This window comes from Tachyglossus aculeatus, chromosome 4, assembly GCF_015852505.1.
Source record: "Tachyglossus aculeatus isolate mTacAcu1 chromosome 4, mTacAcu1.pri, whole genome shotgun sequence".
NCBI classification, from domain to species: Eukaryota; Metazoa; Chordata; class Mammalia; order Monotremata; family Tachyglossidae; genus Tachyglossus; species Tachyglossus aculeatus.
In genome coordinates this window covers 102,140,233-102,428,590 of record NC_052069.1, presented here as the reverse complement: position 1 = coordinate 102,428,590, position 288,358 = coordinate 102,140,233, and the positions used below count along the sequence as shown (strand labels likewise).

At 45.5% G+C, this 288,358-nt stretch overlaps 2 protein-coding genes and 1 non-coding gene across 3 annotated transcripts in view; 1 reads left to right on the top strand and 2 right to left on the bottom strand.

Moving 5' to 3' along the window:
- NR5A1 (nuclear receptor subfamily 5 group A member 1) overlaps positions 1-33,408 on the bottom strand; it is a 48,714-nt gene extending 15,306 nt beyond the window's left edge. The window contains exons 1-6 of the mRNA XM_038745243.1: positions 33,242-33,408; positions 24,355-24,471; positions 22,921-23,062; positions 19,507-20,135; positions 3,766-3,885; positions 1,024-1,171 (exon numbers count right to left, since the gene is read on the bottom strand). Of these exons, the coding sequence (XP_038601171.1) occupies positions 1,024-1,171; positions 3,766-3,885; positions 19,507-20,135; positions 22,921-23,062; positions 24,355-24,456 (1,141 nt within the window). The 5' untranslated portion in view covers positions 24,457-24,471; positions 33,242-33,408. The remainder of the gene's footprint in view (positions 1-1,023; positions 1,172-3,765; positions 3,886-19,506; positions 20,136-22,920; positions 23,063-24,354; positions 24,472-33,241) is intronic.
- A 24,693-nt stretch (positions 33,409-58,101) lies between these two features.
- Positions 58,102-283,028, bottom strand: NR6A1 (nuclear receptor subfamily 6 group A member 1). The gene is given in 11 exon segments (XM_038745192.1): positions 58,102-58,562; positions 61,643-61,795; positions 63,892-64,013; positions 69,476-69,730; positions 70,079-70,185; positions 70,187-70,304; positions 71,268-71,422; positions 75,953-76,008; positions 94,549-94,791; positions 228,999-229,040; positions 282,868-283,028. Coding segments are annotated over 11 exon segments (1,440 nt in total). The 5' UTR covers positions 282,968-283,028; the 3' UTR covers positions 58,102-58,473.
- LOC119927477 lies at positions 141,323-141,460 on the top strand. The gene has a single exon (XR_005450476.1). It is a non-coding gene; the product is annotated as a small nucleolar RNA SNORA7 (small nucleolar RNA).
- Positions 283,029-288,358: the final 5,330 nt, after the last annotated feature.

Sequence of the window (288,358 nt, the reverse complement as noted above, 5' to 3'; positions counted from 1 at the left end):
CATTTGTTAAGCGCTTACTATGTGCTGCTCTAAGCGCTGGGGGGGGGGGGATATAAGGTGATCAGGTTGTCCCCCGTGGGGCTCACAGTCTTCACCCTCATTTTACAGATGAGGGAACTGAGGCTCAGAGAAGTGAAGTGACTTGCCCAAGGTCACACAGCAGACAAGTGGCGGAGGCGGGATTAGAACCCACGACCTCTGACTCTCCAGTCCGGGCTCTTTCCACTGAGCCACGCTGCTTCTCTAAGGATGACGGGAGGGCAGGTGGACATCTGCGACTCTGCTTAAGAATGCCAAGAAATAGTTCCCTGGAAAGCGCGCGGCCCTGAGGGGAGGAAGTTTCCCTTCCTCTTTAAAGGGAATGATAAGAGGGAGAAAAGTTAAAGGAGCTGGAAGGTGTTTAGCCTGAAGAAAGGGCTGAGTGGAGAAAGGAGGAGGGCAGAGGGGAGGGGGTTCCATCGTCTTCAAGTCTATTAAGGACTTTTGTGGAGAGGATGCTGACCAGCTGTTTGCCATGGCCTCTGAGGACCGAGAAAGAGGAAATAGACTCGAACTGCAGCAGGAGAATTTCCTGACTGTTCTGAAGACAAAACGCCAGCCCAGGAAGCCCAGGGGGCCTCTGATGCCTCCATCCCCAGAGATCAACAAAGCAGTATGGACTAAACGGATAAAGCACGGCCCTGGGAGTCAGATGACCTGTCTTCTAATCCTGGCTCTGCCACTCGTCTGCTGTGTGACCTTGGGCAAGCCACTTCACTTTTCTGTGCCTCATCGACCTCATCTCTAAAATGGGGATCAAGACTGTGAGCCCCATGTGGGACATAGACCCATCCGATTAGCCTGTATCTACCCCAGTGCTGGGTATGGTGCCTGACACATAGTAAGCACTTAACAAATCCTTTAAAAAGACTCTTTCAGAAAAGGCATCTCTCCTGGATGGCTCAGGTAGTAGCCTGCCAGCCTAGAGGCAGGGGGCTGTCCCGGGCGACCTCTGGGAGTTTAAGAGGCTCCTTCCGCACTCACCCAGGCTGAAGAGGATGAGGAACTTGAGGCAGACGAACTCCTGGCGGTCGACCTGGAGCGAGTGCAGTTGCAGGACCAGCTCCTGCGCCCTGAGGACCAGGCTGTTGAGGAGGGCCCCGGCCTGAGCCGCCACCGTGGCCAGGTCCACCTGAAAGCAGACAGAGGGAGGGAGGGAGGGAGGAAGAACCCGGCTCAGGGCCCAACCTCGTGGCCCCCGTGTTTTAGGGTCTCCCCCCTGAGCCAGGCACCCACAGATCCTCCCAAGGGCCTCCAAACCCTGTGGGCACGCTGCAGAAAGGCAGCAAGCCAGAAGGAGGGATTTCCAAGGGCCCTTCTTCTTCCCAGGGGCCGAGCCTACAGAGAAGGACAAAACTGGGTTGTGTCCCATGGCTTCTTCAGAAAAATGCCTCGGGCACTAAACTCTCCGACCCACGGCAGTGGGGTGGGGGATACCTATTCGTGATTGCAGCTGGGGCTGGGGGTACTTGAGAGGCTGGAGGTGGAAGAGAGAACGGGGACACAGGGAGAAGGAGGGAAGGATGGCAGCGGCTAAGGAGCTGGGAGGAGAGGCTGCCAGGGACCATCTCGGAACCCGGCGGGGGTTGGCAAGGGAGGTGTCCGTGGCGAACACGATGTCTCCTACCACCAGGCCCCGTTCTCACAGCCTCATCTGTAAATACCGCCGGGGCTGTAGTTTCTCAGGGGAAACAAACAGGTCTGGGCCTCGCAGCTCTCCCCTGGCCGTCTGGGCCCGCGCACTTTGAGGACGGTCTGGGTCTATCTGCAGATCGTTGTTTCCCGCCCTACACATAAACAAGCCCAGGGCCCAGCAAAACAACCCGGCCGGCATCTGTTCGGGTCACCCTAGGGGCACGCAGGAGGCGGGGGAGCGGCGGGGAAGACTCTCCAACCGATGGGAGGAAAGTAAGACAAAAGTCACTGACTCCCCAAAGCTTCTTCTGTCCAGTCACACCCCCACATACTCCTTTCCCAAACGGCTCTTCCTGCCCCCCCAAAATGGCACTTCCCCCCGCCCCGGCCAAGCCAAGGGTGGGCACCACGTCCCTAGCCCAAGAGTGGGCAAGAGGCTCGGGAGATGGGGCTAGGAGGCACCTTGTGGCACCGCACCTTCTTAGTGGGCACTGGCTGTTTCTCTCTTGCAGGCCCCTTCCAGAATGCTTTACCAGCCTGCTGCTGGGAAGGCTGTGGGGTAGGGGGGCGAAGGGTGGGCTGGGGGGCGGCATAATGAACACACAAACCAGCATTAGGGAAAGATGGTCTTGGCTGGGGGGAAGGTTTGGAGGAGAGTTGCCCCCAGCCTTGTAAGTAGGAATGCAAAGTTTACTTGCCCTCTGCCCTCCCCGTAGTGTTACTAGGCTAGACTACAATTCTGAGGGGAGGGAGAAGAGGGAGGAGCATCATGCAGTGACAGGTCGACACTCCGAATATTTTGCGGAGTTTCCCACCATGCTCCTTGCCCGTCAGCACCTCCTCCCCTCCTCTCTTTCCCCGCTATTCCCCTCCCCTCCTCCTCCTTTTGCCAGGGCTTCAGCAGGATCAAGTCAAACACGACTACGTTTCTTTCCAGCAAACACTGCCAATTCTGCGGGGCCAACTTATTTGAAGTACCCTCCAGTGTACAATGTGGCGAGACCCGTCGTTTGCTGTTGTTTGTAAGTAATTACAGCACCTGAATGGGAGACCGGCTCACATGCGTCTCAGCTAGGAGGGATGTCAGCAGCCTGGCCCGTCTCACCTCTTGGCTCCTTGGAGCACAGGCACAGAACACTCTCTCTCTCCCTCCTTCTCTCTCTCCCTCCTTCTCTCCCTCCCTCCCTCCCTCCCTCTCTGTTTCTCTTTTTCCTCTGTTTCCCTCCCTCTCTCTCTTTTTTCCTCTGTCTCTCTCCCTCTCCTTTACCCACCTTTTCCCCCTCCCCCCATCTCTTTCTCCCAGGTAATGGAGCCTGAAGCAAAAAAGAGGAGGAGGGTTTCTCCACTACGAATTTTGCAATAGGGGGACCTGCTTAGCGGTGAAAGGCGGTAGAGTGACGGGGCCAATAGCCTCTACCTGGCCCAGAAAAATCACCACCCAGAACCCAAGCTCCTGGCGGGAGGCCAGTCCCAGCCCCAGACCCAAAGGAAGCAGACAGTCTTGAAAACAGCCACTCAACCGAGGAGAGATGGCTAATGCCAAGCCAGTTGGAAAACCAGCTGGTGACTTATAAGGCTGGGGTGCACTCTCCTCTGAAAATCCCCAGAGCACCCTTGCAAAGCATGAGGGCTTGGAAGTGGTCTTCAAATAAGATGGCAACTAAGGAGGAGATGGAGAAGGAGGAGGAAACTGTCCCTAGCCTCTCTGTCTCCCACCAGCGAGGTTTCCAGGCCTCTGGAGATTGTTAACCCAGGAGAAGGGGGACCCTGTCCTCATATTTTGGGTTAAATAGACTAGAACTCTTCTTCCCTTCCCCTCATTCTCGGCATTCCCCACACCCCCAGGCTTGTAGCTGGCTGTCGCTGTCATTGTCACTCACTCGGGTTGGGAATACAGCCAGGAGTACTACCACTGCTTGCAAGGGGCAGCCTCCAGGGGTGGGTCATGGGCCTTTTAGCCTTAAGTGCTTAATGCCAGAGCTCAACTAGGGACGGTGCCAGTCCCAGCAGAGCTGGCCCCGGGAGTTGCCACAGAGGGCATGCGGAGGAAACGGCCCTTGCCAATCGGACCCTGCCTGGAACAGATGTTACCTCCTGGCCGGTCACCAGCAGCAGGGTGCTCTCCTTCCTGTGCTGAATCTGGCGGTAGATATGGTCAAAGACGAGCAGCTCGCTCCAGCAGTTCTGAAGCAGCTTCATCTGGTCAGCCACCTGGGGACAGAGTCAAACAAAGTCCTGTCAGCCTGAACTGGGGGGCTGGGAGGTCTGTAGCGGGGAGGTGCCAAGGCTGGACCACAAGCAGCCCAAACCCGCCTTGATCCTTCATTCCTCCAACAGGAAGTGTTCGGCAGTGTGTGCTTCACTGAATAAGCCTCAGGACCGGCTGTTTACTGACATTTCTTTTCTGTTACTGTGGAGGGAAACGTTTTGTTTTGTTGCCTATCTCCCCCTTCTAGACCGTGAACCTGTTGTTGGGTAGGGACCATCTCTATATGTTGCCAACTTGTACTTCCCTAAGCGCTTAGTACAGTGCTCTGCACACAGTATGCGCTCAATAAATACAGTTGAATGAATGAATGAATGAAACGGGGTGGTTTGCCATTGGAATCTGCTTCGCCCCTGTGTTGTAGGATTGTGTCGTTTCTCCATCCTGGAGACACAAGATGAAAGCAGATTATAACTGAATGGAGTCTGGGGAAAAAAAACAGCTGAAATGCGTTGTCCTATTGCTCAGTCCTGTCGGTAAGAGACCAAATATTTCATCCTCCTGTCTCCAGGCGGGGTTCCATAAAGGTATAGAGGCTTCTGAGGAAGGCATGTTTATTTTCTGGAAACCCCCAAGATGGTAACTTTCCTGAGAACAGGCCCTGAGTCCTCTGCTGAATAATTCCCTGACTATTTATGAACTGGGGCTCACAGTGATGATCCTCAGTGTATGTATTCAGGAATAAAGAGTTCAAATCTGCCCTCCACACCTCAGTGCTTTCCTATGCAATGCTCCTCCCCCTCCCCACTCCCTTCTGCCCCACACCTGGTTGGCCTGAAATGGAGGATGACCCCTTCCCGAGGCTGGGCATCAGCCGGGCTCCTGTTCTCAGGTCTGCCCGTCAATCATGGGATGAACATGGTACAGAGCCCTTAGCCAAGCCTGGACAATTGGGCTTCTGTGCTGCAGTTCCAGAGGCCACCCCAAACATCCCCCAAAGGGGTCGGGGGACTGCGGTGAGCTCTGCAGCATTTCTAGTTCAGAACCGGTAGAACTGGCTGGAGATCTGGAAGGAAGGATATGGGGTGGGAGAGAGTGGAGGAGTTCAGGGGAGGAGGGTACTTGGGTGCAGGGAGGGAGCAGGAGGATACTATGCAGGCTTCTGAGTTTTTCTGCTCACTGACACCAAGTCCCCTCCCTGTCCAGGGGGAGGAGAAGTGTGGGGTGCGTCCCAGCCCCTTCTCCACCCTTATTTATTTTCCTACTGAGGCTGGAATTAATCCCACCCACTGCGCTTCCCGGGAGCGACTGGGAGCACTGTTCGGCTGCAGAGTCTCTCCAAGCAGGAAGACTGGGAAAGGGAGGAAAACCAACGATAGGAGGACACACACCACGTTCCCGTCACCAAACAGGAAGAGAGATGAAAGCCAAGTGAGTGCTGGAGTCAGAGCCGGGTGGGCAGGGTGGGATGAGGGCAGAAAGGGCCGGGAAGCAATCTGGGAGGGCAGACAGGCAGGCAGGCAGGCAGACACCCCCCAGAGGGCCCGCACAGGCAGCAGCGAGATCTGCTCAGAGGAACTCCTCTCCCCCGGCCTCCCAGCCCCAAGGTGGGGAGGCTCAAGGGCTGGGCCAGGTTTGCTGCACCATTCAGGAGCCACACAGCTTTTCTGGGTGGCCCAGGAGGGAGATCCACTAGACCGGGGACTCAAGGCAGCAGGAGAGTGGGAGAAGCCAGTGGCGGTAAGGAATTGTGGCAGTGAACGGTGGGAGGGATCAGTGACAGGGAATGGTGGCAGGGAATAGTGGAAGTGAATGGTGGTAGGGATTTGTGGCAGAGAATGGGGGAAGGGATTGGTGGGAAGGAATGGTGGTAGGGATTACTGGCAGGGAAATTGTGGTAGGGATGGGTGGCAGGGAATGTTGGTAGGGATCGTTTGCAGGGAATGATGGTAGGCAATGGGCAGCAAGGAGCCAAGTGTGGAGAAGAGATGCAGAAACCTGGAGTTCCTATACCAGCCAGGTCTCTAACTCAGTGACAACCTCAGCCTTCAGCTCGTTGGCTTTTGCACTTTGCTCTGGCAGGGAGCCCCCAGGATGGGCCATATCATACAGCCCCCACACCCTACTCCCATAACCCCTCATGTGCTCATTGGTACACACAATCATGCATTCACAAATATGCTTCTCTGTGCAAACCTATTTGCACATACATAAATAACTACATACCCATTTACCTACACACCAATATTTATAATAATAGGTGTCTGGTTCAAAGACAGCACTGCCAACAGTGAAATTGCACCCATGTGTGCCTTTGAGAGAGAATCTCTTGCTCTTTACGCTTTATCCACAGAAATACACTTGGGCAGCTTTTCAGGCCCTTTGCCGTTCAGGCAAGCTCTGCTCAGACAACAATAATTAAGAGGGGAAAGGTAAATCCTACTGCCAGCAAGATATGCTCTAATGCTTTTTGCATTAGTGGTGATGGGTTGCACAGAGCCATCCACATTCTCATGCCCGGTCTCCCTGGGCCCAGCGGCACACGTTGAGCATAAGCAGGCAGGGAGAACTGGTGCAATCTATGGCCACAGAGCAGACTATCTCTCGGGACTTCAACAGCAGAAGGCAGCTCTGTGCCCTCATCCTCACTGGTAAAGTAATAATAATAATAATAATAATAATAATAATAATAGCATTTATTAAGCGCTTGCTATGTGCAAAGCACTGTTCTAAGCACTGGGGAGGTTACAAGGTGATCAGGTTGTCCCACGGGGGGTTCACAGTCTTCATCCCCATTTTACAGATGAGGTAACTGAGGCCCAGAGAAGTGAAATGACTTGCCCAAAGTCACACAGTTGACAAGTGCTGGAGCCAGGATTTGAACCCATGACCACTCACTCCAAAGCCCGTGCTCTTTCCACTGTGCCACTCTGCTTCTCAAGTACTGTTGACTATCATATCCAGATTGACTTAGAAAGGTCTGAGAGAGTCTTTTTCAACTAACTGCAAAAACCAAGAGAAAAAAGAAAAAAACAGGAAAAAAAATTCCATGCTTAAAATTCATCCATACATGCCTGGCCATACTTACGTGTACACACGTGCACACATGACTACAAACCCACAAATATACAACCAGAGGCATATGTATGCAGATATTAGCATAGACCTGTCTCCCCACTCATATATTTGTTGATATATCCACTTACGTCTATGCGCAAACATGTGCATATGCATAATCACTTGTAAATGCACATGCAGACCCCCGCCCTTCAGAGGAGGGGGACAGCAGTTCTAACATCTCCCAAACCTGGCTCTCTACTGAAATCCGGATCCTTCTTGCTCAAGCTCCAGAGATGGGCAGGGGATACACAATCTCTCAGATCACGGAAACCCAGATCCAGAGACGTGCCAATCATCCCAAAATCATGTCAGAGAGCAACAGAGCAAGAAACACCCTGTCTCACAATCCTTGGCCACGCCTGTCTTATCCACCGCCAAGCAGCTGGCAGGACCAGCAGTGGAGAGGCAGGACAACCTCATTGCTGGTGCTGCCTAGCCCAGGGGTGGGCTGGGGCTGCCCCGATGCAAGTGGATAACGGTGTTTAGGTCAGGAGAGACGCAGAATCACAGGCGAATCCCTGGCCCCTGCCCCATCCAGCAAAGTCAGAAATCTCCAGGCATCTCCAGGTGGAGGAGGGGAAGGAGACTGCACAGGAGACCTTGAGGCCTGCAGAGTAGACACCCCCAGGTCCAGAGAGAGAGAAAGAGAGAGAGAGAGAGAGAGGGTATTTGTGTGGGCTCTTTGGGCATGAGTGGGAATGCTGGCTTCCTTTTGGTGGTGGGGAGCGCTGGTGAAAAGCAAACTGAAAAAGTCTTCCCTTCCTCCCCCATGCTCTCCCATCAAATCCCCATCTTGGGCCATCCCATCTCCCAACTCAGTGGGGAGGGAGATTTCTGGGCATGCATGCCCGCACATACTCTTACCCACAAAATCCCCATGCACACACACAGTCACTAACAGCCTCTCCTTCCTCTTACCCAACACCAGGCCACACAGGGTCACACCATTCGCTCACCCAAGCAAATGGGCAGAGAAGACCTTGACTAGGGCCGGGCCCAGGCTGGGGGCGGGGGGGAGGACTAGTAGGAGCAGATGAAGTTATGTGGAGAACCCCTGCCTGGTCTGAGACCCTTCTCCATCTGGAGTCACGGAAATTCCATTTGGAATTCGTTACCATGAGAAGTTGGGCAGGCAGAAGTTGTCAGTAGGCTCGACTGCTTTAGCGTGGCCTAGTGGAAAGAGCACAGGTGTGGGAGTCAGAGGAACTGGGTTCTAATTCCGGCTCCACCAAATCTCTGCTGTGTGACTTCAGGAGAGTTCATTTCTCTGTGCCTCAGTTACCTCATCTGTAAAATGGGGATTAAGACTGTGAGCCCCATGTGGGACAGGGACTGTGTCTGACCTGATTAGCTCATACCTACCCCCATATTTAGTACAGTCCCTGCCACATAGTAAGTGCTTTTCAAGTACCATTAAAAAAAAGTGGAGTTTGGGTATATTGTCAAGTTTAGTTATTAGAAAAGTTAGGGATGTGGATGAGAAAAATAAAGGATGTTAGTTGATATAGCCCTAGATATTAGGACAGGGGTCAAGGGGAGCAGCAATTACAGAGTCTCTAAGCAACCTTTGAGATGCCACCATCTGAGACAGAATACTAGGTTTGATAGACCCATGGCCTGACCCATTTATGCTATTTCTTATGTTCTTAAATTGAGGCCAGAGAGATTGGGTGATTTACCCAATGTCAAATAGTGCAGCAGAGCAGAGCAAATGCAAGAACCCAGGCCTCCTCTCTTCCAGATCTCTGTCCTCCCCACAGGCAACTCACACCTCTGGGTCTCAGAGGTAAGCTCCCCGAAGGAGCTTAAAACCTCAGCATCCACCATGCCCACCTGTCCCTCCTCTCTATCCTATACTTAGTGCAGTGTTTTGTATTGGGCTCATTGTGAGCAGGGAATATGCCTGTTAATTGTTGTATTGTACTCTCCCAAGCACTTAGTACAGTACTCTACACAAAGTAAGCGCTCAAAAAATACAATTGAATGGATGAATGAATACAGTAAGTGCTCAATAAATACAATTGATTGATTGATCGACAGATTGATCTTTTCCAGTCTCCTCTGAGCTCTGCCCTTCCAATCCTCTTCCTTACAACCCTCACCCTCTTGTTCCTTCTTAGCTCATGCAGGGAATGCATCTACCAACTCACTATAGTGTGCTCTCCCAAGTGCTTAGTACGGTGCTCTGCGCACAGTAAGTGCTCAATAAGTACAATTGACTGCTTGCTTGATCCCCCTCAGGGCTCCGGCTCCTTCCCTCTCCCTCCCCCTCCTCCAGGCTCTGCCAGGTACCTGTCTCCCAGCTGGCACCATGCAGAAGGTGGGAAGTCAGATGGGTGTTTGCAGGCCGAGACCAAGGTGGTCAGGTGGGAAGGGCAAGAGATGGGTAGGAGTTAAAGCGGAAGGGGTTTGCTGATCCATCTGCGGTGGTGCCCGCTCCTCCCCAGGGGATAGTTGTAGAGCACCCCTTAGGATGGTGGGTGGGCTCCAGGCATCTACCAAATTTCCCCAAGGTTGAAGAGAGCCCAGTGGGGCGAAGTATCTCACCCGGGGGTGCGCTCCCCATTTTCGCCACCCTCACCGATCTCTTTGCTTTCCAATCCTTCTCTTCCCATTACACTTCATCAGCCTACCTCTCCCCTCCCCCCCACCCCACCTCCTCCTCCTCCTTTACATTTCCAACCTCAATCCAGAGGGGAAGGAAAACCCTGAAAGCACCAGACCATCCGCCGGTCTGACAGGGCCCTGTTGAAGCTTCCACAAGGCACAATGGCAGAGCACACCGGGGGTTGTGGGGGGGACTGATGGGGGAGTGCAGGGATGTCGCTGCAACATCTGCTCACACAGGGGTTACATAAAGCCACCGTGGGAGACACAAAAGGCTTGAACACGGCTGACTCGGGAGCGGGCGGGCGTCTCCATTGTCTCTACACCATTCACAGTCCCATCCCCTAAGAGCCCCTGCCTCTGTGTCTTCCTCCCGGTGGAGGTGTGTGTGTGTGTGTGTGTGCGTGTGTGTGTGTGTGTGTGTTTGTGTGTGTGTGTGTGTTGGGGGGGGGGGAGAAGAACAGTTGTTTCATTTCCTTTTTGATTTCTTATTCATTTTTTCCCCAGGCTCATCTCCTCCTTTTGGCTCCATGTCTCTGTGCCAACTAGAATGGACAGGAAATGGTGGTGGTGAGGAGTTCATTTGCCAGAACTCACTCAGATCTTTGCACCCTTATTTGGGGACAATTTAATCACTCCCATCCCCCATCCCCCATCCCCCAAATACACAACGCGGTTCTTTCAAGCCCTGCAAAAATCTCCCCTCAAAGTCCTTCTAGTTTATTCTCCAAGGCTGGCCCAGGGAATCAGAAATGAGAAGAACCTGTTTGGAGATACGCTCTTCAGTCACCTCCAGTAGCTTGGAGGTGGCTTAACCTGACCTCGATTCCTTACCAGTTGACAGGCCCCCAGCCTGAACTATAGATATAAAAAGAGATGGAGAGATAGACCAATTGCTATAGAAAGTACAGGAGAAGTAAAATTATTCAGGAAGAATTACTTGTCTACTTGGGGACTAAATTCCAGACCAAGTGACCCAGGGAAGTTGTGCATTCTCCTCCCTAAGGGGAGAATTGATCCCATCTTTCCTGGATGGGTCAGTCATTCCTCTGTCCAGAGGCAGGAGGTGGGTCAGACAACCTATGGTGGTCTGATCAGCTCAGAGATTCTTATCTAAAGGGAATGAAATAAATACCTATGTTTCCTGACCTACTTGATCCTGGTACTTGAGCCTATAACTGTCTGCAAGGCTGGTCTGTGGGCCTTTCCCAAACTGAGGGAAGACTGTGTAAGCTTGCAGTGGACAGGGAACATGTCTACCAACTCTCCCCAGTGCTTACTACAGTGCTCTGCACGCAGTAAGTGTTCAATCAATGCAATTGATTGAGTAGGAAGGGCATGGCTCATAAATAGATTGAGGAGGGAAAGGGAAGAATCGATCAATCAATGGTATTTATTGAGTACTTACTGTGTAGAGAGCACTGTCCTGCAGAGTGGGGTTGGGGGAAGAGGTATTGAGGGTAGACTGGGGGAGAGGTGTGGGACATTTGCAAGAAAGGCCTCTGAGCAAACCCAGCTTCAATACCCCTTCAATACCACAGAGTTGGTAGACTTGTTCTCCGTCTGCAATGATCTTACAGTTTAGAGGAAGAAGTATCCATTCCCAGTAGCCTCACCTCCTGATACAATATCCAGAGGCAAGTGAGAGGTAACCCTCCCACCCCCACCATGGCCAGGGTTAAGAGGTCAAAGGTAGGAGGTGCTGGTGGCCACAAGGGCAGCTTTTCTTTCTCTCAGCTCCTACCATCTCCTTGCTTGTGCCGCCCAGGAAATGTTCAGCAATGCCAGAGAATGTCTGGGTGGGAAGGGATGTGGGATAAACAAGCCAAACCATCTCTGGCTGATGGGGGGTCAAGATGACCTGGAACGGGGAAGACTTAGAATAGCTACTAGCCTCAGGCTGCAGACAGAGAGGGAAAAGCAACCTAGTGGGGAGGGCCCATGCCCCTCCCCGCTTGAGAACTTCTCCCCCTCCATCCAGAGGCCAGTAGTCTGGCCCCTTCCCTCCCCTAATCCCCTAGTCTAATTCCCAGGGTTTGTGGGACAGGAGTTGATGTCAGGCAGGACCCATTCCTGACACTGCCACAATCTGAGGGTGTCGGGGGGAGGACAAGGGGCATGTGCCAGTGAGAAGCTGCAGCCAGGTAAGGGTCATCTCTGACTCTCTTTCCCCCTCCTCTCTTTCCCCCTCCTACCACATCCATCTTTGCCTTTCTCACAGTCTTCCTGCCCTCATTCCTGGATGCCCTGAGGGAGTGGAAGAAGAGATTTTCCTGCTTCAACTTCTTCAACTTCACTTCAGGCCATCCCAAGACTGGATCAATCCCTTAATTCCTTCCTCCCCACTCCAGGGCCAACTCTTTTCACATTCACATTAAGAAGCAGTGTGTACCCCTTGGAGTCAGTGGGACCTGGGTTCTAATCCTGTCTCCACCACTTGTCTGCTGTGCGAGCTTGGGCAAGTCACTTACTTCTCTGTGCCTCAGTTACCTCATCTATAAAATGGGGATTGAGACTGCGAGCCCCATGTAGGACATGGACTGTACCCAACCTGATTAGCTTGTATCTCCCCCAGCAGTTAGTTCAGTGCCTGGAACATAGTAAATGCTTAATTAATACCATAAAAAAATTCAAGTAGGTAGGTAGAGAGAGACACAGATGTCCCCAAGGCCTCAGGAATCTCCACTCTCTCCTCCCACTGCAGACTGAGAGCCTCTCCCTCAGCACAGACTAAGGGAGTGTCACTGCAGGACTGGATGCTTAATACAGTGCTCTGTACACGGTAAGCACTCAATAAATACAATTGATTGATTAATTGATTGACTGTAGACCCCAACTCCACCTTTGGGAGTCCACCCTAAGGCCCAAATTGGGTCCTAAGCCCTTCCGCTGTAGTCAAAGATCATTGCTGTCCTCAGTGGAGATGTTTCTGTTCTTTAGCCTTCAGCACAAACACAAATACACACACACACACATACACATGCAAACATACAGAGTCACGCAGACACCCAAACATGCAAACACACCCACACAAAAATAGCCAGGCTTGCATAAACACCCAGACATCCAAGGTGCATGTACACACACGCACACACACACACACACACACACAGAGGCACGTACCCACCCAACACCCTCACAATAAATCTAAAGAAAATCCACCCATCTCGTCTCCAGAGCTCCAGCATCTCATCTTCTAGCTGGAGGCCGGGGTTGGGGGAGGGGGGCATCCATGCCAGGGCAGAAGGCAAGAAGGCCCAGTCAGGGGACTGGGAGCCAATGTATCTTCACTTCTCCCTCCCTCCCCAACCTACGTTTCAAATGGGAGGGAGAGGGCAGGTGGGCTGGGGACTCCCATTGCCCACGAGCGCTTTGCTTTAACCTTCGTGGGGCTGCACCTTAAACTAAAGGTCAGCCCCTGGGCTTCTAATATATATAACGAAGAGAAATTTACAGCTCGGAGGACAAAGTTGGCTGAATCCCCCCACTGGCCCAAATAGATCTCCCTAGCCAGCCCATATTTTCTCCCAACGAGGAGACATCACAAATCTTCTCTTGAGTCTTGACACATCTCATCTCGCCTCAGTTAAAGTTTGTATTTATGGGTGTCAGCGCTGACCTCTTCCATCTCCTGCTGCCTCCCCCGCCGCCACCCTGCTCCCCCGCTGGTCCTTCTATAAACAAGCCGGCCCCCCAAATCCCCCCTCAGCTCAGCAGTCCTATTAGTCTCGCAGCCGAAGGCCAGCACGGTCCGTAATTCTCCGGCGGCTGACACCCTGACGGCCTGCCTGCGTCCCTCTCCCCGCAGATTGGCAGCACCGGCCCTCGTTTGTCAGACACGGACTGACAGAATTACTGGCCCTTAAATGAAACGATATATCTGGGAAGTTAAATCTGTTTCCAATCTACGCGCTCCGGGGACCCTCACCGCTGGACGTGGAGTGTGAGCTGATGTCAAGAGGGGTTTTCAGCTGCCTTCCCTTCCCCCTGCCCCCCACCCCCATCACCTAGCACCTACCTTACCCTCTCCCTGTCCTTTGCGATCTCATCATTGCGCACAGGGATGGGCCGGTCACGGGGAGGGTGGGAGAGGAAGTGGGGATGGGGACGCTGATGTCAAACCCTCTGGGAGAATGAGTCTTGTCACCACACTAAACCAAGCAGCAGACTCAAATAGCCTTGCAGATAAGAAGTAAAAATATACCAGCCCACAAGAACCTTGAACCCAGCCTCTCTTCTTCTTCCATCTCATCCCACCAGGTTCTGCAGCCAGGCGCCGGACAGACAGTGAACATGAGACCGCCTGAATATCCTTCCATTGTTTTTGGCTTCATGCTAGTGGACGATCTGTAGGTGCCATTAAAAGCTCTGCAGGTGTGAAGAAGAGGCAAAAGGAGAGGCTTCCGGGAGGGTAAACTGCCCCAATTGTCCTCTCCCTAGCCCTTCCTCTTGCTCAAACCCATACCGACATGTCAAGAGTCCTTATCGCACAGGCAGGTCCCTCAAGTGAATTAGAAATTACTACCATTATCCTTCACTCACCATCATTTTTCCCACGCCCCAACCCAAACTTCACATTCCCTTGAAGAACCAAGCTCTTTTCCCTAAGGACTCCTGCCCCTAAAGGTGGTGAAGGCAATTCCAAACCAAGAAATTTCCAGGAGAAGAGGAAGATTGGGGGAGGTGAGAGCGACAGAGAGAAATTTGAAGGTGGACCAACCTGGCTTCAGCTGGTCTAGGGATAAGAGACCAGAGTCTCACACTCACCCCTGGAGGCTTTCAAAGGAGTCCCCATCTCCAGAGCTGCTCTGGGCCGGGACAGAGAATCTCTTGGTGGTGCTGCCTCTGAAAGTCTCTTTCTGTCTTCTTAACAGAGGCCTTGCCATCCTGCTCTGCCCCCTCCGCTCACACACCATCCATCAACCAATCGTATTTATTGAGTGCTTACTGTGTGCAGAGCACTGCACTAAGCACTTGGGAGAGTATGATATAACAGTAGAACAGAGTTGGTAGACACATTCCCTGCCCACAGTGAGCTTAGAGTCATCCCAGCTGGTCTTATCCCAGCCACCCTACTCCATCCAGCTTCAGCTGCACTGTCTCAGTAACTGGCAATGCAAGATGGTGCAGGAGCCGAGGGATCCATCGCCCACCTTGCCAAACTTTCCAACTCCTCCAGGGGGATGAAAAAGAACATGTCACCCCTCCATGTCCAAGGACTATGACCCAGTGGGGAGCCTTGGGGGCTATGGGTTTCCCCTCTCTGGTCGGAGTGTGGAGGGATGTTCAGAACAGCACAGACACCCTATCAATCTGAGAGGCAGGAGGTCATTCCACCTGGAGGCTGGTCCTATCGGGCTAGTTTTTAGATCATCACCAGTTCCTGGTACTGCAGAGTGCTTTGATATTGAAGAGCTTAATAAAGGTTATTATTATCACCCTTATTCATGATGATGGTGGTAATGGTGATGATGATGATGATGATGATAGCCACCTCTAGACTACCCTGCCAAGCCAAGGGGCCTGGGGATCAATGAATCAAAAAATAGCTCCAGTTGAAGGGTTCGACTACAGCATCCTCAGAAGGGTCGGGGGGAAGGGGATGGGGGTGACCTGCTAGGGTTGTGAGGACACATTGCAGGGAGATCTGCCCATCCAAGGGGCACAGATCTAGGTTTTCTGCCTTGAGTGGGAGCTGGCTCTCTCAGTGCCTCTCTCTGCCGCCCAACCCCACCTCCACTCAGGAAACAGGTGAATGGACTTTCAGGAGCTGATAAGTGAGGGTTGGAGCTAGAAGCCATTCTCATCTATTGATCCCATTCTGGGAGCCTCATAGGCCACCAGCATCCTCCACACCCCAAGGCTCCAATTTCAGAGCCCCATATGTGCACAGTTAAGGAAAGTCACATTCTGGAGACAGTGGGGGTCCCAGGAATCCCAGCTCCTGTTCCCATGCTTTGGAGCTGAATGAAAACCCTGTTCACTGCGGGTGGACCCATACCGGTGCTCTCTAGCCCAGCTAACAGGCCTCATGCTCCAAACTTTAGTTCCCCAGGAATACGAGATGGGCAACTTTATCGAGAATCACCTACCTGTATTTCCCACCATAAGAGTCACCAGCACAAAACTTCCCATTGTCAATTTTGAAACCGGGAAAAAAGAATCGTGACCTCCCTCTCTCTGTCCCCAAAATGGCCGAGTCCCTGGCACCCCACCCTGCCCAGTTTGGACATGGGGCGAGTGAGGCCTGGGACACAATGCTTTGATTCTGATTTCCCCACGTGTGTAACTGAGGAGTCGGGGGAGCTGGTTCGTATTCAACACCAAGGTGACCACAACGTCCAGCGGGCAGCCCCTGGTCTAGGGATTGGAGAATGCAAAGGAGGAGTGGAGAGGGCAGCGGGGTGGTGGGTGAGGGCGGTCCCAACTGAAGGAGATGGGAGGCAATGTATCATACCCGCCACCCCAACCATGGGGCACGCAGAGAGAATGATGACGGCCCTGGGACCTCCGCCTCCTCCCAGGGACAGACAGTGCCTGCCTGGTAGGATTAACCAAAGGAATAGGCTATCTCACGGCGTCACTGGACAGACAATGGGCTCTCAAGGCTGTGGCTGGGCCCTCTCACTGGGCCCGGGCTCTGCTTCTAATCCCTCCCGGGAACAGCAGCTGCCTGGTGACCAGCATGGAAGCCAAACACTGATATGATTGAAACCAAATCAACACAGCTTCCACCCACTGTTTCAGGCTCCGTAGAGAGTTATTTTGGGTGGGGGATGAGGTCAGCACTCTCCAGGACCTCTGAGGAAGGGCTAGCCTCTGCTTCCCCCAGTCAGATCAGGGAGGATTGAATCTTTTTTTTTTCCTTTATGGTACTTGGTAAGCACTTACTATGTGCCAGGTCCTGTATAAAGTGCTGGGGTAGATACAAGCTAATCAGGTTGGACTCACACCATATCCCACATGGGGCTCACAGTCTCAATCCCCATTTTATATGTGAGGTAACTGAAACCCGGAGAAGTGAAGTGATTTTCCCAAGGTCACAGAAGACAAATGGAGAGATGGGAATTGGAACACAGGTCCTTCTGCTTCTATCCACTAGGCCATGCTGCTTCTCCAAGAATTCCAGTCAAGAATTACCCAAATATGTCAGTTTATTCATCCCTCCTCCCCACCCCCAATCAGGTAGGCAGACCAATCGCTCCCTCTGGCCCAGTGTGGGGGTCTCTTCTGTTCTTAAATCCTTAGCAGAAGTGGTCTGCTCTAGGATCTTTCCCTGCTGATTGTTGGGAACTTCCTCAATCCCTTCTGCTGTAAGGCAAGGCTAGAATCCCAAGGCAGGAGTCTGTAGCCCACTCTGGACTGCAAACTCATTGTGGGCAGGGAACATTTCTATAAACTCTGTTATATTGTATTCTCCCATGCACTTAGTATGGTGGTCTGCACAAGGTAAGTGCTCAATAAATATCACTGATGGATTGATTGATTGATTGATTATCTGGTGCAGCCCCCTACCTCTAAGCAGGAAATGGCTAATCTATGGAGGTTAATCGGTCTGCAGGTATCTGCTCTTTCTTTAAAGATCTCCAGAGATGCAGGCGCCTCCCTCTCTTGGAAGCCTGTTCCAGTGTTTTATTCCTCTGAGAGTCAAGATCTGAAGATTGGTATGAAGAGCTCTCTCAGTCCTTCTCTAAGCTCAACAGCCCCAGTATCTTCTGCCTTTCCTTGTAAGACCAATTTTCCCATCCCCTTAACTATTTCTCTTGCTTTCCTTTGGACCCTCTCCACTATCTCAATCTTTTTTCTTAAGCACAGTGACTGAAACTGGAAACAGTCCTCCAGTAAAGATCTGATCAGTATAGCATCTCCTGGTAGGAAAACTTCCCGATTCCTGCTAATCAGGTTCCCATTAATATATCCCAGTGAGATACTGGCTATCTGGATAACAGATTCAGCTTCTGGTCCTCTCTGTCCCCCACGTCTTCTGCTACACTCACACCTAAATAGTCTCTCTCCATCCTGGGGTTATTTCCAGTCCATAAGTCCCACTCCCTGCATTTTTCTCTATCAAATTTTATTCCCTTTCCACAGGACCAGTTTTCTAATTTGTCTACGTTCATTGGGAGTTGATGAGACTTGCTCAATTCCCCGGCCCCGGCTGGCTGTGCACAGGTCTTTCCCTGCATCACCCCTGCTCTAGCTCTTCTGGCCGACCTCTGGTACCGAGGAGGGAGTGTTAACTCTCCATCTTTTTTGTAAAGGCAGAAGCAAGGGGGGAAAAAGCCCCATGAAGAGCTCCCTTCCTTTTCACCATCATCTGTGCAAGCTCTCCCTTCCTGGTCTAACAGGAGAAGTCATGTACACTGGTCTTCTTATGCCTAACACAACTGAAGATTGTTTTTATATTCCCTGTCCTATGTCCCTAATTTCTCCCTCCAGGTTATCAGTGGAGATTCAGAATGGAGTCTCTTTGGGACTCCATTCCCCAAGGATGACTCCGAGACTGTCCTCTTGATCCTGCTGAGTGACCTTACCCACCTGGGCACTCACCTACTCTGCCTGGTTGAGGTCACAGTTTCCCAGCGAAGATGTTGTTGGGGATAGAATCAAGAGCACTACAATTGGGCCAGAGGACACATATTGTTTTTTCTTAATCTCTATGGCTTGCCACTCTATCATCAGAGGAAAGGAAATTAGTCCTGCACAATCTGCTCTTTTCAAATCAAATGCCGGGTTGCATTCTACGATCTGATGTTTTTCTGTGTGGTAGCAAAGTGATTGCTCAATCAATTGCTCTAGAATCTTCCCAAGTACTGATGATAAACTGGCCGTCCTGGGATCACCTGGCTCGACCCCGTCTTTCTTTTCCTCCCTTTGAAAGACGCACATGCACGTTTGCCCCTTTCTGAGGCCGTGGGATATCTCTGCTTTCCCAGAGAGCTCAGCAGTGATGGACAGTACTGCAGGCTGCACTCACACCACCCTACTCAATTCCCAACCTCAGCAGGCTTCTCACAGAGCTTTTCCTCTGTTGCCCCTGTTCTAACTCAGCCGGCTGACCAATGGTCCCGAAGAAGAAGAGTCTACTCTTCATCTTTTTTGTAAAGACAGAAGTGAGGAGGAAAAAAAACACAAAAATCTCCGTCCTTTTCACGATCAACTGTTCCAGCTTTCCCTTCCTAGTCTAATAGGGAGAAGTCATATCCCCAGGCCTCTCAGTGTTGCCGAGTTGCCTTTGTTTTGCAAAAGATCCCGGTTAATTAAATTCCCCTATTGCCCCTAAATTGTTTTGGTGTTTTGATTCAAGAGTTTAGGAGTTCTTTATCCAACTTCTGGCCCTGGTTTGGAGGTCTGGAATAAACTGACATGATACTGTCCTTGTTCTTGTTCCTCTTCACTGTCCCTCACTCTCTAGCCGTAGGCAGCCCCCTGGGTCCCAGGTCTCTATCAGCGGGTGCAATGCTCCTTGAGGGACCTGGAAAACTATTTCTCCTGACCTGAACTTTCCCGAACAACTGATAAAACCATTCTAACCCAAGCACGAGCTCCAGGCATGAGCACCGTCCCACCTCACATCCTGTTATCCCAGCTACATCACTTGGTCCTCAGCCAAGACCTCCAGCACCTCTTCTTCATTTCCTTGGATCCTCGCATTTGCGCCCATACACTTCACCCAGCCATCATCCAGCTCTTCCTTGTCCCTCTAGGTTCTCGGGTCACCCACCCTAGAATTTCCCTGGTCCACGCAGGAGTTCAGACCTCCTCTTCCTCCTGACCTCCCCAGCCATGGCAGGTCTCACTAGCCATTTTCTTCCACAGCCGGTGGCAGGGGGTGCCCTAGGAGAGGGTACCTGGGTAGGGATGGGGCAGAGGCCCTCAGCTGGGCTGGCGCCACTCACCTCAAGCTCCTTGAAGAAGACGCAGCTGCGGGCCCACTCCACGATGGAGAAGAGGGTCTGGTCAGCCATCTTGCACATGAGGCCAAAAGGGCTGGGCTTCTCCGATCGTCCCTTGCTCTGCTCCTGCAGGCAGCTCAGGATCCGCGCCTTGACCTGCGGCTCGTCTGGCTCGAGCTGAAGCAACTTGAGGATGAGCTCGGGGATGTTGGGTGGGGCGCTGCTGGAGTAGGGGTCCGGATAGCCGTAACCAGGCCCGGGCTCGGGGGGGCTCGTGTAGTGGTCCGGGTACTCTGACTTGATGGTGCGGCCGGGAAAGGAGGGGTAGAGGTAGCCAGAGAGTGCCCCAGGGCCTGGCACCCCCATGCCCAGGGAGGGTGTCCCATAAGGGCTCCTGTCATAGTCGGTGGGGGGCATGGCGGAGGGGGTGGGGGGCAGGCCCTTGATGCCAGAGTGAATGGAGGTGGGCAGGGGGTAGTCCGTGGGTGCGGGGGACACGATCGGGGGAACAGTTTCCAACTTGAAGCCGTTGGCTCGAATCAAGGCTTTCTTCTGCTGCTTTAAGGCACGATCCCGCTTATACATGGGGCCAAACTTGTTTCTTCCACCTCTCATACGGTCTGCACGCACGGCTGGGATAAAGGAGTCAGAGAGAAAGAGGGAGAGACACAAAGAGACAGAGTCTGTTAGAACAGCTGGTAAGAACCCACGGATCCCTAGAGGTGAGAAGGAGCAGGAAGGGGTGGGCTGCCGGCGAGGTTGGGGGTTGAAGGGGATGGCTCTCTGGTTATTATTTCACATCTGGGATATGCACCATCCATATAAAATGTACCCCAGCTCACGACATCCCGGCTCTGCCAGCAATTTCCTGTAAGACCTTGGACAAGTCACTAACCCTCTCAGGGCCTCGGTTCTCCAACTGCACAATGGCCTCCTTAATTGAGACAATGTGAGCTTGAGTGGGGTAAAAGTTTATAAACCATTCAGGCCAGGTGATACCAGCCAGCACGTCCCAAGCAGGTTCCTCCTCATGCTGCTGGGAAAGGAAGGGCTTGAATAAAAATGGAAGCTGCCCCTCCCTGGCCCTGGTGGGACACCCGACTCCCCACAACTCCTTTAGGCCCCCCAGCTCGTCTCATTGCATTAATGTGAAGACACTGGTGAGTGTGACAGGAGTGGTGTTTATGCTCCTGAGGTGGGGAGCATTTGACACTCTCCCCACCACAGGTCCACGGGAGAGCATCTTTGGCTTTGGGGCCCAGGGCCTGTGTAGAGACAGACATGGTGGCCCGGGGTCGCTCTCCCAGGCAGGATAGGGGAGGAGGCACCTCTCTGGCTGGGCTGGGCTGGGCCTCCCTACTGAGCCTGGCTGGTCTTCGTCTCCTTTTGGAAAGAAACAGATGTTTCTTTCCACTAACCCCACTACAGACCAAGAATGTGTCATCCTAACAGGCAAAACAGGTGCTTCTCTGCAGCTCAAATGTTCCACCCTCTCTCCCTTTCTCCCTGGAGCCCTCTCCCTCCTGTCTTCTCCACCCTCCCTCATCCCTGGCAGATCACCCGCACTCAGGCAAGGGCAGGGTCAGAGGTCAAAGATTATGTAGCACCCATTCTGGAGGCCCAGACTCTCGGGAGGATAGGGACAAAAGGCAAACCCTCTGGGGTGCCAATGAAGGGGATCAAATCCTCTCCTCTCTCTCTTGCAATTGGGGCCTGCCCGTCCACACAACATGTTCCTGGGGACACTCAGTGACCCTGAAGAGTCTTCCCCTGGCTTGGTGTCATTCCATGACGTCACTGCGGTGGAAGCTAGTGATGACCTCGGGGGGCTGGGGGGAAGGGACAGCCAGGGAGGGAGCCCAGGAGCAGTGGCAGCCTGCATACCTACCCTCGCCCCCACTTCTGTTCTGCCCTTGGTTGGGCTAGAGGGAGCTGGAACAGGGCCAGCATCAGGGCCACACTCAGAGGAAGGCGGATCTCCCAAACCATGCCTGTCTCTCCTCTCTCTGTCTGTCTCTATCACTCTGTCTCTCTCTCTCTTTCCATAATTCCCGGCCCAATTCCTTTGCTGGGAAGAAAGATGGCAGTGCCCACTTCTGGGCTGACCCCAACACTAGGAAGTCAGAAGGGGAGAAGTGACACGAAAGTGCTTGGAGATCCACTTGATGACTCTCCCTCCATTACCCCTTTGACAGCAGAGAAGATGGGAAGGGACCAGAGCATTGTGTCTTCCCTCCCTGACCCCCCAACTGGGGCCTTAGAGCTGGGGGGCGGGGGGGTCACTGCTCCTCCCCTTCCTCCCACTGGAGAGCCAAGCTAGCCCATTGAAGGGCACAAAAGCCCAGGATGGGGTTCAGAGTCTGAGCTCCTCTGGTGGGGGAAGGGAGAGAGAGGCAGAGCTGGAGACCTCCCTTACCCACCTCCCAAACCGGGCTTGTCTGGCCTGCTGCAAAGCAGGGCTGAAGCAGGCTGGGCCCTGGTTGCTTCGACTCCCTGGGGCTGCTCTCAGGGAATAGGCCCCTTGTTCAGTGGGCAGACCTCCTGGAGGCCACCACGATAGCCAGGGCCCTGACTGCAACCGGACCTTCCCCTTCGGCCCCACACCCGATCAAGGCCGACACCCTCCTCCAACCCTAGGCCTTCAGACCCCAGGAGTGGGACCTGGTTCCGGCCCGGGGGACACCCAGGCTCTCAGTGTGGGGGCTCGGAGTAGGTCATCCTCTCCACCCTTCCCCTGCCACAGAAGCCGGCAGAAAGGCAGGGACCCAGTTGGCTCCTCCAGAGACCCCGGCCCACGGCCCCTTCCTGACAACCCTCCTCCTGGAAGCTTCAGGGGAAGTTTTAGGGACTAGGTTGAGGGTGAGGAGAGTAAGACTCCTGACTCAAACTTTCCAGAAGATGTTTTAACCCTACTCCTCGGGCATGATTCTTGGTAAAGGTGGCCGGCTGGCCCTGTCAGAGCCCGGTGGGCATTTCAGGGTCCGACTTTGCCGGACATGGAGGGGTGAGGAGGCAGAGAGGGAAGGGGGCTCCAAGGGCGAGGGGGAAAAGAGGCACAGCCCCCCGGGCTAGGTCTGGATATCCCTCTTCCTTCTGCAGCAGGACTGGACTCGGGAGGATTTTCAGGTTATGTCTCTCTCGCTCTCGTTCTGCCATTTCCCAGCCTAAGCCCCTCACGGAAGCGTGGAAAGAGGGAGCAAGGCGGCGGTGCCCAGCTCCAGTACCCACTTTAGGAAGCGGCGAGGGGAACCGGGGGAGAAGTAGGGACGGGGAGGGAAGGGAAGAGCGACATAAAAACGCTTGGAGATCCGCGCGCTCCATCGCTGCAGCGGAAAGCTCGGGGGCGGCTGGGGTGGACCCTGAGTCTTTGGGAAAGGGGTCGTGGGCTGGGGGAGTTCCGGGCGGGGGGGGTCTCACCTTCCAGCCGCATACCCACGGCCAGGCACTTCTGGAAGCGGCAGAAAGGGCAGCGCTTGCGCTGAGTCTTGTCGATCTGGCAGCTTTGGTTCTCGGTGCACGTGTAGTGTTTGCTGTTCTGCACCGTGCGCTTGAAGAAGCCCTGGAAGGGGGCAAAGGAGGACAGAAGGGATGGGGAGGGTGAGACCCGGATCTTGGGGAGGGGGCTCCGGCCCAGGGGTGCGGGGGAGCCCAAAGCCCGTGTTTCAAGGCTCCCACCCGCCCCCCGCACCTCTCCGCAGCATTTAGGAGTGCCCCAACCCAGCGCCCCTCTAGCTCTCGCCCTTCCACTACCGCTTCTCCCGGAGCCCCTGCTCAGACTTTTGGTGTGATCAAGGGATGGAGGGATGGGGGGTCCCGGGGCGGGGCAGGTAGGGGTTAGGAGGGTTTGGTAATGGAAGTGTGGTGGGCGGAGGTTTCAGGTCCGACTACTTTTCTTTTAGTATAACGCAGTCACTGGGGAGCCCGGGTGAAGCGGAGGGAAGAAACTGAATCCAAATCAGGAGAAATGCTCCAATCTGGGGCCCAAGATCGGAACGGGAGCCTGTAGTCGGGGAGGGAGGGCAGTGTCTCCAAAGGCTGAATTCCGGGGTGGAGGAATAATAATAATAATAATCGTTATTATTAATAATAATAAAGGCATTTGTTAAGCGCCTACGATGTGCAAAGCACTGTTCTAACTGCTGATAAGCGCCTTCTATGTGCCAAGCACTGTTCTAAGCCCTGGGGTAGATAGAGGGTAATCAGGCTGTCCATGTGGGGCTCACAGTCTTCATCCCCATTTTCAGATGAGGTCACTGAGGCACAGGGAAGTGAAGTAGCTTGCCCAAGGTCACCCAGCAGACAAGCGGTGGAGGTGGGATTAGAACCCACGTCCTCTGACTCCCAAACCCGGGCTCTTTCCATTAAGCCAGGCTGCTGGATTCGGGACCCGCGGGGCGAGGTGGGAGGGTGGTGTTTTCTAAACGCTCCAGCCTCTGGACCGGACCGGGCCGGGATGGGGGAGGGCCTGAGATTTCCCAGCCCAACGCATCCCTAATCCCCGCCGGCTCCGGGACGGCCAGCGGCAGGCGGGGTGGGACGAATTCAAACCCAAACGAAATCGAAGCCGCGGTTAGCGGGGCCGGGATGAAGCCCCCCTATCTGTCTTTCGCCGACCCCCGAGGGGTCCTGGTCACCCCCGCCGAGCCCCTCCCGCCCTCCGGCCGGGGGTGCTCAGGCCCCAAACGAAAAGAGCACAAATGATGGAGCGCGGAGGGGCGGGACGGTCCCGGGAGCCTCGGGATGTGTGTGCATGTGTTGCGGGGGGGGATTAGCGCCCCTCGCCCGGACACCTGGGTCCCTGGCCCCTCCTCGGACCCCTCCTCGCCCCCCCCCCCCCCCGCCGCCCCTCACCTTGCAGCTCTCGCAGGTGAGCAGCCCATAGTGGTATCCGGACACCTTGTCCCCGCACACCGGGCACAGCTCGTCCAAGTCCTCGTCGTACGAATAGTCCATCCCCTCGGCGGCCGCCTGCCGGGGGACAGGGGACGGGCGGGGGGCGGGGGGCGGGAGGGGAGAGGAGGGGGACACGGGACAACGGGAAGGCCAAGGCAGGGAGGGGGATGCAGTCACCAGGGGGTCCGAGTGAGGGGCCCTTATATACCGCTCGCCTGCAGGACCAGCCTGCAAGGACCAGCATCGCCCGGGGGGCGGACAAGAAGCCCCCCACCCCATCCCCCGCGATCCGAACCCCGACCCACCGCTGTCCCCTCCATCCCGGTCCCCGGGGGAGACCCCTCTCCCCCCAGCCGGGAAGGGGAGGGGGATCCCTGGTACCTGGAGAGGTCCAGCTCGGCCCTACCCGTCCCAAAACCCGGGGCCTGATCGGTTTGTCCCGTTAGAGCCGCCTCTTCCCCAGACAGGGGGGGAAAAGACCCCCACACACACTCCCCCGGCTCCCTGTACCCGAGGCCCGAAGCCGCACCTGCCGCGAAATAGCTTGGGGGTCGCCGTATTTCGGGGGAGCCGACTGCCGGGGAGGTGGGGGTGCGGGGGAGGGCGGGGGGATCAGAGGGAACGGCCGCAGGGGTGACCCGGTCCCGTCCCGTTCGGTCCGATCCGAATTCGTTTCGAAATCGATTCCAACGCCGGGCGATTCGACGTGGAGCCGCCGAGGGAGCCGGGGGTAGGAGCCGAAGGAAATGGAAACGAAATAAAGAAATCTGCCCGGCTCAGCCCAAGGGCTCCCGACCCTCCCCCCTCCCTGGGGTGAGGGGGGGCATTGGGGAGGGCGAGAGAGAGAGAGAGAGAGAGAGAGAGAGAGAGAGAGAGAAGGAGAGAGGGAGAGAGACTGCGCCTCCCCCGGGAAAGCGGGGACTCGGGGACAGAGGCAGAGAGTTTGGAGATGGAGATAGAGAGAGACACCCAGAATCAGGGATAGGTGGAGACAGGGAAGCATAGGCAATCCAAAAAATGATGGACACCGAGGCAGAGACGCGGAGACAGAGAGAGAGAGAGAGACAGAGAGAGAGAGAGACGGAGAGAGACTGAGCCTCCCCCGGGAAACCGGGGACTCGGGGACAGAGATGGAGTTTGGAGATGGAGATAGACAGAGACACCCAAAATCAGAGATAGGTAGAGACAGGAAAGCACCAGAAAAGTGCAGGAAATCCACAAAATGATGGACACCGAGGCAGAGACACGGAGCGACAGAGAGAGAGAGAGAGAGAGAGAGAGAGAGAGAGAGAGAGGGAGGGAGAGAGAGAGAGAGAGAGAGAGACTGCGCCTCCCCCGGGAAACCGGGGACTCGGGGACAGAGATTGAGAATTTGGAGATGGAGACAGAGACACACAGAATCAGAGATACGTAGAGACAGGGAAGCATAGGAAATCCACAAAATGATGGACACCGAGGCAGAGAAACGGGGGGGGGGGGGGAGAGAGAGAGAGAAAGAGAGAGAGAGAGAGAGAGAGAGAGAGAGAGAGAGAGAGAGAGAGAGAGAGAGAGAGAGAGAGAGAGAGAGAGAGAGAGACTGCGCCTCCCCCGGAAAACCGGGGACTCGGGGACAGAGATAGAGAGTTTGGAGGTGGAGACAGAGACTGACACCCAGAATCAGACATAGGTAGAGACAGGGAAGCACAGGAAATCCACTAAATGATGGACACCGAGGCAGAGACACGGAGAGTCACACAGAGAGAGAGATAGAGAGAGATAGAGAGAGAGAGACCTAAAGACAGGCAAAGAGCATCGAAATGGAGACCCAAAGTCATATGCCCAGGGAGATGTGGAGACACACACAGGCCGGCACAGAGACACAGATCCGGCGAGAGACATCCAGGTGGAGAGGGGAAAAGCGACCGGCAGAGATACGGGCAGAGACAGGGAGTGAGACTCTAACTAAGAGACTCCTTCTGGAGGTCCCAGGCCGGGCCTCCCCGTTTCCCTCCCCCCTGATTCCTCTGCTCCTGGGGTATCTATCCCCTGTCCTTGCCCGGCGGGCTCTGAGGTGGGCTTCTGCGGCCTTGGCCGAGGCCGGGACCCAGGAATCCCGGGTCTTTCACTCGCCCAGCGTCAGGACCCTGCTGCGCCACGGCCGTCCGGATAATCCGCACTACTCGGGAATTCCGCAATAGGATCGTAACCGCGAAACCGCGGATTCTTTTCGTTCATTCATTCAATCGTATATACAGAGCGCTTACTAGGTGCAGAGCACTGGACTAAGCGCTTGGGAAAGTATAATACAGCAATAAAGAGAGACAATCCCTGCCCACAACAAGCTCACGGTCTGGTGGGGGGGGGGGGATTCCTCTCTCCTCTCCCCCCTTCATTCATTCAATCGTATTTATTGAGCGTTTACTGTGTGCAGAGCACTGTACTAAGCGCTTGGGAAGTACAAGTCGGCAACATATAGAGACGGTCCCTACCCAACAACGGGCTCACAGTCTAAGTCTTAAAGTCTAGGCCCCCTCCCACAGGCCTCCTCGGTTAAACCCTTTCGGAATCAAATCCACTCTCTCCCTTGGACCAGTCACTGTCATTTGAGAGGGGGAGAGGGGGGATAATAATAATAATAATAATAATAATAATAATAATAATAATAATAATAGCATTTGTTAAGTGCTTACTATGTGCAAAGCACTGTTCTAAGTGCTTGGGGGGATACCAGGTGATCAAGTTGTCCTGGGGCTCACAGTCCTCATCCCCATTTTACAGATGAGGTAACTGAGGCCCAGAGAAGTCAAGTGACTTGCCCAAAGTTACATAGCTGCCAAGTGACGGGAGTCAGGATTCGAACCCACGACCTCTGACTCCCAAGCCCGGGCTCTTTCCACTGAGCCACCTCCCTCCTCCCCCCTACACACACACACACACACACACACACACACACACACACACACACACACACACACACACACACACACACACACACACACACACACACACACACACACACACACACACACACACACACACACACACACACCCCGCCCCCCTCCAACCAGGCTGAGGCAGAGAAGCAGAAGTCGGTAGCGCACAGGCCTGGGGAGCGGAAGGTCATAGGTTCTAATCCGGCTCCACTGCTTGTCTGCTGTGTGACCTTGGGCGAGTCACTTCACTTGAGAAGCAGCGTGGCTTAGTGGAAAGAGCACGGGCTTGGGAGTCAGAGGACGTGGGTTCTAATCGCGGCTCCGCCACTTGTCTGCTGCCTTGGGCAAGCCACTTCTCTTTGCCTCGGTTACCTCATCTGTAAAATGGGGATTAAGACTGTGAGCCCCACGGGGGACAGGGACTGTCCAGCCGGATTACCTTCTATCTACCCCAGCGCTTAGAACAGTGCTTGGCACATAGTAAGCGCTTATCAAATACCATTATTATTATGATTCTCTGTGCCTCAGTTGCCTCATCTGTAAAATAGGGATTGAGACTGTGAGCCCCACGTGGGACAGGGACTATGTCCAACCCCAAATCCTTGTATCCACCCCAGTGCTTAGTACAGTGCCTGGCACCTAGTAAGCACTTAACAAATACCACAATTATTATTATCATTAAGTCCAATTCTCCCGGCTGCGGAGTGGTCGCCCCCCTCCTCCCGGCCCTCATCACCCGGCTCAGCTCGCTTAGTCCATCCTCGGGCCCCGGCCTGGCAGTTGGTAGGTTCTGCGGTGTAGCCGGGAGCCGGATAACGGGGGAGTTGAGATTTCCAGGAATGGAGGAAGAGAAATGGGCCAAGAAACGGGGTCCTAAACAACCGGGAGTGGGGGGCGGGGGCGGATCAGGCCTACCACTCTTGTCGCTTTCTAATAATAAGAGTGGTATTTGTTAAGCGCTTACTATGAGCAAAGCACTGTTCTAAGCGCTCGGGGGGATACAAGGTCATCAGCTTGTCCCACGTGGGGCTCACAGTCTTCATCCCTATTTTACAAATGAGGTAACTGAGGCACAGAGAAGTGAAGTGACTTGCCCAAGGTCACACAGCTGACAAGTTGTGGAGGCGGAATTAGAACCCACGACCTCTGACTCCCAAACTGGGGCTTTTTCCACTGAGTCTCTCTCTCTCTCTCTCTCTCTCTCTCTCTCTCTCTCTCTCTCTCTCTCTCCCCTCACCCGTCTTTTTTATCCTCTTCCCACTTCTCCTCTCTCCCCTCTCCCACCATCCACCCTGTCCCCTAAGGATTCCCAGAAGATATGTGTTTATTGAAGGGAGGAGCTGGGTTAGAAGGAACGCACACTATTATGTACCACTCGCCCAGAACGGCACTCCTAGGGAAACTGGGACAGGCGAGTGACTATTTGCAAAGCTGATTTAGGGACCGGGGAAATTTTGGCGGCCGGGGGAGTTTTCTCCGTGCGTGCCTTTGGATAATAATAATAATGATAATAATAATAGCGTTTGTTTAAGCGCTTACTATGTGCAGGCTGTGAGCCCGTTGTTGGGTAGGGATTGTCTCTATCTGTTGCCCAGTTGTACTTTCCAGGCGCTTAGTTCAGTATTCTGCACACAGTAAGCGCTCAATAAATACGATTGAATGAATGAATGAATGTCGAGCACTGCTCTAAGCGCTGGGGTAGGTGCAAGGTAATCAGGTTGTCCCATGTGGAGCTCATAGTCTTAATCCCCGTTTTACAGGAGAGGTAATTGAGGCACAGAAAAAGTAAGTGATTTGCCCAAAGTCACACAGCTGATCAGTGGCGGAGGTGGGATTAGAACCCACGGCTTCTGACTCCCAAGCCCGGGCTTCTGCCACTAAACCACACTTGTATTGTCCGTTTTGGGGGGGTCTATCAGCGACGATTGTCTCTTGGGTGCCTTCTCCCTCGGGCGACCTCAACTACTTTCGTGGGCACCGAGGGTGCCGGGGGAGAAAGGGATGAAGACCTGGGGAATAATAAATAATAATGACGGCATAAGCGCTTACTATGTGCAAAGCACTGTTTCAAGCGCTGGAGAGGATACAAGGTGATCAGATTGTCTCACCTGGGGCTCACAGTCTTCATCCCCGTTTTACAGATGAGGTAACTGAGGCACAGAGAAGTGACTTCATCATCATCCTCAATCGTATTTATTGAGCGCTTACTATGTGCAGAGCACTGTACTAAGCGCTTGGGTAGTACAAATTGGCAACATATAGAGACAGTCCCTACCCAACAGTGGGCTCACAGTCTAAAAGGGGGAGACAGAGAACAAAACCAAACATACTAACAAAATAAAATAAATAGAATAGATATGTACAAGTAAAATCAATAAATAAACTTGCCCAAAATCACACAGCTGACAATTGGCGGAGTCGGGATTTGAACCCATGACCCATGGGGGAGAGGGCGGAGGGGGTGTCGGAGTCGGATATTGCTAAGGGAGGGAAGAGATGCAATCCCACTTGGAACCCCCCCCCCAAAAAAAAAATCCTTTATCCTAAATGGCTCGCGATGGGTCAGACGGCCTCTCCCCTTCATTCATTTATTCAATCGTATTTATTGAGCGATTACTGTGTGAAGAGCCCTGTTCTAAGCGCTTGGAAAATACAGTACAGCAATAAAGAGAGAGAGAGAATCCCTGCCCACAACGAGCTCACAGTCTAGAGGGGTCCCTCCCGCCAATTCCATCCTCACTCGGACCGGTCCAGAACGAACGGGTTTTCTTTGGTTTTCCGAGTCGGTTCGTCTCGACTCCTTCATAACTACCTGTCTCCACCCGTGACCGCCGCCTCTCCGCTCCCGTGATCAGACCCGCGGTTTTCCCCAGGAAAGCGTCCCATCCCGCTTGCAGATCAGGGGGCTTGGGTTTGGGGAGAGGGAGCCGCTCCTGATTTAACCGGGTGGATTCTTCCCCCGGATCCTGGCCCGCCGCGTTTTCTTCAATATCTCGAAGACAGAGTAACCCTAACCCTTTCTCCCCAATCTCCCAACCTCCGCAGCCCCAAAACAGCCTCCCACAACCCCCGCCGCCGTCCCTCACAACCCTTCCACTTGGATCTCCACCTTGCTCTTGGATTTGCTCCCTTTTTTCACCCCGCCCCACAGCACTTATGTATGTACATATCCGTATGCGCATATTCATGTCTCCTCCTCTAGACTACAAGCTCGTTGTAGGCAGGGAAATTGTCTACCGATTGTTATATTGTACTTTCCAAGGCGCTTAGTACAGTGCTCTGCACACGGAAGGCACTCAATAAATATGATTGATTGATTCACAGTCCTCTGGCTAAAACCAGCCCCCACAGCCCCTCACTGCCCCAGAACAGTCCCCAACAGCGCTCCGCTCCCACAGCCCCTTCATAGTCTCCCACTGTCCCAAAAAGGAACCCAACAGCTCTCCTCTCCCAAGGCCCCTCACAGTCTCCCACTGCCCCAAAACGACCCCAACAACTCTCCCCTCCCACAGCCCCTCACAGCCTTCCACTGCCCCAGAACAGCCCCCAACAGCTCTCCCCTCCCACAGCCCCTTCATTGTCTCCCACTGTGCCCAAAAGGCCCCCAACAGCCCTCCTCTTCCACAGCCCCTCACAGCCTCCCACTGCCCCCAAACGGTCCCCAACAGCTCTCCCATCTCATAGCCCCTCACAGCTTTCCACTGCCCCAGAACAGCCCCCAACAGCTCTCCCCTCTCACAGCCCCTTCATAGTCTCCCATTGTCCCAAAAAGGCCCCCAACAGCTCTCCTCTTCCACAGCCCCTCACAGTCTCCCACTGCCCCCAAACAGCCACCCATAACACTCCCAGACTGAAACACTCTCCTCACAGACTCTCAAAACCCAAACCAGCTCCCCTAGTCCCCCCTCCCTGAAACAATCCCTATGGCCCCCACAACTCTCCTCCCCCAGTCCCTCACAGCCTCTACAGCTCTATCCAGACCCAAAGAGACAGGGAAACCAGGAGCTGCTGTGCGCCAGTGCTGCATCCACTCTCCCAACGGGAAAGGCCAGGGTCTTGAGAGCCGACCTGCCCCAGCTCCAGGACCCCCCCCCCCCCCACAGCCAACCCCAGACCATCCCGTGTCTCTCCTCCTTCCTCAACCCAAGCTTAAAGGGGGTGGGGGTGGGGGCGCGGGAGAAGGGTCTCTTCTATTTGCCTTAACTCCCGGAGGGGGGGGGGGGGGGAACCAGGAGCGTTCTCGATCCTCCTCACCCCTCTACCCCCTGAAAGTCAGGAAGTTCCTCCTTTCATCTCACCCGAATTTTTCCTGCTGCAACCTCAGCCCCGCCCCTCTGGTCTGTCCTTCACCAGATGGCCAGCGCCCTCCCTCTCCCTCCAGGGTGGATGGGGTGAGGCACTGCAGGTGGGGGAGAGTAGCGGGGGGAGACACCTACCCTCTGGCCAAAGAGTAGGATCCATCCAAGAAATGGCATGGAGGGGCCACTGTCTCCTCCCTGCTCTGGCTTCCGATAGCAGCAGCCACCACCACTCCCTTCCTTCCACCACCCCAATAGGCTGCCCAGTTTAGCTCCCCCATCTATGCTGCCCGGCCAGCTCCCTCTCCCTCTCCCCGGGGCCTCTGTTCACCTCCTGGGGACCCCCATGCTGGACTCTGGCCAAACAGGCGAACGGAGATGGGGTATGCAGCACAGGGCTGGGACTGGGGGCAGAGGATTACAATCGGAATAGCGAGGCGAGAGACTCCATTCTTCTGGAGTAAAGGGAAGCCTGCCTGCCCCTCCTGAAAGGCCCCCTCCTCTAAAATAAATTCTCCTTATCCACCAAACAGTGTCTCCCTGGGTGGGGCGGGGAGGGGGCAGTGCCAGGCTGCTCAGATGTCAAAAATGGATGGGCCGAACAGAGAGGCCCTGGAGGCTGTTGGGACTCTCCCAGGCCTTCCTCCACCCCATCCCCGGATCTGTGCTCGAAATCGAGTTGCCATCATGGTATCAAAAGGAGGCAGGTTTCAGGAGAGGAGGGCCACTGAGGAGTGGGCTGCGGGTGCTGAGGTCCTTCCCCACAATCTTAATTTCCATTTCTGATCCCCACCCCGCCCTTAATCGCTAGCTCTATCTTAGGTTTCCTCCCACCCTTCCACTAGGCCCTCTGGCTTCTTCCCTCTCAGGTCTGCTGCCTCTCCAGCCTCGGAGTAGCGGATCGGGGGCCTCCAGCCCACATGGACTTGCAGAGCCTAAAACTCCCTCTGCTTCCCAAATTTCCTTATCCACAGAAAGGCCATCCCTTGCCAAGCCCGGCCCTTGCCCAAGCCCCAGCCTCAACTCCAGACAAAACATCAGCCATAGCCACAGATCCAAGCCTCTGCTTTACACACATTCACTCTCAAGCCGTCATATAGTCATACGCATACCTGTGCTCAAGCACACAGTTATACCTAGCCAAACATACAGACTGATTATATAAATGTATGTTTATAGATCTGTATATATATATATATATATATATATATATATATATATATATATAAATATGCCCAGATGTACACAGTGATACACACCCAGCAGGCACAAACTCAGATGTATGTACACCCACTTACACTGCCTCAAGCCTAGCCCCACACCTCTGAGGGGAGACAGGGAATCACTCCTGGCCTAGAAGTCCTCATAGATCACAGGTTTTCCCCAACCCCTGCCTCCCAGAGAGAAGTTAGAAGATGAAGAGGAGGAAGAAGAAGAGGAGGAGGAAGAGGAGGAAGAGGACAAGGAAGAGGAAGAGAAGGAGTAGGAAGGGAATAAAGAGGAGGAGGAGGAGGTGGAGAAGAAAAAGAGAAAGGAAGGAAGAGGAGAAGGAGGGAGAGGGATAGGCGGGAGAGGAGGCCCCAACTTTTTGTTTCCACCAGGGAGTCCGGGCAGCGGCCTGGGCCGATTACTCACTTGGTCCGAGTGGGCTCTGGCGCAGGGAACAGGGCTGCTGGACACGTTATCAGTCCCAGGATGAGCCAGACTCCCGGATATTAATTGGGGAGCGACTGATCTGCCCAACCACCCACCCGGGGAAGGCCGGGCCTGGGGCGTAGAGGTGCTCTCCGCCGCGGTGCCCAGTGCTCCCAGAGCTGGTGACTGGGTTGAAGCTGACCCGTCCTGCTTCCTCCGGCTCCCAGCCTGGAGGTGGGGAGGGGGGGCGGGGGAGGCGCGGGACGCTGGGTCCACATTAGTTGCCTCATTGGCTTCTGGGTACACGTGACCTGCGCTCATTTTTTCTATTTTTTTAATCCCTTTTCTTCAAAAAAAAACAGTGGGTGAAACGCCACTCATCTCCACCCCCCCAACAATAGACAGCATCAAGGAGGGAGATCGGGGGGCCTATGCCATAAATTAAACTCAAGGCGAAGGGGCTGGAGGGAGGAAGAGAAAGGCAAAAGTCATGTGGGGGGGTGGCGGGCAGTGGACGAGGGGGACGGAAGCAGAGCAAACTTCACCAGGGAGGAGAGGTGCAGCTCATTAGTGGCTCTGGGAGGGCCGGGAGGATGAGGTGATTTACGGAATCCCTCCTCCAGGTTTCAGGGGTCCCTGGCCAAAGGGAAAACAAGGGCCTCATGGATATGGACTCTCTCCATTGGTTCAGGCCAAGGAATGGTTGGTTTTCAGCAAGGAACCGTAGTACTATAAGAGGCAGGGGGAGGGAAAAGTTGACCTTCTGTGGAGGTCCACCCCTTTCTCCCCCCAAGTAGCCTAGGCCACTCTGGCCACTAGCCTTTTTCTTGGTAAAAGCTTTTTATAGTGGGTGTCCTTTAGAGGCCGGGCCAGAGACCAATCTCCCCTTTCTGCAGCCAAGGAAACTGAGGCCTACTGTAGGAGGATCAGAGACTCTCCTAAGTGTGGGCTTAGAGAAAAGGGCAGTGATGCAGAGAGATCTTGGCAGAGATCACCCCTTGGGATCCCATAATGGGATTCAGGACAGTGAATGGTTCCACACTCTCCAGCTCAAGGGCCCATGAGAACAGAGTCTACAGGGACAGTCCATGGCCATAGTAGCTGCTCAGGTCACTGTGCTGTATCATTGATTAGCGTGCAGGGGTAATGATTTGGACAGAATGGGTGAGCACGGGGAGGAGGCAAGAAGCAGGGAGGAGAGTTTTTGAGAGATTTTCTACAGATTTCTGCTGGTGAAACCGAAACTCAGTGGGAAGCATCACTGTAATAATACAATAACCCTGCCCGCTAGTGTGTGCCAGAGGGATGTGAAGTAAAGGGAACATAAATTGCACATGAAAATTAAATGGGGGCCAAGGGTAGAGAGGAAGGAAGAAAAAGTTTTGCCATAGCGGCTGGTAGCCCCTTGTTCTGGGTCAGTGCCCAAACCCACGGAGGCTTTGCCCCATGAGCTCCCTCTACCAGCTATAACTGCAATTTTGCTCAGCAAGTGGAACAGATCTGCATCTTGTGGTCAAGGAATGTGTCTGTTTATTGTTTGATTGTTCTCTCCAAGCTCTTAGTACAGTGCTCTGCAGACAGCAAGCACTCAATAAATATGACTGATTAACTGATTTTATTTGCTTTCTTACCTGAGAAGTCGGTTGGGAGCCCAGGATGGGGACACGTGTTTGTGGAAAAGGAAACATGGAGGAGGATAGGAATAGGCTCTTATAAAGGATGAATTGGGAGGAACTGGCCTGGAAGATAGAAGAAGGGGAGCCGGTGGTGCGAGCAAAATTTCCTTTCCCTTTAAATTCACATCAAGGCAGAATTCCCCCTACTCTGAGTACCCCAGCAATGACCCCAGATTTCCCAAGCTTACCCCTCACTGCAGAGAGTTCCTTTACTTTTTGTTTCAGAGCATGCAACTGGGAGTCAGAGGACCCGGGTTCTAATTCCTGCTCTGCCATGTGTCTGCTTTGTAACCTTGGTCAACTAACTTTACGCCTCGTGCCTCGGTTACCTCATCTATAAAATGGAGATTCAATCCTCCTCCCTCCTATTTAGACTGTGAGCCTCATGTTGGACAGGGACTGTGTCTGAACTGCCCCAGCACTTCGAACAGTGCTTGGCACATAGTGAATGCTTAACAGTTCCATAATTATTATTCCTTTTATTATTCATTTGCTCATTCCCTATTCTGACAGAAGGCTGCAGCGGAGCAGGACTCTTTAGCCAGGGAAGAGACTCACATCTGGGCGAGCTGGACAGAGGTGGGCCCACAACCCGGAGGCAGGGGTAGGGCTTCGCTAAGACTCTTTCAGAACAAAGAGCCTGTCTCTGATTTTGTGTTTGGAGGAATCAATGCCCCTGAGGAGCCAAAGGGAGGGGCTGAAGCAGGGTATGAAAGAAGCGAGGTTAGGGAACAGAGGATTCAGATTTAGGCGACGGATCAGAGTTGTCAGACCCTGCACCATATTGATTGTTAGCTTGGGCCAAAAACCCCCCCCAGGTTCTCCTGTACCAACAGATTTTGAGCTGTGATTGTCTGTCTCTGGCCACTCTGCCCCTTAATCTCCCCCTAGGATGGTCAATAGGCTGGGGAGCCGGTGCAGGACAAGGTCTTGAGAGCTAGAGGCCATGGGGATGGATGTCTCTCCTCCCCACCAAGAACCTGAATTATAGCCTCTCTCTGTTAGGCACGTGCAGCCCCAGTTTCTCAGGTCACCCTGAGGGTCAACCTGGGTGGTTGGACACTACTGAGAGGCTGTTTGCTTAGTCCTAAAACAACACTAAAGGTCATGGCGCTACCCAGGCCTAGAGGTCCATGTCAGTGAGAGCCCCAGCATGTGCTAGGATGTATAAGCAGTGTCACTGAGAATGATCCATGGACTTCCTCCTCCCCCTCTTTCTCAAAGACCCCAACCCATCTCTCTCCCCCCCACACCAGCCAGGTCTGTGCCTCTATTCTCCCCTTGCACATCTTTGTGCAATTTGTTGGGACCTCAAGAGGTTATCTAGTCCATTCCCCTGCCTTCAAGTAGTGCCCCCACCCCAACCCCTGACTACAGGTAGGGTTCATTAACTCTGGCAAAAGCAATTCTGCAGACTCTCTGGGATCCCAGGTTTCCTCAGGGTCCAGAAGTTGTCTCTCAGTATTTATCCTAACCTTCTCTCACTACACCTGAAGCCCACGCCAGAGCCTGGGGTCCCCAGAGATGGGCTGGGAGGAAAGGGAGAGAGTGCCTAGGGGTCCATCTTCCTGGGCCCTTTCTCCTCCGCGTCTTGAGAACCCAGCCCAAGCCCAAGCCCTGCTTTCTATCTCCTCTTCCTAAGCATTCATTCATTCATTCAATTATATTTATTGAGCGCTTACTGTGTGCAGAGCACTGTACTAAGCGCTTGGGAAGTACAAGTTGGCAACATATAGAGACGGTCCCTACCCATCAGTGGGCTCACAGTCTAGAAGGGGGAGACAGAGAACAAAACAAAACATATTAACAAAATAAAATAAATAGAATATGTACAAGTAAAATAAATAGAGTAATAAATACGTACAAACATATATACATATATACAGGTGCTGTGGGGAGGGGAAGGAGGTAGGGTGGGGGGATGGGGAGGGGGAAGGGGGGAGAGGAAGGAGGGGGCTCAGTGTAGGAAGGCCTCCTGGAGGAGGTGAGCTCTCAGCAGGGCCTTGAAGGGAGGAAGAGAGCTAGCTTGGCAACCAGAGAGCGCTCCCCGCTCCCCCCTTCCTTCAGTCTCTGAACCCCGATCTACTGGGGGAGCCCACCTTCTCCTGCAGGAGTCAGGAGATCGGCCCTCCTGCGTCCCGCTGGCAGAGTCCCAGGGTGTCCCGGAGGTGACTCTGACAGTTTGTGGAGACGGATGGCCAGCCTGACACGGGCCCTGAGCGATGGCTGTGGCTGTGTTTGGTTTGGGATGAGCTGCTCTGGTAGAAGGGGTGTGGAGAGGGGGTGGTGTCCTTGTGGGAGATGAGACGGTCAGTAAGGTCGGCCTCAGGGGGGCAGGGGCCCTGTAAGAACGGGGAAGCAGCACGACATAGTGGATAGAGCATGGGCCTGAGAGTTAGAGGATCATCGGTTCTAATTCCCGCTCTGCCACTTGTTTGCTGTGTGACTGTGGGCAAGTCACTTCACTTCTCTGGGTCTCAGTTAGCTCCTCTGTAAAATGGAGATTAAGATTGTGAGCCCCATACTTGTGTCCACCCCAGCGCTTAGTATGGTGACTGGCACGTAGAAAGCACTTAAATACCACGATTATTATTATTAAAGGCAGGGAGGGATCCCAGACCTTCGGGAGGGTGACCCACCCCTTGGGTGCACGTGCTGGGGAAGCCTAAATGGGCCTGTAAAGGTCATTTTGTCCATCTCTCTGCCTCCAGGCAGGACAGGCCCCACCCCTCCAGGCCTGAGAGCAGACGCAAGTTTCTGCCCAGCTTTCCTCTGCCGCCTTCACCTTCTTCTCCCTCCCTCAGCCCCTTCTCCAGCAGCCCTTGCCCTGTACCCTAGTGATCAGAGAGCAAGGCCCTGTCCCTTCTTGGGCAGTGCCCTGGGGACGGTCTGGAGGTTTTGCTCTGGGCTCGCTTGGCCTTCTCTTCCCCAGAGGAAGGAATTCCGGCTCCTTTACCTCTCCCTCCATCCTCGCCCAGGTTTCATCCCACATCCCAGTTCCACGGCTCCCTGAAGCCGAGCATCTGGGGCCAGGCAGAGACTGGAATTGGGAGAGGGGCCAGCCCCATTCCGCAGTCCCGAGGTTGGGGGGCGGGAGGGGGGGCTGCAGGCCGCACCCACACCCAGAACTTCCTCCCCTAGCTTCCTTCTCCCTGCCCCTCCGCCCCCCATTAATTTTGGAAACAAAAGATCCAGGATCTCTTAAGTGGGGAATTTCCCAAAAAGCTCGTGGGCCCATCCGGCCCCTGTTTCCTGAAGGCAGGAGCAGGAGCAACAAACAGATGGGGGGAAAAAAAGAGCAGGGAAGGAGACAGGGGAAGAGAGAGACAGAGACAAAGAGAGGCAATTCAGAGACCGGCAGAGAGAGACAGGCAGAGGAGAGAAATACGGACAGGAGCATGGCAGAGACAGAGGGGTAGGTAGAGAAGCAGCATGGTTTAGTGGAAAGAGCATGGCCCTGGGAGACAGAGGATGTGGGTTCTAATCCTGCCTGCTCCACTTGGCTGCTTTGTGACCTTGGGCAGGTCACTTAACTTCTCCGTGCCTCATTCATTTCAATCATATTTATTGAGTGCTTACTGTGTGCAGAGAACTGTAGTAAGAGAAGTAGCGTGGCTTAGTGGAAAGAGCCCGGGCTTGGAAGTCAGAGGTTGTAGGTTCAAATCCCAGTTCCACTACTTGCCAGCTGTGTGACTTTGGGCCAGTCAATTCACTTCTCTGTGCCTCATTTCCCTCCTCTGTAAAGTAGGGATGAAGACTGTGTATCCCCCCAGAGCTTAGAACCGTGTTTTGCACATAGTAAGCGCTTAACAAATACCATTATTATTACTAATTCCTTGGAAAGTGTAATTCAGCAATAAAAAGAGACAATATACCTGCCCACATCAGGTCTATAAAATGGGGATTAAGACTGTGAGCCCCACGTGGGACAACCTGATTACCTTGTATCCCCCTGCCAGCACTTAGAACGGTGCTTGGTACATAGTAAGCACTTAACAAATACCATTACTTAACAAATACCATAATTATTATTACTATTATCATTAGAGAAGCAGCGTGGCTCAGTGGAAAGAGCCGGGACTTTGGAGTCAGAGGTCGTGGGTTCAAATCCCGGCTCCACCACTTGTCAGCTGCGTGACTTTGGGCCAGTCACTTCACTCCTCTGTGCCTCAGTCCCTCCTCTGTAAAGTGGGGATGAAGACTGTGAGCCCCACGGGGGACAACCTGATCACCTTGTATCTCCCCCAGCGCTTAGAACAGTGCTTTGCACATAGTAAGCGCTTAACACATGTCACCATTATTATTATTATTATTACTAAGTGCTTGGAAAGTGCAACTCAGCAATAAAGAGGGACAATCCCTACCCACATCAGGTCTACAAAATGGGGATTAATGATGAGGATGATGGCATTTATTAAGCGCTTACTGTGTGCAAAGCACCGTTCTAAGCGCTGATTAAGACTGTGAGCCCCAGGTGGGACAACCTGATTACCTTGCACCCCCCTCAGCGCTTAGAGCAGTGCTTGGCACATGATAAGCGCTTAACGAATTCCATCATCATTACTGTTGTTATCATTAATATGAGAAGGAGGAGGGCGGAGAGCCCCTCGAGCGGGGCCGAGCGGCAGGGATCGAGCCGCCGAGGAGTCAGTTCCGCGGCGGATCTGTGTCGGGGCTATTATCAGCGGCTGGCCAGATGTTCCGATCCGATGCCAATGTCACGGAGAAGGGCTGGGGGCCGGTCAAGGCCGCCGCTCCGCTCCGCGCCGCTCGGACCCGGGCCGCGCCCGCTCGACGGCGGCTCACTCAGCTGCCGGGGTCAGCGCGGGACAGGGGGCGGGAGGGGGGGAAACCCCAGGGACCCCCTTCCTCCCTTAGCCACCCCCGCCTCTTCCTCGGACCCCGAAACTCCAGGACCCCCGTCCTCTGCCCCTCGTCCCTGGGCCATCCCCTGACAGCTCCTTCGGACCCCCAAATCCCAGGGCCCCCTCCCCATGGCCCTCCTCCAGGGACCATTCTCCCCCTCACACACACAGCTCCCTCAGACCCCAGAACCCCAGAGCCCCCTCCCCCTGCCCCTCCTCCTAAGGCCATCCCACTCAAATCTCCCTCAGACCCCAGAACCCCAGAGCCCCCTCCCCCTGGCTCTCCTCCAAGGACCATTCTCCCCCCCACACCGCTCCCTTAGACCCCAGAACCCCAGAGCCCCCCTCCCCCTGCCCTTCCTCCCAAGGCCAGCCCCCTCATCTCTCCCTCAGACCCCAGAACCCCAGAGCCCCCCTCCCCCTGCCCTTCCTCCTAAGGCCATCCCCCTCACCTCTCCCTCAGACCCCAGAACCCCAGAGCCCCCTCCCCCTGGCCCTCCTCCAAGGACCATTCTCCCCCTCACACACACCGCTCCCTCAGACCCCAGAACCTCAGAGCCCCCTCCCCCTGCTCTTCCTCCTAAGGCCATCCCCCTCACTTCTCCCTCAGACCCCAGAACCCCAAGGCCCCCTCCCCCTGGCCCTCCTCCAAGGACCATTCCCCCCCAACACACACACCACTCCCTCAGATCCCAGAACCCCAGAGCCCCCTCCCCCTGCCCTTCCTCCCAAGGCCATCCCCCTCACCTCTCCCTCAGACCCCAGAACCCCAGAATAATAATAATAATAATAATAATAATAATAATTGGCATTTATTAAGCACTTACTATGTGCAAAGCACTGTTCTAAGCGCTGGGGAGGATACAGGGTGATCAGGTTGTCCCACGTGGGGCTCACAGTCTTAATCCCCATTTTACAGATGAAGTAACTGAGGCCCAGAGAAGTTAAGTGACTTGCCCAAGATCACACAGCAGACATGTGGAGGAGTTGGGATTCAAACCCATGACCTCTGACTCCAAAGCCCGTGCTCTTTCCACTGAGCCACGCCGCTTCTCTAGAACCCAGAACCACCCCCTCCCCCTGTCCCTCCTCCCAGGGCCATCCTCCCTCAGTCTCCAGGCCTCCCAGCGTCCCCTCCTCCCTCTGCTCCTCCTCCCAGGGCCATCTCCCCATCTCTCCCTCAGACCCCAGAACCCCAACCTCCTTCCCCCCACTCCCCACCCCGCCCTTGCATCAGGCCCTGCTCCCCATAGTCATCCTGGCAGGTGGGCGCTGGTGGGTAACACCGGACCCCTCCCATTCCCCAGTTGGGGCCAGCTTGGAGGGTGGACTCTAAACCTCCTCACTGTACCTCATTCTCGCCTGTCCCACTGTCGACCCCCGGCCCACGTCCTCCCCCTGGTCTTGAATGCCCTCCCTCCACACATCTGCCAAGCTAGCTCTCTTCCTCCCTTCAAAGTCCTACTGAGAGCTCACCTCCTCCAAGAGGCCTTCCCAGACTGAGCCCCTTTTTTCCTCTCCTTCTCCCCATCCCCCGGCCCTACCTCCTTCCCCTACCAACTGCACCTGTATATATGTTTGTACAGATTTATTACTCTATTTATTTTACTTGTACATATTTACTATTCTATTTATTTTGTTAATGACGTGCATTTAGCTTTAATTCTATTTGTTCTGATGACTTGACACCTGTCTACATGTTTTGTTTTGCTGTCAGTCCCTACCCAACAACGGGCTTACAGTCTAGAAGGGGGAGACAGTCTCTATATGTTGCCAGCTTGTACATCCCAAGCGCTTAGTACAGTGCTCTGCACACAGAAAGTGCTCAATAAATATGATTGATTGAATGAATGAATGAATGAATGAGGGAGGGGAAGGATGAACAGACGGGTGGATGGACGGACAGACTGAAGGCTCATAGAGTATGAGCCCCTCGAGGGACAGGGGACCAGTATCAAATTCCACCTGCACATTCTTTCTCAGTGCTTAGTACAGTGCTCTTAATAAATACCATTACTCCTTCTTCTCCTCCTACGGGATGGGGACTGCGGGGAGGGGCAGGCAGGGACAAATCCCCCATCCCCACCCTCAAGTCCTCAGGAGTTACCTCAGCTAGGGAGCGATAGGACCCTTCCCCTTCTCCCCCAGCCCCTTCCATCCCCCGTTTGCCCCACCGCCATCAGCTTGTGCTCCCAGGACATAATAATAATAATACTAATAATGGCTTTTGTTAAGCGCTTACTATATGCCAAGCACTGTTCTAAGTGCTGGGATAGATACAAGGTAATCAGGTTGTCCCACATGGGGCTCACGATCTTAACCCATTTTACAGAGGAGGTAACGAGGCACAGATGAATCAAGTGGCTTGCCCAAAGTCACACTGCAGATGAGTGGCAGAGGCAGGATTAGAACCCACATCCTCTGACTCCCAACCCTGCGCTCTTTCCACTAAACCCCCGCTGCTTCTAACGAGGATCATGGGTTCAGGTGCTGAGTGGGGAGACCTGCACATTTAGCTACTTGCTCTGTTTTTTGGGAGGCTGCATTGGAGCAGCCCCTATATGTTTGCACATATTTATTACTCTATTTATTTATTTATTTATTTATTTTACTTGTACATATCCATTCTATTTATTTTATTTTGTTAGTATGTTTGGTTTTGTTCTCTGTCTCCCCCTTTTAGACTGTGAGCCCACTGTTGGGTAGGAACTGTCTCTATATGTTGCCAAATTGTACTTCCCAAGCGCTTAGTACAGTGCTCTGCACACAGTAAGCACTCAATAAATACGATTGATCGATTTCTGTCTCTCTGTCTCTCTCTGCCCCTGTCTCTCTTGCTGCTCTCTGTCCATTCATTCAATCGTATTTATTGAGCACTTACTGTGTGCAGCGCACTGTACTATGCGCTTGGAAAGTACAATTTGGCAACAGATAGAGACAATCTCTACCCAACAATGGGCTCACAGTCTAGAATGGGGGAGACAGACAACAAAACAAAACAAAACAAGGGAGGTGAGGTAGGAGGGGGCAAGGTGATGAAGAGCTTTGAAGCCAATGGTGAGGAGGTTTTTGTTTGGTACGGAGGTGGAGATGCCCTCAGGGCTGTGCCCTCACTGGCAGGGACTCAGAAAGGCCATGTCCCACTTCACCCATTGTTCGAGCGGGAGCTGGCATCTTGGAGCAGGTGTTGGGGGAACCCCAGAAACAAAAAACATATTCAGACCCACTAGCCCCCCTTGGCAACTCAGTCACTAAGTCAATCAGTTGTATTTACTGATTGCTTACTGGGTGTAGAACACTGTACTGAGGACTTGGGAGAATACGGAATAACAATATAACAGGCACATTCCCTTCCCAAAATGAGCTTACAGTCTAGAGATGGAGACAGGCGTTAATAGAAATACATTCCATTTCAACATGAATAAATTTGCACCCTATTCACCTTTACCTCAGCCCCACAGCACTGGGGTGCGGGGGGGCGGGGGATGAATTAAGGGAGAAAGTCAGGGTGACACAGAAGGGAGTGGGAGAAGAGGAAAGGAGGACTTAGTCAGGGAAGGCCTCTTGGAGGAAGTGTGCTAATAAGGCTTTGAAGGGGGGAGAGCGATTGTCTACCGGAGATGAGGAGGGAGGGCATTTCAGGCCAGAGATCGGCGGCGAGGTAAATGAGATAGATGCCCAGTGCGAAGGTTAGCCTTAGAGGAGCAGATTGTGCGGACTGGTTTGTAGGAGGATAGTAGCCAGATGAGGTAGGAGGGGACAAGGTGATTGAGAGCTTTAAAGGCAATCAATGGTGAGGGATTTCTGTTTGATGCAGAGGTGGATGGGCAAACACTAGAAGTTCTTGAGGAGAGGGGAAACATGGCCAGAACGCTTTAGTAGAAAAACGAATGACACATGAACTGGAGTGGGGAGAGACAGGAGGCAGGGAGGCCAGCAGGGAGGCCGAAACAGTAATCAAAGCGGGATAGAATAGGTGATTGGATTAACGGGGTAGCCGTTTGGATGGAGAGGAAAGGGTGGGTTTTAGCGATGGTCAGAGTGAGGAGGCAAGCATCCAGCCCTAAGAGGCAGGAGTGCCAGGCCGCGGGTAGCAGAAACACACTGGGGCTGACAGTTACCACCCAAGAATTGGGCCGGGCAGGGGACAGCGTGAATCAGGAAGACCCCTGGGCGCAGGTGGCATGTCAGAAGTCCTCATCCCTCAGTCAGTCAATCCATCGTATTTATTGAGCGCTTACCGTGTGAAATAAACTCGTAAATCCTAGATTAAAAGCTCGTTGCTGGCAGGGAATGTGTCTATTATTGTAGTGTACTTTCCCAAGAGCTTAGTACAGTGCTTCACACACAGTAAGCGCTCAATAAATACAACTGACTGAATGAATGAATGAATGCAGAGCACTGTACCAAGCCTTTGGGAAAGTACAATACAAAAGTGGGTAGACATGCTCCCTGCCCATAATGAGTTCACAGTCTGGGGGTGGAGGGACACAGATATTAATATAAATACATTATGGATATGCACATAAAAATGTAAGAGCAGCGCAGAAGGGAGTGGGAGAAGAAATGAGGGCTTAGTCAGGGAAGGCCTCTTGGAGGAGATGTCCTTGACCAAGCCCCCTGGCTAAGCCTCTTGGGGAACGGGACCTATCTCCTTCACTCACTATGTAGGTGCTAGAGATAATAATAATAATAATAGTAATAATGTTATCTGTGCATATATCTATAATTCTATTTATTTATTTTGAGGCTATTGATGCCTGTCTACTTGTTTTGTAGTCTGTCTTCCCCCTTCTAGACTGTGAGCCTGTTGTTGGGTAGGGACTGTCTCTAACTGTCGCCGAACTGTACTTTCCAAGCGCTTAGTACAGTGCTCTGCACACAGTAAGCGCTCAGTAAATATGATTGAATAAATGAATGAATATTTGTTAAGCGCTTAGTATGTTCCAAACATTGTTCTAAGCGCTGGGGTAATAATAATAACAATATTGGTATTTGTTAAGTGCTTACTATGTGCCAAGCACTGTTCTAAGCGCTGGGGGAGTACAAGGTAATCAGATTGTCCCACGTAGGGCTCACAGTCTTCATCCCCATTTTACAGATGAGGTAACTGAGGCTCAGAGAAGTTAAGTGACTTGCCCAAGGTCACACAGCTGACAAGTGGCAGAGCTGGGATTAGAACCCATGATCTCTGACTCCCAAGCCTGGGCTCTTGAGCCACTGAGCCACGCTGCTTCTATATATAAGGTTATCAGACTGAACGCAATCCCTGTCCCACATGGAGCTCGCAGTCTTAATCCCACTTTACAGATGAGATAACTGAGGCCCAGAGAAGTGAAGTGACTTGCCCAAGGTCACACAGCAGACAAGTGGCATGGCCGGAACTGGAACCCATGACCTTCTGACTCCCAAGCCCGGGCTGCATAGTACAGTGCTCTGCACACAGTAAGCGCTCAATAAATACAATTGAATGAATGAATGAATTCATTGAGGACTCACTGTGTGCAGAGCACTGTACTAAGCGTTTGGGAAGTCCAAGTCGGCAACATATAGAGATGGTCCCTACCCAACAACGGACTCACAGTCCAGAAGACTGGTGGCTGCTACCACCAGGCCATGCTGTCCCTCCCTTTGGGCCCTCCCCTGGCTCTCTTGAGGGGAATAATAATAATAATAATAATAATAATAACATTTAATAAGCATTTACTGTGTGCAAAGCACTGTTCTAAGTGATGGGAGAATACAAGGTAATCAAGGTTGTCCCACGAGGGGCTCACAGTCTTCATCCCCATTTTACAGATGAGGTGACTGAGGCCCAGAGAATCAATCAATCAATCAATCAATCAATCATATTTATTGAGTGCTTACTGTGTGCAGAGCACTATACTAAGCACTTGGGAAGTCCAAGTCGGCAACATATAGAGATGGTCCCTACCCAACAACGGACTCACAGTCCAGAAGACTGGTGGCTGCAACCCCCCAGGCCATGCTGTTCCCTTCCTCTGGGCCCTCCCCAGGCTCTCTTGAGGGGAATAATAATAATAATAATAATAATGGCATTTAATAAGTGCTTACTGTGTGCAAAGCACTGTTCTAAGCAATGGGAGGATACAAGGTAACCAAGGTTGTCCCATGAGGGGCTCCCAGTCTTCATCCCCATTTTACAGATGAGGTGACTGAGGCCCAGAGAATAAATCAATCAATCAATCAATCGTATTTATTGAGCGCTTACTGTGTGCAGAGCACTGTACTAAGCGCTTGGGAAGTCCAAGTCGGCAACATACAGAGATGGTCCCTGCCCAACAACGGACTCACAGTCCAGAAGACTGGTGGCTGCAACCCCCAGGCCATACTGTTCCCTCCCTCTGGGCCCTCCCCTGGCTCTCTTGAGGGGAATAATAATAATACTAATAATAATAACAATAATAATAATAATAATAATACAGAATTTATTAAGCGCTTACTGTGTGCAAAGCACCGTTCTAAGCGATGGGAGGATACAAGGTAATCAAGGTTGTCCCACGAGGGGCTCCCAGTCTTCATCCCCATTTTACAGATGAGGTGACTGAGGCCCAGAGAATCAATCAATCAATTTATCGAGCGCTTACTGTGTGCAGAGCACTGTACTAAGAGCTTGGGAAGTCCAAGTGGGCAACATATAGAGACGGCCCCAGAGTCCCACAGCTGCCAAGCGGCGGGGCGGGGATTTGAGCGCAAGCCCGGGCCGTTTCCACGGAGCCAGGGGCCGGGCCACCGAGCCCGTTCCCGCGTCCGGGGGGCCGTGCGGGCTGCCGGGGCTGGGGCTGGGCGCCCTGCGGGCCGGTGGGGAGCTGTGTTTCCCGGCTGGCCGCAGCCTTGGCCGAGGAGAAGCTGGCTGGTGTCCGGCCGGGCCCGTTATCTCCCCTCCCCGCCTTATCTCCCCGGGGCAGGCCCCTTCCCTCCGACACGTTTCTGGAGCGTGCGGACAGCAGGTGTGCCCGCCCCCGCCCCCGCCCCCCGAGCCCCTGACCCCCGGCCCGGAGGGTGGGTCCCGGCGCTGGCCGGCCCACGGCCGGACGGGGAACGAGGGTGGTCTCCAGCTCCCCCGGGGACCTCCCACCACGCAGTTGCAACTCGCCCGGGCCCCCAGTCCGCCACAACCGGTGGCCACTTCCTCACTCAGCGTGGCTGCTTTCTTGGGCCCTTTCCTCTCCCTCTCTTCTCCCTCTCCTCCTCTTCCTCTGCTCTCCCTCTCTTGCTCCCTTTCCTCTCCCTCTCCTGCCCCCTTTCCTCTCCCTCTCTTCTCCCTCTCCTCCTCTCCCTCTGTTCTCCCTCTCCTGCTCCCTTTCCTCTCCCTCTCCTACCCCCTTTCCTCTTCCTCTCCTGCTCCCTTTCCTCTCCCTCTCCTTTCCCTCTCCTACCCCCTTTCCTCTTCCTCTCCTGCTCCCTTTCCTCTCTCTCTCCTTACCCTCTCCTGCCCCCTTTCCTCTTCCTCTCCTGCTCCTTTTCCCTCTTCCTCTCCTGCTCCCTTTCCTCTCCCTCTCCTCCTCTCCCTCTCCTGCTCCCTTTCCTCTCCCTCTCCTTACCCTCTCCTGCCCCCTTTCCTCTTCCTCTCCTGCTCCTTTTCCCTCTTCCTCTCCTGCTCCCTTTCCTCTCCCTCTCCTTACCCTCTCCTGCCCCCTTTCCTCTTCCTCTCCTGCTCCCTTTCCCTCTCCTGCCCTTTCCTCTTCCTCCCCTGCTCCTTTTCCCTCTTCCTCTCCTGCTCCCTTTCCTCTCCCTCTCCTTTCCCTCTCCTGCCCCATTTCCTCTTCCTCTTCTGCTCCCTTTCCCTCTTCCTCTCCCTCCCGTTCCCTTTCCCTCTTCCTCTCCTGTTCTCTTTCCCTCTTCCCCTCCCTTCACTCTCTCTCTTTCATTCATTTATTCATTTAATCGTATTTATTGAGTGCTTACTGTGTGCAGAGCACTGTACTAAGCACTTGGGAAGTACAAGTCGGCAACTCTCCCTTCTCCTCTCCCTGTGCCTGGCACTTAACACATACCATTATTATTATTATTATATCTGTCAGCTTTTCTCATCCCAGTGGGCCTCCTCTCAGTTCAGATCCCTCAATGTCTTCCTTCCCCCCACATCCCATTTTCCCTCATATCTCCCTGCTGCTTTGGAGACCGGGGCCACTCCTGAGGTCCACAGGTGGCAGAGAACAAGGTGAGGAGTTTCAGAGCTACAGCCTCTTGAACCTCTCCAAAACCCTCCTCTTTTCACCGGACTCCTTAAGCGGAGAGGTGCTGCAGTGGGAAAGAGGAGACTCCCCAGGGGCAGGTTTGAGGGACCGAGCCATGGGGAGGAAAGGCAGGGGTTTGGCCCTCATCCACAGTCATCTCTGGACACCAGCAGGGATGGCCGTTCCTCATGGCCATAGGGGAAAAACCGCTGCTAGTAGTGAGTAGATCGCGAAGGGATCCCTGGGCCTTGCTAGCCTGAAAGCCTCAGAGTATCTAGGCACCTGGGAGCCTGGTTTCAGCTGGCCTCTCCTTGCCTCCCCACTATCTCTCCCTCCCCACAGAGAGGGCTGAATCACCTTCTTGACCTGGAGTAGCCCGTCCTGAAGTGCTTCATTCCCCTTTCCCCTTCTCTGGAGCAGCAGGAGGGGACAGCCTGCCCTTGAAACGTCACCGCCTGAAGGTCGGCTAGCGGGACTATGATGGAGCGGGCTGACAGCCGCTGTGGCAGAGGCCTTGGGAGGGGTAATGGATGTCCCCGGCGATGTTGACACTGGGACTCCACCAAAGATCAGGTTCACCAGCCTGACGTCGGGGATGGCGTCATCTGTTTCCCAAAGCTGCTCAGTACCGGGCCTTTAGCGGAGGAAACCAGGTCTTGGCATATCTGGTGCAACTGTGGGAACAGGCAGATGAAAGGAAAGTGCTGGAGGAGGGGTGGAGAGTAGAAGCACAAACAGAGTTAGGGCAAGGCACACGCTCTGAGCACCTTGAGCTGGGGGCCTCCCACCCCTTTTCCCTTACCATCTCTCAAATAGATACACATGAGTGGGGCACCTCCACCCAGACTCCCCTTTCAGTCCGGGGCTTCTACCTCTTTCCCCCAGCAAGCCCTAGTAGCCCAGAACCACAAAGCCATAGCAAAATTCGTCCCCAAGCTCATCTGCTTCTACGGAGAGGGTGAAAATAGACGGGCACATGTCAAGCTGTCCTGGTTTAGTGAAGCTTTAATCTGCTTCTCCAACCATCTGCTCATTATCATCGCCACCACCCTCTCCCCTGCCCACCTCTGGCTCTGACAACGGGGTGATGTCCGACAGCAGGGTTGGGGCTAGCTCCATGAAACAGCCTGTGCGTCAGCCTCCTGTTAAAATTCTGCCTTGCCTGCTGCCTGCTTTCTTCCCTGCTCATCCTAATATCTTTCTGGCCCTGGGCCCCACATGCGGCCCTGGCCTCCTGGTCACGGCTGGAAAGAGAACCAGCTCTTCCCACCCACACAGTCCCAGAGGAAGCCAAGGAGGGGGTGGAGCCGTTAGCTGGGGCGTCTGTGCCCCCTTTCCCCCGGTCCCCACCCTCCTGCTGCGGGGGCCAGGGTTGTGCCCCGGGACTCTGCTTCCTGTTTGCTGGAAGCTCCAGGGAGGCTTAAGCCCCAGTAAGCTTGAGCAGAGAGGATGGTGGCAGCACCTTCAGGGAAACTAGGCCAAGGGCCCCCACACCCATTTGTCAAGCAGGGGGAGGTGAGCGGCGGATGGATTGTTCCTAAAAATAGCTCCGGGTCCACTGGAAACCTGGAACAGTGAATCGTTTCCTCTCTGTCCCCTGACACCTGGGACGTCTCCAGATTGGATGGGGTGGTGTGTGTGCATTTGTGTGTTAGACAGAGACACCCTCTGAATCCCCTGGATTCATTCATTCATTCAATTGTATTTTCAGCACTTACTGTGTGCAGAGTGCTGTACTAAGCACTTGGAAAGTACAATTTGGCAAGAGATAGAGACAATCCCTACCCAACAATGGGCTCAGTCTAGAAGTGGGGGGATGAAGAATGCTGGGCTCACACTAGTAGCTATAGGCCATGGTCCTGCCAGAGCAGAGGGCGTTTCTTGGGCAAAGAGGGGAACGCTCGTTTAGGCCTGGTATTTGGCAAATAGGCCAGGTCCTACACTAACTTGGTTAATTCCTAGTCAATTCAGACTCAGAGGGACTCTCTGACGTCATTTTGACTATCCCTTGGCTTCCATACCAGGGTACTTAAAGATTTCCAGGACCAACTCCTCCATACTCTCTGCCAGTGAGGCGCCTATAGACTCTGTTAGAAACCTATGAACAGTTCCTCCAGATCCTGGGGAGATGGTTTCAGGTTTTCTTAAGGAGAAACCGACCCCAATTTAAAGCAGCTTCTCCCTCGCTAGGTGGGTTCAGTCTGTGGGGGCCAAGCTGACTCTCTGGGCAAAGGAAAGTGGCCAGTGGAAAGCAGGAGCTGGGGAAGGGAGATTTCCAGAGAGGCCAGTCATGTGGGGCTTGGTTGCTAAGGGAACATTTCCCCAGGAGACTCCGGTGCTGGGGAGCTCTAGGTCCCTCCTCCACTTCATCTCTTAGAGTCACAATCAGTTGTCGTGTGTGTGTGTGTGTGTGTGTGTGTGTGAGACTCTACCCCAATTCTTGGATGCCCATTAGGTGTGAGCCTTGGTTGGAAGCTGGGAGAGAGGCAGAGAGAGAAGACACATCTGTGCTCTGGAAGTGCTGACAGCCAAACCCACACACTGTATCGGGAACCGCTGGGTACGTGTGCCTACTGCCGATGTACATCAGCCACCCTGACTCCATGGCTGGCCAAGGGAGGCTTCTTGTAACCCTGCCACTCCAAGGGGGGCTGGGGAGAATCCTAGCCTGGTTGCCGCATGATGAGGGGGAAGCCTTTTCACAAGTGCCTCCCCTCACCCCACAGCAGGTATCTTGGAGAGCAAAATGGGAGCCGGTCTCCCTTTTCTCCTCCTCAAAATCATTTTCTTGGGGCTCTCACTGAGGCAGAAGAGGATGTCACATGGAGATGGAACTGACTGGCCCATGGCCACTGCCTTCCTGTGGGGAAAGTACCTCTTAGAAGATGGTGGCCCCTGGTCTTTCCCCTGGTGCTCTAGTCATAACCGTGCTGTTTCATTTTATTTCTGTTCTGTTTTCTCAGTTTGCTCTACAATGCACTAAAAGTAACTCTTCCAATGAAGAAAGCCTCCCCGCCCCCCCACCCCAACTTTAACTTCCTAATCTGTGGGTTGACATGCGAGAAAAATAGGGAGTAAAAGGGAAGGCAGTGGTGAAAAATGAGGAGGTGGGGAGGCACCCATACATTTAGTTGAACCTGCAATTTTTTCACAGTGCCCCAACCTATTAAGAGGAGTTCATCTGGCTACCCATGATTGGGTCCAATCTTTCCCACTCACCACACCCTCATACACAAGCACCCCCAAAGGTGTACACCTTCTGGTGCCGACAAACCAACGCATCCATCCCGGACGGAGGAGCCCAGACACTCCACGTGTGCAGAATGATTCACATTTATTAGTTCAAATACCTAACACTTGCTAAACATGCGTTTAACACTTATTGGTCACATTTCCACAGGTAGTCAATTCACAGGGCAGGGTAGGGCAGGGCAGCAGGCAGAGTTCGGAGGAGCCGGAGCCCCCGGCTGGGCAGCATCACTCTGCAGCCTGCAGCATTAAACATTCTCTTGGTCGGAGTGGAGGCCCAGTCTCCTGGTGGGGTCAATGGGGCAGTTGGGAGAAGAGGAGGAGGAGAGGATGGAAGAGGCGCCTGGTCTCCTCGAGGGACACAACAGCCTGGGGAGACTGCCCAGTCCTCGGCTGCGCGCAACCTAAATCCAACTCTGCCCAACGCCATTTGTAACCGATCACTACTGGTTCGGCTGTGGTGGTTCAATTTCCCCGATTCACTGACGGGACTGTCGGGGAATGGGGAATAGGGAATGGGGGAAAGTAGAGGAAATAACACAATTAACCAGGATTAGAGGGTAAATCAGCCACTGACACTCACCCTTCAGTAGCCCAGCCTCCCCATTGGAAGGCTGGGCAGTCCTGAATCTTTATGGGACCACGGCTTGTCTAACATGACCGAGACCCAGAACTACTGATGGGCTGAAGAGGGTCCCTGGTCCCCATGTTCCCCCACACTCCTGGGCACTCACGAGGCTTTGGGGGTCACCGACCAGGCCCCCTGCCCCCACTTTCTGTCCTTAGGATGCTTGATAGGGACAGAAAAGCTTGTCTTACGGGGCAAAGAGACAAGACTTTCAGGGTCAATGAGACTCAGCAATGGGGCTCCTTGGATCACGGAGAGATCACTCAATACTGATAGAAAGCCGAGAGAGACGGGAACATCAGTTGAAACAGAGGCCCACGGCCTACCGAACCGGGTCCCGCTCCGGGACTCCGAAGGAGAAACTGCCCTGGCCGGGTGGCCTGGGCAAATGCTCAAACTGCAGCAGGGAAGATGAACCAGTAGCAGTCTCCAAAATAGCAACCAAGAGAAAACATTTACACTCTGTGGGGGTTTTTCCCAACAGAAACATGTAAACAGAAGGAAAAAAAAAACGAAGAACAGTTTTTTCCCATGCAATCCCTTTGAGACGAACAGGATGTCACCCAAGAGGTAGTTTCTTTTTTATGGAAATTTGAGTCAATAATGTTATCAACTATTACAAGACATTTTATAGAAAGGAAACAATCACAAAAGCTTCCGTCGAAGCTGACTTTCAGGATCAGCTTGGCTTCTGGTTCTGTCGGCCTTGCCTGGGGGTGGGTGGGAGGGGGTGCTACTTCTTTCATGGAGTTAGGGAGCTGTTGCCCAGGTGCCCGCTCCCTCCCTCTGGCCCTGGATCTTGGGGCCGATGAAAAGGGGTGGGGAGGAGCATGTCTTCATTGCTTTTTATATTCAAGAGTGATAAACCTTTGCTTTCTTCCAACAAGTCTGCCCACTGGATTCCCCAAATCCCAGTTGAAAATCAGACGCCGCCACTAGAAGTTGCTCGCCTCGGCTTGTCGCTTAGAATTGGCCTTCCCAAAGACCCTACCTCCAGGGCCAAGTTCCAGAGCAAAGGAACCAGGGCCAGCGGTCAGGAAGGTACAGCAGGCCTCTGAGAATCACGATAAGCGGGGGAAGTGGGGAGAGGGAGGCATAAACTTTGAGACTTTGACAAGGGTAATTGCCAAACCCTAGGAGTCTGTGGATTTCCCTCCCTTCTGATTTTTTTCCAGTCAAATCTCTCCTCCCCTCCTCTTGCCCCCGTAAGGTAGAACTTGCAAGGGTCTGCTCATCTGTTGTTAGGGGACGCTACATGGGCAACTGCAGGAACTTTGCAAGGGGCACAGGTCTACTCCCAAGACCAGCTAGAGAAGAGAAACCCTGTGTTCAAGTGTCACCCAATCCTAGGCAGGGTTACCCAATAGCTCTGTGCTCTCAGATCTCCCAGAGTCAGGACAGTACATTTAGATCCCCAGACTCTCCATCAAGTCCATGAAAGTAGTCACCTACAGTAGCAACATCAAGCTGAGGGTTTCTGCGGGCCACATATTTAAATACATTTATCCCTGAGCTCTGTCTGCACTGCACGCAATGCACGGTAGTCCAGAGAAACTCCGCTACTTGATGCTGACATCTTCTGAGGTCATTTGAATTTACCCAGCATCTACAACTTAGACATTAACTTCTTACTTCACCTAGCACTCACGTTCCCCCTTCTCCTGCCTCTCCTGGGGCAGGGATGATTGCCGCTTATTATCCTGAGAGAAATACAGAAATAGCATCATCATCACAGATATGGAGCTCTGCAGTTTCAAAACAAAGGAAAGGAAAAACGTCGACAGCAGAGGGCACATTCATGAAGGGTTTGGTTTTTTTTTTAAACCTATTTTTCCTCTTTAAAGCAATGAAGATAAACGAAATTCAAGTTTAGTTTAAAAGAAAAAGGTTGGTTTGCAGCACTGGATCCTCAAAACCAAGAAGGACACAAAACCACTCATGTTTCTCTCTGTAAACTGACCCCCAGCAGTGAGAAAGAGGGACCCGTTGGGTTCTCCCTCAAGCAGACCCCAAACTAAAGACTTGGAACCACCAGTGGTCTTTCTGACCTAGACCTCACTTCTCGGCTCAACCTGCTGGATGGTCGCAACCATCTGACCCCTGAGAGATGGCAGGCACAGGCAGACTGGGGCAATTTCAAGGAGAATGAAAGGAAAATGCTTTTCTACCTCCAAGGCTTCTTTTTGCCGGGCTGTAAAGAACAGACAACCCCCAGGGAGGCTTTGACTCTGCTCATTCTGCCTCCACTTTTGTGTGTGTCTTTATTATTTTTTTTTTAAGTGTGGCTGGGCTTCTAGATTATAATCAAGGTCGGCATGTGCGGGGCCTCTCGCAAAGTACGGGGCGGTGGGGGGGCAGGGTGGGGAGAGGTGGGGGTGGTTCTTCGTGGTAGAATCTCCAGCACCAGCTGCAAGTCAGAGTTCTCAGTATGAGACTCCCTGAGGTAACCCTCTGAGAGTCCAAGACCAATTGGAGCTTCAAAGAATGCCTTCAACTATTACCCATTTGGCTTTGGGCTCTTTCCATTACACAACTGTGAATAAGAATTTTGGCACATGAGAGGGTCCCTCCTCCCAAACCCCTAATATTAATGGAGAAAAAAATCCTCACTTTTGGGGTTTAGTGAAAAAGATAAGAGATGCCGATAGGGCTGTATGACCTGGTCAGGAGTCCTTCTGGGCAGCTAAATGTGGTTGGGACTCACTGTTCCAGCTGTAAATTACAATCCTCAGTAGTGATACCCACCTAATGGGGATAGATATGCCTGGAAATTGATTTCTTTCAATAAGGATTGTCCATACTGAGCGCTCCCCTGGCCACCTTCCCTTTTCGATCAGGTTGGGGCCTCAGGTTGTCTCAACTGACACAGCAAGGCAATGAAAGCAGTTAATTCCCAGAGGTCCCAGAATGACTCAGGAGCAGCTAATGACATGGAGAACAGAAGTTCATAAAAACCCTATGTGTTTGGTACACAGACACCTGAAGGAGGGAGCTCGTTAGAAAATGCTTGAGCATTTTTGTTGTTTCACTTCTCCCATCCCCCAAGGAAATTAAAGACAAAAAGTCAGGAAATCCAAAGCCGAGTGAGGCAGCACTCCATTTCCTGGGGTTTTAAAGGTCCCCGTCCCAACTTTGTATCTACAAAATGTAAAAGTACAGCGTCAACCTTCCTGCTAGCTATGTTAGAAGGGGGAGAAGGAGGTAGAAGAAGTGGGGAGGGGGCTTTGGTCTGAGCAGAATTCCCCGGAAGAAGGGATTCCAAGGGTTCCATCCATTCCCTCTTTTCTCGAGAACCAAGATTTCTCTTGTGGGCGGCACTCGCTGCAGAGGCCTCTGACGGAGAAAAAGGAGGCAGCGAGTCTTCAGAAAGCAGGTCCTGCAGCGGCTCTCAAAGGATGGGACTAAATTGGTGGCCTCTCTCTGGGGCCCAGTGGATGCCCTTGTGCCCGTGCCAAGCTCTCCTGGGGCTGGCCTTTCTGGTAGGGTTCAAGGGGTAACGGGGTGGGAAGCTCTGGCCTCAAACCACGCTGTGGTCTGGCTACTGGGGGCACGTGGTGGGCAGACTCTCTGCTCCTGCAGACGGAGCATTACAGGTAGGGGCTACCTGAATTGCCGTCACTGTAGTTTTGGGGTAAAATATCTGGCTTCCTTCTCTTGTGATGAGGGCATCCAAGTAACTAAGCCATGGGCTGGGCGCGCACACCTCATCAACACCCTCGCAAGGTCTGGGCCCCGGGAGAGATCACCGAATACCCAGTGGTGGCTGTTGTGGTCCAAGTCTTCGTTTGGGTTTAATGAAAACGTGTTCCAACACACTCCAAGAATCCTAGCTGAACTCTCAAACACTGCATTCAAACTCAGATTTTCAAAGGAGAAAATTCCAGTTTAAAATGAGTGCTGTTTCTGGGAAAGGGACAGAAAGGTGACAGAAGAGAAAGGTACCGCAGACACTGACTGGTTTCTCTTTTAACTAGCAAAAAGACTCCTGCAAACCAAACATTATGTGAAGAATGGGAAAAAAAAACCAACCTTTATGTGTGTCCTTCAAACTAAATTCACAAATACATCTAGTGGCTGACCTAATGTCTCTACATTCTAGCTACACTCCTACCGTCTCATCATAATACCTGAGTTTGCAATGCAACACATTCACTTTACCCTGTTTAAAACACAAGTCATAAAAGGACTTGGTACAGAAGACATTAACGACTGTCCACAGGTTAGGCTCTGCCTTGATACACTTGCCACCGCTTACACATTTGGCTCAGCTCTTCCACTCTTGACGATGAATGGACTCTTTGTTAAAAGAATCTGCCGCAAATCAACATTCGTAAAAATGGATCTGCACAATAGAAACTTGTAGAACCTTTCTTACCCTCCACAAATTAACAAGTTGCCCTATTAAATACTGCATTATTCTGGCAACCCGGTTCTTGCTGATTAGGGGAGCAATTTCCTTTGAAATCGTAACAGTTGGGGCAGAAGCTCAGTTGGAAAAAAACCCCCACAACAACCCGAATTTGGAAAATACAATACAGCAAAGAAATACATTAACTGAAAGAGCCCACTGATCATGGAAGAAGCTATTCTGCTAAGTTCCTCCTGCCGGAGAGATAAGCAAGGCAGAGCTACCTGTAAACAATGAAGAGTGAGATAATATTTAAAATGAAAGTTAATAAAATATTCTTCGCTTCACAATAAAGATACACACCCCCCAAAATTTTTTTCACTGACATCTGAGGTATATACTGTCAGAAGGTTTTCCTGAGCCACGAGCTTGATTTAAGTTTTGGACAGTCCACAATGAAATGGAAGAAATTCAAGCTCTTGGATCAGTTTTGTAAAACTGTCCTCTGCTGGTCCCAGCAGTGGTTACCCGTAACATCTTATTTTCATTTAAAGAAGGGCTAAAGTCTGACCCCCGACTACCCAGAAAACTGAAACGGTCGAGTGGGAAGGTCCATGAGGCTGAGCGAGAGAGTGTGAGCAGGTGAAGGGGAGGGCAAAGTTGTCTCTGACTGTGCAGAGCATGAAACCGGCTGTCTCCTTAGGCCTCAGTTGAGATGGGCAACTTCACCGGTGGCCAAAGACCCCCGCAACCATTCTGGTTTGCCTCGTCGTACGGGAGGGCCCCTGATCTCTGTTGATTCAGACCTCTGCCAGGCTAATGGCTGTCCAAAGGACTAGGGCTGGGTTGGTAAGGGGCCTTGCCAGGTGCGGAGGAAGTCAGGGCCCAGTCAGAGAGGCTTCTTTAACCTCCACACTCCACATTCCCTTGACCGGGCAGCAGCTGCTGCAGCTCTGGGAACAGTCAAAGCTCCTGCTGAACAGGAAAAGCTCTGCTGTGGACCTCCATTTCCTCTGTGCCGTTCAGAGGTTGAGGGGGGCTTTCCAAGTCAGGGCAGGTAGCCGTGGAACTGGAGGCTGGGAAGGGCAGCCCACCCCGGAGAGGTTGTGGCCACTTCCTTAAAGATTTGAGTGAGGTAGTTTTGAAAAGCCCACTGGCGCTCTCCGTCACTCACACCTCCCTGCAAAGGGCAGGAATTGGGCGCTGCATCAGCTGGAGGAAAAGGACTTCTTTCTCCTTGGTTACGCGCTCTCCCCTCACTGAAACAGGGGATCCTCGGGCTTCACCTTGGAGCAGCAGATGGGGCGTCAGTTTGGGGGGCTGGAGGGGAAGGGGGAATTTATCGTATGCCGGAAGGTATCCACATCTCTGCTCTGCTATTTAGAAAAGGTCTCTCGGCTGGAGGGACCGACAGCATTCCCGGGGGACAGGCTGGAGGCGACGGAGCTGTTCGTACTGTGGCTTTCGGGCACCGGGACTCCATACCCAGAGAAACCCTGACTCAGCCTGTGGAATTTCCGTCCTCCTGCCCCAGCCCTTTTCCAAAAGAAGAATAGAGTCAACAAGTTCCATGGCTCCCCCGCAAACCCTTCCATGTGTGTCTATTTTATATCTTAGTGCATCTCTCTAAAAAACGAAACAGAAACAAAACAAAAAAAAAAACACCACACATAAAAAAAAAAATCCTCAAGATTCTGATGCTTTGATCTGGTATTTCTGCTGCTAGAAAAAGGCAGTTTACTCTCCAGGGCAAATACACGAGGAGAGAAATGTGTGCTGATAAAATGTGGAAAAAGCAGGTAGGTTAATCCCACCTTCTCCATGAGGTAGTCTTCGTCAACACTACAGAAATAGTCATCTTAGCTCCCACTTCCCCCACCCGCCCCCCCGAAGAATACAAAAGAAGATCTAACCCTAAACAATGGCAACACTGTCACATTAAACATTTTCACATTCTGTAAACTGCAAGAAAATGCATCTGCTGCATTCACACAGAAGCATGTGCATCGTGTTGAAGGTCATACATTCAACTCTGTCGTGAAATAAATATATAGAAAATGAGTTAAAAAAAAAAAGGACAAACAAACAAAAAAGACTTGCTACAAACAGCAGCTCCAATTACTGCCTTTTCCGGGCAGCGCTCTGCCGCCTCCGCCTTGTTCTTTGCCTTGCACTCTCCTGGTGAGCCAGGTGTCCACCTCCGACCCCAGAGTCCGGGCCGGGGGCGGGGCCCGCGGGGGTCCGGGGCGGCTCGGCTCATCTGCTTCACTCCTTGCTCCCGCTGGTCTTGCAGGAATGCAGCACAGCTTTGAAGAGCAGGGGTAGCTGCTCCAGGGGCACATTCACCATCTTTCCTGGTGGAGAAGACTCAGAGTGAACATATCAGCACCAGCCTGCAGGCTTCGGGAGGTCTCTCCCTAGGGCGGGGGTTCTGGAAGGGGGAGGCTTCATGAATGTCCCACTCAGAGCCACTGATGCTGAATGATCAGTGATGATGCTGAATGGAACTCAACCAACTCTCCCTCTGACTTATTTAGAGAATGCCCCACACTGGCAGAACAGGCCTGGTCCCCTGTCCTGGGCAGTCCTAGCCTAGTGCTATTGGCTCGGAAAATGTTCAAAGCAGCAGGGGATGATCTGTGGAAAGCAAATCAGAGACCACGATCCGAGGGGAAAGGCATATTTCGCTGCCAGATCTATTTTGAAGTAGCCAGGTTTGGGGGAAGAGGAATGCAGAGGAAGTATGAATGCATTTAAAACCTTAAGAATTCTTCTTAGCGGGGCCAAGGACTGGGTCTAATCCCCACCCGGGTATTCTCTCCCAGTGCTCTGCACACATGGTAAGCACTTAATAAATACGATTACTACTCTTACTACTACCATGAGAATGACGTCTCTTTGAAATCAAGAATATTCCTGCCATGAAGCCTTGAGAATTCTTTCAAAATCATGTAGATACTAAGGAACCTTGAAAGTCTGCAGAGACATGCTCCTCTTGGCTTCCTTGCTGGCCTTGAAAATATAAGCCCCTTGAGGGCAGGGCTCTCATCTCAAAGCTTTGGATTCTAATGTGCTTCATGATGTGGAGTGCCTTCTGGATGGCTCACATAGAATGGGGCAAGGCCAGAGTGGAGGTTGGTAACCTTTTTGAACAGAACAGCCAAAACAGATTAAACTCTTGAGCAGTTGGTGTGCAGAGAGCCAATCATATCATGGAAGCACATATTAACCCAGTTCATAGTGAATCAAACGGTTCTATATGCTTTGTCCTTCGTGTCCATGCAAAGGTGTTTCACTGGTGACTGGGCCAGATTAATAGTAGCCCAGGATGACTTGGTTTTATGAGTTGACAGGCGATGTGAGCCCGTAGTTGGGTAGGGACTCTCTCTATCTGTTGCCAACTTGTACTTCCCAAGCACTTAGTACAGTGCTCTGCACATAGTAAGTGCTCAATAAATATGATTGAATGAATGAATATCACTGTGCCACATGGCTGCTTCATAGCAACAGCTGTTCATAGCAACAACTGTTGTTACCAGTGGGGGTGGGGAGGGAAAGAGAGAGGAGAGTAAGGGAAAAGAGAGAATACAGTAGGAGAGAGGGAAGGAAGGTGAAGAGAGAAGGAGGGGGAAGGAAAGGAGGGGCAGGAGGGAGGGGAGAGGGAGAGGGAAGGAAGAAGGGGAGAGGGAAGGAGAGAGGGAAGGAGAAAGGGGAGATGGAAGGAGAAAGGGGAGAGAGCAGGAGGGAGGAGAGAGAGAAGGAGGGAGGGGAGAGAGAAGGAGGGAGGAGAGAGAGAAGGAAATGGAATAAGGAGATGAAGATGGAGGGGAGAATTAAAGAAGAGAAGGAATTGTACATATTTACTGTTCTATTTACTTTATTTTGTTAATACATTTTGTTTTGTTGTCTGTCTCCCCCTTCTAGACTGTGAGCCTGCTGTTGGGTAGGGACCGTCTCTATATGTTGCCAACTTGTATGCCCCCAAGCGCTTAGTACAGTGCTCTGCACACAGTAAGCGCTCAATAAATACGATTGAATGAATGAATGAAAGGAATGACGGGAAGGAAGGAGAAGGGAGGAGAGATTTATGGAAAGGAAGGGAGGGGTGGTGTGTGACAGGATGGCACTGGCAGCTTAGTCCCCTCTCACTTCCCAATCTCTCCCTAGCGATGCAAAGTCATGGTGTCGGGCAACAGCGGAGTGGCCCTTCCATTGCCACCCGAAACCACCAATGGAGAACAGGAAGGTCCTGTCCTCCTCAGCTCAGTTCAGGACACTGACCCTCACCTGTGCCAATCATAGACTGCTTTTGGCTCTGCTGCCTTGGCTACAGGGGCTGGGAAAGGCCTTCCTGGGGCTATTTCCCTCCCTCCTCCATATATGCCAGACCACCACTCTCCCCACCCTCAAAGCCTTATTAAAGTCACACCTCCTCCAAGAGTTCTTCCCCGATGAAGTCCTCTTTTCCCTGTCTCCCTCTCCCTCTGCATCATCTATGTACTTGGATATGTACCCTTTGGGCACTTGAAATTCACCCTACCCTTAGTCCTGAAGCATTTACATACATATCCATAACTTATTTATTTATATTAACGTCTGCCTCCCTTCTCTAGACTGTAAGCTCATTGTTGGCAGGGAATGTGTCCACCAATTCTGTTGCATTGGACTCTCCCAAGTGCTCGATGAATACCACTAATGGACTGATTGTCTAAGTCCTGCTTCTGCCCCTCTTCTTGCTCTTGCCCACAGCCCCTGCACCCTTCTTCCTTTCCAGCTCTGAAGAGCTGTGAGCTCACTGGGGCCATCAGGGTGAGTGAGGATTCCCTTTGGGGAGGAAACCCCCTCCCTGGATGGGATGGGGCATGGATTCCCCAGCCAGAAAGGTACACGGTGCCTGAGACCCAAGTGGTGTGGCTCCAGCTGCACTGGGGCCATTTGCTGGGACTTCACAGGCTGGCAACCGAGTCTGTGGCTTTGAAGAGATCAGCACCCATCTGTCCCATCCAGCATGGGGACGTGGGCAGGCTGCCAACTGTTGGCTGGGGATCGGGGGCCCGCCTGTGGGTTGACTCCCTTCCCCTCGGCGCTCTCTCCCTCACCCCCAGCAGCAGTGATTTACACAGAGCCCAGTGGCCCGGCATGATCTTTCACAACTTTTAGGTAAGCTGTGGTAACGGTCCAGTGCGTGGCAGCAACCCAGTGCTTTGCGGGAGATGAATGGGTCATCGCCGTCCTCCTCCTTAGCCAAGGCTCTAGGTGGAAGCTTTAAATGCCTTACCCCCACCCGCCCCCGGCCCCCAGCAAAGAAGAGCCAGATATGCCTCCCAAGTCAAAGATTGCAGATCCCTGTTCCAGAGACTGTTTCCTTCCCTCTTCTCGCCCACACTCAGAGGGGGATGGAGAAGAATCAGAGGAATGGAGTCTGAAAAGTTACCTGCAATGTAGCGAATTTCCGGCAAACACATCATTAGATCAGGGAAACGGTTTGGCTGATGCGGGTATTTGTACTCGGTGAAATCCTGGCATATGTACCAATACCGCTTGTTCAACTGTTCCAGTTGGGAGGCATTAGCTAGGCCCCTAATGTCTAAGGAAAAATAGGAAAGAGAGTTTAACAGTGCTGTAACTGAAATAATGTTTTCTTAATCTCTCTCTCTCTCTGTAGATACACAATATATAAAAACATCTCATTCATCAGCAAAGACACAAAACAAGGGGATAGCTTTCTCTCAGACCTGGAGTAGGGACTAAGCTTGATGCATACGTAACAGAAGATCCCTGCAGCACCTGGGAAAGACTGAGAACCACAGAACGAGAGGAGGGAGGGAAGGCTAGAAGATGATATGGCTGCAAAAAGAGCAGGGGTCGGCTTCAGACGTAAGGCAGGGAAAGCGTTTGCTGTCCCCTCCCCAGGCTGGCCACCCTGACACGTGATGCTGTGGGTTAAACTGGGCAGGCAGCACAGTGAAATGACGTCACAAGGAATGCTTTGCATGAGTCTCCCCGATCCGCTGTCAAGGACATAATTGATCAAAAAAACAAATGTTATAGTGCAATTCGATCTTTCAATTAGAGGAACTCAAAATTGCCGTGTTTCAAAACTTCGGGGTAGAAGATCATAGCAGAGGTGTGAGAGCACCTTGCCTGCTGGCCTGAGCCCACCACCTCACTCACTGTGTGAAGCCAGCCCTGGGCAGACTAGGGGGTGGGAAAGGAGAACTGAAGGGTTCTCACACCAAGAGTAGGATCTCTGATATTGAAAGTGGAGACCCAGAGATGGATTATTCTGGTTATGCACTTATTTACCGTTTTAGGAAAACCTGCAGGGCGGGGGAAGCCGGGGGACGGTGTGAAGGGAATACAAACAACATTTCAAAGATGATGCTTAATACCAATCATGCCAATAAATACGATTGATGATGATGATGATGTCTCCCCCTTCTAGACTGTGAGCCCACGGTTGGGTAGGGACCGTCTCTATATGTTGCCGACTTGGACTTCCCAAGCACTTAGTACAGTGCTCAGCACACAGTAAGCGCTCAATAAATACGATTGATTGATTGATCTGATCACCTTGTAACCTCTGCAGCGCTTAGAACAGTGCTTGGCACATAGCAGGTGCTTAATAAATGCCATTATTGTCCCTTCTAGACTGTGAGCCCGTTGTTGGGTAGGGACCGCCTCCATGTGTTGCCAACTTGTACTTCCCAAGCGCTTAGTACAGTGCTCTGGACACAGTAAGCGCTCAATAAATACAATTGAATGAATGAATGAATAGATAAATAGAATGGTAGCTATATATACATCATTAATAAAATAAATGGAATAATAAATCTGTACAAATATACACATGTGCTGTCGGGAGAGCCCTACCTCTTTCCCCTCCCCACAGCGCTTGTGTATATTTGTACAGATTTATTACTCTCTATATTTTATTTGTACATATTTACTATTCTATTTATTTTGTTTATAATGTGCATCTAGTTTTATTTTTATTTATTCTGACAAGCTGACACCTGTCCATATGTTTTCTTTTGTCGTCTGTCTCCCCCCTTCTAGACTGTGAGCCCTTTGTCTGGTAGGGACCGTCTCCATGTGTTGCCAACTTGTCCTTCCCAAGCGCTTAGTACAGTGCTCTGCACACAGTAAGCGCTCAATAAATATGACAATGAATGATAAGGTAGTCAATTAAAAAAAATATCTCCAGATATAGGTATAAAATGCCAGGCCACAAAAATATACCACTCAATCCACTTGCGGACAGTATTGTTTAGGAATAATATTTTAGGGCTGATGCATCACAAATAGGGTGACAGGACAACCGGCAATCTGTCACATCACCCTTATCTAGAAAGGCTTCATCAGTCACTCTGTCCTTACTCAGCTGCTGGTAAACTTGGTACACATTTTAAATGACGCACAAACTGTCCTTGGTGTCTATGTTTAAGTGCATTAAAATGGACTAAACAAAGTTGATCCTCTTCCTTCCTCTATTAGTTATAGAATTGCTGCATTTAAGCCTTTTCAAAAAAAGAATATCTTCCCAGCCCCTGTAGAACATTTAAATGCTTCAGTGTTCATGTGTTCAGGCTGACTGCTGACGTTTACCCGCTGAGATGAGGGGGCAAAGTGGTGAGGGAGGGATCAATGTGGACACAAGAAGAGATTCTCTCAAATACGCACCTTGGTTTAGGAAGTTAATGGCTTTCATACATGCATACTCCTCGTTGCTGACCTTTAACTGGTTAAATTTACGATAAAGGTAGATCAGTCGCTCCATCACCTCCATCCCTTCCTCACTAAATCTGTAGGGAGAGAGTAAATTGGAAGTGTCAGGTAGAGGCAACTGTGACAGTGACAGACCGCCAGAGTCTTCAGAGTTGGTGAATTCTGGCCACGCTCTACGGAAATGCAGCACAGACTTGGAAATATTTTCCCAAATGAGTTAATTTTATTCCTAAATCTACTGAAATAGGAGTGAGCAGCAGGGCCTGCAACACGTGGCATTTTTCAAAAGGGACAGTCCTATTTTCCTGGAGCCACTCACCCTCTCTGCTATCAGAGTCATTGGGAAGTGCATGAGTACTAAGGCATCCCCACTGGACATTTCTGCTGAACAAGGGCTGTTGGTGAGCAACAACAAACTCTCTATAACATGGACTTCACGACAGAAAACCTATTTCCACAGGATCTACCCAGGGGCACCGATCTCTGAGGCCTGGGGCCCCTCAGAATAAAAGTCTGACTTATGCAGAGGCTGGTCTGACCCATGCTATGGTTCAAAACTGAGCCCGGGGCTGTTCGGACCAGGTTCAGGTGCTCCCGCAGTACCTCCTCAGACCCCACTGCCCACCACATTTTGGGGTTTGGTGCCTGAGAGACAATGGTTGGTATGGTGCATTTGCGGTGCGTTGGCAAGAGCATGGTTGTCCCTGGGCTGCTGCGGCCATAGCCAATAGCCTGCTTGGGCCAGAGGACTGGACATCGCCTACCCCTATAGAGTTCTTCCTCAAGGGGTCCCACAGTTGTATGGGAATGACATTATTTACTATTTTATTTACTTCAAAGATCTATATCAACAACTGATGTTGATGAGATGAACAGAGACTTTATGGCTTAAAAAAAATCTATGTGGCATTCACAGCGGACTCTACCCAAACCTCATTTCCCCCTTACCTCTATCCCACCCACAAATGTCATCATCTACTCTGAGCTCTAACTGCCCATGCCCCCCTCCTCCAAATCTGTCACTGTAGCCTTCCACTGCTAAGCCGGGGGGGAAAAAAACAAACACCAAAAATACAACCACAACAAAAAACCTTTCAGGGCCACAGGTGGGAGCTCTTTAAATCAGGAGATTACAGCCAAACGGGGGAGTAGTCAGCTTAACAAGCGAGGGAGAGGAAGAGCAGAAATGCCAGGGGGAGAGCAGCAACCTCAAACCCAGCAGGAGGATCTGAACTCCTTCCAAGGCTCGGAGCTGGGGTAATGAGTTAGAAACAGCCCTTGGAATCAGCTCATTCATACAAAGAGCTGCTCAGGACAGACGTCTCGGGAAGAAGCCTTGCCGGCAACTGACCGGTCTTTAATGGTCAGAGTTTGAGGGAAGGTGGATGGTAGTCTACTGGTACCAAGGGCATAAAACCAGCAGGGAAGGGCCGTGTTTACGGCAGCCCCTGGGCATCAGAAGAAAATAGGAATCTTAGTAAAAAGCCTCAGTGCCGTAATGTAGCTCGCTGAGATTTGCTAACTCTAATGATAATGTCAGTGCCCTCTTCTGGGCCCCGAGGATAACCTGACCAGGGGAGAAGGTGGGCAGGCCTGTCCCCCCGACTACTTCTAGCGTTCGGGAGCCCACGGAAAACCGCGGGGTTACTTTTGATAAACACTTCCGTCTAGAAGGATTGAGAGGCTAACGTGTTCGGTTCTGCGTCCCCTCCCGATCCCTGGATTCGTACCCCATCCCCAGTACCTCAGTGCTCCCGATTTCTGCTTCACCCCCAGGGAAGATCACATCAGAAAAGGGTCAACAGAAATAACGGCGGATATCATATTCCCAGATATTTTACTTTGATTTTTCAATTTATTTTTTTTGCCTTTGCCTGGGTTCAGGTTATGAAGAAGGGAATGAAAAGTTCTAGATGCTTGAACTCTCAAGACTACTTTTCAGGTGTAATACTGCATGTGAGGAAAAAAAAACTCCTTTATCAGCTAACTTAAACCCACGTTTCAGGCTTCTGAGTTGGCATTCGGGATCCTGCAGGTGTGCGGCTATCAACCTCAGCATAGTAATGAGAACAGATATCTACTCGGGCCCTTGGCTGGAATGTTAACTGAATACAAGACCACTGGGCCTAACATATAAAAAACACAGAAAAACCCCTGTGACCCACACCTTCCCTTCCCTCTTGAAAAGCGGGTACCCCAGTTTGTAAATTCAAAATACTGGAAGCGGTGGCCTCGGCTTGGCTGACCCTAAGCTGCTTGTAGGAATCTAAGGGAGCTCTGTTCCCCTGCTGCGCCAGCTTGATCTTTGTACTTCCACACCATGTATTCCTCCCCCATTCAAACAAAGTCGCCCTCTGTTCTACTGGGCCCTGATACTTGGGTATCCTCGACTCCTCCACAGACTGCTCGCTTCACAACTTTGACACCAATGTGTTTTCTGGCTACAAATTATCAGGATTAAAAGCAAAGAGGCTTAGACAAATGCATTCATTCTTCTTCCACATGTATGCTACACAAACCCCCTCGACAATGAAAACAGCACCACCAGCTTTTCCAGAACCACTGGGCCATTCATCCTGCAATTGAAAGTGTCTCTGAATAACAGTAAGCGCTCAATAAATACGAATGATTGATTGAATAACGATATCACATTAAAGATGTCGGGGGACTCGATGGATTCATTTTCAACTACCAAAATACTGCCATCCCCAGGAACAGACGTCTTCCAAGCACCTTCCAAGAAAACGCTAACCTCGGGTCCAACTCGGTCAGCCCGATGAGCTACACCACGACACCAGCCCCAATTTCCAGGCATTAAAAATAGGAAGAAACTCGAGGGAAAACCTCCTTATCTATGTCAGCCCAAAGAGAATCTGCATTCAAGCCAATCAACCCAAAGTGACTGCTGTTCAACCAACGCATAGAGAAAATGTATTCTACCCTGGATTCTTCAACAGAGGGGCAAACGCTAGGGCAGGGATCATTAAAAAAAGGCCCAAGCCAACTTTTTAGGATAAGAGTCCTTAGGAAGTGCTCATTAGAGCCAGGAGCAGTCACTGACTGGTGCTGCAATCTGTTCTACATCAAACTCACCACAGTTTCTCTCTCTCTCTGATAGGAGGTTGATTAGAAGAAGTAGCGCCATAAATTTGATTCAATATTAGCCAAGGGAAAAAAGCAAACAGGCAATGCATCATCTAGGAAGGCATCACTAGAGCAGTCGAAGCCCATTCTCACTCCAAAATTGATAAAGGGCAGGTAAGAGGGAGGGAGAGAGAGAAAGAGACAGAGAGAGAGAGTGAGACTGACAGAAAGAGCAAGACAGACAAAACTACTCAGTATTACTAATTACGTGCATATGTAAATAGTCTAACGTTTGTGCATTTCAAAATACTCTGTAAATACCCTGAAATAAATCTCCTAGGCTCTTCCCAATCAGATGCACAAACTCGGAATTCCCTCCAATCCCTTGCATTCTCCTTAAAGTTCAAATTTTCACAGGCATTACAAATTTAACATAGCAAAACTGTCAATCTACTGGCTATCCATTGCTCTGATACAACTTCCCCTGTTTAAATTAACGTTAAAAAAGTCCCGATCCAGACTCTTAGATCTACTTCAACAACCCAGTCCCTTCAGGGAATTAGGCACCATTCCTCTTACCGTTCAGTTGGATTTTCAACAGGGGTGTAAACACTCGGGCAGAGATCATTTAAAATACAAGCATCACCTTGGGTACTCAGACATCAATTTTCCAGTCAACAATGTATCCATCCCTTCCTCATCATCATTGCTGGAGAGAAGCCATATCCTGTTCAAATGCTGGGTAGCTTGTGACTGTTTTGGACCAAGGACAGCCCTGCCTGGAGCAGTGGGGGGCCTGGGGACCATTCCCTCCCAAAAGTAACATACTCTTGCTTTCCCCCGACCTCCCTAAATTTGCCTGGCTAGTTCTTTCCCAGCGTGTCCACTTTCCCCCGACACTGTAGATCGTAAACCAGAAATTCATCTGAGTGCTTGTTCCAAAAGTAAGCACTCATTAACCCAGCACTTAATACAGTGCCTGACACAAAGTAAGCACTTAACAAATACCATAAAAAACTTCAAAATGCATTGAATAAAACACACTTTAGGTAGGAGGCAGGCAAGGGGAACAACGCTTCACTTAGTTCGCCTACCCAGAAAACTCAGCACTTCTCCCAGCTTGATATCCCCTGACCTGTGAAGTGAGTCAGGAAATTCATCACCCTGTAATTAAGCCAGCACAGCAGCTGACCCCTGCACCAAACCCAAGGCATGCAAAATGCAAACAAGGAGGATTGGCATCCATCTAAGCAAACCCTGCAAAAGTTTGGACAATATTGTGACAGTCTGCCTGTTATCTAAACACTGAGCTGCCTGACTCTTGTACTGTAGAAGAGCAAACTGACGGAAACAATGAATTAGAGCCTCCAGCGTTAGTAAGGTCACTCGGGACATCAGATAGCTCTGTTTCCTGGGCAGAGTGTCAACTGAGTTGCACAACTATGAAATTTATATCACCCAAAAAAACATAAAGGCCATTAATAACAGAAGACTGTATGAACAGGGTCGTGAGCTCCCAGCCTCCTCCCTTCATCGACTTCTCTGAAGAGTTGTTATTGAGTCTTTTCTCCTGTCTACTAGGGCTATTTATATGTTGACCTTTATTCCAGGATTCTCTCTGAGCCCGGGCAATGCCCCTCGGAGGGGCTGTTTCTAGATCTCAGGACGGAGAGGGCCCAGTGTAACCATAACGGATCACCGGCACCAACTGTTCTTCTTCAGCCTGCTCTGGGATGGCTGCCGGGAGCTCCAGCCCAGGATGTGGGAAGCTGGATTCACCAGGTGTGGCCTTTCGCAAAGCAAGGCTCCCACTGGCTGCTGACCTCTAACACTCCAGGGTAAAGCCACCATGTACCCCCAGGGCATTCATCTGCACGTGAGTGGGATGAGAAAAAATGATGCTAAGGCTGGCTCTCTCCATTCAGTTCGGCAGCACCCCATCCTAAGTGCTAGTTAGATGTGAAATCAGCCAGAGTTACCTCCTGCCAAGCTTTGGACCATATGAACAGCATGCTCTGCGTTATTTAGATGTGACAGAACTGTATCTATTAATCCTACTGAGCTGTACTCTCCCAAGCATCTAGTAGAGTGGTAGGCTCACTGTATGTACTCAATAAATACTATTGATTGGTCGTTCCCGCAGTCTTCTGAATGAACTGATGTCTCAGATCGGCCATGCCCGGCGCCACCAGGAGAGTGGAACCCCAGAATGCCCGCCTTGCCAGGTTGGACTTTGGCTGCCCTGGGACCAGACAAAAGGGTTATGAAAAGTGGCATGGGTCACTGGGAGAATGCGTTCAACCAAATACGGGCATTTTACGTTGGAGGGGATGGGGAGAGGCGCAAAGGGCCAAGTCCGCTCACGGGGCCCCACATAAATGCAGCTTGGCTTTGCTCAGTGAAAGCCAGGAACCGGGGAAGGCCCTGGACTCCGGCAGCTGGCTCCCCGCCTTACCTGTGCAGTTCCTCGTCAGAGGGAGAGTACTTGGAGGTCACATCAGCCAGGTCCCCGAAGATGTGCTTGCTGTAAACTGTTAGCGAAGACAGCAGGATCAGCTCCTGCCACGTGGAGCTTAGCAGGCATGTATAGTCCTTGATTGAGAGCTCACAGAAGAACGGCAGCTTCTTGATCCAGGCGATCTGTCTGAAAAGCAGCTCGTCGGCCAGGCGACAGAGCAGCGCGAACAGCTCGGCCTGAGTCACCTTGTACCTAGGGGCGGAAGCGGCAACGAAACCAGAAAGCCTGATCAAGGAGAGGAAGATGACAAACCCAGACACAAAAGGCTGCTGCTGCTGGTGTTGAGCTCTGGCTGCAGAGATCCCTTCTTGCCAATAACAAGGGAGGTCACACTTGATGCTCCTTCCTTTTGGAAGAAGGCTCCAAATCCCATCCCACTTGAATCAAGTCCCAGTCAAAATTTCTGTTCTCAGACAGGTCCACACGGGCGCACATCTCGACTGCTCCCCTGTAGGGAATGAAGTGCTTTCTTGGGGAGCGGAGGGCCGCCCCTGCACTTTGCTCCGGTTGTCCCCCCCTCCGGCCCACTTGCTCACTCACCCGTCCTCAATCAGCATTGGCGTGCCGAGGGGCTCCAGGTCCTCGGCAGACACCAACTGATGAATCAGGCTGTGGGACTGGGGATCAAGGCTCCGTGCTTGCGGGGGGCAGCAGCGGGGAGTGAGTAGAATAGCTAAAAAGGTGCGGTATGTACTGATAGTGCGGGGGCACTGGGGTCCCGATGTACTGCTCCCTGAATGCCGTGAATCCGTTCAGCTCCACAGACCTGCGAGAGGAGAGTTCCATGGAAATGACAACAACCCCCGTGATACATTCTCTTGAACTCTCTAGTGTCTCTGCGGGGCCTAGAGCTCACCCTGTCTTGCGCACTGACTCAATTACCCTCATACTCTTCTTCAGAGGTAGCTAGGATGCAGGGTCCTTATGGACAGATTCCCTTGCTTTCTCCCCATCTTGGGAAACTCCCATGGGGACCATAACGGTGGTGACAGGGGCAGATACGCCCCTTACTTCCCAGATGAGAATTGAGGTGCAGAGAAGATGAGCAGAGCATGCTAGAAAGTCCATATGGAGCCAGGAATGAGATCTGGGCTCCTCCTTTCACATCAGCCCCTTCTTCTTCTCCCAAAACACAATCAATAAATGGTACTAACTGAATGCTTACTATGTGCAGAACACTGAATTAACCACTTGGGAGAGGACAATACAATATAATTAGTAGACAAGTTCCTTGCCCAAAATGAGCAAAACTTTATCTTTCACCTCCAACCTCATCTCTCCCATTTCTGATGAGAAAGAGTTCCAGTTTCCTGGGGTGGGGAGTCCCTAATTGTGCATAGGACCCCCGAAAACAGAAATGCCACTTACTATTTAATGTGTGTGAGGAGCCCCCACGTCTCTACCATTCAATCACTCTATACTGATTGCATTTAATTCAGCCAGGCTCCTTTCATGGCAATGTCGAATAAAGCAGGGATTTATACTGTCACAACGAGGCAGGTTCTGTCGTAACGACTTTCAGGCCCTTTCCGCGTCCTTTAGGTCCACGGGCTGGGACTGTTTTCAAGGGTCTACTCCACAGTGCTCTGCACAGAGTAAGCGCTCAATAAATTCGATTGACTGATGGGACCACTCAACAGGGTGGGCAAAAATGGTGCCTTTTCCCCTGGACCTCTCCCAAAAGCACATATTAGCAATCCCAGTGGTAGAAGGGCAATTAGGGCCACACCTTGAAGAGAGGGTGGACACGGGGGATGGCTGGTTGCTCTCAGAAACCCCATTTCCGGGAGAACTGTGGTCACTGTCGCCGTTGTTGCTCCAGTGATTTGCCTCCTCCTCAAATTCTTGTCCAGACATAATTCTTTCAATCTCTTCTTCGGATATCTTTGGGGGACATAAGAATTTCACATGCATTATGAAACCACATAAATGTCCAGGATCCTTCCCCAACCCCCACCTTAGCTTTATGAAATAAATTCCTTTTAATGAGTTACTTAGCTTGAGTGGAAGGGTGAAGTCATTAAGATCTAGAAATTTACTTCCCCATAGATCTCCATAATGTTCCACAGAGATATCCATAAGGTTCTAAAATGCACAGCTCCACTTTTAATTTACAACTCTCTTTTTGTTGCTTTTTTAAAATGGTATTTCTCAAGCATTTTCTATGTGCCAGGCACTATATTAACCACTGAGGTATTAACCAGACTGAGCCCCTTCCTTCCTCTCCCCCTCGTCCCCCTCTCCGTCCCCCCCCATCTTACCTCCTTCCCTTCCCCACAGCACCTGTATATATGTATATATGTTTGTACATATTTATTACTCTATTTATTTATTTATTTATTTATTTTACTTGTACATATCTATTTATTTTATTTTGTTAGTATGCTTGGGTTTTTTTTCTCTGTCTCCCCCTTTTAGACTGTGAGCCCAATGTTGGGTAGGGACTGTCTCTATATGTTGCCAATTTGTACTTCCCAAGCACTTAGTACAGTGCTCTGCACATAGTAAGCACTCAATAAATATGATTGATTGATAAAAGATAATCAGGTTGGACAGTCAATCCCCATTTTACAGATGAGGTAACTGAGGCAAGTGGCAGAGCTGGGATTAGAACCCAGGTCTTCTTATTCCCAGACCCCTGCTCTTTCCACTAGGCCATGTTGCTTCTCTACTTGGATGAGCCTCAGGAAATGGTTACATTTTCAGAAAGGGGGTCTGCCCTGCTCCCATCTCCCTCCCATCATTGTCTTTGGAGAAACTGAATGCTGCAGCATCATAGAAATTCTGGCTCTCCTACAGGACTTATCTGGAGGACTTCTGGATTGGAGACAGGCAGCGCTAACTACATCAGATCATTAGATCATCGATCGAAAACAGGAAAACATGGGGAAGTTCTCTTCCCCCACTGCCCCTGAAACCATGCAGTTCCCAATATCTCCAATTCCATTTTACACAGCTCCTGGCCTGGGGCACCTGGGCTGGGAGAGGATTTTTGCCCAAACATTTGGGGAGGAAAGTCTCCATCACCTGACTCCCAAATATTGAAAAAGAAATGGAGCAAAATGTCAGCTAAACAATGTGGAGCACTCAAATAAAGAATACATGTAATCAGAAGCCACGCTATGGAACACACCTGACATCCAAAGTATGTCAGCTTCTACAGAAGGGCTGTTCATCTCAATCCTAGGCTGGTGCTCAGTAAATATTAGCTACCAGCCCTGACAAAGGGACACTTAGCCAGTTTCTTCTGCTCTGACAACAGCCTTTCTTGGGTGCATTTTGCCCCTCCATGCCCCATAAATGGTCACTGCAGTCCACTGAATTGCTTTACTCTAACCAGAGGCTGCTGGCTAGAAAATGGGCACCGGAAAGGCTCAAGTGAAGGGAATAAGAGGTTTCTAGTCACACCAAATGCCTCCTGACCTGAGTTTTCTTAACCCCACTGACAGAAGCCTCTTGAGGTCTACCTGAGCAATCAACCCCCCGGGGAAATGGGAAGTGTCGATCTGACTTGTACTATATCAATGGAACTGGAGGCTGCTAAATGAATTAATTCCCTTTCCATTTTTAATACGTTGGTGTTCACATTGTCACATGTACCTCAAAAACAAATAATTTGTCTGTGGGACCTCTGAAGGCAACAGGACAAATTACCTAGCATTTTACAAGGCATGTTCAGACAAACAGGCTCATCAATCAGCAAGCCATTTACTGGGTTCCTGACTTGGAACAACCGGTGACAAGATTTACTGGATAAACTGGGGGCTTTGCAAGGATTGAAGTGCGTGTGTCAATTCAGGGGGTCTGAATGGCCTGCTGATCAGGTGGCTCAGAGATCTGTCCATTTTGTTCTTGAAGGCAGCTGACCACAGCCTGATCTGAACCTGGCATAGTTCCGCACCTCAATATTCTCCTTTCCTGGGGGAGGTGAGAGGACTCCGAGTTTTTATTTATTTATTTTTGAATCTCCTTCAATTCCATTAAGGTCAGGCAAAGATGGACTTTCCCTGCTGCTAAGGCACACACTGACCAAGCCTGCTCTAAGTTAGGTGACCTAGGCCCGGCTCCAGCAGGTAAAAAAAGGTTCCACAAGAGAGTGAACAACGGCAAGCTGCTCATTGCTAGATCCCTAGAATAATGGCCCTGTCTGTCCTGCTTTTTCTTCTTCTCTAACTGGAAACCTGTAAAAGCATCCAGAGGAGAAGGAGCAGTGGGCCAAAGAACAACAAGGCATAAATGAATAATACACTGTCTACAGCACAGGGGTTACTTTCTCAATGAAGCCTACATCAAGGAAAACTTTCAAACTATAGTTCACATGCTTTGATGGGTGCCGTGCAGATGAGCACAACTGTTTCTTCTGACATCAGATAGCGCTCTATCCAGATAGATGGGAATTATCAAAAGAAATGCTCTCTAATTCCCTAACTGTACTCCATCCAACACCTTAATGGAAACCCAGGTTCTGGACTAACTCAGTCAAGTCTGTTTGAAAGCTTATTATATGTGCTCCATGGTCTAACTGGACAGTACTGACTTGGGGGATCCTTGAAGCCCAGGGCCTGCAACTTTTTGGGGGCTTGGAACAATAGGTTGCCCTGGAAGACACTCAAGATTGGGTTATCTCAAGATCATGATGATGGCTATTCTGTGAGGGAAACACAATGGGGGCTCTTTTACTAAACCACTTCAAAACACTCCAAGCTGGATTCATTCTTCTTTGCCAAAAACAGTAAAACCTGAGGAGCTGTGTGAAGTTATGTGTGGAGGACTTATCTGGATGGATAAGGATAAGGAAGAAATGGGGAAAATGGGCGGGGGTAGTGTGAGTGGGGGAGGAGTGGAAAGGGAGGAAGGGAAAGAAAGAGGGCAAAATGGGGGAGGAGAGAGAAAGGGGGAAGAGAAAGAAAGGGTAAAGGAAGGAAAGAGAAGGGAAGAGGAAAAGGGAGGACGGGAGGAGAAGGGAGGCAAGGGGTGAAAAAGGGGAAGGAGGGAGAAAGAGGGCAAATGGGGAAGGAAGGGGAGGGAACAGATCATTTTTGTTCTTTATTGATAAAACTGGTCCCCTTTCTATGGAGAATTTATGCTCTTAATCAATCAATCAATCATATTTATTGAGCGCTTACTGTGTGCAGAGCACTGTACTAAGCTCTTGGGAAGTACAAGTTGGCAACATCTAGAGATGGTCCCTACCCAACAGTGGGCTCACAGTCTAGAAGGGGGAGACAGAGAACAAAACATATTAACAAAATAAAATAAATAGAATAGATATGTACAAGTAAAATAAATGAATAAATAGAGTAATAAATACATGCAAACGTATATACATATATACAGGTGCTGTGGGGAAGGGAAGGACATAAGGCAGGGGGGATGGAGAGAGGGAGGAGGGGGAGAGGAAGGAGGGGGCTCAGTCTGGGAAGGCCTCCTGGAGGAGGTGAGCTCTCAGTAGGGCCTTGAAGGGAGGAAGAGAGCTAGTTTGGTGGATGGGCAGAGGGAGGGCATTCCAGGCCAGGGGGATGACGTGGGCTGGGGGTCAATGGCGGGACAGGTGAGAACGAGGCCCGGTGAGGAGATTAGTGGCAGAGGAGCGGAGGGTGCGGGCTGGGCTGGAGAAGGGAGGTGAGGTAGGAGGGGGCGAGGTGATGTACAGCCTTGAAGCCGAGGATGAGAAGTTTCTGCCTGATGCGCAGATTGATTGGTACCCACTGGAGATTTTTGAGGAATCATCTTAACTGTTTAAAGAAGAGTCTCTGTTCTAGGATGACCTAGGCACTAGCAGATGAAATAAATTATGATCAGACTAGAGCCCTCCCTTCTCTGAAGACCACTGAAACTGTGAGCGGAAGAACCACTTAGCCTCCGGTCTTCCAGTCATTCCACTCAATTCCCTTTCAAATTGTTAAAGCTTCCCGCTCTCCCTACTGAGAAGCAGCATGGCACAGTAGAGCATGGCCCTAGGAATCAGAAGGTCATGGGTTCTAATCCTGGCTCTGCCACTTGTCTGTGTGACCTTGGGTAAGTCACTTAACATCTGTGCCTCAGTTTCCTCATCTGCAAAATGGGGATTAAGACTGTGAGCCCTATGTGGGACAGGGACTGTGTCCAAACCTATTATCTTGTATCTACCCCAGTGCTTAGAAAAGTGTCTGGTACTTGGTCATCGCTTAACAAATACTATAATTATTATTATTGTTCATAAGAGGAATGCTTCTTATGGGCACTGAAAGATAAATCAGAATGAGAAACAGGACTCTCCACCTATTAAAGGCCAACCCTCTTTCAGCGATCCCAGTCAGCTGCTCCCAGGATCCCAGGAATACCTGCGAATTCAAGTTCCCACTCAGAAGTCAGTGGCAGGAAATAAGAACTCATCTGTGCCAAGGGTCACCCCACTCAGGGTAATGGGCTTACCTGGACAGGTCCAATACTTTTATTCCTACCCCCTGGCATGCCATCTTCCCTGATTGCTGGAAGGAAGCACAGATAGAAAAGCAGGTTAGACATACCAACAGAACAAGTTTGGCAGTAAATTCAGCTTCCATTGCTCACGGGTGTCAATCTCCACTATGTAAAGGAAAGGGGGAACTCTGAGAGAATGAAACATTTGGAGATGGTAAAATGAGGCCCACTGAGGGAGAGTTTGGTATACAAAACCCAATCAGTCTACAACACGTCAACCAAGCCCTTTTCTTGAGAAGCAATGCCCACATGCATAATGAAGTATTTGATGGCCAGAAAAATCCACAGTGCTGGGACATCATTTCCATTGGTATTCATTGTCTTCGGCCTGATTTCTTTTAATCCTGGGGCCTCATCTGATCTGTAAGAGGACAAAAGTTGTCTAGGAGGACTCCAGTTGTCCCCTCATTTCCTCTTACTGCAGTGAAAGATGCACTTGCCTGAAGTTAAAAATCATTCCGATGCCAAGAGAAAAAGGTTCTTGTCATTCAGCAGATAGCATTTTAAAGGGCAGTCCTTCAAAGGAAGCCTAAACCTTTTTTTTAATAACTATGACTTGGTGCCTCCAGAAGTCTATTCTGCAGTACGACTATACCCCAAACTGTCCACAGATTTGGGCTGACAAATCTTTTAGCAGAAGCTAAGGCTCAAGCTGTGTGGTAACAAATGGGAGGAGAGAAATTGCTGCAGGGTTTCAGCATTTGGACACCTGTATTTCTCCTGATCCCTCTGGCATGTGGAAAGGGAAGGAACTGGAGTTGGCTGGGCAGAAAGTAGCATGTCTGTTGGGCAAACCTAGGGTGCAGGACCACCTGCTACAGATCCATTCCTGACCACGTACCAGCTGCCACTGAACAGGAAAGAAAAGGAGACGTCTGTCAGATCTAAGAACATACTGACATGCATAAAAGCTAAGAAGCCTTTATGAATCAATGCAACTATTTAAAACACACGCGCAACTTTGGGAGTAGCCCTGAAAAAATGTTTGTAGCCTATGTGCTTTGGGCTGCGATCCCATCCTTTAAGCTTGGAGCTGAGCGGCAGGCCTTCTGTGAGAGAGGTCTTTGAGGAAGAACCAGGTGCAGGGAAGAGGTGACCGGAGGATTTGCTCTTCCTGGATAATGAACTCCTGGCTCCGGTCTGGGAAGGAGGAGGGGTAAGGCTTTGGGAAGGAGGCAAGGCATAGAAATTGGCACAAGTGTTTCAGATAAGGCTTCCTCCTAGCCTAGACCTGAATGATCCAACCCAGCTGGAAAGGCAGAGGGCAAGTTGAAAAACATTCAAGCGGGGACCCCCATGAGTGCACACTCTCACTCATTCTTACTCTCAAAAGGATCTTTGCGAAGCTGTAACACCCCCGACTGCTACTACGCTGCTTGATTCACTGATGTACTACTGACTCTGGAGTCGAGTTGAAAAAGTTCCTTCTCACCAGATGGTGAACAACATAGAGCCGCTCTTTCACCCGGAGGTTCCCAGGTTGCTCTTCCTAACGGATATATTGTGAGGTGTGCGCTTCTGGGCTGGACTTTGGGGGCAAAAACCTATGGTTACCCTTGGCCCTTTCCTCCCTGAATAGTCATCCCCTCAATCAGAGAGCCAGGAAACATCTGCCACCTATCAGGCTCTGGCGATTTATGAATCCTATGCTGTTTGCGTGGTGCCAAATAGCAGGTTCCAGGACAGCATGTACACTTTGTAAAAAGGAACACTGGATATGGCATCATCATCATCATCATCAATCGCATTTATTGAGCGCTTACTATGTGCAGAGCACTGTACTAAGCGCTTGGGAAGTACAAATTGGCAACATACAGAGACAGTCCCTACCCAACAGTGGGCTCACAGTCTAAAATGGGGAGACAGAGAACAAAACCAAACATACTAACAAAATAAAATAAATAGGATAGATATGTACAAGCAAAATAAATAAATAAATAAATAGAGTAATAAATATGTACAACCATATATACATATATACAGGTGCTGTGGGGAAGATGCTGTGGGGCATCTTACGTTGTGTCACGCAAACCTCAATCGACTGTAGCTTAGCCCTCCCTGAGGGCATCCTGTACACTGGCCAGCCCCACTTTTTTCGATTTATTATTATTTTCTTAACTTTGTCCCACTGCCTGCCCCTTCCCTGCACCTGTCCCTCCTATTGCTGCCCAATAATTTGAGGCTTTCCTTAAGGTTAGCCTGAGAAAACATGAAGGAAACACACCACCTTCCTTCAGCGTATGTTGGAAGGAATGTAGGTTAACAGATATTCCCTAAAGATCTCTGAAATCTCTCCCCTCTTCAGCAAGGTAATAGAGGAGAGGAGGGACCGCATGAGTTCTTTGAAGCCAATGGTAAGAAGTTTCTGTTTGATGCAGAGGTGAATGGGCATCCACTGGAGGTTCTTGAGGAATGGGGACTGAACAGGTTTTTTTTTTGGATTTTTTTGATGAGAAAAATTGATCTGGGCAGTAGAGTGAAGTAAAGACCTGAGAGGGGAAGAGGCAGGAAGCAGGGAGGCCAGCGAGGAGGCTGATGCAGTAGTCAAGGCAGGCTATATAAGTGTTTGGATCGAGTGGTAGCAGTTTGGATGAAGGGGAAAGACAAATCTTGAAGCACATTTTCATGCTTGTGTCAGTTCACAGTTAGATAATAATGATTTGTAATTGCTCGGCTGGGCAGACAGAGCTCTGAATGCATTTCAGCGGGCACAGAAAGCAGTCTGTGATCTTTGGCTGAGCTGAATACGTTTTACTTATTGAAAAACCGCTGCATCTGTTCTTGGCTTAAGATGGCCAACTCGGAACTTTCCAGTCATCCAAAGGCGATGGGACAGGGAGTCTCAAAGATTCCCGTAGCTCTGGCTTTCTAAAGAAATGTGAAAGGGCTCACAGCTGCTGTATTGAATATGAACATCCAGCCAAAAAATTGAATGGCGCTTCCAATGGGACTGTTCCCATAGAAACAGTGCGACCTAATGGAAAGAGCATAGGTTCTAATCCCGGCTCTGCCACGTGTCTGCTGTGTGACCCTGGGCAAGTCACTTGTCTTCTCTGTGGTCCAGTTTCCTCACCTCAAAAATGGGGATTAAATCCTACTCCCTCCTACTTGGAATGGGAGCCTTTTGTGGGACAGAGAAGCCGCATGGCCTAGTAGATAGAGCACAGGCCTGAAAATCAGAAGGTCATGGGTCCATCACTTGTCTGCTGTGTATTCATTCATTCATTCAATCACATCAATTAATTAATTAATTATTAATTAAACAATTAATTAATTAAATAGGATTAATTTATTAATCGTATTTATTAACTGACACAAGCATGACACAATCATATGTTGCCAATTTGTACTTCCCAAGCGCTTAGTACAGTGCTCTGCACATAGCAAGCGCTCAATAAATACGATTGATGATGATGATGATTTATTGAGTGCTGTGTGCACAGCACTGTACTAAGCGCTCGGAAAGTACAATTCGGCAACAAACGGAAACAACCCCTACCCAACAGGCTCAGTGGTCTTGGGCAAGTCACTTCACTTCTTTGTCCCTCAGTGACCCCATCTTTAATATGGGGATTAAGACTATGAGTTTGACATGGGACAGGGACTGTGCCCAACCTGATTTGCTTATGTTCTCCCACAGCCCTTAGTACAGTGCTCGGAACATAATAATAATAATAATAATAATAATAATAATGGCATTTATTAAGCGCTTACTAAGCCCCTTTTAGACTCCCCTTTTAGACTCCCCCCTTTTAGACTCCCCTTTTAGACTCCCCTTTTAGACTGTGAGCCCACTGTTGGGTAGGGACTGTCTCTATATGTTGCCAACTTGTACTTCTCAAGCGCTTAGTACAGTGCTCTGCACACACAGTAAGCGCGCAATAAATACGATTGATTGATTGATTGCATAGCACTGTTCTAAGCGCTGGGGAGGTTACAAGGTGATCAGGTTGTCCCACAAGGGACTCACAGTCTTAATCCCCATTTTCCAGATGAGGTAACTGAGGCACGGAGAAGTGAAGTGACTTGCCCAGGGTCACACAGCTAACAATGGGCAGAACCGGGATGTGAACCCATGACCTCTGACGCCAAAGTCCATGCTCTTTCCACTGAGCCACGCTGCTTAGCGCTTAACAAATACCACAGTTACGATTTCTCCATACAATTATTATTTGCACACCACAGGTATGATTTCTACATACAATTATTATTATTATTTGCACAAATAGCATTCTAACTAGCCCGTTTCCCGGAAAAAAACCCTTCCCTCCCGCATCTTCAACACACAGAAAAGCATACAGGTAAGCACTTTTCCTTAATAAATGTCAGGGTTTGTTCTTCCTCAAGAAGCCGAAGCCCCAGTTCAGTAGTTTCCAAACACAGGACTGCAGAGGTTCTCAAGGGAAGCCTTGAGAACCTTAAGCGCTTAGTACAGTGCTCTGCACATAGTAAGCGCTCAATAAATACGATTGATGATGATGAAGCCTCTTTCCACCCGGCCTAGCTGCCTGAAATAATCTACAGGAGCAGGGGCAGGAGCCCTGCCAATCAATCAATCAATCGTATTTATTGAGCGCTTACTGTGTGCAGAGCACTGTACTAAGCGCTTGGGAAGTACAAGTCGGCAACACATAGAGACAGTCCCTACCCAACAGCGGGCTCACAGTCTAGAAGACTGCCAAGCAGATTACCCTCATGATGATGATGGCATTTATTTATTATTAATTATTAATAATAATTATTAATTATTAATAAGTATTATTAATTATTTATTAAGCACTTACTATGTGCAAAGCACTGTTCTAAGCACTGGGGGGATACAAGGTGATTAGGTTGTCCCACGTGGGGCTCACAGACTTAATCCCCATTTTACAGGTGAGGTAACTGAGGCATAGAGAAGTTAAGTGACTTGCCCGAGTCACCCAGCTGACAATTGGCGGAGCCGGGATTCGAACCCACGACCTCTGACTCCAAAGCCCGGGCTCTTTCCACTGAGCCACGCGGCTCCTCATCTGCGGTAACCACAGCCACTATTCGAGAGAAGCAGCGTGGCTCAGTGGAAAGGGCCCGGGCTTTGGAGTCAGAGGTCGTGGGTTCGAATCCCGCCTCTGCCACACGTCTGCTGGGTGACCTTGGGCAAGTCACTTCACCCCTCCGAGCCTCAGTTCCCTCATCTGTAAAATGGGGATGAAGACTGGGAGCCCCGCGTGGGACAATTTGATCACCCCCCCCCCCCAGCGCTTAGAACAGTGCTCTGCACATAGTAAGCGCTTAACAAATGCCATCAAAAAATTTAAAAAATGGGGTCACTGTGCGGAGCCGCCCTCGGGCAAGTCACTTAACTTCTCTGTGCCTCAGTTCCCTCATCTGGAAAATGCGGATGAAGGCTGGGAGCCCCCCGAGGGACGACCTGATCGCCTTGTGACCTCCCCAGCGCTTAGAACAGTGCTTTGCACATAGCAAGCGCTTAATAAATGCCATTATTATTATGACTATTATTAGGAATTGTGACTTCCAGATGGGCCAGCAAGTAGCCCTGGTGGGGTTTGGGTTCAGGGCCCTAGCACCCCTAGCAATAACTCTGCAGGGTAATCTGGGATGGGTGCTGCAGGTAGGGCGTCATCAAAGAAAAAAATACCCTGGAAATCACTGCCTTCGTGGAAGGAGCACAAGCTTGGGACTCAGGGGACGTGGGTTCTAATCCCCGCTCCGCCTTGGGCGACCTTGGGCAAGCCACTTATCTTCTCTGTGCCACCGTTACCTCATCTGTAAAATGGGGATTAAGACCGGGAGCCCAACGTGGGACAACCTGATTACCGTGGATAGAATAATAATAACAATAGTGGCATTTATTAAGCGCTTACTACGTGCAAAGCACTGTTCTAAGCGCTGGGGAGGTTACAAGGTGATCAGGTTGTCCCACGTTAATAATAATAATAATGGCATTTTTTAAGCGCTTACTATGTGCAAAGCACTGTTCTAAGCGCTGGGGAGGTTACAAGGTGATCAGGTTGTCCCACGGGGGGCTCACAGTCTTCATCCCCATTTTACAGACGAGGTCACTGAGGCCCAGAGGAGTGAAGTGACTTGCCCAAAATCACACAGCTGACAATTGGTGGAGCCGGGATTCGAACCCATGACCTCTGACGCCAAAGCCCGGGCTCTTTCCACTGAGCCACGCTGCTTCTCTAACCCAGAGGTCCCGGGTTCTAATCCCGGCTCCGCCACACGGCCGCTGTGTGACCTGGGGCAAGTCACTTAACTTCTCTGAGCCTCAGTTACCTCATCTGTAAAATGGGGATTAAGACTGTGACCTGATCACCTTGTATCCCCCCCAGCGCTTAGAACAGTGCATCGCACATAGTAAGCACTGAACAAATACCATCATTATTACTACTACCCTGATGCTTAGAACAGCGCACATAGTAAGCGCTTAACAAATACCACCATTATTACTACTACCCCGGTGCTTAGAACAGCGCACATAGTAAGCGCTTAACAAATGCCATCATTATTATTACTACTCCAGTGCTTAGAACAGCACACATAGTAAGCACTTAGCAAATGCCATCATTATTATTACTACCCCAGTGCTTAGAACAGCGCACATAGTAAGCGCTTAACAAATGCCATCATTATTATTACTACCCCGGTGCATAGAACAACCAATCAATCAATCAATCGTATTTATTGAGCGCTTACTATGCACAGAGCACTGTACTAAGCGCTTGGGAAGCACAAATTGGCAACATATAGAGACAGTCCCTACCCAACAGTGGGCTCACAGTCTAAAAGGGGGAGACAGAGAACAAAACCAAACATACTAACAAAATAAAATAAATAGAATAGATATGTACAAGTAAAACAGAGTAATAAATATGTACAAACATAGAACAGTGCACATAGTAAGCGTTTAACAAATGCCATCATTATTATTACTACCCCGGTGCATAGAACAGCGCACATAGTAAGCGCTTAGCAAATGCCATCATTATTATTACTACCCCGGTGCTTAGAACAGCGCACGTAGTAAGCGCTGAGCAAATGCCATCATTATTATTACTACCCTGGTGCTTAGAACAGCACACATAGTAAGCGCTTAACAAATGCCATCATTATTACTACTACCCCGGTGCTTAGAACAGCACACATAGTAAGCGCTTAACAAATGCCATCATTACTACTACCCCGGTGCATAGAACAGCGCACATAGTAAGCGCTGAACAAATGCCATCATTATTATTACTACCCCGGTGCATAGAACAGTGCACATAGTAAGCGCTTAAACACCATCATTATTATTACTACCCCGGTGCATAGAACAGCGTACATAGTAAGCACTTAACAAATGCCATCATTATTATTACTACCCCGGTGCTTAGAACAGCGCACGTAGTAAGCGCTGAACAAATGCCATCATTATTATTACTTCCCCGGTGCATAGAACAGCGCACTTAACAAATGCCATCATTATTATTACTACCCCGGTGCTTAGAACAGCGCACATAGTAAGCGCTTAGCAAATGCCATCCTTATTATTACTACCCCGGTGCATAGAACAGCGCACCTAGTAAGCGCTTAACAAATGCCATCATTATTATTCCTACCCTGGTGCTTAGAACAGCGCACATACTAAGCGCTGAACAAATGCCATCATTATTATTACTACCCTGGTGCTTCGGACAGTGCTTGGCACATGGCAAGCGCTTCGCAAATACCATGCTTATTAAATCAAAGGTTTGCTTCAAGACAGCTGGGCATAAATCAATCAATCGTATTTATCGAGTGCTTACTGTGTGCAGAGCACTGTAAATGCCCTCATTATTATTATTATTATTGTTAGTAGTAGTAGTATAAATGCCATTATTATTATTAGTAGTATTAGTATTATTATAAATGATAATAATAATAATAATAATTATCATTATTATTATTATTATTATTAGCTTCGCCTTCAATTGTGAAGGCCCCCAAGGCTGCCAGCAGGTGTCAGTGTCTCCCTCGAAACTAGGGGGTGAAAAAGCTTGGAAGCCACTAAACTTTGCCAGCAGGAATCAAGGGAAAAACTGGGAAAAGCTCGGAAGCCACTAAACTTTGCCAGCAGGAATCAAGGGAAAAACTGGGAAAAGCTCGGAAGCCACTAAACTTGGCCAGCAGGAATCAAGGTAAAAACTGGGAAAAGCTCGGAAGCCACTAAACTTTGCCCGCAGGAATCAAGGTAAAAACTGGGAAAAGCTCGGAAGCCACTAAACTTTGCCAGCAGGAATCAAGGTAAAAACTGGGAAAAGCTCAGAAGCCACTAATCTTTGCCAGCAGGAATCAAGGTAAAAACTGGGAAAAGCTCGGAAGCCACTAAACTTGGCCAGCAGGAATCAAGGTAAAAACTGGGAAAAGCTCGGAAGCCACTAAACTTGGCCAGCAGGAATCAAGGGAAAAACTGGGAAAAGCTCGGAAGCCACTAAACTTTGCCAGCAGGAATCAAGGTAAAAACTGGGAAAAGCTCAGAAGCCACTAAACTTTGCCCGCAGGACTCAAGGTAAAAACTGGGAAAAGCTCGGAAGCCACTAAACTTTGCCCGCAGGAATCAAGGTAAAAACTGGGAAAAGCTCAGAAGCCACTAAACTTGGCCAGCAGGAATCAAGGTAAAAACTGGGAAAAGCTCGGAAGCCACTAAACTTGGCCAGCAGGAATCAAGGGAAAAACTGGGAAAAGCTCGGAAGCCACTAAACTTTGCCCGCAGGAATCAAGGTAAGAACCGGGAAAAGCTCGGAAGCCACTAAACCTTGCCAGCAGGAATCAAGGGAAAAACTGGGAAAAGCTTGGAAGCCACTAAACTTTGCCAGCAGGAATCAAGGTAAAAACTGGGAAAAGCTTGGAAGCCACTAAACTTTGCCAGCAGGAATCAAGGTAAAAACTAGGAAAAGCTCGGAAGCCACTAAACTTTGCCCGCAGGAATCAAGGTAAAAACTGGGAAAAGCTCGGAAGCCACTAAACTTGGCCAGCAGGAATCAAGGGAAAAACTGGGAAAAGCTCGGAAGCCACTAAACTTGGCCAGCAGGAATCAAGGGAAAAACTGGGAAAAGCTCGGAAGCCACTAAACTTGGCCAGCAGGAATCAAGGTAAAAACTGGGAAAAGCTCGGAAGCCACTAAACTTTGCCAGCAGGAATCAAGGGAAAAACTGGGAACAGCTTGGAAGCCACTAAACTTTGCCCGCAGGAATCAAGGTAAGAACCGGGAAAAGCTCGGAAGCCACTAAACCTTGCCAGCAGGAATCAAGGGAAAAACTGGGAAAAGCTTGGAAGCCACTAAACTTTGCCAGCAGGAATCAAGGTAAAAACTGGGAAAAGCTTGGAAGCCACTAAACTTTGCCAGCAGGAATCAAGGTAAAAACTAGGAAAAGCTCGGAAGCCACTAAACTTTGCCCGCAGGAATCAAGGTAAAAACTGGGAAAAGCTCGGAAGCCACTAAACTTGGCCAGCAGGAATCAAGGGAAAAACTGGGAAAAGCTCGGAAGCCACTAAACTTTGCCCACAGGAATCAAGGTAAAAACTGGGAAAAGCTCGGAAGCCACTAAACTAAAACCCTGGTCCTTTGACTCCCAAGCCCGTGCTCTTTCCTCTAATAATAATAATAATAATAATAATAATAATAATAATAATAATAATAAGCATTTGTTAAGTGCTTACTATGTGCAAAGCACTGTTCTAAGTGCTGCGGAGGACACAGGGTGATCAGGTTGTCCCATGTGGGGCTCACAGTCTTAATCCCCATTTTACAGATGAGGGAACTGAGGCCCAGAGAAGTTAAGTGACTTGCCCAAGATCACACAGCAGACATGTGGTGGAGTCGGGATTCGAACCCATGACCCAGGCCACCCTGCGTCTCAAGTAGGAAGGAATGGAGACCGATTCTCTCATTTCACCCTGATTTCCTCCACCGTCGTCATCTCTCGCAAGATCAAACTCCCAGAGACGCTCAACAAAAGAAAATCCTACAGGGACTGTGAGCCCACTGTTGGGTAGGGACTGTCTCTATGTGTTGCCAATCTGTATTTCCCAAGCGCTTAGTACAGTGCTCTGCACATAGTAAGCGCTCAATAAATACGATTGATAATGATGATAGTAATCCCATAAAGTAAACTCAGGGAATTTTGGGAGTCAAAGCTGTGTTCCTGAAAGCTCTGTGCAGCTCTGTAAATTGGGAGCCAGGGGTGGCACTTTGGATGCAGCTCTGCCACCAGTTCAAGTCACTGAAATATGCAGCCTCAACTTCCACAGTGGAAGCTGAGCGGTTACCCGGATGACACTTTCAAATATAAAATAAAATTAAAAATAACCAACGAGGTTTAAGACGTTGTTCAGTGTTTCCACTTTGTGGGGGCCACGCTTCCGGTTTTCCCACAGCCCCAAAATTGAGAAATTTAGGCTCCACAGATAGAGTCTTTGTAAGCAGCACCAACAACAGATTCACTAAACAGTTTTCCCTAGAGCCTTCCCGGCTAGACTTAGTCCCTGAGTCCCGAGTCTCTGGGATCAGGGAGGCCTAAAGATAAACCTGGCCACATTTGGACAACATCCAGGCCACCTCCAACCTCCCATTTCGGACAAAGTGACTGTGGCAGTCTCTACGTACTGCTAGACCAGAGGAAACCTAGGACTCGCTTCTTTTTTGTGTTTGCAACCACCTACGGGCCTCTGGGACCGAAGGTCCAAGCAGTCTACAAGGTAACTGCTCTCCACTCCATCCGGCGTATCATCATCATCACCATCAATCGTATTTATTGAGCGCTTACTGTGTGCAGAGCACTGTACTAAGCGCTTGGGAAGTACAAGTTGGTAACATATAGAGACAGTCCCTACCCAGCAGTGGGCTCACAGTCTAAAAGCTTGGTATCAAACCAAGCGTGGGCCAGACACTGGGTTCCCCACCCATGCAGGGACCTCATTTTCATAGGAAGCTATACAAATCTTTAAGATTATAATTACAGACTTTTCTCAACACACATGCCTTTCCACCTGCATGGAACTCCCTCCCCAGTCAAACCAGTCAAGTCCCATTCCATCCAACCTTCAAAGCCCTCCTAAAAATTCACCTCCTCCAGGAGGTATTCACCAACTAATTCCCTCTGCCTCCCATCAAGTCATCCCATCGTTCGCCCTTAGTACCCATTTGTTTATTAATTTATTCATCTTCTAGTACCCCTTCCCATTTTATGCATAATATATGTTTCTCCTACCCTTATACTTTGTTGGTCTCCCTATCAGAAATTTATTTTATTGTCCCCAACTAGATCGTAAGCTCCTTGTAGGCAGGGATTCGGTCTACCAACTGTACTGTACTCTCCCAGGCACGTAGTACAGTCTCTGAACACAGCAAGCATTCAATAAATACCACTGATTAACTGAACAGCTCCCCTTTAAATTATAAGATCTCTGAGGGAGGAGCTGCCTTCAGTGCTTAGAACAGTGCTTGGCACATAGTAAGCACTTAACAAATACCATTATTATTATTTTCAAGTACCTAGTAGAGTATGTTACATAGTACATGCTCAAATACTGATTATTTATTTTTTTTATTTTATTTTGTTAGTATGTTTGGTTTTGTTCTCTGTCTCCTCCTTTTAGACTGTGAGCCCACTGTTGGGTGGGGACTGTCTCTATATGTTGCCAATTTGTACTTCCCAAGCGCTTAGTACAGTGCTCTGCACATAGTAAGCGCTCAATAAATACGATTGATGATGATGATGATGTTTTATCACATGTATGCACTTCAATTACACAAAAGTTTCTTTCAGTAATAAATATGATAATTTAAAGCACCAGCCCAACTCCCTTGAATTGATCTAACATCTCCTACCATTCCTTTCCAAACTCCTTGAATGAGTTCGTCTACACGCACTGCCTCGAATTCCTCAACACCAACTCTCTCCTCAACCCCCTCCAATCTGGCTTCCGTCCCCTACACTGCACGGAAACTGCCCTCTCAAAGGTCACCAATGACCTCCTGCTTGCCAAATCCAATGGCTCCTACTCTATCCTAATCCTCCTCAACCTCTCAGCTGCCTTCGACACTGTGGACCACCCCCTTCTCCGCAACACGCTATCCAACCTTGGCTTCACAGACTCTGTCCTCTCCTGGTTCTCCTCTTACTCTCCGATCGTTCATTCTCAGTCTCTTTTGCAGGCTCATCCTCCCCCTCTCATCCCCTTACTGTAGGGGTTCCTCAAGGGTCAGTTCTCAGTCCCCTTCTCTTCTCGATCTACCCTCACTCCCTTGGTGAACTCATTCGCTCCCACGGCTTCAGCTATCATCTCTATGCTGATGACACCCAAATCTACATCTCTGCCCCTGCTCTCTCCCCCTCTCTCCAGGCTCACATCTCCTCCTGCCTTCAGGACATCTCCATCTGGATGTCTGCCCGCCACCTAAAACTCAACATGTCCAAGACTGAACTCCTTGTCTTCCCTCCCAAACCCTGCCCTCTCCCTGACTTTCCCATCACTTGACAGCACTACCATCCTTCCCGTCTCACAAGCCCGCAACCTGGGTGTCATCCTCGACTCCACTCTCTCATTCACCCCTCACATCCAATCCGTCACCAAAACCTGCCGGTCTCACCTCCACAACATCGCCAAGATCCGCCCTTTCTTCTCCATCCAAACCGCTACCCTGCTCGTTCAAGCTCTCATCCTATCCCGTCTGGATAACTGCATCAGCCTCCTCTCCGATCGCCCATCCTCTTGTCTCTCCCCACTTCAATCCATACTCCACGCCGCTGCCCAGATCGTCTTTGTCCAGAAACGCTCTGGGCATGTTACTCCCCTCCTCAAAAATCTCCAGTGGCTACCAATCAACCTAAGCATCAGGCAGAAACTCCTCACCCTGGGCTTCAAGGCTGTCCATCACCTCGCCCCCTCCTACCTCACCTCCCTTCTCTCCTTCTACAGCCCAGCCCGCACCCTCCGCTCCTCTGCCGCTAATCTCCTCACTGTGCCTCGTTCTCACCTGTCCCGCCGTCGACCCCCGGCCCACATCCTCCCCCTGGCCTGGAATGCCCTCCCTCCGCACATCCGCCAAGCTAGCTCTCTTCCTCCCTTCAAAGCCCTACTGAGAGCTCACCTCCTCCAGGAGGCCTTCCCAGACTGAGCCCCCTCCTTTCTCTACCCGTTCCCCCTCCCCATCCCCTCCACCTTACCTCCTTCCCTTCCCCACACCACCTGTATATATGTATATATGTTTGTACATATTTATTACTCTATTTTATTTGTACATATTTATTCTATTTATTTTATTTTGTTAATATGTTTTGTTCTCTGTCTCCCCCTTCTAGACTGTGAGCCCACTGTTGGGTAGGGACTGTCTCTATATGTTGCCAAGTTGTACTTCCCAAGCGCTTAGTACAGTGCTCTGCACACAGTAAGTGCTCAATAAATATGACTGACTGAATGAATGAACACCTTTCTTCTGAAAGGCTGACAAGCCAACTGTATTTATTATCTCTTTACCCCAAAGCACCCATTCTTTCTAGGGCTGTCACCAGACATATCAAAGCAATGGAACCTGAACATTCCTGCATTACATCACTGGTTATACTCACTTTCCTGCTGCTGCTATAAACCCCTGCTTTCAATTCAGAAAGCCCCCAGGGCCCCAGTCCTTAAACAGTTTAATGGGCTAGAATCATTATTCTTTTCGGAGACATCACTCCGGTAATTTTGATCCCTGAAAAAGAAAATGAACTTTGGTTTTATATTTCAGATCTGGGGGGAGGGGAGGGAGAAGAGTCTGTTAAACCTACCTCTGTTACCTCTGTTAAACCTACCATTTGAGAGGTTAGTTAAGTACCGCAGACTTCTCCCCAAAGGAGTCTCATTCTGTTTAAATGCTCACATTGCAAAGAACTCCAGAAGGTCTGGCCAGGACAAGGAGGGCCTCATCACCCAACTCAGTGGGCAACTCCATGAGCCACATGGTTTTGCATATTTCTGACGCCTCCTTCGTTTCCTCAACTGCCTCCTCCGTTTCCTCAACTGCCTCCTCCGAAACAAAGCACCTTTACATTTCCACAGACATGGACCACAAGAATCAATCAACTGTATTTACTTCGTGCAGAGTGCTGTACTAAGCGCTTGGGAGAGTACAACGTACTGGTGCTGTAGTTGGCAGACCACATTCCCGGCCCAAGAATTCCCTACTTTGGACATGCAAAGGCAACAATGAATATCCAGATTCCATCAGCAAATGTCCACGACCCAAGGAGTTTTCTCTTTTTGGACAGAATGATCACTTCCTCAAAAAAACAAGACAAAACGCAGTTCCCTTATCTCCTGTAAGGAAGCAGCGAGCAGGCCTGAGGAACTCTGAACCACACATCTAACTACTTCGCCGTCTGAGCTTGACAGGAAATCCCCACCTTTCAGGCAACATTAACGCAACGCCAGGAGGAGTTTTGCTCTCCATAAACTGATACGACAGTCGAACCAATGCACTTCCTCCTTCACAAAAAAAAAAAAAAATAGCCAGTCAAGAGGAGTTAGTCTTTCCATTTCCAAAGGATGTGAACTGAATTCACTTCAATAAAGTGGAACGCTAGAAGGACAGTGGTCCTCTGTCAAACAATACAAGGCTCCTGGATAGCACTGTTCTCCCAGGTTGCAAGAAAGAGACTTCCTTTTGATTTACAGTCCATTAGGAAACAAAAGCCATCCAGTGAAGATTTTTTTTTTTTTACCATGTCATCCCCAAGTGTAAAAAGAAAGGGGAGCCTTCTGAGGTCGGCCAAGAGGGCAAGTCATTCATGATGTCTGTGAAATCTTTTACAGTCCCCAATATTTGCCACTGCCCTACATCCTCAAGGACATTTCAAGTTGTTTTTCAAAGGAGAATCACAGCAAATGGTAGAGGGAGTCCATGGCCCCTTTCCTAACCTTTGTTTACCACTTGATTTGACATTTATATTCCTTTCGGAAAGTGAAAACTTTTCAGAATGAAAACTCCATTTTTCACTGGATGTCTTCCTCCAGAAATCCCTTCTAGTGAAAGTGGTCTTCATGGCTAGTGATATATTTCAGGACCCCTGTTCTCTCTTCAGGATTCAGTTGCCCATGCCCACAGGCAATGAAACGGCCTCTTTAGGCTCTTGAAAAGCTTTGAGCAGGGCAAATGGTTTTAAGTAAAGGATACCTTGCTCCTAAACTGTCAGAAAAGGGCTCCCCAAGTCTCCCCAGATTCCTTGCTCTCCAGAGAATGTGACTTTTTGGAAGGGGTTTGGTTCTAATCCATTTCTTTCAAGTGAGATTTAATGAGCAGGGTCATTGTTTTACTTAACCTTGACCAAAGGAGAGACATTAGGCCAGGTTTGAACAAAGCTACTTGGATGCCTATAAAGCTTTCAAGGTAACTGAAGGTTTATCAGCACTTTCAAAATTAACAAAGTAGTCCAAGGACAGCCATAAGAGGGAGCGTATTATTTCTGGGCAATTGATGGAATGGTGGCAACTATAAACTGCTGCATATTAGCATACTCATGGACATTAAAAACTGTAAAATGTGTATCATCCTGAACACATCTTCATTTACTCAGGGCTACCTATGGCTGATGGCACACAGATGTTACACTGGTTTGCACAGGGTTTTATCAACCTTAGTATACCATTTTTGGTTTGTTCTAGTATTACTCGCCATTGTTTCTGCAGCAAGTGGGGCAGGAACAAAAAATGCTCCTTGGTTGGCCAAGGGAAAGGAAGGAGAAAGCTGTTAACACAGGAGTTGGGGAGGGGATAAGAGATAAAAGGACAGGAGAGGGTGAAGGTTCAGAAAGGGGAAAGAATGTCCCGGGAAAATCTTGTCTAAAATTTCTACTGTGCTTATTCCGAGGAATAAAAGAAGAATTTCTGTTCCCTCTTTCTGTCACCATGCCTAAGAGGACAAACAAACAGATCCATATTTCACTTAATTTTGCTTCAATGTCAAATAGGTGCTGGGGGCAAGACAGTATTTTAATTCTAAGGCAGCTATGCTAGCCAAACTAGCACTTTATTGCTCCATGTACACACACCCCATCCATCACTTTCCTTCCTCATTATTGCAAACTCTGTTAGTGATATAGAGACTCAGCACCCTATGGAAGCCAAAAGATCATGTTCTTAGTTATAACTGGGAAAGCTATTCCTCCTATTTCTCTATAGCAAACTAAATGAACAGTACTTTCATTCCTTGAGGATTTCCACAATAGTCTGGTCTCAAGGCCAGTCAAAACAGATCAGCCAGGCTAAACTAGAAGATTAAGATCTGAAATGTTTAAGGAATAACCCACATACATTTAAAAATGTAATGCCGGAAAGAATCTTTCTTCTGTGAAAAATTATGTGAAAAATTTCAGTCCTAGAAGTAATCTGGAGCTGGGGCAGAAGAGGTAAATTAAGTAAAAGTCAGCCAGGGGCTCAGAATAAAGGTAGCTTTTAGACCAAGAGTATGGCAGGTTGCCATTAGAGTAGCAAGCAAGGTCACTCATGGGGTAAACAGTTCAGGACCTTTGTCCACTTAAGACTTTGGCTTGGGCGGCCTGCACTTACTCCTCTAGCACCATGATCTTCAGTTAACTTTAATTGCTTTTAACCTGATCCCAGCTACATGAGCCATGAACAATCTGGGCCTTGAAGGACTTTTCCTGTTCTAAATGGCCCCTTAGTTTAAAGTCTAGGATAAAAGAAAAATCAGAGTTCCTCCTGCATTCAGAGATGGGGACTGGTTGGGCCAGGGCTTCTCTTCCCCGTAACTACCATAAAGGTCCAGGAACTGTTGATTACTTGGCCAAAACTGGGGTTGGGGTGCGATAGGGGTGGAGGTGAAGGTAGAAATAAGGGAAAGGATACGTACCGGAGTGGATATTTAATGGGGCATGAAAATTATATATACAAAAACTGTAGGAGAATGGGAGCACTTCATTGCCTAGGTGATGCAGAAGCCCTGAAATGGGGCGGGAGGTGGGGAGGAAGATATAAATAGGGGAGATTAGAGATGAATCGGGGGGAGGTTCCAAGGAGATGTGATTTTAGAAGAGCCTAGAAGATGGAGAACTGTCAATCTGAAAGGGAAGGGAGTTTCAGGTCAGGAGGAGAGCACAGGGAGTAGGTTAGTTTGAGAGGAGTGAAGACTCTTAGCTTGGGGTGTAGTGGGAGAAAAGTGGTTAAGTAAGAAAGAATCGATTAGTCCATAGTACTTACGAGCACCCAGTATTTCCCATCTGGGTATTCTCTCCTAGTGCTTACTACAGTATTCTGCATACAGTAAACAATTAATAAATGCTATTATTGCCGCTACTACTTCTGAGGGTTTGGGAGAGCACAATAATAACAATAATAATAATAATGGTATCTTTTAAGTGCTTACTGTGTGCCAGGCACTGTACTAAGCGCTGGGATGGATAAAAGCAAATCACGTTAGACACAGTCCCTGTCCTCCATGGGGCTCACAGTCTTAATCCACATTATACAGATGAGGTCACTGAGGCACAGAGAAGGGCACACAGCAGATAAGAGACCGTGCTGATATTAGAACCCATGACCTTTTGATTCCCAGACCATGCTCTATCCACTACGCAATGCTGCTCTCTCAGTAGGCTTAGTAGACGGATCCCTTCTCCCAAAAAGCTTGCAATCTACCAAGGGATAGACTTTACAATCAACTTGATAGGAGGAAGAAGGCAAAAGTGATATGACCATGAATTAGATTGTAAGCTTGTCCTCTAGACTGTAAGCTTGTTGTGGGCAGGGAATCTGTCTACCAACTCTGTTATACTGTATTCTCCCAAGAGCTTAGTTCAGTGCTCTGCACACAGTAAGCGCTCTATAAATATAAATCAATCAATCATATTTATTGAGCGCTTACTGTGTGCAGAGTACTGTACTAAGCGCTTGGGAAGTACAAGTTGGCAACATATAGAGACAGTCCCTACCCAACAGTGGGCTCACAGTCTAAATATGACTGATTGATTGATAACTAGTACTTTAATAATGGGTTACAAAAGTGTTATGGGTGCTTAGGTGGCAAAGAAATGCTGGACAGGCAATTGGGTGGGACATAAATAAAAGGGATTAAAACTTAATAGGGGAACGCTTCCAGGAGCTAGCGAGCTTTCTTCCTCTCTTTCTCTCCCTATTGACGCTTGTCTCCCCCTCTAGACTGTAAGCTTGTTGTGGGCAAGGAATGTGTCTATTGCTACATTCTATTCTCCCAAGCGCTTAGTACAGTGTTCCGCGTACAGAAAGCGCTCAATAAATACGACTGATTGACTGACGGACAGGAGGAGGGGGTTCTAAGGCAGCAGGGAGGGGGTGAGCAGGAGAGATAAGAACGCAGCCCCAGGGAGGAGGTTAACTTGAGAGGAAAGAAAAGTGTCAGCTGGGGTGGAGTGAGAGAGGAGAGGCAGAAGGAATTAATGCTCCCTCCCAGGGTTGGAACTCGTAGGGGAGAGCTTGGGATTCTTTCCTAGCCTAGGCGTTTGCTCTCGTGCTGAACACCTGCCACGTGCCAATCCCACTCCTACCTTTCCGGTTCATCCCCATCTGGAGGCACTTGAGCAGTCGGCAGTACTGACATCGGTTCCGCTGCTTGCGAGACATGACGCAGTTTTTGTCACGGCTGCAGCGGTACACCCGTTTGTTGCAGATGCTCCGCTTGAAGAATCCTTTGCAGCCCTCGCAGGAGATGATGCCATAGTGTAGCCCTGTAGCTCTGTCTCCACAGATGAGGCAAGTTCGCGGCTCAGCCCGATCATCTGGAACAGAAACTGAACAAAATGAAGTGAGAGACTACAAATCCTGAAATCCTTCCACACGGGTCTTTCCTAACGAATGCCCAACCGATCGGGGACATGTTAACCAAGTGGTCGCACTTCTGGAGGCCTGGAACCTTTCCGGAGTGGGAATATAGGACAGAGCATGAGGCTGTCAGGGGTCTGTGCCTATTTGTGGCTCCGCTTCTGTCCAACAAGGCACTCCTGGACTGAAGAGTAAGTTTGGAGCACCAGCAGAGGAGGATTCAAAGGCCCCTGATCTCCTTTCCCCACTTGATGCTGGGGCTGTGTGGTTGAGTGCCATAGTTCCTTTCAATCAATCAATCAATCAATCGTATTTATTGAGCGCTTACTATGTGCAGAGCACTGTACTAAGCGCTTGGGAAGTACAAATTGGCAACACATAGGGACAGTCCCTACCCAAAAGTGGGCTCACAGTCTAAAAGGGGGACACAGAGAACAGAACCAAACATACCAACAAAATAAAATAAATAGGATAGAAATGTACAAGTGAAATAAATAAATAAATAAATAAATAGAGTAATAAATATGTACAATCATATATACATATATACAGGTGCTGTGCTAGTTCCTTTGCCACAAAGTCCCAGAAATGTAAGGAAAGAAAATCAGAATCAATCAATCAATCGTATTTATTGAGCGCTTCCTGTATGCAGAGCACTGTACTAAGCGCTTGGGAAGTACAAGTTGGCAACATATAGAGACAGTCCCTACCCAACAGTGGGCTCACAGTCTAAAAGCCACAGAAGCCACACTTGCATATTGCTGATGGTCTCCTCTCCTAAATATATTCTTCTAATGAAGCAGCATAGCCTTAGACCAGCTCTCATTGTAATTACAGAAGCAGTGTGGCATAGTGGATAGAGCATGGGCCTGAGGAGTCAGAAAGTCAAGGGGGCTAATCCCGGTTACACCACATGCCTGCTATGTGACCTTGGGCAAGTCGCTTCACTTCTCTGTGCCTCGGTTACCTCACCTGTAAAGAGTCTGTGAGCCCCATGTGGGACAAGGGATGTGTTCAACCCGATTTGATTGTATCCATTCCAGTGCTTAGTACAGCGCCTGGCGGGACAGGGATTTGTCCAACCCCTGATTATGCTGTATCTACCCCAGTGCTTGGCACATAGTAAAAAAACTGTATTAAGGAGACCATAGCTTTAATTCTATGGGGTTGCCTGTTCCAGAACCGCATTGTTTGAGGATCCTGTCTTGCCGCTTGACGTCGGAGATGGCCGGAGAGTGTTGCTGATGGATTTACTCAAAGAGCAGTGGGAGTCGTCCAGGTATCCCAATCTTAGACAAGGTGGGATTCAGACTATGGCTACGGACATCTTGAGTTTGGTTTGAAGCCTAATCCACACTGACCCTACTCTTACAGTCTCCTAAAAGATGGGCTGGCCTTCTTGATTCAATTTCCTACTTCTTTGTCTATCCACCGGCCGGTATGCTGCAGGTAACAGACTTTGGTAACCATGTATAGCTGTGTCTGTCACCAGGATTTGCCTGGGGCAAATTCAAGCGCTTAGTACAGTGCTCTGCACACAGTAAGCACTCAATAAATGCGATTGAATGAATAGTACTTATTGAGTGCTTACTGTATGCCAATCACTGTACTGTGAGCTTGGGAGAATACAATATAACAACAGACACATTCCCTCCTCACACTGAGCTCACATCCTAGAGGGGGAGACAGACATTAATATAAATAGATAAATAAATTACAGATATACACTGTGGGGATGGGAGGGAGGATGAATGAAGGAGTGGCGCAAAAGGGAGTGGGGGAAGAGGAGAAGAGAGCTTATTTACATTTTCTTTGATCTGTATCATCTGACTGATTTAGCAAAACAGTCTACCATTATCTGTATGTCTTCCTGGATGTATGACTCTAAGGTGTAGCTATCCGTACATATTAATTATTGAATGACTGCCTCTAGGACTTTGGCTGATGCTATTTGGAAAAGTTTTTCCAGGAGTGAAAGCCTATTCTTTGTTCTGCAACCAAGTTCTTTGGTGCAATCTCTAGAGTGGCTGGTTAGAATACATAAAACAGGAATGGGTCTACACTGCGCCTTGCTTTACCTCACTGATTATAGACAGAGGACCCCCACCAAATCCTGACACAACCAACCATGCCACAGTGAAGCTTTTTTGGAATTCTAATGAATTTCCAAGGCAGCCAGTTTTACTAAGCAATTTGCAGAGCCTTGATAAATAAATTAATCGAGAGTTTTTATTTAGCACTTTGAGTGCACAGCACTATCCTAAGCACTTGGGACTACAGAACAGAAAGAAGGTACATGTTCTGCCCACCCTCGCACCCAAGGAGCTTACAGTCTAATGAGGGAAAACAACAGGCAAAATATGATTTACAAATAGGGGGAGGACGAGGAAGAACAAGGATATAAAAGTTGGTAGTGCAAATAAGTCAGGATGAAATTGCTGAATAATTAAATATCCACTGATGATGATGATGGCATTTGTTAAGCGCTTACTATGTGCAAAGCACTGTTCTAAGCGCTTGGGGGATACAATGTGATCACGTTGTCCCATGGGGGGCTCACAGTCTTAATCCCCATTTTTACAGATGAGGTAACTGAGGCCCAGAGAAGTGAAGTGACTTGCCCAAGGTCACACAGCAGACTTATGGTGGAGCTGGGACACTTAAGTGCCCATAATAGTAATAAATTACAGATGTAGCTGGAATGGTGGTTGGGTTGATGCAACCTGGGTGTTGCATATCTGTAATTCTATTTTTATATCTATAATTTATTTATATTGATGCCTGTTTACTTGTTTAGAGATCTGTCTCCCCCCCTTCTAGACTGTAAGCCCATTGTGGGCAGGGATTGTTTCTATTGCTCAATTGTACTTTCCAAGTGCTTAGTACAGTGCTCTGCACACAGTAAGCGCTCAATAAATGATTGAATGAATGAATGTTGCAAATTAATTGGGGGAAATGGGAATTTAGGAGGATTTTAAAGATAGGAAGAGTTGTGGTTGGGTAAATTTGGGGAGAGAGGGGAAGATGAGGCCAGGGGAACGACATGAGCAATGGGTGAGAGGCAGGAGAGTCGGGAGCAAGGTACATTAGGAAAGTGATCTTGGGAGGGGCAAAGAGTGTGAATTAGTGAGTAGCGGGTGAAGTGAATGATAATAATAAGCATGGTATTTGTCAAGCATTAACCACATTCTACATATTATGGGAGGTAGACACAAGTAAATTGGACATGGCCCTGTCCCACACAGGGCTCACAGTCTATATGGTAGAGATAATAGATCTTTAAATTCCCATTCTTCAGATGAAGAAACTGAAGCCCAGAGACATTAAGTGACTTGCTCAAGGCCACACAGTAGGTAAGTGATAGAGCTGGGATTAGAACTCAGATCCCCTGATTCCAGAATCAACAGGTAAGCTGGAAAAAGCTATTGGAGATCCTTGAAGCCAACAGATCTTGCTTGATCTGGGAAGAAATGGAGAGCCATTGCAGACTTTTGCGGAGTGAAAAGATGTGTGTCAAGCAGATGATCAAGGCAACACTCAGCTGTATAGTCTGAAAGTGAGGAAAGACTCGAGACAAGAAGATCTGTAAAGAGGCTGATACAGCGGTCTTACTGGATATGAAGAGAACTTGAATCAATCAATAGTATCTATTGTATACCTTGAGCAGAACACTTTATTAAGAGCTTGGGAGGTTGCAGAGTTCAAAGACCAGAAGCCTCTCCCAGAAACTTACAATCCAGAATGGGAGACAGACCCTAAAATACAGTATAGGTTGGGGGAAGCAACAGGGAGTAAATATATATACCTGACTGTTCAAGACTGTGAGCCCGCTGTTGGGTAGAGACCATCTATTTGTACTTCCCAAGTGCTTAGTACCGTGCTCTGCACACAGTGAGCGCTCAATAAATACGACTGAATGAATGAATGAATGAAAGGGTGTGTGGAGTGACAGTAACATGAGAAATAGGGTGGGGAGAAATGAGAGTGGGGAGATATGAGATTGATTAGGGAAGGCCTACTGCAGGAAATGAAGGGCTCTGAAGATGGGTAGATCAGCGTTCTGCCAGATTTAAAGTGTGGGGGGTGCTCCAGACCGGAGTGCGGGTCTGAGCAAGGGGTCCTGGCAAAATAATGGTAATAATAATAATAATGGTATTTGTTAGGTGCTTACTATGTGCCAAGCACTGTACTAAGCACTGGGGTAGATAAAGGCAAACAAGGTTGGACCCAGTCCCTGTCCCACGTAGGGCTCACAATCTCAATCCCCAATCTATGGATGATGTAACTGAGGCACAGAGAAGTGAAATGACTTGCTCAAGGTCACACAGCAGACATGTGGCGGAGCCAGGATTGGAACCCAGGCCCGTGCTCTATCCTCTACACCATGCTGCTTCTTATGCTGCCTCTAGTCTCTTCTCAAGAGAGACTAGAACAGGGCACAGTGAGTAGGTTGGTAATGGTGGAGTGAAATGTGCAGGCTGCTTTGTAGGAGTGAGGAAAAGCAGTGGGGAGAGAGTTTGACTACCCATCTGTGGACCTGGGAATTTAGAGGATATCCACTATAGCAGCCCTTCACCAGGCTCTCATGCAGCTTGATTCTACAAATATTTTTAGTTGCGTTATTGTGTTAAGGTAATATAAACGTGACAAAGTTTGCCAACTAAATCAGAAGAATGTAAAGGCAAAGATCACATAATTGCATTTCCATTTCCCCCTGCACATATTTAGTGTTTCCTATTGGCACTTAGTCGGCTAAAAGCTCTTTAAATAAGAGCAGAATGTTCCTTATGGAGGAGCACAGAGAACTAGGTGCACTCTAAGGGTCCGCATTGACAACTTCAGCATTCCCTTACCCACGCACATTAAATACAGAGACTCAAAAGGCCTGCAGAGATATACACACTGTACTGTGTAACAATTGGTGGCACGAAGCCCAAGGTTTGCCAAGGAATCCCAAATGAAAGTTTGGTTTTAATTGTGACCATCAGTCCCTCCACTAACCCATCTCAGTCCTTCACAATAGTTTCACTGTCAAGATTTTCCCCTTTTCTTCGGCCAGTGTTACTATCTGAAACAAAGAGGTTGAATGAAAGCAGATTTTTTGAGGGGGTATATCGGTTAAGAATCTGCATGGTTTCCCAAGACCGTTTTTCATGTGTTCTTTTGGGGGGTTGAATTTTTTTAAACTGTAGTAACTACAGAACAGAGCTGAGATCAAAGGCTGGACTGATGTATTTCCTTACTAATGTGGTATGAGGGAATTGTATTACCTCCAAGAACCAGGCTTTATTCTCCATGTACCTCAATCCCTCCCAAACGTGCTACTTGCTATCTGGTATTAATAACAGTCAGTGTGGGCCATAGATGAGGAAGCACCAGAGACCTTCAAAACCACAGAGGAAAGGCCCAGTTAACACCAGGTCAACTCTGGAAGGGCCAGGGATGGGGATGGACTTCAGTCACTCAGGACATAAGCCTAAATTTCTCACTTCAGGGTCATTCAGTTTATGGACGACAATAGGCTGGCCATTTCAGGAGTGGTGAATGTGCTAGCCCCTGGCAGCTATCTGCCCTCCCAAGTTGTGGTAGTCGTCTCCCTCTCCCACCCCCAACTCTTACCCCATTCCCATTCTCCACAGTTTCCAATGCCACTTTTTGGAGTACCAGGAGCACCAGGAGGTCACATAGGTAGACCTGGGGGCATTACCACTGGGAAAGAAGCAGGGCAAAGTCACCTAAGCTTTGGATCCTTTTAGACCTTTCCCTCCCTCCAGCTTGGAGTTAGGCATGGCATTGGAAGAGTGTGAATACTTGGGGAGGGGATCAAGTCTAGGCTCCAAGATGTTTCATTCTGTGTTGAAGTTTACCATCTCACTTTGCCTTGGGTATTTCTTTTATACCAAAGGCCCTCAAAAGTATCCTTCCCATGAGGCTTCTCTCTGTAGGTGAATAAGCCGTGGAAGCTGTGGTCCTGAGAAATTTAGTGATTTGAACCTAAATTATAGGTCAGATCTAAATTCAACAATCTGGATCATCCAGGTAAGGCCCAAGGTCTAAATAAACTGCACTTAAAAAGAGAATTAGAGACCAGGCAGCTAAATATTTGAGGAAAAATGGCACAAAATTCCCAGCACCACTCACTGTCACCAGAGACATCTCTGCTCTGACACTGGGCAGGGAGAGAGAAGAGAGAAAAGAGAACAAGAGAGAGAGAGAGAGAGAAAGAACGAAAGAAAAGGCTACTAAATGGAAAAATCCCAAGGGACAGATGGATAGTCAACTCGGGGAAAGGCTGTTTCAGGAGCTCAAGTGTTTGCACAGGGCAAATCTGTGGCATGCCGAAATAATTTCAGGGGCTGCTTCTGTCTTAATGGCACTAACAGTATCAGGCTCGTAGCCAGTTAACGTTCAGAGGGATTTAATCCGAGTCTTTTTGGTCACCAGCCAGCAGAGGAGGGATGAAAAGCATTAGATTGAGGTCATGCACACTGGGTATCTTTTCCATGAGATTGTGTCTGTGTTTGACTCCTAAAGGCCTGGAAAAATACCTACTTGATAGCTGTTGCCGGCCTTGTGTTCGGTCTTTCCTCCCCCCACAACCACCTCGGCCACCAGTGTGTTTGAAGGAACTGGGGGTTCATACTGCTGAGAATTAAGGAGATGTGCTGAACCAGGGTTCCCAAGAAGGGTTCAGAATTTGGACTAGTGAATATGAGGTCTGCTCACTTTTTCTTTTTAACCTCGTAATTAGCTCCAGGAGAATCTTTGCTGAACATCTGGGAGAAAACATAATTCTAAATTAACAGTATAAGATGGCAAAGAAAAAGATTTAGCTACTCTTTTTTTGCCACTCACTTTCCCAATCTTAGTATGAGGGGTATAGATTTATTTTTTAATGTCTCTTCTACTACCCCAAGCAATAGGCACTGTCACATTGAATTTGGCTTTTTAAGACTTTAACACTCCCACTGAGACAGAATAGGGTTGATGCAGAGCTGAACAAGGGTCTCAGGGGACACATACTAATTTTCTGAGACAGGGCTGTCAAACTGAAAAGAAAATAATATAAATGATGGCTAAAGCAACTGACGTTATTCTAGCTGTATTCTCACTCCCTTATATCTAAAGCCAGACTTAGTTAATTGTATTTTGTACAATTCTAAAGAAGTGAAAGTCTTTTCCTATGAAAGCTTCCCTCATCACTTAATATTTTTTGGTTTTGCTGTTAGAAAAAGATGTATCACTATCCCTTGTCTTAATCATTTTGTGATCAAAATCCATATTTAAGGCAGGTAGATTTGGAAAATTTATCTGTGGTTGTGTCTGTTCTTAAGTTATTCTTCTGGCCAGTGGAAATTTTGTAAAAACGGCCCCCAAACTCTGCCTCAGAGCTGAGTGATAAGTGGGCAGGAGGGTTTAAGAAGGGATTGAAACTCAAACTAAGTCATGCACTAAGAAGCCTTAGACCTCTTGTACAATGAGAGACCGGCCATGAATGGAGACAGCAACTGCACAGGCCTGCCGTCTCAGCAGTGACTTTCAGAGATTTCTGAAAAAGGTACTGAAATGCTCTTCTGATGAGAAAAAGTCCCACTTCTAATTAATTCAGTTCCAAACTTCAGCAAACAAGCAGAGCTAACTGGATGAGAAGCTCCATCCTTATGTGGGTGGTCTCAGTCTCACATTCTGAGCTCCAGTTAGGTCAGGCATCTCGCTCCCCAGCAGTGAAATTAACGACAAACTGATTACCTGGCATTAGAAAATTCGACATCATGAAAATTTTATTTATAGGCATAGGTGTGAAATATAAATGAAAAAAATGTAGGCTTTATTTCTCCCTTCCCAAATATGAAGAACGTCACCATCAATGGGGATGGCATTCGAGGAAACTACCATTGCCCCTGAAAATCACAACAGCAAGGAATTCAACTTTCCTGTAAAAAAAAAAAAGGGGGGGTGGGGGGGTTTCGCCTTCTGGGACCCACTGGAATGTCAAATGTAGGGTCGTCCAGGACAATCAAGGCTCCTCCCCGCCCTTGCAGCTCTTCTTCCCAATGGGAGGAAACTTAATTTTGGCCAATGTGCTGCAGGGGAACCTGAGGTCCACTTGGGAATTTAGGTTGACCTCTTTGGGCACCAGTACTACGGTTTGTAGGATTTTCCAGAGGTGGGAATTACAGTAAATGAAATTTGTTCCACAAACTCTAATACCCGTGGATCAAAGAGGCCACTGTGAGTCAAACCACACCCTGGAAAAAGTCCACAAAGCAAGATGTTCATCTGGGCAAACACAAACCCATGTTTCCAAAGGCCATGGGTAGAGTTCCCCCAGCAAAAAATATAAGCCTGACATCAGCCAAAATGAAAAAGCATTCCCCCTTTCAGCATTCAAGCACTTCCCATTTCAGAACAAACAATTTAAAGGAGTCAAAATGACACTAACATTATCTCTGACCCCAGTTACCATGGCCTCTCCCTGCTCATGACAAAAAAAAAAAAAATCATGAAATGGTCACAACTCAGTTAATGGCTGCTCCACTGAAATCACAGGAAATTAATCTTGGGGCGAGAGGTTATTTCACCTCTGCCTCACACTCTTACAGGAAGAAGTGAAACCACAATTCATAGGAAGTCAGGTATTCATTCATTCAACTGTATTTATTGAGTGCTTACTGTGTGATAAGCACTTGGGAGAGTAAGTACCACTAAATCACAGCCCCGGATCACCTGCACAATCCACCTCTTTTGCTCTTGTGCTCGAGCCACAGAGTCCTGCTGGGGGAAATCTAAATATCAAGCCAACTTTGTCCACTTCAGGTTTATCCTTACATGCTTTAACTCTGCCCTCTCCTCTTCCCGGCAAAACTATCTCTCCTGTCTTATTAACAGCCACGCCCGTCACTCTTGCCAGTTGTTCCAGACATTTAACTCCCTCTTCAGGCGCCCTGCCCCTCTATCACCTCACCCTTGCCCCTAGTTGACCTGGACACTTACTTTATTAAGAAAATTGACACCATCAGTTGTGAGCTCCTTAAAATTGCCCCTGCCCCTCCTCAGTCCTTCCCACTTCCAGCCCCTTCAATTCTCCCATCCTTCCCAGCAGTATCTCTAGCGATCTCCTACCTCCTCTCAAAAACCACCCTTCTCCACATGCGCATCTGACCCCATTCCTTTGCACCTTATCAAAACTCTGGACTCCTCCCTTCTTCCCTCCCTAACCGCCATCTTCAACCATTTACTCTCCAATGGCTTCTTACGTAATGCTTTCAAACATGCCCACGTCTCCCTATCCTAAAAAAACTTTCCCTTGAACCCACAGTTCCCTCCAGTTATAGCCCCATCTCCCGCTTACCGTTTCTCTCCAAACTCCCTAAGCAAGTTGTCCATGCCCGCTGTCTCAAATTCCTCTCCTCCAATTCTCCCCTTGACCCCCTTCAATCTGGCTTCTGTCCCCTTCACTCCATAGAAACCACCCTCTCAAAGGTCACCAATGATCTCCTTTTTGCCAAATCCAATGGCCTCTACTCCATCCTAATTCTCCTCAACTTCTCAGCTGCCTTCAACATTGCGGACCACCCCCTTCTCCTGGAAACATTATCCAACTTTGGCTTCACTGACTCTGTTCTCTCCTGGTTCTTCTCATCTCTCTGGCCATTCACTCTCAGTCTCCTTTGTAGACTCCTCCTCTGCCTCCCACCCCCTAACTGTGGGGGTCCCTCAATGTTCAGTTCTGGGCCCCTTCTATTCTCCATCTCACCCAATCCCTTGGAGAACTCATTTGCTCCCGTAGCTTCAACTACCACCTCTTTGCGGATGATACCCAACTCTACATCTCCAGCCCTGATCTCTCTCCCTGTCTCCAATCTCATATCTCTTCCTGTCTTCAAGACATCTCTACCTGGATGTCCTCCCATTACCTTAAACTTAACATGTCCAAAACGGAGCTCCTTATATTCCCAACCAAACCCTCTCCTCCCCCTGACTTTCCCATCACTGTAGATGACACCACCATCCTTCCTGTCTCACAGGTCTGTAACTTTGGCGATATCCTCGACTCCTGTCATTCAACCCACATATTCAATCTGTCACTAAATCCTGTCAGTCCCACCTTCACAGCATCGCTAAAATCTGCCCTTTCCTCTCCATCTAAACTGTTACCAGGTTAATACAATCACTCACCCTATCCTGCCTGGATTACTACATCAGCCTCCTTGCTGACCTCCCAGTCTCCTGTCATTCCCCACTCCAGTCCATATTTCACTCTGTTGCCCAGATCATTTTTCTACAAAAATGTTCAGGACATGTCACCCCACACCTAAAAAAACTCCAGTGGTTGCCCATCCACCACTGCATCAAACAAAAACTTTTCACCATTGACTTTACAGCGCTCCACTACCTTGACCCCTCCTACCTCACCTCACTTCTCTCCTTCTACAACCCAGCCGCACACTTTGCTCCTTTAGTGCTAACCTTCTCACTGCGCCTCAAACTTGCCTGTCTCAATGCCAACCCCTAGCCCATGCCCTGCCTCTGGCCTGGAACGCCCTCCCTCTTCAAATCCAACAGACAATTACCCTACCCCCGTTCAAAGTCTTATTGAAGGTACATCTCCTCCAAGAGGCCTTTTCAGTCTAAGTCCCACTTTTCCTCATCTCCCACTCCCTTCTGCATCACCCTGACTTGCTCCCTTTGCTCTTCCCCCACACCAGACCCACAGCACTTAAGTACATATTTGTAGTTTTATTCATTTGTATTGATGTCTGTTTCCCCCGCTCTAGACTGGAAGCTCATTGTGGGCAGGGAATGTGACTGTTTATTGTTGGACTGTACTCTCCAAAGCACTTAGTACAGTGTTCAGCACACAGTAAGAGCTCAATAAATGACTGAATGAATGAATGACAATAAAACAGACGCAGTCCCTGCCTACAATGAGCTCACTTATTACCCTGCCCAGAGAGATTAGGATGACTTCTTCTGAAATTTTAACAGATCTCTGTGGAAATGAAAAAAAAATCAATCAATGGTGTTTATTAAGCTCTTACTATATACAGAATACTATTACATGTTTGGAAGAGTATAAGAGAGTTAGAAGACATGATCCTTGCCTTCTAGATTACAGTCTAGGGGAGTCTATAATCGATGCCCCAATACACTTTACAGCACTACATTTGCATGCAAGAAACAAGGGCCAAACAGAAAAGGATTCATCCAAGGCTGAGGGTCTGCTTCAGATAGTAAACAGGTGAGGCAACTGCCTCACTGCAGACGACTGGAGGTAGGGGAGGGGCATAGGGCAGGAGGGAGGTTGAGAGAGAAGTGGTTAAAAATTTAAAAGTACCCATCATCCAGAGGGAGCACCTGTATGAAAGGGGACATAGTGGTTTAGGAGCAAGGAGGTTTATTTCCCCTCCATACTGAGAAATCCTCTGAATTTGGGGGGTTTGAATGGGAAGGGATGGGGTAGAGAATTTTTCCTCGCCTTAGGGCGACCAAATGTTGGAAGTCAGCCCTGCCTGGGCCTCCTTTATAGGAAATCCTTCCCCACACACTAATGAGAGCCATAGTAGTAGCTAAAAATCTCTGGCTTTTGCTTATCTTACAATTTAACACTCACCTAGTTTTCCTAATTCCTTTTCAATTGGATTTTTAAAAGACTATCGCTTAACTCTCCCTATCCCGTGAAAATTAGTTTCTTTCCTTAGCCTCAAGAAAGTCAAGGACACTGATTTAACTAACCATTTATAGGAGGACTTTGTTGTTTATTTTCTTCTAAATTTCTTACTCTTATGGGAAGAGGGATCCCTTCGCCTACTCTCCTCATCGTGTCTATTCTTCTGTCCGAACTTCAACAATTAGCCCAAACTCCTTGAACTCTTAACTTCAATCTTCAGAATCCAAAGGTGAGGGCTAATATCATTTGTGCCATGTGGTAACACACACTTGTCATAATCTCTCTCAAGTAAATCAATTACAAACTAAAATGGGCTTTGTGATTGATTCCACAGAGACTCCTGAAATTCCTCAATTGTGTGACTCCCAGTTGCTGAAAGTCAGTTTCTCTAGTAGGGACAGTAGGGATAGAATTTAGTAGCTGCATTTATAGCTGCTGGGTTTATCAGCACATATTACCCCTAAGTTAAAGGGTGTGATTGGCTCTGAGGGAAGGTATTTGTGTGTTTGGCTTAACTGGAGAATATTTATGAGCTGGATGTATGTAAGCCTCCATCCCATTTGTACGCAATTTGGGGGTTACTTTGGCACGAAGTCATTTTATTCATTTGGTCTCCAAATGCTCCATATGTATAGCCCCTAGCACAACCATGGATCATGTGGATTTCCACACCATGCCTTTTATTCTTTTTTATTGTTTTGAAGAAGAAGAGAATTGTGTTGCTGAATTATTGTTAACATTTGTGAATGTAAAGCCTGCCCACTTTTTAAAATAATCATTAATACATCCTTGTAATATCATATTCAATTTATACTAAACAATCGACTCAGGATCCGCTTCTGTTTCTTCGCATCGGACACCTGGAAACTGGAGAGGATGAGGAGGAGAGGTGAAAAGGAGCAGGAGGTATCTGGGTCTGCTTGAGAAAGGAGGAGGCAGGGTCCCAGACATCTGCACGCAGGCTGGTTTTCAGTTAGCCATATTTTTCCTTGCTTACTCGGTCTGCCATCTTTTGTATTTTTGGTTAGAATGTTAAGGAATTAAGCAATGTTAGTAAGCAATATTAATCTGACAATGCAAGCTTCCTTGAACCACAGTGAGCAAACCCCTGCATAACTGAACTTAGGTGTACTCATCAATGGTATTTATTATGCTTTACTATGTGCAGAAAACTGTATTAAGTGCTGATAAGGGTCAGGTTTACAGTAATAAATTAGATGATTCAGATGACTTAAAATAGTGGGATAACTGTACTAGGAGTATTTCCAGGTCTGATTTTACATGGATAATTTGGTAGCGTAAACCATGTTTTTCTACTGGTCTCTAAGGTCCTTTGTTTACTTAGAGCTTCCAATTTTAATCCACAATAGAAGCTCAGGAGTCTTTTTGCTATTGTTTTTCCAACAAAATCAGCAGTCATTTCAGATCTTAAAAATTTTATGTAGTATCATCATCATCAATCGTATTTATTGAGCGCTTACTGTGTGCAGAGCACTGTACTAAGCGCTTGGGAAGTACAAATTGGCAACATATAGAGACAGTCCCAACCCAACAGTGGGCTTTAAGTTGAAAAAAAAGTATCTACTGCATAGTTACCAATTTTCTCAACTCATCATGCCCTATTTTTAGCCCCCATGCCCAAACTACCATCCCTTGATGACCAAACGGATGCTCTCAATACCAATTTGCTATTGAACTCAACTCACTCACTCCTCTATCCCTTCGCTGATCTTGTACCACTAACCCACAGCCCTAGATCCCCTCCAGCGACTGTTTCCTCCTAGATCCCCTCCAGCGACTGTTTCCTTCACTCTTGGGCACGAGCCACGGAGCACTGCTGGTGGAAATCTAGATATCAGGCCGATATCACAACTAGATATAACTTTGCCCTCTCCTCTGGCTGGCAAAATTACTTTTCCATCCTTATTGACAGCCATGCCTATTGCCCTTGCCAGTTTTTCCAGATGTTTAACTCCCTCCTTAAGCCCCATCCTCCCGCCTCCCCCATTTCTTGTCCCGAATGAACTGGCCACCTACTTTTATTGAGAAAATTGAAACTATCAGGCATGATCTCCCTTAAATCTCTCCTGCCTCTCCCAGCCCCTCCCTCCTCCTGCTCCTTCTTCAATTCTCCCTTCTCTCCCAGAAGTATCTCAGAGGAGAACCCCTGTCTTCCCTCAAAACCCACTCCCGTCACCTGCACAACCGACCCCATCCCTTCGCACCTTATCAAAGCACTCGGCCCCTCCCCTCTTCCCTCCCAAACAGCCATCTTCAACCGTTTGCTCTCCAAGGGCCTCTACCCCACTGCTTTCAAACATGCCTACGTCTCCCCTATCCTAAAAAAAACCCCTCCCTTGACCCTGCAGGTCCTTCCAGTTACTGATCCATCACCCTCCTACCATTCCTCTCCAAACTCCTGGAGCAGGTGGTCTACACCCTCTGACTCAAGTCCCTCTCTTCCAATTCTCCCCTTGACCCCCTGCAATCTGGCTTTACTCCACAGAAACCACCCTCTCAAAGATCACCAATGACCTTCTTGCCAAATCCAATAGCCTCTATTCCACCCTAATCCTCATCAACCTTTCGGCTGCATTCAACACTGTCGACCATTCCCTTCTCCTGGAAACATTATCCAACCTTAGCTTCACTGACACGCCTCTCCTGGTTTTCCTCCTATCTCTCTGGCCATTCATTCTCAGTCTCTTTCATGGGTTCTTCCTCTGCCTCCGCTCCCTAACTATGGGTGTCCTTCAAGGTTCAGTTCTGGGCCCTCTTCTATTCTTCATTTATACCCACTCGCTTGGAGAACTCATTTGAACTCATTTACTCACATGGACTCAACTACCACTTCTAGGTAGATGGTACCCAAATCTACATCTCCTCCCCTGATCTCTCTTGCTCGGGAGTTTCGCATTTCTTCTTGCCTTCATGACATCTTTACCTGGATGTCCTGCCATCACCTCAAACTTAACATGTCAAAAACAGAACTCCTCCTATACCCACCCAAACCCCGCTCTTCCAGACTTTCCCATCACCGTAGATGGCAACACCATCCTTCCTGTCTCACAAGTCCGTAACTCTGGCATTATCCCTGACTCCTCGCTCTCATTCAACCCATATTTAATCAGTCATCATTATCATAACAATAATAACATTTGTTAAGCGCTTACTATGTGCCAGGCATTGTACTAAGCCCTGAGGGTGGATACAAACAAATCAGTTTGGAAGCAATCCCTGTCTCCTGTAGGGCTCACAGTTTCAATCCCCACTTGAAAGATGAGGTAACTGCGGCACACAGAAGTGAAGTGACTTGCCCAAGGTCACGTAGCAGACAAGTGGCAGAGGCAGAATTAGAACCCATGACCTTCTGATTCCCACGCCCATGCTCTACCCACTACACCAAGCTGCATCTCTATATCCTGCTCCCTATATGCTCACCATATCCTATCGGTTCCACCTTCACAACGTCAATAAAATCTGCCCTTTCCTCACCATCCAAACTACTACCACGTTAATCCAAGCACTTATCTTCTTCCACCTTGATTAACAATAATAATAATAATGATGGCATTTATTAAGCACTTACTATGTGCAAAGCACTGTTCTAAGCGCTGGAGAGGTTACAAGATGAGTACGTTGTCCCACGGGGGGCTCAAAGTCTTAATCCCCATTTTACAGATGAGATAACTTAGGCCCAGAGAAGTTAAGTGACTGGACCAAGGTCACACAGCTGACAATTGGCAAGGCCGGTATCAGCCTCCTTGCTGACTGACCTTCCTGCCTCTGCCTCTGCCTCCAGGGTTGGCCTGGAACCCCCTCCTTCCTCAAATCTGCCAGACAATTACTCTCCCCTCCTTCAAAGCCTTATTGAAGACACATCTCCTCCAAGAGGCCCTCCCTGACTAAGCCCTCATTTCCTTTTCTTCCACTCCCTCTGCATCGCCCTGACCGGCTCCCTTTGGTCATCCCCCTCCCAGTTCTAAAGTACTTTATGTACATATCCATAATTTATTTATTTATATTAATAACTCTCTCCCCCTCCAAACTGTATGCTGCTTGTGGGAAGGGAATGAGACTGTTACATTGTTATACTGTATTCTCCCAAGTGCTTATGTTAGTGCTCTGCACACAGTAAGCGCTCAATAATATGACTGATTGATAGATGTACCCAGAATAGCTAATCCTAAATTGCAAAATTAAAAGGAGGCTGGCAGGGCTTCTATAAAAGTTGAAGAATGGATGGAAACCTCAGTTCCGATGATAAAGCATACAGACTGGGGAAAAAGTACCACCACTAATTTTTGGTTTTACATATGTGGTTGGGATGTGCAGTTCGTTCCATATTTTATCCCTATAGTTAATTCAGGTGGGACTCCTCCCTCTTAGCTATTAAATTAAAGTTTAGCTATTAACTTTATCCAGTAGATTTTCCCTCCCCCCTCCCCCCCATCCAGCAGTTTAGAGGCTGATGACCTGAGAGATCTAATTGTGATTAGAACTTCCAGTGACCCGGAACAAATCCTAAGGAAACACCAGGGAGAGAGGTTGGAGCATCTTCGGTCTTACTCTTCTTTAAAAAGGAGGGCTTGGTCTAAAGTTTCTATTTTTTGGTGACTGATAGATGGACAAGGCAGGAGAGCATATGAGAGAGAGAGAGAGAGAGAGAGAGAGAGAGAGAGAGAGAGAACTAAATGATATTTCTCAATTTTTTGACCCTCAAAAACTGTATTATGGATGCCCAGAAGTTGCAGCACTGGTTCCTGAAGTTCAAAATGGCTATAAACTGTAATTAAATGATCTTTTCTTGTCAGTCAAAAAAGAGCAATCTACAACTAGGTACAACTAGGGAGAGAAAGCACAGGGCGGTATTACAATGCACCAATTGCTTAACATTACTGAAGGAATGACTTCTCACAAGCCCCTATAGAACTATAAAGGCCCCTGATGCTATACCACTGGAGCAGTTGCCTGTGTACTGAGGAACGGGGCCTGGTTTTTGAGGAGCTGGAAGGTGATAATAATAAAATAAAGGGCTTTGAAATCACCTGAAAAAGAAAGTGAATTCAATTTGTTAGTTTTTCAACCTAGGTTCTTTCTTCTTTTTCCTAGAACGGTATTTTATTATTTGTAGTCATTCAGTTTTCGTAAAGAAACCACCTAAGACTGCCAAAAGGCAAAGTGAAACAACGGTTGCTAGGACACCAATTATTTAATCAAGACAGAAGTAAAAATATATTTGAGTATTGCAATAAAACAAACATAGAGCTGTTCCTGGAAAAGCAAGATAAATCTATATTCCTCACAAAGGGGGAAAAAAACCAGTATTAGGAAGAAACTTAAGAAGGAGCTTTGTTTTTCCCCCTTCCCCAGTGAAAAATTGAAGAGATTGAACTTTTGGCATGTAATTTATGATCAACTTTTAGATGGTGCACAACGAATCAAACCAACTACCTTCACTGCCTTCAAGGAGCTTTCAGTCTCTGGGATATTTATATATATATATATATATATATATTTTTTTTTTTTTTTTAAAGAAGTCAAAGACAACTCCCCAAGTAAAGGGTCAGCTGGCCAAATGTTTGCCATTGACACTTTTTAATATATTTATCTCAGAGACTGTAAGCTCCTTGTGAGCTGGGAAGATGGCCACTGATTCTCCCAAGCACTTAAAGTGCTCTGTATACAGCAAGTGCTCAATAAATACCAAGGATTGTTTTTCTCAACAAAGCTGCATGATTTGTTTCCTGGAGTAACTAAACCACAAAATACTGTGCCCTTACCTTCCCTGCTCAATCATCCCCTCTAAAAACTGCGTCAGTGTCTTAAAAGACCTTCCAAGTGATTTTTCTGGAATGTTATCTATTAGTTTTTATCTATTTTCACTAAATTTCTAGTGCCCCCAGTGAGAAGAGGCAGCCTTGTTTGGCCCTCAGGGGACCAGTGTGCAATGTCAAATAAGTTTGTGCTCTCGCTCATACTATAATCACCTTTTTTCCCACAGACTGTTTCTACACTAACAAATGTAATTTCATTATTTGCAAAACTTGAGAGAATATGCTAACAAAAACCACCAAAACAAAATAAAAAAAACCCATATCTACAGAAAGCACTATTCTTTGGGGATCCTTTTGGTAAAAAACAAAACATGACTGATGTCACTGTAGAAACAACCTCACAGTTGCCTGCCTTTAGTCTTCAGTGTAGGAGAAATTCATTACTATTAAATAAAAATACCTGAACTATTAAAGTTTAGCAAGGAGCTGTTAGGGATATTCAGAAACCTCTTTCCATAGGGTTTGTTTTTTTTAACCTCACTTTGCAAAATAGGCCTGTGATGCGAACATGTGTATTACTATTCATTTCATTCTTTATGCAGAGCCCAAAATGAAGCTAACACACTCCATATGTACCATCAACATACAAAATGAATCCCACAGTGTCTCACTATTCATCCTTACCATTACCATTTGGGGATACTGAATGATAAATCTGAAGACAATCATCAAAATGGTTTTAGATACATCAATGAATCTAAAGGAATTTAACCTTATTGAGCATGCTACAATGCCTTATCCCTTCCCACTTCAAATGCCAACTGAAAGCATTCCAACAAAGACAAATTTGGTTCAACCTTTGGACTAGACTGTAAGCTACCTCTAGACTGTTAGCTCACTGTGGGCAGGGAATGTATCTACCAACTCTGTTATACTGCATTCTCCTAAAGGCTTAGCATGGTGCTCTGCACACAGTAAGTACTCAATAAATATGACTGATTGATTAGTTCAACCTTCAAAAACTGGGAAAAATTAGTATTCAAGCCAAAACGTGTCTTCTCCTTACGCCCCAGAAATGGTCCCTTAAGAGAAAAATATGCAGTGAGAGAGGTCATGGCAGATGGCCATGGTGAACCTTGTCTTTGATGGTGAAATATTATTTCAGTAAACAGACTGTGGGAAGGGTAGTTTATTCATTATGCTAAGGGGTTGGGTTATTCTCATATAACCCAAAACCAACACTCTGTCTCTTCCATTGACAACTCTAACACTGTACTTACGATACAATGGAGGTGACTAGTAGCAGGGCACCTGAAAAAAGTTCGGAGGGGATGAATGCACAATTCCAAGTTAATCACTTGGGAATTTGGGAATATTCCCTCTAACCAATGTAGTTACCTAAAGAAAAAGCTCTGCTAGAACCGTGATCTACAACCACCTCAACAAATTTCAAACCAATAGTTAGGGATCACTGTCTTGAGGAATCTGTAGTCAAAACAGTTGTTTAGGATGTTTACCTAAAAAATTGGGCTCCATTTTGTTCCACAGAAGAACAATCAACTTGTAAATAGTTGAGGCTCAAGCCTATCTTTCAGTATTCATTCATTCGTATTTATTGAGTGCATACTGTGTGCAGAGCACTGTACTAAGTGCTTGGGAAGTACAAGTTGGCACCATATAGAGACGGTCCCTACCCAACAGCGGGCTCACAGTTAGAAGGGGGAGACAGACAACAAAACAAAACATATTAACAAAATAAAATAAATAGAATAGTAGAATCGAGTATGTCTAGTCAGAGCTATTAATGTGACCAAACATTAAACAAACTTTTGAGAAAATGAACCCCCACTATTTTGGCATTTGTTCCAAACATACATTTACATTACTTTTGACCACTGCCAGGCATATTTAAAAGGCACAGCAAATAAAAATTAGTAACACAACGCTCACACACACCTTAGTAACTACTTTAGACGAGTTTCCACCAAGCCAAGAGCAGTCTGCTACTTTCATCAGACACTGAAGGCAAGAGGAATCCTTTACATGACGGAAACACCAGGCACCTTAACAGCATTACCATATGTTGAGGTGGATTTCTCTCACCATTGTCAAATACTAATTTGAAATGGGCTAGTGTACTCCAAATATCTATGATTAGACAAACAAAAGTTTTCAGGATATGACAGGCAAAATGTTTGTTTAAACTGTAGGAGAAAACCAGGTGAAGGTTTTTCACATGTTTAATTTATATCAAAGGATAAATTATATCATTTCTTACCTTTGGACACCACTGTTCCCTGGCCTGATTTTATCAGCCAATCTATCAATGGTATTTATTGAGTGCTTACTGTGTGCAGAGTTCTGTACTAAGGGCTTGGGAAAGAACAATACAACAGAATTGGTAGATCCTATTCCTGGACATTGGGTTGGCTCTTAATATACTGCACATGACTTCTATCACTCTCCCTGAAGTGAAGGCTTGGGGGAGCTTCAGAGATGAGTTACAGATGAGCCGCAGCTGGCACTAATTTTTCTGCCTCTCCTTTCTCAAGATCCTTTGAATAAGTTCTCTCCAGGCACCTCTTCGAGTTGCCTCTACTGCCTCCGCCTAGCTCTCCCCCTTCATCCTCTTCTGTTGAGGCCAACAGACTAAATGGAAGTTACGAATTGCTCAATCCAGGGCGTGAAGAACTGAAGGTCTAAGGCCCAGGCCCAGCAAGAACTATGTATGAAAGGCACAGGACACTCCCTAACTGTATTACAATTTCAAATACTCTCAGTCCTGTCAAAATATGTATTCGCAATATCGCTTTGGATAGGATGTGATTTGGGAATCAGGGAATGTTCTGGAAAATGGGATTTATTTCGGCATGGCATGCCATGTTATTGAAGCAACTGCTTAGGCACAGGCATGCAGCGTTGGAACAGGTGAGTCCTAAATTAAGAGTTTTCCTTAAGTTGAGGTTTCCCAAAACACAACCCTTTGATTTCAAAATTAGATGTATGTGCTCAAAAGACTACAAATAAAGGCATACTTTTACGGTTCACCTATGGGACGTTAATCTGCTTTAGGGTCCTACTGAACATCTCAAGTATCATGAACCTATGATTCAATACGACTGTCAACACTTGGAACACTGTTCCACTGTCTACCTGACCAAAACATTGGGAGAAGGATTAACAAAACACCTCTCTTCTAATCTCTATGGCGTAAACTCAGTTCAACCATATCCCACCCCCAATTTCTGTCACTGCCTGCCTCTTGTCCCCCATCAACACTACCATAAATCCTTTGGCAGAAGGCGAAATTCCATGGTTACAATGAATAGCCCAACTTGACAGACCTTTCCAGGTTGAGAATGTGGCTGGGTTTCAGTACTGCTAACAAGGACGCAATCAAGGATCTATAAAACTATCTATGTACGTTCATCCTGGGAACTGGGAGCCACAAATTAACACCGCTCCGGCAAAAAGAACCCTAATCCATGGTGCCTCAATCTCCAGTACTTCTTAAAAGCCCATCTCTGGCTCCTCATTACAAGGGCAGCAATGGATTTCTCACCTCCAGTATCGAGACATCTTTTATTAAGATAATTTGGCTGTCACCTCCTGAAGGTCGGAAGCAAAAATGACTGTAGCAACATAGGATCAAAATTGTTTTACAGAAAGTCTTTCCTAGGTGGAAAGAGGATTTCAAAACTTGAGGAAATACTCCTCATCCATCTCTATAACAGCCTTTTTTTGCCACCAGTTATATGAAGGGATGATGATTCATATTTCCAGATTTAAAACCCCATAATGCAGCGTGTACACATGCTTCCAAAGTGATGGTAACTTATGATCCATCTGGAGAAACCATGGAAAGATTTGGAATCACTTCTCCAGAATAACAGCTGAAACAGATCCTTAAAATTCCAAAACCAAACTACTGGTTTTTAAAGCCAAATACCTACTGTTTGCGTGGTTTTAAATCCTACAAGCATTCTTATGGCTCCAAGGACAAGGCCCATCGGTTTGGTGACTCATGACCCTTCATGTTTCTCACTCTAATTAATGCACGTTCCTTGTATAAAAGGGAGAGCATCTGAAGGACTCTACTAGAGTTAGCAATGACCTTTACATTTACCCAGGCATTTCAATATACGGAAAGAAAGCAGTTTTGCATTGGGATCATCCCAAATCTTCCCTTTACCTTGAAATCCAAGTAGAATTTTTTTCTGAATGGAGTTACTACTAAGTTTTCATATAGCTGAGGGGGTTTTTTGTTGTTAAAATAATAATCTTTCTCGAAAACATTATGAGTCTTCTACTTTACAGTGTGTCCTACAGTAAGAAAGTGATGATGGCCTGCAAACAAGAAATAATTGGAATTAAACTCCCTGGGTTTTTTTTTTAAACAGATACTTTGAAATCCCCAGGAATCCACTGAGGAAAAAAAAATATTTGTTTCCATTTTTTGAGAACTATTTGGCTGAAGCACTCGTGACTCTGATGATGTGGCTTTGTTCTCTGGCCCTATTGTAAGTGGGGCGCTAAATCAGACACAGTTGCAGCTACTCTTGTGTGTGAAAATGACAAAAGCACTCTTGCAAAAATCCCAACCTCATCTTGAACCCTGAAGATTTTTTATGGCTTCTCCCTCACTAAGCCCTCCCCCTCTGCACATTAAAGGGCACATTGTTTTCAAAGGTCAGGGTAGGTTTTATACTACATTAATAAAATGTAATTGATAAAGCATTATAAAAAGGTTTACCTAGGAATACTGTAATAGTAAATTCCGGAAAGATACGTGGGGACGAAACTCGAGTTTAAAGCGTCCTTGAAGCACTTTGGCAATTGTTTCAGAAGAGCCTTTCCCTCCCTTAAAAAGGCAGGCAGGATTGTGACTATTTTCTCCTCCTCTCCGGGGCATTTTTCTATCCTCAGCGTGCATGTTTGGTACCTGGACATTCAAATATATGTGTATTTCTTAAACAATCTGAAACATCTGACTTAAAAGGCCGTAATTTATTTCTACACTTGATCTGAACATATATATGAAGGACGTATCCATTTGTAAGCCACTTGGAGTTTTTTATTCCCAGGAAATTTCAATCCTTTGGAATTCCGGGAGGGGGATTTTTCAGATGCTATTTTAGTCTAAGTTCTCTTTGGCTGTGGAAAAGAAAGAGAATGAATACAGGGTATTTATCCCTCCCTAACTTGGGTACTCTCTCCTCACACCATAAAGAATTTGCATTACAAAAGCCCTCCCGCAATTACCCCTGGAAGGATTACAGTAGATTGTGCAGGGCTCATTTACAGTGTGGCCCTCACAAAATGATTCTTGCCGGAAGAATGGGGGGGAAGGAACGAACGAAGGGGAAAAGAATTCCTTTCCTTCTTCCAACATCAAAAATGGAAACGTTATCCAGTGGGCCTTTCACAAGGTTGGGAGTACCTTGGGTAAAATAATCACCAATGTTTAAAAACGTATGTACGTTAGTATAAATACAAAATTTCCCAAGAAAAGAGATACAGATTGCACATGCCGCGATGTAATACTGAGAATGTCGGCTGAGTTTTTTAAAAAATTAACATTTTTACACCGATTCCTACGTTATAACTTCTGTTTTAAACTAATCGAAAACCAACATGCAGCTATTTGTTTAGCTATGCTTAAGTTTAAGAGCCAATACCAGCTGTTTGGGGGAGGGATCTCACACATGTGTTACTTAAATCCTAACAAAATCTTGGTCCTTTCACGCCCTAATGATGCCTCAAACATCAAAATGGCAATAGAAGCGGTTTTCCTCTTGGGGTAGTGATGTAGTTTTTTTTTTTTAAAAAAATCTTTAATATGAGCTGCACAGATCTGTTCTTATCATGATCAAAATAATTACACACTTCAATTAGACAAAGTACATGTATTAGCATTAAGACAAAAGGCACTTTTAATCAATTTGGAGTTACCAGGATTAAAGTAATACCCTTCCCATTATGGGGGATGGCTTTGTTCAAACCGTTTAAAAGCCTTAAATGCCACAAAGGGCAGGCCTATACATATGGTGGGTTTAAAAGAAAAACTCACATGCAGCTATGTGTGGATGCAGAGGTACTCTGTTCGCTTAACTTTTATGCCTTCAAGAGCTACTTAATTTTAGCCACGAAGTCTTGGGCCTTTGTTTTGGTTTTGGAGGGGTGGGTGGGGTTTACGCGGTTTGCATCTATCTTGGCGTGTACACAATAGCCTGGGCTCTCTCCCCCTCTGTTATTGATCTTTACAGATGCTGAGAGGCCCCTTCCCCCACCTTGTTCCAAATCCCAACCCCCATTCTGAAAGATAGCTGAAGAAATAAGACTTCCTGCCTAGCGACTGACAGGGCTGAAAGACCAGATTGTGCTGCTCCATGGATCAGGCCTGCCAGGGTGAAAGCCTGAATAGAATTAACCCTCTGTGAACTGAAACAAAAACATTTGTATGCCCAGCTGTGTCAAAGGTTAATTTAAATGGACAACCCTCCAATATCTAAAATGCAGGCAACTTGAAATTGAACATGTTTGGGGCAGTTTTTCATCGGACCAAACGCTGACTCGCAATCGCAAAGTTTGATCAAGGTTTTGCTGGGGGAGTTGTGGGCATTTCAAAATCGGACGATTTCGGTCTTTGGTCAGGAGGAGTATTTGTCCTTAGTTGTGCTTTCCTCCATGGAAAACCCACATTCAAATTAGAAAATACAAACTCAGGTTGCATCAACCTTCTGCTTTACCACAGAAGATGAATGATTTCTTCCAGTTACACTGCTAGCAAAAGGGAGCGAGCCCACTGAATCAATCTCTCCTGACTTTTTAAAAAATAAATAAAAAGTCCAGATAAGCATTCCACACAACGTAGTATATATTCTCTTCCACAGTCCTGGGGTCTGTCATCATTAGCAGCTTAAACTAGTCTGCTAAACACAACTGCTCTCCAACTGCCTGGGCTCCCGTTTCTGCTTTACACTCTAATGCAGCCATTACCTACAAAGTCTCCAACTCCAGCTTCACTCCAATGAGGTCTGTCAAACACTCGGGTCAGTCACATGCGATAAAATATTCCTGGCAAACCTGGAAAATTCTTAACAGCTCACTGTTACTCGTTTGCAAAAAAGACCGGAAAGAGGTTGGGGGGAGGCTAGCACAGTACGGTATTTAACAGGTTAAGAATTCAGTGGGAACAACTTTGGACTTGGTCATAATTAATCAAATCGGAGGGGCATGTATCAGAAAACATTAAATCGGACGGAAACACAAAGTAACCAAACAAACCCTAGGATTAAAAGGTATACACTGCTGGTTTATCCATCTTGAAGTGCCATGAAATCTCTTTCCTCAAATTGCAAAGATGCTTACGGCAGATGTTATGAGGCTGTCCAAGAGTCCTAGTTATACATGCTTTTCATGACTGAATATTTCATGTTAACTAATTCCTTCGATAGATTTATTAACCACGAGTATTTTCACCCCAAAACCATTCAACTTTGCTCAGTCACTGATGCTCATGGCAAGCGAAAGCATTTGCGATGTGAGTTCTTTAAAAAACAAGTAACGGCAAAACTCAAGAAAAGATTGTTGCTTCATGCACCTAATTTCATTTTTTTCCCAGAGGTTTCCCAGAATTATGTCAAATGTAAATTCGCTGAAGTTTCAACAGCCTGGGCCTCCCAAGAGTTAAACAGACACTTTCAATTTTACATCTTAAATACCAAAATGATTATTATAAATGTTATACCGCTAAATATTTTCTCAGAAATTTTTTTTGAAAAAAATTAAAATGGCATCAGCAGGGGCTTTGCCCTAATTTTCAGGGCACAAAAAGCTATAAAAGTATCTGTGACCCAGTATTAATCCCCAGAGAAATGAAGGCTTTCTTATCAAGGGGCCACATGACCCTGATACTATCAATAATTAACAATACTAAATAAAGCTTTCCCAGAAGGTGAAACGGATTAAGGAATTTAAGATATAAATAAATTAAATCCAAGAACAAACAGCATATTTAAAAAATACAAACATTTTGGAGAGGCAACTGAACGTTTAAAACATAAAATAAAGCTACAGTAAAAATGTGACCCCAACTCATTTTACTCTAAAAAAAAAAAAAAGTGCACGTAAAATCAATCTAACCTCTCCCTCTCTTTCTGAGTCCGAAGACATTTAAACTCTCTCGTCTGGAAATGGAAACTTGGTGATCTGATTTTCCTTCCAACACAAAAAGAAGTTGCCTGTTGGCTCTCCTCCCCCTTACAGCTACTGTTTGCTATAAACCCTCAAAGTAATTCTCCAAACCTAGGATTCCTCCCCAGAATTATTCTTCATTTGCTTTACCTTCCCATGCATCCATTTCATGCTTCTCCGAGTTTGCTGAGAAGTTCTAAGGGAGCCATGAAGAAAAATATATTACAGAACAAGTCCCCAGCCTGATGAGAAGCCTGACGATACTTATTGCCAATTTCTCTCTCTAAGCTTTGGATACAACAGCCATCCTCACAGGTCAGTTTACAAGCTGGTCATGTGATTCGAAAGTTCAAGCCCTAAGGTCACAACGTGTATGGAGTCCGTTTATTACCAAAGGTTATCTAAGTGGAACTGATAGACTTATTTTCTTCAGTTAACAATGCCATCTTGCACTTATCTCCGCAAACTATTACGGTAACATTTTGCACAAGACATCCCTTACTCCATTCTTGGCATAACTGAGAAACCAAATAAGAACACACAAAAGTAAATGGCAATTAAAAAGGCAGAACTGTGACAATTTGATATTTAACTTGTTTTACTAAATCATTTTTGGAAAGTTGTGGCCACTTTGGGCCTAAAATTCCATAGTCCCCGGAGGAGAAAAAATGCTCTCCAGATCCTTTTGGATTTGTAGTTATTTCTTTTATACATGGTGACAAACGTGAATCATTCTGCTCAGATTCAAATTGATGGATTTGCTCGACAGCCTGGCCACACCAACCACTAAACTATGGCCTTCAATTTTTCTGACTTAAACATCAGTGATCAGAAAGTCACTCAGGCCAACACTGAATGAAAAACAGCTGTTTCAAAGAGTGGAATTTTTATTCTATCAAAATAGTATACGCTTCGTACATTACCTTCTTTAAAGTATGATTCCTGCTTCATCCCCCCCAAACCCTGAGGCTTTTAAGAAAGCATCATGTCACTGTCTCTCCTGATATATTTAGGGAGCCCTGTCAATAGTACAAAGAAAACTGCCTGCATACACACACCCTCTCCTTGACATTATGCTGCAGAAAGCCAGACAAATCTGAGCTCCATGCAAATGAACTATGATGTCACAGGGAAGATTTTTTTTTTTGGCATTTGAGAAGGTAAAAGTACAATGAAGAAGCCGAAGGTCCATCCTGGCCCAAGAAGTTTGCAACCACAGAACGGGCTTCGTAATTTTGGATAAAGCTTGCTTTGTGAATTTTCCTCAACCTCCCTCATAGCCCCCTCCTTTGGGATAAATGGAAACACGGAATCTCCTGCAGCATTTCACACCAACAGGACTCTCAAGTCAAAGAGGGTCGGTAATTCATCACTATGTAGCCACATGATTGGATGGCAAATATTTGCTAGGACCACTACTGGTGAGATTCATGAACCAATAGGGCCTACAGCTGATGATCAATTTACAGATCTGAGCTCAGGGAAAGTAATCGATAGTTTAGGGTACAATGTGGGGGGGAGCTACTAATTTGTTTCTCAATAAATGGTCAGCAGAAATAGACTTACATGGCCAAGAGTGAACAAATACCCTAAAATGAGAAAAAACTTGATTAGGCTTTTATAAAAACAACTTTAAACTGTGTGAAAAAGAGAGTAGGCAAGGAGAGACCACCAAACTGAAGCCTGTCACTAAGACACATTTACATGAGCATTCATTTGAAATCACCTAACTTTTCTAAATCGGGGGCAAATATCAAAACGTGATATCTTCTGCTAATGGTTTTATACGGATCTTTAATTTCATTTAGGATCATACATCATTTAGGAAACATGGCTGGGCAATTTAGGTCTTTGAGAGTTAACAGTGAGTTCTTAATCTGCTGCCTAAGCAATCATCATGATTTCAGATCTAAAGGACAGATATCCAATAGCGATTTGCAGTGTTTTATCAATAAACCTTCCTACAGTCATGAATGAACCATGAATGTATAAATTGTAAGCCACCTTCCCTTTTCCTCAAGAGACAGGTTAGGCTTTTGGAAAGATATTTTTGAGATAAGTCTACTTTTCCTATCTGATGCCCATAGCCTTTTAGTATCCTCCAAGGGCTTGCTTTGCAGCTATTTTGCACCCTTTCATTTATAGTTACCACTACAATTGTGGTAGCTTTTACCTTTTGGGGAGAGGGATAGCATTTGTTGTGCAACGAAGGATGGGGGAGAAATTATGTTTGAGACAGAACAAAGTTCTAAACGAAACCTTACAATTAGGTCACTGAGAAATGGCAAACATATACTAAGATCATATTTTGCCAATCCTCCCCCCCCTCAGCCCCAGTGATACCTTGCTCCCAAGTTACAGAAATGCAGATGAATGCACAGAATCTTAAATTCAGCAAGACCCTAGTGGTATTTGGCTAGCTCATTTCTAGCAGTTCTCCTGTACCTCCAGGGCCAAATGATTATTTTAGGAATAGACAAATGGGCAGATGATATTTCAATTTCCTATCGAACCTAACAAACAACCAGGAACAAGGGCAGCCTGCACAAGGACTCTGGCTCTCCTCTTACAGATCCTTGACCAGGGCATTCACCACTGGCTAGGGAAACAGCTTGATTCCACAAAGCAGCCACATGAATCACAGTCAAATAAGGGTCATTTAGTCAATAGATGTTGTAATTTAACAGCAGATCTTCCAAGGGAGATATATGAACAGCAGAAAGAAAAGGAAATTAAACACTTACATCAAGGCCTTCCTTTTTTTAAAAGTACCTTGGTCAAGAATAGAGTATAATGCAAATTCATCTGTCTCTTTGATGAATATAATAGTGGAAAGAGGAAAAAATGTAATTACATTTGCATTGTCTAGATGTAAACATGTAAACATAACCAACTTTTCAGTTAGGTGGAGGGAATTTGAATTGTCACACATAGCCTAGTCCTCTGGTTTACCTTCTATTTCCCAAAGAAGTAGAAATACATGCTGAATTGTTGCTGAATTGTCCTTCCCAAGCGCTTAGTACAGTGCTTTGCATACAGTAAGTGCTCAATAAATACAATTGAACGAATGAATGAGTCTGTAAATACATAATGTACTTAGTGTAAAAGTACAGCGAGAATGCCTGCACAGGAGAGCTGCAATTAAGCAATACGTTCAAGCTGAATGGGAAGAAATAGAAGTATTCAAGAGCAGCAAACCTTTCCAGCCAGAGTTTGCACTGATATAACCAAAGGGATAGAAAAAGGAACAGCAGTGTAGCATTTGGGATGGATGTAACTCTGTTACCACTCAAAAAAAAATACAGGGCAAATTTGTATGGTGAATCCAAGTCAATCAGCAGTATTTACTGCATGCTTACTGTGTGTAAACAGTACTTGGGAAAGTACACTGTACATCTCAGCCTGTCAGTCCACAGAAAATGCGTCACCATGGACTCAAGCACTTCATCCCCTGTGTGAGGGGATGGTGCTTTGGAGACATGTTGCCCAGTCTGAATTCCTAGATCATGCCTGCAGCGGTCATACCCTGGATTGGATCAACAAAGTTCCTACTCACAAGAGTCTGAAGAATGGTCCTCAGAGGTAGGACAGACATATTTTGGGATTAATCTGTTGCGGCTTATCTTCGTGTTTACAACACACGATCCCTCCAAGGAGGAAAAAAAAAAAAGAGGCCCAGAACTACACACATCAGCTCCAGGAGACCGTGGGGGTAGGGAAACATTTTGATGTAAGAGTGCCAAAAACATCTTATGGAGGCACTCATATTCCAAGTAGTTTTCCTGTGACTTTTCTTCATCCTTTTTGTTCAGAGGGCAGAAGCTCCTATTGGCCTTAGCCAGTGATGTGCACATTGTTCATGGGCTTTGATGGGGAAAAGATTGAAAATTAAGATCATCAAGGACTGTTTGCTGCTGGGTTGAATCCAGAAAGACCCACAAGTCCATGAGCTGGGGCAGGAGGAAACCCTTGGAGAAAAGATAATCTGGCAGAAGGGAAGAAAGGAAGGAAGGCAGTAGAAGGATGATCCTTAATGAATCCAACCTTAACAAGAGGCTGGAAGCCAGTCTTGTGTCTGAACCAGTCATCCAGCTCTTATTCCAATCACAAAAATCCTCTTCTCTCCCCTTGTATCCCACCCAACCCCCCTACCCCCGGCCCCTCTCACACAAAGCACTCTTATAATTGATGGTTTGGACTTTTTAAAAAATGTCTAAAAACCAGTTCCGCTGGTTACAAACCAGACAAGTAGCAATCTGGCCTGCAGCTGACCCTCCCCATAGAGACACCGAGTCACTTTGTACAGAAAGCAAGAAAACTAAAAGATGGATTTTTCTAGGCTTTCCTGCTACCTAATGTACCTAACTTGGTTGTGACAGCCAGTGGAGTTCCTTTCTCTGAATGTGGGAAGTGAATAAAAGGCTCCTTTCCTAGTGGGAGACAGGAAGAAACACATTCATTCATTCATTCAATCATATTTATTGACCACTTACTGTGTGCACAGCACTGTACTAAGCACTTGGGAAGTACAAGTCGGCAACATATAGAGACGGTCCCTACCCAACAACAGCCTCACAGTCTAGAAACACAGAAAAGACTTCCTCAATCAGTCAATCAATGGTAATTAATGAATGCTTACTGTGTGCAGAGCACTGTACTAAGCGCTTGGAAGAGTATAATACTGCAGAGTTGGTAAACATACTCCCTGCCCACAAGGAATTTACAATCTAGGGGAGGACCTGCCACCACTATTTGTAAATAATTCCGTATTCTCTCTCAGGCTGTATGACCCTTATGGGCAAGGTTGTTTTGCTTCTGTTTTATTTTCCCAAACACTCAGTTTGGTGCTTTGTTCTCAATAGTTGCTCAATAAATACCATTGACTGACTGAGTCCCGTATTAGACTGTAAGCTCCTTGAAGGCAGGGATCATGTATCATGTTACTGCTGTTCTCTTTCAAGCGCTTCAATACTATTGATTGGGAAAGTTCTGAACAGGAGTTGGTGAGCTTAGAGTCTCCAGAGCCAATAATGTCCCGTACTGTATGTTGTACCAAGAAGGCACTCAATAAATCGTTCTAGTGCCTATGAAGGGGACCTGCTATAAAATGGGCTGGTTGGTCTAACCAAATTACCATAAAAGTCACCATAGAGGTAAAGTAGCTCCATCACTTGTCTGCTGTGTTACCTTGGGCAGGCCACTTAACTTCTCTGTGCCTCAGTTACCTCATCTGTAAAACGGGGGTTAAGACTGAGAGCCCCATGTGGGACAGGTACTGTGGCCAACCTGATTAACTTTTATCTACCCCAGAGCTTAGAAAAGTGCATGATACATAATGAGTGCTTAACAAATACCATCAATAGACTTGAATTCCTAGGGTCATCCCCTAAACTGGGGGCGGTCGATGATTTTTCAAGTCCCTACTGGTTCGCACTGGTCATGCCCCTGCTTGTACCAAAGTCCCTGGGGCCAGGCCAAAATCAAACTATCTCCAGGTCGGGGAAAAGGTTTAGGGTGATGAGTAGGGAGAAGAAAAAGAATCTCTCTCTGGCCTTACATTTCTCAATCTCTTAGCAAGGCTCTAATCCCTGAGCCTACAGCAGAAGCACACAGTTCAGAGATAACTGTAGAGGACTTGATAGCCTGAATATAACCAAAGCAATTTCTTTTAACTAATGTAGCTGCTTTTAACTTACCCTGGTTTAAAGTTCAAGTCAGCAGAAAGCTTTGTTTTTATCAGGTAGAGGAGAGGTTGCAATGTGATCAGGGCACTGTAATGGTACTCTGTAATGGCCATCTACAGTAAGGACGGGAATCTCTGAAGCGCTTTCATATACATTCCAAAGTTCCTAGATTTTAGTGCTCAAGGCATAAACACATATGCAAACTCATGAATATATGCCAACTCCACTTCCCAAGAGACCAAATAGGTGATAGAGTGGTTACATTTTTTGCCCCAGATCAGAAAGCAAATTTGCCACTGAACCAGGATGTGAGGAGGGGTTGAGTCCCAATCCAGTGATTTATACCAGTGAGTTCCTCCCAAAAAACCCTCAAAGAGGCCCATGCTAGTTGTGGAGTGGTGAAGTGGGGCTGGGTGGGAAGAGACGGGCAGGCAAGTGCAGCAGCCCTATATTCCCACCATCCTGGTTCCGAAGACATCACGAACCCTCAAGAGCTCCAGAAGAGCCTAGGCTGTGCTCAGGGAGGGAAGGAGAAATGCCAGTTATGGGAGTGAAGGCGCTTCCTTTGAAGCTTTTCTAGATTGCAGGGGCTGCTTCATGGAAGCACACTCTTTTTTTTTTAATGGTATTTGTTAAACGCTTACTATGTGAGAAGCAGCATGGCTTAGTGGAAAGAGCACAGGCTTGGGAGTCAGAAGTCATGGGTTCTAATCCCAGCTCCGCCACTTGTCTGCTGTGTGACCTTGGACAAGCCCCTTAATAATAATAATGGCATTTATTAAGCGCTTACTATGTGCAAAGCACTGTTCTAAGCGCTGGGGGGATACAAGGTGATCAGGTTTTCCCACGTGGGGCTCACAGTCTTAATCCCCATTTTACAGACGAGGTAACTGAGGCCCAGAGAAGTTAAGTGACTTGCCCAAAGTCACACGGCTGACAAGTGGCGGAGCTGGGATTTGAACCCCTGACCTCTGACTCCAAAGCCCGGGCTGTTTCCACTGAGCCACGCTGCTTCTCCAGCTTAACTTCTCTGTGCCTCAGTTACCTCATTAGTAAAATGGGGATTAAGACTGTGAGCCCCACATGGGACAACCTGATTACCTCGTATCTACACCAGCACTTAGAACAGTGCTTGGCACACAATAAGCCCTTAAATACCATCGTTCTTGTTTATTATGTGGCAGGCACTGTACTAAGAGCTGAGGTGGATATAAGCAAATTAAGTTGGGCACAGTCCCAGTCCCATGTAGGGTTCACAGTCTCAAACGCCACTTTCCAAATGAGGTAACTTGAGGCACAGAGAAAAGAAGTGACTCCCCCAACCGCCTCCAGCTGTGAGCTCACTGTGGGCAGGGAATGTCACTGCTTATTGTTGTACTGTACTTTACCAAGCGCTTAGTACAGAGCTCTGCACACAGTAAAGTGCTTAATGAATTCGACTGAATGAATGAGCCAGGACTAGAATCCATGACCTTCTGATTTTTAGGCCCGTGCTCTGTCCACTACACCATAAGGTTGAGAGAGAGCCAGCCACTGAATTAGAAGCAGTGAAAGGTGGAGAAGTGACTACTTGAGTTATAAATTACAGGTCTCATTAATTAAGGCTGGAAGCAGACAATTAGGGGGCACTCCTCTGGGCAAAGTTAAGGCGTTTTGTTAAGCTTCTCCTTTGCCCCTGACTTTTGCCCTAACAAAATCTCCTCAAGCAGCTGCTGGCCAAATGCAAGGAGGATTAGTCATCTACAAAATGTATCAGGGACTTTAAAGGAGTCAACACAGATTAAAACAAAAGAAGACTTGGCAAGGGTTGATGGAGTGAAGGGCATAGAGAGAAATAAAAGTCGTTTTTGGAAATTCTCTTGTCTTTGCAACTAAATGTAGTTGAATTTACACAACCATTTTATTTTGTTAGTATGTTTGGTTTTGTTCTCTGTCTCCCCCTTTTAGACTGTGAGCCCACTGTTGGGTAGGGACTGTCTCTATATGTTGCCAACTTGTACTTCCCAAGCGCTTAGTACGGTGCTCTGCACACAGTAAGCGCTCAATAAATACGATTGATTGATTGACTGATTGAACCATTTAAGACTGTGGTCTAGGAAAATAGTGTTAAGGGTGACACTGATCTGGCTGGATTTTTATGTTATATCTTCTCCTCAGATCTTTTTCAAATGACAAGCCTTTCCATCGCTGTTATGTTTACTAATCCACCTCAGCATCAGGCGGAAACTCCTTACTGTTGGCTTTTGAGAAGCAGCGTGGCTCGGTGGAAAGGCTTTGGAGTCAGAGGTCATGGGTTCAAATCCGGCTCTGCCAATTGCCAGCTGTGTGACTTTGGGCAAGCCACTTAACTTCTCTGTGCCTCAGTTACCTCATCTGTAAAATGGGGATTAAGACTGTGAGCCCCCCGAGGGACAACCTGATCACCTTGTAATCTCCCCAGCGCCTAGAACAGTGCTTCGCACACAGTAAGCACTCAATAAAAGCCATTATTATTATTATTATTATTATTATTTAGGGCACTCAATCAGCTCCTCCTCTCCTACCTTGCCTCACTGATCTACTAGAACCCAACACACACACTCTTCACGGCTCTAACCCCAACTTACTCTCTGTACCTCGTTCTTGTCTATCCTGGCATGGACCCCTTGCCCTCATCCTCTCTCTGACCTGGAACTCCTTCCCCCTTTATATCTGACTGACAACCACTCTCCCCACATCAAAGCCTTCCTAAAATGTCTCTTCTCCAAGAGGCCTTCCCTGATTCTGCAAACTCTCATTTCCCTTCCCTCCCTCCCCTTTGCTCTGCCTATGCACTTGGATCTGTACCCCAAAGCACTTGATTTTTACCCCAACCTCAGTCCCACGGCAACGCACAGAGTAAGAGCTCAAAAATAACACTGATTATGTATATAACCTTACACTCGGCAATTTCTCCATCTGTCATTTATTTTATTGTCTGACTCCCCCTCTAGACTGCAGGCTCCCTGTGGGTAGGAAATGTGTTAAACCATCTCCCAAGTGCTTAGTACAATGATCTACACACAGTAAGCACTCAATTCCATTGATTGATAATCATAATGTCAGGTGAACTGGGTGTATCTTAGCTTATAATGATCATTTGCATCTACTTCAGCAACCTGCTTAGAGCAGATGTTTACTCTGCCTGTAAGTGCCTTCCAGGCACATATTCCCAAAATTAACTTTCTGTTCTCATCTGACAGATTATTGAGATGGGTACAAAAAACTGGTTTTGGCCAGCATGATTTTCTGCTAAGGGTGCCAGGCATTTCTTCCCATTGACCCAACTCCAGTTGGATAGTAAGAACAAAAAGAAGGGGTGGGGGGAGGAAAAGGAGATGCACAAAGGTATATTATGCCAGTAGAAGAGGTGATCAAAAATCGCCTGCTTATTCAAATGGAAAGATAGCACAATGGCCATCTAATAAATCACTTGACACAAACATCAGTTGATATTTATATCAAAAGAATTTACCTCTATGGGAGAGTACCATAGAGGTAGTGGAAGCATCAGAAGCACTAGAGTTAAAGAAATTTAGGGGACATTAAGTAGCTAGTAGACTGATCCTTAATTTGAGAAGCAAAGGAGAATTCATAGACTTTTTAAAAACACTATTACGGCATTTGTTTAGCGCTTACTCTGTGCCAGGCACTGTACTGGGGTAGATACAAGCTAATCAGGTTGGACACAGTCCCTGTCCCACACAGGGCTCACAATCCCAATCCCCATTTTCCAGATGAGGTAACTGAGGCATAGAGAACTTGAGTGGCTTTTCCATGACTTGCCCAAGGTCACACAGCAGACAAGTGGCAGAGCTGGGCTTAGAACTCAGGTCCATATGACACCCAGGCCTGTGCTCTATCCATTAGGCCATGCTGCTTCTCTATCTCTTTAGGCTCCACTGTAGGGTGTTTCACTGTGGTGTTGAGCTTTCTGGGCAGTTACTGTGCATGTCCTAAATGTTTAAAATTTTCGCTAGAGAGTTCAGTAGAGGTCCATGAATTTCACATTTCTGAAGGCTTCATATCTTGAAATTAGTCCTGCCACCGCGGTAGTTTGACAGATCAGGCCTAATCAATCAATGGTATTTATTGAGCCCTTACTGTGTACATAGCACTCTACTAAGTGCTTGGGATAGGACATCATAATGATGTAACAGACACATTCCCTGCTCCCAATGACCTTACAGATCCATGATCAATATCAAAAGGCAGAACTTGAAAATTTCCAGTCAGTGTCACAAGGGCTTGGGATTCCTAGGCCAAGACCCACACTGGCATCCGTCAGTTCCTGGATCCAAAATGGCAAGACTCTGCAAACTCCAGGGACAAATGCTCCACCCTGCACCACTTTTTGGAGCCTGGAACACTTGGTGGAGCAACTAAAATTGGGCCAGCAGAGCTATCCCAACACTTCAGGAGCTTAAAAATGGGCCAGGTTCTAGATAGTTGGCCTGTCCCAAGTCTTACCAGAACTAACACCTTCACCATCTTCACTGACACCTTCACTGTCTTGCTCGGTAGTATCTGTACAGCTAACAACAGGGCTTCAATTTCCTGGTTGGAGAAGAGGGGACATCTATCTGGGAAAAGATCACGACTGAACACAAGAAGGAAGATGAGCTCGCTACATGCAGATGTGGACAGAGGAAATTGCCAGTGTCTCTCTTCTTGAAAGGAGCTCATTTTGCAACCAATGTGTAGAGAGGAGCAGGTGAAATAAAGGTGTCGAGCAACACCTTTATTTCAGATCCTACCAGATGGATGGACTAAAGACAAAAGACACATTCTTTCCCTCACCCGCTTTTCCCCCCAGCCTTTTGCTGTTTTTAACTTTGATCACATGGCAGGCTGAAGGGGTGAAGAGCATTACAAACCCTTAGCCATTGGGTCTTCTCCCCAGAAGATACTTACTCTAATGCTTTAAAAGAATTTGCTTGAATCTATCCCTCAAACCGCCTTTTCAGCTCATTACCTGTAACTTTCAGAGACTGTTTACAATGCTGCGGCACTTTCAGTCTTGATGAAGTTCCTTTTCAAAAGTACAGTGAAGTCAGTGTAGAGAGAAGCTATACTCGCCATGCTAATGCAAATATGGCTGCTGTATACTGGCTCTTCCCATATATATATATGTATATATATATATGCATATATATATAGGAATTTGGGGGTGAATACAATCTACTGGAAGGATGGGGAATTTCCAGGCTATAATGATGCACATTTTTATTTCTGTAATGTTCTAATGAGAAAAGGTAAATTAAACAAAAAGACAGACAATAATTGGTTTGATAGTTCATTTTTTAAGGTATTTGTTTAGTGGTTACTACGTTCCAGGCACTAAACTAAGTGCTAGAGTAGAAGAAAGCTAATCAGTTGGACACAGTCCATGTCCCTTCCACATGGGGCTCACAGTCTTAACCCCCTTTTTACACATGATGTAACCAAGGCACAAAGATGTAACTTGCCCAAGGTCACACAGCAGAAAAGTCATTTTATAGTACAATCTGTGGCTCTTGGTTGATATCGATTTTTTTTACCTAATTACAAATAAGTCTAGAGCTCTAGGATTTTTTTTTTAATAATTCAGGCTAGAATAATGGTTTGGGAGTCAACAGTAAACCAGAAATAGAACCCAGGAGTCCTTTTGGCTCACAGACTAAGGATGGACAAATCACTAAACTGTTCCTTCATTTTCCCTCTGTAGAGTGAGGGTATATTGCTTATTTCCCCAAGATTATTGGGATATTGAGAGGAATAATGACATATTTTTGTAATTATATGAGTGGATTCAGATAGGTCTTATACTGGAAAACCTCCAAATATGGAAATGAATGTTAATAAAAATGGAAATTGGGATTGAATTCTTTCATTTTACAACCATTATCACCATGATTTTCAGTATTAATACTCAGTCATGCATGGTCTGAACTAATTTTATCATTCTAAATATGAGGCAAATGTTTCCCATAGTATACTTCTTCCAAATTCAGGGTAATCCAACTTAATTGTTTCTAGCCACCTTCTCTCCTTTACGAGTTATTTCCAAACACTGGATGGACCAAAAATTCCAGTGTAGAAGTGATGGAGTGCATGGCTGTTGCCTGTGGTATGACCACGGGCAAGTCAACTTCACTTTTTTGGGCCTCAGTTGCCTGACCTGTAACCTGGGGATTATACCCCTCCTACTTAGACTGTGAGTGTTGTGAGGCAGTGACTGTTTCTGATCTGATTACCTTGTATCTACCCCAGTGCTTAGTGTAGTGCTTAGCGAATAGTGCTCAAATGCCACTCCAAGGATTTATGAATACTGGAGAGAGCATCAAATATGAATTCAAAGGACAGGTAGGATGAGGGATGAGGGCCAGGAAGAGGAGAGGAAAAGTGGTGGGGCAATGGGGAAGGGGCAAATGGAAGGTGGGGGAAGGGGTGGACAGGGTGTGAGAGGGAAGACAGGCAGAGGAGGTTGAGAGAGGATGAGGGTGATGAGGAGAAAGAACAAAGTGATCATGCAAAACAACTTCAATAACACAGAGCTATGCTTTCACTAGCATACCTCAGAGAGTAGGTTTTTGTTTCTTTTTTTAGGCCAGCTACTTTAATTGACAACCACAAGGGCAAAGGAAGCAATTTTCCAACCCTGCCAAAAGCTGGGTTTAGGGACTGAAGAGACCTCTCTGGAATCATTGCCTTAAGGGGAAAGGAGAAAACAGATGGGCTTTACGGAATGAGAAGTATATGGCTTTACTGCCCCTACTAGCAAGTAAGTTCCAAGGGAGGCCATTCCAAAGTGAAAATGCCATTAGTTACTGTCGACAATTTTGTTTGGTAGGTATAACAAGAGAAAGATCTGAATAGGAGGGCCAGGACTACTCATTCCAGTCCAAATATTCTAGAACTCTCCACTTTAAGTTTTAGAAAACCTGATCTTGGGTCAATAAGCTCTCTCCTTTAGACTTCTTCACATGAAGAATTCACACTCAAAACATCTGGAGACTTCGAGGTCCCAGTCAATTCCCATATATGTCAGGCTCTATTGGTTTTTCTTCTATTCCTCATGCTATAATGCAGTAAAGATTTTTCAGGTAATAATAATTATGGTATTAAAGGCTTACTACGTGCCAAGTACTATACTAATCATTGGCGGGCATACAAGATAATCAGGTTGGAGGCATTCTCTGTCCCGGGCCAGAGTCTAAGTAGGAGGGAGCAGGATTTAATTCTCATTTTACAGGTGAGGAAACTGAGGCACAGAGAAGTGAAGTGACTTGCTTAAGGTCATACAACAGACAACTGGTTGACCTGGCATTAGAACCCAGGTCCTCTAACTCCTAGACCTGTGCTGTTTCCACTAGCCAATTAGCCAGAGTCTAGAATCAGATTCTTGGATCATAATTCATGCCTCAGATAAAGTCACCAGGTTTATGACTGGAGGAAAAAACTGGCCCCTTGTCACAAAGTTCCTTGTGTGCAGGAAACATATTTACCAACTTGGCTACACTGTATTTGCCCAAACACTTAGTACAGTGTTCTGCACACAGTAAGCAATCAATAAATATGATTGACTGATTGCTACCCCACCACCCTCTCATCTGAGTTTCAGAGCAAGGCAAGACGATTGCTGGAGCAGAGAGGCCAATTTACATTTTGAAGAAGTTACATCTGAGGAAGGTGAACGGGAGGGAGAAGAAGATAAGCAAATCCCATATCGGCCATATCCCTATAAGGAAAAATGGAAACCTCGTTAAAATCTTGCCTGCTAATTCTTCCATTTTTTTCAAGATCTGGGAATTTATTCTTTCGGGAAAAAAAAAGGTAAGGCCAAGAAAGGAGGCTAAAATTGGAATCTAAAAGTTGGAGGCTTATAGTTCAAGCTCTTTGCATAACTTCTTATACCAGTTCCCTAAACATAAGCATTTTACCACCTGGGCAGAATGACTGCTGCTGATACCTTTCCTGGGATGGAATGATTGTCCCAGCATCTTGGCAATGATCGTCATCCTCTGAGATTCCCCCTAAGAGCAAGTTGTGAAAGTAAATACAAACAAGGTTACAGGCCTATGGCAAAGGGAAGATATTTACCTTGGCCTGGTGGACTCCAGGCTTGGGAGCTGTGCTCTGAGCCAACCAAGCCCAATCTGATTATGTGAGGATGCCCTTTTGGCAACTCAAAAACCATAAGGTGATAGGGGAGGGTTCTCTCAATTACTTCAAATGGGAAAAGCCAGGGGGAAGGGAAGGAGGTGGCAATTCAAGCCATCTGGCATAATTACAAGGAAATCGACTTGGAAGACAGTGGAACAATATTGGTTCCCTATTAAACCCCGGTGTCCTGAATTGTGGAGAACTCCTGATTATCGGTGCTGTTAGTCATACTATTTGGATTTTTAAGTTTTTAACTTTAATCATCCTCCTGCAGCAGTTCTGAAGCACTCAGAATGAAAGCAAATTAATAGTGAGAGACTTTTAACTTGAAATGTTTTCTATTGAAATATAGCAACCTAAATACAAATGAGAAAGCAAATATCTAAGACTTCAGACTATCAAAAGCACTTAGTCCTCCGTTCCCCAACAGCTGACAATTGGCAGAGCCGGGATTTGAACCCATGACCTCTGACTTCAAAGCCTGTGCTCTTTCCACTGAGCCACACTGCTTCTCTACTTGTACTTCCCAAGCGCTTAGTACAGTGCTCTGCACACAGTAAGCGCTCAATAAATACGATTGAATGAATGAATGACTTGGTAATGTTCCCTGATGAAGAAGAAAGAGACTCAAATTGCTGCAAGATGGAGTTGTTAGCCATAGAGAATAACTTCCTGATCATGAGAGGCAGTGGAGCCTAGTGGACAAAGTACCAGCCTGGCAGTCGGAAGACCTGGGTTCGAATCCAGGCTCTGCTGTGGATTCCAGTCCAAACTTCATTGTGCTGCCCAGATCATTTTTCTAAAACAACTGTTCAGTCCATGTTTTCCCATTCCTCAAGAACCTCCAGTGGTTGCCCATCCACCTCCACATCAAACAGAAACTCCTTTCTATCGGCTTTGAAACACTCAATCACCTTGCCCTCTTCTTTCTCATCTCGCTGCTCTCTTACTACAACCCAGCCCGCACCCTTCACTCCTCTAATGCCAACCTACTCACTGTACCTCAATCTCAGCTATCTCACCACCAACCTCTCACCCTTGTCTTGCCTCTGGCTTGGCACATCCTTCCTCTTCAAATCTAATAATCACTCTCCCCACTTTCAAAGCATTATTGAAGCACATCTCCTCTCAGGTCTTCCCTGACTAAGCCCTCAATTCCTCTTTTCCCACTCCCTTCTACTTTACCCTTGCACTTGGATTTGCTCCCTTTAATCACCCCTCTTACAGCCCCAGAGCACTTATGTACCTATCCATACTTTATATTAATGTCTGCTTCTCCCTCTAGACTGTAAGCTCATTGTGGGGCAGGGAATGTGCTTACCAACTCTGTTATTCTGTACTCTCCCAAGCGCTTAGTACAGTGCTCTCCTTGCAGTAAGCACTTAATAAATAATAATAATAATAATGGCATTTATTAAGCGCTTACTACATGCAAAGCACTGTTCTAAGCGCTGGGGAGGTTACAAGGTGATCAGGTTGTCCCACGGGGGGCTCACAGTCTTAATCCCCATTTTACAGATGAGGTAACCGAGGCACAGAGAAGTTAAGTGATTTGCCCAAAGTCACACAGCTGACAATTGGCAGAGCCGGGATCTGAACCCACGACCTCTGACTCCAAAGCCTGGGCTCTTTCCACTGAGCCATGCTGCTTCTCCGACTCATTGATTGCTGTATGGCCTTTGGAAGTCATTTAACTTCTCCATACCTCAGTTACCTCATCTATAAAACGGGGATTAATACTGTCAACCCCAAGTGAGAAACGGACTGTGCCCAACCTGATTAGCTAGCATCTACTCCTCCACTTGGTACAGGGACTCGCAAGCAGTAATAAAAAAAAATCATGGGAGTGTGTAGAATCTCTCTGGATGGTCAAATTTCCTGGAAACACCACCCAAAACACCCTCCATAATCATGACCTGGGCAGTTTCGGCATTCGCTGGCCTGGAAGCAGAACTCTGGCTATTTCAAGCTGTAGAATTAATTTGATAACTTGGTCCACGGCAGCCGGATCAGTAGGGTCCAGCCCGCGGAGCAGGTTTGGCCTTGGAGAAAGTGGGTGGGGAAAAGCAGAGCTCTCAGGGTATTGCTCAACCCTGACTCCTATGATCCCCGAAAGCAGCCTTGCTGCCATTTACACACACAAATTCTAAGCTGAAATCTGTGTTTGAGGTCCATAAGCCTATGTGCAAACCTCCCAGAAAGAAATTAGCCTGAGTAGGCGTACAAAGAGGGGAAAAATAACGTGTAATGGTGGACTATGCCTGCAGAGTCCAAGCCATGGGTCCTCAGTAACTATCTGATTATGGTGATATGTAATCTGAAGTTCGGGGGGGGGGGGGGGGGGGGGGGGTGAGGAGGTTCAAAGAGGTGAACCAACAATTTGAAAAACAGACATATGGCTAAGTCACATTTCTCTTTTTAAAAAGATAAAAGTGACACTTTTAGCCCTAATTTCTGCTTTCAGTCTGTTGAGCACAACACAGATTCACTAAATATTGCCCGTTCCAAGAACAGAGAGGTCTAATAGGAAAAGAGCTTTTGGATCAGGACCATTCATTCATTCAATTTAATTTATTGAGCACTTACTTTGGCAGAGCACTGTACAAAGCGACTGGAAGAATACAATATAACATTAAACAGACACATTCCTGGCCCACAGTGAACTAGTCTAGAGGGCAGGCAGACATTAACATGAATAAATAAATGACAGATATGTACATAAGAGCTTGTGGGGTTGGAGGGGGGCGATGAATGAAGGGAGCAAGTCAGGGCGACACAGAAGGGAGAGGAAAAAGAAAGGAGGGCTTAGTCAGGGAAGGCCTCTTGGAGAGATGTGCCTTCAATAAGGCATCAATAATCAATCATATTTATTGAGCGCTTACTGTGTGCAGAGCACTGTACTAAGCGATAAGACTAGGTTCCAATACTGCTCTTCCACGAATGTGAATTTGCACATTGAAACTCTCTCCTCTAGACTGTAAGCTCATCGTGGGCAGGGAATGTGTTATATTGCTATACTGCACTCTCTCCAGCGCTTAGTACAGTGCTCTGTACACAGTAAGCGCTCAATAAATAAGATGGACTGACTGATTCTGGACTTCAGCTTCCCCATCTGTAAAATGGAGGTGTCTACCCGTGGCTTAGTAATAATAATAATAATAATAATTGGCATTTGTTAAGCACTTTCTATGTGCAAAGCACTGTTCTAAGCACTGGGGAGGATACAGGGTGATCAGGTTGTCCCACGTGGGGCTCACGGTCTTAATCCCCATTTTCCAGTAGTAGAAAGAGCAGGGGCTTGGGGGTCAGAGGACATGGGTTCTCATCCTGGCTCCGCCACTTGTCTGCTGTGGGACTTTAGACAAACCACTTAACTTCTCTGTGCCTCAGTTATTTCATCTGTAAAATGGGAATTAAGACTGTGAGCCCCAGGTTTTCAGAACAGTGCTTTGCACATAGTAAGCGCTTAGCAAATACCATAATTATTATTATTACCTCACAGGGGTTGTTGTGAGACATGAATACCTAGCGATTTCTTCAAGGATTGAATCCTTAGGACAGGGAAATTCTGCAGGTTGTCAGGAACCTGTATCATCAAGGCCCGTATCAACACACCATTGTACTGCCATCTGTTAGCACCCTCAACTCTAGAGGGTAGGATTTTGGGTGAGCCATTGGCTCGGGAGGGACCCCTCAATCAAGGGGGATGGCAGATGATTACCTTCACACCAAGAGCACAGCTGCTCAGTCTAATTTTAGGTATTAGAGCTACAGTGGCTTTTACTTCAAAGTTAAGGAAAACCATGCATCCCGAAGGGCAGAGCACTGGAGTAATGTTGGTAACAGGCAGCTCAAATGCAATACTTCTGCTTCTACGTGGCAGTGGGGGAAATTACTGCCAGTTTCTAAACCAATCCCAGCGTCAGAGAGAGATGGGCATATTGACTTTATTAAAAATCAAAAGAACGACGTTCGAAAGCTGCGGGACTGCGTTTTTTTTTTTTTTTAAGAAATTAAAAATAAGACATTTCTCAAGAGGATTTTTCTCTTTGAAGTATGACAATTTTACCGTGGAATCTGGCATGAGCACTAGGCCTCCCAAGTTGAAGAAGAAAAATAGGTTGGTACGTGCTACCAAAAAGGGCCCTTAATATAGAGTGCTGAATTTGGGAACATAGGTATGTTCAGCTTTCAAAGCAGGTATGTTGATCCATACCTGCTTTCACCCCAAACTTCAAAAATAATATTTTTGCTGTTGTTCAAGAGCATAAGGTCTAAATGGTTGTGGGAAAACAACATTTTTCATGCTATCCTCCAAAAGTACCAAGAAGAAAAACAGTATCTCTTATGCGGGAATTCAAGACATCCGAAATTTGGCCTTCAGGTATTCCAACCTTTGCGTCCAGTGTGGTCTTCCCAATTGTCCCATGAGAGCGCGGCCTCATTTTTTTTTCCCCTTTTGGATTCCCTGGAATTCTAAGAGACAGTAGAGGGCACCATCCTACAGACTGACAAGGGCTGAGGTTCCTCCAAAGTGGTAGCCCAAAGAAGACAATGGGATGAAATGGGAATGTTCTGGCTACGGGAGGAGCTCTAAGTGCCAAACAAAACTTGCTTTTGGATTAACTGCCCCTTTCAGCATGATTTCCCTGCTTTATTCACCAACACAGGGAACAATCACACGCTTCTGACTGGCCTGAGTGACCCTGCCACTTCTTCGGACTCTTAATTTGGCTCTTTTAAAGGTATACTTACGTGCAATCATAAATGTGTTGTCACTGTGAAAGAAAAAGACTGTGAGCCCACTGTTGGGTAGGGACTGTCTCTACTGTCTCTCCATCCCCCCCATCTTACCTCCTTCCCTTCCCCACAGCACCTGTATATATGTATATATGTTTGTACATATTTATTACTCTATTTATTTATTTATTTATTTTACTTGCACATATCTAGTCTATTTTATTTTGTTAGTATGTTTGGTTTAGTTCTCTGTCTCCCCCTTTTAGACTGTGAACCCACTGCTGGGTAGGGACTGTCTCTATATGTTGCCAATTTGTACTTCCCAAGCGCTTAGTACAGTGCTCTGCACATAGTAAGCGCTCAATAAATACGATTGATGATGATGTCGCCAACTTGTACTTCTCAAGCACTTAGTACAGTGCTCTGCACACAGTAAGCGCTCAATAAATACAATTGATTGACTACCCCCTTCCCCTCCCCACATCACTTGTGTATATTTGTACATATTTATTATTCTATTTTATTAATGATGTGCATATAGCTATAATTCTATTTATCTATTTCGCCTTGTTTTGTTTCGTTGTCTGTCTCCCGCTTCTAGACTGTGAGCCCCTTGTTGGGTAGGAATTGTCTCTATCTGTTGCTGAATTGTACTTTCCAAGAGCTTAGTACAGTGCTCTGCACACAGTAAGCGCTCAATAAATATGATTGAAAAAAGAGCGGCAGATACGGCTGTCAAAATCCCCAACAGGACTGTGAAGATTGCCCTCCGACTCTTTTCTTTTTAAACTGGATTTAGGGGTAATGACAGACGTTCAGAATTGGCAGCCCTGACATGATCATACTTCATACTGAATCTTCTCTTCAATCCTTGGAAGGACACAGTACGGCATCAGACTCTCTCATTCGACTTTCCTGAGATTCCTATATCCATAATATATCTATGCAGTTTGTTCACTTTGCACTCACTCCTCACCTTCAGAGCCTTATTAAAATCAAATCACTTTCAAAGGCTTTCCCTAAGCCTTCATTTCCCCTACTCCCTCTCCCTTCTGCATCATCATCAATCGCATTTATTGAGCGCTTACTGTGTGCAGAGCACTGTACTAAGCGCTTGGGAAGTACAAATTGGCAACATATAGAGACAATCCCTACCCAACAGTGGGCTCACAGTCTAAAAGGACTGTGACTGTTTGACTAAAAGTCTAAAAGCATCACATATACCACTTGGCTCTATACCCTTTAAGCACTTGATTTTCACCCAGCTCTCTGACCCACAGAACTTAACCATAATTTATTTTGATGTCTGTCTCCCTCTAGACTGGAAGCTCCTTTTGGACAGGGAATGTGTCTACCAACTCTGTTGTACTGTAATAATAATAATAATGATGATGGCATTTCTTAAGCGCTTACTATGTGCAAAGCACTGTTCTAAGCGCTGGGCTGTACTCTCCCAAGTGCTTAGTACAGTGCTCTGCAGTCACTAAGTAGTCAATAAACACTATTGATTATGTATACTGTATATTCACGAGACATGTATATATAATATATATGTGTCTGTCAACTCTGTTGTACTTTCCCAAGCACTTAGTGCAGTGCTCTGCACAGAGTAAGTGCTCAATAAATACTACTGATGATTATACACACAACTGTCCTTCATATTTATACTATCCATATTTTAGGGGTAGCAAAAAGGTCTAATGCACGATTGACAAATTATTCCACACTATGCACATATAAAGAGAAGCCTCTGCCATGATTATATATCAGCCCCTAGCAGAGCTGACTGCTATTTTCAAACCTTTTTTCTTGGCATCCTCATCTTCCCAAAGTCACTGCTAAAGGAGGTCAACCCATGCCATAAGCTTTTACTATTTTACTGCTTTTACTATTCTAAATACAGTTTCTTTTAGACTGTGAGCCCACTGTTGGGCAGGGACTGTCTCTATATGTTGCCAATTTGTACTTCCCAAGCGCTTAGTACAGTGCTCTGCACACAGTAAGCGCTCAATAAATACGATTGCTGCTGCTGATGATGATAAGCCAGGCTCATCCGATTACTACAGTTGTCTCCCAACAGCCTGCTGCTATAGAACATTGTTTGATATGTGCTTCGTTGGGTCTTTAAAACTTATTCTGCCCTCCCACCACATGATTGCTCCATTTCAGTAGCTGTTTGGACATTCTATTTTCCACGGTTTTCCTTGCAAACCTGATGTTGCAGTGCTTATCAATATCCTTCAAATTTGCACCACTTAAGAAGTACTTCTCCCTCTCAGGGTTGCACCTGGAGAGTTTCCAGTACCCTACCAGTCTTGGCTACAGGAGGGAGAGTCAAGCTGAGGCCTACCCATTCCATTCCAAGCTGGGGCAGTGGCTAGCGAGTGGAAGGCAATTTGCTACAAGTCAAAACTCACCTGTGCTGGGCAGCAGCAGCACGAGAGCGAGTTGAGGGCAGAGACTCGAGTTTACTGCATGGAAGGATGCAATGGTAAACCACTTCCATATTTTTACCAAGAAAACTCTACGGATGCACTACAAGAACAATCGCAACTGGAGAGCAGGACGTTTTGGGAGAGATGCGTCCGTGGTGTTTCTATGGGATGGAAACGACTCGACTGCATAAGACAAGACAAGAAGCATTTGTCCTGTGCTGTTACACAACTGACTGGTCCAGACCCATGATGACTGATTTTGATGATTCCCCTAAGATCAGAAAAAGTCTTCTTTCAGTTAGTCTAGTCTCAGGCTGTCAAGTTAGTAGAAAGGGCAATTACTCATAGCCCTGACTATGGGAAAAAGGAGGTTGCATTTCGCCCACGCGGGTCTGCCGATCTGGGAGGACCCTCAGAATAAGAGTTCCAGCCAGACTTAATCTGCAAGGATGGCTTAAAGAGCAGAACTATCGTTTCACAGTTTAACTGCCAGCATCATCCATCTCCTTTCCTTTCTACCCCTCCTCCCTCCCCAAGGTCAGAAGTGATTCAAGTCCAAACCTGCAAGTGAACGGACTGGAACCACCAAATTTCTAGGGCCAGCACCCCGGAAAATACTTTGACAAATGAAATGAAGTTAATTTCAGGTGAATTTTATCGCTAACGCATTCCATCCTTCATTCTGCAGAGTCCGGGGAAGAATGGAGTGAACCAGACCAAATCCCAGAAACCATATGGAAATGTTCTCTGGACCAGATGGTTTCCTTTTCCATGAGAGCTTTGCTGGAAAAGTAGAGAAGGTCACCTGCTTATCCAGGGCCCATGGATCTTTGCAGACTTTGCAGGCTATTGTTCCTGCTGCAGCTCAGATTATTAGTTAAAACTAGGATACTTGAATTAGACCAGTGCTTTCTTAGCAAGGAAGGCACAGCCACGGATACATGTACTGTTAAGACAAACATAAGGTATAATGATAATAATAATAATAATGGCATTTGTACATAAGGTATAATGATAATAATAATAATAATGGCATTTGTTAAGTGCTTACTATGTACCAGGCACTGTACTGATAAAGCAGAGAGATAGAAAGAACAAACCTGGCATTTTATTCTGGGAAGAAGAATCACAGTGAGAAATAAGAGTAGAGTTTTTAAACATATAAGGTACCAAAAATCTCCACAGGTTAGTTGATGGAAATGTACACTTATTTACTAAGAGAATGAAGAGTCCATTTAGCTGTTGTCATGACAGCTATCTGACAGCAAACATTAAATTTATATTCAGTGGAAGCTTTGTGGCAAGGGCAAGCATATTTCTTGAGAGCCAGGACAGTTTCTATATTACACTTAGATGCTTAAAATAACTTTAAAAAGGTGAACCTTTTTATCCTTTGGTTTTTTTTTTTAATACAAAGGTTACAGGATTGAGACTCAAGCCTCCTTCTTGTTACGTAAAGGTACCTTGGGCTCACACGGAGGTAGCCCATCATCCTCTCCGCAAAAGGACGTCCTCAGAATTTCTTATAGAAGACTCGATCAGGGTTATGAGGGCTTACCCAGAGAATGCCTTTTGAAGGGACTGTGATTTTAGAAGGGCTTTGAAGGTATAGAGAGCTATCAGATATGAATGGGGAGGAGGTGGGCATGGGATCCTTAGAAAGATAGACAAGATCGAGCTACTGCACGTTGGCGTTAGAGGAGCAAAATGTTCAGGTTAGGTTATAGTAGGAGATAAGTAAGGTTAGGTAGGAGGAAAGGTTCTGATCGAGTGCCTTAAGGTCCATGGTGATGAGGACCTCCTGTCTGATGAAGAGGTGGACAGGTAACCATTGGCTGTTTTTGAGAAGTGGGGAGATATGGACTGAATTTTTTTTTTTTAGAAAAATGATCCAGACAGTGGAGTGAAGCATGGATTGGATAAAAGAGAGACAGGAGAAAGGGAGGTGAGTGAAGAGGCTGATGTACTAGTGAAGGCGAGATGTAAGTGCTTGGATCAGTGTGGTAGTAGTTCGGATGAGAAGGAAAGGGCAGAATCTAGAAATCTTAAGGTAGAACTGAAAGAATTTTGTGACATTGATTGGGCAGGTTGAATGAGAGATGAGTTGAGGAAAATGCCACAGTTATAGGTTTGGGTGACAGGAAGGGTGGTGGTGCTGTCTGCAGTGCCAGAAAAAACAGGGGAAGATAAAGTTTAGGTGCAAAGATGAGTTCTGTTTTGGACAAGTTAAATCTGAAATGTTGGTGGGACATCCAAGTAGAGATGTCCTAGAGGCAGATGAAAAGCGCAACTGCACAGAAGGCAGGAAGTCAGGACTAGAGAGGTAGGTTTGGGAATCATCCAGAGCAAGATGGTAGTTGAATCCGGGGGAGCGATTGAGTCCTCTGAGGGAGGGGGCGTAGATGGAGACTAGAAGAGGATCCAGAATTGAGCCTTGAGGGACCCCCAGAGTTGGAGTGTCAGAGACAGAAGAGGAGCCTTCAAAGGTGAGAAGGAGCAGTCAGAGGATTAGGAGAACCAGGAGAGGACAGTGCCAGTAAAGACGAGGTTAGAAAATGTTTCCAGGAGGAGAAATCCCGGGTGGTCTACAGGGTAGAAGGCAGTGGAGAGGTCTAAGAGTAGTAGCGTGGCTCAGTGGAAAGGGCACGGGCTTTGGAGTCAGAGGTTGTGGGTTCAAATTCTGGCTCCACCAACTGTCAGCTGTGTGACTTTGGGCAAGTCACTTAACTTCTCTGTGCCTTAGTTACCTCATCTGTAAAATGGGGATTAAAACTGTGAGCCCCCCGGAGGACAACCGGATCACCTTGTAACCTCCCCAGCGCTTAGAACAGTGCTTTGCATATAGCAAGCGCTTAACAAATACCATCATTATTATAATGATTATTAGTAGTAGTAGTAGAGGCCATTGGATATGGCAAGTGACTGTAATTTCTACCAGTAAACCAGCTATGTTGGTTTGGGTCTTTGAGTCATTCCATATTTTTAGGGCTCAGAGGTTTGACAATGCATCATTAAGACTTCACTGCACTGTAGCAAAGTCCTTACTCTCTTGAGTGTACGGGTCAGAACTCCACATATCTGTCTGCTAAATTGAAAAGTCACTAGTTTGTATTAGAGAAATGATTGAGCCTTCCTAACCTCACTGGAGTCATACCTGCGAGAGGGGGTCCGGAAATTAATGACTAGATTAGATTAGAGAGATGATCGTGCCTTTCTAACCTCTCTGCAGACTTACCTGCAGGAGGGGATCCTGGAATCCAACAGGGAAACTGGACAAAGGATACGCAACTCTCAAGTGTGTGATTTTTCTTCCTTCCCAGGTGCCCTTCCATTTTCTGAGCCGCGAGTGCGTCTCCAACAATGGCAGGAAGGGACCGAAAGCGCTCAGTGCTTCAGGGTCATATTCCATCTGAATGATAGCCCTGGCCGGAGCCCCGGACTCGGATGTTGGGAAGGAAGGCAGGAAACTGCATTCAATACACCAATACCTCTGATGTCCCCAGGAGAACTCTGACCCAGCATCAACAAGATTCGACCTTCTCTCATTTAGGACAGAACTGGGGCGCTTTAATTCTTCTCTTTCTTCAGACGGATCAAACCCTCCCACCACCAGGCCCCAGTTCTCTCAAAAGCCAGAAGGCCACGTTGACCAAAATTCACGTCCTCCACTCCCACTTCACTCTCACTTGGAACAGAAGAGCCAGATGTCAGAAATTATCCTGAGGTGCAGACACGCCCGTACACAAAGTAATGGATAATTTTACCGGAGCAACTTTATATTCTGTTACTGCTCGCTTCGACTTGTCCAGAAGCAAACTTCTTGGGGCTGCGTTAATAATGCACAACCAAGGCTGCCCTCAAAACAGAGATGGTTTTCCTTCCTGAATGCTGAAATCATAAACACGCATTCTTTAAAACAATCAGCTTTTCAAAGCAACACCACCGAACACATCTTTCATGGGTAATCGAATGGTGTTATCTCAGACCCCACCATCTGCAGTGTGCCATTGGCCAGAGCCTCCTTGTTTTCTCTCCACTCGCAGTTTTGCTCCAGATCTGTCGCTTCACATTAGCACCTTCCCTACCCGCCGCCTCCAGAAATAACAGCCTGGAAGATGGCTGCGCAATCCATTTGTCCTGCTCTAATTGCTTTTTGACATAACCTCTTTGGCGGTTATCTTGCCGGTTCTGACCTCGCTGTGTACTAGAGCCATCGAAAGAGAATCCTGCACTTCCAACTATGGCTGATAAACCATGCATCCCAGAGTGGTTACCTGAAAGGTTCAGCCGCTGCACTATTCAGGTGATTTTTCAGCACTCCCAGAAGCGTAGTGGAAAGAGAACCTCTCTGGGGATCGGGGGACCTGAGTTCCTTCTGTTGGAGTTATACCATCAGTGGTAAAGATTTCTGACCAAAGAACCCTCTACAGAGCTCCATGAGGTAAGCCCATGTCCAACATGGATCCTAAAAATTAGTTGGCCAACGTAGGGGACAAAAGACCGCACTGCCCACCAAAGCAGGCCCAGTGTGGCCTAATGGATAAAGCAAAGCCTGCGAGTCAGAAGAACCTGAGTGGTGATCTCAGCTCCACCACATGTCATCTGTGAGACCTTAGGCAAGTCACTTCACTTCTCTGGGCCTCAGTTACCTCATCTGTAAAATGGAGATTAAGATCGTGAGCCCTTTGTGGGATGGGGACTGTGCTCAACTTGATTAGCTTGTATCTACCCCAGCACTTAGTACAATGCCTAGCACACAGTAAGGAGTCAGAAGGACCTGGGTTCTGATCCCGGATCTGCCACTTTTTCTTTTTGACGGTATTTGTTAAGTGCTTACTATGTGCAAAGCACTTTTCTAAGCACTGGGGGAGATACAATAATAATAATGATGATGGCATTTATTAAGCACTTACTATGTGCCAAGCACTATTCTAGGCACTGGAGGGGACTCAAGGTGATTAGGTTGTCCCATGTGGGACTCACAGTCTTAATCGCCATTTTCCAGATGGGGTAACTGAGGCACAGAGAAGTTAAGTTACTTGCCCAAAGTCACATAGCAGACACGTTTGCTGTGTGACCTTGGGAAGTCACTTCACTTCTCTATGCTTCAGTTAGCTCATCTGCAAAATGGGGATTGACTGTGACCCCCCTGTGGGACAAGAACTGTGTCGAACCTGATTAGCTTGTATCTACCCCACCACTTAGTACAGTGTCTGGCACATAGTAAGCGCTTAACAAATACCAAAAAAAGTGCTTAACAAATGCCATAAAAAGGGCCACGCAGACAAAAACCCTTCTACTTTGCAATATACTGCACTTCTACCCATCTATTTATTCACTTGTTGCCCTCAATATCCCCTCAGAAACATGATGGGAAGAGAAGACTATGTGAGTGGTGTTGTGAAAACCACACGCAACAGTCCTCCGTGAAGGCTCTCTGTCGTGAAGTCTGAGAGCTGAGGCTCATCCACTGTTTCCAGTGGTGACTCCAGCATCGGCAACAATTTCAGTTGCACCCAGCTGAATTTTGGAGGAGAGCCTTGATCTTCTTTCCCCCGGCGAGCGTCAACTCTCAATTACTCATGGGAATGGAAGATAGAGGAGTTATGAGATCATTTCTGCATGGGCAGTTTTTGCCTCAGATTCTCTTCTGCCTTGGTGTCATGTTGAACCTGAATTGGAAATGGGGTGGGGAGGAAGTGAAGGGGAACTTATAAACCTTCTGTTCTCCCAACAACTGTCATCCAAGGTCCCCACCTGGAATTAGATTAAGCACAGGAGCCAAAACCAGTGTAAATTTTCTAAAGCGCCTTCCCCAAGCTCTCCTTTTCTCCTTCCCCACCAGCCTCAATCACTTGGTCCCAGGGGAGCGGAAGATTATTTATTTTACTTGTACATATCTATTCTATTTATTTTATTTTGTTAGTATGTTTGGGTTTGCTCTCTGTCTCCCCCTTTTAGACTGTGAGCCCACTGTTGGGTAGGGACTGTCTCTATATGTTGCCAACCTGTACTTCCCAAGTGCTTAGTACAGTGCTCTGCACACAGTAAGCGCTCAATAAATACGATTGATTGATTGATTGACTGACCCCAAAGAAGTGCTCATGGGCCTGGTACCTCAGGTATTCCAATGGTAGTTCTATCCCTATGTCTACTGTAACTTGGCAAATGAAATCCAAGGTCATCCCCAGTCTCCACTTTGGCCAACAGCCAGATCTCTGCCCCAAAGAGAGGCCATATTAAATTAAAATACTGCCTCCATTTCTCCTCCTCCTCCCCATCCTTGCCCACTCTAGGCACAACGTTCAAAGAGAACAGAAGCTATGGAAACCAGAAAGTTCGGAGAAATCCTTCAGCTGAATAGTTGTCTCCTAAACAGAGGACTATTCCACCAGAAACTATTCTGGTTTCTGCCACCAGAAACCGAGGTGAAACAGCCAGCTTTTTCAAGGAGCTGTTGGAACTAAACGGCTGAATATGGGTAAGCTGCTTCTGTTCTGTCATTGTTGTTTGGTGATTTTAACTGTTACAAGCTATTATAACATTCCAGATGTGCTGGTCTCACAGGTGCTGAGTGAGTCAAGGCCAAGCAAGTAACTGCCTTACCTCAGAAATCCCCTTCTTTTGTCTTTCCCAAGGAAGACTTGAATGGCATTTAACACTGTTTGCCTCTCAGCATTCTTCCTGCCACAGACACAGGCACTTAACTCAGCCCTGCATTTTCCCTCTGACTAGTACAGAGCCACTAATCAAGAATGGAAGGAAGCTGTGTGACGTTTAGTAAGGAAATAAAAATTGTTTGTTATTTGGTCAATGCAATTCATGTTTAGCTACATCGTAATATGTCAAGCGGAGTCAGCTAGACTGTGATGCAGAATTAACCTGCAACATAAAGCGTGACAACAGGTTATTTAAAACATATTCAATGGCATGAGTTACCTCATGGTTATAATGCCTCTACTTCTTGTATTTAAAACATTTCAAAACTTGTATTTAAAACACTGTATTTAAATTGTATACGTTTGTATTTAACACATTTCAAAACTTGTCCTTCTCAACTGACATACTGAAAACAAAAACACGACTTAAATTAGCCTCACTATCTATGTAAAATAAGAGCAACTAGATTGATTATGAAGGTTAGATTGTAAACCTTTATTGGGTAAGCTCAATAATAATTGCGGAATTTGTTAAGCACTTACTATGTGCCAAGTACTGTACAAAGGGCTGGGGTAGACCCAAGATAATCATGTCCAATGATGGTATCCATTTCGCCGATGACGGAACTGAGGCACAGACAGGTAAAGTGACTTGTCCCAAGGTTGCACAGAAGTAAGTGGCACAGTGGTCAGTTGCTCTGACCCCCAAGCCCATGCTCTTAGGCCACGTTGCTTACTTGTAGGCAGGGAACGTGTCTACTTACTCTGTTGCACTGAAATCTCCAAAAGGCTTAGTGCAGTTTTCTGCACACAGTAAGCACTCAGTCAATATCACTGATTGACTGATTGTAAGCATCCCTCCCCAGAGGGCAGGCTATGTGTCTTTTGCTTCTTGCTTACTCTCCTAAATGTCTTGGACACAGTAGGCATTCGATAAATACCTTAGGTTGAATGAATGAAGTCCAAGCTGACCATCTGGTCTAAACACACACAGGCTGAGTCCGAGGGTGGGAGGAATTTTGCAAGATCTTCAATATCCTCAACCTCTTTAAGAAGAGGACAACTCTTGGAGATTAAATACCACTCCTGGTAATTAAACTGGTCACTCCCACAGTGAGTAACAGGTACAGATCTGGTTGGCAGGATCTTCTGTAGAGCTCACAACACCTTCTCTAGAGGCAATGACCTGCAGTCTCATTTTAGCCTCCCAACATCCAATGGGAAAAACAGAACTCATCTTCCCTCATAGACTGACTTCATCAAACTTTCTCACAAGCTTCTCTCTGTCTCTCCCCTCCCTCATTCAATCTGTCTTTAAATCCCGGTATTTTCTCTTCCACCCCTTCCTCCAGTCACCCTCAGAAAAGCAGTCTCATAGAAGACAATGAGCAATGAGGGTTCCAGGTGCAAGACCTACTACTTACTTTCCTGATGCAGTAAGAGGTAGCCTCTGTAATTAGGGTCTTTATGCTCATGATCACTGCTTTAGAGTGGGAATCTCCTTGCAAAATCAAAGCTTTAAAGTTGCTTTGAAATATCACCACCTCTGCCAAAGAGGCGCTTCACAGCTGTTTCCAAGTAACTAAGGGCTCAAGTTAACACTTGAGGAACAAGCAGCCTCTACTCAGACCAATGTGGGTAATAAACTATCAACTGCACTGTCTCCTGATTCTCTTGACCTAGTTTATCATTAAAATATTGGTTCTTATAAATGATCAAGCCCAAGAAACTGTATTGAATCAAAACTCTGCCACTTCAGCATGAGTAACTCCAATTTATATGTCCTGAAAATATAAGCTGAGAATGGGACGTTCCTCTTTTGTAAGCAGCGGATTGAAGAGATTATTTTATTGGCTCCTCCCATCTGTGCATCCTTCTGGTGGATTTACAGACAATGAGAAAGCATCAACATAATTTTCCTATGATTTCTGGTGGGTTTTTTTCTAGCTCCCAGACCACTGTCTTATGGAGCCAATATGGACTCAAACTTCCCAGAGCAGGATGCCGACATGGGACCGTAACTAGGGAAAGGGGAATGCACAGACTGACACTCCAATGAGCATGAAATATTTCACAGTAGGTTAAAAGAAATACAAAGGAATCCACATTTAGTTCCATTATTTTCTTAAGCATTTTTAAGCCTTGGACTGCTTTGTTTCTTTGTACTCTTACTACCACAGTGCTAAAGCATCTCCAGAGGGTTTTGATTTCTGGCCCCTTAGCAACTGGTCAGTGCTATACCTCAATGGGCCCGCTCAAAGCTTGGGTACTTTGGGGTGAGGGCCATGCCTGTACTTCCCAAGCGCTTAGTACAGTGCTCTGCACACAGTAAGCGCTCAATAAATATGACTGATTGATTGATTGATTTATACTACAACGTGCTGGGTACCACCGTTGAAGCCAGACAACTGTCAAGCTGACCAGTTTCCTGCTCTACAACTCAGAACCTGGGACTGACTGAGGATACTAGGTCCAACCACCTGTAATTGCGCATATATATATATATATATATTTATATTTATATATATACACACATATACATATATATACATACACACACATATATATACATACACACACATATATATACATACACACACATATATATACACATATACACACACACACACACACACATATATACAGATATATCGACTACTAGATGGTCTAGAGGGGAAAGCAGACATTAATATTTATAAATATAAACATAATATAAATATTAATGTCTGTCTACCTCCAGACTGACTGTAAATTCGCTGTGGGCAGAGAATGGATCTACTTACTGTTGAATTGTATTCCCCAAGCACTGAGTACAGTAAGTGCTCAATAAATACCACTGATTGAAAGATTCATTCATTCATTCAATCATATAGATTGAAAATGGACTTCTGATAGGCATGACGGGTTGGAGATTTCAACTTCTACTGGATCAAAATTAGGGTTTATTTGCACCCCTAATACATCTGTAGCATACCCCATAAGCATCAATGCCCTATATTCTTTGAGGAGGGCTCTGAGAACGACAGCTGACATAGTGCATTTAGTCCCTAATCTATAAAATATTTCTTCTGGAATACCCACCTTCTTTTTTGGTTTACCGAGGCAACACAGCTTTCGGCCACAGAGGATCTTGGAGATACCTATGTGCCTCGACAATTCTAGATGCCTGCATTTGTGGCAGGGCAATCAGTTTGCTAATTGCCATGAATTTTGCTTGTTTGCCTGTATTACATGAGGACCCAATCAAAGGCCAGGCTTCCACAGTGATGAGGTTACAGCAAATACAGTGACAGTTGAAAATGGTGCCCTGCTGTGTTCTAAGAATAGCAATGCCTTAAAAGGCAGTAATGTTGAGATCACAAAGAACAAAGAATTAGGGCACAGCTGGGGAGTTCTGTAGGCTAAAACATAGACTCAATATGTCCAAAAAAATTAAATCTGCAGCTGCATGTCATTTCTGGTCTTTCCTAACAACTGCACACAGAACTGACTCCCTGCTTAGGGTCACACTTCTTCATAACTCCTATGTATCCCATTTCCTTATAATAAGAAAATTTATGCCCTTCTAGACTGTAAGCCCACTCTTGGGTAGGGACTATATATGTTACCAGCTTGTACTTCCCAAGTGCTTAGTACAGTGCTCTGCACACAGTAAGCGCTCAATAAATACGACTGATTGATTATGCGCCTTCTTTGAGGATGCCAACTTCAGAAGCAAATAAACAGGTTAAATGAAGGAAACCATGCTAATGTTCACGTCTAGCCAGTTGTGGTGAATCACCACCACTATATTAATCATATTTAACTTATATGGACCCAAGAAGAGTAGTAATAATAATAATATTGGCATTTGTTAAGTGCTTACTACGTGCCAAGTATTGTTCTAAGTGCAGGGGGAGATACAAGGTAATCAGGTTGTCCCACATGGGACTCACAGTTTTAATCCCCATTTTCCAGATGAGGGAACTGAGGCCCAGAGAGGTGACTTGCCCAAAGTCACACAGCTGACAAGCGGCGGAGCTGGGATTTGAACCCATGACCCCTGCCTCAAGCAAAAACTCCTCACTCTCGGCTTCAAGGCTGTCCATCACCTCACACCCTCCTACCTCACCTCCCTTCTTTCCTTCTCCAGCCCAGCCCGCACCCTCCGCTCCTCTGCCGCTAACCTCCTCACCGGGCCTCGTTCTCGCCTGTCCCGCCGTCGATCGACCCCCGGCCCACATCCTCCCCCTGGCCTGGAATGCCCTCCCTCCGCACATCCGCCAAGCTAGCTCTCTTCCTCCCTTCAAAGCCCTACTGAGAGCTCACCTCCTCCAGGAGGCCTTCCCAGACTGAGCCCCCTTTTTCCTCTCCTCCTCCCCATCCCCCTGCCCTACCTCCTTCCCCTCCCCACAGCACTTGTTTATTATATTTGTACAGATTTATTACTCTATTTTACTTGTACATATTTACTATTCCATTTATTTTGTTAATGATGTGCATCTAGCCTTAATTCTATTTGTTCTAACGATTTTGACACCTGTCTACATGTTTTGTTTTGTTGTCTGTCTCCCCCTTCTAGACTCTGAGCCCGTTGTTGGGTAGGGACCATCTCTATATGTTGCTGACTTGTACTTCCCAAGCTCTTAGTACAGTGCTCTGCACACAGTAAGTGTTCAGTAAATATGATTGAACTGAATGAATGACTCCCAAGCCCAGGCTCTTTCCACTAAGCCACGCTGCTTCTCTGAGTAATCGGCAAGGTTTTTTGTTTTCTGGTTGCATTTTTTTTTTTTTTTTTTTTACAGAGCATCCTACTAAAATTGGAGCTTTCAAATACAAGATGTTAATTTACACTGCATCTCTGGGTCCACGTCCTAAATGATCAACTCTGAAGATTTCAATTTTTAATGGAAAGATCCTTGGACTAGGAGTTGGGAGATGGATTTGAATCTCAGCTCTGACACTGCCACATAACCTTTCTGCCTCAGTTTCACATTTGTAAAATAGGGATAGAAGAGATCTCCAGCTCTTTTTGGGACAAGGACTCTGTCCGATGTCATAATCTTTTCTCTTTTCTAGTTATACCTTTTTCTGGAATCGTTCAGTATACCAGGTTGAGTGAAATGATAGGCTAGTGTCAGAGTTGAGATTCGAATCCAAGTCTCCTGACTCCTAGTTCAGTGCCCTTCCATTAAGCCACACTGCCTTCTTAAACTATTTTTTCCCAATGGCTCATAATTTAAGATTTTAATAACATGGGAAATGTTCAGAGCTAAATGTCACTGCTCTATCATGCTTATTAAACCTTCAGTTCTCCTCTTGCATTCAATAAGGGTTTTTTTTTCCCCTTTTAGATTCATTTCTATTAGCTTGGCTGCTCAAGAAACAGAAGATAGTTCTGTGACCCACTTTCCCGTTACATTTCTGCATAGCGACAGAGGTCTCAGCACGACAACATTAACATTGCTGTAAATTCAGCCTTTCCCTCTCCCTTGTACATGCTGGGTGCTTGTAGGAGGCCGTCAGGAGATAGCCATACCCAGACATGTACGCAGAAGCCAGACATACTAAAATCCCTGCACTACCAGATGGCACATGTGCTTTCACCTACAAAAGAAAAGTCCCTGTTTCCTCAGTTCTAAACCATAGTCAAGAGAGAAAAGTCTAGAGATTTATTTAGTACTTATCTCGAAAACTGCTATTTGCTACACGCTGTGGATTAAAAAAAAAATTTAACAAGGTATCTGTTAAGTGCTACGCGTCAAGTACTGTTCTAAGCACTGGGGTAGATGCAAGTCAATCAGGTCAAAGTCCCTGTCCCACCTGGGGCCAAAGTAGTCTAAGTAGGCGAGAGAATAGGTATTGAATCCTCATTTTGCAGCTGAAGAAACTGAAATACAGAGAAATGAAGTGACTTGGCCAAAGTCACACGGCAGGCAAGTGGTGGAGCCAGGATTAGAACTCAGGTCCTCCAACTCCCAGACCCACTTAACCACACTGCCATTAATCTAACTTTTTTTCTGGTGAGTTAGAACAAGGCACAACTGGGGTGGGTGAAGTGGTTGGCGCCTTAAGCAGAGCTAGGAAACATTTTCAGGGATCAAATATTTCATACCCAAAGACTGAAGAGAGCCAAAAACCTCATAAATGAATGCTGCCTTGGGAATTTAGGAGAATGACAACTTTGGAAGAGGAATTAGAAACAGCTAACGGAATGTTTCCTGTCCTCCCTCCCGAAATGGAAAAATAGTCAATAATCAATAAGAGATACTGTCAAACAATATGCAAAGCACTGTTCGAACCTTTGGAGAATAAACATGGACATAACTCAGACAGGCTTCCTGATTCATAAAGAACTCACAATCTAAAATGAGGAGAGGATACACACCTGCACGCATGCGCCCGGAGAGATCAAAAGTTAAGCTTCCTGTGGGCAGGGAATGTGTCTGTCCATTCCAGTGCAGTGTACTCTCCCAAGTGCTGAGTATGATGGTCTGCACACAGTAAGTGCTCAATGTAATACCATTAACTGATTACAATTTCAGAATAGAACTGAAATTTAGATTGTGAGCCCACTGTTGGGTAGGGACTGTCTCTATATGTTGCCAATTTGTACTTCCCAAGCGCTTAGTACAGTGCTCTGCACATAGTAAGCGCTCAATAAATATGATTGATGATGATGACGATGATGAAAGGTAGACAAAACTGAAGTAGTATACAGTTTCAGTCACAAATCATGGGCCCCCCACTCCGGGTGAGCAATCTTGGCACAAAAGCTGCCATAAACTTGACAACTTTCTAAATGTTGGCGAGTTATCTTCTGCCTGCCATTTGCTCCTGTGGGGAATGGGGATTCTACTTATAATAACAATAACGATAATAAGTGCTGTTTGTAAATTGCTCGCTATCTCCCTGGCAACATTTAGTGGGGGGAGCAGGGAAGGATCCATTCTTATATATATCATCATCATCATCATCAATCGTATTTATCGAGCGCTTACTGTGTGCGGAGCACTGTACTAAGCGCTTGGGAAGTACAAATTGGCAACATAGAGAGACAGTCCCTACCCAACAGTGGGCTCACAGTCTTATATATATATATATATACACATAAGTCAATAAATATGATTAATTGATTGACTGATCATGAGGAGGCCCCACACAGAGCTGGAGGAGCTCTGGCCTGTCAGGCTTCTGCCTACCCACCATTCCTGTGATGGGCAGGGCTCTCCCTGGCAATGGAAAGTGGGGAAATAATAATAATAATAATAATAATGGCATTTATTAAGTGCTTACTATGTGCAAAGCACTGTTCTAAGCTCTGGGGAGGTTACAAGGTGATCAGGCTGTCCCACGGGGGGCTCACAGTCTTCACCCCCATTTTACAGATGAGGGAACTGAGGCTCAAAGAAGTTAAGTGACTTGCCCGATGTCACACGGCAGGCAAGTGGCGGAGGCGGGATTCCAACCCATGACCTCTGACTCCCAAGCCCGTGCTCTTTCCACTGAGCCATGCTGCTTCTCTAGGGACCACCTAGAATAAGGGACCACCCTGATTCTCCGGTGGCCCCGCACGGACCCCAGTAGCCTTGAGGTGGCATGTGTCAAAGTGAAGCATTTCTCATTTCATCACTAGGCCGCTATGACTAAAGTAAGCTCTGACAAGGCCCTTGAGTCTTGAAGGCAGGAGGAGATACGAGACTGGAGAGAGGGAGAGAGAGCATGGCTGGAGGTGAATCAATCAATCAATCATATTTATTGGGCGCTTACTGTGTGCAGAGCACTGTACTAAGCGCTTGGGAAGGACAAATTGGCAACATATAGAGACAGTCCCTACCCAACATTGGGCTCACAGTCTAAAAGGTGAAGAGTCGGGCATCATCTGCAAAGACGTAATAGTTGAAGCTATGGGAGTGAATGAATTCTCCAAGGGAGTGGGTGGAGATGGAGAATAGACGGGGACCCAGGACAGAACCTTGAGGGATCCTCACAGTTAGGGGTGGGAGGCAGAGGAGGAGCCCATAAAGGAGAAAGAGAGTGAATGGCCAGATTCAACCTACCTATTCAATCTGTCACAAAATCCTGTTAGTCCCACCTTCACAACGTTGCTAAAAACCGCCCTTTCCTCGCCTTCCAAACTGCAACCACATTAATACAGTCGCTCATCCTATCCTGCCTAGGTTACTGCATCGGCCTCCTTGCTGACCTTCCAACCTCCTGCCTCTTCCCACTCCAGTCCATACTTCACTCCGCTGTCTGGATCATCTTTCTACAGAAACATTCAGGACATGTCACCTCCACCTAAAAAACCTCCAGTGGTTACCTATCCTTCTCTGTATTTATTTATTTTACTTGTACATATCTATTCTATTTACTTGTACTTCCCAAGCGCTTAGTACAGTGGTCTGCACACAGTAAGCGCTCAATAAATATGATTGATTGATTGATTGACTGTATCCAACAAAAACTCCTCACCATTGGCTTTAGGGCACTCTATCATTTTGCCCCCTCCTACCTCACCTTCTCGCCTTCTACCTAGCCCGCATAATTTACTCCTCAGGTGTTAACCTCACTATGCCTCCATCTCGTCTGTCTCCCGCTGATCCCTGGCCTAGGACATCCTCCCCCCTTAGATCCACCAGACAATTACTCCCCTAAACTTCAGAGCCTTACTGAAGGCACATCTCCTCCAAGAGACCTTCCCGGACTAAGCCCCACTTTTCCTCATCTCCCATTCCCTTCTGTGTTGCCCTGATTTACTCCCTTTGCTCTTCCCCCCTCTCCCAATCAATCGTATTTATTGAGCACTTACTGAGTGAAGAGCACTGCACCAAGCATTTGGGAAGTACAAGTTGGCAACATATAGAGACAGTCCCTACCCAACAGTGGGCTCACAGTCTAGAAGGGGGAGACCCATACCCAGACCCATAACAGTTATGTACACATCTGTAATTTTATTTATTTGCATTGATATCTGTCTCCCTGCCTCTAGACTATGAGCTCATTGTGGGCAGGGATTGTCACTCTATTGTTGTACTGTAATGATGATAATAATAATTATTATTTTTTAGACTGTGAGCCCACTGTTGGGTAGGGACTGTCTCTATATGCTGCCAACTTGTACTTCCCAAGCACTTAGTACAGTGCTCTGCACACAGTAAGCGCTCAATAAATACAATTGATGATTGATGATGAATAATAATGGCATTTACTAGCCCTTTCTATGTGCAAAGCACTGTTCAAAGCACTGAGGGGATATAAGGGGATCAGGTTGTCCCATGTGGGGCTCACAGTCTTCATCCCCCTTTTACAGATGAGGTAACTGAGGCCCAGAGAAGTTAAGTGACTTGCCCAAAGTCACACAGCTGACAAGTGGCGGGGCCAGGACTTGAACCCATGATCTCTGACTCCAAAGCCCATGCTCTTTCCACTGAGCCATGCTGCTTCTCTACTTTCCCAAGTGCTTAGTACAGTGCTCTGCCCAGAGTAAGTGCTTAATAAATACAATTGAATGGATGAATGAATTCATTCAATCATATTTATTGAGCGCTTACTGTGTGCAGAGCACTGTACTAAGCGCTTGGGAAGTACAAGTTGACAACAGAGACGGTCCCTACCCAACAGCGGGCTAGATAGGGGGAGACAGAGAACAAAACAAAACATATTAACAAAATAAAATAAATAGAATAAATATGTACAAATAAAGTAAATAAATAAATGAGTAATAAATACTAAGAGCTTACTATGAGCCAAGCACTATGGTGGATACAAGCAAATCAGGTTGGACACAGGCTGTCATTCATTCAATCGTATTTATTGAGTGCTTACTGTGTGCAGAGCACTGGACTAAGCGCTTAGGAAGGACAAGTCGGCAACATATAGAGACGGTCCCTACCCGACAACGAGCTCACAGTCTAGAAGGGGGAGACAGACAACAAAACAAAACATGCAGACAGGTGTCATAATCGTCCCATGTGGGGTTCGCGGTCTCAGCCTCCACTTTACAAGATGAGGCAACTGAGGCAGAGAGGTGACTTGCCTAAGGTCACAGAGCAGACAAGAGTCTCAACCCCCACTTTACAAGATGAGGCAACTGAGGCAGAGAAGTGACTTGCCTAAGGTCACACAGCAGACAATGAATAAGGAGAACCAGGAGAGGAGAGAGTCAGTGAAGCCACGGTTGGATAACGTTTCCAGGAGAAGGGGGTGGTCCACAGTGTTGAAGGCAGCTGAGGGGACAAGGAGAATTAGGATGGAGTAGAGGCCATTGGATTTGGCAAGCAGGAGGTCACTGGTGACCTTTGAGAGGGTGGTTTCGGTGGAGTGAAGGGGACAGAAGCCAGCTTGGAAGGGGTCAAGGAGAGAATTGGAGGAGAGGAATTTGAGAAAGCGGGTGTAGACGACTTGCTTAAGGAGTTTGGAGAGGAATGGTAGGGGGGAGATGGGGCGATAACTGGAGGGAGCTGTGGGGTCAAGGGAGGGTTTTTAAAAAATAAGGGAGACACAGGCATCTTTGAAAGCAGTGGGGAAGTAGCCACTGGTGAAGGAACAGTGGACAGAGCAGACGGCATTTTTCTGGGGCTTCTGAAAGTTGAACTGTCCACACTACAACCTGGCTGTGTCCTCTCCCAACCCCAGGAAGCAGCGTGACGCAGCATGGCTTAGTGGAAACAGCATGGGTTTGGGGGTCAGAGGACGCAGGTCCTAATCCCCGCTCCGCCACTTGTTTGCTGTGTGACCTTGGGCAAGCCACTTAACTTCTCTGTGCCTCAGTTACCTCGTCTGTAAAATGGGGATTGAGGCTGTGAGCCCCATGTGGGATGGAGATGGTGTCCAACCTGGTTACCTTGTATCTACCCCAGTGCTTAGAACAGTGCTTGGCACATAGTAAGTTACTAACGAATACCATAATTATTAATCGTTATTATTATGACCATTATCATCTACTTACAGACCTTTCTTATTTTCAGCACAGTAAGGTGTAAATCAGAGATCTTGGGAAACTATGAGAATGATACATACTTTGTCCAACTAATGGCTGCAACAGGTAACAAATAGCTGGACCAGAACTACTTAATAAGAGGGTAGTAGAGGACATAAGGACTTATTTCTGATTTCCTTGAAGAAGGCCTGAGGGTTGACGGCAAAGAAAAGCCTCTCATAGCCCACGGCTGGATAAGAAGTCAAATTCCTTTATATTAAAGTAGCAAGTGAGGATCCTCGTCAAGGTATATTGTCCTTACCAATTCTGAGAGATCATGTGGACTAAAGGAAAAAAATCTGAACGATCGTATGTCCCTGAAAACCCACTTAAAATATCTGGGCTTTTGTTTCCTCGTCTGTAGCAGCAGAGAAGCAGTGTGGCCTGGTGGAAAGAGCACGGAGCCAGAGAACCTGGGTTCTAATCCTGGTTCCCCCACTTTTCTGCTGTGTGACCCTGGCAAGTCACTTCACTTCTCTGTGCCTCAGTTATCTCATCTGTAAAATGGGGATTAAGACTGTGAGCCTCATGTGGGATATAGACCATGCCCAACCTGATTAGGGTGTATCTACCCCAGTGCTTAGTACATTGTAAGCACTTAACATATACCACTGGAAAAAAAAATCTGTTAAATGGGATGATCATCCCTGCTCTTCCCTTACACTTAAAAATGCTGTGAAAAATTTGATAAATAATGGAAAAAGCCACCATGGAAAAATTTTAAAATGCCATAATTCAAGGTAGAATTATTATTATTCATTTTCATTGATTATATGGATAAATATGAATAAACATGACAAATGATAATAGTAATGGTTTTTTATAAGTGCTTACTGTGTACCCGGCAATGTACTTAGCACTGGAGTAGACACAAATAATCAGGTTGGACACTGTCCCTGTTCACATGAGACGCAGCATGGCTCAGTGGAAAGAGCACGGGCTTCGGAGTCCGAGGTCATGGGTTCAAATCCCGGCTCCGCCAACTGTCAACTGTGTGACTTTGGGCAAGTCACAACTTCTCTGTGCCTCAATTACCTCATCTGGAAAATGGGGATTAAAACTGTGAGCCCCCTGTGGGACAACCTGATCACCTTGTAACCTCCCCAGCGCTTAGAACAGTGCTTTGCACATAGTAAGTGCTTAACAAATGCCATCATTATCAGCCCCCGCCTTCCTCTCCCCCACTTCCCCCTCCCCATCCCCCTTCCCCTCCCCACAGCACATGTATATATGCTTGTACGTATTTATTACTCTATTTATTTATTTATTTTATTTGTACATGTTTATTCTATTTATTTTATTTTGCTAATATGTTTTGTTCTGTTCTGTCTCCCCATTCTAGACTGTGAGCCCACTGCTGGGTAGGGACCGTCTCTATATGCTGCCAAGTTGTACTTACCAAATGCTTAGTACAGTGCTCTGCACACAGTAAGCGCTCAATAAATACGATTGAATGAATGAATGAATTCTATTTATTTTATTTTGTTAATATGTTTTGTTTTGTTGTCTGTCTCCCCCTTCAAGACTGTGAGCCCACTGTTGGGTAGGGACCGTCTCTAGATGTTGCCAGCTTGTACTTCCCAAGCGCTTGGTACAGTGCTCTGCACACAGTAAGTGCTCAATAAATATGATTGAATGAATGAATGAATGAATGAACGAGGCTCACAATCTAAATAGGAGGGAGAACCGATATTGAATCCCCATTTTGCAGATGAGGAAACTGAGGCCTAGAGAGGTTAAGCGACATGCCCAAGATCCTGCAGCAGGTCGGTTGCCCAGCCAGGATCTCCGCTGCTCCTCCCGGGGGAAGGATTTCTCTGAGTCACCCTGTTCCCCCGACAACTCCAGAAACCCAGGGGGAGGAGAGTAGTATGGCCTAGTGCACACAGTATTGGCCTGGCATCATCATCATCAATCGTATTTATTGAGCGCTTACTATGTGCAGAGCACTGTACTAAGCGCTTGGGAAGTACAAATTGGCAACATATAGAGACAGTCCCTACCCAACAGTGGGCTCACAGTCTAAAAGGGGGAGACAAGGGGACTGGAGTTCTGGCCCCTTCTCTGCTACTTATCCACTGGATGACCCTGGGCAAGTCACCTAACTTCTCTGTGCCTAAGTTTCCTCACTTGTAAAACCAATCAATTAGTCAACGGTATTGCTTACTGCATGTAGAGCACTACACCAAGCGCCTGGGAGAGCTCACCATAATAATAATAATAACAATGATGGCATTTATTAAGCGCTTACTATGTGCAAAGCACTGTTCTAAGCGCTGGGGAGATTACAACGTGATCATGTTGTCCCACGGGGGGGCTCACAGTCCTAATCCCCATTTTACAGCTGAGGTAACAGGCACAGAGAAAAATAATAATAATAATGATGGCACTTATTAAGCACTTACTATGTGCAAAGAAGTGACTTGCCCAAAGTCACACAGGTGATAATTGGCGGAGGTGGGATTTGAACCCCTGACCTCTGACTCCAAAGCCCGGGCTCTTTCCACTGAGCCACGCTGTAGACACGGCCCCTGCCCACGACATCCCCGTTCTCCCTCTGTAAACCCAGTGCGGGATGGGGACCCTGTCTGACTTGGTTATCTTCGACCCTCCCGGGCACTCAATATAGTGCTTGGCACCAAGGTGGCGCTTACCAAATAGCACAACTAGGAGACGTGGAACCAGAAGATCATCTCCAGGGACGTGTTGCTGACGGCCATCCGGGGAGGGAGCTTCTTCCCGCCTCAACTGGGTGGACTGAGGAGGGCCTATCAAGAGGCAGGAGGCCCCCAGAGCAAATCTTGGGGTTCGGGGAGTCGTGTTGGGACGCTCAGTCTCAGGGTGGGGCCCAGGGGTAGTCCAGTTTACAAAAAGGGTTGAATGTATTCCAGTTGAACCAGAGGGAAAGTGAAATCTTTCTTGTCTGATGGGAATTACAGCGTAAGGGACCGCTCCACCCCGTCCCTCTCCACCTTGTCCTCCCCTTTCCTGGGATCCCTTGGGGTACTCCGATTACTCCCCTCCTCAAAAATCTCCAGTGGCTACCAATCAATCTGTGCATCAGGCAGCAACTCCTCACCCTGGGCTTCAAGGCTCTCCATCACCTCGCCCCCTCCTACCTCACCTCCCTTCTCTCCTTCTATTGCCCAGCCCACACCCTCCGCTCCTCCGCCGCTAATCTCCTCACCGTACCTCTTTCTCGCCTGTCCCGCCATCGACCCCCGGCCCACGTCATCCCCCGGGCCTGGAATGCCCTCCCTCTGCCCATCCGCCAAGCTAGCTCTCTTCCTCCCTTCAAGGCCCTGCTGAGAGCTCACCTCCTCCAGGAGGCCTTCCCAGACTGAGCCCCTTCCTTCCTCTCCCCCTCGTCCCCCTCTCCATCCCCCCATCTTACCTCCTTCCCTTCCCCACAGCACCTGTATATATGTACATATGGTTGTACATATTTATTACTCTATTTATTTATTTATTTATTTTACTTGTACATATCTATCCTATTTATTTTATTTTGTTGGTATGTTTGGTTTTGTTCTCTGTCTCCCCCTTTTAGACTGTGAGCCCACTGTTGGGTAGGGACTGTCTCTATGCGTTGCCAATTTGTACTTCCCAAGCGCTTAGTACAGTGCTCTGCACATAGTAAGCGCTCAATAAATACGATTGATGATGATGATGATGATGGGAGGGTTTGGCCCAGACCACGGACCACCGAGGAACCCCTAGATGCGGCGGCTGGCGAGCAGCATGGCCTAGTGGAAATAGACACTAACATAGTACACCGTAATCTTCTGACATTTAAATAAAAATCTCCCGGCCACGTAACAAGTCCAGGAGTGCTGTCTTGTGAAATGAGGCCGGGGAATAACGGAGCCCAAGTTCTTTAAGGCGTTTAAGAGTTTGCAGAATGACCCCAGACAAACTGGGATTACTAAACTGAATTCCAATCCCCACATTTATTTAAATTCTTCTTCCAGACACAGAAATCAATTTATCTTCGCTGCGCATGTTCTGGAGACATGTCCGAAAAGGGGTCTGCAACAGCGATACGATTCACTTTATTAAAAATTTATCAAGTTGTAGAATATCTGATCTTTTTCCCCAGGACTTTCTGGTCTGCCCATTACTATTAAACCCATTCAATTCTCTCCAGAGGGTGCAACTGTGCATCTACTGGAGAAATGGAATTCAGCATAGCCTTGCAACCCACTCCCCATTTTAGAAACTAGAACGAGAGTCTGTCACTGACTCGCCAGAACAGAAAAAGTCTGTAATAATAATAACAATAATGGCATTTATTAAGGGCTTACTATGTGCAAAGCACTGTTCTAAGCACTGGGCACTGTTCTAAGTGCTAGGAGCAAGCCTTGGGTCATTACCTGGATCAGAGTATGGCCAGCTTCCTGGCCTGATGGACTGAAGTCTCCTAGCCTTGGGCAGGCTTCCTAAACACCATGGTATGGGTTAGCTATCTGCATATAGGCCAATTGTTAACATTCAAGTAAATCAATCAAACAATCAATCAGGGCCTTCCCAGACTAAGCCCATTATTTCCTCTATTCACTTTCCCCTCTGCATCACCTATGCACTTGGCTGTGAAGCCCCTAAGCACTTTGACACTCACTCTAGCCCCACAATATTTATATAAATTGTCTTTTACCCTATTTCCCCTATACATAATTATGTAGCTATCCTTCTACTCTAATCTTTCCTCTGTCTGTAATTTATTTTAACATTTATCTCCCTTGCCAGACTGTTAGCTCCTTCTGGGGAGAGACTGTGTCTACCAATTCTGCTGTATTATACTTTTCCAAGTGCTTGTTACAGTACTCTGCACACAGTAAGTATTCAATATCTATCAATCAAGGGTATTGATTGAGTGCTAACTATGTTACCTAAGTTGCACAACTGCTGTGGGACTGAAGGCCAGGGTCAAAGTGCCAAAGGGTACTCGGCCAAGGGCCTACTTGATGGGTGAATGGGGTAAATGAGAGCTCAGTTAGGGAAGGGCTCTTGTAGGAGATGTAATTTAGGGAGAGTTTTTGAAAGTGGGGAGAGCGGTGAACTATCGGATATGAAGGGGGAGGGAATTCCAGGCCCAAGGAAGGATGCGGGAATGGTGGGGTGGGGAGACTGAGGTAACAGAGAGTAGGATGGCGTTAGAAGAGCTGACTGGGCAGTGGGGTTGTAACAGGTCAGTAACGTCTTTAAAGGTAGGATGGAGTGAGCTGACTGAGTACCTTCATGCCAATCGTAAGAATTTCTGTTCGGCATGGAGATGGATAGGCAACCACTGAAGGATTTTGAGGAGTGGGAAAGATATGGCCTGAATGCCTTTTCAGCAAAAAGATCCAGGCAGCAGAGTGAAATATGGACTGGAGAGGTGAGAGATAGGAGGTAGGGACATCAGCAAGGAGGTTTATGATAGCAATAATTGTGGTATTTGCTAAGCGCTTACTATGTGCCAAGCTCTGTAGTGAATGCTGGGGTGGGCCCGGGATACATGGGGCTCAAAGTCTAAAGTGGGAGAGATAACAGGTGTTGAATCCCCATTTTGCAGATGAGAGAACTGAGGCACAGAGAAGCTAAGGACTTGTCCAGTCAAGTGGCAGAGTTGGGATTAGAACCCAGGTTCTCTGACTCCCAGGGCTGTGCTTTTTCCACTGGGCCATGCTGCACAAGTCATGGCAAATATCACTTATTTTTTCCACATATTTATTAATCGACTCATTTTTCCATACTACTACTGGTTGTAGCTTTTTTCTCTCCTGTTCTCATTTTTTTGTAAATAATCTGTGTCCACTATCTCCTCACTTCAATTGTAAAGCTCCCTGAGGGCACTGACCAGGTCTTTCACTTTTACTATCTTCTCCCAAGCACACAGAAGGAACTCAATATATGCACTACTGATTGATTTGTATGTTGGGTAGGGACTGTCTCTATATGTTGCCAATTTGTACTTCCCAAGCACTTAGTACGGTGCTCTGCACACAGTAAGCGCTCAATAAATACGATTGATGATGATAATGATGTGAGATCATATTGTCCTTATGCAATCTAGACTGAATGGGGGAATTATGCCCACTATTAACATTTTAGTAATTAAAAAATGAAAAAGTAACAAAGTTGCCGCCTTCTCCCGAGTTTTTGTGTCCATCATGGATTAGTCTCAAGAGAACCTGATGACTATTCAGGTAAGCCCTTGAGATTTCAAAAGCCCTAAATGTGGCTTCATAATAGGCAAGAATCACCTGGGACAAGGGTGCTAATGTGACTGAGGATGTCAACTGTTACAATGCTCATGGGCGGAGGATTTCAGATGGATGATGTTTATGAAAGCATTAATGTGGAGAACCCATCCTTCTAGGAGTTAGGTCACATATCTATTTCCATTTGTCTAGTGCGAGACTAGACACAGATGTTAATTACGTGTCTAATTTGCCGTGAGGTCCATGCTAGACCACGGCTCAGTAAGGTAACAGGAGTCACATCAGAAGAAGTCAGACCAGAAGACCAATGTCAGTGTATTGGTGAAGCCAGGACTGTGACTGGGAGGATCTTTACCTATTCCACGCGGGAGCTTGGGATGGCAAGGCCCATTTTACCAAAGGGAAAGTGAGTCATGTTCTTTCCCCTAGAGAATTACATAATTAGTTCAAGGTCTCCCTGCAAGTGTGGAGCAAAACTTGGCCTATACATCAGGTCTCATAATCATTCCCTTGCTCAGCTTTATGCCTAACTAAATCTGTCTCCTGAGCTATCTGCTCAACCCCTCAGGCCCACTTCTGCAGCTCTTTTGAGCTCCGTGTCAGACGCCTTGGGTATAGCTAACGCTAGGCATTATGGAAAGCTGCTCTTTTAAGAAGCCAGGCCTGGAAGAGAGAGAGACTCTAAGTCTGTGTCATAGAAAACTACTTCCATCATATCAAGCTTCTAAACAGGAGGAATGGACATCAAGGCTACTACACCCAAAGGACTTGAACTATTTTATCTGCTTTTACTGGAAATCCTCACTTTGGTGCCCTGGAAGGGGTGATGCAGTATTTCTGTCCAGCCTTGGGAATTCCTGAGAACCAGAGTTTCCAGCAGGGTAAGATCTCTGCTCTTCTAGGAAGCTGGATTCCCCTTAGACCTACTCTGCAGACCTACTCAGGGGGTGCCTCAAGACTTGGTTCTAGGTCCTCGTCTATTCTCCATCTACACCCACTCTCTTAAGGGAGCTCATCAGCTATCAAGGCTTCACCTACCACCTCTAGTCAGTTGGTCATATTTATTGAGCACTTACCACATGCAGAACACTGTACTAAGCGTTTGGGAGAGTATAACAATATAATACACACATTCCCTGTCCACAGTGAGCTTACAGCTTTGAGGGATATACCTCTATACCAGTGACTCAAAAAATCTACATTTCCAGCCCTGACCTCTCCCTTGCCTCCCATTTTTAGGGCATCTCTAGCTGACTGTACCACCATCACCTCAAACTGAACTTCAAATCTTTCCTCTCAAAATTCTCTCCTCTTCTTGACTTTCCCATGACTGTAGACAACACCACCACCCTTCCTGTCCCGGACTTTGTCATACCATGACATTTCTCCTTCAATCCGTATGTTCAGTCAGTGGCTAAATCTTGTTGATTCCACCTCCACAATAATTTCAGAATTTGCTCCTCCATCCAAACTGCTTCCATACTGGTTCAAGCACTTGTCACATCCTGACTCCTGCATCAGCCTCCTTGCTGGCCTCCTTGCCTCCAGCCTTTCCCCGCATCTATCCACATTTTACCCTGCTGTCCATGGAATTCCTCTAAATGATTTAAATACTCCCTAAAGAGTTGTCAAAAGACTAAAACCCTCAAAGACCCGCAGGGCTGTTAGGGATCCCCTGATTCTATGACTAGAAGGTCAATGGAGAGCCCAGAAATCTGAAGCTGGGTGACAGAGGGAATGATAAGAGTGCCCCATCAGCTCCCTGGGTGCAAAATTAACATGGAATTCTCTGGTTGCAGGATCAAAGACCCACGGGAAAAGAAAGGAACTTTGTGGCATACACAATGGCAGTCTCTCCTCACTCCCCAGCTTGGCAATACGTCTCTCACTAAAAAGACTTACACAACCCAGGGAAGCAATCTTCAAGGATTACCCACTGCTTTACTCCATAACTGGGAAATTACCACCACAATCTGAAGTGGAAAATTGTGTTATTCAAGTCTAGCTGTCCTATAAATATGCATAGAAGCAGGCAAATACAGCAGGCGTTCCCATCCAATTGTATGGCAGAAGAGTTAGCCTTGTATTATATCCACCTACATCCATAAATCATCTGAGTTCTGACTTCCTGGGCTAAAACTGTCTGAATTATTCCGCTGCTTCGGAATAATTGATGGACTGAACCCAGGAGAAGCATGTCCACATTAGGCTGGAAAGGACTTGGAGAGGTCACCTAGCTTACCTCTGAATCCAGGCAGGCTTCACCTATGCAATTCCAGGAACTTGGGGAAAGTGAAGGGGAGTGGGAAGGACTTTAAATGATCTCCATGAAACTTACCCTCCATTGTGAGTCCACATGATTTTTTTTTTTAATGAGTTCCCTGGCTTTGGTCTGGATAAAAATGGACCTACCCCATAAAAATGCCATTTCTACTAGGGATACTCAAGAGGCACAAATGTTTATGCTCCCCTCCAGTGTTCCAACACACTCTCAAATAATTCAAAGAAGCAGTCTGTGTCTTACTATCGATCTAGGATTATCCTAGCTGGTTCCTAAGAACAGCTAAAATCCAGTAAAAGGGGTGGGGGGGGGGAACCCTGAAGGGTCCAGGATATAATTTATCAGTGCTGGAACTGTATTATGCCACGGTAGTGCCTTTAAGTATAAATATGAAGTCAACTTGCATTAAATAAATGAAAGCAACTTTCATGCGCTAAACAAAAATGTCACAACTGACAGTGCTGTATAATGACCTAGTTTCCCAGTGGCCCAGAAAGACTAGCAATAAATCCCAAGGTCCACTAGTTCAGACAGGCTGATGAGAGCAGACCCCGGCTGTCTAGCATGATTAAAGGCTGTGTCACAGCTCATTGGGGACTAAGCTTTTCGAGTCACCCTCTTGGCAGGGCCCTACGTGACTGGAGACTAGGATAAGGGTGACAATCCCACAAAAGGCAAAACAGAAAGCAGGAGCTGTTTCCGGATTATTTGGAGAATTAAAAAAAAACCAAACCTCCTGAACCGAAAACTTGCAGTCAACTGAATGTGCATTCAAGAGCAAATTTCTGATATAAAGAAACCACATGGCAAAACCGTATCAAAAGCACCACACGCTGATTTGGGGGGTGGGGAGGGGTGGCATGTACGATGACTGAAAAGGAGGTAACATTTTGCATTAAACAATCGATTTATCATCTGATTATTCCTTTCACACCCAAATGCCCATTGGAAAGACATGACGCTAGTTTGGGGACTGAGACAGACTACTGGCTCTTGCCACACCAATATCTTCCCCCCAGAACGTGTATCGTACACAGGTGCCGGAGCCCACAAACCGGCAGAGCAGTGCCAGCAAACAGTCAACTTTAAAGTGTCTCCCTCCCACTGGAGGCAACCAGACACCCAAACAGGCAGCCCTGAATTACAGCCTTTGAATGGTAAGGGCTTCACATTTCAGTGATCGGGGCATGGCCCAATCAGAAGACAAACCCCTACACTGCCAGGGATCAGCAAATAGGCTGTGTCCCAGCCCCGCACATGACTAAATTTGCTTCTGTCCATCATCTGGGTCATATATAGTTCAATTCAAGTGAAGCAGACAGGGCTGCAAGAAAATCTGGAGCGGTTCAATACCTCGTCTAGCCTGCTTTTGAGTCCCTGATTTTTTTTTTTTTTTCCTCCCTGACAAACTCACGGCTGCATTTCTTTCTTCACCAGAACCACCATCCCGGCTAGGAATGCTATTCCTACATTAAGAATAATTTGGAACCCCAGAGAAGTTGCTCTCTGCACCAGCTCCAACTTTTTCTGTTGTTGCTGCTTTTTTTTTTTTTTAATTTTTTTGTGGACAGAGATCCAACTGTAAAAAAAAAAAAAGCCTTACGTAACAGTTCAGGACTACTTCGGTTCTATTTACTGGGTAAGCATTTTAATCCTTTTTTTTTTTCCGAAAAGCATTTTAAAAATTGAATCTGTTAAAGAGGCTGGGCTAAAATCTTGTGAGTTGCTTGTGAAGCGTAATTCTGTCAGTGGGTTTTTTTTCAGTCTCATTTCTGCACGTGTCCCTTTGTTCTCAAAACAGAAGCTTTTTCTATATGTTTCATAACGCAGCTGCCGAGAATTATGAAGTCAGGTATTGCGAGAGAAACACAAAGGTTTCCTTGCAGTCTCTTGCCTTTTCATGAAAAATAATGAAAAGAGAAAAGGGAAAACAAGGGATTTGGAGAGCAGAAGAAATTCACAAAGGGCTGGACTTGCTGGAGAAATGTGCAAAGTTTGAAGTTTTCCTCCTCTTTTGATTCCGTAGTTTTATGTAACCGAATCCTTCTGTAGCCTGGAGGGCTCATGGAGGCAGATCTAGACAGAGAGGAACTGAGCCAGACATGGACAAAGGCATGAGCCAAAGCCAGACAGTCCAGGTCGCTCGGATCTGCCAGCAGTGGGGGAGACAGGTCAGCCAGCTGCTGTGCAGGAAAAAAATGGATGGGTGAGGTGCTCATGCGTGCGGTCGTGACTGGATTCTGAAATTGCCAGCCATTTTCCCAGCTGTGCTTTGTGCACTCTGAAGGAATGCCTGGCTGAAAATACAAACCTCCCCAGGGTCTAACGGGGGGGAAAGAAGGAGCCAAAAAAAAAACGATACCCCAATAAATGCAATTAGAAAATGGAGTGGAGGTTGGGGGGAGAGAGGGTGTGGGGAATTTTTACTGAGTTGGAATGTGTTGAGTGACAGGAAGTGCCCCAAGCCTTCCTCCCCTTTCCAGTCGCGCCGGCTTTTGTCTAACTCTCGTAATCCACACACTGCTGCTCACAAAGCTGTCTGAGTTTAAAACAAAAAGAAACATAAAAGGCTCCCCCTTCCAACAGTACCTGTGATACGGCAGGAATGTAAACAGCACAGTCATTCTGGCCCGTGGAAACACTCAGGACTTTTCTGGTGCACAGGAAAAGATAAGATATTAGTTGTCCTTGAATGATGAGAGTTTGGAATTGTATTCTTTTTCAAAAATCCTGGTGATATTTCAGGTGGGGGGGGGGGGGGGGCATTTGACTGGGGATGCCTGGCTTGGCCTTACTTTAAACATTACGATGTGAGTTCTTGTATAAAGGGTTTGTTTTTTTCACGTGGAAAAACTGTATTTGAGACTGTTTGAATTTTCCTTGCATCACTAATTTTCAGGATAAGAAGTAATGGCCAAGGTTAAGGGAAGGTTGCAGAATTTGGGATGCTATTTTCCCTCAGGTGTATGTTAAAAGCGCTCTTCCGGTAAAGTGGTTCTCTCAGTTCTAGACATTTGCCATAAAGGGAACTTTATAATTTAGAAAACCTGAATAACAGCAGACTGGCTAAGCCCCAACTGGTACTGGATGTCCCAAAACTTTCCAATTTCACCAACTTCTGGATCACCATCACAACGTGCAGTGAGAGCTAATTGAAAAGAGGCTAACATTCTACTTTCTTTTTAAAATTATAGTTTTCATAAATAAATACATTAAAATTGTACCTATTAATGTTTCTGCCTTCTGTAGGGAAGGGTTTAATTGCAAACCTATAGGTTCTTAGACTTTCATGGCCTGGTTTTAGCTTTCATGTCGAGCAGACGTTATTCACATGGCTGTTCGAAAAAGTCCATTCATATATCCGACTACCTGGATTTGAATAGAAACCAGACAGCAATTCTTTAGTTCCAGCCACTATTCGACCCACTGGACAATAGAGATTTGTTAGCACACAGTCACAGGCCATAGGACACAAAGCTTAAAGCAGCTGAGAGATAGAGGGCTTCACGACACAGGAAATTACAGTGTTTGATGCGCTCCTGGAAGAACTGTGGATACAAAAAAAGCAACATAACTATGCCAACTTTAGGAACTATGGCCTGCATTTTTAACCACCGAAAATGTCATAAGAGTTCTACTGCTCAAGTACATAAAGTCATGAATCCCTTATGACCCCTTCCCGGTATAAGGTCTCAGTGGACTGGAGCAGACAGGAAACAGAAAACATCAAAATCTGACTGGAAATTCTCAGTAGAAATGAAACAAACAATGAATTAACAGGAAAAAATAAGGCCCATGCCACTAAGGATCCTGATGTGGTTAATGTTTTTTCCTGATGTGGTCAATGGTTTTTTAGAGGCAGTTATTTTACAAGACGAGATGATTAAAAAGGAACTCATGGTGTTTCAAAACTCCCTTGTTCTGATGAAAAGAAAATCGAGGTGCAAACCCTGCTAAATAATTGTGGGTTTTTTTCCAGATTAAACCCCTATGGAAAAAAAATTACATATCCAATTCCCATTTAATAATCACTTTACAAAGAAAATTTCTGAATTTGGAGTTATGTTTTCCAAAATAGTCACAATCAAACCTCGAGGGCCAAGATTTTGTATATATAAGGTGATCATAGTATTTTATTTTACTGATGAGCAGGTACAATTTGTTACTTTTGTCAGATGGATTATTGTCCATTTGATGAGATTTGGGAATCCCCCTTATTCAGAAAGTGAAAATTAGAAAGGACTAACTACAGGGGAAGAGTCATCATCTTCCAGCCTCCTCTAACAAACAGGAATTGATACCCTGAAGGGCCACCAGAAGACTACCTTTTCATGTCCTTCAATGACACCACTGATTAACCAAGAAAAGTCACACTAGTTTCAGAAGTTAAGGATTTGAAGAACAACTCAAACTTTCTTTTGAGCTAAAAAAAATCTCAGAAGCCTGCCAAGGTGGTTTATAGCAGATACTATAATTTATCATTAAATCCAAACTACAGGCACCACCTAGAAGAGAGCAAATCAAATGTCCAGACACATACAAAAAGCTGAACATGAAGTAAAACAATCTGTCAATGAAGAAAAATTGCCAGTATAGTACCTACAAGAAAAGCTCTGAAAGTAAGGCTGAAAAAAACATAATAATAACAATAATAATAATGATGGCATTTGTTAAGCGCTATGTGCAAAGCACTGTTCTAAGCGCTGGGGAGGATACAAGGTAATCAGGTTGTCCCATGTGGGGCTCACAGTCTTAATCCCCATTTTACAGGTGAGGTAACTGAGACACAGAGAAGTTAAGTGGCTTGGCCAAAGTCACACAGCTGACATTTGGCGGAGCTGGGATTTGAACCCATGACCTCTGACTCCCAAGCCTGTGCTCTTATAACTATGTAGATCCACAAAGACAAAAAACATTTCCATCTTCCTGAATGGCACCTATTTTATTGTCAGTGTTGGATTCCTCTGAAGTAAGGGCCAAAAGGAGGAACACACACAGTGGATAAGACACATTTCTTATTGAACCCAAGGCCCAAAGGAATATAATCCCAAAGAAAAAGTTTGTGTGTCTACCTATGACAGAATAGAAATGAAACAGTACTATAATCATTGGTTGAAAACCACTATATTTTCCCAGAGGGAAGAAGAGGGCAGGGAGGAGTCTACAATGTGGAATATCATTATGAATGTAGTCATCCAGGCCCACGATGGGTAGGGGCCTCCAGAGGATGCTGAACTGGCTTCTCAAATACCTTTCACAGGGATGTGTTGACGACGTAAGGAATGAAGTGTGAAAAGCAACTCTGGATTCTTTGGAAAAAGGGCCGATAGACTACACGGTGACATTTTTATATGCGGTTAATTCAAGCGTGTTTAAATTCAGGCCAAAACTGTTGGGATCCAGTTTGACCTGATATATTATGTAATGCGGGGCAGCATTTTTATTTATTGCTTTTAAGAGCCCAGTGTCAGGTGCATCTCTTGGAAGGCTAGGCTGGGCTTCATCTCCTTTCATGTGAATGTTCTGGTATTATAAATCTGCTGGAGACGTTGGTGAGGAGCACGGCATAATCAATCTAGGAGCCAAGTACTGCTAGGGTGAATGGGGTGTAGAGACAGATGAAAGAACACAAAGCTAAAGGTTTCCAAACTCCAGACATCCCTTGAACGTTCAGGAAACAGAAGGGAAAGGAATTCTTGAAAACAAACCAAGTCCAAACCACCCAATGCTGATCACTCAGTGACACATTTGAAAGGCTGGATTTCAACAAGGATTTAGAAGTAAAGTGAATGCCAGATTAGAGATTTTTTTTCCCCAGAAAAAGGCCATAGCCCTAATTCATCTGCACCTCTCCTAGAAATTAAAATGGTGTGAAACTCTGTGGTTTGGGTCACTTCCCTCTTATAGGCTTGATTTTTATCGACGACTCAAAATTAGATGGTGAATTTCCCGGGATTAGTACTAAATTAAAATGTCTTTGATTATCTTTTCCTTTGTCATCCCTGGGTAATTTCCCTGCCCCATCCATTCGCAAAAAATCACATAAAGTTTCTGGATAAGAAACAAAGGTAGTGAGACTCAGCTGTTAAGATTCCTGTCTGCCAGATGCCTGGAGCATCATTGTCTAAGAAGGCAGATCCAAGCACCAATGACGGTGACGGCAGAAATTACCCGTCTAACCTAATTGTATTTCAACCAGTCCTCCTGGAGCCAGAGCTGGTTTGTTTCGGGGATCTAAGGGCAAGAAATTGGCCACAGTGCAAATCTTTACTTTAAAATAACCAGACCGCTGAGAAACACTCACTGTGGCAGTGGGAAAAAAAAAACCCTGAAAAAAAAAATCGATTCATTCAAATAATTCCAAGGCTTGGAAATATACATGAATGAACCAGAAATTAGAGAATCATGGATACATATGACTGCATTCATTGGGTCAAAAAGGTGGGAGCAGTAGCTGATTTCAGTTCTGCTGGGGAAAAATGGATGAATCATCCCCTTAAAACCTAGGAGTGTTTTTCTCGAGGTGAAGGGAGGAATGCCAGGGAGGAAAAGATGATGGGGGCAACTGGGTTTGCTTAAACCTGCATTAGCCATGGGGCACAGCCAGGACACACTAGGGACAGGACCAGAGGTTATGCTAATTTATCAATTCTGAAGGTTGTTCTTTGGACACTTACCCCCTTCCACTCCTTCTTCAGCTTTCAAGCAACACTTAGGAACTGCCCGGAGGAGGTTATATGACAGGCAGCCTCCAAGATTTGGGGTGCAGGAGAAAATTGGGGCAGGAGCCAAGGGAAGGCGGTCCTCTTTTTTCAGCATCCACAGAACGGGTTCGCGGGGAGGGATGTTTTACACTTTCCAGGCCCAGAGGGGAACATCGGGCTGAGTATTTTTATTGTTCTTTTTGGTCATTCCATTGTGCTTCCCTCTCTTTGTGAATACTGTGCCAGTGGTGCACACCACTGAGAAATCCAAAACAGACTCCTCTATGCTTGCTTGGAAGAAGGATTCTTCTCAAAAACTAAGAGCCATAAAAGGAACACCCAAGCAAGTCCTGTCTTTCTGTAAACTGTAAGCATCTACAAACTCACCCAGTAGCAGAAATAATCTTAAAGAATAGAAGACAAGTGAACATTTCTGAACTTACTTTTCTTGAAAATGGTACCTAACTTACCTGACTTGAAAATGGTAGAAAGAGATCCGCAAGGCTATTTTAGAGTCTCTTTCTCTCTCTCTCTGTGTGTGTGTGTGTGTGTGTGTGTGTGTGTGTGTGTGTGTGTGTGTGTGTGTGTGTGTGTGTGTGTGTGTAAGTTCATGTGTGTGTTGAACGATCAAGAGACAGGTGCTGAAAATTAAAAGTTAACAAGTTTTCTGTGCATTTCTTGTTTAAATCAGCACAGGGCCCTATTATGTGTTTGAAACCAAGGATTTTGGGCATATCTTTGGTTTCCTAAAATGACCATTCACATTTTCACTTCTAAAACACAGATATAAAAAAAATAAATTAAGCCAAACAATGCATCTGACTTTGGAAATTTAATTTGTGTCCACAGCACTTGACGGCTGTTTTACCAAGCATTCAGAAAATTCAGGAGGAATTCAGGTTTAGCTTACCACCACAGACTTTTCAAATGCTTTTCCAAGAATGTGGCCTCAGAATAGGTTTAGGGTCCTACTGCTGTGAAAAAGAACTTTATAGTTAGGGTAATTATTACTATAAAATACTATAAGCCAGAATCATGACTAGACAAAGAAGAAGCATGGCTTGGTGGAAAAAAACCCGGGCTTGGGAGTCAGAAGTCATGGGTTCTAATCCCGTTTCTGCCACTTAGCTGTGTGACTTTGGGCAAGTCACTTAACTTCTCTGGGCCTCAGTTCCCTGTAAAAAGGGGAGGAAGTCTGTGAGCCCTAAGTGGGACACCCTGGTTACCTTGTATCTACCCCAGCACTTAGAACAGTGCTTTGCACATAGTAAGTGCTTAACAAATGCCATTATTATTATTATTATTACAATGGAGTTGGAAAAGCTTGTGTTAATGTTACAAAGATTTCCACATCCTACTGGCTAGTAGGAAAACTGTCTTTTTCCACGCCCAAAATACTCACTTGAATTAACTCTTCTGCAAGTTAAATTACCCAAGAAATTACTCACTGTATTGGGAGGGAGTGTTATACTTAATCTGCTTGACTCGAATTGAGCAGAGATATCTTTAACTGTGGGACCTTAATGTGTTGGCACTGGAGTCATCCTGCCATTCAGAAAACTGGGCACCTTTAAATCATAAGTGGGTTGGTTTTACAGTGACACAACTCAGCTCCGTGGTTAACCACCATTTCATACAGAAACTCAAGACTCTTTGATAAGCACTGCCAAGATATGATTAAGGCCAGCAGAATGAGCAGTAGGAGGTGTGATTGAAAGAGACTGGGCTGGAGCAGTGGGCAATGACAGCCTATACATACCTCCTCGGTGGCCAGGACAGTATGCTAAGGAGGCTGCAAATCCCTCCCCTTAGGACTAGAGGACTAGTTGTTAAATCCCGCAAGGTGGAGGCAATGTCTCTGATCACCCCAGTCGGTTGCAATTGGTTATTGCCAAATAACCTGCTCTTCCCACCCAAACCTTGTCCTCCCCAGTCTTTCCCACAACTGTAGACAACACCATCCTCCCTACCTCACAAGCCCGTAACCGTGGCGTCATTCTCGACTCATCTCTCTCATTCTACCCACATATTCAATCTGTCACCAGTTCCTGCCAAGTCTGCCTTTATAACGCTGCTAAAATCTGCCCTTTCCTCTCCATCCAACCTGTTACCACGCTCATCCAAGCACTTAGCCTACCCAATCAATCAATCAATCGTATTTATTGAGCGCTTACTGTGTGCAGAGCACTGTACTAAGCGCTTGGGAGGTACAAGCTGGCAACATATAGAGACAGCCCCTACCCAACAGTGGGCTCACAGTCTAGAAGGGGGAGACAGAGAATAAAACCAAACATACTAACAAAATCAAATAAATAGAATAGATATTTACAAGTAAAATAGAGTAATAAAAAAATAGAGCAATAATAAATAAATAGAGTAATATCCGGCCTTGATTACTGCACCTGGCTCCTCGCTGACCTCCCAGCCTCCTGTCTCTCCCCACTCCAATCCAAACTTCACTCTGCTGCATGGATCATTTATCAATGCAAACGTCCAGTCCACGTCTCCCCACTCCTCAACAGCCTCTAACCACTGCCCATCCACTGCTCCTCCAGTGCCAGCTTACTCACTGTACTCTGACCTTGTCTATTTCTCCGCGGATTCCTTTCCCACAGCCTCCCCTTAGCCTGGAACTCCACTCGAGTCTGGGAGTCAGGTGGTCATGGGTTCTAATCCTCGCTCGGCCACTTGTCTGCTGTGTGACCTTGGACAAGTCATTTCCCTTTTCTGTGCCTCAGTTACGTCATCTGTAAAATGGAGATTGAGACTGTGAGCCCGATATGCGACGGGACTGTATCCAACTTGATTGGCTGGTATCCACCCCAGTATAGTGCTTGCCACATAGTAAGCACTTAACAAATACCATGATTATCATTATAAACGCAGACTGCTAATCTCTCCATCTTCAAAGCATTATTAAGGTCACATCTTCTCAAAGAAGCCTTCCCCAATTAAGCCCTATTTTCCCCGGCTCACTCTCCTTTCTGTGTTGTCTATGCACCTCGATCTGTGACCTTTGGACATTTGATACTAGCCCCACTCCCCCTGCCCCACAGCACTTATGTACGTATCTTTGAATTATAGATTATAAATTACTTATTTAATCATATTAATGTCTGTCTTCCCCTCTAGACTGTATGCCCATTATGGGCAGGGAACCTATCTGCTAATTCTGTTGTGCTCTACTCCCAAGGGTTTAGTTTAGTGCTCTATACAGAGTAAGCACTCAATAAGTACAACTGATTAAAACAGGCAACTGACACGGCACCTGAGGGCCGCTTTCCAAGGGAGAATCTGGGAAGATATTAGACACGTAAGAACAGACTGGAAGGAAATCAAACAAAGCTTCTTTTTACTGAAAGCATTAACCCTGTACACTGGTACCTGCTAGGGGGCTTAAACGGTTAAATCCTTTCTAATATTTTAAGGAAAAAGTCATGTGATAATTTCCTCCATTTGTGAAATTTTAAGATTTATTCCAAAAGCTGACTTTTTTCCTAATCAAAATCCTGGGACAAACTGCTTGTAGGATTAGGCTGAAATACCTCATTTTTTTTTAAACCAGTTTAACGCCATCACCCAGAGCTCTCCATTTCAGTTTCTGTAGCACCCAATGGATTTAGGTTTTCATCTGGATTTTGTTTTCTGGTGAAGACGCATACGCCATGTGGCTTTAGCTTTCTCTCTCTGTTCACTGAATATCAAGGTCAATTAGGGATGATGTCTGGCTAGCACACTCAGAGCCGATTAGGCGGCCACATCAAAAATTAGGACCATGCACAGGTCATCTGTTTACTGTGGCCTAGATTTTGGTAGAATCTGTTTAATTTGTTTTTCTAATTTTCTTTTTCAATTTGACCTTTCTAGGCAGGTTTTTTTGCTTTTCTGTGGTCATTAAGGACATGGTTTATTCTCTCAACATCCACCCCGAGACCATGTCCGTGTTCACGATCGTGGCTGCCGTTTAGTTTTGTAAATAATTATAGGTTTCAAAGGCTTACACATTATAATCTAAAACATTTGGTCCATATGTTGCAGCTACGCAGAATGAAAGACATAATAAGTTAAATGCAGCTTTATTTAGCTTCTTTCTTCTGGCTCCACTAGTGAATGGATTCAGCATGCTTCTTACTGAGAAGGGAAAAGATGACAGAAAAATAATAAAGGGGAAAGCATTTTGAGCCCTGGCTGGCAATGTTGGAGATGTTCAGAGAAGGTTGTCCTCAGGATCCCGCCCTGGTCAAATAACCAACAGATCCCAGGTGTTCACCTGAGTTTCAAAGGACAAGAATGAACAGTTCTTTGCAGCACTGATAATTCAGGATGGTTGATCTGAAAGTGCACTGGAAATAAAAATTTCTATTTTTGATTTGGGAGGCCCCAAAAGCCCTCTTCCATCCCAAAGTAAACAAGCACGGTCTCTGGAGGTAGGCCCCACCCAGGCCCTATTTTCAAACCATATAATTCCATTATGAGAAGGAGAAAAATCCCAAAGACGACCAATCCCTGACCTGCTGGTTGTCGTGCCAAGCCAGCTTCTCCAGTGGCAGAGACTCTGGAGAGAGACGAGTCCGGTGTTTGGGACAATTAGTTGTAGGGAAAATAGGAGCAAGATTTTGACAGAACTCTAGAAGCAATTTAATTGAAACATTCACAGGAAGGAGAAGCAAATTTTAATGTTCTCCACGCTTCCTGAAATTCCTCTGAATCAATAAATACCGGTCTCCAAAACCACCATGAAACTTTACTGTTGCAGTCTGCTGGATGCTAACACGAGATATAAAAATCTCTGACAAAGAGAAGCACAAGTACTTCAGAAAGTACATCTCTTAAGAAATTATAAGCATATCTCTGGAGCAGTTTGGCTCTCTTCCTGATCGACGCATTTTTAGACTGTGAGCCCACTGTTCGGTACGGACTGTCTCTATATGTTGCCAACGTGTACTTCCCAAGTGCTTAGTACAGTGCTCTGCACACAGTAAGCGCTCAATAAATACGATTGATTGATTTCATTTCTCGAGTATGAAAATGTACGAAAGGTCAATTCTGCCAAGAAAGCTGGTCCTCCTACATCTATTCCCTCATTATTTACTGAGCACCTACTGCGTGGAGAGTATATATTGAGTGTTTCGAAGAGTAAACTAAAAGAAAAAGGCATTGGACCTCCCCTCAAATAGCTTACAACTTAATGGGAGAGACATATACCATAGGAGCAGGAAGAAAAGTAGAAATAGAAGTGGTAACAGTAAGAAAATGGGAAATCATATGAATATAAACTGGTATTTGCACCTAAGAGCTGAGGTGGCTGTTGGGATAAAGAGACCAGGAGAGTGGAAATTAGGTAGGAAAGCCTCCTAGAGGAGACAGATTTACAGAAATCATGCAATCAATAACACTGAATGCCTTTCGCATATGTTTAGAGCACTGAACTAAACACTCAGTAGAGGATAACAGAATTAGCCCGTTGTTGGGTAGGGACCGTCTCTATATGTTGCCAACTTGTACTTCCCAAGTGCTTAGTACAGTGCTCTGCACACAGTAAGCGCTCAATAAATACGACTGAATGAATGAATTAGTATATATGATCTCTGACCTCAAGGATTTTACAAATCTATCTAGCAGAAGAGATAGACGTCAATAAATTACAGCTAGGGGAAAGTATTGGGCATACGTAAGATACGTCACAAGTGCGAGGAAGCTGTTGGGGGATATAAGGAGGGGAATTAGTGAGCCCGCTGTTGGGTAGGGACCGTCTGTATATGTTGCCAACTTGTACTTCCCAAGCGCTTAGTACAGTGCTCTGCACACAGTAAGTACTCAATAAATATGACTGAATGAATGAATCAGAGAAGGCCTCCTGAAGGAGATGTGATTTCAGGAGAGCTTTTGAAGATGAGGCGAGCAGTCATCTGCCACATATGAAAGGAGAGGAAGTTCTACATGAGGGAGGGGAGTAAGCCAGAGATGGGCGGCAGGAGACAAGAGGGAGGCACAGTGAGTAGGTTGGCTTGAGAGGAATGGAGAGTATGTGTAGTAGAAGAAAAAAGTAAAAAAAAAAATAAGTAGGAGGAAGAGAGTTGATTGACTGCCTTAAACTTTTAACTTAATGGTAAAAAGTTTTTGTTTAATGTGGAGAAGAGTGGGCAACAATTGGAGGTTTTTGAGAAAGAGAGAAATGTGAGTACAGTGATATTTTGGACAAATTTCCTGAGCAGCAGAGTGAAGTACAGACTGATGGGTAAGAAACTGGAGGCAGGAAGAACAGCAAGGAGGTTGATGCAATAATCTGCTGAGATATTACAAGTACTTGGGTCAAATGTGGGGGCAGATCCTGGAAATGTTGTATAGGAAGTACTAAAAGAATCTGGTGAGAGTGAAAATGGGGACTGAAAAACATTCAGTCCAAGTCTCCCCATTCCTCACAAACCTCCAATGGTTGTCCGCCCACCTCTGCATCAAACAGAAACTCCTTACCAGCAGCTTTAAATCACTCAATCTGCTTGCCCCCTCATACCTTATCCCACTTATTTCCTACTATAACACAGCCCGCACACTTCATTCTCTATGCCAACCCACTTGCTGTACATTGATTTCATCTATCTTGCCAGTGACCCCTTGCCCACATCCTCCTTCTGGCCTGCAACTCCCTACCCCCTTTATTTATGACAGACCACTCTCCCCACCTTCAAAGACTTATTAAAATCACATTTCCTCTGAGAGGCCTTCCGCGACTAAGCCCTTATTTTTGCTTCTACCTGTCCCTTTTGCATCATCCATGCATTTGGATCTATACCCTTTAAGTACTTGATATTCACCTCACCCTCAGTCCCACAGCACTTGGGTAAATATCTGTAATTTATTTTAACGTCTGCCTCCCACTCTAGACTGTCAGCTCCTTGTGGTACCAACTCTGTGGTGCTGAACTCTCCCAAACTCTCATTACAGTGCTCAGCACACAATAAACACTCAATAAATGCCACTGATTGAAAGAGAGGAAGGAGGCAAAGATAATACCACAGCTGCTGAAGACGCAGTGGGGCCTAGTGGAGAGGGCACAGGCCCAGGAGTCAGAGGACCTGGGTTCTAATCCTGAATCTACCACTTGTCTGCTGTGTGACCTCGGGCAAATCACTTTACTTCTCTGTGCCTCAATTGCCTCGTCTGTAAATTGGGGATTAAGACCATGAGCCCCAAGTGGGTCATGGATTGAGTCCAACCCAATTATCCTGTATCTACCCCAGTGCTTAGAACAGTGTCTGGTGCATAGTGAGTGCTTAACAAATACCATAAAAAAAAGTTGTAGCCTTGGATGACAGGGACGATGATGCTATTGTCAACTGCAGAGGAGAGGACTCTGGGGGAAAGATGAGGATTTCAGTTTTGGATGTACTGAGCTTGAGGTGCTGATGAGACATCCATGGAGAGATGTTCTGGAAATACAGGATGGTAGGGGAGAGAGGTCAGGGCTAGCAAAGTAGAGTCAACTGCATGGAGTTGGTAGTTAAAGACATTAGAGCAAATGAGTTCTCGAGGGGAGTGAGTGAAAGTTGAAGAGCGAAAGGTCCCTTTCCCAAGAAAGAACCCTGAAGGGCACCCACAATAATGGAATGGGTGGCAGAGACAGAGCCAGCAAAAGAAATGGAAAAAGATCAGCCAGAAAAGTAAGAGGAGAAGCAGGAGAGAAATGTGTCAAAAATAACCAAGGTTAGAGAATATTTCTAGAAGAGAATGGTCCACAGCATCGAAGGCTGCCGGTAGATTGGGGAGGATTAAGACTGGAGTAAAGTCCATTAGAATTGACAAGAAAGGGATCATTGGTGACCTTGGAGAGGGCAATGTCAGTGGAGTGGAGCGGGCAGAAGCCAGACTGTAAAGGATCAAAGATGAAGTTGGAGGAGAGGATGTAAACAACCTGTTCAAGGTATTTGGTCATGAATGGTAGGAGGAGGGTGGGGCAATAGCTGGATGACGCAGTAGGTTTCCTTTTTAAGAGGGGATAGGGACCTAAGCACAAGTAGAGGGGTTAGAGTTTAAGAGCAAGAAAGAGACAGCTGGGAAAGGGGAGATTGATGAGGAGGCTTTTGGTGATGTTCAAGCCTAATGGCCTTTATTTTGCTAATAAAGAAGTTAGTAAGGTCATTAGGGGCTAGATGGGGACACCGGGGGTTTGAGAAAGGTGTTAAAGGTTTGAAATAGTTAGGGGTTGGTGGGAGTCATTATTATTATTATGGTATTTGTTAAGCACTTTCTATGTGTTAAGCACTGTTCTTAGTGCTGGGCTGGATACAAGTTAATCAGTCCCTAGCCCACATGAGGCTCACAGTCTAAGTAGGAGGAAAGTACACGTATTGACTCATTTCTTTTTTTACAGTTGAGGAAACTGAGGCCCAGAGAAGTTAGGCGACTTGCCCCAGCAAGCAACAGACAGACCTGGGATTAGAACTCAGGGCTTGACTTCCAAGCCCATGCTCTTTCTGCTAGGTACACTGCTTCGCTTGGTACAAAGTAACTGCTTGTCAGATATTATATCATTGTCATCTTGATCGTCCAAAGAACTTACCAAAGGAGAAAGCTTCCTCCTTTATTTTCAGGACAGATCGTCATCATCATTGGTATTTGTTGAGTGCTGACTGGGTGCTGAGCATTGTACTGAGCACTTCAGAGCATAAAAACAATGTAGGAGGGTTAGGGTTCTGCCCTTGAATTCTTAATAGATACATTGATCAAGAATTTAAGGGAAAGCAACAGGAGCGCTTAGTACAGTGCTCTGCACACAGTAAGCGCTCAATAAATACTATTGAATGAATTACTCTATCTTTATTTTATTTGTACATATTTACTTTATTGTACATATTTATTTTATTTTGTTAATATGTTTTGTTTTGTTTGTCTCCCCCTTATAAACTGTGAGCCCACTGTTGGGTAGGGGCTGTCACTATATGTTGCCAAGTTACTTATTTTACTTGTACATATCTATTCATTTTATTTTGTTCATATGTTTTGTTTTGTTGTCTGTCTCCCCCTTCTAAACTGTGAGCCCACTGTTGGGTAGGGACCGTCTCTATATGTTGCCAACTTACTTATTTTACTTGTACATAGCTATTCTATTTATTTTATTTTGTTAATATGTTTTGTTTTGTTCTCTGTCTCCCCCTTCTAGACTGTGAGCCCACTGTTGGGTAGGGACCGTCTCTATATGTTGCCAACTTACTTATTTTACTTGTACATAGCTATTCTATTTATTTTATTTTGTTAATATGTTTTGTTTTGTTCTCTGTCTCCCCCTTCTAGACTGTGAGCCCACTGTTGGGTAGGGACCGTCTCTATATGTTGCCAACTTACTTATTTTACTTGTACATAGCTATTCTATTTATTTTATTTTGTTAATATGTTTTGTTTTGTTCTCTGTCTCCCCCTTCTAGACTGTGAGCCTACTGTTGGGTAGGGACCGTTTCTGTATGTTGCCAACTTGGACTTCCCAAGCTCTTAGTCCAGTGCTCTGTACATAGTAAGCGCTCAATAAATACGATTGATTGATTGATTGTACTTCCCAAGTGCTTAGTACAGTGCTCTGCACACAGTAAGCACTCAATAAATACGATTGCATGAATTGAGTCACTGAGTGAGGTATAGTACTGGTGCTGAGCCAAAGGCAGAGTTACAGCACGTAAGGCTATGCTTAAATGGAAATCTACAAGATCACTATGGAAAATGATTGGGGTTTTCACCTTTCGAGTAGCTCCCAGATTTTAGTATTCAACTATCAGAGGCATAAGATTTGTGTGTGGGGTTGGGGGTGTACTGAATGTTCAAAACATTTAAAGGTGATGTTTTTCTGCCTATTTTCTCCTATGCCTGATAAAAGGAAAAGCAAAATCAACAAGATTTTCACAACATTTAGGCCTAAAGTTCAACAATTTGAACAGACTGTTCGTGACAGCCCCCACTTTTTTTTTTTCAAGTACACATTTCTATGCACTCTAACAGAGTGAATTGCCCTGCTTCCAAGGACTCATTACCAGCATGCAGCAATGTTTAGCCCAGCACACATTTACAAGTGGAAATCAAATATTGACAAAGAGAAAAAACCTCTTGCTTCCCCCAAAATTAACCATCCTGCCACCAACTGTCATTTCTTTATGGTTTTTAGCTCAAATCTTTGTTTTAACACCAACTCTGTTATCCATTCATTCAATCGTATTGATTGAGCGCTTAGGTGCTTATTACAGTACTCTGTGCACGCAGTAAGCGCTCAATAAACATGACTGTTGATTTAATTTGAGCCAGAACAGGTGATTTTCCCTTCACAAGCTGTGACGGTCTGAGTTTCCTGAAGATGTGAGCCCACTGTTGGGTAGGGACTGTCTCTATATGTTGCCAACTTGTACTTCCCAAGCGCTTAGTACAGTGCTCTGCACACAGTAAGCGCTCAATAAATATGACTGATGATTGATGATGATATTGCACGTGTAGTTCATGGGGGACAACTACCCCAGCAACACCATGCTCTTTCAATGCAACTTGATCAACTCAATGTTAAATGGCCATTCTAATAAAGCAGTCCACCAGCTTAAAATTCAGTTTCTTAACCAAACCCCACCAGGTTTCAGAAACAAGGTCTGCACAAATGACAGCTTAGTAATTCCTGCTCGACTAGTACATTTAGTGGAGGTTTTCCTTTTAAATCAGTCGGTGGTATTTATTGAACGCTTACTATGTGCGGAGCACCGTACTAAGCGCTTCAGAGAATACAATAAATCTTCAGTGTCCAAGGCTTAGGGATTTGATTTGCTCCCCGTTTAGAAAATAACTGGTTCTACTGCTTCCATCGAGGCTGAAAGGTGCCCACTTAAGGATGTGAACGGATTTCTGAATCCCAGAAAGCATATTCTGCATGAATTATGCAAGAACCTTTTGAAAATGACTACAAATCATTTATTTATTAGACTTCAAGCCTGTTCCAATGATTCATATGAAACAGCCTCTCCGTATTTTTTCTTAAATTTAACCATGGAGAGAAAAAGGAGGCCACAGAGGCTTCCACTGTGCAATTAAACATTACTTTCTTTTTTGGTCAGAAAGCATTGTTCACATATTTTATAAATAAATCTAGAGCATTTGCCACTTACATTCATCTACTGCTACACCTTTGTTGAACTGTTTCTGGGTGTACCTCAAGGCATTAATTTCAATCTGTAAATTCTTCTAGGCCTAAGAGCTTGTGAGCCCACTGTTGGGTACAGACTGTCTCTATGTTGCCAATTTGTACTTCCCAAGCGCTTTGTACAGTGCTCTGCACACAGTAAGTGCTCAATAAATATGATTGATTGATTGATTGATACTCTAGCTTTCTGGGCAACTCCTAGTAATAATAATAATTATTATTATAATTGTGGCATTCGTTAAGCACTTATTATGTGCCAGGCACTGTACTAAGCACTCAAGTAGATACAAGGTAATTGGGTTGGACACAGTTCCTGCCCCATGCAGGGCTTACAGTCGTAATCCCCATTTTATAGATGAAGTAACTGAGGCACAGAGAAGTTGAGTGGTTTGCCCAAGATCATTTAGCAAACAAGCAGCAGAGCTGGGATTAGAACCCAGATCCTTCTAACTCCCAGGCCCGAGTAGGCCACGCTGCCTCTACACTCTGATCAGTGCCTTGAAAATTTTTATAGTGGGCGCCAATTCAGCGGCAGTTTTCGTGAACAATTTCTTTATATTCTGCTATTCCAGGGACAGGAGATGAGGTCTTTTGGGTAATGTTATTCCCTTCCTTTGAGCGTCAGGTGGTACCAAAGACTGTTAGTCATTTTGCTAGCCTCTTGCTGAAATCTAGCTGCAAAGCTCCATCTGGGGGCTGCTTCTTAGCATTATGGAGGTAATTCTTAGAGACTGTTAAATGCTATTATTTCTTGCTGCCCCAGCATTAGCATGCAACACCCATGCCCTGGGGACTACGACAGTACTGTACTACTGCTGCTTTTCAACCAAGTCCCTAAGAAAGAGTAAGAGGACAGGGGAGAGAGGGAAGAGCTTTGACTCTTACAGAACCCCTGATAGTGCTCTCCCAACTTGCAGGGGCAGTTTAATCAATAATATGGCAGAATCCTCTCTAGAGCCTCAGCCCGTAAATGGAAACGCAACAGAAAAAGGAACAATTTCTTGATCTGGTATTTCAAACACAGGCACAGTGCTGCTAAAGTGTGCCGGCCGTAAAAACTGCTGAGGCCCTGAAGACACAGCTGAGCACTCGGCCATATCATGGAACTGTAGCTAGGAACATAGTCAACATGAAAACTTAGACTAAAAGATCAGTACTATAAAAGAACAGGTAAAGAACACAGTCACTGTTGGCTCGACTGCTTCGGTACAACTTTTTAAATAATTTTTCCTACATGAACACAGCATGTAATCAGGGAAATGAGCTAACAAAGCCTAGTAAGGCATCCAAATTTAGACAGTTTAGCAAATAGCTGAGCATTTCAGGCCAAAAAAAAAAAAAAAAAATTCCACTTTTGCCTCAAATCACTGATGGAGATATCCAGAGCATGTGCTCCTGAAGACTTGGCCCAGGTGATAAGGTTTTCCAAGCAATCATGTGGGAGGAAACCTGTAATCCTTAGATGCAAATGAAAGCACGAGACCTGTCTCCCAAAAGGCCGGGGTATCATTCCCAAGACAAAGTCACTATTACAATGGCACAGTAGTGGGCAGGGAATGTGTCTGTTGTTGTATTGTAATAATGATAATAATAATTGTGGTGTTTGTTAAGCGCTTACTACGTGTGAAGCACTGTTCTAAGTGCTGGGGGGGATACAAGGTTGTCCCATGTGGGGCTCACAGTCTTAATCCTCATTTTCCAGATGAGGTAACTGAGGCACAGAGAAGTTAAGTGGCTTGCCCAAGGTCACACAGCTTACAATCCATCTCTTCTGACTCCCAAGCCTGGGCTCTTTCCACTGAGCCACGCTGCTTCTCTACTCTTCCAAGCGCTTAGTACAGTGCTTTGCACACAGTAAGTGCTCAATAAATACACTTCAATGAATGAATGGAGACTCACATGAGATGAGCAGAACACAAGAGTCTCCAGCAATTACTATACCATTTCCTTGAACAGGGCAGTTGTAACTGAGTCATAGGTGGATGAAAGGTGTCACCGCCACTCTAGACTGGAAGCTTGTTATGGGCAGGGAATCATTCTTTCAATCACATATATTGAGTGCTTACTGTGTGTACTGTGCTAAGAGCTTAGGAAAGTATAATATAGCAATAAATAGACACATTCCCTGCCCATGACGAGCGTAGTCTAGAGAGGGGGAGACAGACAGCAGTTCAAATAAATTACAGATATGTACATATGTGTCTATCTACTCTGTTATATTGTATTCTCCCAAGTGCTTAGTAGAGTGCTCTGCACACAGTAAGCACTCAAACTGCTCACACTGATTGAAGTTTTTTACACAGACATGACTAAGGAATCATGATCAGCAGTAGACGATCTGTTTGGGCATGGAGCAAAGTTTGGCAGCTAATCTGAATAAAAATATCACAGCGATCATCAATCAATCGTATTTATTGAGCACTTACTGTGTGCAGAGCACTGTACGAAGCACTTGGGAAGTACAAGTTGGCAACATATAGAGACAGATCATGTAAACACATCAGTCCAAGCTGGCCCAGACATTAGTCAGATGACTTGAGCATAGGACAGGCTACAGGACCTGCAGTCAAAAGTCCATTTAAACCATGTGTTCAGGATACCATACTAGTATTACACATGTGTGCCTTCCAACTCTCCCAAGCACTCAGTAGAGTGCTCTGCGCAAAGAGCTCCTGTATCAATGATAATCTTTATCACTGATTAATTGATAATTAAGCCAAAATGGCACTGTTCCCTTAAATACAGACTTTCATGACCAAGCACGGGTATTTATCCCCCAAATAAGAAAGGCCAGGGGAGGAGGGCAATCTAATTTGACAGGGAGGCTGGGCCAAACAGGGGAGAAACTGTGTTGTGAGCAGCTTCTTCGTGCCTTCAAGTTCACGGAGGTGGCTTCCATGCTTGCCCCGAAATGGTTCAGCCGCTGGAAGCCTTGGCACTTTTGGCTACTTTCAGGATACGATATAACTCTGAAAACACCCAGGCTTTGGGCTCTGTGGCTTATAACACATCGATTCAGAGCCAGGAGAGTTCTCTACTCTCATGTCCACCAGATGAATGGCCTGGGACAACTCTGCCCCAGGACACCCGGTAATGTGTCTCTGCCACTGGATCCACGGGTCTTGGTCCAAGCTGGCTGACATTAGCCAGATGATCTGAGAGTGGGCCAGGCTTACCATCCCCTTCCATGTTGGGCCTGCCGAGAATCATACATGTACCACGGATTTACTCATGCTCAGGAAGTGCCCACGGTTCTGAGTGCAATTCCTAGGGGACGGGATCATCATCTAAGTCACAGAACATAGGCCATATCCAGCGATAAAACGCCTGGTCTCAAGGCCGATCCGGGCCACCTCCTTGTAAAACTAGCTCTCAGAATTACAGCCTAGGCAGGGCCTGCTCCCTGAGAGGTTATATTTGAAATCAGCAAGAATGAACTTTGCAGGGACACATGAGATTTTTTCCAGCTATGTTCACAGACACGGGAAATAACTGCAGTGATATTTTCTAGCCATCAAACAACGATATTTATTGTGTGCTTATGGTGTGCAGAGCCCTGTACTAGGCACCTGGGAGACTGAAATACCACAGATATGGTACACGTGTTCCCTGCCCTTAGAAGGTTTACAGTCTCTGTGGGGAGGCCATTATTAAAATAAATTACGGCTATGTACAGAAGTGCTCGGGGGGAAGGGTAGGGTGAATACCAAATGCTTATTATTAATAACAATACTACTACTAACAACAACACCTGGAAATTTTGCTAAGCACTTACTCTGTACCAAGCACTGAACCAAGCGATGGCATAGATACAAGATAATCAATCAATGGTATTTACTGAGCACTTACTGTGTGAAGAGCACTGTACTAAGTGTTTGGGAGAGGACACTACAACCACGTGGGTAGACATGTTCCCTGCCCACAAGGAGCTTATGACCTAAAGACAGATGATTCTGATTTTATACAGGAACACTCCACGTAGTAAGTTTTCAAAAGACCCCAATTCATCAAGTTACAGAATTTATATACATACACGTTTCTATATAAAGCCAAGAGACCTGGTGGATAAGACTCAGCCGTGGAGCCAAAATTTAAACTAAATTCAGTCAGTGGTTAATTGGAGGAAAAAGCAAAGATGAGGGAAATAGAGAACAAACCACCTTTTCAGCACAGGCTTTCATATTTAATGAGTACTCCTGCAGTAGTAATGCTGAATCTGGCCAAAAAGCCTCAGATGACAAGATAAGGACACATGGCGGGGGGAGCAGTAAGCCATGCTGCTTCTCTGTCCAATTATAGTATTCATCATCAATCGTATTTATTGAGCGCTTACTGTGTGCAGAGCACTGTATTAAGCGCTTACTATGTGCCAAGCATTGTTCTAAGCTCTGGGGTAGATACATGGCAATCAGGTTGTCCCATGTGGGGCTCACAGTCTTCATCCCCACTTTACAGGTGAGGTAACTGAGGCACAGAAGTGAAGTGACTTGCCCAAGGTCACACAGGAGACAAGTGGCAGAGCTGGGATTAGAACCCACATCCTTAGACTCCCAAGCCCGGGCTCTTGCCACTGGGCCACACTGCCCTCCCCTCACTTCTAGACTGTGCTGTCGCTGTGGGCAGGGATTGTCTCTATTGCTGCATTGTACTTTCCCAAGCCTTAGTACAGTGCTCTGCACACAGTAAGCACTCAATAAATACAACTGAATGAATGAATGGAGATAAAAAGCTTAATTCACCCAACTGCCGATTATGCTTTTGGGGGTGTGTGGATCCTTGATGACTCCTGCCCTGAAGTCAATTCTTTCTTCTCCAGGAGAAGGGAGCAAGGTGACCAGCTGTCCCAAAATGGGTGAGATACTGGTGCTTTTGGGACTTTGGTCTTGCCATCTATGATCCCTTAAACCCCTTGGCTCGCACTGTTGCCACTGCAACAGAACTAGCATTTCTGATCCACTAATTGGAGCTCCTGTATCTGGAAACAGCCTTCACTAATCCAGAAGGGCTACGTCTGGCAAGACTGAATGGTTGCGGTTCGTTCAATCGTATTTATTGATCGCTTACTTTGTGCAGAGTGCGGTACTAAGCGCTTGGGAAAGTACAACCCAACAATAAACAGTGACATTCCCTGCCCACAACGAGCTTACGGTCTAGAGGAGCTTACTGCTGGTCTCCCACTGCTGTTACCTGCCACTTCCACTTCCACCTCCTCTTCTCTGGCCCACAGTTTAGAGGCTCTGCCCCTGTGCTGCCTAAAATGAGAAATCGTTCTCTCCCTCCCCGTGCCAATCACTGGATGGAGTCTGGGAGATGAGGCTACAGTTTTCTCCAAACAACTCAACTTTCAGACCATTTGACTCATGGTATATCTAGGAGCAGCCAGTACTGCTGGCCCCCTTTACAACAGAAGCTCTCCATCTAGTCTGTAAGCTTCTTATGGACAGAGAGCAGGTCTACCAATTCCACTGTATTGGACTCTCCCAAGTGCTTAGAACAATGCTCTGCACACAGTAAGCACTCAAAAAATACCACTGATTGAGTGATGACCGGCAGGGCTGGATGGAAGTGAAGGGGTTAAGTAGCGTGGCTCAGTGGAAAGAGCCCGGGCTTTGGAGTCAGTGGTCGTGGGTTCAAATCCCAGCTCTGCCAATTGTCAGCTGTGTGACCTTGGGCAAGTCACTTAACTTCTCTGGGCCTCAGTTCCCTCATCTGTAAAATGGGGGTTGACTGTGAGCCCCCCGTGGGACAACCTGATCACCTTATATCCCCCCAGCGCTTAGAACAGTGCTTTGCACATAGTAAGCACTTAATAAATGCCATCATTATTATTATTATTATTATTAAGGAAGGGCCATTAGAATGGGGGATATGCAGGGCTGATTTTAGGAGAGGAAAAAGCAGGTGGTCACTCAACCCCCTTTTCCAGACCCACCCCTCCCTTTTATAGGAAACCCTGAGGTAGGAGTCTCTGGAATTACTTCACTGCCCCTTTTCCCAGGCTCCAACTCTACTGGTATTTGGTGGTCTCAGGAAAGCCAGGCTTTGTAAACCGCCAGCCCAGGCAGAGGGGAGAAAAAAAGAGAATGGAAGAGGTAGGGAAAATGAAAAAAAGATGTACCTGCCTGCTATTCCAAAAGTTCCAGTCCTTAAACCACCGGCTCCCTGCATCAAGCTCAGAGTAACCAATGCTTCCCAGCTCTACAAAGAAGGGGCCAGCTTAAGGTGAGGAACCACTGGTGTGGAAAGCAGACACTTAGCTCCTTGTACTTTCTCTCCTTTAGTAACCAGGGCACAAAATTCCAGCTTGCCCATCATCGGACCTTAAAGGCACCAGCACTGAGGTCATGGATTGAGGAAACCAAAAACAGTAAACCTGTTGGAAGAAGGCAGGCAGTAGAATTTGCCAACCTACCTGCTTGTGTTTACATTTTAAATCCTATACTTGAACACTTGTCTTTTAATATGAAGCCTCAAGACCCTAATCCCTTATTTCCTACTGACTGACTCAGAAAAAGTGATTTCATAAAACATGGTATTTCCCAATCAGTCCGTACAACCAGTACAACCCTTTTAGACGGTGAGCCCACTGTTGGGTAGGGACTGTCTCTATATGTTGCCAACTTGTACTTACCAAGCGCTTAGTACAGTGCTCTGCACACAGTAAGCGCTCAATAAATATGATTGATGATGATGATGGAAAGAGCATGGCTCTGAGAATTGGGAGAACTGTGCTTTACCTCTGGCTCTATAAGCAGGGCCCATGCCACCTTGGTGAAGATTTCAGAGTTGGTCTCTAGATTGTATGCTTGTAATGGGAAGGGAACGTGTCTGCTAATTCTGTTGGATTGTAGTCATCCAGGCACTTAGTACAGTGCTCTGCACCTAGTAAGTGCTCAATAAATACCATGGATTGACTGATTAAACCAGCTGCGGTTGTTTTTCTGCTGGACAGACCCAGCAGACTTTCTGAAAAATAGCTGGCTAACGTGGGAGACAAAGGCCACTGCAGCTACCAAGGCAACTGCCTGCCAAGCAATGGCATTCCGGCATAGCACGGGCACTCTGCTGCTGTCACATCACGTTACTATTTCCCCTTTCCCTAATCCACTTTCATGTAGGTCTCCCTGACTGTAACCTCCTTGTGGGCAGGGCTCACCCCAAGTACACTGCTCCACACAAGGAAAGCCCTCAATACCACTGACCGATTGATCGAGCAATTGTAATTTGATTGTGCCCACCAAAAACCTCCCGTATGTACTTATCAATGCCCTGCAGTCATGCTCCAGAGAGAATATGGCTGTGTGTGAGTTGTGCAGTGCAAACCACTAGCACGGTAATTCATTCCTTCACATAGCTTCTTGGTCTTGAAATCTCTAAGATAGGTATTAGATAAATGTTCCTACCTGCAGAACCTTTGTTTTACGGTTAAGGCATCCCCTGGGGGACTATTGACTATCCCAGCCTTGCACAGGTATACATGCAGATTCAAAGATGCTGTGTGTCTCTCGGTAATAAGTGATATAACATGTGAAGTTCCATAGTCAGAAGAATATAATCACACTCCAAGATTATTTCTTCTATTCTGGTTCTATTGTGGAAAAGTCTTTCTGCATCAATGCCTACACATTTCCAGAAAACTGCTCTCATCATGAGATGGTCCCAAAAAGGTGATCCGTATATCACAAGCACCCTGCCTGAGAAAAGTCAATCGCGTCACAAGGCTTTCTCTAGGCAAGAATAACCTTTACCCTTAATGGTGCTGAAGAATAGACCAAAATATGCTCTTTAGAATAGAAGGATTTTCGGGAAACACTCTCTGTTCTAAAAAAAAAAAAAATCCTTCTAATATGTTCCCAATTTTGCCTCACCTTCCTCCCACACCACAGTAAATCAAAGGACCAAGTTTTTAAAGAGGCCAAAATGCCAAGCAGAAAATCATGCTTTAGAACTGGATGAGTCTTGTAGAATCATGTTTAAATGCATGCCTAGCTTAAACTTTCTGAAAAGTTGTGCCCAAGTTAAAACTGGCTCAGTTATTTTACTTCCCTTCAGGATCTCCACCTCTTCTCACAATTCCTTAAACCCCAGACTTGTCCTGCTCACTGAGAAGCATTATTTTTTTCCTAGGTTAAATGTAGCTCTGAGGTTTCCAGTGTTGTCACGATACTGCACAGTTTCTGGATGTAAAATACAGTGGACTTCTGGAACTTAAATCTGGGCATACTCATATTTGATCAGGAAGGGAAAGAATAGGCTTGTTTTAAGAGACAGTGTCTAAATTCATTTATTTTGTACCCACCCCAGTGCTTACCACAGGGTTTAATCAATTGATTAATGGTATTTATTGAACACTTACTGTGTGCAGAGTATTATACTACATGCTTGCTTAGGAGAGTACGATATTACAGAGGTGGTATGCAAGTTCCCTGCCCACAATCAGCTTACAGTCTAGAGAGGGAGAGCACAAAGCAAGCATTTAAAAAATGCCACTACCATTACAACACATCCATTTACAAGCGGTGCCTCATTTTCTGGGATTTCTAGTAGGGGATGCCAAGAATATCTGGATTTTATCATCTGCCTTACAGCTTCTCAAGGTAACAGAGAAAAACGTGTGCCAGACTGCCTACTGGGTTTCTTGATCCAAAATTCTGCATATAAACGGAATTCCTCCCACCTTCCCTAACCTTCTTTCTTTAAAGGAATCTTTAAAGGGAGAGAGGCATGTGGATCAACCACAAAAATGGCTGAGGTGTCAATTATCCCTTCGGTAATGGGCTGGGAGGTACAACCTGGAGGGCAAATACTTAAAAGTCACTGGGAAAGTGTCTACCCCAACACAGGAGCACTGTTTTAGCACTTTCATGTTCAAGGGAATCAACAGGCTTTCTGACAATAACTCTTTACTTTTCCCCTCTCCTGCCTGATAAGAAGGAATATGCAATTCCATTTTGGTGGGGGGGTGGAAGGGGGAGTGTTGAACTGAGACTCTGGCAGACAGATGGTGTTGAAATTAAACACTGTGAACCTTGGCAGCTGCACTATGCACTCTTACACATTCTCACATCATTACTCTGGTGAGAATGCGCACAGAGCTGGCATAGATCCTGCTGGGGGAGATTTTCTTACTTTTAAACTGACCTGCAAACAACAGTCTGCCTTCATATCAATGGGAAATAAATCTTTCCCTCCTCGCCACACTTTAAGAAAGGAAAAGGCATTTATTATGTGCCACGCTATTAACAGTGCAATTAAAATGCTGCAAAGATAGAAAGTCCACTCAAATGTAGGGATTATAAAGTCTCCTGTATCGTCATTTTAAATGTTTCTTAAAAAACAAAAATCGGGTAGCAAAAAATCAAGTAATACAATTTGCTGATTCTACACTTTCAAGACTGACAGTCAAATTTTTTCTTTCATTTTTTTTTCCCCCAAATGAACCCTTTAGTGCTTTGTCTTTGGAAACTGTTGGAGAAATGAACTGGCAAAATGCCAATTTCAACCATGAGTTTGTGGCCACAATTCCCATTATAAGCAAGTTTTCTCCCTCAGGAGGCTCAGCTCCAGGTCACTCTGTGCAGGTGAACTAACAAACAAACCTAAGAATCCTGATGGGCCAAGAATTTCCAAGTTCTGACACATTCATCAGGTAATTTTTTTAGGATTTATAGAAAGTGTTCAACATGCTTGGCTCATAAGGACAAAAAAGCGTATTTTTCAATGAATTGCCATATCCAATAAAGGGATGATTATCTGAATCTCAGGCATCTGAACCAACCCTGATCTGAATCATGGTAGACTGACCCTAAGGCTATCTAGGGTAATTGGAAAACATTTGGATAACCAAAAAATTGGGCTTGCAAGAGCCCAAGCAAGCTAAACCTAAATGGGTTCAATCATCCGAAATACTCATTAAACTGAACCAACCTTGGTTCTCAAGCCCTTGGACAGGGCCAATAGAGGAAGACTACACAGAAACAAAAGAGAGGAGGAGAAAACGGAAATTAGATTCAGTTTGGTCTCGATAAATCCAAGGAAAAATGCCTGTGTCAATTTCCTGTAGATGGTAAGCCAGATGTGGGCAGGGATTGTGTCTATCAACTCCATCACACTGAATTTTCCCAAGTGCTTAGTACAGTGCTGTGCCCCCAGTAAACGCTTGACAAATATCGCTGATTGATGGAGACTAGGGTTTGTTGATCAGAATATATTTTTGGCCCTTTTATCCTTTCTTTTGAGAAAATCTAACCGATCATTTATATATCCTTGTTTGTATGTTAATTTTTACTTCCTGTCATAGTCTGAACATTTCCAACTCTCTTCAATTATTCTCCACTCCAGATACATTGCTAGCAGATGGGTCGCAGCCATTAAAGATGTGTTCCCAGAGACTGAAATCCAAATCCAGGGGTGGAAGCAAGGTTTGTATTCAACTTGAATTGTAACCTCAAGATTTTCTGAGTCAACTTTCTAGTCTCTTGGACTTGGTCCTCTCCTGGATATTCCATACCTTTCAACTTTGTTGCCTTTCATCTCGGGCCCAATACACCACCTCAAGTTGCTCTTTATAAACAAACCATTTTGTTTCCTAAAAGACTTCTTGGGAACATGACAAGCACCACTAAATGTCTACTTTTTGTGATTGCTTAGTTTATGGAAGGGGATGATTACCTACTAGTTAGTGTCTTTTGTATGACTAACAGCTCTGAGGCTGCTTTGAACTCCAAATTGGCCTGTTAAGCCACAAAGCTGACTTTTCTTTGCAGCTCTGCCTTAAATTGGAATGAAGTGAAACTTTGCATTGAAAGTTTTTCCATATATATTGCTCTCTTTTTTTTTCTTTCTTTTTTTTTGAGTTGCAACTTAAGGGGTTAGAGGATGAGCGTTACTGAATTAATATTAGGGAGTTTGTAATGTTAAAAATAAAATTCCTCTCCACAAACTCAATTTCCACATCCCCTTCCACATGGAGGGACTCTGAAAAGATGTGGGTAAATAAGCTATCAAGATGTAGCCAAACGGATTTGACAAATGCCAGAAATGGATTGGTGTCTTCCATAAAATTGGGGAAGGAGAACTAGGGTGGCGTTATTACAGGTCAAAGGGAGGAAGAGGGGACAGTGCCACTATCCCATTAGAGTAACATAAGAGGAAGAACTGGATAATCAACCTAAGGTATAAATACCTAGCCATGGTTATGTGGTGAAAGGTTAATACTTGAGACTGTGAGTTGACAAAGACCCCTGGAAGAAATTACACCATCCTCTGTCTCTTAATACTCTTTATAATGCAGATTTTCACTGTACATTTTGAATAGAACATGACAGAATTAGGAGACTTTGCACTGACAATGCGTGGCTGGCTGTACCTTGAGGCGGCACTGGAAGAAAGGTGTTCATGTATGTAGCTTTGGTCACAGCATGCGTACAGTAACATGATCAATCAATCAATCGTATTTATTGAGCGCTTACTATGTGCAGAGCACTGTACTAAGCGCTTGGAAAGTACAAATTGGCAACACATAGAGACAGTCCCTACCAAACAGTGGGCTCACAGTCTAAAAGGGGGAGACGGAGAACAGAACATGAGTGATCCTTACCCTAGAATTCTCTGAGAATGCAACACCCTCATTAGAGGAGGACTGGCTATAAGTGTGGGCCTTCTTGTTTTGGGTTTTTTTTATGGTATTTGTTAAGTATTTACTATGTGCAGGGTACTACACTAACGCTGAAGTAGATGTAAGTAAATGAGGTTGGACACAGTTCATGTCTCATATTGAGTTCACAGTCTTAATCCCCTTTTTACAGATGAGGTACCTGCGTCCCAGAGAAGTGAAATGTCTCGTCCAAGGTCCCAACAGATAAATGGCAGAGTCGGAATTAGAACCCAGGTCCTCCTGACTCCCAGGTTCGTGTTCTAACCACAGGGTTTTTCTGGGAGAGTGATGCAGCTCTTCAATGGGGCCTTTCTCTCAAGGTCCTCCTATGGTAGTATTTAACCGGTGCTCAACTCCCACTGGATTAGTGATGTAGTCACCAATTTCCTAAAGTCAATTTACCCTTTGGCACTCTGCAGCCTTAACAACCTTTAAAAAAATCATCTGAAGCCATTAACATGAGAAAAGTGCATCCAAGTCACATGATTTCTCACCAAAAGAGAACGAATCTTCACCAACTTCACCAATCTAACAAAACTAGAGCCACCAAAACATACTGACATTTCCTTAAATTGTAAGATATACTTCCTATGCAATTGCCTCAAAGCTTTCAGGCGAGGAGCAAGAGGCAAACCCTGAATCACAGCCTCCGAAAGGGATATTGCAGAACTTAGAAGCAGATGACGAGCATAAGGAAAAGTGCTAGAATTACTTTTATCCCTCAGCCCAACCGATACAGCTTCACACTTCGGCTAAGTGCAAAGTTCAGTTGAGAAAGGCTCAAGGAAAGCATGGTGCAAACCAACCCAAAAGTTCCTTGCTCATTCTAATTTCCATTAACATCAACCGTGGCAACAGTTATCATTAGCATCCAAATGTGATTATTTCAAGGTTTGGAGTGACAGTGTTGTTGCTTGGTCTCTTGGGTTGCTCATGTATTATCAACCCCGGGCAGTCCTGTTTAATTCCTGTAGATGTCAAACGCCTACATGTGACACAGACACTGGCACCAGCTCCTGGGCACTGACACCTGGTAGGAGACCCAGATGAAGGCAGGCATTTATGAATTCTTGATCTTGAATTCAATTAGTCCCAGTCTTACATGCAATTAAAATGAATGTGTCCACAAAGAACGACTCAGTGCTTTTCAAACTTCTCAGATGCAGTGCGGCTCCAACCTATGCCTTTGCCAGGAATGTATCACTGTCCAAATAATTGAAAGCCTGGTACTTCAAACTAGTCCTTGCACAAAGTCTGCTAATTTCAGCTAAGCAAACAGTTTAAAGTCTTTACCAAATGGGGTACGGAGTTTATTTCAATAGCACACTCTCAACTGAGGAAGAGTGATGTACAGTTGGCCTGCAGTCATTTAAGGACACTGTCTTCACTGGCAGGCTACTGAATTTCCCCAGTTTACAAAATGTTCTGGTCCTACTGGTGGGCATTTGGGGCGGGGGGGGGAGAGGGGAATTCCCTCTATAAGTAGCCTTTTCCAGGGACTATGCTGAAAACAAGGTAGAAACCACTAGCCATTTTTTTTTTTTACACCAAAGTGGATTTTTCCAATCCAGTAATGGCTGCAAAATACAATATCTGAACTGTCTAGATTGATTCTGTAACATTGGTTCCATGAGATAACCAGATCAATAGTGAAATAGCCTCTGAATAATCAGACTGTATAACCTGTTTCGGGAACAAAATTGGCACACTGCTTTGAGGTGCTGATCTAAAGTTTGGTAATACCTTAAGAAAGAGAAAATATGCAAAGTTCCCAAAGATTCTCCAATTTTCTGGGGCTGGGAAGGAAAGAAAAAGGTTTTTTTTCAAAAAAACAAAAACACCCAACATTAAAAATGTCTAAAAATAGCATAAATGAATATGTCTCTCACCCCTAACTACGGTGTCCTTATCCAAGGCTATAATCTTCCCTGGGCAATTGCGAAGCTTAGAAAAGCAGAGATCAAGTTTACTAAGTTACAGTACTCTATAATTAAGCTTCATCCAATAACTAAAATAGGTCAGAGCCCAAACAGATCAATGGCATTTCATCAAGATTTTATTACATTCAAAAAATGAAATTGGGGTGCCATGTGTGTTGTGTTGGCTGGTAGCAAAATAGATGGATGTCTTTGGTGAGATATTTTTAAATATCCAAAATGTAGTAGAAAAGAGCACAAGATTATCTTCATCACCATTTTCTTAATTCACATACCAGGATTGGATTTTTATTTTTCAAGGTCGCATACCCTACCATTTGCCCAAAGTGAAAATCTCCTTGATGTATTTTTTTAGATCAGAGAAGCAAAAATTCAAGACTTTTGAGTGAGTTTGAAGTTGAATTCGAAGAGGCAAAAATTTGAAGCCGGTAATCCACTGTGCAAGGAGCAGTTGGAAGACTTAGCTCTGTTTTCCTTATACTGGCAAGCATTCTGTCACGGTTCATATTTTATGCATTTCAGTTTTAAGAATTAGATTACTTTTCATTTGCATACCAAAAAAACACTTTCTTCTATATTTAGATACATCCAACTCATCTGAAGTAGCTTTATTCGAAAGTATTGGAATGCCATTAATCACAAAAGTTGTGCAAGCTGAAATAGGAAAGATAAATATTTGCAAATTTAAAAGTCCACCATTCCTTCTCAACTCATCAAGCAAATTAAGTATTCGAAACCTCAGTAAGACCCTTCAATATCACTTCAGGCTCTCTGTTGGCTGCCAAGCTTTCTTCACAGTTGACATCAGAAAAGTCAACCATCAATCAATGGTATTTATTAAGCACTTTCTATGTGCAGAACACAGTACTAAGCACTCGGGAGAGAACAACACAATAGAATTAATGGACACATTCTCTGCCCATAACGAGCTTACAGGTAAGCAAACTCTTTTACAAACATGTACATGAAACAATATTTTCTTTTGGTTCAAGTTCAAACCATAATCCACTGTTTTGGGGCTGGGCTGTAAGCATTAGATAAGCAAGAAGCCCCCAATCTAAAAATAATACCATCAGTTCATTCAATTTTCCTAGGTAACTTTTTGGGGGGTATTTTCTAAGCGTTTACTGTGCATCAGGCACGGTACTGAGATCTGGGGTTGGTACAAGCTAACCAGTTCGGACACAGTCCCTGTCCCACATGGGACTGACGGTCTTAATCACAGATGAGGTGACTGAAGCAAGGAGAAGTTAAGTGACCTACCCAAGGTCACACGGTAGACAAATGGGGCAGAGCTGGGATTAGAACCCAGGTTCTCCGCTTTCCAGATTTGTGCTTTAAACACTGGGGCCATGCTGTTCTCATCTAGCAACCTCTCCAAGAAGCCATGACTGCACTAACACAGTTACTCACTGACAGTGGTGGTAACCAGTGCATAAATCCTTGGAGTCGGGGGATGTTCCCATTATTACCTAGTTGCGGGAAAACTCACTGAGGTAAGCACTATTCCAGGGTTTGGTGGTTCCTGCACACGCTGAGATCACCCAGAAATGCTATCGTCCAAATGGTTAACGCTGGTGGCGATAGATTCGTAAAGAAATCTGTGACCTATTTCGAAAAGACTAAACGGTTACTCTCTCTAGACAGAAATCATTCTGCCTTATGGATGCAGGCTCAGAATGTGCTAGCTGACCTACTGAAATAGAGATTAAATACCTGCTCTTCCTCCTTTGGAGATTGTATGGTGAGTCCCATGGGTGACAAAGAATGTGGATCTAAGTATTTTGAATCTATACCCAGTGCTTGGCACAATGAGTTGGCAAATAGAGTAAGTACTCTGAACAAGTGTCACAGTTATTTTTTCTAAAATGCCTATCCAAATGTGCACAACGAATCAGAGATTAGGTTATCCATCAACTGCAGATTTTTACTTAAATAGAAGTTCAAAACAGAATGGATGAAGGCTTTTTGCTTTTCCACTAAGAATTTTATTTTTAGTCATTGAATAAGATTTCTATTTCAAGACCAGTGGCAAATTTAAAGGAAAATAACTAGTCCATATGTACAGATCCCACTGTAAAAGACTGTTCCAAGTACTTTTCGTGGAATCTGATATATGGGCTACTTGCAGACATGGGTCATAACAGATGTGGGACAGGGTGATTAAATGGCATATTGCATTTATGGTGGTAAATGGCTTCGGTCTTTTCTCGCTAATCAGGGAACAAATGAAATTCTTGGTTATCTTTCTCTGTATCTTCTCCAGCTGTTTTATTCCTCCTAAAATTAGTCAACCAGAACTGCAAGCATGTGGATTCATTATGGGCTCATATGACCTTTAGGAGGGAAACATGAAGGGAACATGAACTGTGCAGGATGCCACCTTGCTCTTAGTTTGTCCTCTACATCTCCTCAAAAACCTTAATAATAGTATTTATTAAGCGCTTCCTATGTGCCAGGCACTGTACTAAGCGTTATGTGGAAACAAGCAAATTGGGTTGGACATAGTCCCTGTCCCACATGGGGCTCAGTCTCAATCCCTATTTTACAGATGAGGTAACAGGCACAGAGAAGTGCAGTGACTTGCCTAAGGTCACACTGCAGACAAGTGGCAGAGCTAGGACTAGAACCCATGACCTTCCAACTCCCAGACCCATGTTGCTTCCCACATGGAAACAGTAGAAAACTTTTAGGAAACACTACAGTGGGATACCCTTAGGCATTCCACCATTTGACAATGTCAAATATCCTTCACTTGCTAACCCACATTTCATATTCTATTGTTTTGTGCTTCCTATTGTTTCCAGATGCTTACTACGCTGGCGGCAGGCACCAGGTGTTGAGGTGAATATTCTGTTAAATACATTGTAATGATTGGGAAAACAGTCAGATTTGTTAGTTACTGAAGAAGAAACATGGTAACTGAGTTGGGGGGTTGAGAAGGAAGTAAAAAGGAGAAAGGAGGACAGGGAAATGGTGTTAACAGGGGATGTACATAGACTATCTCATTTGTCCAGTTCAGAGTCAGAAAAACTTCATGATTCAAGTTTCCAATTAAATATGCTATCATTGGATATGTTTATTGTAATTTATGCCCCCCCCCCCCCAATGTATTTGTCCTTATTTAAGAATCAGGAACTTGCTTACAAGGTATGAAATATGCCTCTTAAAAAGTCAGATATCCCTTAAAATCAGCTGGTCCTGATCCTATGAACAGCAAATTGCTCAACTTAGTGATAATCAGTGCTTCCTCTCCTTCCTTACCTCACTAATCTCCTACTACAACATAATCAACCAATCACCCCAATCCAAAAACTTTGCTCCTCTAATGCCAACCTACTCGCTGTACCTCAACCTCATCCCTCTTGCCATTACCTCTTATGGTGCCCAGAAAGGTTCTGGAGAGGAATTAACACTCACTCTGGAGAACAATTTACTCTTCTGGTTGGCAAAAAACCTTGGTCCTCAGCTTTTAAGAATTCTGTAGAAAGCAAACACTTTGGTAAATTTACAACCCACCTATCTCTAAAGAAGAAGCTAAGAAGTGCTGGAAGTAAGATGCCATATTTAGGATGTATTCTTCCCAGAATGTCCTCAATCAGTGATATTTATGAGCATTTATTCAGCTCTAAGCACTGTAGTAAATCCTTGGGAGAATAAAAATAGTTAGTAGACCTGACCTTAAGGTCCTTAAAGACTAGCGGAGGAGACAAACATTGACAGAAATTACAGATAAGGGAAGCCGCAGAGTATAAAGACATATATGTTCATGCTGTAAGTGTGGGGGATGATGATGATTATGGTACTTGTTAAGCGCTATGTGCCAAGCACTGTTCTAAGCACTGGAGTAGATACAAGGTAGTCAGGCTGGACATAGTCCCTGTCCCACAGTGGGCTCACAGTCTTACTCCCCATTTTATAGATGAGGTAACTGAGGCTCAGAGAAGTGAAGTAACTTGACTGTGGGGGAGCAGACATGTGCGGAGCGGGGACCCATGGTCCATACACTAAGCCACCCTGGAAGAGTGAGTATCAAAGAGTTTAGGGGGTAACAGTGATGCAGAAGGGAGGGAGAATAGGGTGGGGAGATGAGAGATTATTCAGGGAAGGCTTCCTGCAGAAGATCTGATTTTAGTAGGACTTGGAGACAGTTTAAAGATTTGAAAGATTGGAGTCTTGTTTTCCTGAAGTGGAGCTCACTATTTTGAGAGTCTTGGTGTTTTTCTAAATAGGCACAAGTTGTCTCAAATTAACAATAGTAGAGAGCAGATCATTTCCAAGAAACCTCTGATAGGGCTAAATCCCCATTTCTCAATGAAACCAACCAGCTTTTAAATTGCTTTTAAACAACTCATTTGGGGTAAATAATCTTTTGTAGCTCACCTGAATCCTTACAGACACGATGACCTAAAGGGAGACTGTTAAAATCGCCTCTAGGCCACTTTCCCAGCTTGCCCCTAGGACGTCCAGGTCATGAAGCGGGTTTTGCCAGAAACACCAAGCAGGCCTGCCAAATGCCCAACATGCTAAGGCACTGCGGGGAACATGCAAGAGAGGTAAGTGTTCTAAGAATTGGTGACATCCTGCCTGATATGTCACAGGTTTAAGGCTCCTGCTGCTGCCAGGCTCTCCCTCTCTCCTACCTCTCTCAGAGTTCAAAGGGCAAGGTTGAACTCACAGTCCATCAGGTAAAGCGCCCTACTTTCCCTCTGGGAGTGCAAATGGCCTCAGCCACCCCAGGAGGGGCTTTGATAAAAGAGGCTAAAACCCAGACGCGATCACAAAGAAAACCTGCCCTTATGACTGGGAGTGCTTAATGGTGGCGACCCTCGCCATAACAATTCTAAAGGTGAGTTTTAAAACTGTAGTTCTTTAAAGCTTGCTGTTAAAATGGAGGACAATTTCATGGTGTTACAAATTAGCAGTGTTCCACACAGCTTTCACAAAAGTCCTTTTAAGTCAACTGGTATAAATAACTCACTCGGTCCTGCAATTCATTAGTCCTCAGCTACACCCAGTTTCATTTCATAATTAAAATACTCATGATTCAAGGCCTCGAAAAGAATGTGCAGGCCCTCAGCATTGTTTCCATTGCAACCGGCCCCACGGAAAACAGATGTGCACTCAAGTCGGCAGGGTGCACGCGGCGAGCAATCTTCAGAGAACCGCAGGGAACATTCAACGCTGTCGGTGAGTTTGAGATAGAGAAGAAACCATCGACCGTTGACTGTACCTTGAGGTTTATCACAGACACGTTGTTAAATGAAAAATCGGAGCCTTCGGGTTTCACATGTGGTCTCTGTTAACAGGTCTCGATTTAGAAACGACTTTAGGATCCCCGGGTACCTGGCAACATTTTCCATCCCTCAAAGCTTCCTGGGGAATTTAAAATATGGGATCCTTCTTAAAGCATTCTGTGGTCCTAAGTTTTATACCCTTTTTCCACAATAAAGAAAATTTCAACAAAAGGCCAGCTTAGGGTCAGGAATGGAAGGCTTTACATTCCCAGTTGGCTGATCGTTATGCCTCCAAATATTTTCTAAAAAGGTCAAAGAGGGCTCAGAGGGAGTTATGACAAACTTTAACTTCCACTTTTGAGGGAGGAATTTTAAAGGTTTTTGTCCTTCTTGTACGGGGAAAAGTTTTGGGGGATTGCTCTGGGCTCCAATATCGTTATCAAGAAATCTCAACCATAATCACTTCAGAGTAGGTCGGAGGGAAGGGTTTGAGGAGAAGCAAAAGCTCCTGTACTTCTGTCGACCACTAACTGGTTCCAAGCAGCTCCATGCTTGCCCTGAGCAAGTAAAGAAGCTGCTCTGAACCAGATGTCATCCAGAGGAGCCCGGGCTCTCCCTCGCAAGGCATCAGCCAACTGGGATTTTCCCAGAATCTTGGTGGGCTTGTCCAGCCCTGGGAATGCCTAGGAAATAACAAAAGGAATGTTATCAAGCTTGTGGGAGGAGCCTCTTCTATGGTTGCTTTAGGGTCCCTCTAGCAAGACAAACAGACCTGAAACAACAGAAACAGCAGCTGGTGCTCTCATTCAACACAGGTCACGTGAAAGCTAGGGGGACTGGAGGTTAAAAAACAAAAAAACAAAACCCCCAAAATGCCCCCGCTTGGCCTCATTTGGAGAACCAGATGATATTATAGCCCAAGTTACTGAGCCTATATGCAACAAACAGCCACAGACCCGTTGTTCGCCGAAAGTTGGAAGCTGAAACACACTGAGCAGATTTAAGGGGAAAGGTCTGTATGTCTTTCTTTTTAGTAATAATTAGAAGCCCAGGATTTTCAGCAGCAGGAAAAGCTCAATCTCTCCTCAGCATCAGTGGAATGCGAAAACATACCAGACAGACATGGCCCTACTGGAGCTCCTGTAACAAGGGCCGTTAGGCGCAATTGTTTAATCAGCCAATCAAAAGGCCCTCCCTCTACTCTTTGTAGAGTATGTTCTTTGCCATACAACACACATCTGCAGCTACGTCACCTGAATACTTTTCATCAAGTGACTAACGACCGTACTTACTTACTGAGGGCAGCAAATCAGACCTCATCTGATATTTATCCAGATCAAGGCCCCACGAATCAAACGGACTCCAACTGAGAAAAATAGCTCCTGCACGCTTCCGGAGTATATTAATGGCTGCAATCAACATTCATTGCTGTCGGTGGGTTTTAGTCTGAATCAACTCACTGATCAATGAATGCAAACTGCGGACCAGATATCTGAGAGAATCGGCTTATATGTGGAAATACTTTGGAACCGAGCAAATGGGACTGGGGTCCTGTGCTTTAACGTTCAGCGATCGGGGCTGGGTGTCTGGAAATATGACCAGATATTCTGCCTTCAGTGGGCCTGTCAGACATTATTTCCCTAGATCTTGTCTCTGGCCATCAGGCTGGCAGGACTAGCGAAGTCAGAGAAGGACTTCTAAACTGTAAGCTCCTCATGGGCAGGGAACATCTCTACTAACTCTGTAAGCACTTAGTGCAGTGCTCAACGAATACTATCATGATTGTTTTTACAATTATAAATAAATGCCACTGATTGTTTGATAGCAGCAACAACTCCAGAATGCCAGCAACTTTGGTGGAGCAGAGTAGGTAAAATGGGTAAATTACAGGTGTAGGTGAAAACAGCAGCAAATCATGTCTGCTGATTCTTTGGAGTTCCTGCTGCTGTTTCCCTTTTCTCCCAGCCTCAGAGAGGGGCTGCGTACTGGTTCTACGACAGGCAGCCGCAATAGCTGCACCCCATGAGGGTGGCTGCTGCAGTCACCTATTGCAAATTCTGCCCTCCTCCTGCTCAGCTCCCAGCCCTGTATGGTGTCTGTAACATCAACATCAATCGTATTTATTGAGCGCTTACTATGTGCAGAGCACTGTACTAAGCGCTTGGGAAGTACAAATTGGCAACATATAGAGACAGTCCCTACCCAACAGTGGGAACGGCCTCCTCTCTCTTCCTCTTACTGTCAGGGCATTTGCTTAAACTATTGGCCCCACTCCTGAAAATCCCCAGCTGGAAAGCTCTGTTACCATCAAGAAAAGTAGGACTCTTTAATTGGTGTTACAAGATATTGGCCAAATCAATCAATCAATCGTATTTATTGAGCGCTTACTGTGTGCAGAGCACTGTACTAAGCGCTTGGGAAGTACAAGTTGGCAACATATAGAGACGGTCCCTACCCAACAGTGGGCTCACAGTCTAGAAGGGGGAGACAAAGAACAAAACAAAACATATTAACAAAATAAAATAAATAGAATAGATATGTACAAGTAAAATAAATAGAGTAATAAATACATACAAACATATATACATATATACAGGTGCTGTGGGGAAGGGAAGGAGGTAAGGCGGGGGATGGAGAGGGAGAGGAGGGGGAGAGGAAGGAGGGGGCTCAGTCTGGGAAGGCCTCCTGGAGGAGGTGAGCTCTCAGTAGGGCCTTGAAGGGAGGAAGAGAGCTAGCTTGGCGGATGTGGGGAGGGAGGGCATTCCAGGCCAGGGGGATGACGTGGGCAGGGGGCTGACGGCAGGACAGGCGAGAACGAGGCACGGTGAGGAGATTAGTGGCAGAGGAGCAGAGGGGGCGGGCTGGGCTGGAGAAGGAGAGAAGGGAGGTGAGGTAGGAGGGGAAGGTGATGGACAGCCTTGAAGCCGAGGGTGAGGAGTTTCTGCCTGATGTGTAGGTTGACAGGTAGCCACTGGAGATTTTTGAGGAGGGGAGTAACATGCCCAGAACGTTTCTGGACAAAGACAATCCGGGCAGCTGCGTGAAGTATGGATTGAAGTGGGGAGAGACAAGAGGATGGGAGATCAGAGAGGAGGCTGATACAGTAGTCCAGACAGGGTAGGGACTGTTTCTATATGTTGCCCACTTGTACTTCCCAAGCGCGTAGTACAGTACTGTGCACACAGTAAGCGCTCAATAAATACGATTGATTAACTGATTGATTGATTGAGGGAGATGGGGCGATAACTTGAAGGTGAGGTGGGGTCAAGAGAGGGTTTTCTTAGAATGGCCAAAGTCATCTGACTCTACATTCGAGTTCTTATTTTTATGTCTGTGTTCCCCTTGTGGGCAGAAAACGTGTTTACTGACTCTACTGTACTCTCCCAAGTGCTTAGTAAAGTGCTCAGCACATGTTATTTCTTGATTTTCTAAAACTACACTGCTCTGCATTCTGTAGCTTTACTTCCACTAGTATCCAACCCACTATCATCTGTAGAGATTTCATTCCCCACAAGAAAAAGCACAAGGCAGCAATGGTAAATAAAACAATCTCTTCTTAACAAAAACGAAAACGTAATCTTTTCCATCAGAATTATCTATGACAGTGATATTCCCATTAAATCTTTCATGGTAATGGAAAAATAAGGACCACCATGAATAATTTATGACACTCTGAAACTCTGGGGAAAGGAAAGGGGAGGGAGAACAAATACACACATTATGGAATAAGGCAGAAAATAGGGAAAATAGGGAAAAGCAAAAATGTGAAGATACAGAACTTGGAAATTCATGTTCAGACTGAGACCTGAGGCAAAAGACAATTCTACTAGGCCAAGCAGTTAATCCACCACCACCACATCCCATGTCTCACATTGCCCCTTTCTGCCAAGAAACCCCTTTCCCAAACGTTTATATTCCCTGTTTTAACAAGATTTCTCTTCTGGTTATTTAAGTCATTTACACATTAGTTGTGGCTGAAATAAAGGGACTGTTATTCCTGCCTTTTGGCCACTAATTCCCTTTCTCCCTTTATCATCCCTGCTCCAGAACTTTCAGAGTGACTCTTGTAGTTATGCCACCTCCTCAAACCTAAAATTCACCTTCTGAGGATTACGCGTGAACTGGGAAAAATGAAGATGATGATAATGCCTCACAATCCACTAGTCTAGTCAAAAAAAATTCTGTCTTCTGTTGCAGGCAAATCAGAGAGAAGAGGGAAGTAAGAAAGTGCTTCTTTAAGGCAGATTTTCACTATCATTATTCCAGTCATGTCTGGCCTTTATAGTTGATCACAGCTCTTTCAGAGTGATGAAATGAAAGGTGAAATATCTCTTTTGCTCTTAGTTAATTAACATTGGTTAAAATGAAATTATTCCCATAATCTTGCATATACTTTGGAAAAAAAAAACTGTACATCTGAAGAGCCATGTGGATCCTATTACTTGCCAAATGCATATACAGCCTGTTCTTAAAATAAACAAAAAACCTAACTCTCAACAGCCAAATTCCTTTCCAATCTTCTTGCACATTACCATTCCTCAACTTTAGAAAATGTGAATCCACATATGAGACCCCAGCAGTTATCAGGGTTTCCCTGCTCCAGCACAACGGCGGCCTAGGATCTTCCCTTCACTTTAGGGAGGGAATTAATGCTTCTCCTCTAGCTAGCTAGTTATGAAATGTATCAAGCACTTATTCTGTGCCAAATGATGTGCTAAGTGCTGGGGTAGATACAAATCTAATTGATTACAGTCCCCCTCCCACACTGGCTCACAAGCTAGGTTGGGGGTAAACAGATAACAATGCACTGCAAACAACGAGAAGCAACAGAGCCAACAAGCCAACCAAGTTAAGACACTTAAATGAATAGACTTGAGGGGGCATTCATTAGACTCCCCACTGCTCCAGGCAAACAGTCCCCAGTTACAAACCACCCAGGGTTCTCCAGGTTATAAAAAGTGCTTCCTTTACAATGGGACTTCCAGCTCCTGGATGAGGAAAAGGGTAATTGGGTGGTGGTGGCCCGTAGAAGGCCAGTTATAAGACTCCCAGCCATAAAACCATCTTGACAAAAAGCCAGAAAAAAGTTCCTGATTCCTATTTAGTTCTCATTTTAATGTTCAGAAGCTGTTCATGTTTCATCTACAATATCAGTTAACAGTGTTTATTGAGCACCTGCTCTGTGCAAAGTACTGTATTAAGTGTTTGGGAGAGTACAGTGTGATTTAGTAGACATTCCTGCCCTCACAGAGCTAACATCTAGTGGCAGAGTAAATTATTCGGTCATTCGTATTTATTAAGCGCTTACCGTGTGCAGAACACTACTAAGCGCTTGGGAAAGTACAATACAACAATAACCAGTGACATTCCCTGCCCACACAAGTTCACAGTATGAACAGAAAGAAGGGAAAGGGGACAATAATAATAATACTGATGGCATTTATTAAGCATTTACTATGTGCAAAGCACTGTTCTAAGCGCTGGGGAGGTTACAAGGTGATCAGATTGTCCCACGGGGGGTTCACAGTTTTGATCTCCATTTTACAGATGAGGGAACTGAGGCCCAGGGAAGTTAAGTGACTTGCCCAAAGTCACACAGCTGACAAGTGGCGGAGTGGGATTTGAACCCATGACCTCTGACTCCAAAGCCCGGGCTCTTTCCACTGAGCCACACTGCTTCTCTATACATGAGAATATGTACATGAGACTGGTGCTTAACTAATTGGGTATGAAAGATGCGTACGAAAGTACTGTGGGAGGTTGTGATTACTTAAGTGTTTAATTGATGTATATGTACCGGCCAACTTGTACTTTCCAAGCGCTTAGTACAGTGCTCTGCACACAGTAGGCGCTCAATAAATACGACTGACTGAATGAATGATCAGGCAGTAGGGGGATATAAGCAGGGGAGAGTAGAAACGAACTGGGGAAGGTCTACTGGAGATTGATATGCTTTCAGAAGGGCTCTGAAGATGAGGAGAGTTGTGGTCTGTAAACTACGATGGCAGAGAAATCCCAGGCATGGGCAAGAGACTGGTAGCAGGAGACAAGAATGGCAAGAAGACAAGAAGCATCGTGGCTCGGTGGAAAGAGCCCGGGCTTTGGAGTCAAGAGGTCATGGGTTCAAATCCCGGCTCCGCCACTTGTCAGCTGTGTGACTTTGGGCAAGTCACTTAACTTCTCTGGGCCTCAGTGACCTCATCTGGAAAATGGGGATTAAGACTGTGAGCCCCCCGTGGGACAACCTGATCACCTTGTAACCTCCCCAGCGCTTAGAACAGTGCTTTGCACATAGTAAGTGCTTAATAAATGCTATTATTATTATTATTATTATGAAGAGCCACAGCAGGAAAGTTAACTTGAGAGACTTGGAGAGTGAAAGTTGTGGTGCAATGGGAGAAAAGAGTGGATAAATAGGAGGGAGAGAGCTGCCTAAATGCCTAAAAGCTATTACTACAGCATAAATAAGGGTGGAGGCTGTCCCCACCTATGAGGGTGGGGGGCACAGGGAAGCTGGACTTATCTTCATCACTCAAGCAACATTTAAGAGTTAGGAGTGCTAGCAATGACAGCAGCTAGAACTCAAGAAATTCTAGGTTCTGGGGAGGGGATGAAAGAAAAGAAGAGGGGATGAAAGAAAAGAAAAGGGGAGTCACCAGAGGAAGGGCCTCAAGCAAGTGGGGGAAGCTGCAGGCCTGTGCTCAAGAACTTGGGTTTCATTACCCTTTGGGAGGAAGTTCTCCCCCAGGCTGAAGCATTTAGGTTTTCCATGTCAATCTGAGTCTGCTGTAGCCTGGATCAAAGGCTATATTTCAGATGCAGTTTAAAAGGCTTAAAGGATGACAGAGCAAGTCTCTACTTGCAGATTTGGGGACCATGTGCTTATTCAGAACCTAGTCACTTGCCTCATCCTTGGTCTTATGATCAAACGTACCCACTCACATCACCATATATAGATTAGCATGCCTCAGAGTGGGTTCTTCCATTCTGCTTCAGAACAGGTGAACACAGAACCCAAATGAGGGGAAGAAAGCAGGACGCAAACGGAGAGGTACTAATTCCCAAATTAAGCCAGTGAAATGAATTTAGAAGTTGGAAGGAGGGGCTGAGAGGTGATTAGGGCTCAAGGCTAAATGAAGGAGAATTACCAAACCTTCTCCTGAATGGTAAATAGTTGACATCTTGACCAAAGTTATCTTCCATCTTTAAGCACTCAATCACCTTGCTGCTCTCCTACCACACATGCACACTTCACTCCTCTAATGCCAACCTTCTCACTGTACCTCGCTGGTGACCTCCAGCCCACATCCTGCCTCTGGTCTGAAATGCCCTCCCTCTTCTTTTCCAACAATTACTCTCCCCACCTTCAAAGCCTTTTTGAAGGGACATCTCCAAGAGGCCTTCCCTGACTAAGCCCTCACTTCCTTTTCACCCACTCCCTTCTTTATCACCCTGATTTGCTCCCTTTATTCACCCCCACCTCAGGCCACAGCACATTGCACATACAAAATTTATTTATTTATTTATTTATTTATTATATTTTTGTACATATTTACTACTCTATTTTACTTGTACATATCTACTGTATTTATTTTATTTTGTTAGCATATTTGGTTTTGTTCTCTGTCTCCCCCTTCTAGACTGTGAGCCCACTGTTGGATAGGGACCGTCTCTATATGTTGCCAACTTGTACTTCCCAAGCGTTTAGTACAGTGCTCTGCACACAGTAAGCACTCAATAAATACGATTGATTGATTGATTATATCAATGTCTGCCTTCCCCTCTAGACTGTACGCTCACTGAGAGCAGGGAATGTGTCTACCAACTCTTTTATACTGCACTCCACCAAGCACTTATACGGTGCTTTGCACACAGTAAGAGCTCAATAAAATTGATTGACTGATTCCATCTCAAACCAGTAGGAGTTTGAACTGAACTGTGGGCAGGAAACGGGTCTACCAAACCTAAATCTATTCTATTGTTTTCTCTCAAGCACTTAAACACCATTGATTAACTGGCTGATTTAAGATACAGTCAAAGATAGTAGTACAGGCCAGGCAACAACATCTCTCTTTCTGCTCCTACATACAGAAAGCGAGAGAGAGAGGAATACTCATAAACCCACACAAACACATAAAGCAATATAAAAGCTAACAAGAACTAATAAGAAGGTGCAATTTTGGAAATGGCTCTGATGACGATTGTTAATATACACCAACCCCACCGTAACTATCTCCTTTTCCCTCATCGCATAACTATCCAAAAGATAACCTAACACTAAAATACAACTGGAAAAAAATCCTTAGGGAAATCATTTTCCACTCCAGTACAACATCTGAACACCCTTTAGGCAGGCTTTATGCATGAGCAACCTAAAGTCTGAGTGCTAAAAATAGTTACCACCTAGCCACTGAAAATTTCCCTTCCTTCTGCTTTCCTCAAATCCCCTATTCCCAGCCCAATCTAAGTCATTTTGGCTAGCCTTTCTGCTCAGTTTCTTTATGAATTTATCTGACAGCCATCATTACTCTGATGACTCAGGTTTTGCAGCTTTACTTGGTATGCATTTGATGTTTTGATATTCGAATGCTGGGTATTACACTTTGTGCATGGCTTTACTTATCTTCATTTTGTCTTACTTTTAACTTGTCCACATTCCCCCATGGCCCAGGGTTGAATCCTCCCCCAGGAACCACACCCATCTTAGGGTCATCATTCCTGTCAGAGGCAAAGAAGCATCTATTTCCCTACTGTGTGGTTAGTACTTCCCACCCAGTAACCAAATAGTTCTGTTCCTCTTCCTCTCTAAGAACTAGGAAATAGATATGCGTACATCTTTGAATTTCATATGCACAAAAACCTAGAAAACTGCAGAGCCTCAAAACAGCATGCCAGGAATCAAAAACCAGAAGCAATTTCCTCCAAGGAAAGAAATAGTATTTACAGCTCTCAAATTATGGTTCCCATGACACCTAAATGCTATTAGGAAGTTGTATGGCCCAGAGATGTTACAAACATGTCCAGGCCTATTAAGCAGCAGGGCTAGGAAGGGAGGGATAAACCCTGGCTCTTTGGCATCTGAGATACTAAATGAAACAGGCAGCAGTATTACTACCAAAACTGTTATTCTGCCAGCAGTAACATGGATTCCTTCCATTGCCGTGAGGAAAAAAAAATCTCATACATGAAGGAATTACTCTGATGACTAATTATCAGGCCAATAGCACCGGTAACGCCAGACAACTGTCATGGAGTGATTCTGGTAAATTACTAAGAGCCATGAAATTCCTTCTGATTTCTGCCAGAAAGTCTGCCAAGGCTTCCTCTCCCCCTCATCCCCCTCTCCATCCCCCCGGTCTTACCTCCTTCCCTTCCCCACAGCACCTGTATATATGTTTGTACATATTTATTACTCTATTTATTTTACTTGTACATATCTATTCTATTTATTTTTTGTTAATATGTTTGGCTTTGTTCTCTGTCTCCCCCTTCCAGACTGTGAGCCCACTGTTGGGTAGGGACTGTTTCTATATGTTGCCAAGTTGTACTTCCCAAGCGCTTAGTCCAGTGCTCTGCACACAGTAAGCGCTCAATAAATACGATGGATTGATTGATTGAAGCAGGTTGAGCACCCTCCATGGTGACAGAGTTTGATTTTACGTGTGTGAGGGGAAAATCATGTTAGCCCCAAACTGGAATGTGCCTTTAAGGTCCTCAAACCTTAGGATTTTATACACTAATTTAAGAAACACGGCTTTGCTGAATTAACTACATACATATTTATTACTCTATGTTTATTACTTATGTTTATTAAATAAATATACATATTTATTACTCTATTTATTTATTTATTTTACTTGTGCATGTCTATTCTATTTATTTTATTTTGCTGGCATATTTGGTTTTGTTCTCTGTCTCCCCCTTTTAGACTGTGAGCCCACTGTTGGGTAGGGACTGTCTCTATATGTTGCCAATTTGTACTTCCCAAGTGCTTAGTACAGTGCTCTGCACATAGTAAGCGCTCAATAAATACAATTGATGATGATGATAACTGTATCAGCCATCTCGTCTAAAAACTCTACTGCAACTAAATCCAGTTTAAGTTACTCGGGACAGGACAAATCAAATTGCCCTCTCTAGAGAAGCGGGGAAATGGCTTGGTTGTACGGATTTTCTAAACACTTTCTCTCTCTGGGGCTCTCAGACGAGGACTTGTTGCCATCTCGTGGATTGACGATGGAACCGCCAGCATCGCCTTGTAGCATCCCTTAACTCCCTGTATTGTGTGCCCTGTCAATCAATCAATCGCATTTATTGAGCGCTTACTGTGTGCAGAGCACTGTACTAAGCGCTTGGGAAGTCCAAGTTGGCAACATATAGAGACAGTCCCGACCCAACAGTGGGCTCACAGTCTAGAAGGGGGAGGCAGAGAACAAAACCAAACATGTTAACAAAATAAAATAGAATAGATATGTACAAGTAAAATAAATAAGAGTAATAAATATGTTCAAACATATATACAGGGTCACTAGCGGGAGGCTGCCCACATGGAGAGGGAAAACTGAGTCTCTTGGAGTTTGAAAATTGGAATTCTCCATTAGAGTCCTTTTTTAATTTCACTCCTCAAAAAATCAAATCCAAAATCAGACAGCTCGGTGTCCCAAATTATCCCTTCCAAAGGCATAATCCTAGAGGCCCAAACTACCAGGAATGTGTAGTTTTCCAATTAATTCCCCACCCAGTGGCTCTTGTACCTAGCGCAGTGGGTTCAATCTTGAGGCTTTCCCTTCTCCTCTGTGCACCCCTAAACCTCTTTTAGACTGTGCTCCGCACACAGTAAGCGCTCAATAAATACCATTGATTGATTGATTGATTGAAAAAGGTAAAAAAAAAAAAAAAAAAAAAAAGGTAGGTTGCTAACTTGGCCCATGCTCGGAGAAGGAGGGATTTACTTCACACAATGCGGTGAAAGGTGTGTGTGTGTGGTGGGTGGGGGGGGTCTGATTCAGGAGATAGGCCCTGACAAAAGCCCTGTTTGCTTAGTGGATAAACTCACCCCGTTTCAAGTAACTATTTTCCAACTCTACCTTGCCAAATTGAAACAAAAAGTACCAGCCCCAAGTCACTTCACAGTAATGTAAATCAAAATGCAACTGTGACCGTCGACGATGTTAAAAATTGTGTGTCGTCTTTGATTTTTTTCCATCTGAGAGTACACCTCATGAAGGCATTCGGAGTTTTGACATGGGCAAAGTCCTTTCTGTTGTGTAGATTCACAGCCCAATCTGATTCTACCTCTCCTCTCACTTAAATTATGCCCCACTAATAAAAATGGAAACTATGGATTTTAAAATTGCCTTTAAATTTAATGCCTGCAGGGTTTTTCTGCCTTTAGACCATGTACACAATTGAAGAGTAAACAAGTGGTCCATCCTTTTAAAGTACAGAAATGCAGCCTATTTAGAGCTATTATGGAATTATTTTGTAGTTTTCAAATTTCAAACTGCATCCTCTTCATCTCCCCCCCTCCCCCCCCCCCCCCCCCCCCCCCGATTTTACTGCCATAGTTTTCAGTCCCTTTCTCTAATCTTTCTGGCATCCAAATTTCTTACCCTCCTCCCCTTCTCCACCCAAATTTCCAGACTAAGATTTTAAAGCACCAGATAACACCAAGAGCCCCATAATCATTGCAAGGGCATACCAAAGGCTTCTGACTGCAGCTATCTTTTCATCAACTTGTAAACAATTCCTAAACTATCAGCTTCATTGGCAGTTACCTACATCAGTATCAACTACTGAAATTGGTCAGTTCTGGAAATGGGGGTGGAGGGTCAAGGAGACAAGATCCCTGCTAAGATCTGGATTCTCTTCAAAAGAATTCTTATCAGAATAAAAGGCCACATAGCACAGTGGCCCGCTCCAGGCAAATGTCTCTCTCCCCCAGCCTGAAAATACAGTAAATGCCTGTTTCCCTCAAGATGGGGGGACAGGGAACTGATGGGCTGGATCTGATGATGGAACTCATCAACTCAGTGAGAATGACAATAGAACAATCCCCAAATATTCAGGGGTTTTATTGTCCATATGCAATTAATGAGCATTTGCACATTCCAAAATTAAATAATGGTAGTCCAGATTGCCCACAGACTGTACAGATACTTCCTCCACGCTAAGCAGGGGGTGAAAAGGACTCATGGTGGATATCCAAGGAAGACAGGGGGCCCTCCTTTTAGGAACCTGATGCACCTGCATCTTCAAAATGATGTAGTATTGCCCTTATAATAATAATAATAATAATGGTATTTGTTAAGCACTTTCTATGTGAGAAGCACTGTTCTAAGTGCTGGGGTAGATACAAGATAATCAGGTTGTCCTATGTGGGGCTCACAGTTTTAATCCCTATTTTACAGATGAGGTAACTGAGGTCCAGGGAAGTTAAGCAGCTTGCCCAAAGTCACACAGCAGACAAGTGGTGGAGTCAGGATTAGAACCCATGACCTCTGATTCCCAAGCCCAGGCTCTTTCCACTACGCCAGACTGCTTCACGCTGCTTATACAACCTGCTTCCAGAAACACGGTTCCCCCAAAATATAATGAGATATCATGTACAAGCCTAATCCCAGAAAGATCCTTTTTGTGTGTGATACAAGGCTCTTAAAGACATTCTGTCTCCCCCTTCGAGACTGTGAGCCCGTTATTGGGTAGGGACCGTCTCTATATGTTGCTGATTTGTACTTCCCAAGTGCTTAGTACAGTGCTCTGTACACAGTAGGTGCTCAATAAATATGAATGAATGAATAAAGACATTTAGAGAAGCAGCGTGGCTCAGTGGAAAGAGCACGGGCTTTGGAGTCAGAGGTCATGGGTTCAAACCCCGGCTCCGCCAACTGTCAGCTGGGTGACTTTGGGCAAGTCACAACTTCTCTGTGCCTCAGTTATCTCATCTGCAAAACAGGGATTAAGACTGTGAGCCTCCAAGGGACAACCTGATCACCTTGCAACCTCCCTAGCACTTAGAACAGTGCTTTGCACATAGTAAGCACTTAATAAATGCCATCACTATTATTATTATTTAATAATGCCATTTGAACATTAGAATTTGCCAGATGTGCAAATAAGAAACCCAGGTGATCCTTAACCATAACGTTCTCAGTGTTTGCAGTACTCTCAATTTTCCGGGTTAGCCTCTGACAGCAAGGAATTGAAAACCTGGAAAGAGCAAATAACACCTCTTGGTGGCTTTTCGGCTCAGGCGCACCACCGTGTCAAGCTATTTGGGGAGCAGGCCAGAGTGGGGAGATTTCCAGACTTGGAAGTCAAGCTGGAAACCTCCCTGATTGGGCACGCCTTCTGAAAATACGATCCAGTTGTGTGCCCAGGCCAAAAACTTCTAGTTTCATGGCCGCAGTCCTGGCATTGAGTAAGACATTTCAAGCCCTTTTCATCCCAGTGATGGCTGGAGACCTTTTCATTCAGTCTCATCAGCCACACCCCACATTTACTAACTGTTGTACTCTCCCAAGTGCTTAGCACAGTGTCCCCCACACACTACACACTCAATAAATACCACTGACTGATTGACCAGCCTTGCTGGACTATTCTGTGGCCAAAGCCATATGTTCCCAGTTTACAATTGTTTTTGATAGCGAAGGCACATCTCTCAGCATTGGCTATTTGCAACTCCCAGCACTTGTTTCCATTCGGCTCCTTAGAATAACAATCTTCTTAAAGCCTCTGTTTGAAAAGACCAGCCCTCCTGATTGCTGTCTGTCAGGCCTAGCTGCCCTGCTGTTGTCCCCCAGCAGGCTAGTGCTATCCTGTCAGGTTTGAAGTTTTGCTTTGCCATTTTAAAATGTTTTCCAATGCCCACACTACTATAAGTGGAGACAGAGGGGTTCATTCATTCATTCAATTGTATTTATTGAGCGCTCACTGTGTGCAGATCACTGTACCTTAGGAAGTACAAATTAGCAACATATAGAGATGGTCCCTACCCAACAATGGGCTCACAGATATCAAAAAAATATAGATATCAGGATATAAGGCCTACATGTGCAGAGGTTCTTAGATAGTAGGCATTGCTATTGCAAGTTTTAAAAAAAGAGGTCGGTGCAGGTAGGACCAATTAGCAATGGGGCAGGGGGGCTTGGAGTCTCCAACCATGCCTGAAAAGAGGGAGAAACCTGACTGCTGAGGTCTTCACTTCCAAGAGACCTAAGGAGAGAATTACTCCATAAAGTAAGCATTCTGTGGTTGCATTTACATCATGTGTTTTACACTTTTATTTTGAGGCGTGGTAATTCTAATAATAATAACAACAACTGTAGAATTTATTCAGCGCTTACTACATGTCAGACACTATACTAAGTGCTGGGGATATAAGCAAATTGGGCTGGAAACAGACCCTGCGCCACATGTCGCTCAATCTTAATCCCCATGTTACAGATGAGTTAACTGAGGCCCAGAGAAGTTAAGTGACTTGCCCAAAGTCTTACAGAAGACAAGTGGCAGACCAAGGATTAGAACCCAGGTCCTTCTTACTCCCAGGTCCATCCATACGCTATCCACCAGACCATGCTGCTTCTCCGTTGTGAGACTCCCATTAAGCAGGCTGCATGTTTAGGAAATTTCTCTTTATTTGGCTATTAAAGAGTCATCCAAGAGAAACAGTTAAAAAAAAGTCACATTTACAACAGTCCAATCAATCATACTTATTGAACACTTACTGTATGCAGATGACTGTACTAAGTACTTGGGAGAGTACAATATAACAATATCACAGAGTTGGGAGACCCAATCCCTGCACACAATAAGCTTCAGTGCTGAAAAAGCATGTGTCTGGTGAGAAAACAATAGCAGAATTAGGGGATGCTCTTCAAACAATGTGAATCTATATGAAACAGTCCAACACTGTTCAGGAGAAATGGTTTCACAAGTGTGCTGCGGTGTCACATGAGTTTCTTTAATGAAGGTTTCTAAAGGGACACCCTCCTAATTATTTCTCTGCCATTCCCCCACTTCCCTTTTCACAGACCCATTTTCTGACCACCCCCAAACAACAACTACAATCCTACTTGACCGTAAATTTGTAAATACTCAATAGCAAGTTTTAAATGAGGTTCACAGATTCTGGTGTTAAAAGCTTCATTTGTTGTTTCTTTATACCTATCCACTAATCTCCCAACTCTTTGGCTAATATGATCCTTTTTTTGCAGTTTGGCCATTCGGTATTGGGTGTTTCTGAGTTTCTTTCTCATAACTTGGGCAAGACTTGTCTCAGTTACTACTACAAACTTCAAATACGGGCCCCTGGAAGACACATTTATTTTGCTGTTCAAAATTCTAGTTAAAATGTCTATTTCATTTTATAATGCCTTATGAGGGAAATTCTCAGCATGCAGACATGAAATGTCCAAATCAAAAAGCATGCGTATTTACTTTATTTTATATGAGGCACTATTCTTCCTTAAAAAGAAAATGCAAAAACTGAGTATTTTAAATAGGCATACGGTCAACTTCTTTAGCCTATGAAAAGGTTAAGAAAGGGGTCAACAGATGGTCACTGGTAGGTTACCTGCTGCTTTGTGGGGAAAGGAACAGCTACCCTAAAAGTCAGCCAGATGGTAAAGAACAATCTTAAAGGAAATGGTCCACTGTGTTTGAGCTCTGATCATCTGAACAAGTAGAAGTAACTTACACCTGCTAACATCTGGAATGATTTTCTCTTTGTATCATTCAAAATTGTCGGCTATCTTAATAAAATGGAAATTGCTCTCATGAAATCAATGCAGTGAAAATAGTGGGGTTATTTCAGCAGAAAAGTGTGATCTACGCCCCATCTGTGAGAGAAAATAGAAGAAAAGTTATCACTCCCCAATGACCAGACTGTTACAGGTATATTATGGATACACAGTTCACCTAAAGATTTTTATTATTAGTAATAATAATGTTTATTACTTATAATAATGATAATGATGGTATTTGTTAAGTATTTTTATGTGCCAAGCACTTTTCTAAGTGCTGGGGTAGATACAAGGTTGTCCGACGTGGGGCTCACAGTCTTAATCCCCATTTTTCAGATGAAAGAACTGAGACACAGAGACGTTAAGTGACTTGCCCAAGGTCACACAGCAGACGTCGTGGAGCGGCATTAGAACCCACAACCTCTGACTCCCAAGCCTGTGCTCTTTCCACTAAGCCACGCTGCTGCTTATGTGTCAAGCACTGTTCTAAGCGCTGGGTAGATAACAAGATGTTCGGATTCCACACGGGGCTCACAGTCTAAATTGCAAGGGGAACAGTATTGAATCATCATCATCAATCGTATTTATTGAGCACTTACTGTGTGCAGAGCACTGTACTAAGCGCTTAGCACTGTACTAACGTATTGAATCCCCAGGGAACTGAGACACAGAAAAGTGGAGTGACTTGCCCACAGCAGCAGACAAGTAGCAGAGCTGGGATTAGAACCCAGGTCCTCTGACTCCTAAGCTCATGTCTTTTCCAATAAGCGATGCTGTTTCTGCTGTAAATTACATTTCAAGAGACATTTAGCAAAATACACACTCCTCTAACTCCCCACCTTCGATTATAAGGCTCAGGTGAGACACGAAATGTATTTAATCGGCTTATATTCTATCTATCTCAGCACTTACAGCAGTGTTAGGCATATAATAAGCATATAGAAAGTACAGCAAACGTTAATATTATTATACACATACAACTGTCTTAGTATTTTTGCTATTATTAACAGCATTTCCCAAAGAGCACCAAAATTCCACTTCTCTGGAATAAAATCTTTATTTCTCAATATGTTCCCACCTTACATAAGAACCTACCTCCCGACAGGACCCAAGTCAACTCACCATGCAACAGAGACAAGAAAATGTCTTTCCAATGTGGAAAGCTGAATCCAAGACTGGATCGTTGAACCAAAATTGACAACACTCAAACTTTTATAAGAACTGCACGCATAAAACGGGGAAAATGGATTTGACTGAAACCTAAAAATTTGCAAATGGCTCTGCTTAAAAGGAGAACAAAAAGGACAAAAGTCTACTTGACTCTGAAGAACAGTTGCTGCTAGTTCAACTATTTACTTACTCTCTGACCTTTTCCCGCGCCAGTCTAAGTGAAGAGCATCAATTGTTTTCTTGTATTTTATACGGTTTATGACCCGGGGTAGTAGTATTAAAAGATTCATAATTCAGCTCAGGGCGCTGATGATCTTTACTGGGGGGCCTCCTACTTTCCGAACATAAAGCTGGGCAAAGCCTGTTGCCTTTAATGTGCCCCAATTTATAGCACAATTGGGGGCAAGCACATAAATCAATTATTTCTCCTGTATTAAGCAAGAATAGTCCCTCTTCTCAATGACTAGATTTCCCACTTCCCCGGTATCAAGGCAGTCCTTGTTCCTTGAGTTTTACAACTGTATAGTAAACACAGTGGCTAAGTAAAGGTTATGCTGTTTTGAACTTCTACTGACCTATGACTGCCCTTGTCCATAGCTTACTTTAACTGCCGGGGAATAGGGAAAACTCCTTGTAGAAATGAACTTCGCCTGAACCTTTGACATAGCATTGGACTTTGGAGCGCAGCCCGTGAAGTCAGAGTAGAGGAGGAGCTGTTTCCTCTTTTCTCACCCCACAGACTTACGGATGCTACAGAATCAGTGAAGAAAGAACAAGCCGGAGTCAGAAGGACCTGGGTGATCTTGGGCAAGTCACTTCTCTGTGACTCAGCTGTCTCATCTGTAAAATGGGGATTAAGATGTGAGTCCCGTGTGGGATATGGACTGTATCCAACCTGATTAAATTTACATCTGCCTCAGGGCTTCAAAGAGGGCCAGGCCCACAGAGAGCACTTAAAACATTACAAAAACTTGCAAGCAATTACCCATCCGGTCAGACATAGGAAAAGTCAAAAAAGCATTTGAATTCAGAAAGTTCCATTGCCCATCTCCGAGGAGTAGTCTATGCTGGGTCAACTAGGCGGTATAGACCAGTGCCTCTAGAAGTAATCAATCAGTGGTATTTATTAAGCACTTACTATGCACAGAGCAGTGTATCAAGCACTTGGGAGAGTACAATACAACAGAAGTACAGTGCTCTGCACATAGTAAGCGCTCAATAAATACGATTGATGATGATGATGAATTAGCAGACATAATCCCAGCCCACAGCAAGATTACAGTCTCATCTAGTCTACCAGAATCCACTTGAAGTTAAAGTGGCTTCACTGAGAATTTTTTTATCTTCAGTCAAAGCTTTTTCTTTACTAGATATTACTGAAAATGGGAGTAACTCCATCTACTTCACACAACTGTTATTAGAATAACAACATTCCCATTAAACACTAAAGGTTGTGGAAGAAAAATTTAATGTAAAAAATATGTGGATAGTGGCTTATTAAATGTTGAATAATGACTTTATACATCTGCATTACTACAGAGCAGGGAAGTATATAACCCACTTTTTTTTAAAAAGGGTATTTTTTAAGTGCTTACTATATGTCAGGCACTGTATCAAGAGCTGAGGTAGAGACAAGAAAATCAGGTTGGACACAATTCATGTCCTGCGTGGGGCTCACAGTCTCAATCCCCATTTTACAAATGAAGCAACTGGGGCACAGAGAAGTAAGTGACTTGCCCTAGGTCACACAGCAGACAAGTGGCAGAGCCAGGATTAGAACCCAGGTTCTTTGACCTCCCACTAGTGCATGCCGCTTGTCACTTCATCTTGAATCATTGAGTGACTTTATGGAATATTATGGGGAAAGGTTAAAGTCACTGGGGTTATTAAAACTGATGAGAAGGATGAGGGGTAATTTAATATTGGCTTTTGGTCAAAAACAGCTGTTTTCAGTCTCCTCGGAGGACTTAAAAGGGAGATAAACGGCAGTAGGGAATAAGATCTAGGGTAGATTGTTATCCGTCTGGGATATGGTATTGACTGTACTCTCCCAAGCGCTTAGTACAGTGCTCTACACACAGTAAGCACTCAATAAATACAATTAACTGATGGACTGCAAGGGAGAAATGGGGATAATTTGCAACTTTTGAGCTTTTGACTTCTGAGACTTTTGAGCTCTGAAGGCAGAGAATCATTTTACCCCTGGGGGACAACCTCAGTCCCTTCCCATGGAAAACCTCCATCATGCCCACCTCTTCCCATTCCTGAAGCAATGTTGGAGCACTTAGTGTCTGCTTTGAGAAAACTACTGCCTATCTGCAAACCGGAATCTGGGATTGCTCACATGGGTGGGAAATGGCACCATACAAGTAAAATCATACCGGCACTGCTAACACAGGGCAGGGTTGATGATGATCAGCGTGGGATGGATGATTTGGAATAGTGGGGAAGCATGGGAGGTATTACTCTACCCCATTCTAAACTCACTCCTAAAATCAAAATTAAGAATTGGCATTAGGAAAGCCAATCACCTGATTTTTAAGACAGTCCTGTTTCCAGGTGGTTTGCCTCTTATCCAGGATTGATTTAGCACTGGACCCCCCAAAAGATGCCTCAGACATTTCATTCCATCCCCCCACAACATCGGGGCCCATCAATCAATCAATCGTACTTATTGAGCGCTTACTGTGTGCAGACCACTGTACTAAGCGCTTGGGAAGTACAAGTTGGCAACATATAGAGACGGTCCCTACCCAACAGTGGGCATCCTGCTCTCCTCATCATGGCAGGGAGAGGAAGGGGCAGTGTGAGCCCAGCTTCCTGGAAGATGCCCCTGGTTTATCATGGCCTATATTATTATAATAATAATATTTGTTAAGTGCTTACTATGTACCAGGCACTGTACTAAGCACTGGGGTGGATGCAAGCTAATCGAGTTGGGCACAGTCCCCGTCCCATGTGGGGCTCACACTTTTAATCCCCCTTTTATAGATGGCATATCTGGCCCACACAAATGAAGTGGGCCAAGCCCAAGGTCACACAACAGGTAAGTGGCAGAGCCAGGATTAGAACCCAAGACCTTAGTACAGTGCTCTGCACATAGTAAGCGCTCAATAAATACGACTGAATGAATAAAATGACCTTCCGACTCTCAGGCCCATGCTCTACCCACCGCGCCATGCTGCCTCTTATCGTACCCTCTCCCCCAAATCAGGTTGAGGAAGAAGCAGCCGGCTCACCTTCAAACTTTTAGAAAGTAGAGGCTTTGGGGTCTGTCGCTGTTGTGACTGTCGGACTCGAACAGCCCTGCCTGGGCAACGAAGAGCATGAAACCGGTCAACAGTATTTATTGAGCGTTTACCCTGTGTAGAGTGATGGACTACGCACTTAGTATAACAGTTAATAGACACAATCTTAGCTCTCAAATGCCCCTTTAGTCACAGTGTTTTATAATTCCTGTGGAATTAGTTCTTATCCTTGTCTTTTTATATTGTTTTTCTGGTTTTGGGTCCACCTTTTATGTCTAGCAACAATTTTCTCCAACTTATTATTAGACTATGAACCTGAGGGCTAGGGACTGAGCATCATTCTTAACCATGCATTTTTTCCAAGCACTTAGAAGAACAGTGCTTAGCACACAGAAGGTGCTTAATAAATATAACTACTACCCCTTATGGTTAAAAATCAGCAACTACTATAGGTCTGCAAAATTCCTCCAAGATAAGTTATGTACTACACACTTAGTATAACAGTTAATAGACACAATCTTACCTCTCAAATGTCCCTTTAGTCACAGTGTGTTATAATTCCTGTGGAATTGGTTCTTATCCTTGTCTTTCTATATTGTTTTTCTGGTTGGGGGTCCACCTTTCCTTATATGTCTAGCAACAAGTTTCTCCACCTTATTATTAGTCTATGAACCTGAGGGCTAGGGACTGAGCATCATTCTTAACCATGCACTTTTTCCAAGCACTTAAAACAGTGCTTAGCACACAGAAGGTGCTTAATAAATAAAACTACTACCCCTTATGGTTAAAAACCAGCAACTATTATAGGTCCGGAAAAGTCCTCCAAGATAAGTGCTGTACTAAGCACTTAGTATAACAGTTAATAGACACAATCTTAGCTCTCAAATGCCCCTTTAGTCACAGTGTTTTATAATTCCTGTGGAATTGGTTCTTAGCCTGGTCTTTTTATATTGTTTTTCTGGTTTTGGGTCCACCTTTCCTTAAATGTCTAGCAACAATTTTCTCCAACTTATTATTAGACTATGAACCTGAGGGCTAGGGACTGAGCATCATTCTGAACCATGCACTTTTTCCAAGCACTTAGAACAGTGCTTAGCACACAGAAGGTGCTTAATAAATATAACTACTACCCCTTATGGTTAAAAACCAGCAACTATTATAGGTCTGGAAAATTCCTCCAAGATAATTTTGAGTGTGTCTTTATGATGCCCTGAGACTTGTAAGTTACCCTATGCCTGTTTCTTGGGCTGTGATAAATGTAAGAAAAAACAAAAAATTTATGAATGTTACCAAGAACTGAGAGAAATACACAGACCAGTCATTCCTATAAGGTAAATATATGCTTGGGTTTATTTTCAATATTTGAACAGTTCTTTAAACAAAAATATGGGGGTGAGGGGAAAGAGGAAAGTCAACCAAAGAATGTCTGGAATATTTTAATGCTGTCAGTGGCCAAGTATGATCCTGTCTGGAGGTGAGAAGGAGGATTAAAAATTCTTCCAGCCTTAAGAGTTCACCTTTACCTTCTATCTCTCAAGACTGTTAACAGATATCCCACAGGAAAAATGGCATAGACCAACCATGGACATTTTCCCCATCTATTTAATGAAATTCAAATTTTAAAAAACTTTCACCATGAAAAACATTCCCCACATACATATGTATGTCTGTATTTGCCAAGACTATGGAAAGGTAATCCGAGGCAATCCCTCTTCCCAATACACCAGCTAGGAATAACTCCACCTTTTGCTCTTAAACAGTGCGACTGCCAGAAACGTATGAAAACGAGCCAAGACGTGGAATAGTACAGTACTTGTTTTATAGGAACTTAATTTGGTGGTTACGTGTTTTACTTGGTGTTAACCATCAGAAACTCCATTTGGCATTGGCAAGTGTTATCACAGCAGCTGTGGAAACTAATTATATTTGTATTTCATATCCAAGTGTCCTGTAATTGAAAATGACAGCTTGGAACATTCGCAATTGGGTATCTAAATAAACTGGGTTCAAATTGCATGCATATGTTTCCATTAGTAATTTTAAGTAAAATACAAAAGCTTCTACACATAATCGGCTAAAATCGGACTGCATGATAAAACTGCTAATTTTGTCAACTCTTAGTTTCTTCTAGACCAACTAAAGGTCACCCATCAGGACCCCCAAAGCAATTGCTAATTCCGCAGCTGGGAGCTACATCTGTAATTTCCTGTTGACTACATATACACATTAACTCTGTAAACAGAGATTCAAGTCCTCTGAGGAACACATTCCTTAAAAGAGTTTCTCACTACAGCCCCTGGCATGGAAAATCCAGTCTTCCTGATGGTTTGAAATCGAAGTACTTGCACAATTCCCCTTAAGGGAATCATAAAAGCATCTTCAGTCAGGGGCAGATCACTCTCCTCGAGCAGCGAGCTACCACTATACAATTCAAGCCCTTTAAACGCAGAATTCACTTATAAAAATTAAGACTTGCAACTCTGAAAGTTCTACAGTGTGAACACTGAAGGGACACGAAGCAATGCTATCAACTCCCTGTGGCATAATTTCTTTCATCAAGTCCAATCCAAGGACATGCCCAGATTCACTATTTTGTGTTTTCTCAAACACCTCACCCCTCAGGAATGTTTGCCCTCTCCTCCCTTATCCTCTAGGAGCTCAAATTGACGGCCCTTCGGGAGAAAGGAGGTCTCTGGCCCATTTTCTTATCCCAAGTGGGGAAGGGAAAAGGCAAGGTGCAGCCTCAGGGTAGTCTTTTACTCCAGAGAAGTGATGTGGCCAGACTGGTTGGACTCATTTCCCTCCAAATATCCATTTTTAAAAGAGAAAGGAAAGAGAGAGGGGTTGGAGTGGAAAAGCAGGACCCAAACTTTTTTTAAAAAAAAAAAAGAGTTAGCTTTAGGTAATATTTACTCATTAAAATCTCCCCGTACTCATCATTAAAAATCAAAATGAAGGCTCATCTAGTTATGTGACCTCCTGAGGAATTATTTTGGCCCATTTCAAAGCCTTATTGAAGGCACACCTCCTCCAAGAGACCCACTCTGATTAAGCCTTCTTTGCCTTTTCTTCAACTCCCTTCTGAGCACCCTGACTTTCTCTCTTTATTCATCCCCTCTCCCAGCCCCACAGCATTCATTCATTTATTCCATTGTATTTATTAAGCACTTACTGTGTGCAGAGCACTGTACCAAGCGGTTGGGAAAGTACAATACAGCAATAAATAGTGACAATCCCTGCACACAATGAGCTCACAGTCTGCAGGGAGGGCCTGCGGTGGGGAGAGACAGCACTTATGTACATATCTGTAATTTCTTTATATTAATATCCGTCTCCCCCTCCAAACTATAAGCTTGTTGTGGGCAGGAAATGTATCTCGTATAGTGTCATAATGTACTCTCCCAAGAGCTTAGTACAGTGCTCTGCACACAGTAAATGCTCAATAAATATGATTGACTGGCTAATGTAGTAGGAGTCTAACCCAGTAATAAAAAAACATGGAAGGGACTGCTGTGTGAACTTAAATCATGGCACCCAGTCTGCCTGGGCTCTCACTCAGAAAACCTTTGGCTTTTCCCAAACTCCAGGGCTCTGAGCCACTGGCCAGTACTCGGCCTCCAGCCTCCCGTCCAGGCCGAGGACAGGCCCAGCCCCCTCCCTTCCGCATCACCCCGACTCACTCCCTTTGCTCTACTTCTCCCTCTCCTGCCACAGCACTTGTGTATATATGTACCTATCTATAATTCTATTTATTTATATTAATGCCTGTTTACTTGTTCTGCTGTGTATATATCTATAATTCTATTTATATTGATGCCTCTTTATTTGTTTTGATATCTGTCTCCCCACTTCTAGTCTGTAAGCCCATTGCAGGCAGGGATTGTCTCTGTTGCTGAACTGCACTTTCCAAGAGCTTAGTACAGTGCGTGCTCAATAAATATGATTGAATGAAGGAATGAATGAACTCTACTGGAATCACTGGGATGTGTAGTACCACCTTGAATATAGCCACTGCCCCACACCTTTCAGCTCAAAGGAAGTCTGAAACTGTCAAAAAGGGCCGTGCCACTTAGGTCTGAGCTAAGCCCAAACGAGATGCTTACTTGTGTATCTCTGCCTAGAAATGAAGGAATGGTACAGGCTGAGTTCTTTCAGGCTCTAGGTCACCCCGACAATGGGCAGGGGAGAGGGCTGGACCCCAAAAGGAGGAGAGAGCAAGGGAAATACAAATAGGGACATGAAAGAGAGCATATCAAGCTTCGAAGATAGTGAATAGAGAACAGATTCATCTATGACATTGTAAATCAGGATGACACATAATGGCCTAGCTTCCCTTCTTTAAGACTGGAGAGGAAATCATAATTATTATGGCGTTCGTTGACCACTTAGTCGGTGCCAAGCACTGTACTAAGCAGCGGGGTATACAGAAGACAAACCCATCCGACAGAGTCCGTCCCACATGAGGCTCACAGTCTAAGGGAGAGAGAGAACAGGTACTTAATCTCCATTTTACAGATGAGGAAATAATAAACATCTAGAACTTACTCGTGGAGGGATCATGCTCAGCTGACTCATCTTGACAGAATCCTAGAAAATTAGAAAGCAATAAATAGCATTAGTAACTTGTGAATCTCTTTTGGACTCCAAACTTAGGCATTTACCCTAATGCCTATGACCAAAGAATCACTGCTGTCTTTTGCATGCAGCTCACAAGCTGTGAAATATCACCCACATACGCCATATTCAAAAGATAGTAAAAAAGCGCCACAGCTTAGTCTCCATTCCACAGGGTCCTAGAATTGGAGGGAGAAGGGAGAAAGGGTGGCCTGATGGGTGAAGCCCCTCACTTCGCGCACCTGCCCCTGTAGCTGCTGAGGGTGGCAGGGCTGGATCCTCATGACCCAAACATGTCCAGGGTTTCAATTAATTAATTGTATTTACTGAGTGCTTACTGCACGTAGAGCTCTGTACTAAGCACTTGGGAGATGACAACAGACTTTATAAACAAATTTCCTGCCCACAACGAGCTCACAGTCTAGAGGTCTAGATTACTACATCAGCCTCCTTGCTGACCTCCCAACCTCCTGCCTCTCTCCACTCCAGTCATAATAACAGTAACAATAATAATAATAATAATAATGGCACTTGATAAGCACTTACTATGTGCAAAGCACTGTTCTAAGCGCTGGGGGATACAGGGTGATCAGGTTGTCCCACGTGGGGCTCACAGTCTTCATCCCCATTTTACGGATGAGGTAAATGAGGCTCAGAGACGTTAAGTGATTCACCCAAGGTCACACAGCAGACATGTGGCGGAGCCGGGATTAGAACCTATGACCTCTGACTCCCAAGCCCGGGCTCTTTCCACTGAGCCACACTGCTTCTGTCGCCCCCATCCTCAGAAATCTCCAGTGGTTGCCTATTCACCTCCATATCAAACAAAAACTCCTTGCCATTGGTTTAAAGCACTCCATCACCTCTCCCCTTCCTATCTCACCTCGCTTCTCTCCTTCTACAGCCGAGTCCAGCCCATACATTTCGCTCCTCCGATGCTAACCTTCTCACTGGGCCTCGGTCTTGCCTGTCTCGCCACCGATGTCTGGCCCACGTCCTACCTCTGTCCTGGAACGCCCTCCCTCCTCAAATCCACCAGACAATTACTCTCCCCCAACCCGCTAAAGCCTTACTGAAGGCACATCTTCTCCAAGAGGCCTTCCCAGACTAAGCCCCACTTTTCCTCATCTCCCACTCCCTTCTGTGTCGCCTTGACTGGCTCCCTTTGCTCTTCCCTCCCTCCCATCCCCACAATACTTACGTATATATCTGTAATTTCATTTCATTCATTCATTCAATCATCTTTATTGAGTGCTTACTCTGTGCAGAGCCCTGTACTAAGCCCTTGGGAAGTACAGATTGGCAACATATGGAGACAGTCCCTACCCAACAATGGGCTCAGTCTAGAAGGGGGAGACAGACAATGAAACAAAACAAGTAGACAGGTGTCAATACTATCGGAATAAATAGTTATAGCTATCATCATTAATAAAATATAGTAAATATGTACAAATAGAGTAATAAATATGTACAAATATTTACAAGTGGTGTGGGGAGGGGAAGAGGGTAGGGCAGGGGGGCAACGGGGAGGGGATAAGGAGGGAAAAGGGGGGGGCCTCAGTCTGGGAAGGCCTCTTGGAGGAGGTGAGCTCTCAGTAGGGCTTTGAAGGGAGGAAGAGAGCAAGTTTGGCGGATGTATGGAGGGAGAGAGAGAACAGGGGTGGAGATGTAGATTTGGGTGTCATCAGCGTAGAGATGATAGTTGAAACCGTGGGAGCGAATGGGTTCCCCAAGGGAGTGAGTGTAGATAGAGAACAGAAGGGGACCAACAACTGACTCTTGAGGAACCCCTACAGTAAGGGGATGGGAGGGGGACGAGGAGCCCCTGAAGGAGAGTTATTTATCATTTACTTATACTGATGTCTGTTTATTTGTATTGATGTCTATCTCCACCACCACCCTCCACTGTGAGCTCCTTGTGGGCAGGGATTATCACGCTTTATTGCTGTATTGTACTTAGAACAGTGCTTGGCACATAGTAAACACTTAACAAATACCATCATTATTATTATTACTTTCCCAAGCACTTGGTACAGTGCTCTGCACATAGTAAGCGCTTAATAAATATGATTGAATGAAGGAATGAACCCAACCCACACATAATAATGATGGCATTTATTAAGCGCTTACTATGTGCAAAGCACTGTTCTCCTCTAACATTCACCTATTCACTGGGCACCGATCTCATCTCTGTTGCTGTCCACCCCTTGCTCATGTACTTCCTCTTGCCTGGAACTTCCTTCCATTTCATATCCAACAGACAAGCCTGTTGTGGGCACGGAATGTGTGTGTTTATTGTTATATTGCACTCTCTCAGGTGCTTAATACAGTGCTCTGCACACAGTAAGCACTCAATAATTGAATTAAATACAACTGAGACCACCACTCTCCCTCTCTTCTAAGTGCTATAAAAATCATATCTCCTCCTGGAGGCTTTCTCCAGACTGTAAGCTCCTTATGGGCAGGGAATATGTCGTCTTGACTTATGCCGTCAAGTCATCTCTGACCCATAGTGACGCCACGGACACGTCTCTCCCAGAACGCCCCACCTTCACCTACAATCGTTCTGCTAGTGTATCCATAGTTTGCTTGGTAAAAATATAGAAGTGGCTTACCATTTCCTCCTTCCACTCAGTAAACTTGAGTATCCACCCTCAACTCTCTCCCGTGTGAGTTTTGATTTGTAGCAGATTGCCTTCCACTCGCTAGCCACTGCCCAAGTTCAGACTGGAATGGCTAAAATGTCTCTGCTTGACTCTTCTTCCCATAGTGGAGAGTGGTAGAGTACTAGAAGCTCTCCAGGTTTGACCCTGAGAGGGGAGAACAGGTCCACCCACTCTGTTATATTATACTTTCCCAAGTACTTAGTACAGTGCTCTGCATACATTAAATGCTCAATAAATACAATTGATTCTCTGATCGGTCTCCCATCTCTCCATTCTATTTTCTATCCCTAAGGATTGATAAACTTCTATCAGGTTTAAGTGACCTTTCAGCATTACCAGTTCTAACATTCATGTGAAATGTGAGTCATTGTTTATATGCAAACAATCCCACCCTGGCAATTTACAATTGAAAAGTACACATTTCTCACAATACTAGTTAAAACAGCCCGGACCTACAAAATAACTCCCTTGATACTGGATAACCAGTAAACTGGAAACGCTACTAAGACAATGACGATGATGACGGTATTGTTAAGTGCTTACTATGTGCCAGGGACTGTACTAAGTAGTACAGTGCTCTGCACACAGTAGGCGCTCAATAAATACGATTGATTGATTGATTACCAAGTGCTGGGGTGGATACAAGCAAATCGAGTTGGACACAGTCCCTGTCCCACATGGGGCTCTCAGTCTCAATCCCAATTTTACAGACGAGGTAACTGGCACAGGGAAGTGCAGTGACTCACCCAAGGTCACACAGCAGACAAGTGGTGGGGCTGGGATTAGAACCCAGGCCCTTCTGACAGCCAGGCCGGGGCACTATCGATTAGGCTACACTGTTTCACTTGTCCATGCTGTTTCACTGTGTGAGCCCCATGTGAAACAGGCACTGCATCTGTCTGTTTATGGATGTATTGTACTCTCCCAAGCGCTTAGTACGGTGCTCTGCATACAATAAGAGCTCAATAAATACGATTGAATGAACAAATGAATATAAGCACTTCAATATCATTTTAAAATAAATGATTAGCAATAGGGCCTAGCTGATAGAGCACGGATCTGGGGAGTCAGAGGACCTTTCTAATCCTGGCTCTGCCACTTATATGCTGTGTGTCCTTGGGCAAATCACTACAGTTTTCTGTGTCTCAGTCCTCTAATCTGCAAAATGGGGATTCATTACCTGTTCTTCCTCCTATTTAGTCTCTGAGCCCCATGATATCTGATTATCTTGTATCTACCCTAGCACTTAGTACCGTGCTTGGCACAAAGTGCTTAACAAATACCACAATTTATTACTATTAATAATACTATTACTACAGAAGCAGCATGACGTAGTGGATAGAGCTAAGGCTTGGGAGTCAGAAGGTCATGGGTTCATTCATTCATTCATTCATTCAATCGTATTTACTGAGCACTTACTGTGTGCAGAGCACTGTACTAAGCGCTTGGGAAGTACAAGTTGGCCACAAATAGAGACAGTCCCTACCCAACAGCGGGCTCACAGTCGAGAAGGGCGAGACAGACAACAAAACAAAACATAATAACAAAATAAAATAAATAGAATAAATATGTACAAGTAAAATAAAGAGTAATAAATCTGTACAAACATATATACAGGTGCTGTGGGGAGGGGAAGGAGGTAGGGTGGGGGGGATGGGGAGGGGGAGAGGAATGGAGGGGCTCAATCTGGGAAGGCCTCCTGGAGGAGGTGAGTTCTCAGTAGGGCTTTGAAGGGAGGAAGAGAGCTAGCTTGGTGGATGTTGGGAGGGAGGGCATTCCAGGCCAGGGGGAGGACGTGGGCCTGGGGTCGACGGTGGGACAGGCGAGAACGAGGCACAGTGAGGAGGTTAGCGGCAGAGCAGCAGAGGGTGCGGGCTGGGCTGGAGAAGGAAAGAAGGGAGGTGAGGTGTAGGAGGGGGCGAGGTGATGGACAGCCTTGAGAGTGAGGAGTTTTTGCCTGATGTGTAGGTTGATTGGTGCCACTGGAGATTTTTGAGGAGGGGAGTAACATGCCCAGAGCGTTTCTGCACAAAGATGACCCGGGCAGCAGCGTGAAGTATAGCAGCGTGGGGTTCTACTCCCAGCTCCACCACTTGTCTGCTGTGTGGCCTTGGGAAAGTCACTTAACTTCTCTGCCTCAGTTACCACATCTGTAAAATGGGAATTAACCCGATTTGCTTGTATTCACCCCAGCACTTAGTACAGTGTCTGGCACATAAGCGCTTAAATACCATAATTATTATTATTATTTCACTACTGGCATGTTCTGCATGCATGCATCTTTTATAAGTGTCCATTTGCAAAGCACTTCAGGATAGTTTGACAAGTACATATCTTTACATTACATATTATAAATTACTTATTTATATTAATGTCTGTCTCCCCCTGTAGACCATACGTTCGTTATAGGCAGGGAATGTTTCTGTTGAATTGTACTTTCTCAAGCACTTAGTACAGTACTCTGCACAGAGAAAGCACTCAATAAATACCGCTGGTTTGGATGTCCTGCATTCAGTTTGAAGACGACTGATGACGATGAGATGCATCAGTGAATACGAATATCTGAGAGAGAATCTTTTGCACGCATTGTCCGTGAACATACAGTACAGCACATTTTCTAGTCCCTTGTCATTCAGCTATCATGTTCAGCTACCCATGGTTAAGGAGAAAAAAGAGGCTTGAAGCAAGCATATTGGTGATAGTTCCTTGAGAATGCATTGACAAAACCATGTTGCTAAAACCAAGAGTAGAGGAGTGGACATTTGTCACCGGTATGTTGGGAAACACGATGTGAACGGTAAACACAGCAAATACACATGGAATATGGAACACCTCACAATTCTTAAGGCCATGAATTAGACTCTATACACAATAAGCACTTACTAAATACTACTACTACTACTGGACTGATAAATGCACTCAATACCAGTCACCAGAACCAGAGACTTCCCAAGCGCTTAGTACAGTGCTCTGCACACAATAAGCGCTCAATAAATATGATTGAATGAGAAGAGTCTTTTGCATCTGATTCAGTCCCTTGACCTCTGGGAAACACTGCTATACTTGAGGGAAGTGCTGCACCTTCCAGGTCATGGGTTCAAATCCCGGCTCCGCTAATTGTCAGCTGTGTGACTTTGGGCAAGTCACTTAACTTCTCGGTGCCTCAGTTTCCTCATCTGTAAAATGGGGATTAAGACTGTGAGCCCGCCGTGGGACAACCTGATCACCTTGTAACCTCCCCAGTGTTTAGAACAGTGCTTTGCACATAGTAAGCGCTTAATAAATGCCATTTTTAAAAAAGGATGATTTAACCCTGGTGCAATGGTCAGTCCATCAGTCAATCTAAGTAGAAGGGAAAACAGATATTTAACCCCCATTTTACAAATGAGGAAACTGAGCCCTCAATAAGTTAAGTGACTTGCACAAGGTCCACCATAGGCAGCTGGCGATGCTGAGATTAGAATCCAGGTCCTCTGATTCCCAGGCCTGTGCTCTCTCCACTATGCCACACTGCTTCTCTTTTTTCCTATCTGCTATACTTTCTTCCTAGAGGATACAGCTCCTAAGTATACAATAAGCAGAAACAACTGTCCTTCCTCCAAAAGTTATCTCATGGGCCGGGTTTAAGAGAAAACAGAATGACTAGTGAATATAAGTATAGACTCAAAACAGATAGATTTCCCCTATAAGAGTGCTTTCCACACTATAAGCGCGCAATAAGTACGACTGAATAAGAGCTTTCTTCCTGAACTATTTTTGTCTTGTCTTAGCTGTTGAGTCATCTCCGACCCATAGCGACGCCATGGACGCATCTCTCCCAGAACATCTCCCTTCCATCTGCAGGAATTTCAGTGTTAGAGCTACAATCCACTACATTAACAACTCCTTTTGGTCAGGGATCATGTATCATACTCTCCCAGACCCTTAGTTTGGTGCTCTGTTCACAGTAAGCACTCAATAAATACCCCTGATTGATTGATAGACGTCAATGCCTCCCCGATTCCTCGGCAAATGGGGGCTGTGCATTAAGTTGAAAGAGGCTGTTCTGCAAAGCAATCTCATACTAAAGTGCCTCCAGGAGTATTCTAGCAAAATATTTCTGTTTTGGCAGTGTGACAAAGATCAATCCCCCAAACAATGAATGCTTGCTCCTCCTCCTGACAGTGAGCTCTCTGGCTGTTAGATTCAGAGTGACACCATCTCAAATGCAACGAACAGTAGATCTGTTAAGGATGTTAGAAGGCTCAAGAAGAATTTGGATAGCATTGATTGACAGATTGATTCACTGACAGTAGATTCCCGAGGAAAAAGCTATGTAGGCAAGGATGTCAAAGAGAAAATTATCACACTAGTCTTCCACATATCTTTGACTCCTTTCAGAACACCAGGCTGGATGGATCACTGATCTGATTCTGGATGGCATTACTTATGGCCTTACATTCCTATGAAATTGAAGGACAAAATGTACAAAAGAAACAACTGTGGTAACAGCTCATAACTTTCCTTCTGGTTTCAGACTTTCTGCCATGCATACAGGAAACCCTCCATGGAATGCCTATGGTAATTACATCAACAAGCTACATATCTGCAACAGTGACTCCATGGAATGTGCAGATATCTGGCGATTTTCCTCAAACAGAACCATAACCAGATGTCCAACAGCAGACAGGTTTTATTGCCTCAATCACGAAACAGCTTCTAACTATAAGAATCTAAACGATCCCCAAGCACTAAATTAATAAGGACTCTTCGGTCTAGATTTGATCTAGTAATATGAAAAAGGCAAGTCACAAAATGGAAAGTTAAACTGAAAAAACCTGAATTGAAATAGGAGGGGAAAAAAAAGGTTCGCACCACCTGAAAAACTTACAGTCCATCAAATGTCAAAACATAATCAGCAAAGGAAATGAATTACTCTTCAAAATCTTGACTGGTTCTTCCATCCTCTCTATAAAGAAACCAGCCTTCATGCTTACAGGTTCTATCCTAAACGCAATATTCAGAGCTCGTTCATTCATTCAATCATATTTATTGAGCATTTACTGTGTGTACAGGACTGTACTAAGCACTTGGGAGAGTACAATAGAACAATAAACAATACATTCCCTGTCCACAATGAGCTTAAAGTCTAGAGGGGGAGAGAGGCATTATCAGCCTCCTCTCTGATCTCCCAGCCTCCTGTCTCTCCCCACTTCAATCTATACTTCACGCTGCTACCCGGATCGTCTTTGTGCAGAAACGCTCTGGGTATGTTACTCCCCTCCTCAAAAATCTCCAATGGCTACCAATCAACCTACGCATCAGGCAAAAACTCCTCACTCTCCGCTTCAAGGCTGTCCATCACCTCGCCCCCTCCTACCTCACCTCCCTTCTCTCCTTCTACAGCACAGCTCGCACCCTCCGCTCCTCTGCCACTAACCTCCTCACTAGGCCTCGTTCTCGCCTGTCCCGCCGTCGACCCCCAGCCCATGTCCTCCCCCTGGCCTGGAATGCCCTCCCTCCACACATCCGCCAAGCTAGCTCTCTTCCTCCCTTCAAAGCGCTTTTGAGAGCTCACCTCCTCCAGGAGGCCTTCCCAGACTGAGCCCCCTCCTCCCTCTCCCCCTCCCCATCCCCCCACCTTACCTCCTTCCCCTCCCCACAGCACCTGTGTAATAAACCAATGTAAACCTGTGTAATATGTTTGTACATATTTATTACTCTATTTTACTTGTACATATTTATTCTATTTATTTTATTTTGTTACTATGCTTTGTTTTGTCTGTCTCCCCCCTTCTAGACTGTGAGCCCGCTGTTGGGTAGGGACCGTCTCTATATACAGCCAACTTGTACTTCCCAGGCGCTTAGTGCAGTGCTCTGCACACAGTAAGTGCTCAATAAATACGATTGAATGAATGAATCAATCAATCAATAACCTACAGATATGTACATTAGTGCTGTGGGGCTGGGAGGGGGGACGAATACAGGGAGCAAGTCAGGGCAACAGAGAAGGGATGGGGAAAAGAGGAAAGGAAAATCAGAGAAGGCCTCTTGGAGGAGATGTGCCTTCAATAAGGCTCTGAATGGAGGAGAATAACCGTCTGTCGAATTAGGACATGGGTAAGGGGTTAGCGGCGAGGTAGATGAGATTGAAGTACAGTGAGAAGGTTAGCACTGGAGGAATGAAGTATGCAGGTTGGGTTCTGTAGGGGACAAGGTGATTGAGTGCTTTGAAGCCAATGGTGAGTTTGATGCGGAGGTGGATGGGCAACTACTGGAGGTCAGTTTTTAGGGCAATAATAATAATAATGATGGCATCTGTGAAGCGCTTACTATGTGCAGAGCACTGTTCTAAGCGCTGAATGGGCCCATTAAAAGAATTACTGTCCTCAACCAAGAACTCAAGAAGAATCAAGAATTCAAGAACCAAGAATCTACCCAACAACGGTTTCTGCTTTACCACAGTTTTGTTCTGACTACAATGTGCTAATTCTGAAATCTATGTGTAACCCTAGTATTTGTTCTCTCTAGGATCTGTGGCAAGAGGAAAGGTTTGTGATCCACTTCTCTGTGAGTGGTGTGCCATTTCTAATACAAGGCATACTCTGGAGGGGCTTTTCTTTAACAAATTTTAATGAATGTCACAACCTGCAAACGATAATTAATATAAACTGATGCATGTAAATTGGACAACTGGCTCTATTTCAGTGAGGCTGGAAGGATCGCCGTTAACTACCACCTATGGCGTCTGCCTAAGTGCATTTTGGTTTTAAACAAACTTTAAGGCCACTTTTAAGTAGAACTGCATATTTTTCCTCAAATTGGAATCCCACACAAAAGGAATTTTGGGGAAATTCTCATTCCTTGGATCCTATCAGTCCCGGGACCTTATTAACAAACTTCAATGGCTCTAGGGCCTATTTCTCCCCAAGCATATCAACTTTTTTTAAGAACTGGAGAGAGCATCTAAATATTCTTTAACCTCTGGGGCTTTACTTGTTCTCAACCTAGCTCTCCCGTCTTTGTCCTCCATACCCTCAATTGTCTGGGCTGTGGGGGTCAGTCACGTATGGGGATTTTAAAGTTCAGAAAAAGAGCAAATGCCCTTCTCCACTGCTGAGGCTTGCTCAGGAAAGGCTCGGCAGGTAGCCAAGGTAGACCGCAGTTCAATCATCAAGAAAATGCTAACCCCTGAATAACTCCGATTCCTTCAGGTCTTTGGCCCTAAAATATTTCAATAGTGATGTCCGAATGGTTCAGTTCACAAAAGAAAACTGCCTGACCAATTTATCAGCTGAGTTCACAAGAAACAATGCTCCTAATCATCCCTTAAATGACTCCCTGAGGTAAACCTGCATACAAATGCAAAATCATCCCCTGGTTTCCCAATATCATGGGAGTCCTGACAACTTCACTGGGGCCCTCTCCAACAAGGCTTTCAGGGTTTCATTGTTGGAGAGAGAGAGAGAGAGAAAGAGAGAGACTTTAGTTCAGCTATCCTGATTGGGGGGGAATTGAGGGGTGGGAGGCGGGGAGTAAGAAGGGAAAGATACAGCATCAAAAGGAACTGGATTCTTTTTGTATCCACCTGCAAGCCGGCCTTCTTCCTCTGTTTGCAAATGGCACTGGCTCCTGCTCTGGCCAATCAGTTCCCTGGGCACTTTCCCTTTGGATTTGTGAAACCCTAGGATCACATCTGCTTACTACTTTTCTCCCCAGTTAGTGGGATGACACCTCTGCCATTAGCTTTTGTTCTGCTTGAGGCAACCTGACAGATCACTGTTTGAAAAATGTCCCCAAAAGCTGTTAATTACGAAACCAAAGAACACCGTGCCTACAGGCCAGCCTGGCAGTGTTTCAGGCCACATTTTTCATCTCCCAGCTACAAATGTTAAGGTCCCGAGTCTTAAGCGGGCTAAAGAAAAACAAATGTCTTTTTTCCATACTTGTGCCTTTCTAATGCAATTGAAAATCCTCTGCTGAATCACACCCAGTGGTGCCCTAGAGTTTTGCTCGGCCTTAAAAATGTTCATAACATCCATCTATCTCAGCTACCTTCCTCACTGGCAGAGCAGTTCTTGGGCTTCCAGGTTCATAGCCCAAGGTTTAAAAATCTATTCAGGGCAGAAAGCTCAGTCAAATTCACATGTGCAGTCTCAGGACAACGAAGAAATCAGTCTCCACACCAGTTCAGAAGTCATGCCTTTTAAATTATTTTATTACACTAGCCCCTTTGCACATAAAATCACATCTCCAAGAGTACTTCCCCTACTAAGCCCTCATTTCCCCTTCTCCCCTCCCCTCTGTATCACCTCTGTACTTGCATCTATTCCATATAAGCACTTGATAATCACCCCAGCCGCACAGCACTTAGATATATACCTATAACTTATTTTAATGCCCATCTCCTTCTCTAGACTGTACGTTCCTGGTGGGCAGGGAACGTATCTACCAACTCTGCTGTATGATACTCTCCAAAGTGCTCTGAACAGTGCTCTTCATGCAGGAAGTGTTCAATAAATACCACTGATTGATGAATAATTTATCCTCACTACCACTACTATGAACAGGAATCCTGGATTTGCATTGTTCCAATGAATTTTCATTTTGAGAATGAGCGGTGGGGACACAACACTAAGTTGTTTTCTTCTGACTCCGTTAGGATCAGTCTTCACAGCTTCAAGTTCAGAAAGTCAGCCTTAACTGAAGAGGCAGTGTTTTATAGTGGTCTCAATCTTAATTCACTGAGCCTCTAACATTTTTCTCTCTTCACATTGTCACTTAGGAGCTAGTCTTGTGTATTACTTCTTTCGTGAAGAAACAACAAAAAAATCCAAGTATGAATAAATTCTTAACACGTAATCATGCTGAACCCACAAGATCAAAGACACCTTCCTTCATTTCTAATTTACAGGAATAATGAGGCTGAGGATGACATGGAGACTCAGCAGATTGATGTTCTTCCCCCATTCCCCACACTCCCTCGCTTTCCCACTGAAATAAGCAGGAACATGGCTGGAAGATGAAGTAAAAAATGCAATATGCTATACTCATTACTGAGGTGTCATTACTCAAAATTTCATATAAAAGCTTCAAGAAACCTAGGCCTCAGTGTTGCCATGGTGCAGCAAGGCCTCTTCATAAGTTCATTTAAAACATGCACATTTTAAAATATTGGAAAGACAGCTTTGCAATTAAACTTGAACATGTAAAAACAATGATCCCCAATCTACGAGATTTCTGTTCCTTATATTTCTCACTAGAGATAAAGGGCAATCTTAGATTTAGATTGAGAGAGACATAAACTACTGAATACAATATCCACCCCACTGTTGGGTAAGGACTGTCTCTATATGTTGCCAACTTGTACTTCCCAAGCGCTTAGTACAGTGCTCTGCACACAGTAAGCGCTCAATAAATATGATTGATGATGATGATGATGATCCACCACCTAGTGCAAATCGTACTGAATGAGTCCCCCTCATATACACCTTCAGAATCAAGGCACATTCAGCAATAGCACTGAACAAGTTTAACAAAAATATCCCATGTAGAAATGATGATAATGGTTTTCGTTAAGCACTTACTATGTGCCAAGCACTGTTCTAAGCACTGGGGTAGATACAATGTAATCAGGTTGGACAAATCCCCGTCCCACATAGGGCTCACAGTTTCAATCCCCATTTTACAGATGAGGTAACTGAGGCACAGAGAAATTAAGAGACTTGCCTTTTGGATTAAGAACATAGCAAAGGAATCACTTCTCCCTTTGACTTCAGAGTTAATTGAACAATCCAATTTTGAATTCTTTATTATCACATACCTTGGGCCCCTGTGTGGGGCCAAGGTAACATCCTGGTTACATTTCGGTGTCATAACAACTGGGAAGTTAATCTTATAACTAAGTTTATGGGTATAAGGTCAAGAAACAAATGGTAACTTCCTGGGACACATTGGCTCTGTCTGCAGTAGGCTCCCTCTCCCTGTCCTCTTCTGCCAGTTGGAGTTTGGGGGTAGGAGGGAGAGAGGAGAAAGAACAGGGAAAACCCAAGATGCTGTCTGTCACTGAGGGGGGGCATGATTATGAAGAGGGTTTTGGACTCAAAAAGGGAGACTATAGGGTCGGTCGGCTAAGGCCAATCCCCATTCCCATTATAGATTAGTGTTAATGTGAGGCTTGTCCCATCAAGCAAACCAGCACTTTTTACCACAAGTTTTTCCTCAAAGAATACTCTTGGCCCCTGCAGACCATCTATCCTGAATGGCAACTCTTATGGATCTTTGAAACCCAGAATTCTTTTTAGTCGTTATTCCATAATAGCTTCTAAGGAAGCTTAGTTACTGCAGCGCAAAACTGAAGCATACAACCTTAAACAAAAAAGCTACTTCTGATCTTAAGCCTCTTTACTTCAATAGCAGGCCACCCTTCCATTCCCTCAATCAGTCAATGGTATTTACTGAGCACTTACTATGTGCAATCAATCGTATTTATTGAGCGCTTACTGTGTGCAGAGCACTGTACTAACAGCTTGGGAAGTACAAGTTGGCAACATATAGAGACAGTCCCTACCCAACAGTGGGCTCACAGTCAAAAAGGGGGAGACAGAGAACAAAACCAAACATACTAACAAAATAAAATAAATAGAAGAGATATGTACAAGTAAAATAAATAAAGAGTAATAAATATGTACAAACATATACATATATACAGGTGCTGTGGGGAAGGGAAGGAGGTAAGATGTGCAGAGGTCTGTATTAAGCACTTGGGCCAATACAGAATTAGCAGGCATGTTCCCTGCCCATAGCGAGCATACATACATGTGCAAGCACACACATTCCCTAAAGAATAGGCAAGAAAAGGTGAAACAGTGCCAAAAAAGATACACAATGAAATTCACCCAGGTAATGAGGTACACTTTTACTGTCCAACCAGTTGTCGGAACTGCAAACCACTAATCCCCATCAAGCTAAACAGATGGTTTGGTGGGACACAGGAAGCCAACACTGAAGGGATAGTTCTGGAAATCCATTAGCGAGGGGCAGATGCAGTAGGTCAGAGAGAAGAGCCCCAGGTGGCAGAGGTTTTCTCCCTATTCCTACTCCCCTCCAGACTCACTTCCACAATCCTTAAACAAAAAAAAAAAAAACCACCAATGCCACACCGAAGTGTGTTATAGCTCCTCCAAAATGAGACTTGGGAAAAAGTACAACCGTCAGAGCACTAACTATGAATCCTAAAATCACTCTTGTAATGACTTTTAAAGGCATCATTTTTAACTGGAAATTTAGTTTTGGGTACTCATCTCCCTGACTTTCTGTTCAGCCATTAATGCCTAGAGCACTCTGCCCGTTGCCAGGCTTCAGCCTTTGGTACTTTATGGTCCTGCAACAAAGATACCACATCTTTAACCTTTCACCCTCTGGCCTTCCAGAATCAAAGCTACCTCAACATATGTATGAAACAATCCCAGAAGTTTTTATTTTTTTTAAGATTATTCAAACCTTGTGAGCCAAGACACAAGTGCAGCAATGAACATATGTTTAGAGTTATTTCTTAAGTAAAAGGATACACACAATTATTTTTAATAGCATGAAAAACTAACCTGTTTCCACCATTTACTTTAATCTCTGCCCTAATTGGAAGTATAGGCTGAAAATAAACCATTTTGAAGTAAAATCCTGCCTTCCCCTGACAGAATTGTTTCCTAAAATAATGACCATTGTCATGTTCAAAGACTCAAGACCTCTTATTTGGAAAGTCTCATGCACTGTATCACAATTACATTACCATATGACTGATTTTCAGGAGTATTAAGGACAACTTTTAAAGGGAAATTTTTAAAAGGAAACAGCAGAATTTTCTTAGTTTCTCAATGAGTGCAACACTGAAATTCTCCCAAATTACTGAAGGTAGTGTACTCCACTGTTGCTTAGATATTTGTATACAAGAATCCCAACAATTAGAAAATCTAGCTAAATTAGGAAAAACATCCAAAAATGCTGATAATTTCTAAGAAATTAAAATTAATTGGAAAATAAATGTTTTAATATTTTTACTATTTCATATTAAGTTCATCCAATGCTTGCCATGAAGTGCTGTAATAAGCTGAGAAAATGATTTCAATGTTTTCCTGGAGACCAGGTATTTGAATCTTAATGGAAGAAGAGAGACATGCTTGTGGGGTACGGAGAGGGTGCATTAGTGCGTGACAGGGCAATACTAGAACCCAAAGGACCAGAGGCAAATCTAACCATGCTCCTGTACAAAATTTAATTCTAAACTGATGATGTAGTAAAACAACGTAATTGCTTAATGCTCACATTCAGTTTTAGCTTTCATCAGGACATATCTACTCATCACTAATTTTTAAAACATTTATTCACCCTCAAAATCATTGAAAGATTTCAAGGGAACAGTTACAGCATTTGCTGTGAACAGGAGCTGTATTTGCTGTGAAATAAGTATCGTTTTTGCCAGGTTCACAATTGAAGAATACCATTAGAACACTTCTCCATTTATCTATTGACTATTTGATAATGAAGGTTTAATCTCAGAGAGTGTCCCTTCTTTGCCCCAAGTATCTTGCCAATAAGGCAGGCAGAAAGACTTTCTCCAGCAAGTGTAACTGCTTTCAAAGTGCTACTGTTCCCCACCATGTTCACACAGGGTGTGAGTCCCCTTATTATATCATCACTCCGTACTATCATCAAGATGTTTCCTTCTGGAGGAAGCTGCAGCATTTATGTGAATTCTGACCCTTAGGGTCAACCACTGAGGCTTCGGATCATCCAGCCAATGAAGTCAAAGCTGTGAGCATGTTCATTAACAGTTAAGAACATCTACAAGAGGATGTTATACCTCTCTATTCTGCTAAAAGCATAGCCCATTACAACGTTGGAGCTTCCGGTCTTGGGATGGCTGAAAAATGCACCAGGGGATTTCAAAGCTTCATCGGAAAAGGACATAGCTCGTGGAGCTCAACCCCAGTTCTGATAGTATTCAGTTTTAAGTACTCATTTTCCTCTGTCTCATAGGGAAGATTCAATTACAGAGAACCGTAGTTTCACTCTCTTTGCTTTCTAGGCAGTTCATTCGGCAAGACGCATTTGTTCTGATCTCTCTGACACTCGTCATCTCTTTGATAAACCTCCCCCCATTCCAGGAACTTATAGAGCAGGCGGGCTAACACCCTTGGGTGCCATTTCCTCTCATCTGTTCCCTAAAAGAGGTTAATCATTCTAAAGATCAAAATGGTAAATGTTAAGGCTCCTTCCCTCCAATCACAGGCTCAGCCCCCATCAATGCAGCTCTTCACACTCACAGATGGTTTCTGTTCCGCTTGACCGATGGGGTGGTAACCAAGGTTTGTTACTTGAGCTCAAACCCAATCCCCCTCCTTCAAACTCGAAGTAGCTCCTAATATGCCACTATTTATGGACAGAGAAGAATCTTCAAAAAATTATCTATTACATACCCAGTGCTTAGAACAGTGCTCCAGTGCTTAGAACAGTGCTTGGCACAGAGTAAGCATTTAACAAATGCCATCATCATCATTATTATTACCCTATGCAATTATTTTTATTGCTAAATAAATAACAATAATGGTATTTGTTAAGTGCTTACTATGTGCCAAGAACTGTTCTAAGCACTGGGGTAGAGAGAAGCTAATCAGGTTGGATACAGCCACAAGGGGCTCAAGGTCTTACTCCCCATTTTACAGGTGAGGTAGCGGGCACAGAGAAGTGAAGTGACTGGCCCAGGGTCACACAGCAGACAAGTGACAGGGTCAGGATTAGAACCAAGGTCCTTCGGACTCCCAGGGCCATGCTCTATCCACTAGGCCATGCTGCTGCCCTAAAATACTTGCATAGGCTTGGAACGCTACTGTAGTTCACTGTATTTCAATGTTTATTAGTAATAAGAATCATAATGATTGTGGTATTTGTTAAGTGCTCACGTACAATAACTCGCTAATTTTTTTTAAAAAATCACAAACAGGTAAATTAACTCTGTCAGAAAAAAAGTTACAAAGAAAGTTACCTCTCTCTCTTACCTAGCCCCACTGATCTCCTACTACAACCCAACCCACACACTCCACTCTATTTCCAACCTGTTTTCGGTACCTCGATCTCATCTATCATACCATCAACCCCTTGCCCACAAAAGTAGGGTGGCTCAGTGGAAAGAGCACGGGCTTTGGAGTTAGAGGTTGTGGGTTCAAATCCCAACTCTGCCAACTGTCAGCTATGTGACTTTGGGCAAGGCACTTAACTTCTCTGTGCCTCAGTTACCTCATCTGGAAAATGGGGATTAAGACTGTGAGCCCCCTGTGGGACAACCTGATCACCTTGTAACCTCCCGAGAGCTTAGAACAGTGTTTTGCACATAGTAAGCACTTAATAAATGCCATAATTATCATTATTATTATTATCCCTCGGACCCGGAAGTCCCTCCCTCTTCATATCTGATAGACCACCACTTTCTCCACCTTCCAAACCCTCCTAAAATCACATTCCTACCAAGAGGCCTTCCCAGACTAAGCCCTTTATTTCCCCAACTGTCTTCCTCTCTGTGTCGACTTTGAACTTGGCTTTGTATCGCTTAAACACTTTGATACTCACTTCAGCCCAATACTTACATAAAATATTCTTATACTCTATTTCCCCTACCCCCAATCTATTTTAATGTCCGTCTCTCGCAGCAGACTGCAAGCTCCTTGAGGGCAAAGGCAGCATCTTTCCCAAGTACTTATTAATATAGTGCTCTGTACACAGTAAGTGCTCAGTATACACTGATTGATTATAACTTCTAAAGTCTTCCTTTCATCTTCAAATTTGAAATGCTTCAGTGAGAACAGTGAAAGGACATTTTGATCAGATTGCTTCATCAAGCTGCTCATTCATTCATTCAGTCGTATTTACTGAGCGCTTACTGTGTGCAGAGCGCTTTACTAAGCGCGTGGGAAGTACAAGTCGGCAACATATAGAGATGGTCCCTACCCAACAACGGGCTCACAGGCTAGGGAGACAGACAACAAAACAAAACATGTAGACAGGAAAAAGCCAACTGCTTCACTCTGTTATAACATTTTAACCCAAATCTTCTAATAGTCCAAAGTTTTTAGTAAAATCTTTATGAAGAAGGTGAACATGCAAAGATCAATAACTGATCGGGCAAGGGAGAAACACTGCTCTTGACAACAGCATGTGAGGAAGAGTAAGTAAATGTGGAACATAGCCAAAAGGACTATTTTCACAGATACCTGAGTAAGTCTGAAATTTGTTATTCTTTTGATGCCTTTGAAAATGTATCTGAATATTTACTTTGATTTATTTTCATCATTTCTTTAAAAGCCCCTCTCAATGCACTTCAGCCATTCACTTACGTCTTTCATTCAATCATATTTATTGAGCGCTTAAGCACTTTACTAAGCACTTCGGAGAGTACAATAAACACATTTCCTGCCCACACTGAGCTTAAAAGCCACACATACAATTGGTAAGGCTGACAATCGCATTTATCACAATACTCAGTGAAAATATAGAAGCACTGTGGCCTAGCGGAAAGACCACAGTCCTGGGAGTCAGAAGACCTGGGTTCTAATCCCAGCTCTGCCACCCGCCGGCTATGTGACCTTGGCCAAGTCACTTAACTTCTCTGTCCGTCAGCTTCCTCATTTGTAAATTAGGATTTTTTTAATGGCATTTGTTACGTGCTTACAATGTGCCAGGCACTGTACTAAGTACTGGGGTAGATACAGAGTTGTCGGGTTGGACACGGTCCATATCCCAAATGGGGCTCACAGTTCTAATCTTCATTTCAAAAATGAGGTAACAGGCACAGAGAAGTTGTGAATTGCCCAAAGTCACACAGCAGATAAGTGGTGGAGCCGGCATTAGAACTCAGGTTCATCCGACTCCCGGCCCCTTGTTCTAGCCATTACACCATACTGTTTCTCATGGTTAAAGGATTAAAGGACTAAAACAATGCCTGCCCTTTCTTCATAAAGAAACCGTTTTCTATAAAAGTCAAGTTGAAATTCTAGTCAACAAATTCTATTTTGAATGCTAAGAAATACATGGGATTAAAATTTAATTTTCTAGACACAACATGGTGTCATTATATGAGATAACTACCTTCCCCTATCCGTTAGCACAATATAATAAAATGCTAACTCATATGTTGCTGTGAGTGGAAGATCTAAGTTAACAGAAAGCAACTAAGCCTAAGCTGAAACATTTGTTTCAACTACTAACCCTGAAAATTGTGCTTTTGTTATTTTACAAGATCAAATAATCAAAAGTCCTGGTTGGCCTGATAGCATTCCAATTAATTCAACAGACTTTTTCTGTAGAGGTGCCTGAGGCATCAAAATTATATTTCACACCAAAGTTATGATACTTTGATACACTCTAAGAAGTCTAATGATTTCAGAAAAAGCAGGGGCACTTATTTTCTTTCTTAGTGCTAGCCAAATTCTGAATGAATAAAATATTCCCTGGAACTACGGTAGGTACTTCTGAAGGTGCAGGAACTTTATCCAACACTGTGTCTGACCTGATCAGCTTTCATCTAACCCAGCGCTTAGAACAGTGCTCGGCACTTAAGCACTGAAACACCATAATTACTATTATTAGTAGCCTATTGCAACATTTACTAAGTGTACTCTCTCAGCCTAAAAGAGTTCAAGTGTATCCAAAATATAGCTAAAGTAAATCATTGTTTACTGAGATAATCTGAATAATTTATTGGCAAACTAAATATATTTAACAGGCTCTAAAAGAGTTTAAGAAAGGCCCAGTCAAAACTTAAAAATCCTACCCACATTCATTCATTCAATCATATTTATTGAACACTTACTGTGTTCAGAGCACTGTACTAAGCACTTGGGAGGTACAAGTTGGCAACATATAGAGACGGTCCCTACCCAACAACGGGCTCACAGACTAGAACCCACATCTACACCCTACAGAAACCTAAACTGATTTAGAGTTAGGAATGGCTGTAACTTGTACAGTATAAGAAAACACTTCTTTCCTGAGCAGCAGCTATTTCTGCATTCATTCATTCATTCAATCGTATTAATTGAGCTCTTTACTGTGTGTAGAGCACTGTACTAAGTGCTTGGGAAGTACAAGTTGGCAACATATAGAGATGGTCCCTACCCAACAGCGGGCTCACAGTCTAGAAGGGGGAGACAGGCAACAAAACATGTAGACAGACGTCAAAATCGTCAGAACAAACAGAATTCTAGCTATATGCACGTCATTAACAAAATAAAAAGAATAGTAAATATGTGCCAGTGCTCTGCACACAGTAAGAGCTTAACAAATACGATTAAATGACTGAATTCCCTTGACCCCATGGCATTCTCCAGTTATCGTCCCAACTTCCTGCTACCGCTCTGTCAATTGTCAGCTGTGTGACTGTGGGCAAGTCACTTAACTTCTCTGTGCCTCAGTTCCCTCATCTGTAAAATGGGGATTAAGACAGTGAGCCCCCCGTGGGACAACCTGATCTCCTTGTAACCTCCCCAGCGCTTAGAACAGTGCTTTGCACATAGTAAGTGCTTAATAAATGCCATCATTATTATTCCAGCGCTTAGAATAGTGCTTTGCACATAGTAAGCACTTAACAAATGCCATTAAAAAAAAAAGTTGTCAACACCCAATGCCTCTGCTTCCTCTCCTCCAATTCGCTCCTTGATTATGTCCAGTCTGGCTTCTACCCCCTTCATTCCATGACTACTGCCTTCCCTAAGGTCACCAGCAACCTCCTTCTTGCCAAATCAAATGGCCTCTACTCCAACCTAATCCTCTTCGACCTCCCAGTTGTCTTCAACACTCTGGACCAGTCCTTTCTGGAAACATCTAACCTCAGTTTCCTGACACTGTCCTCTCCCGGTTCTCCTCCTACATCTCTGGCCGGACCTTTTCAGTCTCCTCCTCTGTCTCCTACCAAGGTTTGGTTCTAGGTCTCCTTCCACTCTGCATCTACACTCTCTCCCTTGGAGAACTCATTCCCTCTCAGTTTTAACTACCGTTTCCATGCAAATGATTTCCAAATCCACCTCCCAAGCCCTGACACCTCTCCTCCTCTGCAGTTTCATATTTCCTCCTGCCTTCAGGTCACCTCTATTTGGATGCCCCATAGGCACCACAAACTTAACATGTCCAAAACAAAACTCTTCCCACCCAAGCCCTGTTCTCTATCTTTACCATCACTGTAGATAACACCACTCTCCTCCCTGACTCACAAGCCCATATCCTTGGTGTTAAACTCACCTCTCTCATTCAACGTGCCTAATCGGTCCATCACCAAATCTTGACAATTCTACCATCACAACGCCTCTAGAATAACCCACCCCTTCCCTTCCATCCAAACTGCTTCAAAACTGATCCAAGTACTTATTCTATCTCACCTTGACTACAGCATCAGCCTCCTCGCTGACCTCCCAGACTTCTCTCTCCCCTCTCCAGTCCACATTTCACTTTGCTGCCTGAATCTTTTTTTAAAAAAACCTCAATCTAGTCTCCCCTCTCCTCAAAAACACCCAATGGTTGCTCATCCATCTCCACATCAAACAGAAATTCGTTAACATCAGTTTTAAGGCACTAAGTTAGCTTTCCCCTTCATACCTTATCTTGCTGCTCTCCTACTACAACCCAACCTGCATACTTCACTCCTCTAATACCATCCTACGCACTGTACCTCGATCTATCCTTCTGGCCTGAAACTCCCTCTTCCTTTGTATCTGACAGGCCACCAATCTCTCCATCTTCAAAGGCCTACTAAAAAAGGTGTCTTTTCCAAGAGGCCTTCCTAAACCCTTATGTCCTCCACTAGCCCTTTCTTTTGCATTGCCCAATGCACTTAGTCTGTATCACAGTTAATCAATCAATGGCATTTGAGTGCTTATGGTGAACGGAGCACTGTAATAAGTGCTTGGGAGAGAGTACCATACCACAGAGTTTAGACAGCATTGACATGCTCCCTGCCTGTCAGAGCTTACAATCTAGATGGGGAGACCGATATTAAGATCAATTATGGATACGGAATAAGTGCTGTGGGGCTGGGGGTGACTACCGAGTGCTTAATAGATGCAGATGCAAGGGCAACACAGAAGGGAGAGGGAGTGGTAATTATAATTTTGGTATTTGTTAAGCGCTTAATATGTGCCAAGCACTATTCTAAGCACTGGGTAGGTACAAGGTAAATCAGGTTGGACACAGTCCCTGTCCCACATGAGGCTCACAGTCTCAATCCCCATTCCACAGATGAGGTAATTGAGGCCCAGAGAAGTGAAGTGACTCACCCAAGATCACACAGCAGACAAGTGGCAGAGCCAGGATCAGAACCCAAGACCTCTGACACCCAAGTCCGTGCTCTTGCCACTAGGCCATACTGCTTTCCATGTAGGGGAAAAGAGGGCTTAGTTGGGGAAGGCCTCTTGGACATGTGATTTTCATAAGGATTTAAAGGTGGGGAGAGCAGTAGTCTGTCTTAATAATAATTATGGTATTTGTTAAGTGTTTTACTACATGCCAGGCACTGTTCTAAGAGCTGGGGTGGATACAAGCAAATTGGGTTGGACACAGTCCCTGTCCCACGTGAGGTTCACAGTCTCAATCCCTATTTCACAGATGAGGTAACTGAGGCCCAGAGAAGTGAAATGACTTGTCCAAGTTCCCACAGCAGACAAGTGGCAGAGCTGGGATTAGAACCTATGACCTTCTGACTCTCAGGCCAGTGCTCTAGCCACTACACCATACTGCCTCATGAAGGGGATGGGAGCTCTAGGCCAGAGGGAGGATATGGGCAAGGAGTCAATCAATCAATCAATCGTATTTATCGAGTGCTTCCTGTGTGCAGAGCACTGTGCTAAGCGCTTGGGAAGTACAAGTTGGCAATGTATAGAGACGGCCCCTACCCAACAGTGGGCTCCAGCGAGATAGACAAGACCAAAGTACGGGGAGTAGCTTGGCGTTAGAGGAGCAAAGTAAGCGGGTAGGGTTGTAATTGGAAATCAGTGAGGTACGGTAGAAGGGAGCAAGCTGAATGAGTGCTTTAAAGCCATTGGTAAGGAGTTTCTCTTTGATACGGAGATAGAAAGGCAACCACTGGAGGTTCTTGAGGAACATGGATGGGGAAACATGGATGGAACTTTTTTTAGTAAAATGATCCAGGCAGCAGAGTGAAGTGTGGGGTGGAGTCGGGAGAGACAGGAGGCAGGGAGGTCAGAGAGGAGATTGATGCAGTAGTCAAGCTGGGATATTTTTCATTCAATCGTATTTATTGAGCGCTTACTGTGTGCAGAGCACTGTACTAAGCTCTTGGGAAGTACAAGTCGGCAACACAGAGAGACGGTCCCTACTAAACAGCGGGCTCACAGCCTAGAAGGGGGAGACAGACAACAAAACAAAACATATTAACAACATAAAATAAATAGAATATATACAAGTAAAATAAATAGAGTAATAAATACGTACAAACATATATACATATATACAGGTGCTGTGGGGAGGGGAAGGAGGTAAGGCGGGGGGATGGGGTGGGGGAGGAGGGGGAGAGGAAGGAGGGGGCTCAGTCTGGGAAGGCTTCCTGGAGGAGGCCAACTTGTACTTCCCAAGCACTTAGTACAGTGCTCTGCACACAGTAAGTGCTCAATAAATACAACTGAATGAATGAATGAATGAATGAATGAAGAGGAAGGAGGGGGCTCAATCTGGGAAGGCCTCCTGGTACTTCCCAAGTGCTTAGTCCAGTGCTCTGCACACAGTAAGCGCTCAATAAATACAACTGAATGAATGAATGAGGTGAGCTCTCAGACAGGAACAGAAAGAGAGAGAGAGAGAGAGAGAGAGAGAGAGAGAGAGAGAGAGAGAGAGAGAGAGAGAGCGCTTGTCGTGGGGGCCGCCGGGTTTGTGTGAGGAGGCGTTGGGGCCTTGGGTGCTTACTATGTGCAGAGCAATGCAGTAGAGATGAGTCAAGGATAATTCATTAATTCAATCATATCTATTAAGTGCTTACTGTCTACAGAGCACAGTACTAAGCGCTTGGGAGAGTACAATCAATCAATCATATTTATTGAGTGCTTACTATGTGCAGAGCACTGTACTAAGCACTTGGGAAGTACAAATTGGCAACATATAGAGACAGTCCCTACCCAACATTGGGCTCACAGTCTAAAAGGGGGAGACAGAGAACAAAACCAAACATACTAACAAAATAAAATAAATAGAATAGATAAGTACAAGTAAAATAAATAAATAAATAAATAGAGTAATAAATATGTACAAACATATATACATATATACAGGTGCTGTGGGGAAAGGAAGGAGGTAAGATGGGGGGGATGGAGAGGGGGACGAATACAATAATAAACACATTCTCTGCCCAAAACAAGCTTACAGTCTGGAGGGGGAGACAGACATTTATATAAATTACAAATATGTACATAATTGCTCTGGGACTGGGAGAGGGGATGAATAATGGGAGCAAGACAGGATGACAAAGAAGGGAGTGAGAAGAGGAAAGGAGGGCTTAGACAGGAAAGACCTCTTGGAGATGTGCCTTCAAGAAGGCTTTGAAAGGGGGGGGAATAATTGTCTGCCGGATTTGAGGAGGGAGGGAGTTCCAGACCAGAGGCAGGACATGGGCGAGGAGGTAGGGAGCAAGATAGATGAAACTGAGGTACAGTGAGAAGGTTAGCATTAGAAGAGCGAACTGTGCGGGCTGGGTTGTAGTAGGAGAATAGCAAGGTGAGGTAGGATGGGGCAAGGTAATGGACTGCTTTAAAGCCAATGGTAAGGTGTTTTTGTTTGATGTGGAGGTGGATGGGCAACGACTAGAATTTCTTAAAGAAAAGGGAAACATATCCTGAACGTTTTTGCAGAAAAATGATCTGGGCAGCAGAGTGAAGAATGAATTGGATTTGGGAGAGACAGAAGGCTGAGAGGTTAGCAAGGAGGCTAATACAGTAATCAAGGTGGGATAGGATAATTGACTGGATTAACATGTTAGCACTTTGGATGGAGGAGGGGCAGACTTTAGCGATGCTGTGAAGGTGGAACGAAAAGGATTTAGCAATGGGTTGAATATGTGAGTTGAATAAGAGAGAGGAGTCAAGGACAACGCCAAGGTTATGGGCTTGTGAGACAGGAAGGATGGTGGTGCTGTCTACAGTGATGGGAAAGTCCGGGGGAGGACAGGATTTGGGAGGGACGACATGGAGTTCTGTTTTGTACAAGTTAAAATTGAGGTGACGGGAGGACATCCAAGTAAAGATGTCTTGAAGGCAGGAGGAAATGTGAGGCTGCAGAGAGGGAGAGAGATCAGGGCTGGAGACGTAGATTTGGGTGTCATCCACTTAGCGGTGGCAATTGAGGCCATGTAGCAAATCAATCAATCAATCAATCATATTTATTGAGCGCTTACTGTGTGCAGAGCACTGTACTAAGTGCTTGGGAAGTACAAGTTGGCAACATATAGAGACAGTCCCTACCCAACAGTGGGCTCACAGTCTAAAAGAGTGGGCTCACAGTCTTGAGTTCTCCAAGGGAGTGGGTGTAGATGGAGATTAGAAGGGGACCCAGAACTGAACCTTGAGGGACACCCACAGTGAGGAAACTGAGAATAATAATGATGGCATTTGTTAGGTGCTTACTATGTGCCAAGCAGTGTTCTAAGCACTGGGGGAGATACAAGGTCATCATGTTGTCCCATTTGGGGATCACGGTCTTAATACCCATTTTACAGAAGAGGGAACTGAGGCACAGATAAGTTAAGTGACTTGCCCAAAGTCACACAGCTGATAAGTGGTGGAGCCGGGATTGGAACCCATGACCTCTGACTCCCAAACCCAGGCTCTTTCCACTGAGCCCCGCTGCTTCTCTGAATGAGAGTGAGTATCCAGAGAGAAAAGAGGAGAACCAGGAAAGGTCAATGATTTACCGATTTTAGTGCCCTGATTACCTGTCTCCGCTGGGAGATTGGAAACTCCTTAACAGCAAATATCATGTCTACTAATTCTATTGTACTCTTCCAAGCACACAGTATAAGGACAATGCACCTAGAAGATGCTCAACAAGTACTGATTAACTGCAGCTCTAACTGGAAAGAATATTAAAAAAGCCAAAGAATAACTTCCTGAAGAACTACAATTAGAAATAATTCAGGTTAGAAGTCCACAGAATAAACTGGTGAGACATAAATTGACTTGCCCAACAGAATGTTGTTCAGTAGTTTATTTATGAAGATGAAAGGTTAAATTATGTGTTTTCATAATGTTTTTATTTGCCTGTAACAATAAGATATGAAAATACATAATTTAACCTTTCATCTTCGTAAATAAGCTATTTACATTACAACATACATTTGTAATGGGATTCAGAGTAAACTTTTATCTATTATGATAAATATTGCCTAAAAAAGAATCTAAGGTGCTTACAATATTCTTAAAGGTATTCTTTAAGATTCTTTCAAATATATGATTTTTGAAAAAAAATTTACTCAATCCCATTACAAATTTCCACAGGGCTAGAAGAGGGTTTGGAGATAGTCAGTCAGTTGTATTTGTAGAGTGTTTACTTTGTGCAGAGCACTGCACTAAACACTTGGGAGAGTACAATACAAAAATATAACAGATATTCCCTGCCCATAGCAAGTTTACAATCTAGAGGGGGTAACCCCCTTTAGAGGTAGTCCCATAGAGCATTTAAGAAACTAAGAAAGGCAAAATAGACTCTCCATTTAAAGGGGATAAACTGGCAGATGTAAACTGGAAAAAGTAAAATGCTTCTATCCTAACACTAAATGTATATAAAAAAAAATTAGGTGGGTCAGAAGTTTAGCAGCTACTAAAGACCTTGATAATAGTACAGTGTTCTGCACACAGTAAGCACTTATCTATCATCGATTGACTGATTGATAATATTGGCATCTGTGTGTTGTGATGGAGGGAACTAAACCAACTAACTGCTGCTGGGCTATAAATTCTATTGGAAAAGGAGGCAGGGATGGGTGGGCAGGTAAGTGTGAAGCTGTATTTGAGGGGCAACAAACAGTAATCACACAAAAACAAGCAATAATCTGCTTGGAGGGATAAAATATGACAGTTTCTGAAGCCCCTAACCTAGATTAGAATTAACAAATGGAATGAATCAATCATATTTATTGAGCGCTTACTGTGTGCAGAGCACTGTACTAAGTGCTTGGGAAGTACAAGTTGGCAACATATAGAGACAGTCCCTACCCAACAGTGGGCTCACAGTCTAAAAGGGGGAGACAGAGAACAAAACCAAATATACTAACAAAATAAAATAAATAGAATAGATATGTACAAGTAAAATAATTAAATAAATAAACAGAGTAATATTTATCACCAGCACTTGCCCTGGTGGCAAAATGGCTTCCCACTCTGGACTAGTCGAAACTCACGGAGTCTATAACTTTCAAATTAAGTCATCTGGTTAACACCTTTCCTTTTTCTTATGCCTGGACAATGGTACTTGGTGATTTAAGCAACAGGCTACACAACGCTGAAACCCAGGTATCTGACTTACCTGCAGTCAACTGGCATCTCCTCTACTTACTGCTCTAATAAACCATGACAACACAATGGCTTCATAGAAGTCCAAAGCCTAGTTCTTCCTTCAAAATGTTCCCTTGCCACTTACTACACTAGGTAGAAGGGACCATTCCCAAAGCCATAGATTTGCTTCTTATTGTCCTAGGAAGAAAACAAAAAAATACCTTGAAAACTCATAGCTCAGAAGAGAACCTTCGACTAGGCAGATACGTTTCTGTTATTCTCAACCTGTCAAGCGTTTAGTAGAGTGTTGTGCACAGTAAGTGCTCAGTAAACACTACTGATTGATGGATTTATCCCGCTTTTGAATTCGGAAAGGTTTTGACTTGAAATGCTTCATGCGCAAGAAACAAAAGCAGTGGTGCAGATAATCACTTTCCAGACTTTAGGGAACTGCGTCTGAATGAAGACAAGACTGAGGTTGAGACCAAGGCTGCAAGACAGAGGAATCTATGATGTCTAGATGGGAGGCTGGTGTACGTTTTTGCTTCAGCGATGGTCTCTGCTGCCTTACTAAAGTCCTGCTGCATCTCTACAAGTAGTTTGGGAGTCGGTTGCCACAGAGGGATCAGCAGGGCGTACTGCAATCAATCATATCTATTAAGCACTTACTGTGTGCAGAGTACTGTACTAAGCCCTTGGGAGAGTACACCAGAACAATATAAGAGAGTTGGAAGACACATTCCCTGCCCACAATGAGCTTACAATCAAGAAAGGAGAGGCTCTTTTTGAGCAGAAGTTTCTGAAAGTTTGAGTGACAAGGAGGCAAAAGTGAAAAATGTGATATGTTGCAAATGTGAGTTACTTTTCTGTGTGCACAGTGCAATAGGGACTGTGTTTGCATTGGCTTTTTCAGTCATACGCTTTCATAGGTGAATTACACTATCAGTTGTGTCTTTGAGGGAAGGACAACTACATATGTGTATTATACAATTTTAATGACTAGTTCGTTACAAAACAACCCAAAGCTACTAGCTATCTTTTTTCCTTCACTGGACCTACAGAAGTATTAAAATCCTATACATTGTCTCTCTATAGTCATTATGGAAGATGTAACCAGAGACCTGGATACCAGTGTTAGAATACACTTGCATTCCTCTGGAAAACTCTTCCAATTCTTCCAAAATCCTAGGGACAATCCTTCAAGAACTGCTGAAGGCAGATGATTGCGGGATACAATGCAACTTACAGCCTGCAACTTGGAAGCAACCTATGCAACTGAAATATTATACTGGCAACACAGAATTAAATGCTATCACAGAATTCTGTGACTTAGGCAGCATACTGACCCATAATGCAATACAATAATAATAACGTGATAATAATACAATTATAATAATACACATGAAAGTAGAAAATCAAATTAAGAAGGCCAGCACAACCTTTGGGACACTGCCAGTGTGGTGCTAGGCTACAAATCAAACTAAAGGTGTACAAGCTGAAGTGCTAGCCAACCTCATCTATCCAACTCCCCTCATCTCTTGCCCAATGCCTTGTCACCTACTTCATCGATAAAACAGAAATCATCAGATGTGATGTCCCTAAAATCTCCCCTGCCCCTCTCCAGTCCCTCCCTCCTCCTGCCCCTTCTTCAACTCCCACCTTTCGAAGAAGTATCTCGAGGAGATCTCCGGCCTCCTCTCGAAAATCTATCCCCTTCATCTGCGCCTCCAACTCCAACCTTTCACACCTTATCAAAACACTTGCACCTTCCCTCCCTGGCCATCATCTTCAACTGTTCACTTTCCCTTTTCCCCCTACTAATTTCAAACATGCTTATGTATACCCTACCCTAAAAAAAAACCTCCACTGAGCCCATGACACCCTCCAGTTATTGCCCCATCTCCATCCTGTCATTCCTCTCCAAGCTCCTTGAATAAGTTGCCAACACCCAATGCCTCCACTTCCTCTCCTCGACTATCTCCAATCTGACTTCTACTCCCTTCACTCCATGAAAACTGCCTTCTCTAAGGTCACCAATAACCTCCTTCTTGTCAAATCCAATGGTCTCTAATCCAATTTAATTCCCTTTAGCCTCTCAGTTGCCTTCAATACTCGAGACAACTCCCTTCTCCTGGAAACATCTAACCTTGGTTTCACTGACACTGTCCTCTCCCGGTTCTCCTCCTATCTCTTTGGCCTCTCCTTTTCAGTTTCCTTCTTGGCCTCATCCTGTAACTATGGAGGTCCTTCAAGGTGTGGTTCTGGGTCCCTTTCCATTCTGCATCTACACCCTCTCCCTTGGAGAGCTCATTCCCTCTCAGCTTCAACTACAGTATTTATGTGAATTATTCCCAAATCGAGCTCCCCAGCCCTGACACCTCCCTTTCTCTGTAATCTCATATTTCCTCCTGCCTTCAGGACGCCTCTATGTGGATGTTCCATGGACACCACAAATGTAACATGTCCAAAACAAAACTCCTCCTACTCCCACCCAAACCCTGTCCTTCCTGTCTTTCCTGTCACTGTAGACAACACCACTATTCTCCCCATCTCACAAGCCAGGAACTTTGGCATTATCTTTGATTCAGCTCTCACTCAACAGCACAATCCATCTGTCACAAAATCCTGTTGATTCTACCTTCACAACATCAATAAAATCGGCCCTTTCCTTTCCATCCTAAATGCTGCTCCTCTGATCCAAGCACCTGTACTTCAGCTTGACTATGGCAGCCGCCTCCTCACTGACCTTCCAGCCTCCTGTTTCTAGTCACTCCAGTCTAAACTCTGCTGCTTGAAGCAGTATGGCCTAGTGGAAAAGATATGGGCCTGGGAGTTAGAGGACCTGGGTTCTACTCCCAGCTCAGGCACTTACCTGCTGTTTGACCTTGGGCAAGTCACTTAACTTCTCTGTGCCTCAGTTACTTCGTCTGCAAAATGGAGAATCAATACCTGTTCTCCCTCCTACTTGGACTGTGAGACCCATATGGGACTTGGTTGTCAAGTATCCACCCCAGTGCTTAGTACAGTGCCTGACACATAGCAAGTGCTTAAGAAATGTCACAATTATTGGACTATTTTTTTCTAAACAAAACCAAAAAAACCCCAAGAACTGTTCAGTTCATATCTCTTCACTTCTCAAAAAACTCCAATGGTTACCCATCCACCTCTGCATTACCAATCTATCAGAGATATTTACTGAGAGTTTACTCTGTGCATAATACCGCCCTATGCACTTGGGAGGGTACAATACAACAGAGTTGGTAGAGACGTTCCCTTCCCACACGTGCTTACAGTCTAGAGGGGGAGTTGGACATTAAAATAAATTAAGGATAGGTTCACAAATGCTGAGGGTGGGGTAAATATCAAGCACTCTAAGGGTACAGATTCAAATGCAAAAGAAAACAGGAAAAAGGAAACAATTTAAGAATACAGTAAAACAAAATACCATACAAGGCTACAACCCAGATGAAAACTACATCAATTAACACAGATAAACCAGCAAAACACACTATAATCAAGGAAGGAACAGTTCTTTCTAGGAGAAATTTCATAAGGATTGAAAGACGGCAAGCAGCACTAGGCACTGCAAACAACAAACACGACAGTATCACAAGGGTCAGTCTTTGTGTGTGCAAAGTGCAATCAGGACTGTGAGTCCCACATGGCGATCTCTCTCTGTCTCTCTTTCTCGCTCTCTCACACACATAAATTCCATTTTGGCCTTTTCAGCCTCACACACCCCCATAACATTAATTTCATCTTCACAACATCAGTGGCATCTCTTTTGAAAACAAAGGTCAACTATGTATATATGCTTTACAGTAAAGACCAAATAAATACACTGACAACACACTAGCCCAAAGATAACAATAAATCCTAATCCAAAGTACTCAAAAAGAAATTTAAAACAGCATCCATCCTTCTCTTAGGCTTCATTAAATGTTTTTCCAACATAGGTGAAATACAAAATGATTCACCAGCCATCTTCGTCTGAATTGTTAATACCTGGGCCAAAAGAAGCACTAACATGCTATCTTTCATTTGTTCTGAAAGTGCAGTTTCCCCAAGAAGAGCCAAACAAAAGCTATACCTGAATACATTTTAGAGCTACACTACGGGGTTTCAAAATCACTTAGGATAGGACATTGCCAAGTGTACTGTAAGCACTTCATAAATGCTAATAATAATAGCAGCAATAGCAAATTTAAATTCATTATTTTTATGGGCAGTGAAGTTTAAAGCCAAGCTCCTTTCTGCTTTCATTCCGGGTCCCAGCACAGAACTTTTAACATTCCCTGCATTCGCCTGGAAGAATCAGTACCCTTCCCAAAGTGCCTAACGCTTTCATTCATAATTTCTTCCCGGGCAAAATCTGACTTAATTGCCCTTCAATTTCCACCTGGACATGAGACCAGGGAGAAACTAGGAAATGCTAATTTGAAATTCAAAAGAAGGAACTGCTAATTCTAATGAACTCAAAGAAAGCTACGCTAATTTAAGATCATATAGGTATGTACTAAATCGGCTTTATTGCTCACCCTTAAGGGATTTATCACATTTATGGCCCTGAGGTGGGGTAGGGGACATGTGTTATCTCATCTCTTGACAAACCCCTTTAGCTATTCTTTCAGCAACAATTTCAAGGAGCCTATTATCAAAAGGATAATTCAAGGCTTACTCTGTACAAATAAAAGGAACATGCACATAGGATAATTATCCATTCATGAAAAAAAACACTTTTGATGTGGTTTGACAACTATGGCACTTCAAAGAATTAAATGTGAATTTGGAGAATAAATGTGGAAAATTTTCATGTGAATTTGCAGAATAAGTCAGTAAATGGCTTGATTTTTTTCTCCATTAAGCACAAGAACAAGTTGCTGAATGGAGGGTGTCACTCGCAATTATAGAATTGAAGGACTTGGAGAGGGAGAGAGAAAATAATGTTATTTTCAATCTGATTCCGTTTGCCCCTTTTTGACTACTTCATTTTTCCTACGTGATTAAAGATCTTTTGAAGTATTTATTTAAAATACCAAAGAGGGATACAACAAATCTAATTATGTCGAGCATATTTTGTGCTACTCTTACTCTTTAATGGCACCTCTTATTAATTATTGCTGATCTTCAATGTTCGCCCAAGGCTACTCCTTAATGTTTTAGCAAACAGCATATAACCATTCTCCCTAACCTCTTTTGCAATGAACAAAAGCTATAAATTTTCTTCAAGACAGCTTTTGTAGTTCAGTTAGATTCAAGGTCATTTCAAGGCTTTTAATTAGTAACTAGGATTTGAGGGCTCCTGCTCTCACTACATTGAGAGAGGATGTGCAGCTGACTTTCTTAGTAAAAGAATAGTACAAAGAGGGCACATTGCAAGCAGCAAGTTCACTGGCCAAGTGAGCACAGACTGAGAGTGATTTTTTTTCCTTTGTATTTATTCCCTGAAAAACTTCTAAACGCAGAACACACTCGCAATTATTCACCAGCTAGGACTGTCAATCAGAATTCTGTGGCCAAAATTCCAAAACACTCCAATTTCTCCAGATTGGACGCTTCAGCTTAAGGTACTGCAATCAGTCCTGTAATGAAAATAACAGCTGAAATTCCAAATACCCTTCAAATTTGCACGCTATCTATTTAAAAATCACAAATTAAACCACATGGGAGAGACTGGATGGCAGCCTGCCCTAGAGGGAAAGTCAGATCACACTGTGAACCACAAAAACTAATAAAAAACTTCATTCTGCACATTTCATCATACTCAAAATTTCAAATCCTATATTAATACTAAACTACAACCACAGTAGCGGTTTTATAGACAACTGTTCATTTACCATTGATGAAGGGGGGAAAAAACCCTAAGCTCTCTGGAGGCGAGATGGCCTCTTGTCTTTACTACCTACTTTCAACAATTACCCACAGCAAGACTGACAGCAGCCTTGGAGCAAACCATGGATGCTGCTCTCTCTCAGCTGGAGGGAACAGGGGCCAAGTCGTGTGGGAGGGATGGGCAGGAGCTCCAAGAGAGACAGGGGACAAAAGACTCTGGAAAACAATATAACCCAAATCTTCATTTGAGACAGGATCTCCCAACAGAAGGGGAGGGGGAGGCGAAACACACACAAGTCATAGTGCCTCAATCTCTCTGCGCAGATTTATCTCCTAGGTATTTATGGGATATCCAAAACCTGTACCCAGTTTCGAAGTATTGAAGATACACCTTAACGGTAAAAGTGTCATGAGGAAAACCTTAGAACACTACATATTTCTCACGATATTAAAAAAAAACACATTGGTCGATAGCATCAATATAAATAAATAGAATTATAGCTATATACACATCATTAGCATCAGACTGAGCCCTCTTTTTCCTCTCCTCCTCCCCATCCCCCCGCCCTACCTCCTTCTCCTCCCCAAAGCACTTGTATATATTTGTACAGATTTATTACTCATTTATTTTACTTGTACATATTTGCTATTCTATTTGTTAATGATGTGCATATAGCTTTGACATCTGTCTACATGTTTTGTTTTGTTGTCTGTCTCCCCCTTCTAGTCTGTGAGCCCGTTGTTGGGTAGGGACCGTCTTTATATGTTGCCAACTTGTACTTCCCAAGCACTTAGTACAGTGCTCTGCAGACAGGAAGAGCTCAATAAATACGATTGAATGAATGAATGAATGAATTAGGCCCGAGTAAAGACTCCAAATAAACCAATATCCATATGAAGAGCCCAGGAAGCAGTCAGTTCCTAGGCCATGGACAGGGAGGCCCTAGGTTGACCCAAAACTGTCACATTTATAAAAATCAAGCTGACAAATGCATATGAGCCCTCAATGCTTAATTCATCCACAGGGTCTTTAATATAACTCTGAAAATGTTTCCCCAGCAGCATTCCTAATCAGGGTTCTTTTTTAAAAAAATGGTATTTGTTGAGCAATTACTATGTGCCAGGCACTGTACTAAGCACTGGGGTAGATATTAGCTAATCATATTGAATACAGTCCATGTCCCACATAGGGCTCCCATTCTTAATCTCTATTTTACAGGTGAAGTAATTGAGGTGTATAGAGAAGTTAAGTGACTTGCCCAAAGTCACACAACAGACAAGCTGGGTAACCAAGATTGGAAGCCAGGTCCTTTTGACAGCCAGGCTTGTCCTCTATCCACTAGGCCATACTAATTCTAGATTCTAGATGCTCTTGCACCCTTGGGCAGTTGAAGCCAAACATTAGGTTCTCCTGTTGGTTCTACCAAGACATGTATGAGGCCTTATGATTTCTGCAATATTCAGATCTGGGGCTAGGCTTGCTACAATTTTTTCAATAATACACCAAATTCATATCACCAGTCATGTGACTGGCCATTGTGCAGGTGTCATACAATAAAAATGTTTTCAGAAGCCCGGTTTCATTGTTTTTAAATCCACCTGAACCAAAGGCAACCATTTAGTTCTAAATTTGTGCCAGGCCAGCTGATTTGATTCGTCATCTTGAAAAATATTTTTTTGCAGGAAAAGTGATTAGAATTTACCCACATTATGTGATTGATTATGTTCTGGCCTCTAAAAGGTTGATTGGTTTCCTGGTGCCAGGAAAATGATTGATGAATATTTCAGTCATAGCCTCCTTCCTCTACTGCCTCCCCCTTCCTGCTGGGTTTTCCTTTTACAGGTCTGAAACATTAGTTCTCTTCCCTCTAGCCTCCCTCTTCCTGCTGAGTATCCCTTTTAAAGGTCTGAAACCCTCAAGATTTCCTTTCTGTTGTGCCATTTTTTTCTTTAATGGACCCTAAGTTTTCAAATGTAGGATGTTTAACCTTAAGAGACTAGTTGCTCTTCAGGATGCTGAGGAGGTTCCATTCTCTTCAGGATGGTGAGGGAATTATGCACATAAAATTCCCTCAACAGGGAATAACAAAGAACCCAGAATTTTACAACAGTCCCTGAAATTATACTAGATAGGAAAGAATGGGTTTTGGGGGGGAGGGGGTCAAGAAAGGCAATGAAAAGTGAATATATAAAGCATCATGGCAAACTGGCAGTAAAGCATTTCAACTGCAGATTAATTGAAAGATCAGCGCACTAAACCATCAACTAAGTTTTAAAGGAAGTGGAGTTTTCTCTCAAATATGGGCCAAACCAGAAGCTGAGATTTGCGCCCGACAGGCCAACTTTTCCAACCTTGTTTCTATCACCCTCACTATTTCAATCGCCTCACTGGACATCCCAGGGATTCAATTCTCCAGTCTGGAAAATGGTTCAAATCATGGGCTTAAATATTTTGCTGACATTTGACCCAAAATTCCAAGCAAATAAAGGTCAGCATTCCTTCAAGGCCCAGAAATAGCATTCCCTTCCTGGACCATGTAGACCTTCTCCACTGAGCTGTCATTAACTGAACCAGAGGCCTGGAAGGGAGTCAGAAGTAACACTGTCCAAATCCCCTGGCTGCTGCACCAATGGATGCTGTTGGATCACTAATAAATTCATTCATTCAATCGTATTTATTGAGCGCTTACTGTGTGCGGAGCACTGGTCTAAGCACTTGGGAAGTACAAGTCCGCAACATATAGAGACGGTCCCTACCCAACAACGGCCTCACAGTCTAGAAATGACTGCAAAGACCTGTGAGATTCCTGAAGGACCCAAAACACCTTCTCTTCTTGGGTTCCCCAGGAAAAACGCTTTGGACCTTTGGTTCATGGGCTACAGTTGTGCTGATACATCTGTCATAGCTAACACAGGAGAGGTCGATAAAAATACTTTTCAAAATGAGGATGCATATATACCAGCAATTAGTTTTCTCCCAACAAAAAATTCAGTTGATTAAACATAACCTTCCTTCGAATTCAGGTCCTTTAGTTAAAAAATCCCTCCTGAACCTATCCCCAACTGATAGAATACTTGGGGTAATACTATATTGCTTTCTGTGGAGTGGCATTAATTTATTGAGCAGAAAATGAGTCTAGGAGTGAATGCAGATTCGGGAAAATTCCAGAATGGCTGGGCCAGACTGCCTGGGTTAGATTTGATGGAGATGAGGAAGGAGAATCAGCCCTTCTGTCAGCGGGAGAAAGCACCAAAGATTTTATTAGATTATCCCCATTATATTTACTAATTTTCAGTAGTTATCACTAAATACTACCTAAAATAAGAAAGAATAACTTAGAAATTAGAATAAGAATTAGAATAACCAGAAATTTGAAATGGAATCCCAACAGTAAATTACCCTCAGACTTTCTTCTCCATAAATGAGAAGAAATATCCACCCACGACCAAACAGATTAAAAAAACAAATTCAAGAGTTCTTGGCAATCCAGGACCCTAAAGAATGAAGCCCCAGCACCTCACTGTCCTTAATCACATACCAGGCTTAGTTTTAAGTTTGGATCCTGTAACTCCTCCTCTTTGTTATTCACATTGTTATGCAACATTTCTTTAGTTTACTAACTTACTGTGGAATGACCCCTCCCTAGCAACTGCCCTATGGGATAATCCCTAACTCCTTAAAGTAACTGATTTACACTAAAATGTTATTCACACTGAAAAAAGGAATTCACAGAAGCTCAACTGAAATGCTGCTTTTATGACTTGGGATTTCTTTTGTTTATTAGTAGTAAAAAACCTGATTTCAAGTCATACCTAGCTTCAAATTGACAGTGCCTAAATTACATTCTAAAATTGCAAAACAAGGTTAGATAATGGGCAAGAAATACTTTTAAACCCCCTACAAGGAAAGCTTGTTGTATAACGATATTTGTAAAAGTTCACTTGTGATTACTGAAATTCATACTCTGGTAAAATTTTTGCTAACTGAACAATTTCCACAATTCTAAACTCATATGTGGGTCAGAATAATTTTGTTGGTCAAGAAGGAAATTGAGAGGTTTAGTGTAACCACCAAGTTTCAATGTATAGGTAGCAGATCTTTAAAATGCATTTTGTAAGGGGAGAAGAGCTGCAATAATATTTGACTTGATTCTAAACGAAAATATCACAGTCAAATTATTTTTCAACTAGTTCCAGTCTAGAAGCAAAAGCAGTATTCATCACTAACAAGTGCTAGAAAGATTCCATATTCCCCTTACAAATATCATGCATATCTTTTCCTCCTCCAGCCCTCACTGCAGATGTTAAACTAAAGCAACTGAATGATAGGTTGGTCAAATAAATTGAATGAAAAGGAAAGGGATCTTCAATTAATCCAATAATTGTAATTTTTTCTTAGAATTAATCATACTTTCAACCACCCTGGGTAGCAATCATAAAACAGCCTCGAAAGGTTAAACGGAGTCACGTTAAAAATAGGAATAAAACCCCACACCGTATGATTTTGCTACTCAATTAGGCCACTTAAAATGGCTCCGAAAAGGAAAATTATCATCACCTAATCAATTGTGCATTGTTGCTCACTTTAATAGCTCAAGGGTTAGGGAATAGGGAGGTGGAGATGGTAGGGAGGACTTCCCGGCCAAATTCCTTCCTGATCCCTATATCATCTATTTAAGCCCTGAAGCCAAAGGCTTTTTAATTTAATAGTAAAATGCGGGTGAGAACTGGAGCCCAAGCAGAAAACAATAAAGCCATCAGAACTGACAGACTCTATATAGCACTCTTCCTGTGGGGCGGAGCTTGTCATTCATTTTTTTTCACATCCAAATGGAGAGAATTCTCTAGTATACAGTTCAGAAAAAAACACAAGTTTATCTAGGAAAACAGTGCTAATCATTTGGACAGATACTTGGGATAGGGATTTCTTTTCAGAGGACCACCACCCCAGATCAAGAGGCCTCTGGGTAAGCTCTGTAATAATCACCTCTAACACTGCATTCTCATCCATGAAGACATCAGAAATCACCATTCTGGTTTAAACTACCCAATGAGCCTTTTTATCTTCAGAGAGTCAAACTAAATTTCCTAATTTCTCTCATGAATACGTGGCAAGTCGCAGCTCGGATATCTGGTTTCAGAAACATTACGCCTGCCAGCTGACGCATAAACAGCGCATAAAGTAAGCATCACACTAACCTGAATCTCAGTCCAGAAAATAGAAATATATACTACTACTGCCATCTGTAGTTTCTGCTTGAATAGCTCCCATAATTTAAAAATAACTGAAGAACTGCGAATAGGTCCCAGGGGTTCACCATTGAAAGATTTTATTTTTTTTTTACAAGGATCATCTTAGATATTACCCCTTGGAAATTCTACACAATACGGAAGCCATATCCTGACTGCAGCATTTCTTCACTAGGATACAAAAGAAATTTGCTTTAAATGAATTACATTTACCCCCCCCCAATTTGTCAAGACGATTCTTAAAAGAACCCCGCTTATTTATAAAAGTCGAAAGCCCGATGATTTTCAAAACATTTTATTTTCTGTCATTCACTCTCTCCAATGACAATCGCTCTAACTCTAGCTTGGGGGATCAAAAGGTTTTTGTGTAGCTGGGGGTGGGGAAAAGGCAATTCAGCTCTCCAGCAACCAGCAAGGAACCCATCCCACTCCTCATGTAAATCACTGCTAATTAGAATTGCCAGGTTACACCACTAAAGGCTTTTTTAAAATAATCATTTTATCAAGAGGATCAACTCCTTTCTCAACTCAGCAAAAGTTGCTGTTTTATATCCAGGGGAGATAGCTGGCAGATATTTAAGAAATAATTTGGAAGATACCATGCAGTGATCACAAAAACCCTTTAGTTACTTATAAAACGTACTGAAAAAGTGGTTCCTAGTGTGGGTTAGTCCCTACTACCTACCAAGCTTTCTCCCTTCCTTAGTTTGCCCTTATGCCTTTCAACTTTAAATCATGCTTTAGAAATTTTATAATTTGTTACGCAAAGTATTTGAAGAAACATTCAATTCCCCTATCATATGTTTTCTTGCCCAACAAGCCTGTTAGATACAAAAAGCCTGATACAAGAAATACTTCTGAACCTGGATTTTAAGATTTAGCAATGTTGAACTTGGCATTTCAACTGAGCAGCAGTCCACCACTTTAAATGATGCTTGTCAGAAAAGGGATAAAAAGAGACAGGAAGAGTACTACTTAAATAGTTTATTACCAGTGACGGTTTTCCCAAATTTTTGCCCTTTTTTGGATAATTCCTTCATAGTCCTAAGGATCCAAAAGTCTACCTAGAGGCCTAGCTATTTGAAGGGGCTAATTCCCCCCTTCAAAGCTCTACTGAAAGCTCACCTCCTCCAGGAGGCCTTCCCAAACTGAACCTCCACTTTTCCTCTGCTCCTCCTCCCCTTCCCATCACCCCAACTCCCTCCATCTGCTCTACCCCGCTCCCCAACCCACAGCACTTGTGTATCTAAGTACATATTTATTATTCTATTTATTTTGTTAATGATGTGCATATAGCTATAATTCTATTTATTTATATTGATGCTATGGATGGTGCCTACTTGTTTTGTTTTCTGTCTCCCCCCTTCTAGACTGTGAGCCTCTTGTTGATCTACAATTCTACTTGTTTTGATGGTATTAACACCAGTCTACTTGTTCTGTTTTGCTGTCTGTCTCCCGCTTCTAGACTGCGAGCCCGTTGTGGGGTAGGGACTGTCTCTATATGTTACCGACTTGTACTTCCCAAGTGCTTAGTACAATGCTCTGCACACAGTAAGCGCTCAATAAATACGATTGAATGAATGAATGAATGCAAGGATGAAGACGTGAAGCTGATACAGGGAAATCTTTTAAAACAAACCATCTTGAACCTAAATGACACCAATAAAATTTCACAGCAACCAACAAAATGGGCCAGTTATACCACAGGGATTTATATTGAACTTTGAGAAAGTTACATCAAAACGCATTTCATCAAATGTAAACAATTTGAAGACAACTGAGAATTAAGTCAAAATATTACTTTCTTTGAAACTCTGGAATGAGTTTCCTCTCTCTACTTTCCCCAGTCCCTTCCTCCTCATCCACCCACATTTAGCCTTTATTCATAAAACTGGAATGGGTTTACTAATGTTTTGTTCATGTAATATATATACAGATATGTATAGATATATATATAGATATATAGACAAGCTTCCTAACAATGGGATCTAATAGTAAGGAATCTACCAGAACGAGTGGACACCCAAACCCTTAAACTAACTATAAAACTAACAAAACTATAAAACTTTTGTGAGCCCAATGGAGGCAGAGGGGGAGATTTAACAAGTTATGTAACCCAACTAGGAACAATAAAATTAAAGTTGAGAAAGATGCTTTCAATCTCGTGGTCAGATAGGAAGAGCAAAGCGTCCTAAAATAAGACAAAGGTCATCTCTGCATTCTTGAGGGCATCCTAAAATGCAAATTTGTCACGGAAATGTAGTTAGGGGATTTAAGTGTTTACTCAGTGCCAGGAACTGTGCTAAACACTGGGTGACCACAAACATCACAAACCAGACAAATTTAAATTAAGCCTTCATAGTAAACCTTGTAAGTGCTAACCAAATACCCGATATGAATCTAAAAGTGTAAATCTGCAGTCCTAATATATCACATCTCTCTGATGATCTTCGCCAAAACCTCATGAGTAAAATGGGGATTGAAACTGTGCAGCCCATGTGGGACAGGGACTGTGTCCAACCCGATCTGCTCGTATCCACCCCAGTGCTTAGTACAGTGCCCGACACATGGTACGCACTTAAATACCACAGTTTTTACTATTACTACTAATTATGTAATATTACTGCAAAAATGATTTTCCTACCCAAACCTAGTGATAAAGCACAATCAAATAACTTATTTCAGTAAATCTGAGCCAATGAACATAGAAAAAAAATTGGTAATGATCTTTTTCCACAGTTGGGTTTTACTTGCTGTACTCTTGCCCCCACCCCCACTGGCTTTGTTCCCCCACCGGTTGTTTTGAAACCCAGTGTCAGCATTTTACATATTTTATTGCAAGCAGAAAAAACTAAAAGGCTATTAGGCTATCCATCTAAACCATTGCATAACTGCTCTTGCTGCAAGAATCTGCTGCATTAGAATAAACTACTTCCCTTACCTAACAGCATCATTTCCAAACTCAATCTCCCATCACCATTCAATCTGGTCAGGGCCTTCAAACGTCATTCAAAATACACTTTACCTCTAGATTGAAGAGTCTTGCAATTCTGTTTGGGCTAATGAGCCATGGGAAAATGATTCATTTATCTTCAGTGTTCCCCATGATACAATGCATTTGGGGGGTGGGGGGGAAGGGCGGAAAATTGTGTAACACACACACTAGTTGGTAAACTTTTATAATTCTTCCAAAGTATAATTATTTACTCGTTATAGTTTGAGGATGTACTCAAACTAGTTCCAAGTGGTTAATCACATTTGGTTTAAAGCAATTTGCAACTACTAGAAAGTCTCACCAGAGTAACCAAAAATTAGTTACCCCAGAGTATGAGCCTTGTTCCTCAGAAAATCAAAAGGTGAGAAATTGGATCAGAAAGTTTGACTATACGTTCAATGGAAAATATTTTTCCAGTCAATATAAATCATCCCTGGAAGGGTAGTGGTTCATCGAAAGGCAGGGAGCCCCTTTTCCAGACTTCACTGCTACTTAACATAGTTTCCTATAGGAAAGGAATTTCTAAAACTCTAACATTGCTTTATTTTCCAAGTCGGACTTCAACCTTTAACAAATGAACTCATCCTTTTTACTTTTATAAACATATTTTATGTGAATTGCTTCCAAAAGCTAACAGTAATACAAAACCTCTTTTTTATTACACTGCAGGAAATCCGTTAATAGGACAATAACCCAGCACCTACAATCACTGCTTAAGCACAGCTTAATTTGTGATGCAGGAGGGAACTAAAAAGCAAAAAACAACTTCTTGCCACAGAAAATGTGTGGCATGAACTTTCCCTTTTAACCAAGTTTTCTCTTACCTTGAAGAAATTCAGTTGAGGACTACATCTCTGGGGAACTCTAGTTAGAACTTTACCTCTAACGGAGCACAACGAAATGATCATGCAGCTGAACATGATCCTTTCCTCCATGTGTTCGAGGCAACAGATTTCCCCAATTTTTACTGAGCAAAAGTTGTGGTGCGCTAAGTTATACGGATACAAAATTTTCAAGCACTGTTAAGTTACAACAGGACGATCGCTGGCATTTAAAAGCAGTTCTGAAAGAGGAAGAGAAAGAGGAATGGAAGACTTCGTTTAAGACTGAAAATGCCCAGTACATTTCTTTAAAACCTAGCGATGAATAATTGATGCTCTCTATGCCGTCCCTGGCCATAGTAGTACTATTAAGTAGAAATGAAAACGAGCCGAGTGAGATGCAGTCATTTATGGGTAGTGGATTCAAACACGAACATGAAGTACCTGTATCTCAGAGTCAATTTGACCCAAAGGGGAGGCTCAGGAACTGGGAAGAACTCATATTCTGTTACATTTTAATACCTACTAAAGAATGAACAACCTTCGCTCAGACAATTCTAAAGTCAGAACTAAAGAACCCTTTGTTCAGGAAAGACCTTCCCTGTCCTAACTGAATTCCGGATTCCTTTCCCCTTTGCCAGGAGGTTTTACTGATCCCAAGCTAGTCTCACATTCAGAAAAACCTGTCCCAGGAGAGGCCACACTAACCTTCCATGGATACAGACCCAAACAAAATCTCCCTCCCCCTTTTGCACATGTCCCAAATCATTCATATCTAAGAGGCAGAGGTAGCTGCGTGTTGGTGCAGCTTCTCAAAACTTCCCTAGAATACTTGAAACAGTTACACGTGAACCGTGTATTAACTTCAGTTACCATAAACTCCTCTCCGCATCCGCTCCCTTAACCAACGAACAGTGAATAAACCAAGGTTTCCAGCCTTCAGATTTCAGCTAAAATTACCCAATGGCCAACACACCCTTCCATTTCTGAACCGTCAACTGGGCAAATGCCCAACGGCCGGTCATTTTCATACAACCCGCCTCAAAGTGCAAATCTTCCTTTCGATACAGCATCAATCAATAGCATGTGTTGACTGTGTGCTGAGCACTTTCCTTGGGAGACTGAGTTCGACAGGGTTAGTAGACATGATCCTTGGCCTCTACAAGTTTATAATCTGCCCACGCCTCCATGTACCCAGCCCCATTCAAATCAAACGCCCGACCACACTGAGCCCCCTCCTCGTCCCCTTCTCCATCCCCCCCCAGTCTTACCTCCTTCCCTTCCCCACAGCACCTGTATATATGTTTGTACATATTTATTACTCTCTTTATTTAATTTTACTTGTACATATCTATTCTATTATGGTTGTACATATTTATTACTCTATTTATTTATTTATTTATTTATTTTACTTGTACATTTCTATCCTATTTATTTTATTTTGTTGGTATGTTTGGTTCTGTTCTCTGTCTCCCCCTTTTAGACTGTGAGCCCACTGTTGGGTAGGGACTGTCTCTATGTGTCGCCAATTTGTACTTCCCAAGCGCTTAGTACAGTGCTCTGCACATAGTAAGCGCTCAATAAATACGATTGATTGATTGATTTTAGTTTGTTAATATGTTTGGTTTTGTTCTCTGTCTCCCCCTTCTAGACTGTGAGCCCACTGTTGGGTAGGGACCGTCTCTATATGTTGCCAACTTGGACTTCCCAAGCGCTTAGTACAGTGCTCTGCACAAAGTAAGCGCTCAATACGGTTGACTGATTGATTGATTGACCTAGAAATGTCTTCTTAAAGCGGTAATTCCAATATCAGTCCGGTGCAGGAGGATATTTAGGGGATGGGATTTCCAGGGTTAGTATTCCTAACCCTTTCCTCTAAACCCCGGCTAGTTTTCCTCAGCAATTGGAGGTTTATAAAGACACCCAAAAGTGGTTGGAGGTTTACAAAGCCGTCCCCCCACCCCCCTCGCAGGACCCTGCTCTGTATTCTGAGATACATACTGGATAGGTAAAAAGGTGGGAACCACAACGTATAAATAAATACGCGGTGCCACTCCGGCATCTGCTACGGTCCCCGTCCCCGGAGCATCCTTTGTAATTCAGGTCTCTGGTGCTATTGCTGGGGCTAATTGCTCCAGGGCGCTTTTCAAGTTCAAAAGTTCACCTTTTACGACCTCACAAAGGCTTCTTGCGCGTTCCCAATAAAAACATTCCCATTGCAAACACCAAGCGGGAGAACTATCAAACGGCCAGTCACACACACATACACACACAAAAACCCGCCCACCCCCGGGGGAGGGGGCGAGGGCTTCCCGGAGGCGGGGGGGCCCAGGTGGGGTGCCCGGAGAGGCCGAGCTGCGGGTGGGCCACCACTCCGGCTCGGTGGGCGAGCCGAAGGATGGGGGACAAGGGGAGGTAGAAAGACTGTGAGCCCGCGGTTGGGTAGGGGCCGTCTCTGGTGCCAAACAGCCCTCCCCAAACCCTTAATCCAGCGCTCTGCATCAATCGTATTTATTGAGCGCTTACTGTGTGCAGAGCACTGTACTAAGCGCTTGGGAAGTACAATTTGGCAACAGACAGAGACAGTCCCTACCCAACAGTGGGCTCACAGTCTAAAAGGGGGAGACAGAGAACAAAACCAAACATACTAACAAAATAAAATAAATAGAATAGATATGTACAAGTAAAATAAATAGAGTAATAAATATGTACAAACATATACACATATATACAGGTGCTGTGGGGAAGGGAAGGAGGTAAGGTGGGGGGGGATGGGGAGCAAACATTTAAGCGCTCAATAAATACGATGGAACGAATGAATACTTTCCAAGCATTTAGTCCAGGGCTCTGCACACAGTAAGCGCTCAATCAAGAGGATTGAGTGAATGCTTTCCAAGCGCTTAGTCCAGTGCTCTGCACACAGTAAGCGCTCAATCAATACGACTGAGCACTTTCCAAGCGCTTAGTCCAGCGCTCCGCACAGTCAGAGCCCAATACAATTGAATGAATGCTTTCCAAGCGCATAGTCCAGCGCTCAGCACACAGTAAGCGCTCAATACATAGTGAATACATGCTTTCCAAGCGCTTAGTCCAGCGCTCTGCATACAGTGAGCGCTCAATAAATACGACTGAATGAATGAATACTTTCCAAGCGCTTAGTCCAGGGCTCTGCACACAGTAAGCACTCAATACATAGGATTGAATAAATGCTTTCCAAGCGCTTAGTCCAGCGCTCTGCACACAGTAAGCGCTCAATACATAGGGAATACATGCTTTCCAAGCGCTTAGTCCAGTGCTCTGCACACAGTGAGCGCTCAATAAATACGATTGAATGAATACTCTCCAAGCGCTTAGTAACAGCGCTCTGCACACAGTAAGCGATCAATACATAGGATTGAATAAATGCTTTCCAAGCGCTTAGTCCAGTGCTCTGCACACGGTAAGCGCTCAATACGATTGAATGAATGAATATTTTCCCAGCGCTTAATCCAGTGCTCTGCACACAGTAAGCACTCAATAAATACGATTGAATGAATACTTTTCAAGCGCTTAGTCCAGTGCTCTGCACACAGTAAACGCTCAATACGACTGAATGAGTGAATATATTCCCAGCGCTTAATCCAGTGGTCTACACACAGTAAGCGCTCAATAAATAGGAGTGAATGAATGAAAACTTTCCAAGCGTTTAGTCCAGCGCTCTGCACAAAGTAAGCGCTCCATCAATACGACTGAACGAATGCTTTCCAAGCGCTTAGTCCAGCGCTCCGCACACAGTCAGAGCTCAATAAACAGGACTGAATGAATGAATGCTTTCCAAGCGTTCAGTCCAGCGCTCCGCACACAGTCAGAGCTCAATAAACAGGACTGAATGAATGAATGCTTTCCAAGCGTTCAGTCCAGCGCTCTGCACACAGTAAGCGATCAATCAATACGACTGAATGAAAGCCCGGAGAGAGGCTGCGGCCTGGAAGTGGAGGCGGAGAAAAGGGTCGGGCCCCGGGGGAAGGGGGCCGGTGGGGGGGCAGGGACTGTCCCTCTTTATTGCCGGATTGTATTCATTCATTCAATCGTATTTATTCATTCATTCATTCAACCGTATTTATTGAGCGCTTACTGTGTGCAGAGCACTGGACTAAGCGCTTGGGAAGTACAAGCTGGCAATTTATAGAGACGGTCCCTCCCCAACAACGGGCTCACAGTCTAGAAGGGGGAAACAGACAACAAAACAAAACACTGTACTTTCCCGAGCGCTCGGGACAGTGCTCTGCACAAGCAGGTGCTCCTCATTCAGTCATTTCATTCAATCGTATTTATTGAGCGCTTACTGTGCGCACAGCACTGGACTAAGCGCTTGGGAAGGACAAGTTGGTAACATCTAGAAACGGTCCCTACCCAACAACGGGCTCAAGTCTAGAAGGGGGAGACAAACAACAAAACACTGTACTTTCCCAAGCGCTCGGTACAGTGCTCTGCACACAGTAGGTGCTCCTCATTCATTCATTTCATTCAATCGTATTTATTGAGCGCTTACTGTGTGCAGAGCACTGTACTAAGAGCTTGGGAAGTACAAGTTGGCAACATATAGAGACGGTCCCTACCCAACAGTGGGCTCACAGTCTAGAAGGGGGGGACAGAGAACAAAACATATTAACAAAATAAAATAAATACAATAAAAATGTACAAATAAAATAAATAGAATAATACATACAAACTTATATACATATATACAGGTGCTGTGGGGAGGGGAAGGAGGTAAAGCGGGGGGACTGAATGAATACTTTCCAAGAGCTTAATCCAGCGCTCTGCACACAGCAAACGCTCAACAAATACGATTGAATGCTTTCCAAGCGCTTAATCCAGAGCTCTGCACACAGTAAGCGCTCAATAAATACGACTGAATGAATGAATACTTTCCAAGCGTTTAGCCCAGCGCTTAGTCCCGATTAATAGGGGTGAATGAAGGAAGGCCCAGGGTGAGGAGGCGGGGAGGGAGAGGGGCCGCTCTGCACACAGTAAGCGCTCAATAAGTGCGACTGAATGAATGCTTTCCAAGCGCTTAATCCAGCGCTCTGCACACAGCAAGCGCTCAATAAATACGACTGAATGAATGAATACTTTCCAAGCGCTTAGTCCCGATTAATAGGGGTGAATGAAGGAAGGCCAGGGTGGGGAGGCGGGGAGGGAGCGGGGGCCGCTCTGCACACAGTAAGCGCTCAATAAGTACGGCTGAATGAATACTTTCCAAGCGCTTAATCCAGCGCTCTGCACACAGTAAGCGCTCAATAAACACGGCTGAATGAATGAATACTTTCCAAGCGCTTAGTCCCGATTAATAGGGGGGAATGAAGGAAGGCCAGGGTGGGGAGGCGGGGAAGGAAAGGGGCCGCTCTGCACACAGTAAGCGCTCAATAAATACGACTGAATGAACGTTTTCCAAGCGCTTAATCCAGAGCTCTGCACACAGTAAGCGCTCAATAAATACGACTGAATGAATGAATACTTTACAAACGCTGAGTCCAGCGCTTAGTCCCGATTAATAGGGGTGAATGAAGGAAGGCCAGGGTGGGGAGGCGGGGAGGGAAAGGGGCCGCTCTGCACACAGTAAGCGCTCAATACGACTGAATGAATGCTTTCCAAGCGCTTAGTCCAGCGCTTAGTCCCAATTAATAGGGATGAATGAAGGAAGGCCAGGGTGAGGAGGCGGGGAGGGAAAGGGGCCGCTCTGCACACAGTAAGCGCTCAATAAATACGGCTGAATGAATGAATACTTTCCAAGCGCTTAGTCCCGATTAATAGGGGTGAATGAAGGAAGGCCAGGATGGGGAGGCGCCGCTCCTCTGCCCACAGTAAGCGCTCAATAAATACGACTGAATGAATGAATGTGTTCCAAGCTGTTAGTCATTCATTCATTCTTTCTTTCAACTGTATTTATTGAGCGTTTACTGTGTGCAGAGCACTGTACTAAGCGCTTGAGAAGTACAAGTTGGCAACATATAGGGATGGTCCCTACCCAACATTGGGCTCACAGCCTAGAAAGGGGAGACAGAGAACAAAACATATTAACATATTAACAAAATGATATAATAATAAATATGTACAAGTAAAATAGAGTAATAAATACGTACATACATATATACATACAAACATATATACACATATATCATCCTTGTAGATGGGTAGTGGATAGTGGATTAGTCCAGACTAATAGGGATGAATGAAGGAAGGCCAGGGTGGGGAGGCAGCACGATCGGAGCGCTCTGCACACAGTAAGCGCTCAATTCATTCATTCAATCGTATTTATTGAGCGCTTACTGTGTGCACAGCACTGTACTAAGCGCTTGGGAAGTACAAGTTGGCAACATAGAGAGACGAGCCCTACCCAACAGCGGGCAAACGACTGAATGAATAAATACTTTCCAGGCGCTTAGTCCCGATTAATAGGGGTGAATGAAGGTAGGGCAGGGTGAGGAGGTGGGGAGGGAAAGGGGCCGCTCTGCACACTGTAAGCGCTCAATAAATACGACTGAATGAATGAATACTTTCCAAGCGCTTAGTCCCGATTAATAGGGGTGAATGAAGGAAGGGCCAGGGTGGGGAGGCGCCACTCTGCACACAGTAAGCGCTCAATAGATAAGGCTGAATGAATGCTTTCCAAGCGCTTAGTCCAGCGCTCTGCACACAGTAAGCGCTCAATAAATACGACTGAATGAATGCTTTCCAAGCGCTTAGTCCCGATTAATAGGGGTGAATGAAGGAAGGCCAGGGTGGGGAGGCGGGCCGCTCTGCACACAGTACGCGCTCAATAAATACGGCTGAATGAATGAATACTTTCCAAGCGCTTAGTCATTCATTCATTCTTTCAATTGTATTTACTGAGCGCTTACTGTGTGCACAGCACTGTACTAAGCGCTTGGGATGTACAAGTTGGCAACATAGAGAGACGGTCCCTACCCAACAGTGGGCATACGATTGAATGAATGAAGGCCCAGGGTGGGGAGGCGGGCCGCTCTGCACACAGTAAGCGCTTAGAACAGTGCTTTGCACATAGGAAGCCCTTAACAAATGCTATTATTACATTAGTAAGCGCTCAGTAAATACGGCTGAATGAATTAATACTTTCCAAGCGCTTAGTCCCGATTAATAGGGGGGAATGAAGGAAGGCCAGGGTGGGGAAGCAGACCGCTCTGCACACAGTAAGCGCTCAATAAATACGGCTGAATGAATGCTTTCCAAGCGCTTAGTCCAGCGCTTAGTACCAATTAATAGGGGTGAATGAAGGAAGGCCAGGGTGAGAAGGCGGGGAGGGAAAGGGGCCGCTCTGCACACAGTAAGCGCTCAATAAATACGACTGAATTAATGAATACTTTCCAAGCGCTTAGTCCCGATTAATAGGGGTGAATGAAGGAAGGCTAGGGTGGGGAGGCGGGCCGCTCTGCACACAGTAAGCGCTCAGTAAATACGGCTGAATGAATGAATACTTTCCAAGCGCTTAGTCCCGGTTAATAGGGGGGAATGAAGGAAAGCCCAGGAATGAATGAATACTTTCCAAGCGCTTAGTCCCGGTTAATTGGGGGGAATGAAGGAAGGCCCAGGAATGAATGAATACTTTCCAAGCGCTTAGTCCCGATTAATAGGGAGGAATGAAGGAAGGCCAGGGTGGGGAGGCGGGGAGGGAGAAGGGCCGCGATCGGAGCGCTCTGCACACAGTAAGCGCTCAATTCATTCATTTATTCATTCAATCGTATTTATTGAGCGCTTACTGTTTGCAGAGCACTCTACTAAGCGCTTGGGAAGTACAAGTTGGCAACATAGAGAGACGGTCCCTACCCAACAGTGGGCATACGGTTGAATGAATGAATACTTTCCAAGCGCTTAGTCCCGATTAATAGAGGTGAATGAAGGAAGGCCAGGGTGGGGAGGCGGGCCGCTCTGCACACAGTAAGCGCTCAATAAACACGACTGAATGAATGAATACTTTCCAAGCGCTTAGTCCCGATTAATAGGGGGTAATGAAGGAAAGCCCAGGAATGAATGCTTTCCAAGCGCTTAGTCCCGGTTAATAGGGGTGAATGAAGGAAGGCCCAGGAATGAATGAATACTCTCCAAGCGCTTAGTCCCGGTTAATAGGGGGGAATGAAGGAATGCCCAGGAATGAATGCTCTCCAAGCGCTTAGTTCCGATTACTAGGGGGGAATGAAGGAAGGCCCAGGAATGAATACTCTCCAAGCGGTCAGTCCCGATTAATAGGGGGAAATGAAGGAAGGCCCAGGAATGAACGAATACTTTCCAAGCGCTTAGTCCCGATTAATAGGGGGGAATGAAGGAAGGCGCCGCTCTGCACACAGTAAGTGCTCAATAAATACGGCTAAATGAATGAATACTTTCCAAGCTTTTAGTCCCGATTAATAGGGGGGAATGAAGGAAGGCCCAGGAATGAATGAATACTTTCTCTGCACACAGTAGGCGCTCAATAAATACGGCTGAACGAATGAATACTTTCCAAGCGCTTAGTCCCGATTAATAGGGGGGAGTGAAGGAAAGCCCAGGAATGAATGAATACTCTCCAAGCGCTTAGTCCCGGTTAATAGGGGGGAATGAAGGAAGGCCCAGGAATGAACGAATACTCTCCAAGCGCTTAGTCCCGGTTAATAGGGGGGAATGAAGGAAGGCCCAGGAATAAATGCTTTCTCTGCACACAGTAAGCGCTCAATCAATCGTATTTATTGAGCGCTTACTATGTGCAGAGCACTGTACTAAGCGCTTGGGAAGGACAAATTGGCAACATATAGAGACAGTCCCTACCCAACAGTGGGCTCACAGTCTAAAAGGGGGAGACAGAGAACAAAACCAAACATACTAACAAAATAAAATAAATAGAATAGATATGTACAAGTAAAATAAATAAATAAATAAATAGAGCAATGAATACTTTCCAAGCGCTTAGTCCCGATTAATAGGGGGGAATGACGGAAGGCCCAGGAATGAATGAATACTCTCCAAGCGCTTAGTCCCGATTAATAGGTGGGAATGAAGGAAAGCCCAGGAATGAATGCTCTCCAAGCGGTTAGTCCCGATTAATAGGGGGGAATGAAGGAAGGCCCAGGAATGAATGAATACTCTCCAAGCGGTTAGTCCCGGTTAATAGGGGGGAATGATGGAAGGCCCAGGAATGAATGAATACTTTCCAAGCGGTTAGTCCCGATTAATAGGGGTGAATGTAGGAAGGCCCAGGAATGAATGAATACTTTCCAAGCGCTTAGTCCCGATTAATAGGGGGGAATGAAGGAAGGCCCAGGAATGAATGAATACTTTCCAAGCGCTTAGTCCCGATTAATAGGGGGGGAATGAAGGAAGGCCCAGGAATGAATGAATACTCTGCAAGCGGTTAGTCCCGATTAATAGGGGGGAATGAAGGAAGGCCCAGGAATGAATGAATACTTTCTCTGCACACAGTAAGCGCTCAATAAACACGACTGAATGAATGAATACTTTCCAAGCGCTTAGTCCCGATTAATAGGGGGGAATGAAGGAAGGCCCAGGAATGAATGCTCTCCAAGCGCTTAGTCCCAGTTAATAGGGGTGAATGAAGGAAGGCCCAGGAATGAATGAATACTTTCCAAGCGCTTAGTCCCGATTAATAGGGGTGAATGAAGGAAGGCCAAGGAATGAATGAATACTCTCCAAGGGGTTAGTCCCGATTAATAGGGGGGAATGAAGGAAGGCCCAGGAATGAACGAATACTTTCCAAGCGCTTAGTCCCGATTAATAGGGGTGAATGAAGGAAGGCGCCGCTCTGCACACAGTAAGCGCTCAATAAATACGGCTGAATGAATGAAGACTTTCCAAGCGGTTAGTCCCGATTAATAGGGGGGAATGAAGGAAGGCCCAAGAATGAATGAATACTCTCCAAGCGCTTAGTCCCGATTAATAGGGGGGAATGAAGGAAGGCCCAGGAATGAATGAATACTTTCTCTGCACACAGTAAGCGCTCAATAAACACGACTGAATGAATGAATACTTTCCAAGCGCTTAGTCCCGGTTAATAAGGGTGAATGAAGGAAGGCCCAGGAATGAATGAATACTCTCCAAGGGGTTAGTCCCGATTAATAGGGGGGAATGAAGGAAGGCCCAGGAATGAATGAATACTCTCCAAGCGGTTAGTCCCGATTAATAGGGGGGGAATGAAGGAAGGCCCAGGAATGAATGAATACTCTCCAAGCGGTTAGTCCCGATTAATAGGGGGGAATGAAGGAAGGCCCAGGAATGAATGAATACTTTCTCTGCACACAGTAAGCGCTCAATAAATACGACTGAATGAATGAATACTTTCCAAGCGCTTAGTCCCGATTAATAGGGGGGAATGAAGGAAGGGCCAGGAATGAATGCTCTCCAAGCGCTTAGTCCCGGTTAATAGGGGTGAATGAAGGAAGGCCCAGGAATGAATGAATACTCTCCAAGCGGTTAGTCCCGGTTAATAGGGGGGAATGAAGGAAGGCCCAGGAATGAACGAATACTCTCCAAGCACTTAGTCCCGATTAATTGGGGGGAATGAAGGAAGGCCCAGGAATGAATGAATACTCTCCAAGCGGTTAGTCCCGGTTAATAGGGGGGAATGAAGGAAGGCCCAGGAATGAACGAATACTCTCCAAGCGGTTAGTCCCGATTAATAGGGGGGAATGAAGGAAGGCCCAGGAATGAATGAATACTCTCCAAGCGCTTAGTCCCGATTAATAGGGGGGGAATGAAGGAAGGCCCAGGAATGAATGAATACTTTCTCTGCACACAGTAAGCGCTCAATAAACACGACTGAATGAATGAATACTTTCCAAGCGCTTAGTCCCGGTTAGTAGGGGGGAATGAAGGAAGGCCCAGAAATGAATTAATACTTTCTCTGCACACAGTAAGCGCGCAATAAACACGACTGAATGAATGAATACTCTCCAAGCGGTTAGTCCCGGTTAATAAGGGGGAATGAAGGAAGGCCCAGGAATGAATGAATACTCTCCAAGCGGTTAGTCCCGGTTAATAGGGGGGAATGAAGGAAGGCCCAGGAATGAATGAATACTTTCCAAGCGCTTAGTCCCGATTAATGGGGGGGAATGAAGGAAGGCCCAGGAATGAATGAATACTTTCTCTGCACACAGTAAGCGCTCCATAAACACGGCTGAATGAATGAATACTCTCCAAGCGGTTAGTCCCGGTTAATAAGGGGGAATGAAGGAAGGCCCAGGAATGAATGAATACTCTCCAAGCGGTTAGTCCCGATTAATAGGGGGGAATGAAGGAAAGCCCAGGAATGAATGAACACTCTCCAAACGCTCAGTCCCGGTTAATAGGGGGGAATGAAGGAAGGCCCAGGAATGAATGAATACTCCCCAAGCGGTTAGTCCCGGTTAATAAGGGGGAATGAAGGAAGGCCCAGGAATGAATGAATACTCTCCAAGCGCTTAGTCCCGATTAATAGGGGTGAATGAAGGGAGGCCCAGGAATGAATGAATACTCTCCAAGCGCTTAGTCCCGATTAATAGGGTGGAATGAAGGAAGGCCCAGGAATGAATGAATACTCTCCAAGGGGTTAGTCCCGATTAATAGGGGGGAATGAAGGAAAGCCCAGGAATGAATGAATACTCTCCAAGCGGTTAGTCCCGATTAATAGGGGGGGAATGAAGGGAGAGGGTCCGCGATGGGAGCGCTTTGGGGGAGCCGCCCCCCCTGGTCACCCACCGTTGCGCGCGTCCGTCGTGGGGTCGGGGGAGTCGGAGGAGCCTCCTCCTCCTCCTCCTCCTCCTCCTCCTCCGCCGGGCGGGGTGCCGTCCCGCTCCATGAGGCGGCGCTCAGGGCCCGCGCGGGTCCGGGCGCTCCGCCATGGCCGGCCGGCCGGCCAACCAACCAACCACCCGGCCGGCCCGTCCTCCGTCAGGGGCGGCGGGGGGCGGCTGGCGGCCCCCGGCTCCCGGCCGGCCGAGGCGCCCAATGCGCCCACCCGCCGCCGCCGCCGCCGCTGCTCAGCACTGGCCAGCTCCCTCCTCGCACGTCATCACGCACGCACGCCCGCGCGCGCGGGGCACGCCGGGAACTGTAGTCCGCCCGGGCCGCACCAACCGGCGCGGTGGGGGACGCCCCGCCGACCCAAAAAACACCAAAATCACCACACCGCGGCCGACGCCTGACAGAACCCAACCCTCCGCACGTCCCGTTTTAATAAACACCTTAGGTAGTGTTAGCGCTTCTACGTCCTCACGGAGCGGCGCATGCGCGGCGCCCGCGGGGCCCGGCGTCCCCTACGGACGAATGGACCTGCCCGCGCGAGGCTGCTGAGGGCCGACGCCTCCCGCGCGCCTCGTGGAGCCGCCGGGCCCAAAAGGAGGGGCCCGCGGGGGGGGGGCGACTGAAAGAAAAAAAGCAAAAAGACGGAAAAAAATTAAACGACCATTCATTCATTCATTCAATCGTATTTATTGAGCGCCTACTGTGCGCAGAGTGTAGAGGACAAGGACAGTTGTATTTATGGAGCGCTTGGAAAGGACAAGTTGGCAACAGATAGAGATGGTCCCTACCCAACAGTCATTCATTCATTCATTCACTCAATCGTATTGATTGAGCGCTTACTGTGTGCAGAGTGTAGAGGACAAGGACAGTTGTATTTATTGAGCGCTTGGAAAGGACAAGTTGGCAAAAGATAGAGATGGTCCCTACCCAACAGTCATTCATTCATTCATTCAATCGTATTGATTGAGCGCTTACTGTGCGCAGAGTGTAGAGGACAAGGACAGTTGTATTTATTGAGCACTTGGAAAGGACAAGTTGGCAGCAGATAGAGATGGTCCCTACCCAACAGTCATTCATTCATTAGATCGTATTTATTGAGCACTTACTGTGTGCAGAGTGTAGAGGACAAGGACAGTGGTATTTATTGAGCGCTTGGAAAGGACAAGTTGGCAACAGATAGAGATGGTCCCTACCCAACATTCATTCATTCAGTCGTATTTATTGAGTGCTTACTGTGTACAGAGTATAGAGGACAAGGACAGTTGTATTTATTGAGTGCTTGGAAAGGACAAGTTGGCAACAGATAGAGATGGTCCCTACCCAACAGTCATTCATTCATTCATTCATTCAATCGTATTGATTGAGCGCTTACTGTGTGCAGAGTATAGAGGACAAGGACAGTGGTATTTATTGAGCGCTTGGAAAGGACAAGTTGGCAGCAGATAGAGATGGTCCCTACCCAACATTCATTCATTCATTCACTCAATCGTATTGATTGAGCGCTTACTGTGTGCAGAGTGTAGAGGACAAGGACAGTTGCATTTATTGAGTGCTTGGAAAGGACAAGTTGGCAGCAGATAGAGATGGTCCCTACCCAACATTCATTCATTCAATCTTATTTATTGAGCGCTTACTGTGTGCAGGGCACTGGACTAAACGCTTGTGAAGGACAAGTTGGCAACATCTAGAGATGGTCCCTACCCAACATTCATTCATTCATTCATTCAATCGTACTGATTGAGCGCTTACTGTGTGCAGAGTATAGAGGACAAGGACAGTTGTATTTATTGAGCGCTTGGAAAGGACAAGTTGGCAACATATAGAGATGGTCCCTACCCAACATTCATTCATTCATTCATTCAATCGATTTATTGAGTGCTTACTGTGTGCAGGGCACCATACTAAACGCTTGGGAAGGACAAGTTGGCAACAGATAGAGATGGTCCCTACCCAACATTCATTAATTCATTCATTCAATCGTATTGATTGAGCGCTTACTGTGTGCAGAGTATAGAGGACAAGGACAGTGGTATTTATTGAGCGCTTGGAAAGGACAAGTTGGCAGCAGATAGAGATGGTCCCTACCCAACATTCATTCATTCATTCACTCAATCGTATTGATTGAGCGCTTACTGTGTGCAGAGTGTAGAGGACAAGGACAGTTGCATTTATTGAGTGCTTGGAAAGGACAAGTTGGCAGCAGATAGAGATGGTCCCTACCCAACATTCATTCATTCAATCTTATTTATTGAGCGCTTACTGTGTGCAGGGCACTGGACTAAACGCTTGTGAAGGACAAGTTGGCAACATCTAGAGATGGTCCCTACCCAACATTCATTCATTCATTCATTCAATCGTATTGATTGAGCGCTTACTGTGTGCAGAGTATAGAGGACAAGGACAGTTGTATTTATTGAGCGCTTGGAAAGGACAAGTTGGCAACATATAGAGATGGTCCCTACCCAACATTCATTCATTCATTCATTCAATCGATTTATTGAGTGCTTACTGTGTGCAGGGCACCATACTAAACGCTTGGGAAGGACAAGTTGGCAACAGATAGAGATGGTCCCTACCCAACATTCATTAATTCATTCATTCAATCGTATTGATTGAGGGCTTACTGTGTGTAGAGTGTAGAGGACAAGGACAGTTGTATTTATTGAGCGCTTGGAAAGGACAAGTTGGCAACAGATAGAGATGGTCCCTACCCAACAGTCATTCATTCATTCATTCATTCATTCAATCGTATTGATTGAGCGCTTACTGTGCGCAGAGTATAGAGGACAAGGACAGTGGTATTTATTGAGCGCTTGGAAAGGACAAGTTGGCAGCAGATAGAGATGGTCCCTACCCAACAGTCATTCATTCATTCATTCAGTCGTATTGATTGAGCGCTTACTGTGTGCAGAGCACTGTAGTAAGCGCTTGGGAAGGACAAGTTGGCAACAGATAGAGATGGTCCCTACCCAACATTCATTCATTCATTCAATCGTATTGATTGAGCGCTTACTGTGCGCAGAGTATAGAGGACAAGGACAGTTGTATTTATTGAGTGCTTGGAAAGGACAAATTGGCAGCAGATAGAGATGGTCCCTACCCAACAGTCAGTCATTCATTCATTCAATCGTATTGATTGAGCGCTTACTGAGTGTAGAGGACAAGGACAGTTCTATTTATTGAGCGCTTGGAAAGGACAAGTTGGAAACAGATAGAGATGGTCCCTACCCAACATTCATTCATTCAATCGTATTTATTGAGCACTTACTGTGTGCAGAGTGTAGAGGACAAGACAGTTGTATTTATTGAGCGCTTGGAAAGGACAAGTTGGCAGCAGATAGAGATGGTCCCTACCCAACAGTCATTCATTCATTCATTCAATCGTATTGATTGAGCGCTTACTGTGCGCAGAGTATAGAGGACAAGGACAGTTGTATTTACTGAGCGCTTGGAAAGGACAAGTTGGCAACATATAGAGACAGTCCCTACCCAACATTCATTCATTCATTCATTCATTTATTCAATCCATATTTATTGAGCGCCTACTGTGTGCAGAGCACCGTACTAAACGCTTGGGAAGGACAAGTTGGCAACAGATAGAGATGGTCCCTACCCAACATTCATTCATTCATTCAATCGTATTGATTGAGCGCTTACTGTGCGCAGAGTGTAGAGGACAAGGACAGTTGTATTTATTGAGCGCTTGGAAAGGACAAGTTGGCAACATATAGAGACAGTCCCTACCCAACATTCATTCATTCATTCAATCGTATTGATTGAGCGCTTACTGTGCGCAGAGGATAGAGGACAAGGACAGTTGTATTTACTGAGCGCTTGGAAAGGACAAGTTGGCAACATATACAGATGGTCCCTACCCAACATTCATTCATTCACTCAATCCGTATTTATTGAGCGCCTACTGTGTGCAGAGCACCGTACTAAACGCTTGGGAAGGACAAGTTGGCAACAAATAGAGATGGTCCCTACCCAACAGTCATTCATTCATTCAATCGTATTGATTGAGCGCCTACTGTGCGCAGAGTATAGAGGACAAGGACAGTTGTATTTACTGAGCGCTTGGAAAGGACAAGTTGGCAACAGATAGAGTTGGTCCCTACCCAACATTCATTCATTCATTCATTCATTCATTCAATCGTATTGATTGAGCGCTTACTGTGCGCAGAGTATAGAGGACAAGGACAGTTGTATTTATTGAGCGCTTGGAAAGGACAAGTTGGCAACATATACAGATGGTCCCTACCCAACATTCATTCATTCATTCATTCAATCGTATTGATTGAGCGCTTACTGTGTGCAGAGTATAGAGGACAAGGACAGTTGTATTTATTGAGCGCTTGGAAAGGACAAGTTGGCAACAGATAGAGATGGTCCCTACCCAACATTCATTCATTCATTCATTCAATCGTATTGATTGAGCGCTTACTGTGCGCAGAGTGTAGAGGACAAGGACAGTTGTATTTACTGAGCGCTTGGAAAGGACAAGTTGGCAACAGATAGAGATGGTCCCTACCCAACAGTCATTCATTCATTCAATCGTATTGATTGAGCGCTTACTGTGCGCAGAGTATAGAGGACAAGGACAGTTGTATTTATTGAGCACTTGGAAAGGACAAGTTGGCAGCAGATAGAGATGGTCCCTACCCAACATTCATTCATTCATTCATTCAATCGTATTGATTGAGCGCTTACTGTGTGCAGAGTGTAGAGGACAAGGACAGTTGTATTTATTGAGCGCTTGGAAAGGACAAGTTGGCAACAGATAGAGATGGTCCCTACCCAACAGTCATTCATTCAATCGTATTTATTGAGCGCTTACTTTGTGCAGAGTATAGAGGACAAGGACAGTTGTATTTATTGAGCGCTTGGGAAGGACAAGTTGGCAACAGATAGAGATGGTCCCTACCCAACATTCATTCATTCAATCGTATTTATTGAGCGCTTACTGTGTGCAGAGCACTGGACTAAGTGCTTGGGAAGGACAAGTTGGCAACATCTAGAGACGGTCCCTACCCAACAGTGGGCTCACAGTCTAGAAGGGGGAGACAGAGAACAAAGCCAAACATATTAACAAAATAAAATAAATAGAATAGATATGTACAAGTAAAAATAAATAAATAAATAGAGTAATCATCATCATCATCATCATCATCATCAATCAATCGTATTGAGCGCGTACTGTGTGCAGGACACCCTACTAAGCGCTTGGAAAGGACAAGTTGGAAACATGTAGAGATGGTCCCTACCCAACATTCATTCATTCATTCAATTGTATTTTTTTGAGCGTTTACTGTGTGCAGAGCACCGGACTAACCGCTTAGAAAGTACAAGTTGGCAACATATAGAGACGGTCCCTACCCAACATTTATTCATTCAATTGTATTTATTGAGCGCTTACTGTGTGCAGGGCACCGGACTAAGCGCTTGG